The 277,504-nt window shown below is 42.7% G+C and overlaps 2 protein-coding genes across 2 annotated transcripts; both read right to left on the reverse strand.

Moving 5' to 3' along the window:
- Nucleotides 1–41,456: 41,456 nt before the first annotated feature.
- Nucleotides 41,457–99,727, reverse strand: LOC117438202 (retinoblastoma-like protein 2). Its single transcript, XM_034073693.1, is given in 29 exon segments — nt 41,457–41,624; nt 42,960–43,124; nt 43,568–43,764; nt 44,742–44,868; nt 45,252–45,323; nt 45,486–45,661; nt 50,072–50,355; nt 50,851–51,136; nt 52,217–52,328; nt 53,423–53,547; nt 53,550–53,586; nt 54,019–54,156; nt 55,969–56,055; nt 56,057–56,073; nt 56,737–56,846; nt 57,343–57,509; nt 60,232–60,299; nt 60,387–60,391; nt 62,104–62,278; nt 64,324–64,436; nt 65,014–65,079; nt 75,798–75,862; nt 75,973–76,016; nt 76,019–76,129; nt 77,032–77,160; nt 86,741–86,805; nt 88,456–88,653; nt 89,808–89,938; nt 99,457–99,727. Coding segments are annotated over 29 exon segments (3,624 nt in total). The 5' UTR covers nt 99,643–99,727.
- Nucleotides 99,728–112,778: 13,051 nt separating this feature from the next.
- Nucleotides 112,779–237,456, reverse strand: LOC117438203 (chromodomain-helicase-DNA-binding protein 9-like). The gene is made up of 38 exons (XM_034073694.1): nt 236,047–237,456; nt 184,565–184,902; nt 171,893–171,998; nt 164,503–164,646; nt 162,996–163,064; nt 162,852–162,907; nt 158,663–158,780; nt 158,022–158,108; nt 156,691–156,828; nt 154,439–154,560; nt 152,978–153,221; nt 151,702–151,878; nt 150,892–151,035; nt 145,981–146,236; nt 144,861–145,071; nt 143,212–143,407; nt 141,639–141,806; nt 140,950–141,129; nt 139,378–139,488; nt 138,601–138,797; nt 137,300–137,499; nt 136,659–136,818; nt 135,645–135,734; nt 134,778–134,881; nt 134,538–134,655; nt 133,798–133,855; nt 133,433–133,475; nt 133,066–133,285; nt 132,756–132,958; nt 131,601–132,503; nt 129,974–130,134; nt 128,919–129,191; nt 127,909–128,056; nt 126,698–126,837; nt 125,986–126,207; nt 125,054–125,182; nt 117,823–117,927; nt 112,779–116,048 (listed from the first exon to the last, which is right to left on the reverse strand). The coding sequence occupies exons 1-38, from the start codon at nt 237,454–237,456 to the stop codon at nt 115,209–115,211; spliced, it is 8,589 nt and encodes a 2,862-aa protein (XP_033929585.1). The 3' UTR covers nt 112,779–115,208.
- Between the last annotated feature and the right edge of the window lie 40,048 nt (nt 237,457–277,504).

A 277,504-nucleotide genomic window follows, 5' to 3' on the forward strand; every position in this document is an offset into this window, starting at 1 on the left:
ATTGAGCTGTGTCACATTGCCTCCAAAGGTCACCTGGGGCTAAAGCTGACATACCCTGACTCTCAGCAGCTTGTTGACAACACCACACTAAGATGGTCATGGAGCTTCTGGATGAGAACTAGCTGGGGCAGAGAAAGGGCAGAGACCTGGCCTCTATCTTCACTCCCCACATCCGGTTGCTGCATGGACTCTGTAAGACTGTGCTTTGTGCCGGGCAAGAGAATTTATCCTTTTACTTTTTCTCCTCCTATTGAGGCTGTCACTGAGGAGCCCAGTCAGTGGGGATAGAAAAGTGTCTCCAGCAAAGCAGCACCACCATTTAATGTTAGTCTAGCCTAGCTTGACATCACGCCTGAGTTATTACCATTTCCCTGGATGGCATGTCAACAGACTAACACACCCCACAGCAGAAAATATTGCTGCCTCCATGTTTCTCTTCCTGGCAACCTGTGATATTCCCCCTGTGTCTTTCTCTTTTATTGCAAACTGATTCTTGGGAGCTTGCTTTCTTTATTTAAAAAAAAAAAAAAGGAAAATAGCAAAAAAATTTTGCAGCTGCATTTTTAAATAGTATATTGTTTGCTTAAAATTTCAGAGCTTGTTCTACTCACTGCTGAAATGTACCTTAAAACTTAGACAGTACATCAAACTATCATTGTGTGCAAATTAGCTTTAAACTAGCTTTTCATTTAGGAGAATAACTTCTTACCACAGGATCACAAATAGGATTCAGGACCAAAACCTAAGCCTTTTGCAGGTATTCAGTGTTTGCACTGTATTAATACTGCCTCCAGTAGGGATAGGAGCCCATGTATGATGGGTGCCTTGGTTTCAGCTGTAACAGTTACTTTTTCTTCTTCCTAGGAGCTGGTGCAGTGCTGTGTCTTGGCTTTAGTCTGAGAACGATGTTGATAACACACCCATGTTTTAGTCATTGCTAAGTAGTGCTTACCCTGATCAAGGACTTTTCAGTCTCTCATGCTCTGCCAGTGAGGAGGAGCACAAGAAGCGGGGAGGAAGCAGAGACAGGTACACCTGACCCAAACTAGCCAAAGGGATATTCCATACCACAGCATGTCATGCCCAGTATATAAACTGGGGGGAATTACCCAGAAGGGCAGATCACTGCTTGGGTCAGGCTGGGTATCGGTCAGCGGGTGGTGAGCAATTGCATTGTGCATCACTTGTGTTTTTTTAATTTTCATTTCTCCCTTTTTTGTTGTTCCCTATTAGTATTGTTATCAATATTGTTGTTGTTGGTATTCTTTCTATTATCACTATATTTTATTTTATTTTAGTTATTAAACTGTTCTTATCTTAACCCATGGGGTTTATATTCTTTCAATTCTCCTCCCCATCCAATCTGGGGAGGGGGAAAGGGGGGGTAAGTGAACAGCTGCATGGTACTGAGTTACTGGCTGGGTTTAAATCATGACAATATGATAACCTATCGTCATGGTTTAAGCCCAGCTGGTAACTCAAGACAGTATTTTTCACTGAAGTGTTTAATTTTTACTGACCCAGTCAAACTTAGGGAAATTAGTGGACTATGTCTAATTGTGAGAACTAATAGCAATACACCTAGCAATAGCAGGTGTATAAATCTTCCAGGTTTTAAGTATCCAAGTAGCTGCATTTTCTTATGTTTTGCTAATCTGGCTGCTGCTCTGTCCCTTTGGCATGGCTGAGAGTTGTTGCAAACACTGATGAGCTTTAAATGGTTTTAAGCTCCCCTGAAGGCTTGACCAGACACAGAACTGGTAAATGACCTAGGGAGTACAAAGACAATGTTTGCATCTCTTTTCTGAGGACACAGCTGTTAACTTCCCATATAGGAGCTATTGCAACAAGCAGTTAGTGCACTGCATGCAGAGCAATGCAGGGCTCATTCTGGTGTAATGCTCACCAAGAGTGCTAGCTGCAAAAGTTAGAGAGGTTTCTGATGGCCAGGCTGATGTTACTATATGTGTTTTCCTTCAGAAAGCTCACATAAAACAGAAGCACCGCACTATTCCTTAGCACAGAGAAGGACAGGTGACTACTCTGGGCCTGACCAAAGGTATCATCCACTTATACCACAAGCATCTCCAAAAGTGGTTTTATGTTCCAGCAGCATGTTCCTGTCCTCTAGACACACTGTCTCAGCCCGAAAGCTAATCTATCTGACCTTCATGTGATCATAGGAAGGAACAACTTCTCTGTTTATATCCAATATTGGGCTTTGACATGTAGGAGAGCAGGGCATCCAGTGTAGTTAGCCAGCTAGCAAAGAAAACTTATGGCTGTAAACTTTAGGGAAAAAAATACTATTTTGAACACAAAGCATTTTACCTCTTTATGGCATGTAGTAAATTTGATGTGTATTTAAAAGAGTAACAGTACAAACTTGCTTAGCTGAATACTTACAGCCCTCAATTACAAAGGAAATCATCATGTACTTCATATTTGTATAAACCCCCCACTTGAATAGAGCCTGACATAAGTAGGCTTGACCTGCATACATGCCTAATCAAATATCCATGCTTGCATGAGTCTAAAATACACACTAAATGATTGGTCTGTGTCAGAGAGCACGTGTTTTATAGCCCATATGAACTACAGATTTAAGGGGGGGTTTAATATGTTGTAATTGGGAAATCTTTCATTGGCTGGCAGATACCACTGCTTAGAATGACTTGTTGAGCTCCCATCTAGTAGCCAAAACAAATGCTAATTCCACAGGTAGTATGCAATCTTGGAAGGGACTCACAGCTAGCTGACTCCAGCATCCTGCTTGGAAAGGGGACCCCTGGACTTTTCCTGTTCCCAGAACTGGATTGCAGCAGACACTCCCAGACCTGTTTCTGGCCTTGATTTAGCAGTAAAATGTCATCTATTTATTTAATCCATTCTGTTTTATCATCTGCTGTATTGGGTGTCTATGCATTTCAAACAAAAATCTGTATTTTCTATCTCATAAAATAAAAGCAGATGGAAAAGGCAACCAGGCTGGTTAACATGCTGAATGGTTAACTCCTCGCTCCACCATAAGTTGAGAAATCCCGGCTCTGCAGTATACCTACTGTTTTCTTCTGCAGGAAAGGGAAAGAAAGAGTGTTACTAACTTAGCATGCTGCCCTACAAATATTCTAGACTTTTAGGCACTGCTTCACTGGAGGAACTGCCTATTTAATATGACTCTCTATGGGAGAACAGATTATGTATAGCCCAGGGTACATTTTCCTGCTATTCAGTTTATCAGCCCAAGTCCCAGGTACTTGGACCAGCAGCAGCTTAGCCAGAGAGTTATCCCACACAGCAAACCTGCTCCCTTAACAGGATTACTGATATGATCTCTCCCTTAGTGAGACTGATATTGTCTGGAAATTTGACAAACAGCCTTAGAGCTCAATTAGCTAGTTAATAAGTTTATGACTAACCAATATGCTGATTAAGTTTTCATTAATTAGGTTGTGTCATGGTTTAAGCCCAGTCGGTAACTCAGAACCACACAGCCGCTCGCTCACTCCCCCCCTTCTTCCTCCCCCTGCTCCCAGAGGGATAGGGAGGAGAATAGAAAGAATGTAACTTCATAGGTTGAGAGAAGAACAGTCCAGTAATTAAGGTATAACACAAAACCACTACTGCTACCGCCAAAAATAAGAATGATAAGGGAAATAACAAGGGGAGCGGATACAACTGCTCACCACCTGCCGACTGATACCCAGCCTGACCACAGCAGCAATCTCGCCCTTCCGGGTAACTCCCCCCAGTTTCTATAACATGCTGTGTTATAGAATACCCCTTTGGCTAGTTTGAGTCAGGTGTCCTGTCTCTGAATCCTCCCGACTTCTCCTTCTCCCTGGCAGAGCATGAGACTCAGAAAGTCCTTGGTGGAGTAAACATTACTTATCAACAACTAAAAACCTCAGTGTTATCAGCGTTGTTCCCAGGCTGAAAGTCAAAAACACAGCACTGCACCAGCTGCTAAGGAGAAAAATGACTGCTACTGATGAACCCAGGACAGGTTGGCAGGAATTCTGTTTCAGAGGGATACTGGCCCCTAATTTAATACATTGCTTGGAGCAGGATCGGGGATCTCTGTGTGAGCCCTTGTGTGTGGCATGCCCCAACATGCTTCTCTCCTTCTGCAGAAGTACCTGAAAATGCTGGGTAGCACATGCAGCTGCTGCCAGATCACCAAGGTATGGTGGCTTCTGGGGGCAGCTCAGCATTATAGCCCAGTTGTTATATGTGGTGCAGCTCAAAGACTCCCATTCCTCTTTTCTGAAGTCTCGCCAGATTTGCAGAGAGATCCAGACAAGTCTAAGGCAGCCACAGATCTCACAATTGCAGTTTCAAAGAGCTTAGTCCATCATGTTGATATCTACACTGATCTCACCTGGATTCAGGTGGCTGGCCCACCCCAGGGGAGGAGCAGGAACTCCTTTCCTCTTTGCATAGGGCTTGGAGAAAGCTCATGGCTTCATCTCTGGCTTTGTTCTTTGCCACATGCTCTGAAGGACAGGGATTACCGGGTGCTGTGATCTACTCCTCATAGGGTGCCCTGGCAGAGGGGGCAGGATGCTGCCATCTTCCTCCTCCAGCTTGGACCCTGCTTTGGCAGAGAAATCAGAACTGGGCTCAGGGATTAGTCCCAAACTATCATAAATGATTAAACCTTTTCCAGTCCTCAAAGGATCCCCATCTCCTTTCTCAGGTAGGGCTGATATCTAGCAGCATTAGGCACTAGAGGAATGGTGGAAGGGATGGTAGACTGCCGTTGACAGCTATTTCATGTTCCTTAGTGTCCTCTTCCAGGGATGGGATATAGGGCTGAGGGTTTGGCAGCTGCCTTTTCCTTCCACTTCTCAAGGGAACTGATGGTAAAACACAACCATGCCTTGAATGGCAGAGGGAAACAGGACTGGCCAGAGAAAGTTTATGTCCCTGCTGAAACCTCTGAGAAAGGGGCTGGAAAGACAAGATGAGAGGGGCTTTCTGGACCCCAGATTGCTGGCTGCAGCTGCTTTGAGTGCTGCAGGAGGAGAAGCAGGGCTGGGGGGGTGAGAGCTGTCATCCCAAACCACAGAGCCCTGCAGCTTGAAATCAGATGTGTACACTACTGAACTGAAGCCTATATCAAAGGAGTGGCAGTTCCAGTTGCAGGAAAAGTTCTGAAACAAATAAATACAAAATTAAGTATAATCTTTTGTAAATAAGTAATATCAGATCTGCTTTGTGGTTAAGCTTGGTTGCTTGGTAGCTTTGCAACAATAGCAATGGGTAAGAGCTTTGTGGTAAATGACAGTGAAGAAGTATCTTAGGTAAATGTCTTGCAATTACCAGCTAGAATCGAGCTACTGTTTGCTGGCATGACAACGGGACTTTCCAAACCTAAAGTCCAGCCAAAGGGCAAGGTGATGAAGAGGAAGATTATGAAGAAACGACCACCAGGGGTCCCAAGACCACTACCACATTATTATGCACATGTGGGAATTATGTAGAAGTACTTTCTAGAAATATTATGTCATTGATTAGAGAATATGTATAGGATGTAATGAATATGCATGTTAATCAACAATATATACACTGTTCGTTTGATGCTTGGATGAGACACGCTAGGAGGAGCTATCCCCCATGTCTCCCAGTGCTGCAATAACGAATACCTGCTTGTCAACTTTGATGGCAAGTTCTTAGCGAGTTCTACGAATCAGTTTAAAGGGACTCATGGAAGAGCCTGACTTATGCTGAAGATAACAGTAATATATAGGTAAAGATGATGACAGTTCTCAGTATACAACTCTGATGTCAATGAAACATTAATGCTGATGTGTTTTACATCTTTCCTACCCTTTGTCAAGACAGTGTGCGGGGCCATGATGCTCAGAAGCAGTTTGCTAATACAAGATGTCATGTGCTTGCATGCCCATTCAGGGCTGCGGTTATGGTAGTGCCATCCCAGTGCCTCTCACTGTCAGAACACATGCAGTCTAGACAGAGAGGATCATAGAATCAAAGAATGGTTAGGGCTGGAAAGGACCTTAAGATTATCTAGTTCTAATACCCCTGCCATGGGCAGGGACACTTCACACTAAACCAGGTTGCTCAAGGCCCTGTCCAACCTGGCCTTGAACTCCAGGGATGGAGCATTCACAGCTTCCTTGGGCAACCTGTTCCAGTGCCTCACCACTCTTACAGTAAAGAACTTCTTCCTTATGTCTAACCTGAACTTCCCCTGTTTAAGCTTGAACCCATTACCCCTTGTCCTATTGCTACAGTCTCTGATAAAGAGTTCCTCTCTGGCACCCTTGTAGGTCCCCTTCAGATATTGAAAGGCTGCTCTGAGGTCTCCATGCAGCCTTCTCTTCTCCAGGCTGAACAGCCCCAGCTCTCCCAGCCTGCCTTCATACGGGAGGTGCTCCAGTCCCCTGATCATCCTTGTGGTCCTCCTCTGGACTTGTTCCAGCAGCTCCATGTCCTTCTTATGTTGGGGACACCAGAACTGTACACAGTATTACAAGTGGGGGTCTCATGAGAGCAGAGTAGAGAGGCAGAATCACTTCCTTTGATGGATGGGTGCTTAAGCACTGTTGGCCTGAGCAAGGTTTAACACTGCCTTTTAGGGGGACTGCAAAATGGAGTCTGGGTGAAGGGGACGCAGGTATAACCTAGACTCTGAATGTCAAACCCCATGTCTCACTCCACACATTACTAATCTTTTTGCAAAGACTCTGGCTTTTCTCTCTTGCTGCAGCTAAAGCTCTGATGAGATCCCACTGATTGGTAAATGAACCCACTTCCCCCAAACGGTAGGCAGGGGAGGTTTCCGGCTCTGCCTCCCAGCTGCCTGCTCTCACCATCTCACCACTGTAGCATTAAATGAAATTGCCACAGCGTCCCTGCTATCTGACCCACTCTCCTAAATGACTCAGTGAGGCAGAAATTCTGTCAGACCAACTTTTTTACCTCCCTCCCCAATAGCCATCTGTATGCATGGAAGGGAGGAAAAATCCTAGCTTGGATGTGCATATTAAAAGATCATTAGCTAAGGATTTTCTACAGCATTTCTAAGACAAAAGGGAGAAGACAAGCAAAAACAATACAAGAATTATTGTAATTTCTATGCCCCATGCATGCCTGGGTCAGGTTTGTGTTGGGCCACAGTGCACACATATTCGTCTTCACTCGGCACATACTTTTTTGTGACCTAAAATCACCAACTGCATACAAACATAAGGTTTATTGTGGTATATTTACCTATTTGACTGCCTGGCTGGAGCTGGAGGGGAGATGAGAAGAACAGAAGAGTTGTGAGATGAGAAGAACAGAAGAGTTTTAAGAGTAGAGGAAGAGAAGAGAAACAGCCTAATGGTCTCAGCAAGGGCTTTATTGCAGTAGCACTGAAGGGACTAGTGTGTATAGAAGACATTTAGCTCCTTGCTGAAGAAATTAAGACAGAAAACAGACTGCATAAGGAATACAGGCAAATAAAATGGCAGGTGTTCAGCCTGGAAAAGAAAAGGCTCAGGGGTGACCTTATAAGAGTCTTCCAATACTTAAAGGAGGCCTACAAGAAATCTGGAGAGGGACCTCTTACAAGGGCATGCAGTGATAGGACAAGTAGAAATGGCTTTAAACTGACAGAGGGGAGATTTAGATTAGATATTAGGAAAAAATTCTTCCCTGTGAGGGTGGTGAGGCACTGGCACAGGTTGCCCAGAGTTGTGGATGCCCCATCCCTATAAATGTTTAAGTCCAGGCTGGACGGGGCTTTGCGCAACCTAGTCTAGTGGAGGGTGTTGGAAGCAGATGATCTTTAAGGTCCCTTCCAACACAAACAATTCTGTGATCATAGAATCATGGAATAGTTAGGGTTGGGAAAGGACCTCAAGATCATCTAGTTCCAACCCCCCTGCCATGGGCAGGGACACCTCACACTAAACCATATCACCCAAGGCTTCATCCAACCTGGTCTTGAACACTGCCAGGAATGGAGCATTCACTACCTCTCTGGGCAACCCATTCAAGTACCTCACCACCCTCACAGTAAGGAACTTCTTCCTTATATATAACCTAAGCTTCTCCTGTTTAAGTTTCAACCTGTTACCCCTTGTCCTATCACTAGAGTCCCTAATGAATAGTCCCTCCCCAGCATCCCTGTAGCCCCCCTTCAGATACTGGAAGGCTGCTATGAGGTCTCCACGCAGCCTTCTCTTCTCCAGGCTGAACAGCCCCAACTTTCTCAGCCTGTCTTCATACAGGAGGTGCTCCAGTCCCCTGATCATCCTCGTGGCCCTCCTCTGGACTTGTTCTAACAGTTCCATGTCCTTTTTATGTTGAGGACACCAGAACTGCACACAGTACTCCAAGTGAGGTCTCACGAGAGCAGAGTAGAGGGGCAGTGCCGTGGAATGGACTCAGAGACCAATATGAACAGACAAAAAGCCATTTACTGCAAAGCATTAACTCCTTATATACTATTGCTTACACACACCTACAGCAATTTGGCATATCATGATTGGATACTTGTCTTGAAGACCCTTAGTGACTAACATATAATTGGTTAAGCACAGGTGTGAGAACTTGACCTCGAACGCTTGCCAACAGTCCACAATTCTCATAACTCAGTGAATTCCAGCTTCTTCTTATCTTGCTTGCTTAAGCATTCTCGGGCCTCCCATGGCCTTGCTGTATCTTTCAGAGTTATTCAGAGTTCATGTACCAAATATTCATTCTCCTGTGAGAACACTGTCTCCACAGGGCAGGATCACCTCCTTTGACCTGCTGGTCACGCTTCTTTTGATGCAGCCCAGAATACAGTTGGCTCTATGATGATTCTATGAGGACGAGTGATTGAGCATTGGAATAGGTTGCCCAGAGATGTTTTGGAGTCTCCTTCCCTGGAGGTATTTCAAGAGCCATCTGGACACAGTCCTTAGCAATGATCTGTAGGTGACCCTTCTTGAGCAGGGAGGTTGGAGTAAATGACCCCTGGTAGTCCCTCCCAACCTTAGCTGTTCTGTTTTTCTGTGAATCTCAAATAACCCTGGGAGTCAGGAAGTAAGTGTAAGAGGATTATCTGTTCTGGAGACAACTTCAGTGTGAAGCAACATCAGAAACTCTCTCCGAATGCATGGGCTGGGGTGTCTGCAGGAGATAGGGAGCAGGAATGAGGTACCAGTTCCCCCAAGGCAAGAAGTTTAAGCAAGCACATGGAGAATGAAGGAACCACAGTATGTACACACACACATTCAGTAACACCCTCAAACTTGGAATCTCTTTCTCACGGACAGTATACTGGAAAGAGCCTGGCTTTTGCCAAGACCAAAACAGAAACAGCTTTAACACTCAGATTTCCTGACAGTCTCTCCACCCCAGTGATGCTGGCACACACAGTGCTCAAAGAGGACCAGTAAAAGCTATGAAAAGAGCAATAGGGTGTTAGAAAAGATTCTCTGCTTTCAACAAGCCTTGGTGGTTGCTAACAGCTGCACTTGTGAAGTCAACGGGAGGGTGTCATGGTTTGAGCATGTTTTGAGGGTGTTTTTGTTCAAGGTTTTTTTCCAGCCAGGTGGAGGAGGGGAGTCCGGGAGGAAGGAGAGACAGGGCACCTGACTCAGGCTAGTCAATGAGGTATTCCATACCATAGCATGTGATGCCCAGGATGCATACTGGGAAAGAGAAAGCTGGAGGGGTAGAGCTCTGGAGAAAAATGGAGGAGGGAGCACATGGTGCTCGGCCGGGCAGGGTGGAGTGAGTTATGGGTCGGTGGCTGGTGGGGTGTTGTATTCTTTTCACTTGCTGTTTGCTGTATCATTATTATTTGTAGTAGTAAATGGCAGTAGGGGTTTTGTGTTATGCCTTAGCTATTAAACCGTTCTTATCTCAATCCGTGGGGGCTACATTCTTTGGATTCTCCTTCCTAACTCTCCGGGAGTAGGGGGACTTGGTTTAAACTACGACATTTTTTGGCGCCCAACGTGGGGCCCGAGGGTTTGAGATAAGAACAGATCTGAGAAGATTTATGGTCTCTTGTCACAATGCTGATTTATTGGCTCTTAGAGGTTTTTCTCTGGATCTCGCTGTTTCGGGATTTTGCCGGGTACTTTGTGTATGGATTGGATGTGTTTGAGGCTTGGGCTAAAGCTTTTGTTTCACTGTACTTTGTGTCGGAGGCTTGTAATACGGTGGGGCTCCGGCAGCAGGGGGGGATGGACGTGGCCGTGGACTTGGACTTGTACCAGGCCGTTCTGCTGCTCTTCGCCGTCCTTGTCCTTATCCTCGTCGTTGTCTGCGTGAGGCTGCGTGAAGCCAGGAAGGAGCGGCCCCAGGAGCTGCCGGCAGCTGAGGCTGCCAGGGAGAGCGGCATGGGGAGCCAAACGGCTGTGGCAGAGCAACAGGAGCAGGCGGGGGAGGAGCGGAGCAGGGCGGTAGCTGAGCGGCAGGACCAGGCAGCGGGGGAGGTGAGTCCCGCGGCCGTTAGCGACCCTCCGACGGCCGAGAGTGTCCCCCGGAAGTCGCCCGCCGACCCCCAGCAGGATGCAGGAGACTACGCAGCACTTCCCAGCAAGGCAGAGGAGGAGGATCCGGACTCGGGAGAAGAGAAGCTGATAGTGGGAGAGCTGGCAAGCACGGCAGCTACATTAGCCCCAGTGACAAGTGCAGCAGCAGCACCTGAGAGTTCTGACGGTTATGAATGGGTTTTGGGTGCCCTTGGGACCTGCCTGCTGATTGTTATAGGGGTCAGCATAGTGGCACAGACACAGAGTGTGTTCTACCCACAACCATTTTGTCTGATCCCAAAAGTTAAGCAGAGTCAGGTTTGGGTCTTGTCTAGGGTTAGACAAGAATATAGGAGCACCAGGAGACTGTCCCCAAGGCTGGACAGTCATGAGTGGCAGGGCATGTGGGACAGTATGGCCAGGTATCTGATCCACTGGGCCCCTCCAGTGCTTTGGAAGCATTGGAGGTGGAAGGCAGTTGTATGGAGTCCCCAGCAGCAAGCTGTAGAACTGCTGAAGGGGACGCTGAATGATTTTGAGCCTGGTGGGCCCAGATACTTCAGGCCATCAGTCCAGAGATGCAACATAGAGATGTCTCATGATCGAGGGGTGGACTTAAGAGTGATGGTGTATTCGAAAAGTAGGATCTGGGCATGACGTGAATGGTATGGAATAAGGGGTGGATAATGTCATGGTTTGAGCATGTTTTGAGGGTGTTTTTGTTCAAAGTTTTTTTCCAGCCAGGTGGAGGAGGGGAGTCCGGGAGGAAGGAGAGACAGGGCACCTGACTCAGGCTAGTCAATGAGGTATTCCATACCATAGCATGTGATGCCCAGGATGCATACTGGGAAAGAGAAAGCTGGAGGGGTAGAGCTCTGGAGAAAAATGGAGGAGGGAGCACATGGTGCTCGGCCGGGCAGGGTGGAGTTATGGGTCGGTGGCTGGTGGGGTGTTGTATTCTTTTCACTTGCTGTTTGCTGTATCATTATTATTTGTAGTAGTAAATGGCAGTAGGGGTTTTGTGTTATGCCTTAGCTATTAAACCGTTCTTATCTCAATCCGTGGGGGCTACATTCTTTGGATTCTCCTTCCTAACTCTCCGGGAGTAGGGGGACTTGGTTTAAACTACGACAGAGGGCAAGACAAAACTTTGGGTAATAAAAATACTACAGGTCAGCACTAGCAGAGTGCTAGAGATATGGAATAAGCCCAGGGACTGAAAGCCTTGTACTTTTCAGGGATGGTAGTTAAGCCAAAATTTGGGGGCATTGGGATCTGATGAGCTGTCTTCAGGAGTCTCCTCTCAGGCAGCATATTCATTGAGGAACAACAGGAGGAATCATCATTTTCTGATCACCCAATACACAACCCAGCAAAGCCAGCTGAGTGAGAAGATATGCCCAGACTTGAAGCCCACAGAGATATAAAATGAGGCAAGGCATGCCAGAAACACAACCCAATATGGCATTTTTCTATCCCCTGCATCTGTTACCTGGGTGCCTTAAGCCACATTGTTTCATCTCAGTTACAGGAACGAGGTTTCCTCCTACCAGCTCTTCAGGGGCCAGTAACATGAGGTAGAGCAAGTTGCAAGTTGCAGTAGATCATGCTGTAACAAAGCTATAAGAGCAGCTCTGACAGCATCACCTCTGCAGCAATGTCTGGTGGGAAAGGCACATCACTCTTCCACACCCCTCTGGAGAGGATGCTATCAGAAACCAGGGACAGAAAGGAGTTTCCTCTGTAAATTGCATCAATTTGATGCTTAAAGGCATCAAAGCAGGTCGAAGGAGATGATCCTGCCCCTCTACTCTGCTCCCGTGAGACCTCACTTGGAGTACTGTGTGCAGTTCTGGTGTCCTCAACATAAAAAGGACATGGAACTGTTAGAACAAGTCCAGAGGAGGGCCACGAGGATGATCAGGGGACTGGAGCACCTCCCATATGAAGACAGGCTGAGAAAGTTGGGGCTGTTCAGCCTGGAGAAGAGAAGGCTACGTGGAGACCTCATTGCAGCCTTCCAGTATCTGAAGGGGGGCTACAGGGATGCTGGGGAGGGACTATTCATTAAGAACTGTAGTGATAGGACAAGGCATAACAGGTTAAAACTTAAACAGGAGAAGCTTAGGTTATATATAAGGAAGAAGTTCCTTACTGTGAGGGTGGTGAGGCACTGTAATGGGTTGGCCAAGAAGGTTGTGAATGCTCCATCCCTGGCACTGTTCAAGACCAGGTTGGATGAAGCCTTGGGTGATATGGTCTAGTGTGAGGTGTCCCTGCCCATGGCAGGGGGGTTGGAACTAGATGATCTTAAGGTCCTTTCCAACCCTAACTATTCTATGCTTCTATGAAAATGGAATAAACAGGAACCCCAACAAGGTGCTCTTTCTGCGCTGGTGAAGGTGCTTTGCAGCAGCAAATTCCATTAACACAGAGGGGTAAATTTGGGAGTTAAACCTACTACACTTTGCTCACTGGAAAGGCCTTGGTGCCTGGGACAGTGACCATATCACAGAATCACAGAATCCCAAGGGTTGGAAGGGACCTCAAAGATCATCTAGTCCACCCCCCCTGCAAGAGCAGGGTAACCTGGAGTACATCACACAGGAACTTGTCCAGGGGGGTCTTGAATATCTCCAACGTAGGAGACTCCACAACCCCCCTGGGCAACCTGTTCCAGTGCTCTGTCACTCTCACAGTAAAGAAGTTCTTCCTGATGTTAACGTGGAACCTCCTATATATATGGTTTTCTTACTTTATTTGCAGTGTTACATGCACTCTACTTATTTTGGTTGACCTTCTGAAAATCCATACTTAGGATTCACTGCTAGCTCCATAATCTGGTATAACTTTGCAGTTATGCAAAGACCTCAGGAACTTCATGATTGTAAGGTCCTTTCCAACCCTAACTATTCTATGATTCTACATGAACATCTATGTGGCATACCTTCACCACCAGGTTCTTCACCTGGGCAGTGATATCTTGCCACAGTGCAGCAGCCCAAATGGGTTTACCTCTGCGTTGCCAGTTGCTCTGCTTCCATTGCTGCAACCACCCCCACAGGGCCTTTGCCACCATCCATGAGTCAGTATAGATTTAAAGTAATGGCCATTTTTCTCATTCAGCAATGTCCAAGGACAGCTGGATGGCTTTCACATCTGCAGACTGACTCGATTCACCATGTCCTCCAGCACTTTCTGGAACTTGTCATAGGGGACACCATACAGCTGCCTTCCACCTCCAATGCTTTCCCAAAATACAGCGGGACTGATCAGTAAAAAAGGTGTATTGCTTCTCACTTTCTGACAGTTCATTATATGGTGGGGCCTCTTCAGCACACCTCACCTCCTCCTCTGGTGACATTCCAAAATCTTTGCCCTCTGGCCAGTCCACGATGACTTCTAGAATTCCTGGACAAATAGGATTTCAAGTTTGGGCTCTTTGTGTAATTAGTGCAGCCCACTTACTCCATGTAGCATCAGTTGCATGATGTGTAGAGGAGACCCTGCCTTTGAACATCCAGCCTAGCACGGGCAACCGGGGTGCCAGGAGGATCTGTGCTTCAGTGCCAATCACTTTTGAAGCAGCTTGAACCCTATCATAGGCTTCCAGTATCTCTTTTTCAGTTGGGGTATCCGCGACTCCAAAAGCCAAGGGGTTGACCTTGAGTCTCCCCTGGAGCTTTCTGCCAGAGGCTCCAGGTAGGACCATTCTCCCCGGCTGTGGTGCAGAGCACAGTTTTCAAATCTTGCCTGCCTGGTCTGGACTGGTCCAAGGGATACTGCATGAACTACCTCTTGTTTAATTTGTTCAAAGGCTTGCTGTTGCCCAGGGCCCCATTCAAAATAATTCTTATTCCAGGTCATGTGATAGAGAGGGCATACAATCAGACTGTATTTTGGAATGTGCATTCTCCAGAACCTCACTGCACCTAAGAAAGTTTGTGTTTCTTTCTTATTAGTTGGTGGAAACATTGCTATTATCTTGTTGATCACATCTGTGGGGATCTGGCAATGTCCATCTTGCCATTTTATTCCTAAAAATTGAATCTCCTGTGTAGGTCCATTGACCTTACTCTGTTTTATGGTAAAACTTGCTTTCAGCAGGATTTGGATTATTTTCCTCCCTTTCTCAAAGACTTCTTCCTCTGTATCACCCTACATGATAATGTCATCAATGTATTGCAGGAGTTCTGGAGCTTGCCCCTGTTCCAGTGCAGTCTGAATCAGACCATGGCAGATGCTAGGGCTGTTTCCATCCCTGGGGCAGTCAATTCAAAGTGTACTGGACACCAGTCCAAGGAAAAGTGAACTGTGGCCTGCACTCCGCTGCCAAAGGAACTGAGAAAAATGCATTGGCAATATCAGTTGTGGCATATCACTTGGCTGCCTTTGACTCCAGTTCATACTGAAGTCCTAGCATGTCTGGTATGGCAGCACTCAATAGTGGTGTGACTTCATTCATGCCCCAATAGTCTACTTACAGAATTGAAAGAATGTAAATGCCACGGGTTGAGATAAGAGCAGTCCAATAAATACAGTAAAATACAAAACTACTACTAGCACCAGTAGTAATAATGATAAGGGAAAGAATAAGGGGAGAGAATATGAAACTAAAAGGGGAAAACCCCCCCAACAAACAACATAAGTGATGCATGATACAGTTGCTTTCCACCTGCCAGCCCATACCCAGCCCAACCCGAGCAGTGATCAGGGTGAAAGCACAGTCCTACCATCTGCCATGGACTGATCCAGACTGCATTGGAACAGGGGGAAGCCCTGGAACACCAGCAACACCCAGTTGATTCCAAGTGTACTGGATGCCCCTCCAAGGAAAAGCAAACTGTGCCCTGCATTCTGCTGCCAAAGGAATTGAGAAAAATGCATTGGCAATATCAATTGTGGCATACCCCTTGGCTGCCTTTGACTCCAGTTCATATTGGGCTTGATAGCTGTATAATATGCAGAGTTTATTAAACAAGCACACTAAAGCCAATAAGCACACTAAAACAAGCACACTAATGTGTATTAGGTAAATATCTCTCTATATATAGTGAATAAGTACAATAAGGCAAATCAGAGATACAGGTATATAAGTACCGAAGAAAGTTAGCAATACATTAAAATCTTTACTGCATAGAAAGAACAGAGATTAAGAAGAAATCCATCACCAATTACAAATGAATCATCATCCAGGCCTGCACTTCCAGCTGGGAAGCCCCATTGCAGCTGATGCCAGGTGTCTCAGGTAATTGGGAAAATTCCTACACAGTGCGTCCACCCATAGGTGAGGCTTCTCCCATGGCCACAAGAGGGTCCCACTTTTATACCCTTAGAAAAACAGCTGGCTTTATGCCAGATCTTTAATTGTTTTCTCGTGGAACCGTGAAGTTTCATGATCTCACTGTTGCCCACACTGAGAGCACTGGCGAAGTGCCCCATTGTGGCCAATTATGAAGGTCACAGAACAGCTGCACACCTATGTTTTCCTGCCTCTTTATGACAGTCACCTAATACTTTACCTAATACACTGTGGCAAACAACTACTTTGTTATGTCTCTCAGTCACCAGAGAGAATCAACTCTCAGTTAGGTTCCCATCCATTACAGGTACTCAGTGGAAGTCTCCACAAATCAAGCACCCCAATGATTGTAACTTTAAGCTATTTATATATTTTGACAAAGGAATCAGTGCCCATTGGTTGAGAGTTACACAATTTATTCATTAATTAATATTCCACCCCTTACTGGTTAAAAGTCCCCCTCACCTCTTGAGCTAATCAGGTACCATGCTCTGTTGGGGGTCGAGCATGGGCGCTTTAACAGGCTTGCAGCAAGCTGTGAGAAAGTGAACCTCTGACCCCAGGCTGGAAGAGGAAGCGTCAAGGTCAGCAAAACAGGAGCGCAATAACAAGATGCCAGAAGCATGATGTAACGCTAAGCTGAAGCGAAGGTGTGAAACCAATCAGGAGAGGCAAAGTGGAGCGTGTACCTCTCGCGGGCAAAGTGAAGCAGCCAATCAAGTAATGCGTGATTGCGTGTAAGACAGTATATTAAGAGCAGCCTTGTAATCAATAAACGGAGCATTTTGTGAACCTACATCGTATCGGTGTTTTCTCCCCTCCACCTGGCCGCGGCATTCTGGTGACCCCGACGTGATACCAGGAGAGAGAGAGACCGCGGACGAGAGAAGGTGGAGATCCCGGCTGCCCGAGAGAGGCAGGCTGTCCGAGAGGCAGGAAAAGAGCTCAAATTACGTGGCCACGGCTGAACGGTGTGTCAGGCAGACTGCGGTCTGGTTCGGGATGGGTTCTGCTGTATCAGCGATAGAAAAGGCTACGATAGAGGGATTGCTATGCGTAGCGAAGAAAACAGGGTACTCGATACCCCGACAGGAACTTGTGGACTTTTTGTTTTGGTGCCGGAAAAGGGGGTTGTTAGAAAATACGGGACAGTTATTCTCCGAAGATCAATGGCGTAAGATAGGAGAAGAATTGTGGGAGAGCGTTCAGACAGAGCATAAAGGGGCGAAGGAATTAACACGCACTTACCGCTCCATTAAGCTCATGATTGATCAAATGCATGCAGAGGCTGGAATCGCAGCTGCGTCGAAGGGTGCCTTGAGTGAGAGTACGAAAAACTCGGACTTGGGGGAAACGGACTTAATTGAGTGGGGCCCCCTCCCTGATCCAGTGCCCCTCCGTACCTCCCCTGAAAAAACAAAAATTGCTGCACCAGTGCATAAGAAGGGGGAGTTTGATGACTTAATTATCCCCTGGGACCCCTCAGATGAGTTGCCCACGCAACCATCTGCACCCCCTGAGCCAGAACCTATGGAGGTACTGCCCGAAAATTTACCCTTGTCGTCTGATGAACTACAAAAAGAATCGCCTTATGCTGAACTTGTGCAAGAACTAAGGCAACAGAGCCACCAAATGGCAAGGTTAATGATAGCTGTGAAAAATTTAGACAAGGATGGTGATACGGGTAAAAAGAAAGAAATGTATAAAAAAGCCATGGAGGCAATTAAAGAAGGAATCAAGAATATTGAAAGACAGTTGGACCAAAAGGAGAAATTAGACGCCGGGGGACGAGAAGGGATCAAGAGGGCAATTAGACAGGGAAAGCTAACGATTAAAGAAGGTCATGAAAAAATAAAACGCTTGTATGGAGCAGGGGAAGGATTAACAGAAAAAGAAAAAAGAGACTTACAGGATGATTTAGATGAAGGAATGTTAGAGGATGAGAGGGCAAAGGGGTATATCCCTAAAAGAGTAAACGAATATATCCCTACAGATCATTCTTTTGACATGGGGCGGAGATGGAAAGGAGTTATCACACAAGCTAATTTGAGTGGGGAGGTTACTTTAGAACCATTAATATCTGCTCCAGTACGGGTTACACAGAATGGAGCAGAATGGACACCTTTAGACTGGAATTTGGTCTCAAAATTACAACAAAGTGTTATGGCCTACGGAGCCACTAATTCGGCTGTACGAAGACAGATGACAGCCTTTATGAAATACCAGGAGCTTGTTCCTGCCGATATTAGATTGCTTATGGAAACTCTCCTAGGGGCTACGGCTTTTACAATGTTTCTAGTAAAGTGGCAGGAACGCTTAGAGCTAAAACAACTAGAGTTTAAGGCTGAAGACTCCAACCTGCTCAAGATTAAGACTGGAGACTCCAACCTACTAGAATTTAAGGCTGAAGATGCCAACCTACTACAGACAGCAACAGAGACAGAGGTTAATGAGGTGCTGAGGAGTACAAGCCCTGAGAAAAATGAAGCATTAGAAGCCCAGCAACAGATGTCCTTGTTTCAGAACCGTATCAGAGAGCAAAATGCACATTTGGAGATGCTGCGTGAGAAAGCACATGACCTGGAAGTACAGCTTGAGTCTTCTCAAAAGAATGCCAAAGATAAAGAAAATACATTTGCCCAAATGGAAGAGAATATGGAAGATACAATTCAACAGCTATGCGAAAGCACGGAAGAAAAAGAACAAGATGTTAAAAGTCTCCAAGATCTAGTGGCATCAGAAAGGTTGTCTGTATTACAATGTGCCCTTTCTGTCCGGGACTCAGAAATAAGAGAATTGAAAAATGAAATAGCTTTATGCAAAATGAAAGAACAACAACATGTTGAAGAACTGACAATCAGCCATGAGAAGGATATTTGCAGACAGTTGGAGAACTTGAGGGCTGAGCTGGAGAAGTGCCACAGAAGGGAAATTGCAGAAGCCAGGCAGGTATATGAAGAAGAAATGGTTTTGAAATATAAGAATGAACTTGAACAGCTAAAAAGAGAGCTCTGTGCTCTGAATTCTGAAGAGCATGTTCAGACTTTGAATGGCATAATAATTGACTTAAATAAGACTCTTCATGAGTCTGAAGTTAATAAAGAATCTTTGAGGAAGAGACTTGAGAACCAACAGGAAGACTTTGAGAGAGAAAAATCTGAAATTGGAACTAAATACAAGGGTTTGATTGATGGGCTTAAGTTGCAACTTTCTGATGCAGAAGAGCAGCTCAAGGAAGCTGAGCAATATAAACAAGTAAAACAGTCCTCGCGTGGAAAGATTCAGAAACTGAATTCTCTCGTCAAGGAATTAAATGAGAAGCAACTTTATGAGGCTAAAGCCACTACAGATGTAAGGCAAAAGCCTGATGAAGACAATGTCTCCAATAAAAAGGTAATGACTTTGAGGGAAAACCAGATTTTACCAGAGATGAGAGCAGAATTTGATGCGATGTGGAATGAGCCACACCAGTTGACAGGTGAAGATGAGCTAGTTCATGAAGAACTAGAGTTCCAGTATGGCTTTGGAGTAGGCTCCTCAAGGGATCCATTAGCAGAAATCAAGAATTCAGAGGTCACAGAGAATAATGAAAACGGTGAAGGTGATGACTCTCTTAAAGTAATTGAGACAAAAATTGAGCAACAACAGGTTTATAGATATGACCCTGAATATCCAGTTATGGTTTTGGTTTATGGATCACAGCAATACAGATCTGCTATTATAGCGCAACAAATTGAAAAACACTTAGCGATCCTAGAATGGGTTTTCCCATCATATCAGCCTTCTGCATCTGTTACCACGCTCCAGGATTATATTGGGTCCCTATTGTTAAAAGCCAAAGAACGTGTCAGGTTGGTGTTTGGTGTTGATCCTTCTGTATTTGTACTACCTTGGAAAACTACTGATTTAATCCAAGAATGGTCATTATGTTCTATGACCTTTGCTCTTGCAGTTAATGGGGTACAATTGTCAACACATTATCCCTCTCATCCTGCCGTGGCCAGGTGGAGGGGAGAAAACACCGATACAATGTAGGTTCACGAAATGCTCCGTTTATTGATTACAAGGCTGCTCTTAATATACTGTCTTACACGCAATCACGCATTACTTGATTGGCTGCTTCGCTTTGCCCGCGAGAGGTACACGCTCCACTTTGCCTCTCCTGATTGGTTTCACACCTTCGCTTCAGCTTAGCGTTACATCATGCTTCTGGCATCTTGTTATTGCGCTCCTGTTTTGCTGACCTTGATGCTTCCTCTTCCAGCCTGGGGTCAGAGGTTCACTTTCTCACAGCTTGCTGCAAGCCTGTTAAAGCGCCCATGCTCGACCCCCAACATCTCCCCCTCTTTTTTCAAATAAGGCATTCGTCATCTGCTGCATGCGTTGCATAGTACATTGTAACAAACAAGGTCCAAAAAACAAAATTAACAACATAATCATTATTGGTCCACTAAACATCATGATTAAACTCCTTAACCAACTACTTATTCCTAACGATTTTAACCAAGAGTCTATAGGATTTGTTTCTACAGTATTTTCTTTAAGTTCAAACAATTTCTTGTTAATAGATTCAGAATGATCAGAAAGATTGTGAAGGATGTAAAGCAGCTGCAGAAGTAAACTGTACAGTGTTAACAGTCAAGGAGTTTGCTCCATCATTACACTCCCCCCCCTTTTTTTTTTTTTTTTTTTTTTTTAGGTGGTCAACCATAAATACCTGCTGCACTTATGCATTGACCCTTTCTTGCCCAAAATGTTGAACTGCTACCTGTTAAAACTTTTTACATGAACCTGACAACAAAAAATATACAGAACACTGTCTGCCCGCATCACAAACACACATATATGCATATATGGGATCCCACATACACTCTCCACAGAACTACAATATTTGAAACACAAAATCCGGACAATCATTGCTCCCACTGCATAGTCCCACATACAGGACGTGGCACAAGGACCTTGTAAAGGCTATTAAGAAACCAGCTCCAAGAAGCATCATCGCAGTGCAAGGTGGCAGGCTCAACCTTAGCGGGCGTCCCCACAGAGGCTCTGCCTCCCTCACATCACGTGAGGCTTGGGCTTTTATACTGACTAAAATGCACACTCGTTCCAACACAGGTGGCCAGCCTGTGTTGGAAGAAGTGGTCAGCCATATCTATAAAGGTCTTGTGAGATACCAGAGGGACTCCAATCAAACATGTTCGAAATGGATCAGATGGGGTTGCTATAGATAAACAAAAGGAATCCTGCCCTATCTCATTAACCCATGTTACCCACATGTTTTGCCGATGATCCATGTTATGTGACATCATACTTCCCTGTTCCATCAGAACCACAGGTGCTGCCAGACCTAATATCTTCATTTCGTTTTTCTTCCAAAAGTTCCCTAGCTAGATTCCACAAATAGTTTATTAAGACACCGTCTGCTGTCCTCTCGTTTCCTCAGAATCTCCCTTCTTTTCCAGCCACGGTTTTACCCATTTAGCTGGGACCCATCGAGGTGGGTCATCACTTTTCTTGTGCCTAAGCCTCGCGGGTTAACTCCATGTTGTTGTAATGGAGCAATACGGGCGCAATCAGGGCAGGCTGCGACAATATTTCGAGCCTGAGACCTAGATAGTCCAAATTCCTGCTGTAGACCTCTTGAGGATTGATGAAAAAACTCATGTGACTGACGAGCCGCTTCAAAGTTCCGTAGCATGACTAGTCCTGCAACCGCTCGGTCAATTACAGCATTACCCTGGGAAAAGATACCAGGTAAGTTGGTATGACTTCGCATGTGGCAGCACCAGATGGGCTCCTTACGTTCTTGAATTATACCCTTTAGGCGAATTACCAATTCTTCAATTTCCAATGTTCCAATTTTACCTATTTTTGCACAGTCAATAAGATTGACTACACTGACTGCATATGCTGAATCGGATACAATATTTAAGGCTTGTGAGGAAAACCAATTTAAGGTTTCAACAATGGCTTGTAGTTCTAAGATTTGCACTGATTGTCCTGTGTCAGTCCATATCTTTAGTTTCCAATTTTGATTGTCTTGCCATGCGAAGCCATATTTCCCAGTACGTCCACTGGCATCAGTGAATACAGTAAGTGCATTTGATATAGGTTTTTGTTTCACAATAGGCCCTCTCATTATAATAGAGGTTGTTTGAAACAGCGGATGAGTGTTGGGGGTCGAGCATGGGCGCTTTAACAGGCTTGCAGCAAGCTGTGAGAAAGTGAACCTCTGACCCCAGGCTGGAAGAGGAAGCGTCAAGGTCAGCAAAACAGGAGCGCAATAACAAGATGCCAGAAGCATGATGTAACGCTAAGCTGAAGCGAAGGTGTGAAACCAATCAGGAGAGGCAAAGTGGAGCGTGTACCTCTCGCGGGCAAAGTGAAGCAGCCAATCAAGTAATGCGTGATTGCGTGTAAGACAGTATATTAAGAGCAGCCTTGTAATCAATAAACGGAGCATTTCGTGAACCTACATCGTATCGGTGTTTTCTCCCCTCCACCTGGCCGCGGCAATGCTCAGTCTTTCTCTTCTTTTAAATTGGGTTTCTCCAGTCAGTGGCTGTGCTGCCCCCTGCAAAAATTACTTTTTACTCATCTACTGCCCATTTTCTTCTGGGTAGGTATCCAAGGGTTGGGGCCTGATGTTCCTTGTTATTCATACCTTTCAACAGTCCGACAACTATTACTAGCATACATCCGGAGCCACTCATTCTTTTTCAGTTAACAGGACTCTTATTTTAAGAAAGACCACTGATTTTTACATATTTAATTCCTATACATGGGAGATGAATGAGGTCTTGCTTTTTGTTCCCGGAATACCCCTGGCACCTTTCATCCAATTCCTTGGATCCTTTTCTGAGCTGTCTGATTGTTCTTCCTGTTCACTCCTCCATCAATCATTCTTCATCCTGCTTTTCTCCTGTACCTAGTAAATCCCCCCCTCTGAGAGCAGGGGTGTCCAAGTCTGAAGGCTCTCTGACCGAGATCTCAAGTCAATGCCAAAACCCACACAACTGACAGTGCTGCATGCTGAGTGTCAGCTTGATGTTGGATATTTCTGGAATGAAAATGAGATGTGTAAAGACTGCAGAACTTTGTTCAGCCTCTGGATTCATGTCTAAACTACAGGCTGCCCTCTCCATGACATACATACTTTGCATTTGCCAGACCTATTACCCTTCAACCCAAGGCACCCTGGGCAGGCTGCTTGCTGTCTAGACAAGCTGAATAAACTACTCCAAGTTTACTTGGCCTGCACTCACAAGCAAGGGCTCGGAAGGATTTTGTGAGGGATTTCAGCAGGGAATCACCGCATCTCCCTTCAGCTACTCAGCCAAAACTCCCACAGGAAAGTTAAAGTCAACAGCATGAAAATCTTAAGTACTCAGTGCCGCGGCCAGGTGGAGGGGAGGAAACACCGATACGATGTAGGTTCACAAAATGCTCCGTTTATTGATTACAAGGCTGCTCTTAATATACTGTCTTACACGCGATCACGCATTACTTGATTGGCTGCTTCACTTTGCCCACGAGGGATACACGCTCCCCTTTACCTCTCCTGATTGGTTTCACACCTTCGCTTCAGCTTAGCGTTACATCATGATTCTGCAATTACTGGCATCTTGTTATTGCATTCCTGTTTTGCTGATCTTGACACTTCTTCTTCTTTTAACCTGGGGTCATAAGTTCACTTTCTCACAGCTTGCTGTAAGCCTGTTAAAGCGCCCATGCTCGACCCCCAACATCTCCCCCTCTTTTTTCAAATAAGGCGTTCGTCATCTGCTGCATGCGTTGCATAATACATTGCAACAAACAAGGTCCAAAAAACAAAATTAACAACATAATCATTATTGGTTCGCTAAGCATCATGATTAAACTCCTTAATCAACTACTTATTCCTAACGATTTTAACCAAGAGTCTATAGGATTTGTTTCTACAGTAAGTTCTTTCATATTTTCTTTAAGTTCAAACAATTTCTTGTGAATAGATTCAGAATGATCAGAAAGATTCATACAACACATGCCCAGAAGCATTCTAATGCAAAGGGGATGTGAAGCAGCTGCAGAAGTAAACTGTACAGTGTTAACAGTCAAGGAGTTACACTCCCCCTTTTTTTTTTTTTTTTTTTTTTGATCAGACAAAAAGCCATTAATTGCAAAGCATTAACTCCTTATATACTATTGCTTACACACACCTACAGCAATTTGGCATATCATGATTGGATACTTGTCTTGAAGACCCTTAGTGACTAACATATAATTGGTTAAGCACAGGTGCGAGAACTTGACCTCGAACGCTTGCCAACAGTCCACAGTTCTCATAACTCAGTGAATTACAGCTTCTTCTTACCTTGCTTGCTTAGGCTTCCTCGGACCTCTCACGACCTTGCTGTATCCCTCGGAGTTATTCAGAGCTCATGCACCAAATATTCATTTTCCTGTGAGAACACAGTCTCCACATCTCCCCCTTTTTAGTTTTACTAAAAGTTTTTTACAGTTTGGTTTGTCTGCTCTGTCACTGCTTGGCTTGTGTAACATAACAACCCACTACTCTAGGCAGCATTATTTCAGTAAGATTAGCCTGATTTGAAGTCACTTGAAGTCACCTTTATAACATGTGGCATACCAGTGAATCCTACACACCATGTAACAAGTTGGAATAGTTGGGATTTAACAGATGTGCTCAGTATACTTGTCCATTACCCATGGTCACACATAATAGAACAGATATTACAAAGATTTTACAAAGATTTCTATCATTGCTGTTTCTTTATGTTGCTGAGTTCTGCGGCTTTGTACGTTTCGCTGGCAGCCTGTATGGTGCTGTTGATAGCTGTACACAGCTCGGTCTGCCCTTTTTCTCCTGGATGGCTCTCTGATAACAGCGGAGACCATCCCTCACATCAAGGTCTGGCATGGCATGTGCCTCCACCGCTCTACACCTGCTGGGTTGCAGCCAGCAGCAGAGCTAAAGGTTCTTCTTGGTTGCAGACACAGAGGCCAACCCAGTCTTGCCCTTGACTGTAGTAGCAGGCATTTGGTCAATCTCAGTCCTTGCACCTTGTTGTCAATGCAGAGTTTCACCTGCTTAACCCAGTAACAAGTCACTACTATAGCAAAGCACACACAGATTTACATTAGCAGAGTAACTATTACAGAGTGCATCAGCATGTTGAAGATGCTAATGGCAGCGAGGGACTAACCAAAGAAACTTCTTACCAGTGGATTTCTCCCACCCTCTTAATTTGTTCCATTACTTGCTTTGTAACAGTACCATCATATTAAAATCTTTCTAGCTTTTGCTTTAGCATTTTCTAGCAGCTGCTGCAAATTTGCATGTTCTAACATCTCTTTTACAAGTGACAAATCCATACAATACAAGGTATAGTTTCTTATTAGCAAATGGCTAGTAAATACAGGTGGTTTTATATGCAAAATCACAACCTCTAATAATAGCTACTTTACAAGCATGCATATTCAAGCTGTTAATTTTCAGTTGCCCTCAAGTGATTTTTTTTTTTTTTTGTATTACACATGCATATTGTCTGGAAAACAAGCTTTAAGCAATATACATCAAAACTACAGTCATTAATAACAGCTAGAATGTGTTATCATTACCCTTTTTTTCTATTTTTTTTTCTATTTTTTTCTATTTTTTCTATTTTTTTTCTATTTTTTTTTAATTTTTTTCTTTTTTTTTCTATCTTTTTGTTTTGTTTTGTTTTATTTTTTCAAAGTCGCTCAGCCTGCTTTGCACAGCTAAAACCACCGGCCTATCGGCAACTGCACTTTTGCATTAACCTTTTCTTGCCCGAAAGGCTAAACTGCTACCTATTAAAACTTTTACATGAACCTGACAACAAAAAATATACAGAACACTCTCTGCCCTCATCACACACACACACAGACACACACACACACATATGGGATCCCACAAGCACACTCCACACAACTACTATATTTGAAACACAAACTCCAGACAATCATTGTTCCCACTACACAGTCCCACATACAGGACGTGGCACAAGGACCCTGTAAAGACTATAAGCTCCGAGAAGCATCATTGCTGTGCGAGGTGGCAGGCTCAACCTTAGCGGGCGTCCCCGCAGAGGCTCTGCCTCCCTCACATCGCATGAGGCTTGGGCTTTTATACTGACCAAAATGCACACTCGTTCCGACACAGGTGGCCAGCCTATGTTGGAAGAAGTTGCCAGCAATATCTATAAAGGTCTGCAAGGGTCGATAGAAACATGGACATACTTATATTTACCAACTTCTAGTACATGAGTATCACAGAGAGACTGTATCAAAGGAGTTGTATACGGGGTCCCAACTCCATGGTCTGGCACATTCTGCCTGTTACCCCTGATAAGAGCATACAAGAGACCTTCCCATCTCAGGTGGGAAGCACACACACCACGGGAAACTGTGCAATACATCTGCATCCCCCACCCATCTCACTTCTCCCTTTACAGCTACCCATTTATCATGAGGATATGGGGGATATAAATCAGGCTTCTTTTCCGGATGAATAGGCTCCAGGTCAAAAGCACCATCCAGGTCAGCATCGGCATTATCAGGCATCTCAGGAGCAGCAACAGCAAACTGATGAACGTGCACAGGCTCCTTCTCGGGGTCAATAGGGCTCAGGTCGAAAGGATCGTCTTCATCCCCGTCCTCAGTCTTCGCTGCTGCAGCGGCAACCAGCGGAGGTTCGGGGGGGGGGGGGGGGGGCACGCTGGTCTCCATGATCTCATTTTTTGACTTTAACATCTCTAAAACAGTTCTCCAAATGACTAACAAACTTTTCACAGCATCATTGCCTTTCGTGGCTGCATTCCACAGCTTAACTCCTGCCCCATTCCACAAGGATATCTCAAATCCGGTAGACTCATAAATCTCTGGGTAACATGTCTTCGACCATTTCAACATTAACTTTAGGTCTGTCTCTTTAGGGGTTGCTCCCTTCACCTTAGGAAGGACTGAAAACATCCATAAATCAGGGGCTTCTTCCTTAGTAATTTTCTCCCAAGTCTCGAGATTAAAAGCTTCACCAACTCCCACAGTTCTTCCCCTATCTTACGCCATTGATCTTTGGAGAATAACTGTCCCGTATTTTCTAACAACCCCCTTCGTCGGCACCAAAATAAAAAGTCCACAAGTTCCTGTCGGGGTATCGAGTACCCTGTTTTCTTCGCTACGCTTCTATCGTAGCCTTTTCTATCGCTGATACAGCGAAACCCATCCCGAACCAGACCGCAGTCTGCCTGACTCACCGGTCAGCCGTGGCCACGTAATTTGAGCTCTTTTCCTGCCTCTCTCGGACAGCCTGCCTCTCTCGGGCAGCCGGGATCTCCACCTTCTCTCGTCCGCGGTCTCTCTCTCTCCTGGTATCACGTCGGGGTCACCAGAATGCCGCGGCCAGGTGGAGGGGAGGAAACACTGATACGATGTAGGTTCACAAAATGCTCCGTTTATTGATTACAAGGCTGCTCTTAATATACTGTCTTACACGCGATCACGCATTACTTGATTGGCTGCTTCACTTTGCCCACGAGGGATACACGCTCCCCTTTACCTCTCCTGATTGGTTTCACACCTTCGCTTCAGCTTAGCGTTACATCATGATTCTGCAATTACAGGCATCTTGTTATTGCATTCCTGTTTTGCTGATCTTGACACTTCTTCTTCTTTTAACCTGGGGTCATAAGTTCACTTTCTCACAGCTTGCTGCAAGCCTGTTAAAGCGCCCATGCTCGACCCCCAACAACTCAGCACCTGGTTTCTAGGGAAGTTGAAGATCTTGGAATGCTGCAAATGCAGACAGTCAGGATGTTAAGGGAAGAAGAAATACCCATGCAGGTATTAAGAATTACATAAATCACAAGTCTCACAAGCCAGACTTTTCCCCAAACATTTTAAAGGTTGAGTTCAGTATACAGTATAGCATTTTCCTTTTTCAGCAAAATGCTTTTCCAGAATTGCCTGGTGAATGGCTTCATGCTCTTTGCTCAGTTAATTTCAGGAATTTATTCCTTTCTCATTATCATCCAAACTACCATAATTCAGACAGAGCTCTCCAACATTTTAATTACGTTACACATCCTTGATCAATGTAGTCACCTCTCTACCAGTCTGTCACATCTGACAATTTCTTCTCCCTATGAGTATCCTTCAGATAAGAAACTCACAATTAAAAGGACAAGAGCAACACATAGTAAGCAAATAAAAACCGAACTACTTTCCTCCTAAGGTACCTTCTCAGTTGTAAATTTGGATGCTAGGTCCACACTTGTGTCTGTTTCTTTTGCAGTGTGCACTGTATATGGCAAAGCGGAGACGAGAAAATGGTCAACAAAACAGGAATGGGGTCATCGGCAAGTGTTTCAATTTGGTTTGTAAGTTGTTTATAGAATTAATACAAAGGAAAGCATTTAAAAAACCTCTCATTACCATTGAAGCCTTTCAGCTTAGTGAGGATGGCTTAGATAATACATTCAGATACAGGAAAAGATGGTTCACATAAAATTTCTATAAGAAAGGTCCCTTTAGCCTGGTTCTACCTCTTTGTCTTCACCACTTTCAATTAACACTGCAGGTGGGCACAGAAAAACTTTCAGCTCATTATTCTCTTTTCAAATACTAGTGAACATGAGATATTTAGCTGAAACAGACCTTTGTAGTTATTTTAAATTCCCTTATCATTAAGAAAACACATATGGAAAGGAGATACTGTTTTCCCTACCTATTAGTTCCATCTTTTCCAGGGCAGAAGCAGTTTTGTGAATTTATAATTTAAGGTTTGAAACATATGCACTGCTAGAAAAAAAAACCTATCCAAAATGTAAATCTTAAGAACAATTATAGCTTAAAGCCAAACTCAAGCACTTGACTTATGAAGGCACAAATTAGGAACATTACTGGCTCCAATATCCAGAAGTCTCCTAAAACAAAAAAGGGTAAATAAATTCAAGTCTCTCCAGGTGATAATTCTCATTACATGGCTATACAAAATGAAAGAAGCACTCTCCTGGGTTCAGCTGTGACAGTTATTTTTCTCCTTCTCAGTAGCTGGTTGATTCGGAGAACACTCCAGGAACAAACTTGCCAACAAAGTTTTCAAGCTGACAAGCAGGTATTCTTTATTGCGGCGCCAGGAGACACGGGGGATAACTCCTCCTAACGTGTGTCTCTCTATTGCTACACAAGCCATCCTTATATAGTCCCTGAGTATACATACATATTCATGAGGATACATATGGATTACATTATTTTCCGGAAAGCTCCCCACATGCATACAGAATTGTGGTGGTGGTCTCTGAGGGTCGTTTACTTCTTCCAACAATCTTCTTCACTTCTGGCAGTCTTTGAAGCATGCGCAGTAGATGCTTGTACCAGTTTAATTGGTTCGTTAGCACCAGAGACATAATAACCCTCCTATCCTCCAACTTATCAGTTAGTTTAATCGTAGCCTATCCTGGACACCTGCTATTCCCAGATACTCCTTATCCCTGCATCCTGTTTTTCTAGACTGTTTTTCTTAAGACCACATCAACTATAACGATTTATCTTGTGCCAGTATGTGCTCTATCTGTACTCTATTTTTTTCTATGTATTATACACCTCAGTAATTTTCCACTGCTACTGTTACAAAGCCATCGAACTTAACATTGCTTAAAACTAATTCTAAAGGTTTATAAATTCCATTTTGTGATTTTGTGTTCCCCTTGTTTCAATTCCCCCCTTTTTTTGCCCTTTTGCAAATTCTTTTGCAACATTTCATATATTACCATTGCCATCAAAAGTCCTTTGAAATAATTTCCCGTTTCTACTCAGTGCTTAATTTTGTTCCTTTTCCAATCTTCATAATTGATCATAGATAGTTTACAACACCAGAGGGAACATTGTATCATACCACAAGTAATCAATATTAAAATAATTAACATCAATATTCTTGCAACCAGTTGCCTCAACCAGGAGAGATTAGGTAACCATGAAGTTAACTTTTTCCATATTTCTTCGAAACCGCAGGAGGTGTCATCCACAGCCATCTCATGAAATGTCTTAGTTTGTTTCCAAATTTCCTCCAGATCTGTTTCAATTCTGACACTTTGGTCTACATAGGAACAACAACTTTCATTGATTATGGAACAAACTCCTCCTTGTGATGCCAATAACATGTCTGGAGCCATTCGGTTTTATACCACCTTAGATAGGCTGGTTATCTCTTGTTGTTCTGCCTGCATTATATCAATGACCTCTGTGGTTGCTTTCTCTAATTCACTTGCTCCCAAAGATGGAATTAGCCCTCTCACAAAACTATGATATGCAGTGTGCCGTTCAATAATAGGGTTAAACCCTCGCTTAATCCGTTTAACTAAACTTCAAATCTAGGTTCCAGAAGGATACCTGTCGATAATAGTAAAATTGGGTATCACAGCACCTAAGGTGCATGCCCCCTTCCAGTTAGGGGGTAAAGTCTTATAAGCATTTTCTCCACATAACCAATACCATCCTTTCCCTTTAGGAATGGGCCACCACTGAACTACAATACCATCTATATTAATACTGTGATTGCAATTTGAATGGTGACCTACATCTGTGGCATTTAAGCAAGTATAGTCTCCTACCCTGGTTCCTGGTGCAATACATCTTTGTGTACAGGTGTAATACTTATTGCCTGGATTAGGATTAACTATTCCAAATCTTAACCTTCCCTTTGAATACAAATTGCTAGTGTTCACCCACAGATTTGTCCATGAAACAGTGTTAGGAATTGGAACTCCAATTAATGGGAGTTCCAGGCTTTCTCCTGATTTAGGCAACTGTGCACACACCCAACAGTCACTATGATTAAAGACTACAGTAATATTTTGCATTAATTTCAGGTATAAATTCTGGTCTCAAGCTTGTGCATCAGTTATCATATGAGTCCAAATTATGACCGACGCAATTTCATACGTAAGGGTCCTGAAGGTTCAATCTGCCATGTCTTCTCTGCCTCTGGTGCTTTCTTTATTCTTGAATAATGTATCCAAGCAGGTTGTTCCTTTATCTTCACTGCTGTAAAGGTGGTCAGTAATATCTGGTACGGTCCACTCCACTACTCCTGTAGAGGATCTCCTGAAAAATTCCTAACATAAACCCAGTCTCCAGATCTGAAACGGTGAATCAGACAATCCAAACCTCTTGCTCTTGTTCCTGCTATTCTCTTATTTATCTCCTCCAATTCTTTTCCCAGACTGATCAAAAACTGTGGGAGATCACCTTCCCCCACTTCCTGAAGACTTTCTCCTTTAAACTCGGACTGTTATGGTCTTCCATATAAAATTTTTAATGGGCTAACATCTTCTTTCGACCAAGGTTTAGTTCGAATTCTTAATAGAGCCAGTGGTAAACTTTGGTACCAAAATAATTTCATTTCCTGACATATTTTACTAATTTGTTGTTTGATCAGATGGTTTATCTTTTCTACATGCCCACTGGCACGAGGCCTGTATGGAACATGTACTTGCCAATCAATTTCCAATTTTTGCTAATTTCTTGTAACAATTTTGCACTAAACTGCAAACCTCGGTTGGAAGAAATTGACGCTGGTACTCCAAAGCAAGGTATTATCTCATTAAAAAATGTTTTAATCAGTTGTCTTGCATTATTTATCCTACAAGGGAATGCTTCTGGCCAGCCAGAAAAAGTATCTGTTAACACCAACAAATATCTATCACCCCCTTTTCTTGATAATTCAGAAAAATCTATTTGCCAGTGCTGTCCCAGGTAACTTCCTCTCACAATTGTCCCAATTTGATTTCTATTTTCAGTTTTATGACTATTCTTAAGACACAGCTGACATTGTTTTGTCACTGATTGAACTGTGGTGTATAGATTCCTTCCTACAATTTGTTTGTCTAAATATTTATATAAAGAGTTGCTACCCCAATGAGTTTTATTATGTTCTCCCTGAACTAACTTCCAGAGTTGGTTATAGGGGATTACAATTCGCCCATCAGGTATCTGAACCCAATCCTCTTTATCTTCCTGTCCTTTTAGATCTTCAATCAATTCTCTGTCCTCTTTTGAATACCTAGGTTTAGATTTTTCAATTGTTAGTTTGCCATCAGGGATTAAGGACATGATTTGAGATTGTTCAACTGCTCGTTTGGCTTCAAAATTGGCCAAATTATTTCCAGTTTCCTGATCAGAGTCACCTTGTTGATGTCCTTTACAGTACATAATAGTTACTTCTTCAGGTAGCTGAACAGCCTCCAGTAATTGTAGAATTTCTGTAGCATGTTTGTTCAAAAGTCCTCATTCTTTCCAGATAGCACCATGTGCATAATCAGTCCAAATGTTTATCCTTTTATCTTTAGCCAATTCCACGGCTCTCGTTAACGCTATTATTTCTGCCTTCTGGGCAGAGGTGTTCGAGGGTAAAGGTTTAGCCCCTGTTACCTGTGAAGTGGTGGTAATGGCATATCCTGCCTTTTGTTTACCATTTTTCATGAAGCTACTTCCATCAGTAAACCAAGAATCAGCATCTTCCAAAGGTTTTTCTTTCAAGTCTGATTGGTTCGAATATACAGTCTCTACGGTGGCCAAGCAGTCGTGTGTTAGTGATTCTGTCGATTGATCCTGCAAAAAGGATGCTGGATTGACAACGTTAGTGACCACAATTTCTATATCATCTTGTTCCACAAGGGTGGCCTGGTATTTAAAAAAACATGAAGGAGATAACCAGTGGGCTCCTTTCTGTTCCAGGACTGCTGATACAACATGGGACATTAGCACAGTAATTTTTGTCCCAAGGTGAATTTGGGAGCCTCTTCGATATTCATGACAACTGCTACCACAGCCCTTAGACATCTGGGCCATCCTTTGCTCGCTTCATCCAGCTGTTTTGAAAAACACGTCACTGCCCTTCTGCAGGGTCCTATTTTTTGAGCAAGGACCCCCAAAGCTATTCCCTGTTCTTCACAGGAATATAGCCAAAAGGGTTTAGTTACATACGGAATTCCCAGAGCTGCAGCTCTCATTAGCTCTGGTTTTAAATTTCTAAAAGCCTCCTCTGCTGAATCAGTCCGTTCTAAAGAGGGAGGGTTTCCCTTCAACAGTTCATATAGTGGTCTTACCAGAACACCATAATCATGGATCCAAATCTGCACCATCCAGTCATTCCCAGGAATGTCCAGAGCTCCTTGACGGTTGACGGTCATGGAGTCTGACAGATGGCTTCTTTTCTAGCAGCTCCAAGTTCTCTCTGTCCTCCTGTTATTTCATATCCTAGGTAGGAAACTAGGGTTTGGATTAGTTGGGCCTTTTGTTTGGATACCCCATAACCATTCAGTCCCAGAAAAGTTAATAATTCCACTGTCCACTGGATACATTCTTCCTGTTTCTGTAGCAATTAATAGGTCATCCACATATTGTAACAGAGTCCCCATCTGAGTAGGTGGCTTCCATGATTCTAGTTCTCATGCTGATTTCCAAAAATTGGTGGACTGTTTTAAACCCTTTAGGTAATACCATCTAAGTTAATTGAGTTTCCCTTCCTGTGTCAGTATTTGCCCATTCAAAAGCAAATAAATTTTGGCTTTCTTTGGCCAATGGTAAGCAAAAGAAAGCATCCTTCAAATCTAAGATGGCAAAACATTTCTGATTATTATTCAATTTAGTCAATAAATCTTACAAATTAGCTACTACTGGACAAATATCCTCTGCAATTTTTTCGACTGCTCTGAGATCATCATATTTCTTTACTGTCCAGATACTGTCCAGAATATTATATTCGAATTCACATTCAATTAATAATATATATTTTAAAATTTATCAATGACTTTTCTTTTTTTCTCTTTTTATTCCCTTTGATCTTCTCATTTTAAGGGATATTGTTTTATTCTAATTGGGCAGGCCCCCCTTTTTATTTCCACTTTAACAAGCAAAGCATTTTTCACCGTACCTGGAACTTCAGATGCTCATACTCCCAGATATACCTGATTAAGGATTTCTTCTATTTCAGGGAGGTCCTCCTGTTTACTTTGCTGTTGAATTAGAGATAAACTCAAAACTGCAATTAACTGATTGTTTTTAACTCTAAATTCCATTTTGCCTTCTTTAAATGTTGCTTCTCACCCAAATAAAGATTTAAAGAATTTGCCATGCATAAAAATTTATGCATTCCTATTTTTTTCCCAATTTGTACTTTAAGGGTTTCAGAAAGAATGCCTCGGGTTGGTTGTGGGTTTGTTGGTTTTTTTTCTCTTTTTCTTGGTGGCCAGTAGCTCCCACATCTGTAACACATTCTTTTCTCTCAGATTTAACACCGAATAAGTTGCTCCTCTACCCAGTAAAATTCCACTTTATTTCCTCTAGTCCCTATTTTTAATTTAACTGGTGGATCTGTTAGGGCAGATTCCCCAGATCCCTGTCATTCTAGTTCCAATTTAGTCACCAGAGGCACACCATGGCACTACCCCTCCCCAGGGCAGTCTCACTTCCAGCATCCAAACTCTCCCCCCCCAGTTTCAAAGCAACCACCGCAGCCATGACTATAGCACGACACAGCTTTTTCATTTCTACCTGTTCCCAGTTCTTATACACTCTCCATGCTTCCCCATGTCCATATTTATTCAACAACCCCTCAGTCCTGTCTGTGAACATGTCTGTTCCCACTTGTTTGCCTGCCCCAGCACCCAGCATCCCACGCTCAAACACAGGAGCTGCGCTAGCTCTCCTCCTTTCACCCTTGGTTTTCCTCTTTTTTTTCCTCACAGTTGCTCACCCTGCTCTGCAGGGGCTGCAGATGCCTGCCTCTGCAACAGCACTTCAGGTTTAACCCTTTCTTAACTCTGAATGTGCATCTGACGCTTGTTGTCAGTGACAGTGATCTCTTGCTCCTTGTGAATATCAGATAGGACAGATGCAGAGGGTGCTCCTCTCGGAGGTACCTGTGATAGATAATTTTCCAGCCTATCTTCCTGATTACTGTTTTTTAACTTTAAACATCTTTCCCCAGTATCACAGGCTGAACAACATCTCTCCATCTTAACTTTCAGTTTTTCCCTGTCCTTTTCCAAAGCCAAAATTAAGGGATCTGGTGGAGCTATATTAATTTTGCGTTGTGTCTGTCACTCCACGTGGTTTCTTAAAGTGAAAAACATATTGGCATACCTTACTTCATGCCATTTTACTTGCAGCCTCAAAACAACATTAATTGTAACTGTATTATAATTCAGGTTCCATTTTTAGGCGATTTTTCCTGATCTTCCAAAGTATACAAAGGCCACCATCAGTTGCAATATTTTACCAACATTTTCTTATTTACCGAGCCCCCAGGAGACCCTCCCAGTTCTTTCCAGTTTGCCAAAATGCACCCTAAAGGACTCTTTTTCGTGATCACTCTGCAGATTTTCCATTATCAATCTCTCACTCACACACACTAGGGATCCCACAGACACACTCCACACAGTTACAACACCTGAAACAGAGACAGAGACTAAAATTCTATCGAACAAACCACAATTAATAACACAGTTATAACATCCTGTCACCAATACCAAACTCACAAGACCAAAATCCTTAATGCAACAAGCCACAACAAGATCCAAAACCATTTCCACGACTCACCCCCTGCATCTTGCAGGACCCAAAACACAAGAAGCCCCCTGCTTCTAGAGGGTGTATACCAGTAAAATCCAAAACCTTTTCTACAAGACACCCACTGCGTCTTGCAGGACCCAAACCACAAGAATCTCCCTGCTTCTTGTGGGTGTATACCAAACGGATGCTAGCAGCCGGGTATATGCCTTTACCTACGAGATTTCTTATCTCGATTTAAAGAAGGCTTCCAAACCTTGCGTACGCTTACCAAACCAACCCAATTACCAATGTAGTCTTTATGCAAGATGCCCCCTGCACCCTACAGACTATACAAAAGAAAAGAGTACCTTTTATGAAGATGGTCCTTGTCTCCTCCCGCAGTGATTCGAATGAGTCGAGGGGTCCCTCCAGGAGAAACTCCCGAGGGCCCTAGGGAGCCCTGTCCTCAGCGGGTCCTGCAGCCAAGCAGAGAGGATCCTATCTGGGGTGCCAAATTGATTCGAAGAAAACTCCAGGAACAAACTTGCCAACAAAGTTTTCAAGCTGACAAGCAGGTATTCTTTATTGTGGTGCCAGGAGACACGGGGGATAACTCCTCCTAACGTGTGTCTCTCTATTGCTACACAAGCCATCCTTATATAGTCCCTGGGTATACATACATATTCATGAGGATACGTATGGATTACATTATTTTCCAGAAAGCTCCCCACATGCATACAGAATTGTGGTGGTGGTCTCTGAGGGTCGTTTACTTCTTCCAACAATCTTCATCACTTCTGGCAGCCTCTGAAGCATGCGCAGTAGATGCTTATACCAGTTTAATTGGTTTGTTAGCACCAGAGACATAATAATCCTCCTATCCTCCTACTTATAAGTTAGTTTAACTGTAGCCCATCCTGGACACCTGCTATTCCCAGATACTCCTTATCCCTGTGTCCTGTTCTTCTAGACTGGTTTTCTTAAGACCACATCAACTATAACGATTTATCTTGTGCCAGTATGTTCTCTAGCCGTAATCTCAAATTTTTTTCTGTGTATCATGCACCTCAGTAATTTTCCATTGGTACTGTTACAAAGCCATTGAACTTAACATTGCTAAAAACTAATTCTAAAGGTTTATATATTCCATTTTGTGATTTTGTGTTCCCCATGTTTCAGTCCTGTATGGATGCTGTAGAACAATCTTATAAGTAAAATAGTTTCCTCAGTTAAGTAGCCCCTTAGGTGCTTGGCCCAACATACTGACGAAAGAAAATAAAATGAAAAATAAAGATAAAAAATGAGTTCACACCAATAGAAAAAAGGAAAAAATAAAATTCACTTAATGCTAAAAGAGCTCAGTGAAACAACAAGTAAAAATAAAAACCAACCCCAATGTCACTCTTCAAAATATCTAACAACCATAGCATAACTTTAATCAAGTGATCACATTATGTTGACTGATCACTGCAGAAAATGAGTACCTTAAATCAGGTTTCATGAAGATCAGCAAAAGGATGCAAGAAAGTCTGTGTTACATATTGCTACTACACCTTTCAAATTTTTATAGCACTAAAGAGAAATAAAGAATTCATAATGCAGGGAAAAAATAAAAAACAGAAACCCACAAATGCAAAGGAACAAATAGCAAAAATCATACCTTGAAACAGGCACAGCAATCATTAACTAACAATGGCTTTTCTAACAAAAAGTTATTGGCTATAGGTATTTATACATAAATTTTCCAGTAAAAAAAAAAAAGCAAGTACAAATATTTAAACAAATCCTTGTTAGGGAACTGTTAGGATGGAACATGCCGAACAACAAGATTTGAAACTCAAGAAGCTTAGTTTTGAATTGGTTCTGACCACATGGAATTAACTTTCGAATAAACATGGGCTCACTTTTTTTTTTTTATAAAACCATCCACAGAATCACAGAATCCCAAGGGTTGGAAGGGACCTCAAAAGATCATCTAGTCCAACCCCTCTGCAAGAGCAGGGTAACCTAGAGTACATCACACAGGAACTTGTCCAGGTGGGCCTTGAATATCTCCAACATAGGAGACTCCACAACCTCCCTGGGCAACCTGTTCCAGTGCTCTGTCACTCTTACAGTAAAGAAGTTCTTCCAGATGTTCACATGGAACCTCCTATGCTCCAGTTTACACCCATTGCCCCTTGTCCTACCACTGGATATCACTGAAAAAAGCCTAGCTCCATCATCCTGACACCCACCCTTTACATATTTGTAAACACTGATGAGGTCACCCCTCAGTCTCCTCTTCTCCAAGCTAAAGAGACCCAGGTCCCTCAGCCTCTCCTCATAAGGGAGGTGTTCCACTCCCTTCATCATCTTTGTGGCTCTGCGCTGGACTCTTTCAAGCAATTCCCTGTCCTTCTTGAACTGAGGGGCCCAGAACTGGACACAATACTCCAGATGTGGTCTCACCAAGCCAGAGTAGAAGGGGGAAGAGAACATCTCTTGACCTACTAACCACACCCTTTCTAATGCACCCTAGGATGCCATTTGCCTTCTTGGCCACAAGAGCACATTGCTGGCTCATGGTCATCCTCCTATCCACCAGGACCACCAGGTCCCTTTCCCATTTGCTCCTTTCCAGCAGGTCAACCCCCAACCTGTACTGGTACATGGGGTTGTCTTTCCCCAGCTGCAAGACTCTACACTTGCCCTTGTTGAATTTCATCTAGTTTCTCCCCGCCCAACTCTCCAGCCTGTCCAGGTCTCGCTGAATGGCAACACAGCCTTCTGGTGTGTCAGCCACTCCTCCCAATTTAGTGTCATCAGTGAACTTGCTGAGGGTACACTCAGTTCCCTCATCCAGGTCGTTGATGAAAATATTAAACAGCACTGGTCCCAGCACCAACCCCTGAGGGACTCCACTAGTTACAGACCTCCAGCTAGATTCTGCCCCATTGACCACAACTCTCTGCCTTCTTCCTTTCAACCAGTTCTTGATCCACCTCACTACCTGATCATCAAGCCCAAGCTTCCTTAGCTTATCTATGAGGATGCTGTGGGAGACAGTATCAAATGCCTTACTGAAATCAAGAAAAACCACATGTACCGCTCTACCATCATCCCTCCACCTAGTCACTTCCTCATACAAGGCTATAAGGTTGGTCAAACATGACTTCCCCTTCATAAAACCATATTGGCTGTTCTTAATGAGCCCCTCATCCTTGATATGCCTAGAGATGGCCTCAAGAATAAGTTGTTCCATCACCTTTCCAGGGATGGAGGTAAGGCTGACCAGTCTATAATTACCCGGGTCCTCCTTCTTGCCCTTCTTATAGACTGGCATGACATTTGCCATCTTCCAATCCTCAGGCACCTCTCCCGTTTCCAAAGATTTACCAAAGATGATGGAGAGTGGCCTAGCAATGAGCTCCGCCAGCTCCCTCAGCACCCACAGGTGTATTCCATCCGAACCCATCGATTTATAGATGTCCAGATTGCTTAACTGATCCCTAACCCAATCCTCATCTACCAAAGCAAACTCCTCCTTTGTCCTGACTCCTTCTGGGGCTATAGGAATCTGGGGCCCCCAGGGAGAGTCTGCAGGAGTAAAGACAGAGGCAAAGAAGGCATTCGGCACCTTTGCCTTCTTTATATCCTCTGTCACCAGGGCACCCACCTCATTCAGCAGTGGGCCTATATTGCCTCTTGTGTTAGTTTTATCTGCTATGTATTTGAAGAAGCACTTTCTATTGTCCTTAACCCGACCAGCAAGATTAAGTTCCAAGGAGGCCTTAGCTGTCCTAATTGCCTCCCTACATCCTCTAACAACTGTCCTGTGGAGACAGTCTTCTCACAGGAGAATGGATATTTGGTACATGAGCTCTGAATAACTCTGAAAGATACAGCAAGGCCATGGGAGGCCCAAGGAAGCTTCAGCAAGCAAGATAAGAAGAAGCTGGAATTCACTGAGTTATGAGAACTGTGGACTGTTGGCAAGCGTTCGAGGTCAAGTTCTCACACCTGTGCTTAACCAATTATATGTTAGTCACTAAGGGTCTTCAAGACAAGTATCCAATCATGATATGCCAAATTGCTGTAGGTGTGTGTAAGCAATAGTATATAAGGAGTTAATGCTTTGCAATAAATGGCTTTTTGTCTGATCATATGGATCTCTGACTGAGTCCGTTCCGCAGCACTGTCCTATATTCCTCCCAGGCAGCCAGCCCCTCCTTCCATAATCCATAGATTTTCCTTTTCCACTTGAGTTTGCCCAGCAGTTCCTTGTTTAACCACGCTGGTCTCCTAGCTCCCTTACTTGATTTCCTACCCATTGGGATGCTCCGATCCTGAGCTTGGAAGAAGTGGTCCTTGAGTGCTGACCAACTATCTTGAGCCCCTTTACCACCTAGTACCCTTTCCCATGAGACTTCCCTTAGCCCTTCGGAAATCCAGAACTGTGGCCTTGCTAGGTATCCTATTCCTCCCACACAGGATCCTAAACTCCACCATCTCATGGTCACTGCAGCCAAGGCTGCCATTGACCATCACCACTTCAACCAGACCCTCCTTGTTGGTGAGTACTAAATCTAGCAACACTCCTCTCCTAGTTGGTTTGTCCACCATTTGCATTAAGAAGTTATCATCAATGCACTGGAGGAACCTCCTAGACTGTGAATGATTGGCTGTATGAGTCTTCCAGCAAATATCGGGGTAGTTAAAATCCCCCATGAGGACCAAGGCATGTAGTCACAAGGCTTTCAGTTGCCTGTAGAAAGCCTCATCAACTCCTTTGTCCTGATCAGGAGGTCTATAATAGACCCCCACAACTGTATCACCCGTACCAGTCTGTCCCTTAATTCATACCCAGACATTCCACTTGCTCCTCATCTGACCCCGGACAGAACTCAATACATTCTAGCTGCTCTCTCACATAAAGAGCAACTCCACCACCTCGCTTTGCTGACTCTCTTTCCTAAAAAGGACATAGCCATCCATGACCACATTCCAGTCATGTGAGCTGTCCCACCACGTCTCTGTAATTGCCACCAGATCATAACCTTTAGACTGCACACAGACTTCTAACTCCTCCTGTTTATTCCCCATGCTGCGTGCATTGGTGTACAGACATTTCAGGGAGCGAGCAGAGCACGCTGATGGCACCCTTGGGAGGCAGGAGGCCTTCTGGTCCTCAATACTAGAACAATGCCCCACTAGTTCAAACCCAGCTACGACCCCCTCGCACTTTGAATCTAACCTGAAGCTCTGTGAGTGAGCTCTGCTAACTCTTGTCCTAGTACCCTTTTTCCCTGTTGGACAGGGTCTAAACAACTATCCTTTCCCACACATGAAACAATAGATTGATAGTCCTCCCTAGTCCACCATCCTTCAAGCCTTAGCATGTTTCTCTTGGGCTTGTCCCCAACAGGCCCAGTTAAATCCCCTCCCCCCTTCATATCTAGTTTAAAGCCCTGTCAATATTCAGTAGTCTCTGTTCAGAAAAGCAAAGGAATAAATTATGTTCATGACTAAGCTCTACTCAGCTCTGCAAGTTAAAACACTATCTAAAGAAATGGTCCCCACTTTCCTGTATTCAAACAAAACAGTGCCAAAGCTAAATGTTACACGCATGTCGATGCATGCATGTATAAAGAAAACAGAGATGACATTAAAGCCTCAATCGATTTAAATATACTATAAATCTATAAGAAAAAAGTAATGCAGAAAAAAAAGAATAAAATGAAAAAAGGACAGAGAGAGAAAAGAAGGGAAAAAGTAAGGTAGAGTAGGTAAAGAGAGAGGGAAGGAGGAAGAGAGGGAAGGAGGAAGGGAGGGAGGAAGAGAGGAAGGAAGAGAAAGGAAGGAAGGAAGGAAGGAAGGAAGGAAGGAAGGAAGGAAATCAAGGATGAAAAGGAAGATAAATGGAGGGAGGGAGGAAAAGGGAGGGAGGGAGGAAGGAAAAGGGAGGGCTGGAGGGAGGAAGGGAGGAAAATGGAGGGAGGGCAGAAAAGGGAGTGAGGGGGGGAGGGAGGGAGGAAAAGGGAGGGAGGGGGGGAGGAAGGGAGGAAGGGAGGAAGGAAGGAACACCTGTAATAGCTGGAACACTGGGCTCAATGAGAGCCTTGGTCATTTGCTATATCTTGTAGCCACCTTAGCAGAGCAGTATGATTCTCCTGGCAGATACGCTTGGCTGGTGCTTCAGTACTATCTTCCAAGAGAATGCCTCTCTTTGTTGCAGGTTCTCCAGTTCTAACCATGCTGTTTATTTCCTGTAGCCTCTGGAGGGGGGACGTAGAATTAATTTCTCATTATTGTGACTCCCTAAACATAAGGAGAACTTTTTTTACTTGCATTACAGTGGGATTACATACACTTTTGTTTCTGGAGATCTGCACTGCACAAAGTGCTTCCTGTGACAGACCATCCTTTTCAATCGCCATGCTGGTCTCTCCATTACCAGAATACTCTGTACTCCAATTCAAGTAGTTTTTTTGTTTCAACACATGTAGAGCTCAAAGGCCCTCCAACCCTAGTTGTGACTCTTATCTTACACCATAGGTACAACAGTTCCTATTAAGACTGAAAATACTTCTTAAGGAAGATTTCTTCTTTATTCTTGGTGCCCAGGGATGGTGGGATTCAGGCTATTACATGCTCCCCTTGTGAGTCCTCTCATGATCAGAGCTCGCTGGAAGATTTTTTTCCACACTAGGTAGGTAAGAGGGTGGAACTGTGCTTGGTGTTCTCTTTGGACACCAAGGAACCCCCCTGTCACCTGAAAGCAAAGGGTGCCATTGCCAGCCTTGAGCCTTTCACCTCTTTTGGTACAAAGAGTAACTTTTCAAAGTACACAGTACTCTTAGGCACCTGATTGCTTTACAACTTCTTAGATAGCTGAACTGGCAGTTGAAAGAGCATCAGGTGCTGTCCTGGTTTGAGCAGTAGCAGTCATTTTTCTCCTTCTTGGTAGCTGGTGCAGTGCTGTGTTTTGACTTTTGGGCTGGGAACTGTTGCTGATAGCGAGCATGTTTTGAATTACTGTTCAAATGTTTGGTTTGTCCAAGGCCTTTTCTGAGCTCATGCTCTGCCAGGGAGGAGGGGAGGCCGGAAGGAAGGAGAGACAGGACAGCTGACCCAGGCTAGCCAAAGAGGTATTCCATGCCATAGCACGTCATACCCAGGATGCAACCGAGAGAGACCCGGAAGGGCTGGAGCTCTGGGGGGATGGAGGAGGTATCGCTCGGTGCTCGGTTGGGCAGGGTGGGGTGAGTTATGGGTTGGTGGCTGGTGAGGTGTTGTATTCTCTTCACTTGTTATTGGCTGTATCATTATTATTTGTAGTAGTAATGGCAGTAGTGATTTGTGTTATGCCTTAGCTATTAAACCGTTCTTACCTCAATCTGTGGGGGCCACATTCTTTGGATTCTCCTTCCTAACTCTCCGGGAGTTGGGGGAGCAAGGGGGGGGAGTGAGTGAGCGAACTGTGCGGATTCGGTTTAAACCACAACAGGTGTGAAAGCACATGTTAGACTATGTAAACAGAATAGTGTGTGGCAAAAAGAAAAGGTAGAATTAAGGATTTATAAAAGCAAACTAAGACCCTTCAGTCTCACCTTAGATGTGCTGCTACTGAAGTAGTAGAATATTTTCTCTCGAGGAGAGAGCACAGACTCATTTTTGTGTGGTGAGATGTACACAAGGTGGTTGTGGGACAGGTGCACGCGGCGAGGGGAGCCCACCCACATGAACGGGTAGGGCGAGAGCGGAGGGGAGTCGGTCTGCAGAGAAAGGGAGAGAGAAAAATCAAACCGCAGTTGGCATCTGATCCTACAGCACAGCTTCTGTGAGATGGTCACCTTAAACTTGGTTCAGTTTTTCCCACTGCTGTCACACCATACATGTTTAGAACAGATGCAAGTTGTGTCATGTTATTTGGCCAGAACAGCGGTGCTTTTGGTTTTTATTTTTCATTTTCTTTCCTAATGCTGTCTGAGGCTGGCAGCTGACACTGCTCGGCGCTGTGTATTGCATACAGGAGGAAACAGAAAGTAGGTATGGACAATTCTTGGTGTTAGCAGCAGAGTGTGTCCTTGAGGTGAACTTGTCCTAAAAATATAAACCCTGGAGTTTGTTTGCAGTGGGGTTAGCTAAGAGCACTTCACTGTTGTAGGTACAGTAAAAAAAGATCTCGTAACAAACGAAAAGCACAGAATTTACTTACTGCATTTGAGGTGTATTTCAGGGCAAATTCTTTGACCTGCTCAATATAGATGTTGTTATAGAACTGTATGAGGTCCCCTTGCTCCTCCTCCTTGGTGTCGCTATTGGCCCCGGTCAGTCGGGTGGGGGGGTTACTTCTAGGGTGCAGAACAGGCAGTGTGCTGCTGGATCGCATCACAGGGCTGGAGTCTCTGCTCCCTGCAATGAGGAGCAGCTCCTGAGCTCAGCCACAGCTGCTTCACTTGCTCCAGGCACCTCCACCTGTTGTTCAGCCCCATAAAGCCACCGCCTTCCCCACCCTTAAATTGCAGCACAGTGAGCCTGAACATGGTGTCAGTATAAGCAATGCTGGCGTGGTTTCCTTAGCACCTCATCTTAGAGAGAAGCAGTATCAGCCTTGTTACAGACCAATGTGCTGCTGAGAACTTGTACAGAAACATGTTTGATTTCTATCATCTTACCAGACAAACTGCAAGTGGCTCTTCTGTATAAGCTCAGTTTCATCACACAGTAAGCAGAGATAAACCTCCACTTTTCAGGTATTCGTGCAGCACTTTTAACAGTAGCTCTTGTTGCCAACTGGCACCATTTCAGATTTGGAACAGTAGGCTTTTTCAGCTCATAGTATCTTGAAAACTTGTGGCAGGAATATACAGCATCACTTATTTGCTTTCCTTTATAAAGGTTAACTCAAGGAAAATGCGCCAAGGAAAGCCTCTGCAGAGCTGTTGGATTGGCTGAAGCAGATGTTATGGGTGCCTCATTTGTCTCTGTCTCTGAAGATAACCAGCTGCTGAAAAAGAAACTGCTACAGCTCCACAACTGTGGTAAGTAAAGGAGTACCTGTGAGCATGGGATACCACAGATTTCCTTCTTTTCTACAAAGATGTGTTCTTTGGTGTACAGACTGAGCTCCAAGAGCTGAGGCCAGCTACCATGGTAAACTCTGAAGGGAAGCGCATGTGGTGATGGATTCCAAACTGTCAAAGTGGGTGTAAGACTAACTTTTGAGTTATAGCAACTCTTATTTGGTATCAATACATTCTCAATTGTGTCCATGTTCAGCAAAGAAGGAACTGTTTGGGGTGGGGTGACACAAAATCCAACTCTTACTTTACACACACTGTTTTGGAAATGGAATTAAACCCAAACTCCTGGAATTGGGAATCACTCACTTCTTTCCTTGTTCCTCTCTTTACTTCTCTCTGTAGGTGAGTTCTGCTGGCCGCTGCTGTCACTGCTGCCACTGCTGCCAGAGCGTCATTGGCATCTCCTGCCTTTTACCAGGACACTCCGATATACCTGCAGGGAGAAAGAGGAGCACAGTGAAGGGAAGATGGTCAAGTAGGCAGCTACGTACTCAGGAAACAATAATCTGCATGATACATTGGCTTTTTAGAAACTTCACTGTGGTATCAAACTGTTGCTTACAGGGGAAAACAGAGCCTCCCAAGAGGAGTGTATCCAACAGGCACTGCTGCTGTGAATTTTTTTAGGTTTAGTCTAGCATGAAAAGCTTTCAGCAGTGCAGGATTTTGGATCAACTGCTGTCTGGTGAGGAGAATGGCTCATGGACTGTAGTCACTGAATACTAACTGTTCCTTCAGAAAGAGATCAATTCCTAATATAGACCCAAAGCATTTAATAAACCAGACACCACATTGTTGAATAAGATCTGTACTTACATGACTTTTAGCTTGTGGTTGTGTCTGATAGCAGCACATAATGTTCTGAAATGATCTGTCCTCCTTGGTGACCTAAGAGGAGATGGACAGAAAAGGATAACAGTTTTTCTGTGTTCATTTGTTTGGGGTGGTTGTCTGTAGTGTTTGGTTGGTTTGGGATTTTTGAGGAATTGTAATCTTTGGAACATTAAGTCTTAGGGAGGTGTTTTGTTGGTTTGGTAATTCACACCTTACCTTAGCCATTATGTAGATGGCGCACATCAGCAACTGATCCAAATGTCTATCCATCATGATTTCAGGACAGTGCACTAAGGAATACTCAAAACATGTCCAGATCTTTTTCCGCAGCTCATCAGATACATCGAGTTTGATGCAGAGATCTCTCAGGCGAACACTAGCTAAATGGTACACTTGTGGAAAGGGAGACTTGCTCAGGGCCCAGCAATACAGCTTTTCTCACCCAGCTCAAGAGCAGCTCAGATCTGCACATCCTGTAAAACTTGTGCAAATGATAAGCCAAAAGAATAATTTTTTTTTTAAATTTTTCTTACAAGAAACAGACATTCTCAGTTCTGGTATTGATTCTAAGAAAACATTTATTTAAATTAACCTTAAATTTGAGTTGTCCTGAGCACAGGAAGGGCACTGCACAGCTTAGAGCAACTGCTGTGTACTGGATAAACCAAAATGTCTCAAAGGTGAATTTCTTTCTTTTACAAAGCCTTAAAGAAAACAGACACCTTCAAGTACCTGCTAGCCAAATACATAATATACTTCACAACTTGTGGTCTGAGAGCCTACTCCTTTGCTAGTGAGAAGTTGCCTGCATAAGAAAAGTACTCTCCAGGTATGTGAATGAACAGACAAAAAGTATAGATTCACTTTGAAATGGAATATTCTTCTATTGGTAGTAATAATAATTACATGCCGCGGAACAGACTCAGTCAGAGACCCATATGATCAGACAAAAAGCCATTTATTGCAAAGCATTAACTCCCTATATACTATTGCTTACACACACCTACAGCAATTTGGCATATCATGATTGGATACTTGTCTTGAAGACCCTTAGTGACTAACATATAATTGGTTAAGCACAGGTGTGAGAACTTGACCTCGAATGCTTGCCAACAGTCCCCAGTTCTCATAACTCAGTGAATTCCAGCTTCTTCTTATCTTGCTTGCTTAAGCTTCCTCGGGCCTCCCATGGCCTTGCTGTATCCCTCAGCGTTATTCAGAGCTCATGTACCAAATATTCATTTTCCTGTGAGAACACTGTCTCCACATCTCCCCCTTTTTAGTTTTACTAAAAGTTTTTTACAATTTGGTATGTCTGCTCTGTCACTGCTTGACTTGTGTAACAGAACAACCCACTACTCTAGGTAGCATTATTTCAGTAAGACTGGTCTGATTTGAAGTCACTTGAAGTCACCTTTATAACATGTGGCATACCAGTGAATCCTACACACCATGTAACAGGATGGACTAATGGGGATTTAACAGATGTGCTCAGTATACTTGTCCATTACCCATGGTCACACATAATAGAACAGATATTACAAAGATTTCTGTCATTGCTGTTTCTTTATGTTGTTGAGTTCTGGGGCTTTGTATATTTCACTGGCAGCCAGTATGGTCCTGTTGATAGCTGTACACGGCTGGGCCTACCCTTTTCTCCTGGATAGCTCTCTGATAACAGCGGAGGCCATCCCTCACATGGCATGGCATGTGTCTCCACCACTCTACGCCTGCTGGGTTGCAGCCAGCAGCAGAGCTAAAGGTTCTTCTTGGTGGCAGACACAGAGGCCAACCTAGTCTTGCCCTTGACTGTGGTAGCAGGCATTTGGTCAATCTCAGTCCTTGAACCTTGTTGTCAATGCAGAGTTTCACCTGCTTCACCCAGTAACAAGTCACTACTACAGCAAAGCACACATAGATTTACATTAGCAGAGTAACTATCACTGAGTGCAGCAGCATGCTGAAGATGCCAATGGCAGTGAGGGACTAACCAAAGAAACTTCTTACCAGTGGAGTTCTCCCACCCTCTTAATTTGTTCCATTACCTGCTTTATAACACTACCATCATATTAGAATCTTTCTAGCTTTTACCTTAGCATTTTCTAGCAGCTGCTGCAAATTTGCATGTTCTAACATCTCTTTTACAAGTGAAAATTCCATACAATACCAGGTATAGTTTCTTATTAGCAACTGGCTAATAAATACAGGTGGTTTTATATGCAAAATCACAACCTCTAATAATAGCTACTTTACAAGCACACATATTCAAGCTGTTACTTTTCAGTTGCCCCCAAGTGATGTTTTGCAATCATTCATTTCTCTCTATCTCATTCTGCTTGGGGTTTTCACGGTCAGCTTCTGTAGATGATGCATCAAGTTCTTCCACTCATCTGTCCAGCTCATGGCAAGGCTTGACAAACTTTGCAGGCAGCCACCGTGGACCTCTAGGCAGGAGGACAGAAATATACCCCTTCCTCCGGGTTATCAGTTCTTGAGAAATAGGTTAAAGTGACTCCTTAAACCAGAAGCATTCTGATGCAAAGAGGATGTGAAGCAGCTGCAGAAGTAAACTGTACAGTGTTAACAGTCAAGTTTGCTGTAGCATTACCTTTTTTTTTTTTTGATTACACATGCAGAATCAAAAGCAATACTTTCTAACCCCTATGGCTCAGACCATATTGTCTGGAAAACAAGCCTGAAGCAATATACATCAAAACTACAGTCATTAATAACAGCTAGAGTGAGTTAATTATTTAGCATGCATAAAATTCTTACCCAATAGGTGTAAAAACTTTTACATGAACCCAACAACAAATCAAAACAAAACAAAAAAAATACACAGAACACTGTCTGCCCTCATCACACACACACACACTTGGGATCCCACAAGCACACTTCACCTAACTACAATATTTGAAACACAAAATCCAGACAATCATTACTGCCACTACACAGTCCCACATGCAGAACATGGCACAAGGACCTTGTGAAGACTATCAGGAAACTATCTCCGAGAACCATCATTGCAGTGCCAGGTGGCAGGCTCAACCTTAGCGGGCGTCCCCGCAGAGGCTCTGCCTCCCTCACATCGCATGAGGCTTGGGCTTTTATATTGACCAAAACACACACTCATTCCGACACAGGTGGCCAGCCTATGTTGGAAGAAGTTGCCAGCAATATCTATAAAGGTTTCCAAGGGTTGATAGAAACATGGACATACTTATATTTACCAACTTCTAGTACATGAGTATCACAGAGAGACTGTATCAAAGGAGTTGTATTTGGGGTCCAAACTCTACGGTCCAACACATTCTGCCCGTTACCCCTGATAAGAGCATACAAGAGACCTTCCCATCTCGGGTGGGAAGCACACACACCACGGGAAACTGTGCAATACATCTGCATCCCCCACCCATCTCACTTCTCCCTTTACAGCTGCCCATTTATCACGAGGATCTGGGGAATATAAATCAGGCTTCTTTTCCGGATGAATAGGCTCCAGGTCAAAAGCACCATCCAGGTCAGCATTGGCATTATCAGGTGTCAGAATCTCAGGAGCAGCAACAGCAAACTGATGAACGTGCACAGGCTCCTTGTCGGGGTCAATAGGATCTGAATCAAAAGGATCATCTTCATCCCCATCTTCAATCTTTGCAGCCATAGCGGCAACCAGCAGAGGTTCGGGGGGGGAGGGGCGGCGCTGAGCTCCATGATCTCATTTTTTGACTTTAACGTCTCTAAAACAGTTCTCCAAATAACTAACAAACTTTTCACAGCATCATTGCCTTTCGTGGCTGCATTCCACAGCTTAACTCCTGCCCCATTCCACAAGGAGATCTCAAGTCCAGTAAACTCATCAATCTCTGGGTAATGCGTCTTCGACCATTTCAACAATAACTTTAAGTCTGTCTCTTTAAAGGTTGCTCCATTCACCTTAAGAAGGACTGAAAACATCCATAAATCAGGGGCTTCTTCCTTAGTAATTTTCTCCCAAGTCTCGAGATTAGAAGCTTCGCCGACTCCCACAGTTAACTCCTTCTCCTTACTCCAGAGCAACAATCTTTTTAGCATAGCTTCATCATAGTCTGTCTCTCTCACAGAGAGGATATGTTGGAAGAGCTTAAGTATTACTTCTTCTTTACTTAACTGGTTTCCCATCCTTAAGCTCCCTTCCAACCATCCGGCTGCTCACCTTATTTGCACTGCGCAGTGTCTTCCGGGCTCACAAGGCTCCGATCCGAGGATTCCCTCCTCCGAGGCTTCTGCCTCCCGATCTTGGTCCAGCCAGATCGATTCCAGCCGATTTCTTCATGGCCCAGCGATTCACACCCTCTTCCGTTTCAATGTGAACTTATAGAGGGTCCCTGTTCGGGCGCCATTTGCCGCGGAATGGACTCAGTCAGAGACCAATATGATCAGACAAAAAGCCATTTATTGCAAAGCATTAACTCCTTATATACTATTGCTTACACACACCTACAGCAATTTGTCATATCATGATTGGATACTTGTCTTGAAGACCCTTAGTGACTAACATATAATTGGTTAAGCACAGGTGTGAGAACTTGACCTCGAATGCTTGCCAACAGTCCACAGTTCTCATAATTCAGTGAATTCCAGCTTCTTCTTATCTTGCTTGCTTAAGCTTCCTCGGGCCTCCCACGGCCTTGCTGTATCCCTCGGAGTTATTCAGAGCTCATGTACCAAATATCCATTCTCCTGTGAGAACACTGTCTCCACAATTACATATTTTAAAAATCACTGAAGACTTGCCAAAATACTAAGCAAAGCACAAATCAGACTGAAAATTACCTTTCTAAAGAAGAATGAAAGCGAGCCCATCTTCCGCGACCTGATGGACATGACAGTGGCAAAGGGCTGGGTTTGCCTTTGCTCTCCAGGGGAGATCTGCTGCACACTGACCTGGCTGGGAAACTGCAGCACAGCCCCCATCACCTGGGTGTTCAGGGTACCTGTGAGCGCCTGGGCACTGAGGGGCTGAATGGGGCCAGGGACAGCCTGAGCCTGGGTACCCCCATTTACCTGGACTGGGAAGAAAGTAATTCCTCCGTTTTCATTGACGATACTTATAATTTAAGGAAAAGAGTCTGAAATGAGAGCAAGTTGTGTGTGGGGTGTGTAGGTATTTCTGATTGGTTGTGGTTTTGTTTGGTTTGGGGTTTTTAAAGAATTCAGTATTTTATAAGCAACTAATTTTATTAGTTGCTTATAACTATATTTAGTACATTATATATGAAACTGTTTCATCAAAATACTTTTGGCTTTTCATCATAAGGAGACTAGAAGATAATGAAATTGAACAAAGTTTTTCATACTAATGTAACTTCCATCCAGTGCCAGAGTTCAGGAAGGCAGGCTGACTTGAAATAACTCAGTTCTATAAGGCAGATGTTGGCAGTCAAAATATCCTTGTATACATGTTCTATCTCTAACTTCTGCTCATCTATTCAAACAATTCTTCCCCAATTAGGAATCTTTTTTTTCTCCACTGGTATACTGTTCCCCCTTCCTCCTTACTGTGCCCTAATACTCTGATGGGAGCAAGCCCCAATAATGCTACAGTAGCTTTCTCTCACCTTGTACTGGTATTGTCACAGTTTGCCCGTTTTTGGCAGTTACAATGGCAGTTGCCACTGTAACCAGTGTCTGGCCAGGCACTGGGATTACTGACATCACTTCGGGATTCATGTTCTGCACAGGCACCATATTCACCACAGGCTGTTGGGAAACTCTTACTGGAGTGCTGCTGTCAGAGTTATTGTTATCAGCAAACAGCTTCCTCCTTGTTGGATTGGCTGTAGGAGAGCTATATCTGTCATACAGGGTGGTTGAAAGGGATGAAAGGCCTGTGCATTGAGAAACAACACACACACATATATATTTAACTCTTGATGTATAACCCCATATTATAAAACTACATGAGAGAAATCTAAGGAGTACAAAACATGTCATGACCAGCTATTCATGTCTACATTTGTGCCTTACAGATTGCTTTTAGAGATTACTTAATCTCAAATAATACTGTTTCATGTTTTTCTAAGCTAATATATTATGTTTTATTTTTCAGAGAACAAGTTTAAGACTTCATATATGTCATGGTTTAAACTAAATCTGCACAGTTCGCTCACTCACTCCCGGAGTCCCACACACTCCTTTGTTCCCCCCCCCCCACCTTCCCACTCCCAGAGGGATGGGGAGGAGAGCCAGAGGAATACAACTCCCACGGATTGAGGTAAAATCAGTCCAGCAATTAAGGTAGTTATACAAATCACTACTGCTACCACTAACAAATCAATGTTAGAGGAAATAAACAGGGAGAGAGAATGCGATACCACCCGTCGAAACGAGCCCAGCCCGGAAGAGAGAGCTAACCCATCCCCTCCTGGCCAGCTTCCAGTTCTCTCTCAGAGCCCAGCCCGGAGGATTGTTAACCCCTTCCCTTCCAACCAGCTTCCAGTCCCCTCCCCGAGCAGGACGTGCTGTGGTATGGAATACCTCCCCGACTAGCCCAGACCAGGCGCCCTATCTCTCCCTCCTCCCTGGCAGAGCATGAGCTACTGCTGAACCCATGACAATATAACTAAATATATAAGTGGAGCTCTGATTTTGGTGTAACAGTAAAGCAAACTGTTCGAGTGCTACCAATGAGAACTTAACTACTGTGTGCTTAAGTATTAACATATGTATACAGACATACATGCTGTTCATATAGCTTCCTGAAAACAGCATTTTGTGCATGCTGAAATTAACGAATGCATCACACATCTGACTTAACTATGTGAGTTGCAATAGAAATACCATGTAAAGATGTTTGCAGTTAACTGTACCTTGACATTAAAGCAGCTTCTTTACTGTACACCACTTAGATGAAAAATTAAAGCCATGGTCTAAGAAGTGTAAGTATGTTATACTTTTAAAAGTCTCACCTTTCCCTGGTTCTCCAGTTTCAGTGCGGAACTCATTTATTCGTCTTGGTGTCAATGGAAAACCCACAACACTGTTCCCAGCAGATCTCTCAAAATACTGAGGTGGTATTACCTACAATATTCATACTGTTATTAGAGTGTCTGTATCAGAGTGACTACATAAAAGCTTCTACACTACAGAATTTTGAATAGCACGACTATAGAAAAAAAAGAACACTGAAAAACTTAACATCAGCCTAACTAAAACTTCGTAGCCATTGTCCTACTTGGGTAGATAGAATACTGTAACAATCTTCCTGTGACTACAATTAAAAGTCTGCTTTTTTATCCCATTTCCTTGCCTAGTAATCTTCTCAAGCACAAGTGACTAGTCCAAATCATCCCTGCTTATCCTTTTTGTTCCCTGTTCAACCATGCTGTGCAACTACTGGATGATAATCACCTCAGCTGCATGTCTCCATTGTGTCTGTCTGTCCTGGGTTCAGCAGTAGCAGTCACTTTTTCTCCTTCTTAGTAGCTAGTGCAATGCTGTGTTTTTGACTTTCAGCCTGGGAATAACACTAATAACACACTGATGTTTTGAGTTGTTTCTAAGTAATGTTTACTCTGATCAAGGACTTTCTCAGTCTCATGTTCTGCCAGGGAGGAGGGGAGTCCGGGAGGGAGCAGAGACAGGACACCTGACCCTAACTAGCCAAAGGGGTATTCCATACCACAGCACATCATGCCCAGTATATAAACTGGGAGAGTTACCTGGAAGGCCCAAATTACTGCTCATGTAGGGCTGGGTATCGGTTGGTGGGTGGTGAGCAACTGTATTCTCTCCCCTTGTTACTTTCCTTATCATTATTATTATTATTGGTGGTAGTAGTAGTAGTGGTTTGTATTATACCTTAGTTACCGGACTGTTCTTATCTCAACCCATGGGAGTTACATTCTTTTGATTCTCTTCCCCATCCCTCTGGGAGTGAGGGGAGGAAGAAGGGGGGAGTGAGTGAGCAGCTGCATGGTTATGGGTTACTGGCTGGGCTTAAACCATGACACTGTCCCTGCAGCACACTACAGTTCCTGTGTCCTCTAAACTGAGCACCTTGTAGGGTGAAACTAAGATTTAAAAATGTAGAGCCTCTTCTTCAGAGTATAACATCTCCTCTCTACTGTCCTGTCTGATGAGAAAAACTATGTAAAGCAGAAAGAAGTTCTCACCTCTTCACAAGCAGGAACCTTGTTTTCATTATCCCTGATTCTGTCCCACAGTATGGATTCCTGTTTCCATGCCATGCTTTCCAAGATCTGCTCCTCAATATGATTAAGGTGTTTTACTACTTCTGACAAAGGCCATCCTCTGCTCTGATGAAAACTTCAATTACCTGCAAGGTGGATAATTATGATCAACATAGTGTACTTGTTTCATAGATTGTTTCTCACAGAAAGAGCTAATTCCTGATTTTCAAGGAAGAGATTATTAGCAACATGAAGGCTGCATCACTATGCCTCAATCGGATGCTGCCTTCTGCCTTCATCAGAAGACAGATATTTGTATCTTTCTAAACAAACATATCGAGCTGCAACATTAGTTCATGATACAATGATAATCCAGCAGTTACTACACGGATACTGCTCCTCAAACTGCTAGCACTATTAGATTCCTAAATATCCAAGACACACCCCAGAAAAACAGACACTTGTGTAATACTTTTTTCAATACAAAACAGGGCAAAGCTGAGCATGAAGGGTTAGTGTGTACATTAACATGACTTACTCATGATTGGATAAGCATTTCTAGCTATCAAACACTTTACCTTATCAAAATTATAAACTGGAATGTCAAATATTTCAGGGATGAATGGCAAGTTTCCAGGTGGCTTGTATGTGAAGGTAATGATCTCAAGGCAACATGCCAGTAGTGATCGATGAAACACATCCTGCTCCAGTATTGACTGCAAGAGTTGCAAATTTTATTGTTTAATTTATAGTGCAACTATAAAACAATAAAATATTTTTTATTCTGCCTCAACAGCAAGATTACCAAGCTTATTAAAAGAGATGTTATTTGATAAAAGGCAGAACAGACTCCAAAATGAGCCATCTTCACTCGTTAAAAATCTCATGTATCTTGTCGTTACACACAAACGAGTCCAAGTACACTTTTTAGAATCACAGAATAGTTAGAGTTGAAAAGGACCTTAAGGACATCTAGTTCCAACTCCCCTGCCATAGTCAGGGAAACTTCACACTAAACCATGTCAACCAAGGCTTCATCCAACCTGGTCTTGAACACAGCCAGGGATGGAGTCATTCACAACTTCCCTGGGCAACCCATTCCAGTGCCTCACCACCCTTACAGTAAAGAACTTCTACCTTATATTCAGTCTAAACTTCCCCTGTTTAAGTTTTCACCCGTTACCCCTTGTCCTATCACTACAGTCCCTAATGAATAGTCCCTCCCCAGCATCCCTGTAGGCCCCCTTCAGATACTGGAAGGCTGCTATGAGGTCTCCACGTAGCCTTCTCTTCTCCAGGCTGAACAGCCCCAACTTTCTCTGCCTGTCTTCATACGGGAGGTGCTCCAGTCCCCTGATCATCCTCGTGGCCCTCCTCTGGACTTGTTCTAACAGTTCCATGTCCTTTTTATGTTGAGGACACCAGAACTGCACACAATACTCTAAGTGAAGTCTCATGAGAGCAGAGTAGAGGGGCAGGATCACCTCCTTTGACCTGCTGGTCACCCTCCTTTTGATGCAGCCCAGGATATGGTTGGCTTTCTGGGCTGCAAGCACACACTGCTGGCTCATGTTCAGTTTGTCATCGACCAACACCCCCAAGTCCTTCTCCGCAGGGCTGCTCTGAACCTCTTCTCCACCCAACCTGTAGCTGTGCCTGGGATTGCTCCAACCCAGGTGTAGGACCTTGCACTTGTCATGGTCAAACTTCATAAGGCTGGCATCAGCCCACCTCACAGGCGTGTCAAAGTCCTTCTGAATGGCATTCCTTCCCTCCAGTGTATCAACAGAACCACACAGCTTGGTGTCATCAGCAAACTTGCTGAGGGCGCACTCAATCCCACTGTCCATGTTGCCAAGAAAGATGTTGAACAAGACCAGTTCCAACACCAATCCCTGAGGGACACCACTCGTTACGGGTCTCCAGCTGGATATTGAGCCATTTATCACAACTCTTTGAGTGTGGACATCCAGCCAATTCTTTATTCACAGAGTGGTCCATCTAAAAAATTGATGTCTCTCCAATTTAGAGACAAGGATGTCATGTGGGACAGTGTCGAAGGCTTTGTACAAGTCCTCAACTGCTCTACCCCTGTCCATCAGTTCCGTAGCCCCATTGTAGAAGGCCACCAAATTGGTCAGGCAGGATTTTGCCTTACTGAAGCCATGCTGGCTGTCACCAACCACCTTATTCTTTTTCATGTGACTTATCATGCCTTCCAGGAGAATCTGCTCCAAGATTTTGCCAGGCACAGAGGTGAGACTGACTGGTCTGTTATTCCTGGGGTCATCCATTTTCCCCTTCTTGAAAACTGGGGTTATATTACCCTTTTTCCAGTCATCGGGAACTTCACCTGACTGCCATGATTTTTCAAATATGATGGACAACGTATCATTCAATGCCCCTACAGGCTTTGTTTCAGAGATTTACCCTAATTTTACAGAGCTGTATATTCTTCTCTACAGCTGGTTTCCTTTTCTGTAGGTCCAACTTTAGAAATGAGGTACAATTTGATTAGTTTTCCTTACAGATAAGTCAGTGTCTCCCAGTCTCCTCCTCTCTTGCTCAAAGACAGACTCTAAGACCTTGTAGTACAGCACCTCAGCATGAAAAAAAATGCTTACTAGCAACATCTGCAGGAAATTTAAAAAGAAACAATACTGAGAAATGCAATAAAAGAATTACATTCTATATATTAAGCAACAAAGATACAACTATTTAGTAACCTGTGTGGATTTCTGTGCTACTGTGTCTACAATACTTCAGGACTAAACAAGTTAATTTAAAATAAACGTAGGAATCTCTCTCCTGTGCTGCACTGACTCCTGCATGCAGAGCAGAATAACTTATTAATGAAACCAGATTTTGATGATGACACCATCTATAAGAACAATCCCTAACATTGCTCTAATATACATATTTCAAGTTCAGAAAATATGTTGGAAAATATTTTGAAATGAATAGAACTTGACACAGGGTTTTTAAAGACTACAATTAATTTCAGTACTGTCACATAAAACCATGCAATCACAATTTTTCTTATATTTGATGGAAAAAGTGTTCCCCTTAACAGCGCTTTTCATTTTGCTTTCGTAGAACTGAAAGCATCCTCAACTTCCAGCAATTTAAGCTAAGGCTGGTGATAAATTTGTATGCAGGACTGAAATTTGCTGAGTCCTAAGAATACAGGAAAACACAAACATAACAGAAGACACACTTGTGCAGAAGCATAACCTCTTATTACAAGTACTTACAGGTATTTTAATTTTTATCCATATAAGTAAAATATTTCCCACCTTTGAAAAAATTACAGAATTCTACTTCAGACTGCATGCTCTGGAAGTATACTTCATGCATTTCTTTTACTCTCTTGGCAATAGATTGAGAAGGATCTCTGGAACATGCCCTGAAAATAAAAACATTGCCAACATACTATTCCTACTAAGACAAAAAAACCCAGAAACAAACAGATTGATATGCTGGAGGGAAGGAATGCCATTCAGAGTGACCTCTGAGATGGGTCAATGCCAACCTCATGAAGTTCAACCAAGCCAAGTGCAAGATCCTACAACTGAGTTGGAACAATCCCAGGCACAGCTACAGGTTGGGTGGAGAAGAGATTCAGTGCAGCCCTGGGGAGAAGAACTTGGGAGTGTTGGTCAATGAGAAAATGAACATGAGCCAGCAGTGTGCACTCACAGCTCAGAAAGCCAACCATATCCTGGGCTGTATCATTTATTTAGACAAATGTGTCTAAATAAAGAGAACAACGTATTTTATATTTAAATATCTGAGTCCTATTTTACTCCAGAAACTTTCAAATCTTAGTGTTCATCATTAACATTTGTTATTAAAACTATTTTAAAGAATAGGATTATTTGGTAGCTAAACATCAAACCCACCTGAGTATGTGCTCCAGATTTTCACTGGGGGCATTTTTCAGTCCTGCCAGCATCGTGTGAAGGCGACACAAGCTGTATGTTGCCATGGAAACAGGTGTCACATATGAGTTGATCTCTTTAATATACTTGCGGCCGGTAAGTGGGGTTGTAATACTGAGTGATTTGGACTAACAAGTCAAAAAAATAAGCATGTAACTATGCACTGCTATAAAATTTAGACACAAGTCATAACCACAGAAGTGTCAGTCTGTAGAATTCTTACCCTGTGTTATGATACATGCCTGGAAAAAATGGCTGGGAATCAAACAGCCCAAACTAGTGATGTCTCAGAAAACAGCCCCCAATGACATATGTGTCTGTATTGAACAGTACTATATAAACATATGAACAGGGAGGATGTGACTTCACAGTTGAGGGACGATCTGTCTGATTTATCTAGCTCCTCACATGTGCCAACACGCGTTTCAGCTATTAACAAAAGGCGTCCTATTGCTCGAGAGAGAAAATATATAAGATACACACCACAGGCCACCCTATGGTTTTACCTGCGGGATCACGGAGAAGACATGACAAAGGGGATGGTGTCGTGGTTTAAACCAAGTCCCCCAACTCCCGGAGAGTTAGGAAGGAGAATCCAAAGAATGTAGCCCCCACAGGTTAAGATAAGAACGGTTTAATAGCTAAGGCATAACACAAAATCACTACCACCATTTACTACTACAAATAATAATGATACAGCAAACAACAAGCGAAAAGAATACAACACCCCACCAGCCACCAACCCATAACTCACTCCACCCTGCCCGGCCGAGCACTGCATGCTCCCTCCTCCATCTTTCTTCAGAGCTCTACCCCTCCAGCTCTCTCTCTCCCAGTATGCATCCTGGGCATCACATGCTATGGTATGGAATACCTCATTGGCTAGCCTGGGTCAGGTGGCCTGTCTCTCCTTCCTCCCGGACTCCCCTCCTCCCCGGCAGAACACATGCCTTGAACAAAAGGCACTTGAACGAAAACAAAGGCCTTGAACAAAAACACCCTCAAAACATGCTCACTATCAAGCAACTATTCCCAGCCCAGAAGTCAAAACACAGCACTGCACCAGCTACAAGAAGGAGAAAAATGACTGCCACGGCTGAACCCATGACAGATGGAAAACCTACTTCAGCCTTGGAGGAACGTGTGAGTGCATTGAAGAGAGGAGAAAGGGCCAAGACTGATCGCTCCATGAGAGCTGCAGCTTCAGTCTCTGGTGAACAGGTTCCCAGATGGAGCGGAAGAGCTGATTTTACTCCAGCTCCTGTGATAAAGAAGAATAATCCCTTTCAACACGACTTAGGTGTCCAAGATTGTGACAACGATGACTATTAGAGGGGCCCTGCCTCCAGCCAGGTGGAGGTAGGGGACAATCATATTTACTGGACTGTGTGGATCAAATGGCCTGGCACATCGGCCCCACAGAAGTATAAGGCTCTAGTTGATAGCGGTGCACAGTGTACCCTGATGCCATCGAACTGTCAAGAGGTGGAACCCATCTATATTTCTGGAGTGACAGGAGGGTCCCAAGAGTTGACTGTACTAGAGGCTGAAATTAGCCTGACTGGGAAGAAATGGCAAAAGCACCCCATTGTGACTGGTCCAGAGGTTCCATGCATCCTCGGCATGGACTACCTCAGGAGAGGGTACTTCAAAGACCCAAAAGGGTACCAATGGGCTTTTGGTATTGCTGCTTTGGAGACTGAGGAAATTGAGCAGCTGTCCATCTTGCCTGGTCTCTCAGAGGATCCTTCTGTTGTGGGGTTGCTGAAAGTCGAAGAACAACAAGTGCCAATTGCGACCACAACAGTGCACCGGCGGCAATATCGCACCAATCGAGACTCCCTGATTCCCATCCATAATCTGATCCGTAGACTGGAGAGGCAGGGAGTGATCAGCAGGACCCGCTCACCTTTTAATAGCCCCATATGGCCAGTGCGAAAGTCTAACGGAGAGTGGAGACTAACAGTAGACTATCGTGGCCTGAATGAAGTCACACCACCAGTGAGTGCTGCCATGCCGGACATGTTAGAGCTGCAATATGAATTAAGAGTCAAAGGGAGACAAGTGGTATGCCATGATTGATATTGCCAATTGTTGGGGGTCGAGCATGGGCGCTTTAACAGGCTTGCAGCAAGCTGTGAGAAAGTGAGCCTCTGACCCCAGGCTGGAAGAGGAAGCATCAAGGTCAGCAAAACAGGAGAGCAATAACAAGATGCCAGAAGCATGATGTAACGCTAAGCTGAAGCGAAGGTGTGAAACCAATCAGGAGAGGCAAAGTGGAGCGTGTACCTCTCGCGGGCAAAGTGAAGTAGCCAATCAAGTAGTGCGTGATTGCGTGTGGGACAGTATATTAAGAGCAGCCTTGTAATCAATAAACGGAGCATTTTGTGAATCTACATCGTGTCGGTGTTTTCTCCCCTCCACCTGGCCGCGGCATTCTGGTGACCCCGACGTGATACCAGGAGAGAGAGAGACCGCGGACGAGAGAAGGTGGAGATCCCGGCTGCCCGAGAGAGGCAGGCTGCCCGAGAGAGGCAGGAAAAGAGCTCAAATTACGTGGCCACGGCTGACCGGTGAGTCAGGCAGACTGCGGTCTGGTTCGGGATGGGTTCTGCTGTATCAGCGATAGAAAAGGCTTCGATAGAGGGATTGCTATGCGTAGCGAAGAAAACAGGGTACTCGATACCCCGACAGGAACTTGTGGACCTTTTGTTTTGGTTTCTGAAAAGGGGGTTGTTAGAAAATACGGCACAGTTATTTTCCAAAGATCTATGGCGTAAGATAGGAGAAGAATTGTGGGAGAGCGTTCAGACAGAGCATAAAGGGGCGAAGGAATTAACACGCACTTACCGCTCCATTAAGCTCATGATTGATCAAATGCATGCAGAGGCGGAAATCGCAGCTGCGTCGAAGGGTGCCTTGAGTGAGAGTACGAAAAACTCGGACTTGGGGGAAACGGACTTAATCGAGTGGGGCCCCCTCCCTGATCCAGTGCCCCCCCGTACCTCTCCTGAAAAAACAAAAATTGCTGCACCAGTGCATAAGAAGGGGGAGTTTGATGACTTAATTATCCCCTGGGACCCCTCAGATGAGTTGCCCACGCAACCATCTGCACCCCCTGAGCCAGAACCTATGGAGGTAGTGCCCGAAAATGTACCTTTGCCGTGTGAGGACGATGACGCACTACAAAAAGAATCGCCTTACGCTGAACTTGTGCAAGAACTAAGGCAACAGCGCCACCAAATGGCAAGGTCAATGATAGCTGTGAAAAATTTAGACAAGGATGGTGATACGGGTAAAAAGAAAGAAATGTATAAAAAAGCCATGGAGGCAATTAAAGAAGGAATCAAGAATATTGAAAGACAGTTGGACCAAAAGGAGAAATTAGACGCCGGGGGACGAGAAGGGATCAAGAGGGCAATTAGACAGGGAAAGCTAACGATTAAAGAAGGTCATGAAAAAATAAAACGCTTGTATGGAGCAGGGGAAGGATTAACAGAAAAAGAAAAAAGAGACTTACAGGATGATTTAGATGAAGGAATGTTAGAGGATGAGAGGGCAAAGGGGTATATCCCTAAAAGAGTAAACGAATATATCCCTACAGATCATTCTTTTGACATGGGGCGGAGATGGAAAGGAGTTATCACACAAGCTAATTTGAGTGGGGAGGTTACTTTAGAACCATTAATATCTGCTCCAGTACGGGCCACACAGAATGGAGCAGAATGGACACCTTTAGACTGGAATTTGGTCTCAAAATTACAACAAAGTGTTATGGCCTACGGAGCCACTAATTCGGCTGTACGGAGACAGATGACAGCCTTTATGAAATACCAGGAGCTTGTTCCTGCCGATATTAGATTGCTTATGGAAACTCTCCTGGGGGCTACGGCTTTTACAATGTTTCTGGTAAAGTGGCAGGAACGCTTAGAGCTAAAACAACTAGACAATGTCTATTTACCAGACGGGGATCCACTGAAATATGCTACTTTGGAAATGTTAATGGGCAGTGGGAGATATATAGATCCACAACGACAAGCAGCTCTTCCTCCTCGGGTGCTTTCACAAAGTAAGGCTGCTGCCCTAGAAGCTTTTAGTGCCTTACCGAAAATGGGGAAACCAAACCCTCCCTATTTACAGATAAAACAAGGGGATGACGAATCGTTTTTGACTTTTATGGATCGAGTGAGAGACTCAATTGACAGCAACCCCGATATAGACCCAGAGATTAAAACACCCTTGTTAAAGGAAGTTGCTACCCAGAATGCTAATGCAACATGCAAAAGGCTTATTGCTACCTTGCCCCAAGGCGCATCTTTAGTTCAAATGATTGATATTTGTTCAAGAGCACCCTTGGAGGAGGAAAAGCAGCAGGCTAATATACATGCCGTCGCTTTAGCGACTGCCCTTAAACACGGGGGGTTGGGAAAAGGAGACAATGGCCCTTAGGAGGGGACAATGCTATCAATGTGGACAGATGGGACATTTGAAAAAGCATTGTCCTCTCAAAGGGAAAAAGGAATTCTCAAAACCGTCTGCAAATATATGTAACCGTTGTGATAAGTTTGGTCATAAAGCTGCAGATTGCAAGTCCCGATTTAAGAAGGACGGAACACCGCTGTCGGAAAACTTCCAGCGCCGCGAGTTGGGCGCGGCACCGAAATACTCAACAGCACAACAGCGCACCATGGCTGCCTCTATGAGCTCACAGCAGCAACCAACGGAAGCGCAGGCGTCGACCTGGCCGTGGCAAGAACAGTAACTATTTCAACTGGGGAGGTGACAGTGGTGGATTCAACTGCCACTGGTCCATTGGGGGGAGGATTGAGTGCCTTATTGATCGGTCGTTCTTCATCAAGTCGACAGGGTATTTTTGTCATGCCTGGGTTAATTGATGCTGATTATGAAGGAATAATTAAGATTATGATAAAAGTCTTTGCACCTCCAGTCACTATTACGCAAGGTAGCAGAATAGCGCAATTAATTCCATTTTATTCTCAAGTACCTGTATCTCGTAATCACAACAGAGGTATGGGAGCTCTCGGTAGTACTGGAAACACAGCAGGGCCTTTAGTAATGTTTTCCACTACCATTCAGGCCACAAGACCCATGCGTAAGGTGATAATATCATGTAAGAATGAAACACTGGGTAATGAAACAATAGAAATGATGCTAGACACTGGGTCAGATGTGACTATTATTCCCATTGCATCTTGGCCAAAGGCTTGGCCACTGCAAAGTACATCCATACTTGTCAGTGGAATAGGGGGTGAATCTAAAACGCTACAAAGTGTCGAATTTGTGTGTTTCAAGGATGCAGTAGATGACAACAAAGCTTGGGTACGACCATATGTCATGCATACTCCCCTATGGATCTTAGGGAGGGATGTTATGGCACAATGGGGAGTAACCTTAAGAACGCAGGATTTTTAGTAGTGGCTACTGAGGAACGGAGGCCACCCATGTTAAAGATCCAATGGCAATCAGATTCTCCTGTTTGGGTGCCTCAGTGGCCTTTAACAGATGAAAAACTCGAAGCTATTGAAGAACTGGTGGAAGAACAATTAAAATTAGGACATATAAAGCCCTCTGTTAGTGAATGGAATACCCCTATATTTGTCATAAAGAAAAAATCTGGAAAATGGAGATTGCTCCATGATCTCAGAGCCGTGAATGCTAGAATGAAGCCTATGGGGGCGTTACAACCTGGTTTACCCTCACCAGTGGCTTTACCAAAAGAATGGCATCTTTTAATTATTGATTTAAAGGATTGGTTTTTTTCTATACCGCTGCATCCTTCAGACACAGAAAGATTTGCTTTTACTGTTCCACAGAAAAATGTATCTCGACCCTCACGGAGATATGAGTGGGTTGTTTTACCACAGGGTATGCGCAATTCTCCTACCATGTGTCAATGGTATGTTGATCTAGCTCTCCAAAAGTGGAGAGAAAAATATTCAAAACCCATTGTATATCACTATATGGATGATATTTTAATTGCCACTCCTGAAAGCCTGTCAGAACAAGCAGAGACAGACTTTAAGGAAACATTACAACAATTTGGGTTATATATAGCGCCTGAAAAGATACAGAGACGAAATCCATGGTTGTACCTTGGAATGATGGTAACAGAAACAAGAGTAAGGCCGGGAAAATTAAAATTGCAGTCAGAAATCAATACAGTTCACGATGTTCAAAAACTTGTGGGAGATATCCAGTGGATACGTACCTGGTGCGGAATCACTAATGAGGATCTTGAACCGTTATTTGAACTTCTTAAGGATTCCGTAGATCCCTTAGAACCACGTCATCTTACAAATAAGGCACATGACTCTCTTAAAGTAATTGAGACAAAAATTGAGCAACAACAGGTTTATAGATATGACCCTGAATATCCAGTTATGGTTTTGGTTTATGGATCACAGCAAAACAGATCTGCTATTATAGCGCAACAAATTGAAAAACACTTAGCGATCCTAGAATGGGTTTTCCCATCGTATCAGCCTTCTGCATCTGTTACCACGCTCCAGGATTATATTGGGTCCCTATTGTTAAAAGCCAAAGAACGTGTCAGGTTGGTGTTTGGTGTTGATCCTTCTGTATTTGTACTACCTTGGAAAACTACTGATTTAATCCAAGAATGGTCATTATGTTCTATGACCTTTGCTCTTGCAGTTAATGGGGTACAATTGTCAACACATTATCCCTCTCATCCGCTGTTTCAAACAACCTCTATTATAATGAGAGGGCCTATTGTGAAACAAAAACCTATATCAAATGCACTTACTGTATTCACTGATGCCAGTGGACGTACTGGGAAATATGGCTTCGCATGGCAAGATAATCAAAATTGGAAACTAAAGACATGGACTGACACAGGAAAATCAGTGCAAATCTTAGAACTACAAGCCATTGTTGAAACCTTAAATTGGTTTTCCTCACAAGCCTTAAATATTGTATCTGATTCAGCATATGCAGTCAGTGTAGTCAATCGTATTGACTGTGCAAAAATAGGTAAAATTGGAACATTGGAAATTGAAGAATTGGTAATTCGCCTAAAGGGTATAATTCAAGAACGTAAGGAGCCCATCTGGTGCTGCCACATGCGAAGTCATACCAACTTACCTGGTATCTTTTCCCAGGGTAATGCTGTAATTGACCGAGCGGTTGCAGGACTAGTCGTGCTACGGAACTTTGAAGCGGCTCGTCAGTCACATGAGTTTTTTCATCAATCCTCAAGAGGTCTACAGCAGGAATTTGGACTATCTAGATCTCAGGCTCGAAATATTGTCGCAGCCTGCCCTGATTGCGCCCGTATTGCTCCATTACAACAACAGGGAGTTAACCCACGAGGCTTGGGCCCAAGAAAAGTATGGCAGACTGATGTTACAGAATACCCCCCTTTTGGTCGACTGAAATATTTACATGTCTCAGTTGATACTCATAGTCATGCAGTATGGGCCTCAGCACTAACTACAACAGCCTTTAAAGCAGTGAAACAACACTGGTTACAGGTTTTTGCTGTCCTAGGGGTTCCTGAAACGATAAAGACAGACAATGCGCCAAGTTATGTAGGACACTGGAGTGAACAATTTCTAAAGCAATGGGGTGTTAAACATGTTACAGGCATACCTTACAATACTACTGGCCAGGGCATTGTCGAAAGACGACATCAGGATATTAAACGTTTGCTTGGCGCTTTGAAAAAAGAGGGGGAGATAACCCTCTCGCCACACGATATGTTAGCTAAAGCATGTTATGTTTTAAATTGGAAAAATCCTGTTTCAACCAATGATAAGCAAACTGTTATTCCGATACATTTGCACTATACTTCACAAAATTCTGTTTTAAAAATGCCTGTCCGTACTTGGGACCCTAAAAAAGGGGCCTGGGGAACAGAAAAAGAAACTTTATTCACCTGGGGACGGGGATATGCTTGTGTCTCTACAGGTGATGACCCACCTCGATGGGTCCCAGCTAAATGGGTAAAACCGTGGCTGGAAAAGAAGGGAGATTCTGAGGAAACGAGAGGACAGCAGACGGTGTCTTAATAAACTATTTGTGGAATCTAGCTAGGGAACTTTTGGAAGAAAAACGAAATGAAGAAATTAGGTCTGGCAGCACCTGTGGTTCTGATGGAACAGGGAAGTATGATGTCACATAACATGGATCATCGGCAAAACATGTGGGTAACATGAGTTAATGAGATAGGGCAGGATTCCTTTTGTTTATCTATAGCAACCCCATCTGATCCATTTCGAACATGTTTGATTGGAGTCCCTCTGGTATCTCACAAGACCTTTATAGATATGGCTGACCACTTCTTCCAACACAGGCTGGCCACCTGTGTTGGAACGAGTGTGCATTTTAGTCAGTATAAAAGCCCAAGCCTCATGTGATGTGAGGGAGGCAGAGCCTCTGTGGGGACGCCCGCTAAGGTTGAGCCTGCCACCTTGCACTGCGATGATGCTTCTTGGAGCTGGTTTCTTAATAGTTTTTACAAGGTCCTTGTGCCACGTCCTGTATGTGGAACTGTGCAGTGGGAGCAATGATTGTCTGGATTTTGTGTTTCTGTGGAGAGTGTATGTGGGATCCCATATATGCATATATGTGTGTTTGTGTGTGTGTGATGTAGGCAGACAGTATTCTGTATATTTTTTGTTGTCAGGTTCATGTAAAAAGTTTTAACAGGTAGCAGTTCAACATTTTGGGCAAGAAAGGGTCAATGCATAAGTGCAGCAGGTATTTATGGTTGACCACCAAAAAAAAAAAAAAAAAAAAAAAAAAAAACACTGTACAGTTTACTTCTGCAGCTGCTTTACATCCTTCACAATCTTTCTGTTCATTCTGAATCTATTCACAAGAAATTGTTTGAACTTAAAGAAAATACTGTAGAAACAAATCCTATAGACTCTTGGTTAAAATCGTTAGGAATAAGTAGTTGGTTAAGGAGTTTAATCATGATGTTTAGTGGACCAATAATGATTATGTTGTTAATTTCTTTTTTGGACCTTGTTTGTTACAATGTACTATGCAACGCATGCAGCAGATGACGAACGCCTTATTTGAAAAAAGAGGGGGAGATGTTGGGGGTCGAGCATGGGCGCTTTAACAGGCTTGCAGCAAGCTGTGAGAAAGTGAGCCTCTGACCCCAGGCTGGAAGAGGAAGCATCAAGGTCAGCAAAACAGGAGCGCAATAACAAGATGCCAGAAGCATGATGTAACGCTAAGCTGAAGCGAAGGTGTGAAACCAATCAGGAGAGGCAAAGTGGAGCGTGTACCTCTCGCGGGCAGAGTGAAGTAGCCAATCAAGTAGTGCGTGATTGCGTGTGGGACAGTATATTAAGAGCAGCCTTGTAATCAATAAACGGAGCATTTTGTGAATCTACATCGTGTCGGTGTTTTCTCCCCTCCACCTGGCCGCGGCAGCCAATGCATTTTTCTCAATTCCTTTGTCAGCAGAGTGCAGGCCACAGTTCGCTTTTACGTGGAGGGGTGTCCAGTTCACTTGAAACCGACTGCCCCAGGGGTGGAAACACAGCCCCACCATCTGCCACGGACTGATCCAGACTTCACTGGAAGAGGGGCAAGCTCCAGAACACTTGCAATACATCGATGACATTATTGTGTGGGGTGATACAGCAGAAGAAGTTTTTGAGAAAGGGAGGGAAATAATCCAAATCCTGCTGAAAGCTGGTTTTGCCATAAAACGGAGTAAAGTCAATGGACCTGCACGGGAAATTCAATTTTTGGGAATAAAATGGCAAGATGGACGTAGACATATCCCTACAGAAGTAATCAATAAGATAACAGCAATGTCTCCACCAACTGATAAGAAAGAAACACAAGCTTTCTTGGGTGCTGTGGGGTTCTGGAGAATGCACATTCCAAATTACAGTTCAATCATAAGCCCTCTCTATCATGTGACCCGGAAAAAGAAAGATTTCAAATGGGGTCCTGAGGAACAACAAGCCTTTGAGAAAATTAAACGCAAGATAGTTCAGGCAGTGGCCCTTGGACCAGTCCGGAGCGGTCCAGATGTGAAAAATATACTGTACACCGCAGCTGGGGAGAATGGTCCTACCTGGAGCCTCTGGCAGAAAACTCCAGGGGAGACTCGAGGTCGACCCCTTGGTTTTTGGAGTCGAGGATACAAAGGCTCGGAGGCCAGCTATACCCCAACGGAGAAAGAGATATTGGCAGCTTATGAAGGGGTTTGAGCTGCTTCGGAAGTGATTGGCACTGATGCACAGCTCCCTTTGGCACCCCGCTTGCCAGTGCTGGGCTGGATGTTCAAAGGCAGGGTCTCCTCTACACATCATGCAACTGATGCTACTTGGAGTAAATGGGCTGCACTAATTACACAACGAGCTCGGATAGGAAATCCCAGTCGTCCAGGCATTCTGGATGTCATTGTGGACTGGCCAGAGGGCAAGGATTTTGGAATGTCACCAGAGGAGGAGATGATGCGTGCCGAAGAGGAACCACCATATAATAAATTGTCAGAAAGTGAAAAGCAGTATGCCTTGTTCACTGATGGGTCCTGCCGTATTGTGGGAAAGCATCGGAGATGGAAGGCAGCTGTATGGAGTCCTCAGCGACAAGTTGCTGAAACTGCTGAAGGAGAGGGTGAATCGAGTCAGTTTGCTGAGGTGAAAGCCATCCAGCTGGCCTTGGACATTGCTGAGCGAGAAAGGTGGCCAGTACTCTACCTTTATACTGACTCATGGATGGTGGCAAATGCCCTGTGGTGGTGGTTGCAGCAATGGAAGCAGAGCAACTGTCAACGCAGAGGTAAACCCATCTGGGCTGCTGCATTATGGCAAGATATCGCTGCCCGGGTGCAGAAGCTGGTGGTGAGGGTACGCCATGTAGATGCCCACATACCTAAGAGTCGGGCCACTGAGGAACACCACAATAACCAACAAGTGGATAAAGCTGCTAAGATTGAAGTGGCTCAGATGGACTTAGATTGGCAACATAAAGGTGAATTATTTCTGGCCCGGTGGGCCCATGACACTTCAGGCCATCAGGGCAGAGACGCAACGTACAAATGGGCTCGTGATCGAGGGGTGGACTTAACAATGGACACTATCGCCCAGGTTATTCATGAGCGTGAGACATGTGCTGCAATTAAACAAGCTAAACGGTTAAAACCTCTTTGGTATGGAGGACGATGGCTGAAGTATAAATATGGGGAGGCCTGGCAAATTGACTATATCACACTCCCACCAACCCGCCAAGGCAAGCGCTATGTGCTTACCATGGTGGAAACAACCACCGGATGGCTGGAAACATATGCTGTGCCCCACGCCACTGCCCGGAACACTATCCTGGGCCTTGAAAACCAGATTTTGTGGCGACATGGCACCCCAGAGAGAATTGAGTCAGACAATGGGACTCATTTTCGGAACAACCTTATAGGCACTTGGGCCAAAGAACATGGCATTGAGTGGGTATATCACATCCCCTACCATGCACCAGCCTCTGGGAAAATTGAACGGTACAATGGGCTGTTAAAAACTACACTGAGAGCAATGGGTGGGGAAACTTTCAAGCATTGGGATACACATTTACCAAAGGCCACCTGGTTGGTCAATACCAGAGGATCTGCTAACAGGGCTGGCCCAGCCCAGTCAGAACTTTTACATATTGTAGAGGGGGACAACGCTCCTGTAGTGCACATGAGGAATTTTCTAGGGAAGACAGTCTGGGTTACTCCTGTTTCAGGTCAAGGCAAACCCACTCATGGGATTGCTTTTGCTCAAGGACCCAGATATACTTGGTGGGTAATGCAGGAAGATGGGGAAGTCTGATGTATACCTCAAGGGGATTTGATTTTAGGGGAAAACAGCCAATGAACTTAATTATACGTTGTTGCTTGCTGTGTAATATTTTTATAGTCCATCAACTAGATGTCTTCAGGTCACCAGCGACTGGCCCTGACTTCCCTCTAACCATCGTCCCAACAGAGAATGAACTTTGATAGAACCAGATGAGTTCTGCAGTAAAGGGATGATCAACATCGGCAGGCAACAATCCAGCACTGCACACAGACTCTCCTGCTACAAAAGACTATTACAAACCTAACATCATGGACCAAATGGACTCAATTGCATTATAGGGATTGGTCCATGTATTAAGAAATTATTTCTTTCTATTTGTCTGGGTGTATGCAGATGTGTATATATATATATATATATATATTGGTATATTGAAAATGTGGGATCTGAGCATGACATGAATGGTATGGAATAAGGGGTGGATAATGTCATGGGTTCAGCAGTAGCTCATGCTCTGCCAGGGAGGAGGGAGAGATAGGGCGCCTGGTCTGGGCTAGTTGGGGAGGTATTCCATACCACAGCACGTCCTGCTCGGGGAGGGGACTGGAAGCTGGCCGGGAGGGAAGGGGTTAACACTCCGGGCTGGGCTCGGGGAGGCAACTGGAAGCTGGCTAGGAGGGGAGGGGGGAAGCTCTCTCTCTCTTTCGGGCTGGCCTCCTGGCGGCAGGTGGTATCGTATTCTCTCTCCCTGTTTGTCTCCTCTAACATTGATTTGTTATTGGTACCGGTAGTGATTCTGTTATACCTTGATTGCTGGACTGATTTTACCTCAATCCGTGGGAGTTGTATTCCTCTGGCTCTCCTTCCCATCCCTCCGGGAGTGGGAAGGTGAGGGGGGGGGAGGGGGAACAAAGGGGGAACTGTGCAGATTTAGTTTAAACCACGACATGGGCTTAAACCACAACAGTTCTCTTTGATGCCTTATGTGGGGCACGAAAGGTTAAGATAACAACAGATCTGATGAAATCTCCTATGAAGGAGACATTCCCTTACACCCCCCACTCCTCCACCAGGCTAGTTACAGCAACATTTGAGAATACTGAAGGGTCTGGATGGCCTTTCAATACCCTTGAGACCTTCCTGGTGCTTGAACAGGGGATCAGCATGTTGCTACACATACAGTATGTGCTTTACCCACAGCCATACCAACCTGAGAATGCCGTATTTCGTCTGATCTCAAAAGTTAAGCAGGGTCAGGTTCAGGTCTTGTCTAAGGTTAGATGGCAATACAAGAGGACCACCAAGATATTTTCCCCAAGGTTGGACAGCCGTGAGTAGCAGGGTGTGTGGGATAGCATGGGCTAGCATGTAGGCCAGCATGCACCTCCAGTGCTTTAGAACTTCATTCCTGAACAAGTATGAAATCCAGAAAAACAAGTAAAGCATTTAAATGAGGTGCGCTGTCGTCCTGGCAATACGAGTCAGGAACAAACCACCGCAACATGCTTGTGTTTGGCCTATGCCTACAGAGCCCTGCTCACACTATCCAGCACCTTCAAGGACATAAAGATGTATCTGGATCTGATGGCAAAGCAACAGACAACTCAGATACTCAACCCCCAAACACAGCAGCTACATGAACCCCAACAACAGACACTGCAGCCAATCCAACCCCAGTGACAGATACTGCAGTTAAAACTAAGGACCACTCTGTGCCAATAACAATAGCCTCTATAAGCAAGGGAAGAAGCAAAAGAGAGCCACAAAGAGCAACTTGTGCAGTGAAGAAAGATGAAGATCCAATGCATGTACTATAGGGGATGCCATCTGAACAAAAGTTATTACTTGTCCTGGGTTCAGCAGTAGCAGTCATTTTTTTCCTTCTTAGTAGCTGGTGCAGAGATGGTTTTGACTTTCAGACTGGGAAAAACGGTGATAACACTGATGTTATTAGTTGTTGCTAAGTAATATTTACTCTGACCAAGGACTTTCTGAGTCTCATGCTCATCATGCCCAGTATATAAACTGAGAGAAGTTACCTGGAAGGGCTAGATCGCTGCTTGGGTCAGGCTGGGTATCAGTTGGCGGGTAGTGAGTGGTTCTATTCTCTTCCCTTGTAATTTCCTTATCATTATTATTATTGGTGGTAGCAGTAGTGGGTTTGTGCTATACCTTAGTTAATGGACTGTTCTTATCTTAACCCATGGGAGTTACATTCTTTTGATCCTCCTCCCCATCCCTCTGGGAGCGGGAGGGAGGAAGGGGGAGGGGTGGGGGGTGGGGGTGGAGTGAGCAAGTGGCTGTGTGGTTCTGAGTTCTCCAATGCTGGGACAATGCGGCTCACAGTCACGAACTAGAGCATAGGGAAGCAAAGCACCTGGGATCACTTGCTAGGGAAGGGGAAATAACAAAGAGATTGCAGAAGAGCAACAAGCTCCCAGCCTCTGGGGGTGGCTCTTGCCAGCTGTGAAGGAAAGGTTTCCCAACAAGGACTATGTCATGTGTTGCTTAGCCAAGTGAACAACAATAGAGTAAGGCATCTAATCCCTGAAAGAATTAGCCATTCTAGAGATGATATATCGTAGGCTGAATGCTGGGAATGCACCTGTAGATCCAGGTGAAGTTGAATGCACACAACCTATGTGGTGGAAACTTAAACAGAGTGCACCATCATCATATGCCCCCTCACTAGCATCAATGACATGGACTGAGGCAGCACCACCAACAGTGGATAAAATAAATCATCAATTCTGAGAGTTCAAGGACAATCTCACTCCTTTCATCATTTCAGGTGTGGAAAAATTGTCCCAGGAGATCAAACAGTTGAGAGACGATCTATCTGATCTATCAAGCTCCCTACATGTACACACCCATGTCTCAGATATTAAGAGAAGGCACCCTACTGCCCGAGAGAATATATATGAGGTACACCCCACAGACCACCTTATGGTTGTACCTGGGGGATCACGGAGAAGACATGAGGAAGCGGAATGAAAAACCTACCTCAGTTCTGGAGGAACGTGTGCATAAATTGGAAAACGTTGGTCAGAGATGATCCTCCCAAGAAAGGTGCTGCTCCAGTCTCCCGTAAGCAGCTTCCCAGATATAGCAGAAGAACTGATTTTACTCCAACACCTGTGATAAGGAATTCTAAACCCATTCTACAAGGAGTGAAGAATCTCATGATCACTATTAGAGGGGCCCTGCCTTCAGGTATTTGGAATAGAGGGACAATTGGATTTACTGGACTGTGTGGATCAGATAGCCTGGCACATCAGTCCCACAGGAGTATAAGCCTCTAGTAGATACCTGTGCACAGTGTAACCTGATGCCATCAAATTGTCCAGGGGTGGAACCCATTTGTATTTCAGAGTGACAGGAGGATCCCAACAGCTGACTATACTGGAGGCTGAAATCAGCCTGACTGGAAGTGACAAAAGCACCCCATTGTGACTGGTCCAGAGGCTCCATGCATCCTTGGTATAGGCTTCCTCAGGATATGGTACTTCAAAGACCCAAAAGAGTACTGATGGGCTTTTGGTATTGCTGCTTTGGAAATGGAGTAAATTAAGCAGCTGCCCATCTTGCCTGGTCTCTCAGAGGATCCTTCTGTTGTGGGGTTGCTGAAGGTCAAAAACAACTGGCAATCATGACCATAATAGTGCACCGGAGGCAATATCACAGCAACCCAGACTCCCTGATTCCCATCCATAAGCTGAACTCGAAACTGGAAAGCATAGGTGTGATCAGCAGGACCCACTCACCCATATGGCCAGTGCAAAGTTTAAGTACACAAGAGTTGGGTCACTGAGGAACATCAGAACAAGTAACAGGTGGATCAAGCTCTAAGAATGAAGCGGCTCAGACGGACTTATTTTGGCAACATAAGGGTGAATTATTTTTTGCCCAGTAGGCACAAGACACTTCAGGCCATCAAGGCAGGGATGCAACATACAGATGGGCTCGTGATCAAGGGGTGGACTTAAAAATTAACACCATTGCCAAGGTTATTAACGAATAAGAAATATGCTGCAATTAAGCAAGCAAAATGGTTAAAGAATCTTTGGTATGGAGGACAATGGCTGAAGGACAAATATGGGGAGACCTGGCAGATTGATTATATCACACTCCAACCAACCCACCAAAGCAAGCACCATGTGCTTACCATGGTGGAAGCAACCTCCACATGGCTGGAAACACATGCTGTGCCCCACGCCACTGCCCGGAACACTATCCTGGGCCTTGAGAAACAGATTTCATGGCAACACAGCACCCCAGAGAGAACTGAGTCAAACAATCGGACTCATTTCCAGAACAACCTTAGACACTTGGGCCAAAGAGCATGGCACTGAGTTGATATATCACATCCCCTAGCATGCACCAGACTCTGGGAAAATCAAACAGTACAATGGGCTATTAAAAACCATACTGAGAGCAATGGGTACTGGGACTTTGAAATATTGGGATACACATTTACCAAAAGCCACCTGTTTGGTCAACACCAGAGGATCGGCCAACAGAGCTGGCCCAGCCCAATCAGAACTTTTACATACTGTAGAAGGGGATAAAGTTCCTGTGGTGCACACAAATAATCCACTGCAGAAGACAGTCTGGGTTATTCCATCTTAAGGTAAAGGCAAACCCACTCGTGGGTTTGTTTTTGCTCAGCGACCCAGACATTCTCTAGTTGGTAATGCAGGAAGATGGGGAAGTCTGATGTGTACCTCAAGGGGATTTGATTTTAGGGGAAAACAGACAATGAACTCAATTATATGCTGTTTCCTGCTATATAACACTTCTGTAGCCATCAGCTACATGCCCATCTCAACTACTCTGGGTTCTGAAAAGATGATATGTGCTGTCATGATCATCATCAGAGAATAAAGTCATTGGAAAAGCCAGGAGCAACAGAACAGTCCTCAGGTCGCCATCAACTGACCATGACTTCCCTCCAGTCATCACCTCAATGAAGAATGAACTTTGATGAAACCAGACGAGCTCAACGGTTCAGTGTAGTCATCAGTAGGCAGTAATCCAACACTGCACACCATCTCTCCCACCCTGAAAGACTATGACAAGAGATGGAACCTGACATTATGAATTGGATGAATTCAGCAATTTTATTGGGATTGATCCATGGAGTAAGGAATGATGTCTCTCTCTTTGTGTGTGTGTATGAGACAAAAAGCAATGGTACATTTTAAAATCTGGGATCTGAGCTTGATGTGAATGCTATGGAATAAGGGGTGGATACTGTCCTGTGTTCATCTGTAGCAATCATTTTTCTCCTTCTTAGTAGCTGGTCCAATGCTGTGTTTTCAACTTTTGCCTGAGAACAGTGCTGATAACAACGCAAAACATTAGTGTGTTAAGTATTGCTTACTTGCAATCAAGTACTTTTCAGTCTCATGCTCTGTCAGTGAGGAGGGGAAGCTGGGAGGAAGCAGAGACAGAACACCTGACCCAAACTAGCGAAAGGGGTATTCCGTACCACAGCACATCATGCCCAGTATATAAACTGGGGGGAGTTACCCAGAAGGGCTAGGTAACTGCTCAGATCAGGCTGGGAATCAGTTGGTGGGTGATGAGTGGTTGTATTCTCTTCCCTTGTTATTTCCCTTATTATTATTATTATTGGTGGTAGCAGTAGTAGTTTTGGATTGTACCTTAGTTACTGGACTGTTCTTATCTCAACCTGTGGGAGTTACATGTGGGAATTCTTACAGAGCCCAAGGCCACGTAGTGAGTGATTCCGATACCCTGAGCCTTATTACTGTAAAGTAAGAAGATTTTTGGCAGGCATAAGCAAGGTCAATTGTCTTGTTAGGCCTCTGTAATTTTCCACTGAAAACGTGCAGAGAATGATCTCTGCCAAGGTTGTAGTTTCCCACTGTATTTTTAGAGTAAGGTATTTAATCGCAATTATAACAAGTTATAAACATTAGCTCTGTAAGCGATAGTAACCTCTAGACTAACCAATTAGAGCTCAGTATTCAAGGCTGTTACATAAGAAACCTAAGGGTGTAAGGGTATAAAAGGAGCACTGTATCTGAATAAACTTTGGCAATCGCTTGATCACATTGATCGTCTCCGTGTTGTCCGTGACTTCTGCGTCAACAGTTACATTCTTTCAATTCTTCTCCCCATCCTTCCGGGAGCAGGGGGAGGAAGAAGGGCAAGAAGGGCAAGCAAGTGAGCAAGTGGCTGCATGGTTCTGAGTTGCTGGCGGGCCTTAAACCACAACAATAAGTCTTAGTTATAAGCACCTCTAGGGTTATAAAGAAAAAAATACCATCAAACCCATTCTCCCCTCCCACTTCTCACTCATTCATTGTGCCCCCACATATTTTTTATTGTGTAAAAAAAAAAGAATTAAAAAAAAATCAAGAAAACAGAAGAAAGAAGATATCAAGTAACACCATCTTGAAGACCCATTCCTCTTTCCAAGAGGCCTCACCTCAGACTATGCCACCTCGAAGAAAAGGAACTGCAGTGCACTGTTATTATGTATCAACTTTCATAAATATCAATTCAACTAGCTACTACTACTGTTGAGACACAGATCAGACTGCAAGTGCAGTGTTACTGCAGAGGGATACAGATGCAAGCCAAACCACAAATGCAGTGACTCACAAGCTATCTCCGAAGTTCCCAGGATCTAGAAATCCAGTCAAATTTTCATCTTTTCCTTTCAGAAGCTGTAAAACAGTTAAGAACAAAGAATGAAGGACATTTCAATTCCTAAAAATTGTTTTGAAGATAACTGAGTAAGGAGAAATTTTTGAACATCACAATTTTATTGACCAACCTTTTTGTCAAAATGTTTCCGAATATATGGCTTCCAAAAATGTTTATGCCTTTTGCTTCTAAAATTAATCCGTAATATAATGAACACAGTTTTTCAATGATGCAGGGAGGATCAGATTATACTTTATAGTCCTTACTGTGAAAGTCTTCAGGTAGACCTACAATTAAGAATACTACATTATTTAATTTTGCAAATCCATAGCCTGTTTCCTTATTTAACTTAAATTCTATGCTGTTTAGTCTAGGTAGTATGAAATTAAAATGGTAAGATAATTCAGTTCCTTGAAATAATTGTTATTATGTAATGCCCACTCAAGTTTATGAAGTTCTCAAAAGTCAGTTTTGAGTCAGATATTTAAAAAGCCTAGATACTGAGTGATAAAAATTAAACATGCCAGTTCTAACAGAAAATCGATCAAACACTTGTGAAATTTAATATTTAGTAAAATAAATTTGAGAAAATGGTCCCAGTTCACATCCAAACCACTACAAAGTAAATGCGAATACTGTACAGCACTGAAACTGAAGTCTAAGTCTGGAAAGAATTACATCAGAAATTCAGTGGAAACTTCTCACCAGTCATTTGCAGTTGTGGTTATCAAGTCAACCTACATTTCCATTCTCTTCAGAATGAGAACAGAAGCAATCCAGAAACAAGAGACAGTCACACTGCCACTCTCATCTCTGCGCACTGGATCTTCCCCAACTGCTAGCTCACGGGAACTCTCCAGTCTGACTGTCCCCAGCAGTGCTGTGCAATTACACAATCTTTCAATGACATCAAAATGTCATTAACTGACATTTTTTACTTTGGAACTCCCTTCAATGATATTTCCATAGTAAATAAAATTCTTGACTTATTGTATTATTTACAAAATTCAGCATTCTGTTATGTTACAGGAATAGAAATCTGAGTAGCCAGACGCAAAAAAATCTTAATTCCCACATACCTCAAATCAATATTGTTCAACTTATTCTCTGCTACACAGATTCATACTCATCTTAGTAGCCTTAGCAGTGGTTGCAGACTTTGGATAAATATAGGGTTTTTTCAACATACCTTTAAAATTAGGATTCAGAAGTTCTTTACGGTTTGGACACTGGAGAGCATTTCCATACACGAGATCCAAAGCACATAACAAGAGATGGCAGGAATTGACCAAGTCATCACTGATCATAGGAAAATTACCTTCAATATTAGAAAGACATAATACATTAATTAAAATTAGCATAGATTTAAAATTCCTTTAACCAAGGAACTGTTAATATTTTATTATAATCACTAATAGATACCTGGAAACACAGACTTTGGTGACTATAAAGATCTGGATAGAAACATGGGTAGTAAAGCAGACACACACTAAAAATATAGCACATACAGTAGTGAAATACTTTTGTTTTCAGCAACAGCAGCAATTGTGTAGGAACTCAAATACTGTACTGTGTAGAAAACAAACCTCCCCAAAAATGTTAATAAACATGATATTGCAGACTCCCTCATTCACAGTAATCTGATTAATTAGTGCATAAATAATTTGAAGCAGCATGAACTGTATTGTGCAAACTGCCTCAAGGGAGAAAAAAGTGTTACCCCAACTGTGGCAGCACAAGCCCCACAGTCTTTCAAGCATTACATCCTTCAGCAGATTCTTACTCCATCTGCCTGAAGCAGAATCTTGCTCTAAAGGCATGTGAAGGGGAAGGATGACCTACGAATGACACTTGCCTTTTCCCCAATTTTGCACTGCTGTAAAGTGCTGCAAAGAACTTTAACTTCTGCCAGCTAGACCCAAGTGTCCAGATATGCTAGAAAAAGCAAGTTCTGCCCCTCCTTCAATTCCCCCTATTTTCCAGCATGAATATGTATTTGACTCAAAGTCAGGAGATTATTTTTCTTTACCAAACTGTTTTCTTTACAAAAATTTTGTTGGTGGCATGCTCATTATAAACAGTAATAAATTTATTTCTCTTGTGCTTTACAAGAGTTAGAATGTATCTCTCTGATCTGGTTTACAATGTAGCTTTGTTTCATATACCTCTAAAGTGCTTTTATTTATTATCTTCCTGTAGAAAAGGATCCTTGCAACCTCTTCACTCTCTCACCACCTTTCACAAAGATTACATTAAAATTTACTACTCTTTACCAAACTCATTTTGGTTTATGATATTCCTTTAGAGCAATTGCCATAGATAAAAACAGTATTATAAAACACACAGTACCATTAATACCATAAATCACAATCCCATGAATTTATAAGCACAGCAAGATTTTCTATCACTCTTTCAATATTAATAAGTCTTCCCCTCCTGGTATGCTCCAAACCACTTAACTGAGCCCAATATGAAAGGTTTAAATCCTTGAAGAAATCTATCATATAGCAATAAACTCACTTAGAACACATCAAAATGTATATAGGATTAAAGAATTTTTCTAAATTATAATTACTTTTCTAACAGAAACATAGCAGTTTATTCAAATTTATATTGAATTTTCCAACTCCATGCTTCTTAAAACAAAGTAATTTTAAAGCAAATAATTGGAACTATTTAAAATAACAAAGTCTGTATGAAATTTGAATCAACTGTAAATATTTATTTCTTATTTCCAAATCATGAAAGATTCAAAAGAGTTAAGGTCCTAAATACAATAGCAAAAATTTAATCAATAAAAATCTTAGTCACTCCCATAACACAGGTTCCCTTTCATAACCATGAAGATTACCATGACAATCATAACTGCCAGCACAAAATCTAACTTTTCAGTACCAATAGATTCATACAAATGATTTTTCAATAACATTTCAAACAACAGCTTACTACTCCCTTCCACAACATAGTACCAAATAATAAAATAGTTATCCCAAAGTACTGCTAGCCAAACCCGCTATCTTACTTTTCAGAGTACACCAAAGGTATAAATGAGACTTGCACTTTCTGCATCTGAGAAAGTGAGTGCAATGATCTTCAGGCTTGCAGCAATATCACAGAGACAAGCCTGAACTTGTGCTGTTGCCATGACAGGGATTACTGCCAACACTCAAAACACAGCAAACAAAACTTAACAGGAATACTTAATGCCTTTAATGGTCAACCTTTGGCTTACATTTTTATGTTGCTATCCTGGATTCAGCAGTAGCAGTCATTTTTCTCCTTCTTAGCACCTGGTGCAGTGTTGTGTTTTCGACTTTCAGCCTGGGAACAGCGCTGATAACACCAATGTTTTTTCATTGTTGCTCAGTAATGTTTACTCTGACCAAGGACTTTCTGAGTCTCATGCTCTGACAGGGAAGAGGGGAAACCAGGAGGAAGCACATACAGGACACCTGACCCAAACTAGACAAAAAGGTATTCCATACCACAGCACATCATGCCCACTATATAAACTGGGGGCAATTACCCAGAAGGGCTAGATCACTGCTTGGATCGGGGTGGGTATCGGTCAGCAGGTGGTGAGTGGTTGTATTCTCTTCCTTTATTATTTCCCTTATCATTATTATTAAGGGTGGTAGTGATAGTGGTTTGTGTTATACCTTAGTTACTGGACTGTTCTTATCTCAACCTGTGGGAGTTACATTCTTTTGATTGTCCTCCCCATCCCTCCAGGAGCCGGCTGCGTGGTTCTTGGTTGCCAGCTAGGCTTAAACCACGACTGTTCTTTTTGGCAGACACCGTGGGGCAGGAAGAGTTGAGATAATAACAGATCTGACCAGGGTGTGTCTAATCCTATTTGTGATAAGCATTTATTGTTTTGGATTAATAGTCACACGCCACAGTGCTGATTTATTGGCTCTCAAAGTTATTGCTCTTGATCTCGGAGTTTCAGCATGTCATATCTTCCTTACAGCCAGTATTTGCTGTGTTAGTGTTCATTGGCTAGGGAACCTGGGCTAAGGTTCTTGTTTCGCTGTTCTTTATGGTAATGACTTGTAATACAACAGACTCATTGATCATGAAACTGATCTGGCTTCCGTTCCTAGTATGGTCACCACATCTATACTTTGGGAGGTATATAAAAGAAGTGTTTAGCAATTACACATCATTTTTCCCCTTCTCTGGTGGTCAACCTGTGAAGGAGACATTCCCTTACATTGACAGCCCCCCCCCCCAACTGTTTACAGCATCATTTGAGAGTTCTGAAGGTTGTGAATGGCCTTTGAGACCTGCCTGCTGATTGTGATGGGGATCACCATGTTCGCATGCATACAGAGTGTGTTTTACCCACAATTTTGTCTGATCTCAAAAGTTAAGCAGAGTCGGGTTCAGGTCTTGTCTAGGGTTAGACGGCAATATAGGAGGACCAAGAGATTTTCCCCAAGGCTGGACAGTCATGACGGGCATGGTCTGTGGGACAGTACGGGCAAGTATGGCCCTATCAGTGGTCCCCTCCAGAGCTTTGGAACTTCACCACTGAACAAGTGCAAAATCCAGAAAAAAATAGTAAAACACTTAAATGAAGTGTGTTGTTATCCTGGTCATACCAGAGAGGGACAAATCATGGCAACGTGCTGGGGCTTGGCCTATGCTTACAGAGCCCTGTTCAACACTGTCCAGCACCTTCAAAGGGAAAAAAATGTCTCTGGATCTGATGGCAAAGTAACAGACAATGCAGCTACTCCAACTCCAAAAAGAGCAGCTACGCTAAGCCCAGCGATAAGTTCAGCAGCTACTCAAACTCCAACCACAACAGACAACGCAACTACTCCAGCTCCAAGCACAACAGCTACACCAGCCCTAGTGACAAGTACAGCAGCTACTCAAACTGACTACAACAAACAATACACCTAATCCAGCTGCAAACACAGCAGCTACACCAACCCCAGAATCAAGTACAGCAGCTACCCAAACACCAACAACAGATACTGCAACCACTGTAACCACAGTGATAATCAATGCAGCTAAACCAGGGGACCAATTAGTCCCAGTATCGGTTGCCCCTGTTTGCAAGGGGAAAAGCAAAAAAGAAGCAAAAAAGATGAAGCAAGGTAAAGATACAAAGCACTTATTAACCGGGACAGTATCTGATCAGGAGTTATTCGTACGTGAATCAGAGGCAGAAGAACAAAAAGATGTGGCTTCTCGACCCTGGACCTCAACTGAGCAACAGTTCAAAGGCAGGGTCTCCTCTAAACATCACGCAACTGATGCTACATGGAGTAAGTGGGCTGCACTAATTACACAACTAACTCAAATAGGAAAATCCCAGTCGTTCAGGAATTCTAGAAGTCATCATGGACTGGCCAGAGGGCAAAGATTTTGGAATGTCAACAGAGGAGGAGGAGATGCATGCTGAAGAGGCCCCACCATATAATAAACTGTCAGAAAGTGAGAGGCAATATGCCTTGTTTACTGGTGGGACCTGCCATATTGTGAGAAAGCATCAGAGATGGAAGGCAGCTGTATGGAGACCCCTACGATAAGTTGCAGAAACTGCTGAAGGAGAGGGCGAATCGAGTCAAACTGTAAAGGTGAAAGCCATCCAGCTGGCCTTGGACATTGCTGAATGAGAAAAATGGCCAGTACTTTATCTCTACAATGACTCATGGATGGTGGCAAATGCCCTGTGGGGGTGGTTGCAGCAATGGATGCAGAGCAACTGGCAAGGCAGAGGTAAACCCATCTGGGCTCCTGCACTCTGGCAGGATATCACTGCCTGGGTACAGAACCCAGTGGTGAAGGTATGCCATGTAGATGCTCATGTACCCAAGAGCCAGGTCACTGAGGAACACCAGAACACGCAACAAGAAAATAAAGCTGCTAAGACTGAAATAGCTCAGATGGACTTATATTGGCAACATAAGGGTGCATTATTTTTGGCCCAGTATGCCCATGACAATTCAGGCATCAAGGCAGAGATGCAACATACAGATGGGCTCATGATCGAGGGATGGACCTAACAACGGACACTATTGCCAAGGTTATTCACGAGTGTGAAACGTGCCGCAATTAAGCAAGCCAAGCAGTTAAAGCCTCTTCAGTATGGAGGACAACAGCTGAAGGACAAATATGGGGAGACCTGGCAGATTGATTATATCACACTCCAACCAACCCACCAAAGCAAGCACCATCTGCTTACCATGGTGAAAGCAACCACCAGATGGCTGAAAGCAACCACCAGATGGCTGGAAACATACGCTGTGCCCCACACCACTGCCCGGAACACTATCCTGGGCCTTGAGAAACAGATTTCATGGCAACACAGCACCCCAGAAAGAATCGAGTCAAACAATCGGACTCATTTCCAGAACAACCTTAGACACTTGGGCCAAAGAGCATGGCACTGAGTTGATATATCACATCCCCTAGCATGTACCAGGCTCTGGGAAAATCAAACAGTGCAGTAGGCTGTTAAAAACTACACTGAGAGCAATGGGTACTGGGACTTTCAAATATTGGGATACACATTTACCAAAAGCCACCTGGTTGGTCATCACCAGGGGATCTCCCAACAGGGCTGGCCCAGCCCAGTCAGAACTTTTACATACTGTAGAAGGGGATAAAGTTCCTGTGGTGCACACAAATAATCCACTGCAGAAGACAGTCTGGGTTATTCCATCTTAAGGTAAAGGCAAACCCACTCGTGGGTTTGTTTTTGCTCAGCAACCCAGACATTCTCTAGTTGGTAATGCAGGAAGATCGAGAAGTCTGATATGTACCTCAAGAGGATTTGATTTTAGGGGAAAACAGACAATGAACTCAACTTTATGCTGTTGCCTGCTATATACCACTTTCATAGCCACCAACTAGATGCCTCCAGGTCACCAGCAACTGGCCCTGACTTTTCTCTGACCATCATCTGTTGGGGGTCGAGCATGGGCGCTTTAACAGGCTTGCAGCAAGCTGTGAGAAAGTGAACCTCTGACCCCAGGCTGGAAGAGGAAGCGTCAAGGTCAGCAAAACAGGAGCGCAATAACAAGATGCCAGAAGCATGATGTAACGCTAAGCTGAAGCGAAGGTGTGAAACCAATCAGGAGAGGCAAAGTGGAGCGTGTACCTCTCGCGGGCAAAGTGAAGCAGCCAATCAAGTAATGCGTGATTGCGTGTAAGACAGTATATTAAGAGCAGCCTTGTAATCAATAAACGGAGCATTTTGTGAATCTACATCGTATCGGTGTTTTCTCCTCTCCACCTGGCCGCGGCAATCATCCCAACAAGGAGTGAACTTTGATGAAACCAGGTGAATTCTGCGGTATCACCGGCAGGCAACAAACCAGCACTGAAAGACTGTTACAAGAAATGGAGCCCAACATCATGGACCAGATGAACTCAGCAGCTTTATAGGCATTGGTCCATGCACTACGGATTTGATCTGTCTCTCTCTTTGTGCGTGTATGTATGTATGTATGTTTATATATATATGACAAGTGATGGCATATTGAAAAATATGAGATCTGAGCATGATGTGAACAGTATGGAATAAGGGGTGGACACTGTCCTGTGTTCAGCTGTAGCAGTCATTTCTCTCCTTCCTAGTAGCTGGTCCAGTGCTGTGTTTCCAACTTTTGCCCAAGAACAGTTCTGGAAATTATCCATAGACATGAATCTACAAAGACCTTCTTTCACTGAGGAATATAAATCTTGTCTTTATTTCCCCTCAAAACACTATCTTACACAGAATTCCAAGGGAACAGTCATCCATGCATTGCTTGAATAAACCCCCAGGTATGCATAAGCTCTTTTTAAGATGCATGTTTGATTAAGACTTCATACTATACGTGATCTGACTAAGCAACTTATGTCTAAAATAGGATTTAATCCTGTTCCTTCCTGAAGCACGGCCTCACATCAGTCACTGCCGACAATAAGCTGTTGAAATCCTCTACTATTCTCATTAGCTTTAATGCTACTTTTACAATAACCATGCAAAGTGCAAGGTCCTACACCTGAGTTGGGGCAACCCCAGGCACAGCTACAGGTTGGGCAAAAAGGAAATTCAGTAGAGCCCTGCGGAGAAGGACTTGAGGGTGTTGGTCAATGAGAAAATAAACATGAGTCAGCAGTGTGCGCTTACAGCTCAGAAAGCCAACCGTATTCTGGGCTGCATCAAAAGAAGTGTGACCAGCAGGTCAAAGGAGGTGATCCTGCCCCTCTGCTGTCATCAGACCTCACTTGGAGTATTGTGTGCAGTTCTGGTGTCCTCAACATAAAAAGGGCATGGAACTGTTGGAACAAGTCCAGAGGAGGGCCACAAGGATGATCAGGGGACTGAAGACAGGCTGAGAAAGTTGGGGCTGTTCAGCCTGGAAAAGAGAAGGCTGTGTGGAGACTTCATAGCAGCCTTCCAGTATCTGATGAGAGGGTTTAGGGATGCTGGGGAGGGACTCTTCATTAGGGACTGTAGTGATAGGACAAGGGGTAACAGGTGAAAACTTAAACAGGGGAAATTTAGACTGAATATAAGGTAGAAGTTCTTTACTGTTAGGGTGGTGAGGTGCTGGAATGGGTTGCCCTGGGAGGTTGCGAATGCTCCATCCCTAGCAGTGTTCAAGGCCAGGTTGGATGAAGCCTTGGGTGATATGGTTTAGTGACCTCATGCTCACCAACAGGGAAGGGCTCGTTGGAAATGTGACACTCCAGGGAACTCTTGGATGCAGTGATCACAATATGGTCGACTTTGAGGTCCTCGAGACAGTGAGAAGAGCGTGCAGTAAGCTCACTGCCCTGGACTTCAAGAGAGCAGACTTTGGCCTCTTCAGGAACCTGCTTAGCAAGGTTCCATGGGATAAAGCCCTAGAGGGCAGGGGGGCCCATGACTCTTGGTTAATATTCAAGGATCACCTGCTACAAGCTCAGGAGTGTTGCATCCCAACTAGAAGGAAGTACAGCAGGAGGGGCACGAGACCTCCTTGGATGGATAAGGAGCTGCTGAGAAAAATTCACAGGAAAAAAAGAGGCTTATAAAAGGTGGAAGAAAGGACAGGTGGCCTGGGATGAATACAGGGATGTTGTCCGGGAAGTTAGGGACCAAGTTAGGAAAGTTAAGGCCCAATTGGAGCTAAACTTGGCTAGGGATGTTAAAGACAACAGGAAGGGATTTTATAGGTATGTAGCGGGTAAAAAATAGACTAGGGATAAGGTAGGCCCCCTCCGGAAGCTTTCGGGAGAACTAGCTACACAGGATTTTGAGAAGGCTGACGTTCTGAATGGCTTCTTTGCCTCAGTCTTCACTGGCAAAGGCTCTGACTGCGCCACCCAAGTCTTGGAAGGCAGACACAGGGACTGTGAAAATCTAGACCTTGGGCCCACTGTAGGAGAGTATCTGATTCAAGACCATCTTAAGAACCTGAATGTACACAAGTCCATGGGACCTGATGAAATCCATCCACGGGTCCTGAAGGAGCTGGCGAATGAAGTTGCAATGCCACTGGCCATCATATTTGAAAAATCATGGCAGTCAGGTGAAGTTCCTGAGGACTGGAAAAAGAGAAATATAACCCCTATGTTCAAGAAGGGGAAAATGGATGACCCAGGGAATTACAGACCAGTCAGGCTCACCTCTGTGCCTGGCAAAATCTGGGAGCAGATTTTCCTGGAAGGCATGCTAGGGCATATGAAAAAGAGAAATGTGCTTGGTGACAGCCAGCATGGCTTCACTAGGGGAAAATCCTGCCTGACCAATTTGGTGGCCTTCTATGATGGGGCTACAAAGATGATGGACGGGGTGGAGCAGTTGACGTCATCTACCTGGACTTATGCAAAGCATTCGACACTGTCCCACATGACATCCTTGTCTCTAAATTGGAGAGACATCAATTTGATAGGTGGACCACTCGGTGGATAAAGAACTGGCTGGATGGTCGCACTGAAAGAGTTGTGGTCAATGTGGTTCAATGTCCGGCTGGAGACCCGTAACGAGTTGTGTCCCTCAGGGATCGGTGTTGGGACCGGTCTTGTTTAACACCTCTGTCGCTGATGTGGACAGTGGGATTGAGTGCGCCTTCAGCAAGTTTGCCAATGACACTACGCTGTGTGGTTCGGTCCTTTCCAACCTTAACTATTCTATGATTCTATATATGCATTGCAATATATTGCTTGTTCATCACATTATTTCTGACAGAAGCAGATTAACAGAGTATCCCCTTAGGTGTTCCAAAGGAATCTGATTCTTCAAGACAGTCAGCCATTTATATATATACCGCTATGTCCAAAATGCAAGAGAAAACCACCCTTGCCAGACAGGTAAATGCAGACCTATTTAATAATGCATATGTTTGTTTGATACAGTTGCTGCATGCTCACTTTTTAAAAAGGCAGGGGGACAAAAAGGCTATTAAATGCTCACTGTGATACTAGCATTAAGTATTCACACCTAGAATTGTATGATAAATTTTTACGAAGTTATAGGAAAAAAAATGTTAAATATGTTCAGTGTTGCTGGAAACTTAGGAGGAATATAAATATTCTTTGTTCCAAGTAAATATATACACCTTACGTTAATTACAACACCTAAATATGAATTAAAATTCTAAACTACCTTTTCCCCTTGGAATTACAGCATAAACCTTCACAACACTGGAAACTTTGTAAAATATTCCACATAAAAGCTACCAAACTATTTTTATGTACAGCTCACCTGTAGTGTGGTAAAATATACAGCTGGGGACATTAAGACAGAATACATTCTGTCTTTAGGCTGTTCTGAGAAGGTCCTTTCTCAAAAGGCATTTCTGAATTCAGAAATGCCTGCACCTAATTCAGTGTTTAAGGACTTATATAAGGTAATGAGTAACAAAACCAGGTTTACTGTTTTTAATCCCTTTCAAATCTCTTACCTTTTGCATGAATAAACAGCACCCAACAAAACTGGAACACTTCTGTCACAGTACATGGTTGCCGTCTTAAGGAAAAATACAGCAAGAAGACACCCAATAAGCTCAATGAATTAAGCCAGACAAAAGAACATACAACATTCAGTAATTTTAAAAGAAAATTAGTGTGGCCAAAATCTTACACCCTTCCCACAAAAACCTGACTAAACATAATAAAGCAAGCCACACATTGGTTTAGTGCAGACACAAGCGGAACCCCACTCTCAGTCTGCATGTAATGACCCAAATGTCACTACAACAAACCAACACAGCAGATTCCATTAAAAACAGACCAAGACCTGAGGAGAAAAATCACTGTAAATTTCATGTTAAACATGGCTGGCCTAAACTTTTTTTTTTTAAAGCAAAATTGTGATCCTATTTCCAAAGAACAGGTAAATATCCAAATTTTAAAACTACAGAAAATGGTTTTTTTTTTTCTTTTTCCCACAGCAAATGGTACATAGAGTCAATTGAAATATTTTGAGAGCCAGAGCTGAAACTCCTTCAGAAGCATTCTGACCAATATAAACAGGTATACATTCTTGGAGAAAGTTACACTGTTGATGTTAATACACTCATTACAGGTAAAACTTTCAGAACTCTGTGCTCACAAGAGTGTTATCTCTGTACTAACATAAAGCATTTTGTAAAGGGTTTCATACAGTATACAGAATTTTCAAATATATTAAATGATTATCAGAACCAAGATCTTCTGCTGGTCTTTGTTTAAGAGGCTTTCAAATAAAAAGTCATTCACAAGACTCCGTCATAAATCAAGTTTTGTAGCTCTTGAGTATTTGTTATTTCTTAATACTGCCACATACACCATATTGGACTTCCTATTTCACATTTACGGGTAACAAGATTGCTTTGTGTTCTTGGTAACATAAAAATCTTGACAAAGTAATTAATTCATTCAAATATTTTTTTTATCCATCTCACCCCCCCCCCCCCCCCCCAACTGGAAACTACGCTCAAGTATTTACTATGTGGATTTAAAAACAAACTAAACCCCCTCCCCTAGCACCAATTTTTATAACACCGCAGCATTCCTAGTTTCCATGCAACAGGTCACTGGAAGTGCTATTTCATATACTGCAGCTCATCCCCAGGACAGCAGAGCATTAGAGATATGTTGTGTCCAATATTATCACATTGCTTCTAGTTTGTTGTTTTGTTGGGTTTTTTTTACATGCAATTTTCTAATGTAGATTGTGAAATAGACATGCAAGCCTCAAAACCAAGCAGTATTTATCAGGCTTTCTCCATAAGACTGTATTTAGTATTAAGCTCTTTCACTCAGGCAAAATCAATTCATGGTGAGGCTATATTCTTTTCAAGTTCTCCAGTAGTTTGTTCAGCCTTAATATTTTTTTTATTTATTTAGTTACTCCATTATGTTATATAAATAATGGTTTAAATGTCAAAATTAACAAACATTTCACCCCAAAATTAGTAAGCACCATCTTCCAACTTAATCTTCAAAATTATTTCACACCTTAGTATCCAAGCTAACCAACTAGAGGGGCTTACTCTTCTAATTATAGAATTGTATAAGCAATATATTTTAATGAAAATACACTCAAAATACAACTAAACCCCCCTCCCCCAAGCAACTTAATTACATTTTTGCTCTATTCTGCTCCAAAATCAGTTTGGAAATAACAGGAACATACCTCTGTTTTCTCCCTCTCTGTTGGCGAGGCTGATCTTGAGGATATCTGAAAATGTCCTGAAAAATGGGCTTATACTTCTTAAAAATGACAGCAGAAATGGTAAAGTTTCTCTCTATTCTCACAGTTCGTTCTCTGAATTGCACAGGAAGATTTGCCATGTCTTCCCACTTTTTCATCTTGTTCAAAAACTCGATCAAGCTGAAAATACCAAACGGGTTAGCTCTGACAGTTTTGAAGTATTTTTACAGAAATATACTATAGGTTTTCAACAAAACTGCAATTTCTACTTCCCTAACTGCTGATAGTAGCACTACAGATGGCAGTACTACAAACACAGTAAAGTACTTGGAGCCAGTCCTTCACCCATAAACATGGGTGAGCTCAGACAGCTCACAATATATTTTTAGATCCTTGGCTGATGACTATGTTAACTATATGTTCACAGTTTTGGCTTTTCCACAAAGACACAATCAGCTCCAACAGTCAGATTACTCTAAAAGCAGATTTCCCTTATTTTTCCAAATAATTTATTAAATAGAACAAACTGAGTTCTACAATGCTAAGATGATTCTACAAAGTATGAAAATTACTTAAGTTTCAGTACATTTCACTTCATAAATTTGGCTTTCATTTATTTTTCACTCTTTTATCTACATCCACTTTTTCAGAGTTATTAATATTTGATAGCCCATCACAGAAATAATTCATCCACATTCAATTCCTAAACTTCTGATTTGGAATAAAAAGTTTTAAAAGGAACACTTTTGTATTACATAAACCAATAGCAAAGCTCCAACAGTAAAGGAGATGGAGAGCAAGACTGCATAAGAAAATAATTTTATTTATATAGAAAGAACAAAAGAAAGTGAATTATTTCAGTAACTTTTTATTCAGTTATTTATAGACACAAACATTTGATGCAATTTTTGTTTATCAGATTATGACACCACTTTGTCTTTATAAAGCAGGAGCATGTTAAAAGTGAATTCTTCCCCCCCAAAAAAAAAGTGTGAATATTTTCACAGCCAATTAAAAATGGTTTTGCATGTGAGAAATTTACACTTTGCACACTCTTCCAAAAGAGACTACTTTTCAAATACTGGTTTCTTTCTCCTTTAAGAGAGGGAAGTCAATCTCTGATTTTGAAAACCAGTGTTTTGACAACATTGTAATGACAAAAATGGAACTGTTCTGCTTCTATGACAGTGAGCTATAACACAAAGACTCCGGTGAATTCTATCTTTAAAAGCAGGAAACAAGACAGACATTTAGCATTTGTTCTCAATTTGTAAATTTCATAAGCTGATAGGTAGTCTTTGAGATCTTGTGTGCAAAAATGAGCAAGAAGTTACCTTTGTTCTGAACAGCACAAAATTCTGGTTAAAGATACATAATTTCCCTCAGCTGTCCCTTTGCTCACAGGGGGAACTGCTTTTCTGCAAGCCACGTACAAGGCACATGCTAGCCAGTGCAGATCATTTCTCTGTGAATTAAAACATCAAGCATCTAAGACTCCATTGAAAAGAAAAGCATCCTCTTCAGCTATGTACCCAACATCAGGAAAAAGGTTAGGACCTCGTCCTAAATGAATGAAGTTCAACCAGTGACAATGCTGCTCTGCTGTTTTAAAGTTCTGTTGAGCTACTCTGATTTTAACTCAAATAAAACCAGGTGCTAAACAGATACTTAACAGTGAACCATGTCAGACCTAAAATTGCAGGTACTAGTTACCTGTATAAATGTCACTCTTGATCCAAAGTTAACAATGTGATAGAAGAGCAACACAAAACGTAACATTTTGTACTGCCTTGCTGTTAAAAAATATATACAAAAGCTACAGGTCTTTACAATCAGAACATTCTGCCCTGAAAAGACAGCAACAGAAAAAGTTTCCTTTTTTTCCTGTATTATGCAACAGAACTGTTACTCAATATGTACTTCAAGACAGAAATTAATTCTAATGAAAGCCTTTGAAATATTAGATGCTCTCTGACTAAAAAAAAAAAAAACAAACAAAAAACAAAAACCACTTTAACGAGAAACGGTCGGGGGGGAGGCAGGGAACAGAACACTGAATTTGATGCTGTGGGCTTCTTGGGCTATGTGGTATCCAGGCCCCACTAAATGTGAGTTAACTGTTTCACATTGGTCCTCTAAAGTATCTTTAGTTTTAAAGAACAATGTTTGTGTTGTAAGTCTGTGGTGAGATAACAAGATTTAGTAACCCCACTAAACATGAATGAATGATTTCACACCATCCTTGTACTTATCAGTTAGTTTAGAGACAGAGCCTCCCAAACATATGCTAGCTTGGGATACTCCTGTCCTGCTATAAATTTTGCAAGAAGGTCACACTGTTTCAAATCTGTTATAAATTGAGACCACAACGGATCATAATCCAATTAGAATTTTATTAATTATAGCAAGTAGAATATGAGCAAAGACAGCGCTGGACGGCAGGGGAGTCTGCGCTCCGCCTACTGCCGTGCTGAGCAGTTCAAAAAGCCCTCCCTTATACATCTTTTACTTCCGTGTTCATGACGTAGTTGAGGTACTCTGCGCATGCTTCAGCTGTTGCTAGGGGGGTCGACTTCTGCCTCCCGGTGGTCGGTGAGGCCGAAGTAAGAAGTCTTCCTCCTTTGTTCCATAGTTGACCCTTCATTTATGTCCTTATATGGAGTGGTTTGTCTTATTTCTGCCAGTTCCTGGAACATCTTGCAAGCCAGTTTCTGTAACACCTTGTGGTCATCTTATGTTTGCATACACGGTTTCTGGTTTAATTGGTGTAAGCGATTGTGGTTTAATTGGTGTAAGCGATTGCGGTTATCTTATCTTGCATAAACTGTGTCCGTTAACTGTGTGCATAAGCAATTTCATATCTTTTGTTGTCTAACCTTTATATTGGGCTTAACATATATATACCTAACATATATCTTAATAAACAATACCTTATTCTTTAGTTTTTCACAATCCCCCCTTTTTCTTTTTATCCTATTATTGTTTATTAGATGCTGCTTTCATTCTCAGCACTGCAAATAAACCTTTTTTCACAATCCCAACATTTATCAGAACACTCACAGGGTAATACCTCACAATTACAATCAGTGTAGTCCCTACGTGGCATAATATATTCACAACAATCTTCATCCTCATCAATAGATACACTTTTATAATTTGCCCCAGACCTCATAGTTAAAATAAGCAGTTTAGCTATGTCAAATCGTTCCCTAATAAAGTGTAAAATATAGCATAATATACAAGGCCCAAATATAAGTCCCAAAATCAACATGATAAGCGGTCCTGCTAAAGTGGACAACAAAGTGGTTAGTCAAGGTGAAACATTAAACCAGTTTTCATACCATGACCTGCCCGCCTCACGATCTTTTTTACGTTGATCTAACCTTTTCCGGAGTTCAGACATGGTGTCCTGTACTACTCCAGTAGGGTCAGCAAAAGAACAACATTCTTCATTGAGAGCTACACATAACCCTCCTTCTTTTAAGAACAATAGATCTAATCCTAAACAGCAATCACTAAGATTAAATTTTCCACAGACCACTCCTTCTTGAGCCAACAGGTAATCTAAAACCACACGATTCTGATATATTGCAGATTTCATTTTAGTATTTTGCTTTGCAATTAATCCTAATGCAGTTTCTGTTTTATTTACTACTATTTCTACCACAGCTTGTGACCTTATAATTCTATTCAACATCCATATAGGAGTTCTGTATCCCCAGGATGCATCTTCGGCCCAAGTTGCCAAATCATAATAGATTATTCATTCAGGTGGCCACTCATTGTCTTTCCATTTTGTAACTCTCTTTTATATTGTTTTCTCCTTAATAAGAAGAAATTAGGTCTGATCATTCCTAATATACATGAACCTGTCCAATTTTGGGGTAAAAATGCAAAAGTTATTTTACCACAGATTCAATAATATCCATCTGGAGTAGGCCAACTGTTTGGTATGTTAGTTCCATTAGTCCAGTTACTGAATTGGTGATTTATTTCTATGGGATTTCCCCATCTTCCCCAGTCTTTCTTTGCTCTCTTCCACATATAACCCCCTTCACAAAGTAAATTTCCTATTGGTTTTACACCATTTTCTAAATTTTGCCAACAACTTTTTCAGATTATACCCGTTTGCAAGATCCATTGTTGTCTCCTTTTGTTTCCTTTTCGATTTTTCCAGATTGTAGGGTCGCTTGTATTACTCTCCATTGCCTCCCAGGCCCATCTCTTTCCCTGGTTAGTTCCCCTACAAACATAGCAGTTAGTTACATTCAATGCTTTAGATATATTTTCAGCAAGATTTACAAGGAGATTTTTAGCAACTGTGAGAATTTCATATTGGACTCCAGGTTTTGTTTTTTTTGATCTTAATACTAATAATCACAGCTGGGTCTTCCCCAGTTCCATATATTTTAAGTCCAATTTTAGTTACTTGCTTCTGTTTCCAATTTTTTTCAAATCTATGAGAGTTAAATTTATTGGATTGCAGGCACGGGTTGTACAGTTATTGTTTGTTTGCATTCTTGCTATTGAAGCTTGTAAAGTCTTACATTGATAATCACATCCCTAGCCTGCAGTATCCCAGCATACACAAGACCATCCTTTTCTTCCACAGAGGTGTGATGACTGATACCTAGCTGTTTGATTAGGTACATAATCAGGATTTATATGACATTGGTATCCACCTGGGCAAATATATTTTGGTTGGCTACTGTAGTACTGCCTCCACTCTGAACTTCCACTATTAGTATCTAAATCATCATCTATAATATCACATGCATCAAAAATTATTGACAGTGAGGTACTCAAATTGGTTATAACTTCATTATAACTTATTCCAATTAATCTTCCTTCTGAATTTGTTCTCACTGAGTTTGATTGTATATGCAACTGCCTGTCTTTGTTCCTTTGCATTCATAAAAGGTGTGGTAGACCAGCATTTGAGTGGTTACTCTCCCTTGTCTAGTTGTGGTAATGCATTCACTACAGTTGTTGTGAATGATTTTAGAAGCCACGGCATCTTCCCATATGGTTCCTATCAGAACCGACACCAAAAGAGGTCCGGTCAGGATCACAGTGCTCAGCGGTCACAGCCCCAGGGGTTGCAGCCCTCGGCAGACCTTTTCAGCTGCAGCACCCATTCCCTCCGGTCTTGCCCTCTCTGGTAGGTTAAAGGTATATTCCCCATCGGCTACTATGGCAGTAGTATTTGACCCACAACAACTGTTCCAACGAAGTGGTAATTTCACACTGAATGCAAAAAGAACTGTAATTGATTTCTCAAAAATTGTTCATGGTCTCTCCTATGAGTAATAATATGCTTCAAATAATTGGGACACTTGGCTCTAATATACAAATTGCAGTGTTTGCATATAGGAGGACATGGACTAATACTGGCCCTTATCCTATGGTTTCTTAAAATAATTTCCAAATCTATATCTTCATTTCCCATATCAGATTTACAGGAGTCAATATGAATTCTCTCAGTTACTTATCCAAGTCCTCTAGAGGGTCAGCTTGGCGTCTCTGGGTTCAGTCACAACTTTCCATTCCTTTATGGGTCCTTTTACTTGAGACTTGTGTGTCCACCTTTTTTCAGCAGCTCTTATCGCCGTTTCTGTAGTTAAAAGAACAAGAAATGGTCCCTCCCAACGAGGGGATAAACTCTCTTCTTTTCAGCTTTTATGTCATTCTAGTTCTAATTCATTCACTGCAGCCGCCCCATGGCACTCCCCTCCAGGGCAGTCTCACTTCCAGGGTCCAGATTCCCCATAGCACACACACAGATCCGGTTCCACAGAAAAGCCTACTCCCCCACCTCTGTTCAACATTCCTTCTCCACCAGTTTTAAAGCAACCGCTTTCTTTTTATCCACTTTCCATGTTTCCTCCTTTACTCCCAGTCCACATTTATCCAACAACCCTTCAGTCCCATCTATCAACATGTCTGTTTCCATTTGTTTGCCTATCCCGGCACCCATCCCATGCTCAAACACAGGAGCTGCTCGAGCTTCCTCCTTTTAACATCTTAACTTCTTAACATCTTTCCCCAGTATCACAATCTGAACAACATCTCTTTAGCTTTTAGTTTTTCCTGTCCTTTTCCAAAGCCAAAATTAAGGGATCAGGAAGAGGAATATTAATTTTGCACTCTGTCATATTTGCATACATTACTTCATTCCATTTTCCTTATCACCTCAAAAACAACATTAATTATAACAATGTATAATAATTCAAAGTTCCATTTTAGGTCATTTTTCCTGATCTTCTAAAGTGTATGAAGGTCAGCATTGGTTATAATATTTTACCAACGTTTTCTTGTTTACACAGGCCCCAGAAGACCCTCTCAGTTCTTTCCAATGTGCCAAAATGTAACCCAATGGGCTTTTCTTCAGAATTTCCTTGTCTTGACCGGCTCCCATTTCAGCCAATCTTTTACAGATCTCTATAGCTTCTCTTTCCCAGTGCTCTGCAAATGCACTTATGAAAATGAGAGCACCTACACACAAGTTGTATGATATTCTTAAGGGGGTCAGTACAATAATATCTCTGGGTTCTGAAGATCAGCTCCCCTGTTGTTAGATCATAGTTTCGGTTACAGCAAAATTTCCTTTACAATCATGCCTCTTCAAATTTTCTTTGATACTTTTTTTTTTTTACAAACCCTTTCCCAGTTTTTCTTTTAACCTCCCAGAGGATCCTCCAGAACTTTTGTGGCTTTTTCCACAAAATAATCATTTTATTTCTGTTCTCAGAGAATTACCGATTGGGTATCTATAATTTAATGGCTGTACACACACAAGAAAATGCACAGGATAGAAAAAAAAAAAAAAAGCAGCGAGAGGGGCAGCCGGACACTCCCCCTCCGCCCTTTTCTAAGCTGCTCACAGACAGGATACACACAGGGTTACACAGACAGGACAGCGGGAGGGCAGCCAGGCCCCTGCTCACAGACAGGACACACACAGGGTTACACAGACAGGACAGCGGGAGGGCAGCCAGGCCCCTGCTCACAGACAGGACACACACAGGGTTACACAGAAAGGACAGCGGGAGGGCAGCCAGGCCCCCGCTCACAGACAGGACACACACAGGGTTACACGGAAAGGACAGCGGGAGGGCAGCCAGGCCCCTGCTCACAGACAGGACACACACAGGGTTACACAGACAGGACAGCGGGAGGGCAGCCAGGCCCCCGCTCACAGACAGGACACACACAGGGTTACACAGACAGGACAGCGGGAGGGCAGCCAGGCCCCCCGCTCACAGACAGGACACACAGGTCCAAAAAAATATAGACGCTTCGTCCGTCTCCGGCCGCTCTCCTCGCGGAGACACGGAACCGCGGATTGGGACTCCACACTCGCTTTGTAGCTATGCTACGTCTCAGTCACACAGAAACACAAAGTTACACATGGGATCCCTCACTCACACCATGGTTCCGCTTACCCTCCTCACGGTTCTCAGAATTTGAGATACAGCAGAAACCTGGTGGGTTCGCTTACCCTTCACCTGCCCCCCTAGCAGGTTCGTTCTGGCTCCCAAAACTTGGGATACAGCGAAAACCCGGGCTCACCCGATCCGCCTATACATATGTATTATCTATCCCCGCTTTGTATTATAATGAGCCAGAAGGTCCTTTGCACTTGCGCAGTGCCCCTTCTGATCATGGGCAGGGGTCTCAGGATGAAATAAATGAGTCTCCCTCTTCTTAACCTTTACACCTTTTAATCTTCAGACATGGACTTAGGGTTAGTCGGCGCCCAGTCTGCTTCTCCTGCCGCTTATTAATAGGACCAAACATCTGTGCTTTTGTCATGGTCTTAAGGCTTGATCGCCCAGTCTGCCTCTCCCCGGCTTATCAGCAGGACCTTTCATCTGCTTTTGTCAATAGAATTAGCATCTGCTTCTTCCCCTCCAGCAGTAATCAATGCCTTGGCAAGATGGCAATGGCAGGTATTTAGGACAGACAATACTTTTGTTTAAGCATAGGAATTCCTTTAACTCCCTTATACAATTTCTCTGTATTACCTCCCTGTACATTGGTTACCCGTGTATCAGTTCCCCCTTTTTCTATAAAGTGAGTAAATTCTTTTACTCTATTATTTATGACAGACCTATCCATGTTACCTGGAGAAGGCCTTGGTTAAGTATATCTCTGAACCATCCAGTAACTCCTTATCCAATCCACTTCCAACAATTTTAAGCTTTTGCATATTCTCCTGCAGTTTTCCCAGCTTAATATGGATTGATTCAGAATGGTCAGATTACTTTCATGCAGCACATACCTTTGAAATCCTCAAAACCTTTTCTGCAAGACACCCACTATATCTTGCAGGATTCAGACCATCAGATGTCTGCTGCCTAAAAAACAAAACTTTTTCTACGAGACACCCACTGTGTCTTGCAGGATCCTAACTACAAGATGCCCACTGCCTCCTGTGATTGTAAACCATAGGACGCCCGCTGCCTCTTGTGCATAAAACCTTTTTGTACAAGACACCCACTGTGTCTTGCGGACACAAATATCGGGTCGAATTTTTTTTTTCCCCATACTTCCATACAGTAATGAACCATTTTTTCCTTACTCTTTTTTTCCTTCCTGGGACAGCTGAATGTCCCAGTACTTTATCATTAACCCCAGGGGACCGTCCGGTGGTGCATCCGGTGGGCTGCTCCCTGCTTTATTCTTAGGATCTCTCCTTGGATCCTTTCCTGGGTTATAATTACGACTCTTACTCTGACCCATTGTCTTACTCCAGGGACCTCTGCCTGAGCCCCCGGGACTGGGACCTCTACTGGGACCCGTCTTCCCTCCCCATATCTTAGTACAATATTCTATCATTTTTTGCTTATCTTTCCCTAGGGTTCCAGGGAAATCTCTCCAATTATCTAAGATATATTCATGTGAGTCGAAGGCTTGCTGCCCTTCGCCCCCCATCTTCTGGAATATCCACAAATATACACTCACTCGCTCCCCCTTGTTCCTGGCCCAGTCCCTCGCGGGAGATGGAAAACGCAGTACTTAAGGGTCCACACTCGCTTGGTTCAGTATATCGAACCTCTCATTCGTTATATTCCAGGAAACCCAATCCCGCCCGAACGGCAAACCTGCGAACAGTTTCGCCGCGGACAATTCCGCTCTGCGAATTTCGCAAAATACTTACGCGTCCTGCGTCTTCGTCCGGACTCCCGTGCACAGAATTTTTATGGGATTTTACCGGTTTTTTTCCTTTGCTCATTATTCTAGAATTTAGGTTCGTCGGTAAGGTTGAGGTAGGCTGTTGGTCGCGGGGCCGCGAAATGTCGCGGGGCGCCTCCCCGGAGGACCAAAGCTCACCATTCCTTATCCGAGTCACGGCACCAGAAATTGTTATAAATTGAGACCACAACGGATCATAATCCAATTAGAATTTTATTAATTATAGCAAGTAGAATATGAGCAAAGACAGCGCTGGACGGCAGGGGAGTCTGCGCTCCGCCTACTGCCGTGCTGAGCAGTTCAAAAAGCCCTCCCTTATACATCTTTTACTTCCGTGTTCATGACGTAGTTGAGGTACTCTGCGCATGCTTCAGCTGTTGCTAGGGGGTCGACTTCTGCCTCCCGGTGGTCGGTGAGGCCGAAGTAAGAAGTCTTCCTCCTTTGTTCCATAGTTGACCCTTCATTTATGTCCTTATATGGAGTGGTTTGTCTTATTTCTGCCAGTTCCTGGAACATCTTGCAAGCCAGTTTCTGTAACACCTTGTGGTCATCTTATGTTTGCATACACGGTTTCTGGTTTAATTGGTGTAAGCGATTGCGGTTATCTTATCTTGCATAAACTGTGTCCGTTAACTGTGTGCATAAGCAATTTCATATCTTTTGTTGCCTAACCTTTATATTGGGCTTAACATATATATACCTAACATATATCTTAATAAACAATACCTTATTCTTTAGTTTTTCACAAAATCTTTGCTAGTTATCAGAATAATTACAGATCTGGCTGGTTTTAGCGAGTTGTGTAATTACCGGGGCGTCCAACTGGGCCAAAGGTGAAAAGCACACTGTGAGGAAGACTGCATACTTCATCTTTAAGACCCCTACTCACATGAGGAAGACTGCTTACTTCATCCTCAAGACCCCCGCCCACAATTATTGAAGAGCAGTGCGCAGACGCCAAGAGGAGGAGACTTATGATAATAAATTACTGGACTTAATTATAATGTTCCCTGCCTATATGCAGGGATTATAAATATGTATGTGAATAATTGAATTGTGAAAGTATATAAACCTGTAACAAATACTAATCACTCGCGCCTCTGGCTACGGTCACGTGCCCAGCCCTGTTTGTTTTTATTGACTTTGTCCCTTAATAAAACCTTATTATCTTGTTTATAGAAGTGGATTCGTATTTCACATGTTGTTTCAAGAAATGAGACTACAAAACCTGCACGCCTTCAACCATGCATGGGGCTATGTGCCATGTTTACAGAACCAAATTTATTATAACAGCGCTGAAAGCACCTACGTGGGCAACTTAACAGCTACTGATAAGCGTTCATCGAGGTAACTACGCTACGTTTGTCAGCGAAACAGCCACAAGCAGGACCCAAACGATATGACCGCTTTTATTTTAACACCTTTTCACCGCAATGACTCAGAATCACGACGTTTTCCCAGATTCAGAACTGGAGAGCCTCGCTCCCTGGTGGGCCTAGGGTAATCCCGCTCCCCTGCGGGCCCAGCCTGCGATCGCGGAGCGGAATGTCTCTCAGCGGCGCTTCCCGCGGCTGAGGCGCTACCTCCATGCGGAACGCGGGAGCAGGGCCGGGCCGAGGCCGCGCTGGGGGTGGAATGCAGCCGCACCCGGCTGCGGGGTAACACCCGGATGGCGTCTCAACACTGTCAATGTGAGGTAAAGACGGCCGCATCTCAGTGACTGTCCCCTCACCCCGCCTAGGGCCGATCGCCTCAGAGCGGCTCCCACGCCCCATCGCGCCTCACCTCCAGGGTGAAGTTCCGCTTCATGTTCTGGTAACTGAGCTAGGCCTCAGAGCGAGCGCACTCATCCATGTTGAGACTGCTGCACAGCTCCTCGTAGCGCTGCCGGGTGTCCCCCTCCTCGGCCGGAACGGAGAAGGCTGCGGCACCCCCGACCGTCGGCTCACGATCCTCCTCACCGCCCAGCATGCAGCGCCCCAGCGCTAGGAAGCAACGTTACACCACCACTCCTCAAGGGCGCGACAAAGCATTCAAATCCAAACACGCCGACTGTTATAAATTGAGACCACAACAGGTCATAATCCAATTAGAATTTTATTAATTATAGCAAGTAGAATATGAGCAAAGACAGCGCTGGACGGCAGGGGAGTCTGCGCTCCGCCTACTGCCGTGCTGAGCAGTTCAAAAAGCCCCCCCTTATACATCTTTTACTTCCGTGTTCATGACGTAGTTGAGGTACTCTGCGCATGCTTCAGCTGTTGCTAGGGGGTCGACTTCTGCCTCCTGGTGGTCAGTGAGGCTGAAGTAAGAAGTCTTCCTCCTTTGTCCCATAGTTGACCCTTCATTTATATGTCCTTATATGGAGTGGTTTGTCTTATTTCTGCCAGTTCCTGGAACATCTTGCAAGCCAGTTTCTGTAACATCTTGTGGTCATCTTATGTTTGCATAAACGGTTTCTGGTTTAATTGGTGTAAGCAATTGCGGTTATCTTATCTTGCATAAACTGTGTCCGTTAACTGTGTGCATAAGCAATTTCATATCTTCTGTTGCCTAACCTTTATATTGGGCTTAACATATATATACCTAACATATATCTTAATAAACAATACCTTATTCTTTAGTTTTTCACACCGACGTCATGCCCTACTGTCCAACACGGCCGCTCATTAGACGGCGGAAAAACGACATAATCCTAAATCACCCCTCACCGTGTGCAAGCGTACGACTACAGCTAGCCAATCCTGGACAATGCTCCCAGCATGCAGCGGGAGGGGAGCACGGCCTGCTGCTGATGTTGCCGCGCATGCGTAGCGGGCAAAGCCCTACCAGCCGCCCTGCGCACAGTGGAGAGTGGGGTCTGCGAAAGTGGGAGGGGGTGTAGGGCCGCACCGTAACTGACACTATAGCGAAGCTGGTACACACACTACGAAACATTCATGGTCGTCACATATACATTACGGATTAACCGCTCAATAAAAACCAAACACAATGCATGCAAACTCTGTTAAAGTTTGGAGCGTAGGACTTCACATAACCAACTGTAAATGACGACAAATACATTGTGTGAGATCCGAATTCACACCTCCAAACAAGATAACAAGGTTTTATTGAGGGACAAAGTCAATACGGCAAAAGCAAACAGCGATGGGGGCATGACTGTAGTCAGAGGCGCAAATTATTAGTATTTATTACAGGTTTATATACTTTCACTGTTGCATTAGTTACATATGCAAAATACGAGTTCACTTCTCTAAACAAGATAACAAGGTTTTATTAAGGGACAAAGTCAATAAAGCAAAAGCAAACAGTGCTGGGCACATGACCATAGCCAGAGGAGCAAATGATTAGTATTTGTTACAGGTTTATATACTTTCATAATTCAATTATTCACATACAAATTCATAATCCCTGCATATAGGCAGGGAACATTATAATTAAGTCCAGTAATTTATTATCATAAGTCTCCTCCTCTTGGCGTCTGCGCACTGCTCTTCAATAATTGTGGGCGGGGGTCTTGAGGATGAAGTAAGCAATCTTCCTCATGTGAGTAGGGGTCTTCAAGATGAAGTATGCAGTCTTCCTCACAGTGTGCTTTTCACCTTTGGCCCAGTTGGACGCCCCAGTAATTACACAACTCGCTAAAACCAGCCAGATCTGTAATTATTCTGATAACTAGCAAAGCTTTGAAACAGTGTGACCTTCCTGCAAAATTTATAGCAGGACAGGAGTATCCCAAGCTAGCATATGTTTGGGAGGCTCTGTCTCTAAACTAACTGATAAGTACAAGGATGGTGTGAAATCATTCATTCATGTTTAGTGGGGTCACTAACTCTTGTTATCTCACCACAGACTTACAACACAAACATTGTTCTCTAAAACTAAAGATACTTTAGAGGAACAGTGTGAAACAATTAACTCACATTTAGTGGGGCCACTAAATTCCACAGGCTAACAACATAAACATTGTTCTCTTTCTACAACCTAAGTTAAGCTAAAAAGTACTTTATATTTTACAGGCACTAGCTTTTCTTATATCAAGCATGCAAACCCCCCCTTTACCTTTACAGATTCTTCTACTATGCTACTCCATTTTGCTCATCTTGTGTCTTTATCGAGCTTTGTTTTTGTTACTATAAACTTGTATAATTATATCCACATAACCACACCTATGATTTGTGAAAGCCAGTGCATTTATGTGTTTATCACAGACAGGCCCCCCTTTTTATTTATACTTTAACAGGCAAAGCATTTTTTTTTTGCCTTACCTGGAACTTCAGATGCCCATACTCCCAGTATACCTTATTAAGTATTTCTTCTATTTCAGGGAGGTCCTCCTGTTCACTTTTCTGTTGACTTAAAGATAAACTCAAAACTGCAATTAATTGATCATTTTTAACTCTTAATTCCATTTTGCCTTCTTTAAATGTTGCTTCTTGCCCTAATAAAGATCTTGGAGAACTTGGCATGCATAGAAATTTATGCATTCCTATTTGTTTGGTTTGGTTTTTTTTCCTTGATGACCAGTAGCTCCCACAACTGTAACAAATTATTTTCCCTCTGATTTAACACTGAATATGTTGCTCCTGTATCCACTAAAAATTCCACTTTATTTCCTCTAGTCCTTAGCTTTAATTTAACCAGTGGATCTGCTAGGGTAGATTCTCCAGGTCTCTGTCAGTCTAGTTCTAATTCAGTCACCGGAGCCACCTTGTGGGTATTACTTTTAGGGAAGTCTCACAACGTCCAAATTCCTTACAGTATGCACATTGATCCAGTCCCACAGAAGAATTCACTCTTTCACCTCTGCCTGACATTCCTCCTTTGCCTCGTCCTCTCACATTAGTGCCTCCATCAGTTTCTACTTGTCTCAGAGCAGCCACCGTAGCCGTGGCTATAGCACGATTCAGCAGGTATTTATTGTGACACCAGGAGACAAAGGAGGATAGCTCCTCCTAGTATATCTCTCCAAATTGCTAAACAAGCCATCCTTATATAGTCATAAGTATACATATTCATTATGTACATACATATTCATGAGGTTACTTATGCATTACATCAATCTTCGAGAATGTTTCTCCCTCATGCACACAAAAACGTGGTAGTGGTCTCTGGGGGTCGTTTACTTCTTCCAGCAATCTTCATCTCTTGGCTGTTCCTTGAACTTTTGTACTGGCAGTCTTTGAAGTGTGTGCAGTAGATAAATGCTTATGCCAGCTTAATTAGTTTAGTAACACCACTGACATAATTGAATGATTCCTCCCTGTCCTTCTACTTATCAGTTAACTCAGCTACAACTCATCCTGAACATCTGCTAGTTTCAGATAATCTTTATCTACGCATTCTGTTTTGCTAACCATAAATCTTGTACAGGGTTACAAGGCTCTAGAACTACATCAACTGTCATTTATCTTATAAAAGGATGATCACTAAGTAGAACTAATTTACTTACTTATAATAGATTATATATCAGCCTATTTCTCTATTTCAGCTCCCAAAAATAAACTTTAAGAAGAGATCAGTCCTAGAGCTGGTACATGGGAATTAAGAGACCAGTAAAACACTCTGTACTTTTTAAAGAGATCTAGTGACTGTGCCTGTTTTCTTTTGTGCTACATTTCAAAGCCATCAACCATGAAAGCTTCAGGGGAAAAAAGACATGGCAAGAAAAGCTGATTTGGCTAACCTGAGGTTTTTTCCAGGACACCGGTGTGCATATTTACAGAGCAGTGAGAGCACCAGATGGCAGAGCCCACACTGGAAGCTGATGAAGGCAGAGGGACCCACAACCTGGAAGTCTGGTCCATTCCACTGCAACATTAAAAACTGATGGCTAAGCTGTATCTAATGTCTTACGCTTCATTTTTTAACATGGAGTAGTGTCCTGGTTTGAGCAGTAGCAATCATTTTTCTCCTTCTTGGTAGCTGGTGCAGTGCTGTGTTTTGACTTTCGGGCTGAGAAGGGTTGCTGATAGCAAGTATGTTTTGAGTTACTGCTCAAATATTTGGTTTGTCCAAGGCCTTTTCTGAGCTCATGCTCTGCAGGGAGGAGGGGAAGCCGGGAGGAAGGAGAGACAGGACACCTGACCCAGGCTAGCCAAAGAGGTATTCCATACCATAGCACGTCATACCCAGGATGTAACCGGGAGAGACCCGGAAGGGCTGGAGCTCTGGGGGGATGGAGGAGGTATCGGTCGGTGCTCAGTCGGGCAGGGTGAGGTGAGTTATGGGTTGGTGGCTGGTGAGATGCTGTATTCTCTTCACTTGCTGTTTGCTTTATCATTATTGTTTGTAGTAGTAGTGGCAGTAGTGATTTGTGTTATACTTTAGCTATTAAACCATTCTTATCTCAACCCGTGGGGGCTACATTCTTTGGATTCTCCTTCCTAACTCTCCGGGAGTCGGGGGAGCAAGGGGGGGAGTGAGTGAACGAGCTGTGTGGACTTGGTTTAAAGCACAAGTAGCTGAGAACTTTGCAGTGAGGCAGCAGCTGCGCTGAGGCATACAGAGTATTGGTGTGTTGCACTGTGCCACCCTGAAGTCTGCGTGTAATACTGCAGGGCTTTATTGTAAATCTGCATTTACACTATTCATTAAACACAACGCTGCAATAGATTCCTATGGTATTTTACTTTCTACAAACAAACATTCATCTACTCCTTCAAAAATCCTCTGGTGTCATAGTTTAATGCCAGGTAACTTAGAACCATGCAATCTCATGCTCACTCCTACCCCCACTCAAAGAGAGACGGGGAAAAGAACTGAAAGAATGCAAATCCCACAGGCTGAGATAAGAACAGTCCAGTAACTAAGGTATAATACAAAACCACTACTGGTACCACCAATAATCATAAGGGAAATAACAAGGGGAGATACTACAATTGCTCACCACCCACCGACCGATACCCAGCCCAACCTGAGCAGCAATCAGGGCCTTCCAGGTAATTCTCCCCGGTTTATATATTGGGCATGACATGCTGTGGTACAAAATACCCCTTTGGCTAGTTTGGGTCAGGTGTCCTGTCTCTGTTTCCTCCTGGCTTCCTGTGCTCCTCCTCACTGGCAGAGTACGAGACTGAAAAGTCCTTGATGGGAGCAAACATTACTTAGCAACAACTAAAACTTTGGTGGATTATCAGCACGTACAGTCTAAATCTAGTAAAAACCACAGCACTGCATCAGCTACTTAGGAGAAAAATAACTGCTACAGATGAACACAGGACATTATCCACCCGTTATTCCATACCATTCACGTCATGATAAGATCCCACATTTTTCAATATACCATTGCTGTTGTATCATGTATATATAAATACACACACTCAAAGAGAGTTCCTTAGTCCATGTACCAATGCCTATAAGTTGCTGAATTCATCCAGTCCATGATGTAAGGCTCCATCAGTGACCTGATGAAAATTCTGCTGCTGCTGCTGGCTTTTTCCATGACTTTATTCTCTGCTGATGATCACAACAGCACATATCTTTTCAGAACACAGAGAGGTTGAGATGGGCATCTAGCTTATGGGCTATAGAAGTGTTATATAGTAGGCAACAGTATGTAAGCGAGTTCATTGGAAGTTTTCCCCCAAAATTAAATCCTCTTGAGGTGCACATCAGACTACCCCATTTTTCCTCATTACCCACCAAGTATATCCAGGTCCCTGAGTAAAAGCAATCCCACAAGTGGGTTTGCCTTTAACTTACACTGGAATAACCCAGACTGTCTTCCCTAACAAATTCTCTATGTGCACCACAGGAACTTTATCCCCTCTACAGTATGTAAAAGTTCTGACTGGGCTGGGCCAACCCTGTTGGCAGATCCTCTGGTGTTGACCAATCAGGTGGCTTTTGGTAAATGTGTATCCCAGGGTTTGAAAGTCCCACCACCCATTGCTCTCAGTGTAGTTTTTAACAGCCCATTGTACTGTTTGATTTTTCACAGAAGCTAGTGCCTTGTAGGGGTGTGATATACCCACTCAATGCCATGCTCTTTGACCCAAGTGCCTACAAGGTTGTTCTGGAAATTAGTCCCATTGTCTGACTCAATTCTTTCTGGGATGCCTTGTCGCCACTAGACTTGTTTCTCAAGGCCCAGGATAACATTCTGGGCAGTGGCATGGGGCACAATGTATGTTTTCAGCCATCCGGTGGTTGCTTCTAGCATGGTAAGCACATGGCACTTGCCTTGGTGCGATGGTGGGAGCATGATATAGTCAATCTGACAGACCTCCCCATATTTGTACTCCAGCCATCATCTTCCATACCAGAGAGGCTTTAGCTACTTGGCTTTCTTAATGGCAGCACATTTCACGTACTTAAATAACCTTGGCAATAACGTCTACTGTTAATTCCATCCTTCGATCACAACCCCATTTATATGTTGCATCTCTGCCTTGATGGCCTGAGGTGTCATGTGGCGTATTGAGACATGAACTCAGGTCAGTCAGGATACTGAGACTGAGAGAAAACTATTACAATCAAGTCCTTTTATCCCTTTGTTGTGTACTTTCTTAACCTGCACAAACATGCCACATTCAATCTCATTTGCCCCTGTAAAAATCCCCAGGTAAATAGCTCAAACACAATGCTGATTACGGGCTGTTCTCCTGATGACAGTTTCACCTTCTTGCTTCTTCTCACATTCCCCAAGTCCTCTGCCCTTCAACTGAAATTCTTTATTACAACAACATACTGTCTTATCCCCCTCCCCCCCCAAGGCTTGCTTGTTTATATTTCCTGTCTTTCAACATTCCAACTTACAGCCCCAAGGCTTGTTCGGTATCAAGGTATCAGAGATTGCTCCCAGAGTGTTTCTCAAGCTCATCATGGAAATCCTATTGATCACCTTCACCTCTCGCAGTGTCACGTGCCCACCAAGCTAAAAATAATTCACCCTTATGTTAACAATCTAAAATCATATGAGCCACGTAAACCTTAGCAGCTCTATTGACCTGTTGGCTGTTCTGGTCTTCCTCAGTGGCCCAATTCTTGGGTACATGAGCATCTATGTGGAGTACTTTCACCACAAGTTTCTGCACCCGGGCAGCGATATCCTGCCACAATGCAGCAGCACAGATGGGTTTACCTCTGCATTGCCAGTTGCTCTGCTTCCATTGCTGCGACCACCCCCACAGGGTCTTTGCCACCATCCATGAGTCAGTATAGAGATAAAGTACTGGCCACTTTTCTCATTCAGCAATGTCCAAGGCCAGCTGGATGGCTTTCAGTTTTGCAAACTGAATAGATTCACCCTCACCTTAAACAAATTCTGGAACTTGTCATTGGGGACTCCATATAGCTGCTTTCCATCTCCGATGCTTTCCCACAATACAGCAGGACCCATCAGTGAACAAGGCATATTGCTCTTCACTGTCTGACAATTGGTGGGGTAATTTCAGCATGAATCACCCCTTCCTCTGACAGTCCAAAATCTGTGCACTCTGGCCAGGCCAAGATGACTTTTAGAATTCCTGGACCACTGGGATTTCCTATTTGAGCACGTTGTGTAATTAGTGCAGCCGACTTACTCCATGTAGCATCGGTTGCATGATGCATAGGGGAGACCCTGTCTTTCGACATCCAGCCCAGCACGGGCAACCGGAGTGCCAAGAGGAGCTCTGCTTCAGTGACAATCGCTTCCAAAGCAGCTTGAACCCCTTCATAGGCTGTCTCAGAATCCCTGATTCCAAAAGCTGAGGGGTCGACCTCAAGTCTCCCCTGGAGCTTTCTGCCAGAGGCTCCAGGTAGGACCATTCTCCCCGGCTGTGGTGTACAGTACATTTTTCATATCTGGCACAGTCCGGACTGGTCCAAGGGCTAGCGCAGGAACTATCATTTAATTTGCTCAAAGGCTTGTTGCAGCTCAGGGCTCCATTTGAAATCATTCTTTATATGGGTCAGGTGATAGAGAGGGCTTAAAATCAAACTTTAATTTCGGATGTGCATTCTTCAGAACCCCACAACACCCAAGAAAGCTTGTATTTCTTTCTTATTAGTTTGTAGAGACATTGCTGTTATCTTGTTGATCACATCTATGGGGATCTGGTGATGTTTATTTTGCCATTTTATTCCCAAAAATTGAATCTCCTGTGCAGGTCCCTTGACCTTACTCTGTTTTATGGCAAAACAGGATTTCATAAGGATTTGGATTATTTTCCTCCCTTTCTCAAAGACTTCTTCGGCTGTGTCGCCCTATACAATGTCATCAATGTATTGCAGGTATTTCTGGAGTTTGTCCTTATTTCAGTGCAGTCTGGATCAGTCCATGGCAGATGGTAGGGCTGTGTTTCCACCCCTGGGGCAGTCAATTCCAAGTGCACTTGGATGCCCCTCCAAGGAAAAGCGAACTGTGGCCTGCACTCCACTGCCAAAGGAATCGAGAAAAATGCATTGGCAATATCAATCGTGGAATACCATCTGGCTGCTTTTGACTCCAGTTCATACTGAAGTTCTAGCATGTCCGGTACAGCAGCACTCAATGGTGGGGTGACTTCGTTTATGCCATGATAGTCTACTGTTAGTCTCCACTCTCCGTTAGACTTTTGCACTGGCCATATGGGGCTATTAAAGGGTGATTAGGTCCTGCTGAGCACTCCTTAGCTCTCCAGTCTACGGATCACCTTATGCATGGGAATCCGGGAGTCTGGGTTGCTGTGTTATTGCCTCCGGTGCACTATTATGGTCGCGACTCCCAGTTGTTGCACTTTGACCTTCAGCAACCCCACAACAGAAGGATCCTCTGAGAGACCAGGCAAGGTGGGCAGCTGCTTAATTTCAGCCGTCTCCAAGGCAGCAGTACCAAAAGTCCATTAGTACATTTTTGGGTCTTTGAAGTACCATATCCTGAGGAAGCCTATACCAAGGATGCATGGAGCCTCTGGACCAGTCACAATGGGGTGCTTTTGTCACTTCCTCCCAGTCAGGCTGATTTCAACCTCCAGTATAGTCAGCTGTTGGGATCCTCCTGTCACTCTGAAATACAAATGGGTTCCACCCCTGGACAATTTGATGGCATCAGGTTACACTGTGCACAGGTATCTACTAGAGGCTTATACTCCTGTGGGACTGATGTGCCAGGCTATCTGATCCACACAGTCCAGTAAATCCAATTGTCCCTCTATTCCAAATACCTGAAGGCAGGGCCCCTCTAATAGTGATCATGAGATTCTTCACTCCTTGTAGAATGGGTTTAGAATTCCTTATCACAGGTGTTGGAGTAAAATCAGTTCTTCTGCTATATCTGGGAAGCTGCTTACGGGAGACTGGAGCAGCACCTTTCTTGGGAGGATCATCTCTGACCAACGTTTTCCAATTTATGCACACGTTCCTCCAGAACTGAGGTAGGTTTTTCATTCCGCTTCCTCATGTCTTCTCCGTGATCCCCCAGGTACAACCATAAGGTGGTCTGTGGGGTGTACCTCATATATATTCTCTCGGGCAGTAGGGTGCCTTCTCTTAATATCTGAGACATGGGTGTGTACATGTAGGGAGCTTGATAGATCAGATAGATCGTCTCTCAACTGTTTGATCTCCTGGGACAATTTTTCCACACCTGAAATGATGAAAGGAGTGAGATTGTCTTTGAATTGATGATTTATTTTATCCACTGTTGGTGGTGCTGCCTCAGTTTCACAAGAGCAGAGTAAAGGGGCAGGATCACCTCCTTTGACCTGCTGGTCACGCTTCTTTTGATGCAGCCCAGAATACGGTTGGCTTTCTGGGCTGTAAGCGCACACTGCTGGCTCATATTCATTTTCTCATTGACTAACACCCCCAAGTCCTTCTCCGCAGGGCTGCTCTGAATTTCCTTTTTGCCCAACCAGTAGCTGTGCCTGGGATTGCTGCAACCCAGGTGTAGGACCTTACACTTGGCATGGTTAAACTTCATGGGGTTGGCATCAGCCCACCTCACAAGCGTGTCAAGGTCCCTCTGGATGGCATTCCTTCCCTCCAGCATATCAACTGAACCACACAGCTTGGTGTCATCGGCAAACTTGCTGAGGGCACACTCAATTCCACTGTCCACATCAGCGACAAAGATATTAAACAAGACCGGTTCCAATACCGATCCCTGAGGGACACCACTCGTTACTGGTCTCCAGCCGGACATTGAACCACATTGACCACAACTCTTTCAGTGCGGCCATCCAGCCAGTTCTTTATCCACCGAGTGGTCCACCTATCAAATTGATGTCTCTCCAATTTAGAGACAAGGATGTCGTGTGGGACAGTGTCAAACACTTTGCACAATTCCAGGTAGATGACATAAAGTGCTCTACCCCTGTCCATCAGTTCTGTAGCCCCATCATAGAAGGCCACCAGATTGGTCAGGCAGGATTTCCCCCTAGTGAATCCATGCTGGCTGTCACCAAGCACCTTGTTGTTTTTCATGTGACCTAGCATGCCTTCCTGGTTGGGTGGAGAAGAGATTCAGAGCAGCCCTGGGGAGAATGAACTGGGGGTCAATGAGAAATTGAATGAGCCAGCAGTGTGTGCTTGCAGCCCAGAAAGTCAACCGTATCCTGGGCTGCATCAAAAGGAGAGTGACCAGCAGGTTGATGGAGGTGATCCTGTCCCTCTACTCTGCTCTCATGAGACCTCATTTGGAGTATTGTGTGGAGTTCTGGTGCCCTCAACATAAAAATTACATGGAGCTGTTGGAACAAGTCCAGAGGAGGGCCACAGTGATGACCAGGGGACTGGAGCACCTCCCGTATGAGGAGAGGCTGAGAAAGCTGGAGCTGTTCAGCCTGGAGAAGAGAAGGCTGCGTGGAGACCTCATAGCAGCCTTCCAGTATCTGAAGGGGGCCTATAGAGATGCTGGGGATGGACTCCTCATTAGGGACTGTAGTGATAGGACAAGGGGTAATGGGTTAAAACTTAAACAAGGGAAGTTTAGATTGGATATAAGGAGGAAGTTCTTTACTGTAAGGGTGGTGAGGCCCTGGAATGGGTTGCCCAGGGAAGTTGTGAATGCATTATCCCTGGCAGTGTTCAAAGTCGGGTTGGATTCTTGGGTGACATGTTTTAGTGTGAGGTGTCCCTTCCCATGGCAGGGAGGTTGGAACCAGATGATCTTAAGGTCCTTTCCAACCCCAACTATTCTATGATTGTATGATATATTCTATAATGATATGATTCTATATCATCAATATTTTCAAAGACCTCTCTCACATGTACTTAATTACAGTAAGTTAGGAAAAGTTTTCTCCTAAAAGAATAGTTTTCCTCAGGGAATTGTTACCTGATAGGTAACATGAGTCATTAGGGACTCTTAGCCATCAGAAGTCCTTGCTGTATTTTTTTCTAAATAGAAAAAATAATTTTACAAATGTAATTAGAAATATAAACAAAACAAAGCATTTGAGTTTCTCACTGTTTAGTTCTGGAAAGATATTATTTCCTTTTCCTCTGAATATTGACAAAGGAATGGTACTACCCACGTGTAGAACATAAGGGACATATAGATGAGGCAGGAGAGTAATTTTGTAAACTCCTATAGCTACACTGGTACAACAAGTTTCCTCCACAGACACCACCATAACCCCAATGTCCCAGCAACGTAAATGTAAAATGTGAAGTGTTGGTCAACTAACAGCAGTGTAAATCCCCCATTACATTGGTACAGCCTTCTCATGGTTAAGGTATTGAAATTACTAAGCACGGCAGAAATAATTTTCTCATAGACAAGATACAACAAACAGAACAGGAATTTGCCTGGGACACTTTGTTAATTACCTCATCTAATCATCCAGCTTCTATTTAAAAAAAAAAATTCAAAAGGAGTACAAGAAATTGAACACCAATACTGTGTTACTGGACTGTTCCTTTGAAAAGAGCTCATATGTGTATTTATATCATCTGTGTACAGATTTGAGAAAGCAGCAGCTCAGACAGAATGATCATGATCTGAAAACAAAATTCAAACTGCAGTAAGAATGATACCATTGAATCATTCAAGTGCAATGACAGGTTGGAACAAGGCAGCATCTGACAACTAGGAGACAACTTGTTGTCAAGCGAAATACCCGTACTCTGTGCAAAATAGATGAAAAATAGCAATAATAAGTGCTGTGTACATAAGTAAAAGTTTTAGTAATGCAGACTTTTGAAACATTCAAACTGCCAACATCCTCATCCTGGAATATCGGGTGCATCATTATTTCAAGTTAAGTCAACTTTTAGACCAGAACCTAGACCATATACTCCTTTCTAACCCTAACCTTCTGAAAGGCTGGAACAACTTCTTACATTGTTTGTATGACAAAAGATTAACAGGAAATTAATTCCCAGAGAAGCATCCTGTCGTGGTTTAAGGCCAGCTGGTAACTCAGAACCACACTGAGCGATGGGAAGGAGAATCAAAAGAATGTAACGCCCATGGGTTGAGCTAAGAACAGTCCAGTAATTAAAATATAATACAAAACTACTACTGCTATCACCAATAATAATAAGGAAAATAACAAGGGAAGAGAATACAACCGCTCACCACCTGACGACCGTTACCCAGCCTGACCCGAGCAGTCATCTGGGACTTCCAGGTGACTCCCCCCAGTTTATATAATACTTGGCATGATGTGTTGTGGCATGGCTTTGGCTACTTTGGGTCAGGTGTCTTGTCTCTGCTTCCTCCCAGATTCCCATGCCCCTCCACGCTGGTAGATCATGAGACTGAAAAGTCCTCGATCACAGTAAGCAACACTTAGCAACAACTCAAAACATCAGTGTATTATCAGCATTGTTCTCAGGCAAAAGTCAAAAACACAGCACTACACCAGCTACTAAGGAGAAAAATGACTGCTACTGATGAACCCAGGACAAATCCTTGGATTGATATTTTTTTTAAAGTCTTAATATTCCATTTTAGAGGTAAAACTCAACTTTTGCTGCTGAAATCCACAGGTTTAATCCTTACACAAACAGCATTATTTTCACATATTGAAGCCGACATCATGGGTAGTCAAAGAATATGTTTAATAAAAAATAATTAAACTTCCATTTGCTCTATAGAACATCATAGAAATTAATTCAATAAATTACAAATGACTTTTTAAGATGCTTGTTCAACTACAGAAAGCAAATTCAGACTACACAGAACACAACTGGCAAATGTTACAAATGTCCAAAAAAAAAAAAACCCTGGACTAAGACTTGGATCATGAAGCCTGAAACAAGGGATAGAAATACAAGGCGGTAACAGCTAAGGTTCTTTTAGGAACTACCAACACACGCTTTATCATCACCTTGGATATCTTTTTAATTTTAACTTCAGTATCAGTGTAATTCTACTGAGGTTTCCTTATAACCCTTAACTTTATACAACTATATTTACATATAGTTTAGCTGACAGTAGAACATTTTTTTCCCCTTCTAGTTCAAATAGATTAAAAATAAATCCAATATATTACGTTCAATCTACACCAACCTTCATTCTTTGAAATTGCAATTGCCTTATTACATAGAAAGAATCACTAGAATGGTAACCAAATTCACTTGACTATAATTAGGAAAATATTTTCTTTCAGAAATCTTATATAAATCAAGTTTTAGCCACAAGATTTAGTATTTGTTTTGAGGGGGAAGGGTGTGAAGTGATGGTATTGTTGACATACTCCATCAGCAAATTGATTTAATAACTGTTTGTAAAACTTTGGCTATTTCATAGTTTCATCCTAGTTAAATAAAAGTGCTGTATTACAAACAGCAAAATATGAAGTAGCACATTTTTTATTTTTTTTCCCCATGATGAAGAATTGCTACCCCCTTCTCTTGGCAGTTTTTAATTTTCACTATTGCTAAGACACTGCATAAAGGGCCAAAAATCAGAATACTATTTGGGAAAATATGTAACCAGCACAATCCAAATGGTACTTGTAGAGCTGTGTAATTACATGTAATACTGCTTCTAATAATGGGACTAGTCATTTTGCACATAAAGTTGTATTTCATTGGTAAAGTTCTTAATAAAACCCACAGTTTTACTGTACAAGCAAGCAATGGAACTATATCAAAATATACAGTTGTGTTTTTTTTTTATTTTTTTTTGTGTTGGTTTTTTTTTTATTTATCCCTTTGTAAAGATTTATCAATGACTTCTACTAGTGCCTGTATCTATTGTCTCTTAATACTTGCCTATTCTTAGACAAGGTCAACTGAAGTTTCAGTCAGCTCTGAACTTCGGTAAATGTGAATCTGGGCCTCGACTGTGACAGAGTAATAGCAGCTTAAGAAGTGTGAGGAATCATCACATATCAAATCTTAGACAGATATTTATATAGTAATTGTTCTAAGGATTTGGAATTAGACAGATTCCTTATGCCCTGTTACTGTGGTTTCTAAGAATAATTTGTCTTCCTTACTATTCAAAGTGCTTTTTCTTCAGTAGATAACTCAGCATAATATATGAAGTGATATACCAATAATGATTTTGTGTAATATTTAGTCAGATTTAAATCTTCAGAGAAGTTTAAACTCAAAAGGAGTTCAAAACTATCTATACTTTATTTACCATTATCAAAAACGGCAACTCCAGGAGGTTTTATGACATAAGACACAAATATAAATCTACACAAAGCAAACAAACAATTTTTACATGAAGTATGCAGTGCTGAAAGGTCTTTTCAGTGGCACTTTATGACAGTCTGCTTCTTCTGAGACTTGGGGAAACTACTCCTCATTTTGGGACTTGCAATTCTGCAGAGGGAGCCCAAAACTTTGCAAGGCGTAAACTAAACAGATCTACATGGTGTCAAGTAGTATGAGATAAAACAGGTTTTACTTTAATTTCCCCTTAGTGCTGTCAAAAAAGAACAGTTGTAATAAAGGGAAAAAAACCCAAACAAACAAACCCAACAGTCTTAACTCAGATTTTAACATGATATATAGGATGTCTTTAGAAAACAAAACCTGAAAACAAGTAATAGAAACCAATGTAAACTTCCTAAACTAACTCAGCTGAGGTAACATGTAGCCAGTTTAATTGGCTGATTTGGAAAAATCTTTCTTCTTTTAAACACACTTGTACCTGAATTGGAAACAGTAGTGCATCACAACACTAGAGCATTTTCATGTAATTAAAGCAATGGATGGTGATGTAGATTCTACAGCTTTCATGACATTCATTAGCTGCCCAATTTATTGCTGAGTTTTGATCTGTAAATTATAGGTGTCAAGAAGGCTGTAAAACTATATTCAAATTAAATCAAATATGCATAAAGTATTCTGTGTTCACTGCAAATATATTAAATATACAGCTCTTAATTGAGCATTTTCATAAAATTAACCCTCCAACAAAATTATAATGCCTTTTGTTGTAATTTTACACCATTGTGTATTTGATAGTACATACAAGTTCGGAAACTTATGAACTTCAAGAAATATTACATGCAAAACGTCTCTGAAAGCAGTTTGCACTTCTAAACAAATACTGAAATGTTCGGTTAGTAAATCATTGATGCACTCAACACTAGGTTATTTACAACAAAATAATTAAAGAATAAATTCAAAATCAGTTTATAATTTAAGTGCAGAGTCTGGGGTCAGTCTTCATCACTAGAATCTGAATCCTCAGATGAAGACGATGTACTATCAGATCCAGATGAAGCATCTGCTTTCTCTGAACCCTCATCTGTGCTGTTTTCATTGTGAGAGCTTGGTTCTGTTCCCCCTTTGTCTTCCTGATCTCTGACCCTAGAATTTTTCTCCTTTTCTTCTGTAAGCTTTGCTGAGCCTGTATCATTGCTTTCACTGTTCTGTACATCAAAAATATTAGACTGAGATTGGATATGAAGATTAAGGCCTGAAGTGAGAAGCATCCCTGGGTAAATTATATTGGACAAAAGTAAAGGGTTAAGAGAGAGGGGACTGGCAGCTGCAGCAGCAGAGGATGTTGAAGGAGAACTTGAAACAGAGTTTTCACCACCAGCATCTGTATTTTGGTCTTCTGTCCTTTCTTTCTTTGTATCTGCCTCCTTTGAATCACTTCCCTTTTTGTCCTCTGAAATAGATTCTGTAGACTTTGTCAGAAGTCCTCCCACGCCAAGCAAGTTTTGTAATCCAACCATCCCTGACAACAGCATGGGGAACATGGCAGCCATGTTCTTAGATTCTCCTCCAGCAGTTAAACCAGCCGGAATTCCCATTAATCCTGCTGTCACTTGTAGTGACTGCAGGTTTTGCTGTAAGGCCTGAAGACTGGGCAGATCCACTCCAGGAAGAAGTCCATTAGCTAGCACAGGGTTAACTGATATGCCTGCGGCAGAGGCAACTGCTGTAGCCTTAGCAATCTCACTTTTGGGGCGCCTTCCTCGCCGACTCACTTCTTCCCGCACAACAGGTCCAGTGAGAATACGGTCAAACATACCTTCTGGAAGAAACCCCTCCAAGAGACACGTTGGGTATTGTTAGTATTTTGAAAGCTTAAAGATGGAAAAGGAAAAGCAAACAAAAGACCCAAGCATACAATAGCAATATCAAAGATTATGCTGGTATGTTAGCACAGCAGCTTGATCTCCAGACAACTCATTGGAATTTGTGGTGACTTTGTGCTATCCCATCTCAAACAACTGAACACTCATTTCCACAGTGAGGTCCACACAGGTGTCTTCTCAGACCCTCTGCCCCTCTGCTAACTCATCCCTAGAGTCTTGTTTGCAGATCAAGCCAAATATAGCTAATTATAGGAGCAATCCCAATTCAAGATCTAACCCAGCGCTGCTTTACAGCATTACCACATTTAAATAATTTGTCAGTTTAACTAAAAAATTACTCAATTTAAAGTTAAATGTGTGACTACACACAGACCAACAATCTCTGAGCCCTTTTTATTACTGCTAGTGTCTGTTTAACACCCTATTATTTCACCTCATCCATAAATTTAAGAATAAATACTGAAGACTCAAATTCAATTAAAATGAGATTTAGAGCACTTCTTTTTAGGGCTTGCACAGTATTACTTCACCTCTGTAAGACCTCCTACCTAACAATGAAGAAAGAATTGTAGTGGATGCTAACATTCTCTTTGAAATGCACTCTTAAAAATTCCTCTTATAAATGGCAATCACAAGATCAACTATTACCTCGATAGTATAGTAGAGCCTTCTTTTTTTCCCCTCAGCAAATATCTCTAATTTAAACTAACCTAATGAAACTAGAGGAATTCAGAGCTCATGTTCTGTTTTTCTGTCCTGTGTATAACCACTAAATTCTAAAAGTAATTGTGCTGTTATTTATACCTCTATTCACTGCAGTCCAATCCTGTTCCTAGTTACCTATTTTTCTACCAGAATGCCCCACAAAGGTACTGGAGAGACTGGCATTTAGAACTTCATAGAAAGATTACAGGTTTTGTTGACAGTGAACTAGAAAAAAGATTTAACTTCGTCATTTCTTTGCCAGAGGCTGACAGTGTAGCATAAATATAATATACTTCTGATGAGTTATAGTAGGTGAGGAAATAGACTTTGCAAGAATGTTGACAAAACCATCTTCACTCCTGATAGACATGTGGAATGGAAGAGTAACTAGGTTACCCAGAAACCCTTTTCATTATGCAACACAACTTTTTAAAATTCAAAATATGTCCTTATCTTCAAGGCAAACAGGGAATGAACTCAGAACCATACACCACATTTGAGCCAATGACACTTAAAATGAAAGAGATACCAGGTATATAATAGTAGTAAAAAATAAATGTATTAATACTTTATTAAAATTTTGATCGAAGATAGTAATTTCTTAAAAGTGCACAATGAAAATTAATTAAAAGTAAAATAAGTATTTTAAATTATATTAATCTTCCCAACCGTAGCTTTAAGAATAAGAAAGTATTCTGTGGGGTAATACTTTTCCTAAAACCCTTCAAAGGCTACATTTAAGAGATGAGAAAGTCACAGTATTATAGAGCCTTCACCTAAATCTCTAATTTGGGGTTACCAGCCACTGTCCTTCTCTTCCTCCTACTCACAGCTGTGCCAAATAAACCAGTTTAGGGAACTGAGCTGGCAGAAAAAAGCTAACATTGACTCACATTCCACATTTAATATAATACCAGAAATTAAAAGTATGCCTTTTAGCATGCCTTTTTTCCTGTTTGCCTTATTGGTTTTTAAGATACATTTCATGCCATGGTTATCTTGTTCTGCAAATACTCACAGACTGTTTTACAACTTCTCCCCAGTCAGGAGCCACTCCATACTCTGGATTTTCTTTCAAGAACCTGCACAAATCCTTCAGAGGGGGAGCAAATGCACCCCCAACCTGGGAAGCAAAAGACAGAAGTCAGGAAATACTTCTCATTCAATAAGAAAAAGGGAGCATTCACACCTGACACTATTTTTTTGGCCTTTTATTACAGAACAATACAAATAAAGTCTCACTTGAAATTATCAATGAGCATGATATAGCTTTCCAGTGATTCTTCATGGTATATGTGCGATACTCTTGATTTGTTCTAAACCTACTAAACTCAAACTCATCTATTAAACTTATACTTTGCAACTTTAATACTTCACATTCTGAATAAAATTTAATAACAGAGATTATGAAAACAAGCAACAAATGGAAGAGCAACCACATGAATAGAGAACAATAGTGCCAGAGTCTTAGCAAGAAGGTTGTAACTACAATCCTGTTAAACCTTTCCTTTACCCACTAAACGAGTCCTATAATCTCAGTCAACTTGCAAAAATACTTCTATGAAGAGGCTCTGCTTCTCTTGTGAAATTATTTCTTGCATTTTTTTTTCCATGCAAAAAAAGTCTAAGATTGCTAGAGAGCATGTCCTAATGATAACATAAGCAGGAAAGTCAGCTTTGAAATTAATCAGAGATATTGTTCATACCCAGAAAAAAAGAAGAAATGGTATAAAGAAGGAAAAAGAATTCCAGTTTCTACAGAGCTTTCTCTATAAATTGCAACTTAAATTCACATTCTCTAGGTTACTTTAAGTCTCCTCAACACCTACTACTAAATGCAAAACTGAACTAAAAGAGAAAATGAGTCAAACTGAGTTTGGTGATGCAGAGAAGCATGGGACAGGTTATAAATGGGAAAACTGAGATTAATAAACTAGAAGAGTCTCAACTATGGTATGGAAATTTATTAGAGAAAAAAAGCCATCATGAAAACAGACTTTTACAGCAAACAGGGATCAAATCTCTTACTCCTTGATCATCAACTTTGAAAAGATTCCTCAGGGCATGGCACACTGTAGAACAGCCCAGAGCTGTTTTTCAAGAGACTAGTACTACACAGATTCCTCTCTAGAGCTGCTGTCTCAATGCACTTAAGAGATAAGAGACTAAAAATTCTGCCTAACCCTCCTCTACGGACAAACAAAGCTTTTGACCCTAATATAGCAACATAAAAACATTTCCTGCTTTCCCATCACGTGCTCTCTAACGCAAAGAAAAGTACACAGTATCACAAGAGAAAATGTTCCATACAGTGACATAATACCTCCAAGACTCCCACTAGACTACTGCTCTGGTACTAAAGCTACATTCAAAGGCGCAATCCCGTACCTCTGTCCAAATATGTTCAATAAACAGTCATACTCTGCATGCTTTTCTTGAATATTGACTTTTAGGCTTCCCCAAGGACTATTCTAACGCATTACGCCTTTCCCAAAATTTGATTACCTGTTCAAAAATTTGAATTCAACACCTGATCTCTAATCTTCTGCTTTTGGGCTTTCACACAAAAAATCCCCTTCTACATTTGTTCCCTTTACACTACCTAAACAATGTGACTGAAAACAGGTATGTATGGGGGAACCATAAACTTAAATGAACCAGAATAGTTAGGGTTGGAAAGGACCTTAAGATCATCCAGTTCCAACCCCCGTGTCATAGGCAGGGACACCTCACACTAAACCATGTCACCCAAGACTCCAACCAACCTGGCTTAGAACACTGCCAGGGATGGAGCATTCACAACTTCCTTGGGCAACCCATTTGTCATGGTTTGAGCATGTTTTGAGGGTGTTTTTGTTTAAGGTTTTTTCCAGCCAGGGGGAGGCCGGGAGGAAGGAGAGACAGGACACCTGACCCAGGCTAGGCAATGAGGTATTCCATACCATAGCACGTGATGCCCAGGAGGCATACTGGGAAAGAGAAGGCTGGAGGGGGAGAGCTCTGGAGAAAAATGGAGGAGGGAGCACATGGTGCTCGGCCGGGCAGGGTGGAGTGAGTTATGGGTCGGTGGCTGGTGGGGTGTTGTATTCTTTTCACTTGCTGTTTGCTGTATCATTATTATTTGTAGTAGTAAATGGCAGTAGGGGTTTTGTGTTATGCCTTAGCAATTAAACTGTTCTTATCTCAATCCGTGGGGGCTACATTCTTTGGATTCTCCTTCCTAACTCTCAGGGAGTTGGGGGACTTGGTTTAAACCACGACATTTTTGGCGCCCAACGTGGGGCCCGAGGGTTTGAGATAAGAACAGATCTGAGCGGATTTATGGTCTCTTGTCACAATGCTGATTTATTTGCTCTTAGAGGTTTTTCTCTGGATCTCACGGTTTCGGGATTTTGCCGGGTACTTTGTGTATGGATTGGATGTGTTTGTGTTTGTGTCGGAGGCTTGTAATACGGGGGGGCTCCGGCAGCAGGGGGGGATGGACGTGGCCGTGGACTTGGACTTGTACCAGGCCGTCCTGCTGCTCTTCGCCGTCCTTGTCCTTATCCTCGTCGTCGTCTGTGTGGAGCTGCGTGAAGCCAGGAAGGAGCGGCCCCGGGAGCTGCCGGCAGCTGAGGCTGCCAGGGAGAGCGGCACGGGGAGCCAAACGGCTGTGGCAGAGCAGCGGGAGCAGGCGGGGGAGGAGCGGAGCAGGGCGGTAGCTGAGCAGCGGGATCAGGCAGAGGGGAAGGTGAGTCCCGCGGCCGTTCCCGACCCTCCGACGGCCGAGAGTGTCCCCCGGAAGTTGCCCGCCGACCCCCAGCAGAATGCAGGAGACTACGCAGCACTTCCCAGCAAGGCAGAGGAGGAACCGAGTCCTGCTGCCGTTCCGAACCCCGCAGCATCCGAGAATATTCCCCGGAAGTCACCCGCTGAGCCCCAGCAGGATACAGGAGACCAGGCAGCACTTCCCAGCAAGGCAGAGGAGGAAGATCTGGACTCGGGAGAAGAGAAGCTGATAGTGGGAGAGCTGGCAAGCACGGCAGCTACATCAGCCCCAGTGACAAGTGCAGCAGCATCATTTGAGAGTTCTAACGGTTATGAATGGTTTTTGGGTGCCCTTGGGACCTGCCTGGTGATTGTAATAGGGGTCAGCCTGTTGGCACACATACAGAGTGTGTTCTATCCACAATCATTTTGCCTGATCCCAAAAGTTAAGCAGAGCCAGGTCTGGGTCTTGTCTAGGGTTAGACAAGGATATAGGAGCACCAGGAGACTGTTCCCAAGGCTGGACAGTCATGAGTGGCAGGGCATGTGGGACAGTATGGCCAGGTATCTGATCCACTGGGCCCCTCCAGTGCTTTGGAAGCATTGGAGGTGGAAGGCAGCTGTATGGAGTCCCCAGCAGCAAGCTGTAGAACTGCTGAAGGGGACGGTGAATGATTTTGAGCCTGGTGGGCCCAGATACTTCAGGCCATCAGTCCAGAGATGCAACATAGAGATGTTTCATGATCGAGGGGTGGACTTAAGAGTGATGGTGTATTGGAAATGTGAGATCTGGGCATGACGTGAATGGTATGGAATAAGGGGTGGATAATGTCATGGTTTGAGCATGTTTTGAGGGTGTTTTTGTTTAAGGTTTTTTCCAGCCAGGGGGAGGCCGGGAGGAAGGAGAGACAGGACACCTGACCCAGGCTAGGCAATGAGGTATTCCATACCATAGCACGTGATGCCCAGGAGGCATACTGGGAAAGAGAAGGCTGGAGGGGGAGAGCTCTGGAGAAAAATGGAGGAGGGAGCACATGGTGCTCGGCCGGGCAGGGTGGAGTGAGTTATGGGTCGGTGGCTGGTGGGGTGTTGTATTCTTTTCACTTGCTGTTTGCTGTATCATTATTATTTGTAGTAGTAAATGGCAGTAGGGGTTTTGTGTTATGCCTTAGCAATTAAACTGTTCTTATCTCAATCCGTGGGGGCTACATTCTTTGGATTCTCCTTCCTAACTCTCAGGGAGTTGGGGGACTTGGTTTAAACCACGACACCATTCCAGGTCCTCACCAACCTCACAGTAAAAAACTTTTTCCTTATATCTAACCTAAATTTCCTGTGTTGAAGTTTGAACCAATTGCCCCTTGACATATCACTACAGTCCTTAATGAAGAAGTCCCTCCCCAGCATCCTTGTAGGCCCTCTTTAGATACTTAAAGGCTGCTATGAGTTTTCCACACAGCCTTCTCACTCCAGGCTGAACAGCCCCAACTTTCTCAGCCTGTCTTCATAGAAGAGGTGCTCCAGCCCCCTGACCATCATAGTGGCCCTCCTCTGGACTTGCTTCAGCAGTTCCATGTCCTTTATATGTTGAGGACACCAGAACTGTACACATTACTCTTGAAACAAGGGGAACACAAAATCACAAAATGGAATATATAAACCTTTAGAATTAGTTTTAAGCAATGTTAAGTTCGATGGCTTTGTAACAGTAGCAGTGGAAAATTACTGAGGTGCATATAATACATAGAAAAAAATAGAGTAGAGATAGAGAACATACTGGCACAAGATAAATCGTTATAGCTGATGTGGTCTTAAGAAAAACAGTCTAGAAAACCAGGACGCAGGGATAAGGAGTATCTGGGAATAGCAGGTGTCCAGGATAGGTTACGGGTAAACTAACTGATAAGTAGGGGGATAGGAGGATTATTATGTCTCTGGTGCTAACGAACCAATTAAACTGGTACAAGCATCTACTGCGCGTGCTTCAGAGGCTGCCAGAAGTGATGAAGATTGTTGGAAGAAGTAAATGACCCTCAGAGACCACCACCACAATTCTGTACGCATGCGGGGAGCTTTCTGGAAAGTGATGTAATCCATACGTAACCTCATGAATATGTATGTATGCCCAGGGACTATATAAGGATGGCTTGTGTAGCAATAGAGAGACACACGTTAGGAGGAGTTATCCCCCGTGTCTCCTGGCGCCGCAATAAAGAATACCTGCTTGTCAGCTTGAAAACTTTGTTGGCAAGTTTGTTCCTGGAGTTTTCTTCGAATCACTCTAAACGAGGTCTCACAAGAGCAGAATAGAGGGGAAAGATCACCACCAACTGCAGGTCACACTTCCTTTGATGCAACACAGGATAGTACTGTTGGTTTTCTGGGCTGGAAGCATGCACTGACAGTCCATGTTAAGTTTCTCATTGACCAACACCCCAAAGTCCTTCTCTGTAGGGCTGCTCTGAATCTCTTCTCTGCCCAACCTGTAGCTGTGCCTGGGATTGCCCCGACCCAGGCGTAGGACCTTGCACTTGGCTTGGTTAAACTTCATGAGGTTGGCATTGGCTCACCTCACAAGCATGTCAATGTCCCTCTGAATGGCATCCCTTCCCTCCAGCATATCAACTGAACCACACAGCTTGGTGTTGCTACCAAACCAGCTTAGGGCTCACTCAATCCCACTGTCCATGTGCACATTCAGGTTAAGATGATCTCGACCCTAATCCCTTCATACAGTGTGCCTATGATCTACATTCTCACAATCCCTGCATCTGCCTTCCAAGACTTGGGTGGTGTGGTCAGAGCATTTGCCAGTGAAGACTGAGGCAAAGAAGTCATTCAGAACCTCAGCCTTCTCCAAATCCATGGTAGCCAGTTCTCCTGATAGCTTCTGGACAGGGCCCACATTGTCCCTAGTCTGTCTTTTAATTGCAGTGTGCCTATAGAATCCCTTCCTGTTATCTTTCACATCCCTAGCCAAGTTGAATTCTAACTGGGCCTTAGCTTTCCTAATGTGATCCCTAGCTTCCCAGACAACATCCCTGTATTCACCTCAGGCTGCCTGTTCTTGCTTCCACCTTTTATAAGCCTCTTTTTTTTTTATTTTTATTTTTTTTTCTCAGCAGCTCCTTATCCATCCAAGGGGATCTCCTGACCCTCCTGCTGCATTTCCTTCTAGCTGGGACGCAACACTCCTGAGCTTAGAGTAGGTGATACTTGAATATCAGCCAGCAGTCTTGGGCCCCCCTGCCACCTAGGGCTTTATCCCATGGAAACTTACTAAGCAGGTTCCTGAAGAGGCCAAAGTCTACTCTCTTGAAGTCCAGGGCAGTGAGCTTGCTGCATGCTCTTCTCAATGTCCTGAGGATCTCAAACTCAACCATCTCATGATCTCTACAGCTCAGGCTTCCCTGGAGTATCACATCTCCAACTTGTCCCTCCCTGCTGGTGAGCAGGAGGTCAAGCATGGCACCTCTCCTTGTCAGATCCTCTCTGCTTTCATGAGACCTCACTTGGAGTACTGTTCACAGTTCTGGTGTCCTCATCATAAAAAGGACATGGAACTGCTGAAGCAAGTCCAGAGGAGGGCCACTATGATGGTCAGGGGGCTGGAGCACCTCCCGTATGAAGGCATGCTGAGGAAGTTGGAGCTGTTCAGCCTGGAGAAGTGAAGGCTGCCTGGAAACCTCATAGCAGCCTTCCAGTATCTGAAAGGGGAGTAAAAGGATGCTGGAGAGGGACTTTTCATTAGGGACTATAGTGATAGAACAAGGAGTAATGGATTAAAACTTAAACAGGGGAAGTTTAGATTAGATAAAAGAAAGTTCTTTACTGTGAGGGTGGTGAGGCACTAGAATGGATTGCCCAAGGAAGTTGTGAATGCTCCATCCCTGGTGGTTTTCAAAGCTAGGTTGGTTGGAGTCTTAGGTGACATGGTTTAGTGTGAGGTGTCCCTTCCCATGGCAGGGGGGTTGGAACTGGATTATCTTAAGGTCCTTTCCAACCCTAACTATTCTATGATTCTAAGCATGGCACCTCTCCTTGTCATCTCCTCTATTACTTGCAAGAGGAAGTTGTCTTCTACACAATTGAGGAACCTCTTTGATGCCAGGATTTAAGCAATTCCAATGGACAATTTTCTAGGTAGGATGTACTACCAATGTAATTTTAATCATGTGCAGAAGTAGCAATGAAAGATATAAAAAAAATTTAGAACTTATGAGAATGTTGCTGCTTTGATCAGAATAATGTGTATTTTAGTGGCCATGTCTCTGCATTAGTCAATGACAATTTTGCAATAGATCAAGTGTTCAATTCTATCTGATATTTTCATAGTTGCAAAACATTTACTAGAAGATTGTCATTGACTTTCGTGCTCTGTGAGAAAGCTTTTCAACAAAACCCTTTAATCTGTACACAGTTGTTTAGCAAGTGTAGTATACAGAGTTCTTCATTTCAGGTAACTTTTCATTTGTGGAAAATTATAACAGTATGATAAATACCTTTCTTGCGTTTCTTCTGTTTATGAGCTGAACACGTTCTTCACCAGTCAAACTGTTAATATCCAGTTTATTAGGGTTTCGACAACGGTGTCTTTTTTGTTTGGGCCTCCCATCATGCAGCTGCATCCTCTGTTATAAATTAATCAAAAAGCCCAATATCTTTCTGGTATAACTGTTTTAAAAATGGTAAGATAGCCGTGCAGTCTTGAGTCAAGCATTCATTTGAAGTCACCATCTATTTCAAAACTTTTTTAATAGTCATACTAATTTACTAATCACAATCATGGAATATGCAGCCCAGTAAACTGCTGCACTCTGATGCCTCTACCCATTGCTCTGTTTTAATAAATTTTAGTTGTCAACAGTGCTTTGTCAGGAATGTTGCTACTGCTTTGTATTGTAATATCTTTATGAAGAAATAAGGTTATTATTCCAGATGTTGTATATATTGTTTTCTTACATTCTGTTCAACATTACGAAACCTCAAATTCAGATGTAACATCATGAGAATATCATACCCACACAAGCATCACTACCATAGCCCTGTAATACCGGTATGGTAAATTCTTCAATCCTCTTGCACATCACTAATACGTGATTACAAATTTTCAGCTCCCATCATCAGTATCATGGTAACATGAGTTTTCTTATCTAGATTATTTTTTTTAAGCTTAGGTGAAATTAGACAAAGATCAAATGTCTTTGTTTAGTATTGCTTTTCTTGGCAGTTGCATTTGTGAAAGAGAAGGAAGGCTTGCAGAGCTCAAACTATGTTAAAAAAAAAACCCAAAACCCCAGACATTTTCCTTTTCCTAAACAAAATAGAAGAACAAAAAAGGAATAATTCCATGTAACATAGAATACAAATCTAAATGCATTTTGCGAGAAATGCTTTACTATTTAGCTGAAGCAGAGCTGAAAGGAATACTCACAGAAATACAAGCTCCTGAATCTTCAACATAGCCAGGATTTTCTTTAAGCCACCTTTCCAAATCTTTTCTTTTGGGGGCATCATCACCTGCAAGCCTTGTTCCATCTTTTAGGTTAATAACAGGAACTGGACTCTCTGCATCAAGCATGCATTGGAACTGTGTGCGAGTGAGCACTGGATTTATTCCTGCAGCAACTTGACTGGAATTAATACCTGGATTAACCTGGAGAAATTCAAGACATTTGATTAAGTTCTCCATAGAAAACAAACCATCATTACTATATAATGTATGATACAATGAAGGTCAGTCCTGCAGATCATTATGCACACACTCAAGGACTAAGTGAGACTACTCATACCATAGATAACTCCCTTTAAGTCATTGTACAACCAGGTCCTGTGACAGATGTTACAGGAAAGGATGTTAGAAGGTGTTGCTAGGTCAAATAGCAAGTTCTTAAAAACATGTTAATTACAGTTCATCAAAGCTAGAATTAAACTTACTTTTTAAAAAGTTACAAGTACTGCATATATGTAACATTTACTAAAACTACCAGTTCTCATTTGTGTAGTCATGAGCCATCAGTGAAGAACTTCAGAAAAAACCCCAAAGCCAACAGTTTTTGAATAATAACATTTCTGTTGTATGTTGACAGCTGGTTATGCTCAGTAATTTGGACCTTATTCTTGGATACAAAATCAAGTTTACTTACATGATTAGGCTGTTTATTTCTGTTTATAAAAGCTACATCAACTCCCTCCACATTCTTCCTTCTTCCTCTTCTCTTTTTGACTGCAGGCTGACTGTCAGCTATGACTCCATTGGCACTGGCTGTTAAGTGACTGCAAGTACCTAATTAATGATGCAATAAAGTCAGTGTCAGATGCTTGAGCTATTTATAGAAAAAACATGACTGAATAAAAAAAAGGAAATAAAATTATTTGAAACAGTTCAAGTGCATATAATTTCTACTTGTAATATCTAACAGAAATTGTCTATTGTTTATGGCTTTTTAAAACACTGTTAGTATCAGGCTCTGAAAAGCCACTCTACCACATTAGTTTCCTATTACTGTCCCCCTACCCATTCCAAACAAATCTGTACAGGGAGGAGAGCTGTTAAAACCTGCTGACATCACACATACACAGAGGCAGACATACCTAGATACATGTTTATAACAAGACCTTAATGGTATATTGCGAAAGAACAAGAAAGTAAACAATTAAAATGAAGGGTAGTATTTTTGTTTAAAGGAAATGTTCTCATCCTTGCACGTATGCAACCTCAATGAATTGAAGTCTTTTAATTAGAAGCCAGCCTAAATCAAGTACCCAACTCTAGTAATTTTGATTATTTTAATACAAATTTTAGCTTCTTACTTTAGGTTCATTTTCATTTGTCAGTGTATACCTACTAATATTTTTAAAGAAAATGAGATATAAGTGTTGGCTATAAGCTAAAAACTGGTTCTAGACTATCATCCTCCACTGCTTTTTTGTGTGAGACACAGGAAAGAATATGAAGAGTGCAAACTGACATGGGCATACATCTCTAACTCTTCATCTTACAAATAAGCCACAGTGAGTTCAGAGTTAAACCAATTACTGTCAGGGTACAGTGATGCACAACTTCATTATTCAAATCTTCTTGTGGGGGTGATTATAATACAGAAAAGACATAATTCTAATAAATGAACATTGCTGTAACTGACACTGTGAGAGAGTACTCATGTGGTCCAACCTTGTGTCTCAACTCAGATTCCCAGTTTTCCTAACACACTAGAGAGGATTCCTTCAGACTACAGTTTAGAGCAAATAACACTGCAAACACCTCTCATCCACTGCCTGTACATGGAGATCACTTGAAGAACCCAGAAGATAAGATTCAAAAACTAACTTTTATGCCCTCTGACATTTTACATACCTGATTTGGGAAAGTTAACAAGGCTGGTTTCTGAGGCATTCTGGAGTTCAGCCAGGTAGTGCTGTTGTCCCAGTGCACCTTCCTCGCTTTCAAATGGCCTTTTCTGAGACAGTCCCTGCTTCTGAAATGTCAATTTCAAACCACCCTCCTGTTAAATAAATGCCAGGGTTAAAAGAGTCTATTCTGAAGCAGAAATGGATACTTCATAATCAGTATTCTCACATAACAACAGTTACTCCAGAAGAATTGAGGAAGAATGAAAAAATTGTATTAGACCTTAAAACAAGCCTGGCTTCTCCTCAATGTAAAAAACAAACCTGAACAGAAATTGCATGGAATTGCTTCTATGAATATAAATTTTAAATTATCTACTACTGTAACTGAAAAATCTAGACACTGAACAGCTGTCTACCTCAATAATCCAGTCTTAAAGAAATGCCAAACTCAATTACAAGAGGAAATTTTCATACATTTTTTTATGGGGTATGAACAGGTCTCAAACTACAGGTAAGAAAAATGTTTGAAGATTCTAGACTGCATGTAAAGTGGGAAATTTACATATAACCTTCTAAAAAGGCCAGGCTTGCTGGATAGGACATGCTGAAATGTCTTTAAAAAAGCCGAACAGAATAAATAGCTTTTATTACTAACCAGTCTTCTTAGAAACAGCATAAAATAGGCTGTCTGGAGAAGAATCAGAATGGCAAAACCTCAATTCAGAGAGAGAAAAATAGCAACAATTCCTTCCAGTGGCTTATGCAAATAAAAAAGGAAACCAACCCCAACAAACAAACAAAAAAACCCAACAAAAATCTCACCAAAAAAACACCACTACCTGTCAAAAAAACGCAAAGCAAACCCAAACACTCAATTCCCAGAAGCTGCAGACTCAAATACCCATAAACAAGTGTGTGAAAGAAGTAAGAGTGAGAGCAGGCAGCCACTTGCAAGTAAAGCATGCCTCACACCGCAATCGCAATCAGGTCCTAGAGCAATAAAAATAAACATACGTCATTGATTTTCACTGTAAACTCCTTTTCTCGTACATGCTTCTTCACCTTTGACATCTGTGGTGACTGATCATATTCTTCTTTAACACCAGCAAAAGGGAGTGTTGCTACACTGGGCTCACTGCAATATGCAGATACACCTGGGCTATTCAGAAGCTTGGTTGTGTAGAAAGAGGCCACCGTATTGCTGTCATAGCTTCTTCTTGATGAAGGCCATTTACCTTTCAAAAGTGTTTGACAAATACTGTCAAGCCGATTAATCATAACTCGATCCTAAAAACCAAAGAAAATATTTTCATGAGTAATGCTTACCAACACTGTACACATTACATTTATTATCTTCTAATTCTAAAAGGAAGGGAAATGACAACATTTTTAATCACTAGACTGACTTAAAAGATTTTATTTTCTAAATTCCTGGATTTGTACCAATTGCCTGTAAAAGTTTGTGAAAGTCACCCCTGTACTTAAATTTCACTACCTGTAAACAAGTATGCCATCGTTCTCATCACTTAGTGTTATCACATTTTCAAAAGTATACTTAAAAATTTCACTGATTTCATGAATTCTCATATGGAATCATATAGTTAAATTTTAACATAGAAGCTTCAGCCAGCCTATTCTTTAATGTGACTTAGGATCTTGCCATGTAGCAGAAGGAGTCCTATTACTATTCAAAAAGTTTTTTAAATATTTAGCTTAATTGATTTCTTGCTGTTTATTTTCTTACTTTTTTCTTGACTACTCTAAACAGTTCCTCTCACAGACTTAAGATCATCCAAATACCCTATCTTAAGTTATCTCACCTTAAACATCCTTCCTTTAGTTTTGTTTCCTATGTGCATGTTCTCTCTTTTACACATGCAGCTGTACAACCAATGTACAAAATGCTTTGTCATAATTTTACTTTAATTTACCATGAAGAAAATTTTGGGTTTTTTCCCAAGATCTCCCTACACCTCAGTGGTATGGTTTTAACATATTTAATGGAATACTAATGTCACAGCCCACCTGCCCCTCCAACTTTGGTTTTCAAAGTAGTATAATTAACTTGCCTTTGGCCAGTAGGATATAGCCATCATGTATCCACCTTGTAGGAGATAACTGGAATTTGGTGTCCCATTGTTCATCTGGAAACTGTCTTGCATCTCATCGTGTGTTGTACTCAGAGAGGCTACACTCTCTTCATCATATGCTTTTATATGACGGGTTCCTTCTGCTAAATAAAAACATTATCATCATTTGATATCGTAAGGAAGTTAACACTCATTGTAAGAGGTTCAGTGAACAAAACACAATGTTCAGAGAAAGTCCAAACACAAGCTAAACTGAATAACTGATCTTTCAGGTTTTTCAGGATGACTGCTGAGCCTTTCCTAGGCATGGAAATTCCACACATACTCCTGGTAATATTTCAAGAGCTACACACATTGAACATATAGCTATTTGAAAACAGACATGCTTCAGAGTAACTTGATAGACAGTCCTTACTTATTTTAACATACTTGCTTTGTAAGCTAACATACACTAAAATGTAGAACTAAACTGAAAGGAAAGATATCTATCACCAGGAAATGGCAAATCAACTGGGATACTACTTTAAAAAAAAACCAGCCCTTTTCATTTTCTGGATGGAATGCTGGATGTTCCATGTCTTGGACACATGTGCCTGTATCATGGAATTTTTCAATTTTAATGACAGAGGATTTCTTCTTAGTATCTTTCCAGTGTGTCCTCTGACTTGGTTATACTTATTATTTTACTTTTGCCTCTGTCCAGATAACAATGCAAGTTTCGCTATGACATAGGAAAACAATCAGGTGCTGAATGTAAAGGTAAATACTACATTGTCATGAATATGACTACTGAGGACAGTAGCTATGTATTGAGTCACATGAAAGACTCATCCCTTAAAAGATGGTTCAAGTGTGAGAAGTATGCCAAGTATCCATGGCCACTGTACCAGATCTGAAATAAAACCTGGGCTTAAAATTAAAATGCAGATGAAGTTAAGAGAATTTTTCAGCATTTACTGAACTTTTCAACACCAACTTACAGGAAAATAGCCACAAGAAAGACTGATTGATTTATGAGACACAGCAATCTGAGGATGACACAATTACTTGTCTGAACAGACTGACCTGGCAGAAAACAAACCTAATATTTGGACTTATAGCATATGTTATAGTATCCACTACCGAGATCTAAACATTTATGTTGTATAAGCATCCCTTTTCTCTCACTGTTTTAATATTTGCATACAACTGTTTCTTCTGAAAACATCCTTTCACAAAAACAAGTGAGCAAGAGTAGAAAAAACAAAGAGGGAAAACCAAAAGAATCTCTATATTGAAGAAGAAAAAGAAATGATAGTAGGGAATACACACAGAATATAGATTTCCAGAAAACATTAGCTGCTCAACTCTCCTCCCACATATGAACCACATGCACAGTAAGCTTGCTTAGAGCATCAGTCAACAAATACTAAGTACTTCATCCAAGGCACTGGTAAGAAGCAAAAAAAAAGCTGTACCCCTTAAATTCTTCCAATTCACTTGAAAAATCAAGCAAAAATGTTTATTTAAGTTTATTTTTGTGGGATTTAATATCCTTTTTTAGACATTTTTCTAGTAAGAATAAACTTGTTCAGTTTAAGAGTTATACTGCAGATTACACACATACCATGTTTCTGTGCCTCCTCTTCATCACTATCACTCTCTTCAGATGACGATGATGAAGATGATGATGATGAGGAACAAGATGATGAGGAACAAGATGATGAGGAACAAGATGATGAGGAAGAGCTAGAGCCTGATTGAGAGTGTGAACAAGATGAGGAAGATGAAGAGGATGAAGATGATGACCTAGAAGAACAGGATGATTTATCTGAGTCAGAGTCTGAATCAGAGCTAGAGTCAGATCCCCTTTTGCTGACTCTCTGTGTTTTGGAAGCTGGATTTGGAGTTAGAGGCTCTGTTCTTGCTGCCACCATGCGCCTGTCTGTTTCAGTCTTCACACTAGGTTTGTGATCTGTATTTTGTATTGGCATGCCATTTTTTAGACTCAAAGGTTCAGATTTCATTATTGTCTGTGTCTCCTCTGTAGACATAGATTCCTCTTCAGAAGACTGAAAATCCTCTTTCAGATTTTCATGTTTAGCTTTTGTGTCTTCAAAAGCATTCATTTTAGCATCTGACAATCTTGACTGAGGTATAAGAGGAGAAGCAGATAATGCCATCTGGTACTGATGCGAGAGTGGAGTAGAAGTCTTTGAGAGTGCCACTTTATTTTGATTATAGTTCCTCTGGGCAGACATAAATGAAAGTTCAGGATCACAGAGAATATGATAATCTGTCCTGCTAACTCCATGCTTAGCAGCTCCAATAAGTAAATCCCTGTCGTGAGTTCCACATTCCCACCAGACAGGTAAGTCTGGGTTTGGCTGGCATAGTTTTAGTCGTTCAAACAACTGTGGGTGTCTAAGGGCCTGTTCCCGCACTTTCCTTAGGAGTTCAATGCGATACAAAGTCCGAGAAGCACGCTCCTCTGTAATTGGTTGGATAAAGATTTTTGGGTCTACGAGTTCTGTATTAAAATAAAACAAAGATGAGAATCTGGCAGAAATAACTGCATCACAAATGAGTTGTAGAAGGAGTTGGCTTTAATTGGTTAATACATGTCTCCCCATTATAAGCTTTCCATTTTACACTTAACACGTTTCCTTATTTCCTTATCCCCCTTTTTAATATTGGAACACATGAAAGAAAAACCTTCTGAAGATAAGCCCTAACAACAGAAACTAAAGATAAAACTAAAAGTAAAATTATATACATATACCTTCTTTTGAGGGGAGACGACAGACTCTCCGGCACATTGACATAAATGCAGACAAGTACTTCTCTAAGCTCGCATCCGTTTTCTTATGTAGTCTAGCCATTGCTCTAAATTTGGTCCAATCAAATTGCCCCCTTTCTGGATCAAATACGACCCCAAATGTGGAGACAACTCTGTAGAAGTCAGCTTCTTCTCTTCTAGTCCATCTTGATCATCAAGAAGAAAAAAAAAAAAGTTGTCATTTTCTTAACAGTTGCTAGCTATTTTTAATAAAAGGATGCATTAAAAATGTGTATTTGCATGCTGCACGTACCTTTGCTGCCTTTCAATCTTAGCAGCCATCTTTGGGTTTAGAGCAACTTCATCATATGGAGGCTGCATCATACTAGGTTGTATTGGGAATGCTGGCTGGATCTGCTGGGCCTGCCTATTTTTACTTGTTCGCTGATAAGCTGTTATCAGGCGGCGAAGACGTGTTGTTAATGCAGACTGAGTGGGCCAATAGATTTTGTCTCCTTCCATCATTTGTCCATCTGTATTAAAACAAAGACACAGGAAAAATAATTGTTGCTAGTGCCTATGGTTCTACGCTATCTAAACACAGTTTAGCTTAAAGTCAGGAGAATTAAACAATTCAAAACAGATTGAATTAGCTCAGATTTGAAGTTTTATGTATTTACCTCCATCTGTTATTACTAAATCACCTGGGGATGAAACATCATCCTGTAGGAAAACAGAAGTGAAGCAAAACTTAAAACATAGCCCTCTCCAGAGATATAGGTTAAACTTACATCTTATAGTCAATTTATGAATATGACAAAGAACAACAGTAAGAGATATTTTGGACAAATGGCTAACAATGCAAAGAAAAGAATTATACAGCAATTCCCTCCCATGTAACCTGCCCACAAAACTGTGAAAACACATGGAATAAGTTTTACAAATTTAGATAAATATAGAAAAGGTAATAATTTTCTCAATTAAAAGGTAGAAGTATTATATTCAAAGAGTGTTAAAAGGAGCTATTAATAGGTGCCTACTATACCTCTATGTCATCTTTAAACATTGCCGGTGCTGGTTTATATTCTGGATCTTCTACATCCCTGTTAGAATTTTAACACAAAGGAACCCATCTTAGTAATATTTTAGAAGTCCTCAAACTCTCTTTAATTAAGCAAGACTTATTTAAATTTAGTTAGATGGACTGTATTTCATTTTCTATTTGAAACAAGGAAAGTATTTCATGTCAGCTTTGGCTTGAATCTTGCCCGGAGGGCCCCCCCCCCGTTCACAATTTCATTCAAAGAAGTTCTTTATGACCACAGCTACTAACCTCACTGATGAAGCAATGAAGAAAAGCAATTCTTCCTTTCAGTAATTATCAGTGATACTCAGATTGATCTACTGGGGTCAGTGGTTAGCTACACAAGACTAATACACCAAGGTGACTGACCTAAAATCATGTTAAATAGGTCTGTAGTACTCTGTGCCTTTGAAGGCTTTTGTATTTCAGTGTCTAAGTAATGCTTCTGATGAGGCAACACAAGGTAGAGTCCTTGTTAACAACTAGTTGCTGTATTTAAGAATGAAATCCCATATTTCAATGGTTCTGTTACACTGTTTCTAACTCTCTTCTGTGGGAGTAAAATCAAACTAGAATTCCTCATAACAATAGCATCAAACTTGTATAAAACTAGTTAAGAAGAGAATAATGTTCAACACACAAATTCAGTATTGTTAAATTTAAGGCCCCAAAATATTCATGCCCAATTTAAGTGCTTATACCCATCAATATAATCATTTGCTCTCTGTTCAGCAGCAACTGCTTTTTCATCTGGCTTGCCAACCCTTTCCAAGAAGCACAGAGCTGGGTCTGCTCTGATAGTGTTGTATTTTTCATAACCTATAAAGGAAAAAAAAAAGTGGCAAAAATTCAACTTTCAGAGTAAGCTATAAAAATATTGAGTGTAAAGTGTTTATATTGAGGGGTGGACAAGTACATACGTAGTCATCCACATTACTCACCATGTTTAAAAACTCCAATTAGAAGGGATTTATCTGCATCTGCATCCCACCACTCAGTAGGAATTTCAGAATGATCTGGCTCAGGGACCCAAACATCAATTTCACTAAGGAGAATCACCAATAGCATATCACCAATAATATTCAGGGGAAGAAATAAAGTTTTATTTTTCTCTTTGTACATTTCTACTTTATGTGGGATTTTTAAACTTCTCTAAGCACATATATACACTAAGACCCTAAAAATAGCACCACAAAGCACCCAGACAGCTTGATATTTGACAGAGACCAGTAACAGAGAAAGAATATGAAAGCAGAACCAGTATACAGTATTCTTCCCCTCTTAGTAAACTCCAGCAACTCCTGCAGTTTCTGCTTGCAAAACTTTGCAAACCAAGGATTATCCGCTTTTGTGTTTAACAAGATGGACCATTTTTCCATGAATGTAACACCTTTCTGAATCAAATTAAAACCTTCTGTCCTCCACAAGCTCCTGTAGCAGTGAGGTCAAGAATTTCCAAATGGCAATACTTCCATTAAAAAAAAAAAAAATTAACAGAATATGCAGCACATAACCAAAAGTGTGCACACAAGCAGGAAAACCTTGCTAATTAGAATGTAAAGTACAAAATTCTCTTAGTTATTCAGTCTATTTGACTTAAATAATTTTAGTTTATATAACTAGACTCTCATAAACAGGAATCAGAACTTCCTCATGTCAATACAAAGTAAACAAAAGCATTTTTCTCACAGTCTAAGGATACAAATATTTGGGTTTAACACTTCCTGTTTAGGTCCAGGAAGACTTCCGAGTTTTCCTTTGATAGTTTACATTTAAATAAATAAGCAAAAAACCTCTCTATAGTTCACCTGGCATCAATTCCATTAAACACCTTTTGGAATTCATTACCAATGACTTCTTGTTTTAAGTAATACAGCATTCTTACTCGAAGTAAGACCCTAAACAAAGAAAAAAAGAAATACAAATATTAGCACTCTAAAAGCTTTCAATAGTCGTGGGTGGTTTTGTTTTGTGTTTTGTAATATCACAAAGCTTTCAAAGTCACTTTCCTAAAATATACTTTCTCCAGTTGTAAAAGGAGATAACCCTCAATTCAGATCCTCTAACAACTTTTTACTGTGATCACTTTTATAAACAGCTTCATTGCAAAAATTCTTTCAAGTCCTAGACAAAGACCTGGGCCAGCAGAACACTCCTCACTTGCTTCATAAAAATGCTGCTAAGAACAAACTATTTCCCTTTTCCTACTTAAAAGATTCCCTTTGAAAGAACTGAATGGGCTGACATCTTTCACATCACTTTTTCATTCCTTCTGAGAATTTGATGCACGACCCCAATGGCTTCTCCATGCTCTCTCTCAAATCTTTACTACAGCAGTATGAAGTTTTCAAGCAGAGTATGAGAAGTTTTGCTACAGAAAAATGATTTATCTAAAACAAGCTCATGGGTATGAATGAGCTTCCAAACAAACTGGTAGGTCAGATTCCCAAAAGCCTAGAAAACAGGCCAGGTAAGCAGCATGTAAGATTGAGGGGTAATGACTTTAGTGCTTTATGTTTCTTTGCTAAGCAGTCCCAAACTTTTTAGTCCTTTGGCTGCTACAAGACTCCCTAAACATCCTAGCAAGATCTCTCTCTGTACAGACACACAGTTTCTTTAAAAATAAGATAACTATTTTGAACGTGAAATACTTGATTTGCCTCCTAATATACTGCAACCTAAACTATTCTAATCAGGGTAACACCATTAAACTTGTTTCTTCATAGTGCTACAAGTATTTTCAAGACAATAAGCAATTAGAATAAAAAAAAAGAATCTTTACACAGACATTGAAAGACATTCACACTTCAGTTACTGCTTACTTGTTGCAATGGTGTTTTATGTGCTTTTTGTATCCTTCATCTTGCAACAGATGTTCTGGATTATATTTTCGAAGCCATTCTGCTTTGTGTATATCAAAAGTGCTAGCCTGGGTCTTCACTTTTTTTCCTTTTCTTCCTCTAGGCACAGGGGCTGATAAGCCTATATAATTTAAAATACTATACAGTAACAGCAACATATAGGCATAGATCCCATGATACTTATGGTTCCTGTATCAGTATTGGGACCTGCAGTGCAGAAAAGATACTAGCATCACTGACTCTGGATATGAGAGATTTTTTCTCTTTCATCTCTTAGAACATTTCTGGAGTACATTTCACCAGCTAAGGACAAAGCAGGAGAGGGTGAAAAGGAGCATGCTCTCACCTACACTGAAACAGAATAGGTTCTTATGAACTGAAATGGAAATAAAGCTTACACAGAGGACACCAATCCATTTGGGTAAGCCATCAAATAGAAAGCAAAACAGAAATTAAAATTTTTCCATCAGTTGAACTGCATATCTGGAATAAATTTCATTTAATTCAAGTAAGATGCAGAGATAATTTTTAGCTGTTTTCATCCCAGTACTACAGGCATACTATATGAAGGTATTTAACTGCAGAAACACAGAAGGCCTTACCAAGGTGATTCTGTAACTCTCTTGTTTGCCCATCCTCTGTCGGGGTAATGAGATCCCATATAAAACTTTTTATTTTTTCATCCCCTCTGTAGTGAATAAGACAATAGGCTAATAGAGCTCGGCAGATTATCTCCACATCCAATTCATTCAGCTGTCTCTTGAAGCGGCCATGTGACAAAATTTCTCTCCATCGACCCCACCTAGTCCAAAGTGAAACACAGATCAGCACTTTGAACTAGAATGCTTGGGTAGCCTGTAATTTCCATTACAAAAGGGAATTTCTCTGTAAAACACTTAGCTTTCCACATTTTTCCTTCACCTTAAGCTACTGAGTGGAAATATGAAATTAACATATGCAACATAACTCCATCTATTTCACAGAATAGTTAGGGTTGGAAAGGACCTTAAGATCATCTAGTTCCAACCCTCCTGTCATGGGCAGGGACACCTCACACTAAACCATGTCACCTAAGACTCCAACCAACCTGGCCTTGAACACTGCCAGGGATGGAGCATTCACAACTTCCTTGGGCAACCCATTCCAGTGCCTCACCACATTTAAAGTAAAGAACTTCTTCCTTATATCCAACCTAAACTTCCCCTGTTGAAGTTTGAACCCATTACCCCTGGTCCTATCACTACAGTTCCTAATGAAAAGTCCATCTTCAGCATCCTTGTAGGCCCCCTTCAGATACTGGATTTAAACCAGTTTAAAAAAACCCCACAAGTTTAAACAAAACTTGCTGGCTTACAAAAACATGGATGATTGTTTTAGGCTTCTAAGACTGCAAACTGATGGAAACTCATACTGATAAGCGAACACAAGGTAGGTGAGAGAAAACCTAAGATTTCACTTCCAAATCAACATGTTCAGTTTAAGCATACTAGCTGGTTAGATTTTCAGTTCCTAATTGCACTTCATGGAAGTGCAAGATGTTCTGCAATTATGAATATCAAATCACCTACCAAGCCTTTATTTCAGATATTTGTTCACAGTTCTGACCCTGCCTGCAGCACTTACTGTAATGATTTTTAGAGACTAGTGCCCATTTTAAATGTCAATTTCCTTTGAAGAAGTTTTCACCTCCCTTCTTTCCTGTTTCTTCTACTGTAAACCGTCATAAAGATTTATACAGGATGCATGATAAATTCACATAAATTCATATTCTAAATAAATGTTATATATATACACACCAGGTTACTGCCACTATAGCTAAAAGTTAATTCATAAATACAATTTAGTACATGAAAAACAGTATTTAGAAAAAACTTCCTAGAATGAAGAAGGATGTATACAATACCCATAGACCAGCAAGTTTTTTTCCACTCGAAAGCACTCTGTTCTACCGTATCCACTGGAACGGTCACAGGGCCTGCGGAGTTTTGGTTTTTCATCACCCTCACTCTCCACCTCAGAAAACTCAGCCAGCTCATCCTTTGTAGAACTGAAGGGCCGTGTTTGTTTCCTAATTCTTGGGGTATCAATAACCAGGCTGTTCTGCAAAATTTCAAACAAAATTTGACAGAAGAAAAGCTTACCAACTCTTTTGAAATAGATGGCTTCAATTCAGAAACAATTTCTATCTAATGTCAATAACAGGTATTTTGTAAAGAAATCACAATAAACACCTCATCTGAGCTGAATATTTACACAGACAACACTGCAGTCTGTGTAAAAAGGGGCACTGAAAACTTTTTAGAGCATGGAAACATCTTCAAGTATAGGACACAACTTTCAGTATTATAAAATTGATAGAATTATTAGTCAGCTATTCTGCAGATTCCAGCCCAGGATTTACAGACAGAAACAGGGCAACTGGAACATTTACACATTTTAAACCATTTCCAGGCCTTCAACAAAAAACAAAGACCCCCATGCTCTTTTGGGACAGCAGGTAGCTAGGAGATACTAAAGCTATCAGCAGGCTGATTACCCATGCACAAATTAACCAGCACAAGAAGTCTGACTTGTTGAAATAGTAATACAAAAAAGCACCAGAAATTCTACACCTGCTATTTCACAATTCAACAGCAAACACATACTTGAGAAAATATGCATTAGAAAGAGAAGTACTTACTCTACCACTGATAGCATCTATATCTATTTCTGCTTTTTTGGCCCATTTCTGCCAGAAGTTGGGATCATCTAGTGAAATATCAGTCCTGTTTCCAGATGCAACAAAACTAGCCTGCAATAAATAAAACTTAATCTTACCAACATCGTACATCAAAAGTCAGTCGAGTTTGAATGCCTCAGTGATGCGAAGACTGCATAAGGTTATTTCATCAAGTCTCCCAAGCAGCTGTTAAGACTTCAGAAGCTACTTACAGTGCCAAAAACCTCAAAACTTATCTTCCCCCTTAATTTTTTAAATCAGATCCATAATATATAAGAACAATCTAATGAACTCTTATGCTCCATCAGGAGAGAACAACATTAAGCATCAAGATTCTTCTAATTCTGAATCTAAATTACCTGAATGGAAGAAAATAGGATCTCCTGAAGATGCTTATCAGCATTTGGGGATTTAAACTCATGCAAAAGTACTCGCTTGAAGGAAATTTCAAAGGAGTGTTTAAACTACTAACAATCAAAGCTTGAGAGCATGGAACAAGCTTAATTTCAAGAAGGCATTTTAAAACCCCTAGTATACTGCTTTTGGGAAAAAAGTAAAACCAAAAATTTTTACCTCTTCTGATAGACAGGGATTGTCTTTAGAAGTCTGTTTCTTATATAAGTCACAATAAGCAAAATATAAGATAAATTATATTTATAAATATTACCTTAAATATATATAAATATATATTTATACTCTTGTAAGTTTTCCTTTTGCTTTGACTTGGGGGGGGAACTGTCACAACTGCATTCATCAAGTACCCACATTCCAATCTCAGTTATACTGCTTGATTTATTTATGTATTTTTTTAATTTAACTGAATTTGTACTTCTTCAGATTCATATTAGCACATACTTTGGAAATTAAGGAGTCCAAATTTATTTTTTATTCTGTTCAACCAATTTTCCATGGATGCTATACTGTTGTTTTTCTCCTACGTACCAAAAATTATAAAAAGTGTCAGTCCAATTTTATTCTAGACTATTCCTTCTAAGATCTTACACTCTCAGCCCCCCCCCCCCCAGCACATATATATACTCTCCACCCCTTGCTATTTAGGAAGCTGTCATATTTTGCTTTTCAAACTCCTACCAAAAAAGCTCAAGGTTCAAGCTGTATCCTATGTGTAAGCATTTTTAGAATAAGCCTGACAACTGTCTTTTATACATTTTCCCTACTTAATATACTTGAATACAAAAGTATCTATACACAAAGCTGGTCTACTATTCTTGGTTAATGCAGTCCATTATATCTCACACAAATCCTAGCCTTTTCAAAAGCAGCACATGCCTAATTACTCATCTTTGCTCAAGCACGCTCTTTGCATCTGCCATTTACACAATCTGTATGCACAAAACTGACTTTGCTATGAGCATACGTTAGTAAAAACACATAGATGTAGGAACCCAAAGGCTGTACCTAAGACACACATGTTAAATAAAAGTAACCTTTTTTTTTTTAAAGCATAAACTTTACAGCACTGGTTACATTTACAGCTCTATACTGTCAAAGAATAATTTGCTGCTTCCACACCTTGGCAAATGTGGAGCCCCTTCCTTCTGATTCAATCATGATAGTTTTAGTACGACGCTGTAAAATTTGGTCAATGTCTTCCTCACAGAATTTAGAGCCTTCATCTTCTTCATCCATAATGGCACCATATGCACCCCTTCGAAGCAAGTCTTCTATTTCTTTTTTGGAGAGTTGTTGGATCTGGGAGGGGGGGAAGAAAAAAATGTTTGTGCAACTGAATTGTGCCTTACGATTTATAAATTTTAAATTCTAGCTTATTAAAAGCTAAGAGAAAAGTCTGGTCACCAATTGAAACAATTTATTATGTGGTTACAGTGCACATTTTTACAGGTACATGTTTTGTTTTGGTTGTTCCAACACCATGATGAATACAAGCTTAAAAGAATTACCTATTGTGATTCACATCTAGTATTAAAGTAACACATTATTTATAAATATGAGAAGATACAAAGAAACAAAGGGAACTTATCTCCTTGTTTGACATTATCTACCTTGGACATTAATAAGCAAGAAATAATGAGATTTATCAGAGTAACTGACTACATTTAAAATTATGTCAATTACATTGTTAGTCCGCATCAGAAAACATAACCCAGATGCAAACAAATGCATGGTAGGTTCTGTAATTTAAAATAGTTCCCATGTGATTAACAAAGCAAAAGGAGTTATTTCAAGAAATTTCTACATACACCACCAACAGTGTTTTCTCTTCCACTCATACTCTGTAGGACAGCCTTATCTAGTCCCAGTTTCAGACTTGCTCTGTCAAACATCTCTCTCTCATAGGAGTTCCGCGTTATCAGTCTGTAGACCTTCACTGCTTTGTTCTGACCAATCCTGTGACAACGAGCTTGAGCCTTTTGAAGGGAGAAAAGAATAGCAGAAAGAATTTAGACTTATCTAGGAATAAGATACACTTCTTTCAAGAAATTATTTCTGCTGTAGCACAGTCTGAAAAACAACAGTATGAACTCAAAGGGAAGTCAATTCACATGTAACTAAATGGAAACTACCAGACATTTTCTGCATTGCAAAGTTTTCTAAAAACAGTATAGTAAGTAAAATTAAGATGAATGATCTGTGCTGAATGCTACTGAATGGTGTTTCTCTTGCAGTAACACTACATAAAAAGACAAGCTAGCACCTAAGTTATATGATCTCCAAATACAAATTTGTCCTGAGTTCAGGTGTAGCAGTAATTTTTCTCCTTCTTAGTAGCTGGTGCAGTGCTGTTTTCAACTTTTGCCTGAGAACAGTGCTGATAACACAATGATGTTTTTAGTTGTTGCCAAGTACTGCTTACTCTGATCAAGGACTTTTCAGTCTCATGCTCTGCCAGTGAGGAGGGGCACAGGAAGCCAGGAGGAAGCAGAGGTAGGACACCTGACCCAAACTAGCCAAAGGGATATTCCATACCACAGCATGTCATGTCCAATATATAAACTGGAGGAAGTTACCTGGAAGGCCCAGATCATTGCTCGGGTCAGGCTGGGTATTGGTTGGCAGGTGGTGAGCAATTGTATTGTGCATCACTTGTGCTTATTGTTTTCTTTTCCTTTCCCCCTTTTAGTTTTATATTCTCTCTCCTTGTTATGTCCCTTATCATTGTTATTATTATTGGTAGTAGTAGTAGTTTTGTATTGTACCTTAGTTACTGGACTGTTCTTATCTCAACCCATGGGATTTACACTCTTTTGATTCTCCTCCCCATCCCTCCAGGAGTGGGGGGAAAAATGGGGGGGGGGGGGGGGGGAAACGAGCAGCTATGTGGTTCTGAGTTACCAGCTGGATTTAAACCATGACAAAAGAGTAAAGGAGTTGTGACTGAATTCAATTTCAGGAACCAATTCCTAGATTCGATTCATTCATTGTGTCTTAATACATATTACTCCTTTTCTATATATTATGTTTTAGCTGAACAACTCTATTTCTAAAAAATGTGTTAGTCAGCAAATGCAGAATCTAATCCCCAGTTTAAGTGTCAAAGTCTTAAGTGTTTTATCTACTCATTGGCTTAGTTTACCTGTGTTGTGCTTTCAAAGTGTAATCAATTTGAAAGGAAGTTATAACCCATCCAAACCCAGATAACCTCTCCTAGCCAAGTAGAAAGTATTCATCAAAAACCATGAAATATTTGCCTTAAAAAAAATGAAAATTTTAAAATGACGCATATTCAAAATGAAGACAATATTATAAGTGACCAAATTTTTATCAGCCATATTTGACTGCTTAGATTTCACTATTATGCTCAAAAGAATTTACCTGAAGATCATTTTGAGGATTCCAATCAGAATCAAAAATTATACATGTATCTGCTGCAGTTAAATTAATGCCCAAACCACCAGCTCTGGTGCACAGAAGGAAGACAAAACGGTCGGAATCTGGCTTGCTGAACCGGTCAATGGCAGCTTGTCTGAGATTGCCTCGTACTCGCCCATCAATTCGTTCATACAAGTATCTGGAAATTGCCATGGATACACACACACAAAGAGGGATTAGAACAGAACATTAACCTGAAGTCCCATGTGCACACTTACAAGTTTTTCACATGCTATTATGCTTAGATCCCTGCCTGGGGTCACAGTAGCAGGACAATGATCTTTCATATTATATACCAAATTGTTTGCACATGTTAGGGGTAACCAAGTAACAAGCAGAAAGCAGTCCCTGGTAAGCTATCATTGGACAAACTGCATATCAATTCTGTCAAGAGCAATAGAAACAGAAAAAAAATTACACGGACAGCACCTCTAACAGTCTTTATCAAGGCATCAATGAATCCAGGGCTTCCTAAACTAAAACCAGCAAATTTAAAAGCCTGAAGTAGAACTGTAATTTTTGTTACACCTCTGATAGTTACTCCAATGAAACTTATGAAATCAAGTCAAATGCTTAAAAAGGGAGCAAATGCTTCTGTACTTTGTAGATGAAGGTGCTGAATGTGTATGTGTTAGTCAAAGAGCCTCAAAACCATTTTTCTACTAATCAGCTATAAAATGGCACAGCAGATAATTCACAGGACCACAGCCATTTTGGTAGGCAGCCATCTCCTACAGTCATGAATTCTGTTAAATATGAAGTCTAACCATGCATGCACTCTAAAATTTCTAATCAAAGAGTAGCATGAGCAAGTTTCACCTCCTACGGATTTCAGAAAATTCTACCTGTAAATGTGATGCACCAGTCTAGATGTTACAACATTACAGCAAAAGGAGTATTTTCCATATTGGATACTACTATGAAATTAAAACTAGTCTATTAAAATAAAACATACAAACTGTTGAGCTTGCAGTTCAAATAGACTGCTTTATGAAACCAAAACCATAGAAGAATAGAAGTTACAGAATCACAGAATCCCAAGGGTTGGAAGGGACCTCAAAAGATCATCTAGTCCAATCCCCCTGCAAGAGCAGGTTATATAAAATTATCACAAGAGGAGATTTTAATATATTCTAGTAATGGCTTTCAATATACCTTCCAGTATCCACTGCAGGAAGGCTTGACATTCTCACTAATTTTTAACATGCAAACTCTATATTACTATGTAGTATACTGACAAATATACACTTTAAAGCAACATGTACATTCCAACAGACTATTAAAACAACCAGAACTATGTCTTTTTATATTTTTTTTCAGGTTGATATAGGAACAGTTGATTGTAACAACCTTTTTGAAGGTTTCATTTGTAGGCGTAATAGCCTTCATCTGAAGGTGTAACAACCTTTCTGAAGGTTTCATTTGTTGGTGATTTATAAATGGTAAGCCACCACAGCAAGTTACACAGTGATTAGCCAGAAAGAAAGAATTCCTATCTCTGGTGTGCTGTAATCACTAATCCTGCACTAATATTCAAAGATATACTCACAGAGAACAACATACTACAGGAGACAGAATAGGGAGTATCGTACCTTTTATGTATAAGGTAATCCTCCAAAATATCAAGGCAACGCACCATCTGAGAGAAGATAAGGACTTTGTGGCCTCCTGCTTTCATTTTCGGAAGAAGTTTATCAATAAGAACCAATTTACCAGCAGACTGGATCATTGCTTGCAGATGGAAGTCTGGAGCACTTAGGTTATATGTTTCTTTAAACTCTCCAAGGATTTTCTCTTCGGCACCTATAAAAGAATTTATTTCTGTATCTACAAGTGTACCTACAGAAATATCTCCATGCACATACAAGGCCAAGTTACCAAAAAATAAATAAATTAAAAAAATTAAAAAATTGGTGCTTGTACTCTAAACATGCCTCCATTAGTTGCTGCTGGAGAAAGAGCAAAGTTCTAGATGGATCTAAAGTCTAGCAGGAACATCTTTTTCTGTGCTCTTTGAAAAGCAGCCTGAAGTTTTTAATCAGAGTACCACAGAAAGAACACCTAGAACAAGGTAAATCCCCCAACTGCAAAAACAAAAATACTTGTTCTCATGTGTCACATAAAAAAACCCCAACCAAAACGAACAAAACACACCCCCCCCGAAAACAAACAAACAAACCAACCCAACAATTGAAGAACCACAAGACCTTGCATCTCTGTGATATTTTAAATGGGACAGGAATCTTACGAAACAGCATTCTAAGTCCCGCTATGATTAAAATCACAGCAAAATCTTCAAGAGCTAAAAAACTATCCAAATCAGTTATAAGTAACTGAGAAAAACAATGCAGACTGACACAGTCCATATCACTTGTGAGAAGCATTAAAAGTTAGCTCTAGTTGTTCTTCACACTGCCTTTAAAGATATGCAACATTCCCATGAGATAATAGCTTCTAAATATTCTGTAAAATCCTACAAAGCAAGTTCACATTTCAGGCCTTAAATATGCAAATGTATCACAACTTTGCCTTACATCTATCAAAAACATGCTTCCACCTAATCCAGTCCCTTGGAAAGTCTGATGAAAACATTTAAGAATTACAAAAGCTCTTATATATTTTAAATATTTAAGAACTACAAGAGTACTAAAAGTAATAGCAAAAAAGAAATCATTAAAAAATTAAAATAATCAGTCTTTATCATGTATTTACCTTTGATGAGGTAAGGGTGATTACAACATTTTCTGAGTTCCATCATGGTGTTAACCAGATTGGGCACATTTGTTTGTCCTGCTCCTTTGGATAAGAAAGCAAAATTTTTCTCCAGAATAGCTCGATAATATTTCTTCTGAATATTAGTTAGTTCTACTTCAATTATAGTTTCCTCCTTTGGAGCCAACTTTTTTTCTACATCTTCCTTTAATCGCCTGAGCATCATGGGTTTCAGGATAGCTTGTAGTTTCTGGACCTAAATGAAACACAACAGTTGGTTCAAACATGAAAAATATTAATATAGTTTAATGAAAAACTTTTGTACTCTACATCATTTTTTTGCCCTAGACTTACATATATTTGCCAGATGGTATATATCCTTATTTTTAATCCCAAAGTACTTAAGATTTTTTTACATACTCCAAAACAAAAAAAAGAGTAACTTTTTAACACTTGTCTGCAAAGACTCTGTCTACAAAGCAGAACTGCTGTGGTGAATTGCTGAGGTGAGTAGCTTGAGAGAAAACACCTTCAACACCTCAGTGGAGGGAAGCTCAGCATCCAGGGAGCCTCAATTCAGAGCAGCAAAAGTCACCAAGTGAGCCTCAAGTTCTTGACAGGACTTGCCCAGGAGACAGCAGCTCAGCTGACATGAGCACCTGACTCACAGGGGCGGCACCAGGAGGGATGGTGCCAGACTTGACTGGTTAAAAACCGGCCACAGGGAGTGTGAGTGACCAGGAGCTTGGTGCGGGAGTTTGTGTGGGCAGGTGGGCAGGTGAGCAGGATGGTTAGCACTCGCCTTATGACTAGGGCCTGGTCTAGGAGCTCTGCTCTGGCTGTGGCCAGCATAGGCAGCCAGACAGAGCGGATGAGAGGGGAGGCTGCAGCACAGAGTATCCATTGTAGATCATGCAGAAAAGAGGAGGGCATCAACTCAGGAAGCTGGGAAAGACAAACAAAAAAAGGAGGAAGAGGACAATTAAAAGCAATGGGCTTCCTCCTAAATCTGATGTCCCCAGCCAGAAAAACTTTGCAGTTCTGCAGGGGGCTAACGAAACACACTGGCAATATGAACAACCAGCTAATGCACTGATAAAGAAGATGACTACTGGTGCTGCCAGGAAAAAGCAGCAGATCATAGTAGTAGGGGACTACTTTAAAAGGCACAGGGGCACCCATCTGTCAGCCTGACCCAATCTCAACGGAGGTGTGTTGCCTACCAGGGATTCGGATCAGGGATATTGCAGAGACTGCCTGATCTAATAAGTCCCACCAACAATTACCCACTTCCAGTCGTTCATATGAGTGCTAGTGATACAGATAAAAGTAGCTCAGAGAATGTTAAGGACTACAGAGCCCTGGGAGAGGTGGTTAGGGGCTCTGGAACTCAGATAGTCTTTTCATCAATTCTCCAGGATAAAGGGGAGGACCTTCAAAGGCCTAGATGGATTTGCCAGGTTAATAAATGGTTCCAACAGCGGAGCCACAGTCAAGGGTTTGGGTATCTAGAACATGGGCCTCAATTTGGGAGGCCAGGTCTACTGGGGGCTGGTGGAGCTGCTCTGACAAGGAAGAGGAAGAGAGGTTTTGGTAGGGGGCTTGCCAGGCTGGTCAAGAAAGCTTTAAATTAGATGTGTTCGAGGAGGGGGGCATCATTCCATCCCAGCATTCCCAGTCAGTTGCCAGCACCTATAACAAATGCTCAGAGCAATGTAGAGATATTCCAGCCGCTCCAGCCAATGAGCCGGCTTCATTTGGAGCTCGGATCAGATGACTCTATAGAAATGCCCATAGTATGGGGAACAAACAAGAGGAATTAGAGATGTGTGCATGTCTATGGGAATATGATATAATAGGTATCACAGAAAAATGGTGGGATGGCTCCTATGACTGGAGTGCAGGAATGGAAGGTTACAGGCTCTTTAGAAAAGATAGGCCTGGCAGACAGGGAAGGGGAGCTGCCCTTTATGTTAGGGATAGGCTGGAGAGTATGGAACTCTCTCTGGGGACAGGTGATCAGTCAACAGAGAGTTTGCGGGTCAGGGTTAAGGGGAAAACAGTGATGGGAGACATTACTGTGGGGATCTGTTACAGACCACTTGATCAAGAGGACTATGGGGATGAAGAACTCTACAGACAGAAATGAACAGCCTCACACTCATAGGCCCTTGTCCTCATGGGGTCTTCAACCATCCTGGTATCTGCTGGAGAGACAGTACAGCCCAGCACAAGCAATCCAGGAGGTTCCTCAATTGTGTGGAAGATAACTTCCTTTTGCAAGTATCAGAGGAGCCAACAAGGAGAGGTGCCCTGCTTGACCTCGTGCTCACCAACAGGGAAGGGCTCGTTGGAAATGTGATGCTCCAGGGCAGCCTTGGATGCAGTGATCATGAGATGGTCGAATTCATGATCCTCAGGACAGTGAGAAGAGCATTCAGCATGCTCACTGCCCTGGTCTTCAAGAGAGCAGACTTTGGCCTCTTCAGGAACCAGCTTAGTAAGGTTCCATGGGATATAGCCCTAGAGGGGAGGAGGGCCCAAGACTGTTGGTTGATATTCAAGTATCACATACTCTATGCTCAGGAGTGTTGCATCCTGACCAGAAGGAAGTGCAGCAGGAGGGCCAGGAGACCTCCTTAGATGGATAAGGAGCTGCTGAGAAAAATTCACAGGAAAAAAGAGGCTTATAAAAGGTGGAAGCAAGATCAGGCAGCCTGAGGTGAATACAGGGATGTTGTCTGGGAAGCTAGGGATCACATTAGGAAAGCTAAGGCCCAGTTAGAATTCAACTTGGCTAGGGATATGAAAGATAACAGGAAGGGATTCCATAGGTACACAGCAAATAAAAGACAGACTAGGGACAACGTGGGCCCTGCCCAGAAGCTATCAGGAGAACTGGCTACCCTGGATTTGGAGAAGACTGAGGTTCTTACTGCCTTAGTCTTCACTGGCAAATGCTCTGACCCCACAACCCAACTCCTGGAAGGAAGATGAGGGACTGTGAGAATGAAGACCTTAAGCCCACTGTAGGAGAGGATCTGGTTCAAGACCATCTTAAGAACCTGAAATGTGCACAAGTCCATGGGACCTGATGAAATCCATCCTCAGCTCCTGAAGGAGCTGGCAAATTAAGTTGCTAAGTTACTGTTCATCATATTTGAAAAATCATGGCAATCAGATGAAGTTCGTGATGACTGAAAAAAGGGAAATATAACCCCCATTGTCAAGAAGTGGAAAATGGATGACCCGGGGAATTACAGACCAGTCAGTCTCACCTCTGTGCCTGGCAAAATCTTGGAGCAGATTCTCCTGGAAGGCATGTGTCATGGTTTGAGCATGTTTTGAGGGTGTTTTTGTTCAAGGTTTTTTTCCAGCCAGGTGGAGGAGGGGAGGCCGGGAGGAAGGAGAGACAGGACACCTGACCCAGGCTAGGCAATGAGGTATTCCATACCATAGCACGTGATGCCCAGGATGCATACTGGGAAAGAGAGGGCTGGAGGGGTAGAGCTCTAGAGAAAAATGGAGAAGGGAGCACGTGGTGCTCGGCCAGGCAGGGTGGAGTGAGTTATGGGTCAGTGGCTGGTGGGGTGTTGTATTCTTTTCACTTGTTATTGGCTGTATCATTATTATTTGTAGTAGTAAATGGCAGTAGGGGTTTTGTGTTATACCTTAGCAATTAAACCGCTCTTATCTCAATCCATGGGGGCTACATTCTTTGGATTCTCCTTCCTAACTCTCTGGGAGTTGGGGGACTTGGTTTAAACCACGACAGCATGCTAAGGCACATGAAAAACAATGGTGACATGGACAATGGGATTAAGTGCACCATAAGTAAGTTTGCTGATGACACCAAGCTGTGTGGTTCAGTTGATACGTTTGAAGGAATGGATGCCATCCAGACAGACCTTGATATGCTTGAGAGGTGGGCTGATGCCAACCTTATGAAGTTTAACCATGACAAGTGCAAGGTCCTACACCTGGGTCAGGGCAATTCCAGGCACAGCTACAGGTTGGGCAGAGAAGAGATTCAGAGCAGCCCTGCAGAGAAGGACTTGGGGGTGTTGGTCGATGAGAAACTGAACATGAGCCAGCAGTGTGCGCTCGGAGCCCATAAAGCTGACCGTATCCTGGGCTGCATCAAAAGGAGGGTGACCAGCATAAAAAGGACATGGAACTGTTGAAACAAGTCCAGAGGAGGGCCACGAGGATGATCAGGGGACTGGAGCACCTCCCGTATGAAGACAGGCAGAGAAAGTTGGGGCTGTTCAGCCTGGAGAAGAGAAGGCTGCGTGGAGACCTCATTGCAGCCTTCCTGTGTCTGAAGGGGGCCTATAAGGATGCTGGTGAGGGACTATTCACTAGGGACTGTAGTGATAGGACAAGTGGTAATGGGTTCAAACTTCAACAGGGGAAATTTAGATTGGATATAAGAAGGAAGTTCTTTACTGTAAGGTTGGTGAGGCACTGGAATGGGCTGCCCAAGGAAGCTGTGAATGTTCCATCCTTGGCAATGTTCAAGGCCAGGTTGGACAGAGCCTTGGGTGACATGTTTTAGTGTGAGGTGTCCCTGCCCATGGCAAGGGCATTGGAACTTGATGGTCTTAAGGTCCTTTTCAAACCTAACTATTATATGATTCTATGATTCTAAAGCCAGAAAGCTTCAATTTTTTATTATTCTTAGTAGTTGCCAAATCTAAAAGTCTGGCCAAAAAATTAATTCTTTTATATAAATTATCACATTTAACTGATTTCTACTGCCTGCAAAGTTCAGAGAAATTGCATGACAGAAGAACTCATATGCAGTATGTGGGGAGCAATAACAGTTAATATTCAAAACAAAAGTTTTCCCTTTGAGGAAGTCACTCTTGCACACTGAAGCTCAAAATGAACTTATGCAACATGCAATACCTGTTCCTCTGTTTTAAGGTCTCTGAATTCTTGCATAAATGTAGATTCAGCAGGAAAACGCAACGGTTCAAGAAAATGAAGGAGGCTGAATAATTCCTCTACTGTGTTCTGCAGAGGGGTACCTGTTAACAGCACTTTATGCTCCTATAAAAGGAAACAAAACTCCTATGACTGTATGTGCACACATTTGCAAAAACTTTTGTGTTAAGTCTGAGTGTCAGAACCTGAAAATACCAGTTATGCATGTCATTAAGTACACAGATAATACAGTTGAACAGATTTATCAGGAACAACAGTTAAGTATTTTCTACTAGCTTTTTTTTAAATCCTGTCTTCCTACATTGGTAATGAAGAAATGACTGAACACTTCAAATTTGCTTGTAACAGTCACGCATGTATAACCCTCTATTGTGTTTAAAATATACACACTAAGCATGTATCAAAAAGCAAGTAAGATGACTACTGAGAACATGTAGCAACAAGTGTATCAAAGTAAGAATGAAATCAAATGCACAGTGCAAAACTCATCATGGTGGATCTTCTACTAATGCACCAAAAGACTGAAGATTCATGGTAGTATCCGCTTTTTAAAAATCTTTCGCCACATCAAATAAAAACTTAACTATAGGACTAGATAATAATTCTGTTTGACATTTTACTAGCTTTTATTGTTAAAAAGCTTGTTTAAAATACTTTCCACGTTTTTAAACATTAATTACTGCAATAAAAAAAATTACATAAAACTTGTGATTTATTATTGTACCGTACTTAACTGGAATCAAACCTCAAAAGTGAAATATAGTTACTCACAAGGTTCATTAATTTTAGTCCTTCCAAGAGTTTGCAGTTTTTGTTCTTCAGTCTGTGAGCTTCATCAATAATAACGCATCGCCATTCAATGGCATTTAACTCTGGACACCCACCAAGAATCATTTCAAAAGTTGTGATAATGGCTTGGAATCTGTAGGTACCACGAATGATACATCCCTAGAGATTCATCAACACATAGAAGCTGTTACATTACCTTGACTCTATTCAATTTAAAGATTTTTGTTGCTGAAATTTTATCAATAGCCAGACACCAGATTTTACATTATAAATTGTTTTGTCATCCCATATACATTTATTTCATCTCTATAACTCTGTAATTAATACTAATGAGTAATTATCCATAGCCATAAATCCAATATTATGTAACCAACAATAAAATGTTAAGTACTTTTAAATTACAGATACAACCATCTAATAGAACTGTTTCAAAAAGGTGTATATAGATAGTATCACATTTTTAACACTGGGAAAATCTGAAAGATTGACAGAAAAAACCCTACAGTCAATCAATCAAAATATATGACAGTAATACATTTATCACTTATACAGTAAATAATGAAAGCATCACCTGAGGACTAAATGAACACTTTTCCTCCAACTTACTCAACTCGATTCGTCTGACAAAGAGAATATGGAAAGGCCTTCAAAAGGCACTATACAATAATTCACTGGAGAAACAAATGCCATTTTAATATTTAGCACTACTTAAAAAAAAGTTTGCAGCCTTATCAATTTTGTAGACATATAGTGACGGTTAAAAAAAAGTTTATTTATACAGAATATATAGAATGGGGGAAAAACCCAGATTTCATGTCATTTAATGTGAAGATTTTCAGACAGAAAAGCAAACTGTACACAGGCAAAGCTAGGAAAAAGGAAATCAACAGCTACATAAAAGTAACGTAGAGATTAATTGGCTGCATTTTTGTTCTCACTGCTCTTCATATTCAGGACTCAACTGCAACCATCTGGGTACACTGCCATCTCTACAATGAGTAACAGCATCACTGCTATTCAATTGCAAAATTACTCAGCATACCAAAATAATATATATCTTGCTGCAACCACTTCCACAAAATTAGCTCAGTAAGGATATGTTCAAGATTTTGATATGTTAAAAGCTTGAAAAACACATCATGGGATGTAAAATGACCTTCACTAAGACATATGTATGGATAATGTAAAGTTTGCTTTCATTACTACTACCTGAAACAGGTTTTGGGCAAGTTATAGCATACAAGTGTCATTACATTACCTGTGAGTCCCTGAAGTACATTTCATACTGCTGAATCATCTGCCTGCTGATCATGCTTCCATGATACACTACAACATTAAGGTCAGTCCATGTGCGAAATTCTCTTTCCCAGTTTGTTATGGTGGAAAGCGGAGCTATGATCAGAAAAGGCCCTCTTATACCAGCCAGGAGGATTTCATAGAGGAATGTAATTGATTGAATGGTTTTGCCAAGACCCATTTCATCTGCTAAAATGCAGTTTTGCCTGAAAAGAAAATATATTTGTGATTAGCATCAGAGAAAGTAAAGACACTAAAGCTGTTATTATAAATGGACAATTTATAAAAACAAAGTCAAATAGTCAAAATTGGGGCACTGTAAAAGATGCTTGCAAAGGTTCCCTGGTTATGGTGAAAGAATGAACTCAGTATACAAAACCACAAGCTTTCAACCATGTTTAGTGCTGTCAAAAAACTGAGAATATAGTGTTCTATGAGGTTTTCCTAGAAAAAGATTTGAAAAGTATTATTTTGGAGCTACATCTGCCCTAATTAAAGGAATTCAAATTGATCAGATTTCCTACATGTACACTCACCTTGACAAAACTGCTAGAAATTAATGAAGATTCCCCAAAAGTCACAGATGGAAAGTATCACAGCTACACTCACATAAAAGGAGTGCATTATAGCATCACTGCCAAATTTCCTTTCCTGTTTTCAGAACTGAGACAGATGCATATAATCAAATTACTACATGAGGTACCACTAGGTGCTCACCCTCAGCCATACATTCCAGCCCTTCAAGCTGTTTGCACACATGCTCACACAGCTATGTAGTGCTTGACTAAGAATGAAAACAAACTGTATGGTGAAATTGTATGCTCACTGACATAACCTTTATAAAGGGCAGGCAACTGATATTTAGAAATAAAGCAAGCAGGAAGATTCATGAATAGAAATCCAATTTATATACAGAGAAAATACATTGTTCTGGGAAAAAAAAAACAATCTTGAAAGCTTTTATATTCCTGTTAATGTATCATAGCATTGTTTAACAGAAGTTAACTTTAGCTTACAATATAGAAAACAATTATTTACTAGCCTTAATTTGGAAGAAAGTAACTTTATTTGGAATACAAACTAATTATAGAAATAATTTTGAAATATGCAAATATTTCCTAGTTGTTCCAAAAATTCTGAAAGCTTGTACTTTGGTGGAAATTGCCTTTTATTTTAATTTCCTCATAGATCTTGAAAATTTATTTTCAGTTAGGTTAGTTTTATTCTTTTAAGATTTGCTTTGTTATTCTCATTGATAAAAATATACTTGTACACCCAAAGGAATAGATTTTTTCCCATTACACCCTTTTAGCTATAAGCAGAGAGATTAAGATAAATTTAACTAAAACTAATTCATCCCCAGTAATAATGATTCACTCCATATGGTTTAAAGCTTACATTAAAAAACATTCCATAGATATACCTATTGTACCAGTTGAATAGGAGCCAGTTAAGTCCTTCCAGTTGATATTCCCTGAGCTGATTGCCATTTTTATATTCCCTGGACTGTTCTATCTTCTTCCAGGAGTTTGGAGGTGGTCGGTCCTTTAAGGGAAAGATTTAATACATGTGCAAGTTGGTACATGCTTTATTTTTCAAGAACTTTTTAACCCACTATTTCCAAAGTGTAACAACTTAGACTTACAATTCAACCTTAAAACTGGGAAGGTGTTAACATTGCTTACTAATTGCTAGTTTGTGGAAACCTGAAATTTATATTTCTCTAAAGTAACACTTTGAAAATTAATTTAATACCCTATTATAATAATATCAAGCAACTAATTTCTAAAACTAAGAATGCAAATAGCTTGGCACTGGTAATTTGAAACACTAATTCACTTACACAAGAAGCTTCAAGAATATATGAAGTTTCACTTTGTAAGTTCTAAGAACAGCTGTCTTACAACCAGAGCCAACCAAGTATTTGGGACTACCAAAATCCCCAAAGTCTGAGTAACTCTGGATGCTGACACTATCCTTCTGAAGTGGTTTGGGCAATCTACACGGTTACCATGATCTTGCCCTTTCCTTTCAGCACTTGACCTGGTCACTGCTGATCACTCAATCTCACAGCTAATTCAGGAAGCCAACAACTGGAACATAAACAAGTAGACTTGTGAGCAGTTTAGTTCCTTGAATCAATTTCACCACGGGATCAGATGAAAGACAGTATAAGCATATGCAATAGCATGATGCAAAGAACATGACAAAACAGACCATAACAGTATCAAGGCACATCATCATAATGTCCCTAGCAAGCTAAAGGAAAGCTGAGAAGCTATATATAAATATACACAAACACACACTAGTTCCCAAGCCTGGAGACTCAACTGGCTGGCCATAAGCTTAGCAGGGAACATAGAGAAATTATGAAGGTCTTGACTTATACTAGGTAGGATTCCAGCAGAAAACACTCTCTTCAGATAGCTTCTGCTTTGTACCTTGAGCAAACCCACACATTTGAGCAAAAATATTTTTAGTTACGAGCTTTTATGATCAGCTGCACTCCCCCCCATTTCTCAGTTTTTATAAAAGCTTGCATTCACTCTAGACTCATGTGGCCTTATCTGCCCAGCTCTAAATTTTGTACCTCTTTCTTGCCAATGTCAACATCATTTGAGACCCATCTCTGAGCAGCAGTAGCTGTCCCTCCCCAGCAGCTGTGGCTTCCTCCCCTCTCCCAAAGCACCCATCTGTCCACTCCCCCACACCAGGAGCAGCCAGGCTCCTGCTCGCAGGGTTGCTGTCAGCAAACACTTTCTTGTAGTTGCTGGAGCCTGGAACAGAAAATACTTGTTGCTGAGTCTAAAATGACTGTCAGTTGTACAGGTGCACTTTAGTAATCTTTTTTTCTCTCAAAGCCAAATATGGCAACAGAGAGGTATAAAACCCCTTCTTTCCACATGCCAAAATGGCAGAATTTAAAATAAACACTAGAAAAATGAATTAAATATAATATGAAGACATTAATTGTGACTGTCATTGTCCATAGATGGAAAAAAACTATTAAAATAAAATACAAGCCTACAAATCAGAACACCGTGCATATTCAGTTATGTAAAATAAATAAGTCAGAACAAGTGTGGTACTACACCACACAGGACACATATCTTACTCTGACAATGACATACAGGGCTTCAAACAGAACTATTTTGTTATATCCCGCCCTATGAGACAGAAAACTGATAATTTAAAGATAAAACACATTTCCTTATTAGGTGCATTTTTCCTCCTTTCAGCTAGCCCTTTATGACAAAAAGAAAAATAAAAGCAGGAAGTAATTACAGAATCTGCTTGACAGATTTTGTTTGCCAATTTCCTTCAGTGTCAAAGCACGAGACTTAACCCTGTTCTCTAAAGGATGTTTATACTTTATTCTGTTTTCTCCTTGTCTTAAAACTGTTTAGATTCTATGACAGCCAGTTTCAATGTACTGCTCATCACTCAAAGTTTAGTACTTCATATTTTTTTGTAAACTTTTGTTTTTTAACAGAGTAACAAATTAAATGAGAATTTTATCTATGCCTACCTGAAAATATCGTTATTCCTAGGTAACAAGGCACAGAAATCCTTTACACAGAATGCCAATAAACCTTGTTTTAACACAAAAGCTTAAAGTTGGGAAAACCATATTCAATTTGCCAAAACAGACAAGTAAATTAGGTATAATTTTACCAATCTCCTGGAGTCAGGCCTGGAAGCTTGCAATTGTTCAAATTCTTCTATTTTTGCTTGATATACATCTTCTTTCAGCTCCCATGTACTGTCTTCATATGGCAATGAACACCATTTTACTAAGTAGTAAATAACAGGCTGCAGAAGAAAATTCTTAATGTTATCAGCTTTTACTTTAGTATACAGACTGTTAGTATGCCTTAGTATTTGAGTAACTACCTTACATGAGAGCTGGGAACATAAGCACATTTTTGATACTATTTAAAATACTGGGTATATATTCTTGTTATCTACTTAACCTTGGCTTCTCATACTCTTGTCACTTGTTGTAGACCTCTGGAGTACTTTAAAATCCCACATACCCACAAGTAAATCTAATTCTTAGGAAAAGATAAATTACTACATTTGTGATGTTTGCCCCATTTTTACAAACTAGAATTTACTGGAATAGAGAGGTGCCACCCAGAACATTTCCTCTACTCTCCAAATCAGGCTACCTAAGCCTAAACCAAAGAACTTGAGAAAGTTCCTAACACAGAAGTCTTCTCAACAAAAGAGAAAGCTTTACAGGTCAGCTGGAATTTAGGAAAAGCCTCAAAAGATGGAACCAAAGCAGATTACCTTATTTAGAATCAGTAAAAAAAAATAAAATGAAATAAAATGTGAACTTTCAAGATCTTGGGGAAAGTCTTATGGCAACAACACATTTCCTAAAAAGTGTAATAATAGCAAATCTGCTGCATACAATGAAAAATAATTTCAACCCTCTACCCTGCTTTAGGAAGAATAATGCAGAAATCACTGGATAAAAATCTGCTCATTTTGCTGCCTAGAAGAACAAAATAAGCATCATAGCTATTCCAATAGACTTAATCAACAACTGTCAGTATTCGTTCTCTGCTTCAGACTCTTTCTGAATTTTGGCAATTGATTTGCCTTTCTATTTTGTTTTGTAATAGCGATCAGGGAACCACCCCTTCCCTGGTGCTTTTTTCAGTGACCCCTGTCACTATCAGACAGGACAGCACGTTGGATTGCCTTTTGTCAGAACTCACAAGGCAATTCTCAGACATCACTTTTATGTCAGTAACTACCCAAGCTCTGTCTACTATGACCAACTAATACCAATAAAAATATAAGCCAATGAAATGAACTCTGATTTTTATTTCAAAATACATGGCTAGCATAAGAAAAGACAAGATTATGTCTCATTAGAAAATATTATGGAAGCTCAAAATCATTAAGGTGTTACTCTGAAATCTGCTAAAAATCACTATTATCAGTCACTACTTGGAGGTGTATCTTCTTGACTTGATTCAAGATGTATTTACCTCACCAGTATCCTTATCTTCACAAAGAGATACTTCTAATACCCGATCTACTTCTACATAGTCAGGATTAAAAGGGTCTTCTTCCATCTGCAATGCAAGATTAATAAAATCAGTAGAGACAAAAAAAAAAGCTGGTATATGGCAGAGTCTCATCATACACAAAATGAGTCTGGCAGTTGGAAACTACTGAGGCTTTTGCACACACCTTAAAACATATTCCTCCCATCCCCTCCCCATTTCATTTTTGGCAACGGGCACTGAAGAAAGATCTGACATTAGAATAGAAAATATAGTCATTTACGGATTAAGTGCTGTATTGGGAAAGTCTTACAGAAGAGAAACTAGACATACTAACATAATCTTCCCCTCCTTACCACTTTTAAGTAGTTACCCAAACAGTCCCAATTTTAAACCATGCATGTTAGAATAGTCCAGTGCCTCCAGAACACTTGCTCTTACAATTATGCTAAACAAACAAACAAACAAAACAAAAAAAACCCCACCAACCTGCTTCAACCAAAACCCCAACCCCAATGGCTAATTTTTACTGCTCAACATGCAGCTGTTCTACTTGAAAGCAAGCTCTTAATTACAATTTTACAAAGAAAAAAAGCTCATTTAGTTGTCTATTTCATACTCACATCTGCAAAAAAATGAGCTCTTTGTGCTTGCCTTTGTTTGAATCGTTTTATTTTCTGCTGGATTCTTTTATCCTTTAAAAGCTGTTGTTCTGTGGCCCACTCACAGTGAAGATAAGAGCTAAAATTATAGGGATTAACGTATTAGTGAAAACAAAAGGTGGTTCCCTGATCACTATTACAAAATTTGTAATATAAAGGTAAAAAGAATCTATTTTATAAAGCAGAATTTCACTCAAAAATAGAACATTTTATCATTTAAGACAGAATTCGCTGAAAAATTCAAAGATAGGTGGATAAAGAATTGGCTGGATGGCCGCACGCAAAGAGTTGTGGTCAATGGAGCAATGTCCTGTTGGAGACCAGTAAAGAGTGGTGTCCCTCAGGGATTGGTGTTGAGACCGGTCTTGTTCAACATCTTTGTTGGTGACATGGAAAGTGGGACTGAGTGCACCCTCAGCAAGTTTGCTCATGACACCAAGCTGTGTGGTTCAGTTGATAATGAACTTGCTGTACTTGTCACTAGGGTTAGTGTAGCTGCTGTATTTGGAGTTGGAGTAGCTGTGTTGTCTGTTGCCTTGCCATCAGATCCAGAGACACTTTTTTCCCTTTGAAGGTGCTGGATAGTGTTGAACAGGGCTCTGTAAGCATAGGCCAAGCCCCAGCACATTGCCATGATTTGTCCCACACTGGTACGACAAGGATGACAACACACCTCATTTAAGTGTTTTACTATTTTTTCTTAATTTCGCACTTGTCCAGTGGTGAAGTTCCAAAGCACTTGGAAGGGCCCACTGGCAGAGATACTTGCCCATACTATCCCACACACCCTGGTACTCATGACTATCCACCCTTGGGGAAAATCTCTTGGTCCTCCTATAATGTTGTCTAACCCTAGACAAGACCCAAACCTGACTCTGCTTAACGTTCAAGATTAGACCAAATGGTTGTGGGTAAAACACACTCTGTATGTGTGCCAAGATGCTGATCCCCATCACAGTCAGAAGGCAGGTCTCAAGGGTATCCAAAGGCCATTCAAAACCTTCAGAACTCTCAAATGATGCTGTAAATAGGCTGGTCTGGGGGCTGGGAAGGTAAGGGAATGTCTCCTTCATAGGCTGTCAGCCCGAGGAGGAAACAAAAGATGTGTAATTCCTAAACACTTCTATTATATACCACCCAAAGTATAGAGGTGATGACCACAATGAGAAAGCAAGCCAGATCAGTTTCACGATCAATGAGTCTATCATATTACAAGTCATTACCATAAAGTACAGTGAAACAAGAACCTTAGCCCAGGGCCCCCAGCTGATAAACACTAAAACAACAAATACCAGCTGTAAGTAAGGTATGACATGCTGAAACTCCAAGATCAAGAGAAACAACTCTGAGAGCCAATAAATCCACATTGTGACAAATGACTATTAATCCAAAACAGTGAATGCTTATCACAAATAGGATGAGACACACTCTGGTCAGATCTGTTTTTATGTCAACCCTTTGTGCCCCACGCTGGGCACCACAAAGAGCTGTTGAGGTTTAAGCCCAGCTGGCAACCCAGAACCACACAGCCACTCGCTCACTCCCCCCCCTTCCCCTCCCTGCTCCCGTAGGGATGGGGAGGAGAATTGCAAGAATGTAACTCCCACAGGCTGAGATCAGTCCAGTAACTAAGGTACAACACAAAACCACTACTGCTACCATCAATAATAATGATAAGGGGAATAACAAGGAAAGAGAATACAAACACTCACCACCCACAAACCGATACCCAGCCTGACCTGAGCAGTGATCTAGCCCTTCTGGGTAACTGCCCCCAGTTTATATACTGGGCATGACATGCTGTGGTATGGAATACCTCTTCTGCTAGTTTGGGTCAGGTGTCCTGTCTCTGCTTCCTCGTGGCTTCCCCTCCTCTCTAGCAGAGCATGAGACTCAGAAAGTCCTTGGTCGGAGTAAACATTACTTAGCAGCAACTAAAAACATCGGTGTTATCAGTGTTGTTTCCAGACTGAAAGTCAAAAAACACAGCACTGCACCAGCTACTAAGAAGGAGAAAAATGACTGCTATTGCTGAACCCAGGACAGCTGGAGAGAAGGAATGCCATCCAGAGGGACCTTGACATGCTTGAGAGGTGAGCCAATGCCAACCTCCTTAAGTTCAACCAAGCCAAGTGCAAAGCCCTACATCTGGTTCGGGACTATCCCAGGCACACCTACAGATCAGGCAGAGAAGAGATTCAGAGCAGCCCTGCGGAGAACAACTTGGGGGTGTTGGTCGATGACAAACTGAACATGAGTCAGCAGTGTGCGCTCACAGCTCAGAAAGCTAACCGTATCCTGGGCTGCATCAAAAGAAGCCTGACCAGCAGGTCAAAGGAGGTGATCCTGCCCCTCTACTCTGCTCTCGTGAGACCTCACTTGGAGTACTGTGTACAGTTCTGGTGCCCTCAACATAAGAAGGACATGGAGCTGTTGGAGCAAGTCAAGAGGAGGGCCATGAGGATGATCAGGGGACTGGAGCACCTCCCATATGAAGACAGGCTGAGAAAGTTGGGGCTGTTCAGCCTGGAGAAGAGAAGGCTGCATGGAGACCTCATTGCAGCCTTCCAGTATCTGAAGGGGGCCTACAAGGATGCTGGGGATGGACTCTTCATTAGAGCCTGTAGTGCTAGAAGAGATGGGGTAACAGGTTAAAACTTCAACATGGGAAGTTTAGGTTAGATATAAGGAGGAAGTTCCTTACTGTAAGGGTGGTGAGGCACTGGAATTGGCTGCTCAAGGAAGTTGTGAATGCTCCATCCGTGGCGGTGTTCAAGTACAGAGCCTTGGGTGACATGTTTTAGTGTGAGGTGTCTTTGCCCATGGCAGGGGGGTTGGAACTAAATGATCTTAAGGTCCTTTCCAACCCTAACTATTCTATGATTCTATGATTTATTCATTTTGGAGCATCTAGTTAAGGCAGCGTTTTTGGGCTAAGATCAACAGAACTCTATGGATTCACAAATTTCTTTCATGTGACGTAAGAAGAGAAACAAGTATATTTAAGTTGACCTTAAATCAATCAACTTTAAAATCTGACACCTCTGTCAGAAACTGCCCAGAGATATACTTAATATATTGGATATTTTTCATGTATTCCATGTGATCATCTCTTCACAAGTATTGCTGCACTATATAGCTGTGCCCATTAAAATATCAGTGAGGAGCATCAAGAACCCATGGCACAAAGGAACAGATCATCAGATTCAGTTGGGAGAGAAGCACAAAGTAATATAGTCAAAGGAAAGAGGGAAGCATGAGCACCAGTACCAAAACATCTAACTGCATCCCAAGCAAGCCTTTCTGAAGTTAGATTGGTTTGACAGAAGTACAGATAATCCTTCCTTCACACCCCCTTTTTAATATGTTTTCATCCTTTTTAAGCTTTCTAAAGATATGATAGAAATAGAGAAGAGCTATTGTTGGGTATTACTCTTTCTCAGATGAAAAGACAGGCTTTACCCTTTCAGAAAACAAGAGTTAAATGGTCTCCAGAAACATGTGAATCCAGAGTCTCACAAAAATCACATTTATTAGCAAGAATCTAATGAAATTACTCACATGTATAGAATTTAAAATGTGCTTATATTTCCAACATCAAGAACTGAGTAGTGACAGCAAGATAGGTATGAAATTTAAAATACAAAAACATGGGAAAAAGTTTTTTCTTCATTCTTTTTTCTTTCCTTCTTCTGACACAAAATCATTTCTATTGCTACAAGTTTTGGGTTTTATTTCTTTTTAAACAGTAAGACCGACTCCTACATTAACCTCTCCTAAATGTATGACACTAAATCTAATCTAGGTTCACAAAATAGCTCTGATTTAAATTCATGCAATTAAAATTAGCCTCAAGCACATAGCCCCTGCTAAATTCAATAAACTTCTCTTCTCTAAAAATTATATTCTTTGGCAGTAATAGCTAACAGACTATTGATCGGTGCTGGTTTCACAATACTGATAATTTTAAAGTTATCACTAAGAATACAATGCAGATTCTTAGCATTTTTAAGATTAAATTTGTAAATAAACCTATCAAAAGATGATAAAATCTAGTTATAAATTAATTGTCAACAATACAAAACTTTAGAACATGTATACAGTACTTATCATTTCAGTACACACCTCAATGAAACTTTTCAGTACTTACTAGTTTTTGTATTTTACAAAGAACTCTTCTGTTTCTACTGTCATCCCAGCAGCTATCTAGGAATAGAAATTCAGGGGAAATGTTAAATGACAAATACAAACCCCTTTTTCAAGTAAGCAATTTTATCCCATAACAATCACTTACTTCTTTCTTTATTACCCTGGAGGATAAGATTTTGTCTACAATTGCTGCATCTTCTTCACTTGGATTTTCCTATAAATGCAGGAAAACAATAACAGAAATTGCAGTAAATGCCCTCTCTTCAAACTGATCAGGCTTAAAACCTTCAAGCACAAGTGGCTTGTTAGAAGATCAACAATAAAGGCAAATTTGACCTCTATCAGGAGCATTGTCTTTAACATTTTGAGAGTAAAATTTAAAAGCCAGGTCTATATCCAAAGATAAAGGCATGCTAAAGTACAATAAGACTGGCACTTCCAAAGAGCATCAGATGTGATGGTCACCTACCAAACACAATGTACAAGCAATGGTGATTGATGCTTTCCAGACACAGACTCACTGTGAATGCCCTGCTGTGAGCTGATTTGATGCAGTGGACATAACCAGAATTTCAGCATACATACACATTTGGGGCCTACAAGGATGGTGGGGAGGGACTCCTCGTTAGGAACTGTAGTGACAGGAAAAGGGCTGTGAGGGTGGTGAGGCACTGGAATGGGTTGCCCTAGGAAATAGTGAATGCTCCATTCCTGGCAGTGTTCAAGGCCAGGTTGGATGGAGTCTTGGATGACATAGGTTAGTGTGAGGTGTCCCTGCCCATGGAAGGGGGTTGGAACTAGATGATCTTAAGGTCCTTTCCAACCGTAACTATTCTATGATTCCATGAATAAGAACTCTAGGAGACAGGTTAAAAAATAAATTAAAACAAAACCAGAGTGTGTCAATTTAATAGGATTATTCTGACCATAGATAACAGATATACTGCGGAATCAGGCAGAGAAGGTCATGCCTGGGAATTCCAGCATGGCTTAGGTATGACACAGATAGGGGTTACCAAGACTGAACATGTGGTTCCAGAGATAATGAGCCAATCTTCAAAGGCTGCTTTCAGTAAAGAGTCACCTTCCCTCTTTTCTGATTTGCTCCCAACCATACTGTCTTTCTTCTTCCCTTACAACTTTGGCACTCCTAACTTCTCATGAACACTCCCCGCCACCCCCCACCCCCCCCCCCCCCATTTCTTTCCTGCCACTTTATTTACCTAGAATGGCTCAATGGTAAGTTTGATTACCAGAGCTGGAACAAGCTAAACAGTGAAGTGTAAACCCAAAGTGGACAAAAAAAAGGGAGAAATTTCCATTTTAAGTATCAAAGTAAGCAGAAACCCCATAGGTTCAATTAATTTTATACTTCTGAAAGTCATGATAATATTGGCATACAGCTTTTTCATATGCCTACACAACCTAATACACTATTTGAGATATACCTAGTTTTATCCTCAGCTTCAGTTATGTCAACAAATGTTTCTAAAAGAAAAGAAAAAATAGTATACAAGCAATTTCTTCCAGTTTTCAAGATCTTAGAAAGATGTCACATTAAAAAAAATCCTTTAAATTTTTGACCTTTATTCACTGAACAACTGGAGACAAATGGAAAGCTCCCACTATAGACCAAGTCAGTTTTTACTTACAACAAATAATTGTAAAGGTTGTTCAGCAGGTAAAGGGGCAGAATTCTTTTTTATTTTCACAGAAACTTTAGCTGCTGCTTCTGATTGTTTTCCTTCCTCTTCAGCATACTTTTTCCTTTTAACTTGACGATTTGATCTTCTCTTCTGCACGCAGGAGAAAAAAAAATGAGGTCTTACTAAAAGCTTCCTCTAACATAAACTGCAAGTTTGGGGACACCCTAAACAATACTTTAGATGTACCTAAAATCAAACCGCAACATTTGCTAGAAAACATGAAACATGTGAATCACAGATGAATAGAAGTAGCCATATACTATTTGTGATCAATTCCCCCTTCTCCCGCATTCCATATAAACATTTCATACTTATATCTTTAGAGTTCAAAAGCAAACATGGAACAATATTTTCAGAGTATGGAAACAAAGCTGATATACAGCAGATCTCCCATAGCATCAGTATTGCAACAGCAATTTCATAATCATAGAATCATAGAACAGTTAGGGTTGGAAAGGACCTTAAGATCATCTAGTTCCAACCCCCCTGCCATGGGCAGGGACACCTCACACTAAACCATGCCACCCAAGGCCTCATCCAACCTGGTCTTGAACACTGCCAGGGATGGAGCATTCACTACCTCCCTGGGCAACCCATTCCAGTACCTCACCACCCTAACAGTAAAGAATTTCTTCCTTATATCCAGTCTAAACCTCTGCTGTTTAAGTTTAAACCTGTTACCCTTTGTTCTATCACTGCAGTCACTAATGAACAGTCCCTCCCCAGCATCCCTGTAGGCCCCCTTCAGACACCGGAAGGCTGCAATGAGGTCTCCACGCAGCCTTCTCTTCTCCAGGCTGAACAGCCCCAACTTTCTCTGCCTGTCTTCATACGGGAGGTGCTCCAGTCCCCTGATCATCCTCGTGGCCCTCCTCTGGACTTGTTCTAACAGTTCCATGTCCTTTTTATGTTGAGGACACCAGAACTGCACACAATACTCTAAGTGAAGTCTCACGAGAGCAGAGTAGAGGGGCAGGATCATCTCCTTCAACCTGCTGGTCACGCTTCTTTTGATGCAGCCCAGGATACGGTTAGCTTTCTGGGCTGTAAGCGCACACTGCTGACTCACGTTCATTTTCTCATTGACCAACACCCCCAAGTTGTTCTCCGCAGGGTTGCTCTGAATTTCCTTTTTGTCCAACCTGTAGCTGTGCCTGGGATTGCTCCCACCCAAGTGTAGCACCTTGCACTTGGCATGGTTAAATTTCATGAGGTTGGCATCAGCCCACCTCACAAGCGTGTCAAGGTCCCTCTGGATGGCATTCCTTTCCTCCAGCATATCAACCGAACCACACAACTTGCTGAGAGTGCACTCAATCCAACTGTCCGTGTCACCGACAAAGATGTTAAACAAGATCAGTCCCAACACTGATCTCTGAGGGACAACACTCATTAGTGGTTTCCAGCCAGCCATTGAGCCTTTGACCACAACATTTGCATGCGGCCACCCAGCCAGTTCTTTATCCACCGAGTGGTCTACATATCAAATTGATGACACTCCAATTTAGAGTCAAGGATGTCATGTGGGACAGTGTCGAACGGTTTGCACAAGTCCACGTAGATGACTTCAACTGTTTTACCCTGTCCATAGTTTCTGTAGCCCCGTCATAGAAGGCCACCAAATTGGTCAGGCAGGATTTTCCCCTAGTAAAGCCATGCTGGCTTTCACCAAGCACATTTCTCTTTTTCATGTGCCCTAGCATGCCTTCCAAGAGAATCTGCTCCCAGATTTTGCCAGGCACAGAGGTGAGACTGACTGGTCTGTAATTCCCTGGGTCATCCATTTTCCCCTTCTTGAACATAGGGGTTATATTTCTCTTTTTCCAGTCATCAGTGACTTCACCTGACTGCCATGATTTTTCAAATATGATGGCCAGTGGATTTGCAACTTCAGTCGCCAGCTCCTTCAGGACCCGCGGATGGATTTCATCAGGGCCCATGGACTTGTGTACGTTCAGGTTCTTAAGATGGTCTCGTACATTGGGCCCAAGGTCTAGATTTTCACAGTCCCTGCATCCGCCTTCCAAGACTTGGGTGCTGCGGTGAGAGCCTTTACCAGTGAAGACAGAGGAATAGAAGCCATTCAGAACCTCAGTCTTCTCCAAATCCTGTGTAGCCAGTTCTCCCGAAAGCTTCCGGAGGGGGCCTACGTTGTCCCTAGTTTATTTTTTGCTGCTATGTACCTACCTATAAAATCCCTTCCTATTATCTTTAACATCCCTAGCTCCAATTGGGCTTTAGCTTTCCTAATGTGGTCCCTAACTACTCTGACAACATCCCTGTATTCATCCCAGGCCACCTGTCCTTGCTTCCACCTTTTATAAGCCTCTTTTTTCCTGTGATTTTTTCTCAGCAGCTCCTTATCCATCCAGGGAGGTCTCGTGCCCCTCCTGCTGCACTTCCTTCTAGTTGGGATGCAACACTCCTGAGCTTGTAGCAGGTTATCTTTGAATATTAACCAAGAGTCTTGGGCCTCCTTGCGCTCTAGGGCTTTATCCCATGGAACCTTGCTAAGCAGGTTCCTGAAGAGGCCAAAGTCTGCTCTCTTGAAGTCCAGGGCAGTGAGCTTACTGCACGCTCTTCTCACTGTCTTGAGGACCTCAAATTCGACCATCTCGTGATCACTGCATCCAAGACTTCCCTGGAGAGTCACATTTCCAACGAGCCCTTCCCTGTTGGTGAGCACGAGGTCAAGCAGGGCACCTCTCCTCGTTGGCTCCTTTATTGCTTGCAGAAGGAAGTTGTCTTCCACACAATCGAGAAACCTCCTGGATTGCTTGTGCCGGGCCGCACCATCACTCCAACAGATGTCAGGGTGGTTGATGTCCCCCATGAGAGCAAGTGCCTGCGAGTGTGAGGCTTTTCCTATTTGTCTGTAGAGTTCTTCCTCCACAGGTTCCTCTTGATCAGGCAGTCTGTAACAGATCCCCACAGTAATGTTTCCCATCACTTGATTTCCCCTTAACCCTGAACCACAAACTTTCTGTTAACTGATCACCTGTCCCCAGAGAGAGTTCCATACTCTCCAGCCTATCCCTAACATAAAGGGCAACTCCCCCTCCTCTCCTACCAGGCCTGTCTTTTCTAAAAAGCCTATTACCCTCCATTCCAACACTCCAGTCAAAGGAGCCATTCCACCATGTTTCGGTGATGCCTATTATATCATAGCCCTGTAGACGTGCCCAAATCTCTAATTCCTCTTGTTTATTCCCCATGCTACGGGCATTTGTATAGAGGCATCTGATCCGAGCTCCAAATGAAGCCAGCTCATTGGCTGGAGCGGCTAGAATATCACTACATTGCTCAGAGCATTTATTATAGGTGTTGGCCACTGACTGGGTGTGTTGGGATGGAATGATGCTCCCCTCCCCTAACACATCTAGTTTAAAGTATCCTTGACAAGTCTGGCAAGCCTCCCAGCAATATCACTCTTCCCTTTCTTTATCAGAGCAGCTCCACCAGCCCCCAGTAGGCCTGGCCTACAAATGTGGGCCCCATGTCCAAGACACCCAAACCCTTGACTATGACACCACCCTTTTAACCATTTATTAACCTGTGCAATCCTCCTTGCCTTTGGGAGGTCCTCCCCTGTGTCTTGGAGAATTGTCAAAAAGACTATCTGAGCTCCAGAACCCCTAACCACCTCTCCCAGGGCTCTGTAGTCCTTTATACTCCTCAGGCTACTACTATCTATATCCTTAGCACCCACATATATCACTAGAAGCGGGTAATAGTCCGTGGGACTTATTAGAGCAGGCAGCCTCTCCACAACATCCCTGATCCGTGCCCCAGGTAGGCAACACACCTCCCTTGCAAAGGGGTCAGGCTGACAGATGAGCACTTCTGTCCCTTTCAAGGCAGAGTCCCCTACTACTACAACCCACCGCTTTTTCCTGGCGGCACCAGTAGAGATCTTCTGTACCAGTGCACCAGCCGGCTGTTTCTGGTGCAAGTGCATTTCCTCATCAGCTCCCTGCAGGACAGCAAAGCGGTTCTGGGTGGGTACAGCAGATTTAGGAGGAAGCCCCTTGCTTTTACTTGCTCTCTTTCTGGTTTGGTTGTTTTTTTTTTTTTTGTTACTAATATGCAGTATAACAAAAGTGTGGTACCATACAATCCAATTATCTGCGTGAACTACAACAGATACTGAAGTGTCTCTACTAAACACCGGTGCTATTAAAATCATGAAAATTTTCATTAGATCATACTGATCAGACTGCTGATTTTATGGCTAATAAAGTTTGTTGCTTAATGTATTTGCTTTTTCCACCTTAATTAAGCTTGTTTAACAGCAGTATTTGGTTTATTTTGCCATTTCTCTAATCTTCCACTCTTATTTGTTCAAGAACCTGAGGACAAGTTCCAGATGGAGAAATAATGTTTAATCTAAGAAAGTAATTCCTCCTGACTCACTGTTTAAGTTTCAAAAACTTAAGATTATTCAGATACTGCATTTCTACTCCTCAGTATCAATATATTTAACCATAAAATTAATTTGTAAGTCTATTGGGTAAATAATGATAGCAGAATCAAACTAGTCATCTAACATTTAAAAACACTGCAATCTGTGTAATTATCATTACAAAAATAAAATCAGCAAAGTAAACCAGTCAGTAAAATAATTCTACTGTGTTACACAGAAAAGCGTATTTTTTGTTGGAAAAAAAAAAGCACCATTGGTGGTTGCAATACACTGTAGTAATCATTCAGGAAAAAAACGAGTTGTGAATAGTACAGAAAACAAAATCCTTTGGTCATACTAGCTTCTACAGAGCAGATGTTAAGTAACAGTAAGATTGCAGCAGAGGAACTTTGTTTTTGACTGTTAAATTCAGCCCTTGGTCTGGTTATAGTTTAACAACTACATGTTGCAAGGTAGAGTAGCAACACTACATACACACTAAAAACACTAGTATCACCATTCTTCTGGAGAATCCATATATGTGAAACTACTCAACCAGCTTTCCACAATAATGTAGCCAGATTAGCTGTTCTTCAATAAAAAATAATTGTGTGTCATATTACAGTTAAATCAACAACAGCCTGCTGACAATAGATTATTTTTTTTAAATGACAGCTAATAGGAGCAATACAAAATGATGTATGAATTACGAAAGAAGGATTAAGAAGCAGGTTCAAGTTTTATTCAATATTTATTGAATTTTTCTAAACCTAATGAGGCATTAACTGGCATTTTCAATCCTTCTCACTATGACTTTTCTTCAAGTATGAAGTGATTAATGAATCATCAACACATATATGTTCTCCAACATCTTAATACATACAGCCTTCCAGTATCTGAAGGGGAGGCTATAGGGATGCTGGTGAGGGACTATTTATTAGGGACTGTAGTGATAGGACAAGGGGTAACGGGTTGAAACTTAAACAGGGGAAGTTTAGATTGGATATAAGGAAGAAATTCTTTACTGTTAGGGTGGTGAGGTACTGGAATGGGTTGCCCAGGAAGGCTGTGAATGCTCCATCCCTGGTGGTGTTCAAGGCCAGGTTGGACAAAGCCTTGGGTAGCATGGTTTAGTGTGAGGTGTCCCTGCCCATGGCAGGGGGGTTGGAACTAGATGATCTTAAGGTCCTTTCCAACCCAAACTATTCTATGATTCTATAACCCAAGTTGTTTGAAAAAACAGCCCTTTGTATTTCCCTGAGCTGAGAAGCATGGTCATAAACAAATGCTCTAAAGCACACAAGAAATAAATTGATGTATTTAAGGAAGATGCTTAATGTAAAACTAAGCATACAAAATGAATTAGGGTGAAAGAGCGACCTAAAATTGGCTCCCCCAAGCATAGAAATAGACAGCTATTTGCCATAGGAAAAGAAAATAATGAAAATGTTAGAAAACTAGAGGGAATGAATTAATAAAACACAACAACTTACAACTTTCCTGTTATGCTTCTCTCAAACTCCTTCAAAGATAGATGGGGCAGTGGTGTGACATTCTGCAGTATAATTCTTCTTCTGTCCCATGCCACCCCTTATTATCTCTACCCTGTGTTCCCTTCACAGCAGAATTATGCATTTTGATGATACTCCCTGTCTATCCACAGTAGAATTAGAGATGACCCTTGTCATGCCAAAAATAAAATATCCCAAGCACCACAAATGATGGGGGGGGGGGGGAGGAACCAAAAAATACTTCAGTCTTTTGTATTGTATTTGTTGGCTTACAAATTTATACCTGATTGCAGAGCACTACTGATAAGTTACAGCACTTGAGAAAAAACAAACCTGCTTTCACCAATTTCAGTGTACTAAACAGACTTTCTATACCAAGACAAATTCCCTGAGAAATAAATTTACATACCCTCCCAGTTAACCTTTACCTAGGACAAGCTATCTGGGAAATGACTTCTGATCCTTTTCCCCCACACATTGTCATCTATGAAATACTAAAGGTCAACTCAGTATCTCATAACTGTTTTCTGACATTATCATCAAATAATGCAATAATTTTTTACTCAACACCGCCTTGTTTTGAATACTGATTTCATCTCTGTGGATGAAACTGGCACAGGATAAAAACCTATGCATTTCCAGCATATAACCTTACTTTTAATGGAGTTTGCCTTAAAGGAAGAAAATTATAATTCTGTTACATACACATAAACAGGATATAATCTCTTACAAACAGCTCATATTGTGCACAGTTATGCTACTATTATATCAGGACAATGTACGAAATAAATGCAGAAAGAACGTTACAAGGGAGATACTCCTCAAGGGAATGACTCCACCACTTTGATTCTTGATCTAACACTTCCTTTAGAAGTATTCCACGAGCAACTAGAGCTTATCAGCATATTGATCTCTGTTCCCTTCAGATACTGAAGATACTGAAGTGATACAACACTGCAAGAAACCAATTCTTTATGTTTCGACAGAAGCAGAGCTCATAAAAAATAGTAAAGTTTGAAACCAGCCTTTTAAATGTTCTCAAGAGCCAGTTTTGCTGAAAAATGTTCCTTCTATTAGGCAATCTATGCATTCTCCCCAGAAAGTCAGCCGAAGCAAGGCTCAGGTCTAACTGCCAGCTTAACAGATGAGTATTTACAGACTCAAATCTATGGATTTCTGTACTGAAATGAAACAGATACAAGCAGGGCTCTGATGTCCCATTAGACAGGGGACTCCAACCTGTAAGATTTTCTGACTTTCACCTTATTGCTTATAACATAAGGTTCTACCTGTGAGAGAGAGAGCAGTAAGAGAGGAACTGATACTGTGTAAAACAGAGCATAACTTTTTCTTTTTTTGGGGGAAAGACCTGTAGAAATAATACCACATACAAATTTAAAAGCAAAAAATTCTGAGTACTTACTTGTGAGTCTTCATCTTTTAATGGCCGCTGTAGAGTCTGCTTAGCATCAGACAATTCATCTGAAGATTCATTTTTTCTTTTCTTACCCAGTGTGATGATTAGCTTTCTGTTAGGAAAAAAAAAAAAACAAAAACATCTAAGTGAATGCCATATACTAGTCTATTTAACTTCAAGATTAAAAAGTAACACCATATCCACTAGCAATTCTGTTATGCTTAATATACAACTCAAGAAGCACCACTATCTGAAAAATGTGTTTCAAAACAAAAAGACACAAGTTTACAGTAGACAGTATTTTCTACTATTCTTACTAAGTTTCGCTACAGGCAAGCAGTTACCTTAGCCTTGCAAACTCTTCTGTATCATACACATTTAAAATCTATAAATGCATAAAAGAGATGCCACATCCAGTATCTAACTGACAATGGTAAGCTTTACAAAGTCAACATGAACATAATCGGCAGATGAGGACAGTAAATGATTTATCATAAATAATTTGCCATTGCAAAATATACCTTATGTTATTTTTACTCAAAACAGTTAGCTGTGGACAACAAGCAAACATTATTCAAAGCTGTCTGACATGCAAAACTTGCATGTTTAAGTCATTCATTCAATGGTAAAAATGAGGGAATTGCACAAATCCTTTAAGACGTTAAAAAATAAAAGAGAGGCTGTATTCAAAACCCCATAGTTTTATCTCTAAGAAATCTTAGAACCTCTCAGAAAACATTAAGCAGCAACATTGTGCTGAATATTTAAATTCTAATGAAAAAGCACCAATTATTTCTTTGTTCAGATTTAAAGGCTATGCTGTAAATCATGATACCAATGATTCGTTTTTAACTAAAGGGTATAATTTTTTTTTCATATGAGATGTGCCAAATACTCCTCTTGAAATATGTTTTCAGTGGCATAATTGCAGAATGATTACAAACTACCCAATAAAATCACAGATAGTGTTGTCCATAAATATATATTTTATACAGTATCTAATAATCAGATCTGTGCAGCAATCAAGCCTCTTCTGCCATTTTATGGAACAAATTAAAGACAAGTCTTTAGTCTTTATACAGACAATACATGTTATTTTCCACCAAATTAGCATCAAATATCTTGGTCACCTAAAATGTCACTGATGAGAAGGCAGTGGTTAACATACTTGTATTTCATTTGCTTCCCTTTGCAAGTGTCCAAATAAAAGAACTATCACATATTTACTAGGCCCAAACTAACAGCTTAAACAGAAAAGGAAAATCTAAAATTACAAAAAAACTATGGATACTTTAAGTAACATGGCTTACAGAAGATTATATGCATATTTTCAGAAGCAATTAACACTTTCATTGGTTTTTTATATTTAACCACTAAGTATGCTCAGTGAAAAGGTTTAAAAAAAAAAACAAACCTAAAAAAAAAGCCACCAAAAACACACACGTAAAAAAAACCACAACCAAAACAAAAAAGTTCCTACTCCCATATTTTTTACTTCTAGTACAAAGTAAATGACACCAGCAACTGCACACTGAAATGAAGCTGCAGTAAGCATAATCACAGATCTGCTTAATCACAGAGCTGCTTGTTCAGAAGTAAATTCTGATCCTCAAGTCCTTGTTTTTCATTAGGTGTTTTCAGCTTAATTATTCCTTAGAAAACATGTTTCATAACTGCAGGAAATAATTTTAACAACACACTGGTTTTCCTACTGTCTTCAAGAGTAGTTTGGGTTTTTTCTCCCCCCTTGCTTTTCAATCTCTGATTAGTTGTTTTGTTTTGTTTTGGGATTTTATTTTTCGGACTATTGGATTCTCAGGTATTTTTCCAATATGACTCTTTCTGGTGACAGACTTGGATAAATCACTTTTTCAATTTTTATCTCACTTTGTTTCAAGGAATTAAAGTGTTACATTAGCATTTGTCAGCTAACATATTCCCAAGTGATGCAGACAATGCAAGCTATGATTGAACTTCCGAACTGTGGATGCTAAAATTTAACATAGACTTAAAGCAAACCTGATAAACTTACAAGTGAGAATTTCTTGGAAGACTGTTCATGAGATGGTACCTATCCCACAAAGTTCCTGGTTTGTATCTTTGGAATTTGGGAAAATATTAAGAGATAACATGTATGATTTCCCTGTTCTTAAATTCTTCCCATTGCTTCTGACCATGCTGGAGAGAAGACACTAGGCCAGATAAAACTCCAGTCTCAACTGGGTAGGCACTCTAAGCTTTGTCCATATGTTAAGGGCAACAAGCTGGGCTGATCTGTACTTATCCCTTGTTGATCTTTAAATTTAAATAACTGGACATAGAAGCATATTCACTCCAGTGAACTTGCACGATTTAATTTTTAAATTATTATTTTTTGACCAGTAAATGAGAATCCAAGTCTTCTCTTTGATTTGGAGCAAAGGCATTAAAGGCCTGATAAATATATGGCATGTAGAGATGACTGTGAATGTGATACACATTTTGATTTTTAAATGAACAAGACCACTAACAACAAAGAAAAAGTGTACTTTCATTAAATAGGTGTTGAGATATAAGCCAAGCTGGAAGGGATCTCTGGAGGACATCTGGTTCCTACTCAATGCCAACTTCAGAGTTCTTTTTTGTTGCTCAGTTCGGTCAAGCTCTGCTTATCTCCAAAGCTGACACCTCCCTATGCAACCTATTCCAAATTTTGACCCACCTTTGTGTAATGGAAGGTTAAAATGCTTCATAAATGCATGGTGCTATGTTAAGCATTTGTATCTGTGCAACCATAGTTCATCCTCATTTGTGCTACTGCCTAATATTTTAGGCTCAGGGTCCCTCTGGATTCAAGAAGCACAGTATTATGGAAGGCCATAACTATTTTACTATGGGTTGTAGTGGCATCCATTGAATAGCAGAGCATTTTAAAGACTCTCTGTTTTAGAACATGGGCTTATTTTGTGATTAGACTGCTCCAGCTACATCTTGCTTTGCACATTTTTCCCCCCTCTCCTTCCCTGTAGTTGTAATCCCCCCTTGTGTTCACCTCTTGATCTGCCCCAGAAGTCTTATACATAATATTCCACTTCTCTTGGCTTTTGTGCTTTATCTGCTGGGGCAACGGTACGGCCCGGCACAAGAAATCCAGGAGGTTTCTCGATTGTGTGGAAGACAACTTCCTTCTGCAAGCAATAAAGGAGCCAACGAGGAGAGGTGCCCTGCTTGACCTCGTGCTCACCAACAGGGAAGGGCTCGTTGGAAATGTGACTCTCCAGGGAAGTCTTGGATGCAGTGATCACGAGATGGTCGAATTTGAGGTCCTCAAGACAGTGAGAAGAGCGTGCAGTAAGCTCACTGCCCTGGACTTCAAGAGAGCAGACTTTGGCCTCTTCAGGAACCTGCTTAGCAAGGTTCCATGGGATAAAGCCCTAGAGCGCAAGGGGGCCCAAGACTCTTGGTTAATATTCAAAGATAACCTGCTACAAGCTCAGGAGTGTTGCATCCCAACTAGAAGGAAGTGCAGCAGGAGGGGCACAAGACCTCCCTGGATGGATAAGGAGCTGCTGAGAAAAATTCACAAGAAAATAGAGGCTTATAAAAGGTGGAAGCAAGGACAGGTGGCCTGGGATGAATACAGGGATGTTGTCAGAGTAGTTAGGGATCAAGTTAGGAAAGCTAAGGCCCAATTGGAGCTAAACTTGGCAAGGGGTGTTAAAGATAATAGGAAGGGATTTTATAAGTATGTTGTGGATAAAAAAACAGACTAAGGACAACGTAGGCCCCCTCTGGAAGCTTTCGGGAGAACTGGCTACACAGGACTTGGAGAAGGCTGAGGTTCTGAATGGCTTCTTTGCCTCGGTCTTCACTGGCAAAGGCTCTGACCGCAGCACCCGAGTCTTGGAAGGCGGACGCAGGGACTGTGAAAACCTCGACCTCAGGCCCTCTGTAGGAGAGGATCTGCTTCGAGACCATCTTAAGAACCTGAATGTGCACAAGTCCATGTGACCTGATGAAATCCATCCGCAGGTCCTGAAGGAGCTGGCGAATGAAGTTGCAAAGCCACTGGCCATCATATTTGAAAAATCATGGCAGTCAGGTGAAGTTCCTGAGGACTGGAAAAAGGGATATATAACCCCCATTTTCAAGAAGGGGAAAATGGATGACCCGGGGAATTACAGACCAGTCAGTCTCACCTCTGTGCCTGGCAAAATCTGGGAGCAGATTCTCTTGGAAGGCATGTGTCATGGGTTCAGCAGTAGCTCATGCTCTGCCAGGGAGGAGGGAGAGATAGGGCACCTGGTCTGGTCTAGTCGGGGAGGTATTCCATACCACAGCACATCCTGCTCGGGGAGGGGACTGGAAGCTGGCCGGGAGGGAAGGGGTTAACACACCGGGCTGGGCTCGGGGAGGCAACTGGAAGCTGGCTAGGAGGGGAGGGGGGAGCTCTCTCTCTCTTCCGGGCTGGCCTCGTGGCAGCAGGTGGTATCGTATTCTCTCTCCCTGCTTGTCCCCTCTAATATTGATTTGTTATTGGTACCGTTAATGATTCTGTTATACCTTGATTGCTGGACTGATTTTACCTCAATCCGTGGGAGTTGTATTTCTCTGGCTCTCCTTCCCATCCCTCTGGGAGTGGGAAGGTGAGGGGAGGAGGGGAAACAAAGGGGGAACTGTGCAGATTTAGTTTAAACCACGACAGCATGCTAGGGCACATGAAAAAGAGAAATGTGCTTGGTGACAGCCAGCATGGCTTTACTAAGGGAAAATCCTGCCTGACCAATTTGGTGGCCTTCTATGACGGGGCTACAAAAGTGATGGACAGGGGTGGAGCATTTGACGTCATCTACCTGGACTTGTGCAAAGCGTTCGACACTGTCCCACATGACATCCTTGTCTCTAAATTGAAGAGACATCAATTTGATAGGTGGACCACTCGGTGGATACAGAACTGGCTGGATGGCCGCACTCAAAGAGTTGTTGTCAACTGTTCAATGTCCGGCTGGAGACCAGTAATGAGTGGTGCCCCTCAGGGATTGGTGTTGGAACCGGTCTTGTTTAATATCTTTGTCGCTGACGTGGACAATGGAATTGAGTGCGCCCTCAGCAAGTTTGCCGATGACACCAAGCTGTGTGGTTCGGTTGATATGCTGGAGGGAAGGAATGCCATTCAGAGGGACCTTGACACGCTTGTGAGGTGGGCTGATGCCAACCTCATGAAGTTTAACCATGTGAAGTGTAAGGTCCTACACCTGGGTGGGAGCAATCCCAGGCACAGCTACAGGTTGGGCAAAAAGGAAATTTATGGTAGTCCTGCGGAGAAGGACTTGGGGGTGTTAGTCAATGAGAAAATGAATATGAGCCAGCAGTGTGCACTTGCAGCCCAGAAAGCCAACCGTATCCTGGGCTGCATCAAGAGGAGCGTGACCAGCAGGTTGAAGGAGGTGATCCTGCCCCTCTACTCTGCTCTCGTGAGACCTCACTTGGAGTATTGTGTTCAGTTCTGGTGTCCTCAACATAAAAAGGACATGGTACTGTTGGAGCAGGTCCAGAGGAGGGCCACGAGGATGACTGGGGGACTGGGGTGCCTCCCATGTAAAGACGGGCTGGGAGAGTTGGGGCTGTTCAGCCTGGAGAAGAGAAGGCTGCATGGAGACCTCTTAGCAGCCTTCCGGTGTCTGAAGGGGGCCTACAGGGATGCTGGGGAGGGACTGTTCATTAGGGACTGTGGTGATAGGACAAGGGGTAACGGGTTGAGACTTAAACAGCGGAGGTTTAGACTGGATATAAGGAAGAAATTCTTTCCTGTTAGGGTGTTTAGGTACTGGAATGGGTTGCCCAGGGAGGTAGTGAACGCTCCATCCCTGGCAGTGTTCAAGACCAGGTTGGATGAAGCCTTGGGTGGCATGGTTTAGTGTGAGGTGTACCTGCCCATGGCAGGGGGGTTGGAACTGGATGATCTTGAGATCCTTTCCTGTCCTAACTATTATATGATTCTATGATCTTCATCTTGTATTCCCTATCCCTGTACTTCTCTTCACAAGCATCTCCCTGAAATTTCTGAAACATCTTGTCTAGATGATGCAGATTAGAATATTTCCTCCTCTATACAGATATGGTGCCACTGAGAGGAATAAACAGTTTCAGTTCTTTCTGATCCAGTGCTCAGAACCACAATGCTCCTTGCTATCAAAATTTGCTGAATAGCAATATGGTGCTAAAGTCATGTATTTCTATTATTAAAAACACAATCTGCTCATATTTTGGCCAAAAGGCTCTAAAAATCTGCTATGTGAAAACAATGTTCAGAAAAATCTTGTAAACTAGATCAATCCTGTGAAAATTTTTCAACAAGAGAGCAAGTTCTCTTGCCAGTTTATAATTTCTACATGAAAGCATAAAGATCCTTGGCTAAAATCCCTTCTTCCTCTCCAAAACAAACTGTTCTGAACAGAAATTATCTATTCTGCTTCTATGAAAAGGAAACAGCACACTGTAGACAGAATAATCAGACTCCATTCCAATTTCACTCTCTTGCCTTTTTATATTTAAAATATATTATACCCCATATTACCTAGAAGTACTCTAACAATTAATTAGTGTAGATTTATTCAACATGTATTTCCTTCTTCTGTAACCACAAACTAAAGACTCCTATCAATGGAAAAGGTTACGACAAAGCCATCTTATGAGCCATTAGTGCTTTTGATCTTTAGCACAAGGCTCCTAACATGGTTTAGATCACAAAACTGAAAGACTTAAAAGTATGAGCAAGGCCACCAGGAATCTCTATGTGAGGAACACCACAACTTCTCTCTTATAAATTAAGAATCAGTAACAGCAGATAGAGGATGCAACAGAAGAACTGTCAGCACTTTAAATACCTTGAAAATTATGAAGAACAGTTTTTTTTTTCAAAGCCTTCCAGTTAGTCAACATGGGGGAGGGGGGAAGAGGAAACCAGCAAATATGTATCAGGCATGTAAGAAATAATAAGTATTGCTGTCCTTCAATACATGCCTTTAATACATCATTTTACTTTAATTTTCCCAAAACAGGAGATCACCAAGTAACTATTTGTGCCCAAAGCCATCTCCCAGATATTTTATTTTGTAGTCAAAGCACTTTGTTATATTACCAGCAATAAAACTCCTGTTATCAACCGTATTAGTATTTCTTTATCACTAAAAACTTAGCTAAAAATCTTATCTACTAGCACTACACAAGGCAGATATTTCCTTGACAAGACAGTGCATCCTCTTGGAATGAGTTAAACTAGTGGTATAAAAACAGTTGCTCTTACCCTTTTTGTGTATGTTTAATAAATAATATTAACACTAATATTAGCCACTGTCTCCTCCAGTTATATTTAGAATTAGTAACTGTTGGGATTGTGCACAGATTTTTAAAACACTCCTGGAGTCTTAATGGAACCAAGAGCCATTTCAAGGTCATACAACACCGTAATAATAATGCAAGAGAACAAACATTTAATTATTTATTTGATTAGACCACACTATTTTGCATTCATATATTTTGCAGTAGTAGTTTAAAATTATGTCACTTAAGACCTAACTTATACATCAAAACTAGAATCTGGGAGCAGAGAAAACATCACCAAGAAGGGACCTTAAAGCTGACTGAGTTCCAACACCTTCCACTAGAGCAGGTTGCTCCAAGCCCCATCCATCCTGGCCTTGAACACTGCCAGGGACGGGGTAGACACAGCTTCTCTGGGCAATCTGCGCCAGGGCCTTACCGCCCTCACAGGGAACAACTTCTTTCCCAGAAGGATGATAACATTTGGAATGTGTGCCATTTCCAATCATGACAGAAGAAATTTATGATTTAACAGATCAGAAAGATTCAATCTCTTCCCTTTGAGCATAGCCATCATTTGCATCACTTACATGAAACACAAAAGACAACACACAGTGTATTGCCTTACATGAAATTCACCTCAAGTTCTGGCATTTAACCTTAAATGCTACAGGATCAGTAGAACAAGCTAATCACTTCCTTCCCCCTGACCTTTCTGTCAGGGTCTTGGGTCCTGAAAATGCTCCAGTAAACAGTAAATGTGAGACCTACTTCAAGGCAACAAGGACATTTACACATTTGAGTAGTAAACAGGATCACACACAACTTGCTGTATTCATTACAAGATAATTTAAGGGCTGATAAAAAAATTAAAAAACATTCACCATTGTTCTTCTGGCACATGAAACAATACAGCCATTTCTGATAATAGGAAACAATTTGGAACTTAAGGACTACGCTAAATTCCTAAACAATAAATTCTTAGGATGTGTGGGATTTATTTATTTAAACTACAAGGTGATTAAAAAAAAACAACAAACCAAAAATAAAAACAAAATCTAAATGTAGGCTACTAATATTGTCCTTTACATCACCAGTGCAGAGCTGCTGCTTTTCATCAAAACCATTATATTAAAACTTATGTTTGAGTAGGTGGGAATACACTGAGAGCTATAAAACCTAAATGCCAATCTACTTTCTTGAAAAACAGAACGTTCACAAACTGATAACTCTTCTCTCCTTTACATAAGGTATAAAGAAGTAGACTTTTTAGTTTAGTTTAGTCAGTCTCACTGCTGTGCCTGGAAAAATCTTGGAGCAGATTCTCCTGGAAGGCATGCTAAGCCATATGAAAAACAACATGGTTGGTGACAGCCAGAATGGATTCACTAAGGGGAAATCCTGCCTGACCAATTTGGTGGCCTTCTATGATGGGGCTAAGAACCAATGGACAGGGGTAAAACAGTTGAAGTCATCTACCTGGACTTGTGCAAAGTGTTCAACACTGACCCACATAACATCCTTGTCTCTAAATTGGAGAGACATCAATTTGATAGATAGACCGCTCAGTGGATAAAGAACTGGCTGGATGACCGCACTCAAAGAGTTGCCGTCAACAGTTCTATGTCCAGCTGGAGACCAGTAATGAGTGGTGTCCCTCAGGGATCAGTGTTGGGACCAGTCTTGTTCAACATCTTTGTTGCTGACATGGACAGCAGGATTGAGCGCGCCCTTAGCAAGTTTGCCAATGACACCAAGCTGTGTGGTTCGGTTGATATGCTGGAGGGAAGGAATGCCATTCAGAGGGACCTTGACACGCATGTGAGGTGGGCTGATGCCAACCTGATGAAGTTTAACCATGACAAGTGCAAGGTCCTACACATGGGTCAGGGCAATCCCAGGCACAGCTACAGGCTGGGTGGAGAAGAGGTTCAGAGCAGACCTGGGGAGAAGGACTTGGGGGTAGATGACAAACTTAACATGAGGCGGCAGTGTGTGCTTGCAACCCAGAAAGCCAACTGTATTCTGGGATGCATCAGAAGGAGCAGGTCAAAGAAGGTGATTCTGCCCCTCTGCTGTCATCAGACCTCACTTGGAGTACTGTGTACAGTTCTGGTGTCCTCAACATAAAAAGGACATGGAACTGTTGGAACAAGTCCAGAGGAGAGCCAAAAGGATGATCAGGGGACTGGAGCACCTCCCATATGAAGACAGGCTGAGAAAGTTGGAGCTGTTCAGCTGGGAGAAGACAAGGCTGTCTGGAGCCCTCATAGCCTTCCTGTGTCTGAAAGGAGCCTATAGGAATGCTGGGGAGGGACTCTTCACTGGGGACTGTAGTGATAGGACAAAGGGTAATGAGTTAAAACTTAAACAGGGGAAGTTTAGATTGGATATAAAGAGGAAGAAGCTCTTTACTGTAAGGATGGTGAGGCACTGGAATGGGCTGCCCAAGGAAGCTGTGAATGTTCCATCCTTGGCAATGTTAAAGGCCAGGTTGGACAGAGGCTTGGGTGACATGGTTTAGTGTGAGGTGTCTCTGCCCATGGCACTGGGGTTGGAACCAGATGATCTTAAGGTCCTTTCCAACCCTAACTATTCTATGATTCTGTGAAATGTAAGAAATATATATATGTAACTTTGCTATTTTTTCCGAGTTTTTCTCATTACTGAGTAAAAAAGAAAAATAAATAGTAAGTTTTCTCTTACAATTTTAAATATATCTCAAACCCCCTTATTTCCAAGATAAATCAAGACTTCTCACAGAATTGAGGTCTTCCCTTCCACTTCTTGCCCAATAAAAGCCCTTAAATGTATTATTTTAGATGATAGCATTTTTCCCCAAGATTGAGTCAGAACTTTTTTTTAATATAAATGAAAAACCAATCTAGCGATCCACACATTTAGAACCTCAATCCTATTTTGAGATCATAATTTCCAGGATATACTAAGATTCATTCAGAAATATTTTCTTAGGAATTTAAGTAGGGAAAAATCCTTTTGAAGAGTTGTTTAGCCTTCAAACTCCTTATTAGTTACCGGATTTCATTTTGTCCTTCTCTAAATAATACAGATTTTATTAATCAGATCTTATTAATCACACAATTTTTTAAAACCACCTTTGAGAATACAAGTATAGCCATTTTCTAGTAAATATTTGTCTTGTATAAGATCAATAGTTATATTTGCATAGAAAACAGCCTGGTAAGACTGTTCTTTTCTAAAAATCAAGGCCTTCTTGCAATTATTGCTGTTAAAAACCACTGTATTTTTTTGCTAGGCAGTTAATATTTTACGTATTTGTGAAATAATATAAAATAATGCCAACAACATAACACCGCGAAGCTGTTAGGATACAAAAATTAAGTATGTGGATGCCTCAAAGTATTTGATTTACTTCTGTCCATCAAAACACATTAAACCATGACATAACCCAACACTGCCCTCCCAAAACAAACACAGCAAATGCCCACTGCTAAGAGGCAGCAATAACTCCTTAGCAAGCAGCTTCCTGTCTGAATATATTGTTATTGGGATGACTCAAGAGCTGCTTCACAAGATGCAGAAAAATTCCCCACCTTTATTCTGATAGCAGCTGGACTATTGGATTTAGCTGGTGTTCCTCAGTGGCCCAACTCCGGTACATGGCACTTGCCTTGGCAGGTTTGAGAGAGTGTGATATAGTCAATCTGCCAGACCTCCCCATATTTGTCCTTCAGCCATCGTCCTCCATACCAAAGAAGCTAGTTTAGCTTGCCTAGTTGCAGCACGTTTCACACTCATGAATAACCTGGGCAACAGTGTCCATTGTTAAGTCCACCCCTCAATCATGAGCCCATCTATGTATTGCATCTCTGCCCTGATGGCCAGAAGTGTCATGGGCCCACAGGGCCAAAAATAATGGGCTGATTAAAAGCGCATTAATTTCTGCTCCATATATATGAGAATATACATAGGTATATGAAATTCAGATTGCCAAGTGCAAGGTCCTACACCTGGGTCGGAGCAATCCCAGGCACAGCTACAGGTTGGGCAAAAAGGAAATTCAGAGCAGCCTTGCGGAGAACAACTTGGGGGTGTTGGTCAATGGGAAAATGAACATGAGCCAGCAGTGTGCACTCACAGCCCAGAAAGCCAACCGTATCCTGGGCTGCATCAAAAGAAGTGGGACCAGCAGGTCAAAGGAGGTGATCCTGCCCCTCTACTCTGCTCTCGTGAGACCTCACTTGGAGTATTGTGTGCAGTTCTGGTGTCCTCAACATAAAAAGGACATGGTACTGTTAGAACAAGTCCAGAGGAGGGCCACGAGGATGATCAGGGGACTGGAGAACCTCCTGTATGAAGACAGGCTGAGAAAGTTGGGGCTGATCAGCCTGGAGTAGAGAAGGCTGCGTGGAGACCTCATAGCAGCCTTCCAGTATCTGAAGGGGGCCTACAGGGATGCTGGTGAGGGACTATTCACTAGGGACTGTAGTGATAGGACAAGGGGTAACAGGTTGAAACTTAAACAGCAGAGGTTTAGACTGGATATAAGGAAGAAATTCTTTACTGTTTGGGTGGTGAGGTACTGGAATGGGTTGCCCAGGGAGGTAGTGAATGCTCCATCCCTGGCAGTGTTCAAGGCCAGGTTGGATGAAGCCTTGGGTGATATGGTTTAGTGTGAGGTATCCCTGCCCATGGCAGGGGTGTTGGAACTGGATGATCTTAAGGTCCTTTCCAACCCTAACTATTATATGATTCTATGATTCTACTCAATCCCCTGCAGGATTCTAGTGCCTAATGCCTTTCCAAAGCTTCTTACCCCACAGTATCCACCCAGCTTGACCCAGATGAGTCTGCAAAAAATTTAAGAGGGCAGATTATATTGTTATGAGCAAAGATTAAGTGTTTATAATACATATTTTCCAATATGCACTTTACTTTTGATACGTGTGATACCTATAAGAATATTCACTTGCTAACAATTTTATTTTGCTTCCAGTTCCTCCATATGCAGTTTATCATGCACACTGTACTGAAGATACATGGCAAAATTGATAAAGACAGCACATACTGTATAGATTAAGTTAATTTGGAATCAGAACCAATAACAACACTAGATGAAAGATACTTTGGTCTTGTCTATGCTTCAAAGTACGTACAGAATATTTTAGGATATTAGTTTAAAATAATTCCTTTCAGAAGGACCATTGCAAAATAATTTTATCTAAAGAGAAAACAGAGCATTCTTAATGTTCCTGAATGAAAGAGTCCACACGTGGACTTAATCAGGAAGAATTTTGTGTAGGCAGTGGATATTTCATTATCAGTAAATAGTTTTCACTTTAATCAAGGATTTACAGTCTGAAAGGAAGCAAGATGACATTTTAAACTACTTACCCGATTTTTGATTTCTCTTTAATTCTGGATAAGGAACCAGTTTTCGTTTCTTTGCTCTCCTTGTCCTTTGGTTTGGATTTTACTTTTCTACCCTTCTTTTCCTCTTTTCCTTCAGCTGAAACACTGGGGAAGTTTTCAGGACTCATTACTCGTGGAATATTTCTCTCTCCTCTCTCTTTTGCTTTTGCAATCGCTTCAGATATAATGCGATTTGCCTTCTCTTGTTTACTTTCCAAATCTAATTTTTTCTTCTGCTGCTTTTCTGACATTGCCTTCACCTGGGTATTCTGCAACTTAGTATATGCTCCCAAACCATCAGTCTTCTTTGACGAAGGAGGCTGTAGCAGGAGACAAAAGGAAATAAAATCACTTTATTATAAGAATATAAACATTTCCTGAAATAAGAAGTGCAAAAGTTTTCAGTCTAGATATGCATTAAAAAAACCCTACAAACAAACAAACAAACAAAACCCAAACCCAACCACATTAAACTGTAAGGGACTCACACAGACACAAAAAAGAAGGAATTCTGTTGATCCGACAGAATGGCACGGGTTTCAGAATAACAAAATCAACTGTGAGTATTCAACAACCAAGCCACGTACTGAAAATCAATACAAAATATCATTCTAAAATTCTCTCAGCCTTATTTCTGTAGTTAGAGAAACCAATCCTTAACCTTCCCAGCATTTCCGTATATTTGACACACACCTCCAATAAATGTTTTCAAAAATCTGACATAGCAAAGAACTCCCAAAGGTAACAGCATCAGTATTTTGCCTTTGGTGGCAAAATATCAGGACAACAGTTACTTTAAAGCAGATGGAACAGCTACAAGACTTAGTGCTGAACAGATGCTCAAACAGAACCAAAATTAAAAAGCAAACAAGACAAAACCAAAACTAAAATTACATGCCTCCATACTCATAAGATCAGAAAGCAATATTTCTTTCATTTAGATCAACGTATGGTCAGTGCCTTAGTTAGAAAATATAACTTGTCTTTATTAGCTGGTTTTTAATCACCATGCATTTAATCAGCGCAGCGTTGTTAAACAGCACAAATGCAACATTCGGATTATCAATCTCTCTCTAACGCTGCTAGGAGACATGTTTCTGCTTCCCTCCCACTTCGGGGAACGGGAACAATTTCTTACGCAGACAAAACCCAGCAAGTAACAGTTCTCACCCGTACACACATCTCTGCCTACAGCATGAAGAAAAGCCATCAGAGATTTCCAAAGCCATTTTGTGGACAAGTTCGGAGACCCTCGGCGGGTGCGTCTCCCCCACAGCAGGGCCTCCTGGTGAGAGCAGGTCCCCCCGGGTGGACGGCAACTGACGGTCTGCGAGTGCTGCCACCGCTAAACCGACAGCACAGCAGCCAACTCAAGATGGCGATGCGGCATAGCTCCCACCGCAGCAGCCAGTAATAAGGAAGGTTATTCAATCCCATTAGCCTTTTAGCCCAAAGAACCCCTCCCCCTCCCACACATATTGGTTTCCACTTACCCTTCCTCTTGGCCTCTTCATTGAAGACATGTTTGGCATCAAAGGCTTGCCCTCTGCTTTTTTTAGCACCCTAGGCAGTGCTCAAGAGAAAAGTATTGAGAAGATTGCTAAATGGCCTATTTAGCGAGCTGCAGCCATGAAATGCACAACCCTCCACAAATACACATTGTGATTTACCAACATATTCCTCCCTGGGTGAACGCAGGTCCGAGGGTGCCAGAGCTTGCTGCTTCAGGTGGGGAGGGCTACCTGCTGTTACAGCAGGGCTCAGCACCCACCGTAAACCACGGAGCCATGTTCCAACAAAGCAAGGAAAGAAATGAATGCATCAAAATGCATCAGCATGAATATTAGAGATGTCGTTAAAAATACTGACTCCTGCAGAAGAAGGCCAGCAGATGGTGCTACCCGTTATTATTCCATTAGGCTCTGCAGTTTAACCCTGTCGTGGGTTTAAGCCATAACTCAAGAACCACTCAGACACTCACTCCCCCCCTCCTCCCCCTCCTCCCCCTCCTCCCCGATGAGACGGGGAACAGAATCGAAAGAATGTAACTCCAACAGATTGAGATAAGAATAGTTCAGTAACTAAGGAATAATACAAACCCACTACTACAACTACTAGTAATAAGGCAAATAACAAGGGGAGAGAATATAAAACCAAAAAGGGAAGGGGAAAAAAAAGAAAAAAAACAACCCATAAGTGATGCACAATAACTCAAGTGATGCTCACCACCTGCCAACCGATACCCAGCCCGACCCAAACAGCAATCTGCTCTTCCGGGTGACTCCCCCCGATTTATATACTGGGCATGATGTGCTGTGGTATGGAATACCCCTTTGGCTAGTTTGGGTCAGGTATCCTGTCTCTGCTTCCTCCTGGCTTCCCGTGACCCTCCTCCCTGGCAGAGTATGAGACTAAAAAGTACTTGATGGGAGTAAGCATTACTTAGCAACAACTAAAACATCAGTGTGTTATCAACATTTTTCTCAGACTAAAGCCAAAACACAGCGCTGCACCAGCTACTAAGAAGAATCTCATTACTATAATCTAGCTTGGCTTTACCCCTCTGCCTAAGGCCCACGGAAGCTTTGCGGTGAAGACCTCAGAAAAGTCTGGATGATAAACTCCTCTCCACTGCAAGGCTGGTTTCAAGTGTTATTTTCAAAGATCAGACAAGTCTTTAAATATGTATTGTCAACTTATTAAATAAAACAAAAAAATATGACCAGATTTCTTGAAAGTTTATTAAAAACAAGAAAGCTTTGACAGCATCACTCCATCCTAGCAACACCCTTTAGTCTCTGAAACCCATTAAAGAAGAATGAAGATCAGGATTTGATTTGTTTTGCTTAATACATACTAATACTTTTGTGATAAATAAGTGTTTTTCAATAGAAATTTTAAATTACTGTAAGGATTTTAAGATTAAGATTAGGCCTTACACTTAATCAGAACTTTACTTCTACTTAAGATTAATTTCAAAATGAAGTTCATTGTCCATTGAAAACACTATTGGTACCAATACATTAAATGGATTTTCTTATCAATACCATTTAAACTCAAAGATATTTCTGTAAACATGTATCTTAATCATAAGGACAATTATTAAATTTTAATTTTAGTTTAGAGAACTCTAGACAAGATACTGTTACATCATAACATCTATAACACATTGCAGTGATTTATCTTTTAAGGTTATTAATTCATAACTTAGTAAAAGTGCTAAATCACATACTAATTTGCATTTTGAGATCAGCTAACCAAAAAAATATTCCTAATATACTCTTAGTATAATGTCAGCTCTAAGCCAAACACTACTAATGCCAGCATGGCTTGGGGATTTTTAAAAGAAATTAGTACATCCTTGAACATTCCTGATCCAGAAACAAACAAAAACCTTCCACCTAATAATTAAGTGGGCAATACAGTAATTGTTTTTTTCATAATTCTTTTGCAGTAATCTACTTAGATATTTTATTTCTTTAAAGCAAAGTTTCTTACACTACAGAGCTCAAAGCTGCCTCCCAAGTTATTTCTTGACAATTATTACTTCCTTACTATGGAATTGCAAGTATGCTGGACAAAGCTACTCTGTGTTTTAATTTCTCAGGCTGATCCTCTGCTTCTTACTCTGCACTAATGCTTCAATTTTTAAGTTGTCTCCTCCACTGTACAAACAATAAGCTATGTTAGAAAAATAAGAATTTATTTCTTTTTTAAAATTTGCTCTCACATTTCTAACCATATAGAAATAGTGCAGGAAGGCACCAGCCAGCCATTCTAAGCTAAATAAAGCTGTAATGAAACCTTCAAGGAAGTCACCATTGTAACAAAAACCAAAACTGGAAAACCACTACAGAAGACAATATCTGCATGTATTTATCAACCAAAGCAACAAAAATCATGTAATTCAACAAAGATCTTTCATTCTGATAATCATTTTATGCTTCCAAAAACTGTCTGGCTATAAAATAAAGTTAGTTATACACACCAAAAACAACATGAGAGGCTAAATAGCATCTACAACAAAAAGGACAAAATTTTTTGCAAAGCCAAAAATACCCCTCCCCCTTACTGAGAGGGGACAAAGATCAAACATTTTGAAGGAGCATATCCTTGCATCAACTGCTTACAAACTTATTCCACTACCAGCAGTAGGAAAGCAATTCTTAACTGACAAATACATAGGAGAAGGTAGGAAGAAAACAGTGAGGCAGACCGTATTTAAAAACTAAAGATTTGGAAAAATATATTTTCACTTCTCCTGGGTTCAGCAGTAGAAGTAATTTTTCTCAGTCTCAGTAGCTGGAGCAGTGCTGTGTTTTTGACTTTCAGCCTGGAAACAACACATAACACAGAGGTTTTAATTGCTGCTAAGTAATGTTTACTCTGACCAAGGACTTTCTGAGTCTCATGCTCTGATAGGGAGGAGGGGAAGACCAGACGAAGCAGAGACAGGACACCTGACCCAAACTAGCCAAAGAGGTATTTCATACCCAGTATATAAACTGAAGGCAGTTACCCAGAAGGGCTAGATCATTGCTCGGGTCAGGCTGGGTATTGGTCGGTGGGTGGTGAGCGGTTGTATTCTCTTCCTTTGTTATTTCCCTTATCATTATTAGTATTGGTGGTAGCAATAGTGGGTTTGTGTTATACCTTAGTTACTGGACTGTTCTTACCTCAACCCATGGGAGTTATATTCTTTCGATTCTCCTCCCCATCCCCTCTGGGACTGGGGGGAAGGGGGGGGTGGTGAGCGAGCAGCTGCATGGTTCTGAGTTACCAGCTGGGCTTAAACCATGACAGTACTTTGTGGTGCCCAATGTGGGGCTGCTGAAGGTCAAAGAACGATAAGTGCCAATTGGGACCACAACAGTGCACCAGGAGCAATATCACACCAACCCAGACTCCTGGATTCCAATGCGTAAGCTGATCTGTAGACTGGAGAGCCAAAGACTGAGCAGCAGGACCCACTCACCCTTTAATAGCCCTGTATGGCCAGTGCGAAAGTCTAACGGAGAGTGGAGACTAACAGTAGACTATCGTGGCCTGAATGAAGTCACACCACCAGTGAGTGCTGCCATGCCGGACATGTTAGAGCTGCAGTATGAATCAGAGTCAAAGGGAGCCAAGTGGTATGCCACGATTGATATTGCCAATGCATTTTTCTCAATTCCTTTGTCAGCAGTGTGCAGGCCACAGTTCGCTTTTACGTGGAGGGGTGTCCAGTTCACTTGGAACCGACTGCCCCAGGGGTGGAAAATCAGCCCTACTATCTCCCATGGACTGATCTAGAACAGGGGCAAGCTCCAGGACAGCTGCAATACATTGATGACATTATTGTGTGGGGTGATACAGTGGAAGAAGGAAGCCAGATTCTCATATATGTGATCAACAAGAAAACAGCAATGTCTCCACCAAATAATAAGAAAGAAACACAAGCTTTCTTAGGTGTTGTGGGGTTCTGGAGAATGTGCATCGTATATTACAATGTGATTGTAAGCCCTCTCTATCCTGTGACCTGGAAGAAGAATGATTTTAAATGGGGCCCTGAGCAATAACAAGACTTTCAACAAATTAAACGAGAGATAGTTCATGCAGTAGACCTCGGACCAGTCCAGACCAGGCCAGATATAACACTCTACACCACTGCCGGGGAGAATTGTCCTACCTGGAGCCTCTGGCAGAAAGCTCCAGGGGAGACTCAAAGTTGACCCCTTGGATTTTGGAATCGGGGACACAGAGGATCTGAGGCCAGGTATACCCCAAATGAAAAAGATTATGGTATAGTGAAAAATGTGGGATCTGAGCATGACGTGAATGGTATGGAATAAGGGGTGGATACTGTCCTGGGTTCAGCACTAACATTTTTCTCAGTCTTAGTAGCTGGTGCAGTGCTGTGTTTTTGACTTTCAGCCTGGAAACAACACATAACACAGAGGTTTTAATTGCTGCTAAGTAATGTTTACTCTGACCAAGGACTTTCTGAGTCTCATGCTCTGCCAGGGAGGAGGGGAAGACAAGAGGAAGCAGAGACAGGACACCTGACCCAAATTAACCAAAGGGGTATTCTATACCACAGCATGTCATGCCCAATATATAAACTGGGGGCAGTTACCCAGAAGAGCTAGATCGTTGCTCAGGTCAGGCTGGGTATCAGTCAGCAGGTGTTGAGCAGTTGCATTCTCATCCCTTGTTATTTCCCTTATCATTATGATTGTTGGTGGTAGCAGTAGTAGTTTTGTGTTATACCTTAGTTACTGGACTGTTCTTATCTCAACCTGTGGGAGTTACATTCTTTCGATTCTCCTCCCCATCCCTCTGGGATCGGGGGGAGGAAAAGGGGGAGAGTGAGCGAGCAGCTCTGTCGTTCTGGGTGGCCGGCTGGGCTGAAATCATGACACACTTTTCATGGTTGCAGGGATAACCATCCAAATATAACTGAACATAAACCAATGCAGTGTTGTCTTGAGTCTGCACAAAGAGCACTCCAGGGTATCTGCTGCTGCTAATGGCTTTGCAAAGCAGCAGCCGAGCACACTGAACAAGTTCCCTATTGCTCCCTGTAATTCTGCTAGTAGCAGAGAAATTGGCATGAATCACATCAAATTCATGCTGTGGTTGCTGCCTGTAAAAGCCATTAACAGCAGCAGGTATAGACCATACTGGTGTTCACATGGAAGAGCTACCTCTAAAAATTACTAAGAGTTGAACAGATAAGACAACAGCTGTAGGTTTCCTCACATATGCCCTGATTCACAGCAGCCAGGAAAGCATCTTCTCAGCAGTTTTCAAGAATTTGACATGCTGTCTTGCAGGAGGCAAAGGTGCACTACACAAGTCTGCATGATATCTTAATTTAAAAGCAATAAAGTTACCAAACAGTACTGAGAGCAAAATTATGATAGCAGTCTTCCCAATAGCTCCAGTACGCGGCTGAGTAGGCTTTTCATAGAAAGGCATTTCTCCAACATTTTGTTGTGGGTTGTGCAGGACATGCATTTGAAGACTTTCACAGTACTTCCCACAGCAAGGACAAACCACTGTCCTCAGCATATACAGCAATTGGGATTTTTCCCCTTGAAGGCCCAAACCCATTTCAATTTGCTCCATAGCAACTAGTAGCTTCTTCATGTCTTGCACATTTCACTACAAAGGAAGTCCCAAGACGTTTTGCACAGAAAAAGCTTATACATCCTTGAAAATCTTCCGAAATCTTGCCTTACATGTTCCATAAGTAAAATATTGCTTCTACTTTAAGAACACCATTCTTACAGAAATTTAATTTTCAATTCTGTGTATGCACAGAATCCTTAAGACTATATGTCCCAAGTTGCATCCATTCTTAATATACTCTAAGGACTGGCAATGCCTTTCCCTATAATTTTAATGAGTCAAACATTTGTGATTTAATTATATAAAAGCATTTTTTTAAATAATGATTTTTCACTTCTGAATCATAGAATCATAAAATAGTTAGGGTTGGAAAGGACCATAAGATCATCTAGTTCCAACCCCCCTGCCATGGGCAGGTACACCTCACACTAAACCACGCCACCCAAGGCTGCATCCAACCTGGCCTTGAACATTGCCAGGGATGGAGCATTCACAACCTCCCTGGGCAACCCATTCCAGTACCTCACCACCCTAACAGTAAAGAATTTCTTCCTTATATCCAATCTAAACTTCCCCTGTTTAAGTTTTAACACATTACCCCTTGTCCTATCACTACAGTCCCTAATAAATAGTCCCTCCCCAGCATCCCTACAGCTCCCCTTCAGATACTGGAAGGCTGCTATGAGGTCTCCACACAGCCTTCTCTTCTCCAGGCTGAACAGTCCCAACTTTCTCAGCCTGTCTTCATACAGGAGATGCTCCAGTCCCCTGATCATGCTCGTGGCCCTCCTCTGGACTTGTTCCAACAGTTCCATGTCCTTTTTATTTTGAGGGCACCAGAACTGAACACAATACTCCAAGTGAGGTCCCATGAGAGCAAAGTAGAGGGGCAGGATCATCTCCTTCAACCTGCTGGTCACACTTCTTTTGATGCAGCCCAGAATATGGTTGGCTTTCTGGGCTGCAAGTGCACACTGCTGGCTCATATTCATTTTCTCATTGACTAACACCCCCAAGTCCTTCTCCGCAGGACTACCATGAATTTCCTTTTTGCCCAACCTGTAGCTGTGCCTATGATTGCTCCGACCCAGGTGTAGGACCTTGCACTTGTCATGGTTAAACTTCATGACATTGGCATCAGCCCACCTCACAAGCGTGTCAAGGTCCCTCTGGATGGCATTCCTTCCCTCCAGCATATCAACCGAACCACACAGCTTGGCGTCATCGGCAAACTTGCTGAGGGTGCACTCAATCCCACTGTCCGTGTCACCAACAAAGATGTTAAACAAGACCAGTCCCAACACTGATCTCTGAGGGACACCACTCATTACTGGTTTACAGCCAGACATTGAGCCTTTGACCACAGCTTTTTGCGTGCGGCCATCCAGCCAGTTCTTCATCCACCGAGTGGTCCACCTATCAAATTGATGTCTCTCCAATTTAGAGACAAGGATGTCATGTGGGACAGTGTCGAATGCTTTGCACAAGTCCAGGTAGATGACATCAACTGCTCCAACCCTGTCCATCTTTTCCGTAGCCCTGTCATAGAAGGCCACCAAATTGTTTAGTCAGGATTTTCCCTTAGTGAAACCATGCTGGCTGTCACCAATCTACTCACCCAAACACCAGCTACCACTAAGAACTATATTCTGACCCTAAGTAGTCCAACAATAGAAAGCTAAGTTTTATATTTGCAATGCCTTGAATGATTCTTTACGTCTATTGGTAGTAGCACACCCCTGCAGGAAGATGAACATACTAAGCACCATATGCCTTGAGAGCATAAGAAGTCTACCAGGTCCTTAGAAAAAATCAGGATGACCTTGACATTAACTCCATTGAAAGCAGCTAAAATTAGCACCTGAAAACCTGATATTCATGCAATACCACATCATCTTTGTCCATGTTAATTACTAAAACAAGAAATCCCTTTGTGCAAGTCAAGTTACCAAAACAGTATCAATATTACAACCATAATAAAAATAAATGAATCACATAACTAATGATAATCAATGCTTTGGGGTTTTGTCCAAATCAGCGTCTCATTTTTTCACATTATAATCACATCAGAATTTGAAAACTGCAGTTGCTTTTAAGCTGCTACAGTGAGAAATGTTAAAGGAATAACCATTCATCATCTGAGTTATAAAATTGTATTTAGGAATGCAACTTTGAAAAAATTTATGAACTTTGTGACTTCTGAATTCCATTTTAATACTCTGAACTTTTTTCCTCTAGAATAGTCTGCATAAGTAACTCTTCCAGTGATTTTTTTTTTAATGGCAGTTTAATAATCAAAAAGTGTACCTATTAAAAATAAAAAGGCAAGCTCACATCCTTGACAAGAGACAACCTCTAGAAAACTCCTTACAGTATGAATGTGTCATACACACTCCCCATGCATGCAGAAAGGGGTGTCCTTTGCTGAAGGGTAACTCCAGCAAAAGAAGTGTCTTTCTTTGGACTATATACTGAAATAAGATTTCCATGGTTAATCAAGCTGTTTCTGCACAACTGATGGGAAGATCACCTAAACATGCAAAAGGGTTTCTATTCTCCAGAAAAGTGCCTATCCCCCCCCCCCCCCTTTGGAGTGCCTTCCAAATTGCTTTTTACTTCCTTGTTCAACAGTTGCCCCACACCATCTGTGGTGATTGCTCTACAAATCCAAGAGCACTAGCAAATGAAGATCCAGCAGGTTACATCATTTCTCTGTTCTCTTTGCTGCATATATGGAACTATTAGGAAAGCCAATGAAGCATTTCAAACTGTGGTTCTTTCAATATGCTACTAATACTTTTCCTTCTTTTTATTGCTTAAAATCATTACTAATGAATGTTTCAGTGTTTAAAGGATAATCTCAAGACATACATATGCGAGACTTAACCCAAATTAAAATAGATGTGTTACAGACAAAGTAAAAAGGAAAAAGATACAGGGAGAGGGGGGATTTCTTTTCCATCTTCTATATGTCTTATCTGCAATGTTGATAAATGAATGGCTAACAACTACAGCAGGATGGCCAGGCAACAGTTTTTATGTGTTTAATAGTCACTTCAGAATGTAAATTTGGTTACTGTGGTTTGTACCACAAGGCATTTAACACCAAGCTCGTGACTAATTTTCAAATTTACATGGAAATGGAAACATTAATGTAAAGGTCAGCAACCTTAAACTAGTCATGTTTCTAAGATGAAACCAGCACCTGCTTTGCACATCAGCACACTATATGCGGGGTTTTGTTTCTCATCTAAGTACTACAAAACCCATTAATATCACCACCAAGCAAGTTTTGCCACATCTATAGCTAAGATGCATAGCTGTGATTAGTAGTGGCTTCTTAACCAGTAAGCCTCTGACTTACCAGATCATTCACTAGGAGAAGATCAAGCCACTGTCCAGTGTAAGCAGATGCCACAAAGGCAGCACTGGATGTTACAGAACAAGTCTACAGCACACATAAGATTCCATTTGGAAGATTTTTTGAAGACGGTGTTTTGGGGCTCAGTGCCAAGTACAGTTAGATAGTTTTTATGAATATTTAGTAGCGGTAAAAAAACTGTGTGCAACCTTTGCTGTAATTCTTAACAGAGGTACTATGTAATGGAGCATATTAAGTTGCCAGAAAGTGAAAGAAATTGAGAACTTCATCCTGCTTGCTCTGCCAAGCTCCTGCATTGCTTGCCTGTCAGTTTTCAGTGGCCTGGTGTTCTGTGTCCATCATAATTAACTTCCTTTTGTTTCTAGTCTGTAATGGTGAACACAGCTATTTGGGAAGTGGCATACAATACCAACAGAACCCACTGCCTCAGTGGAATCTCTCAGGTCCTGTTTTCCACACACAGAACTAGTAGCACTGAGTACTTGTATCGATCTAAGCCTGATGCAGTGCATACCTTTTGTTCCACCCATGGGGTAGGGTCCCCACTACAAGTACCACAAATACCACTGTACTTGACAGGAGAAAGCTGTGGGCTCTGATACATGAAGAAACAAAAATTAAAAATAAAAAATAGAAAATTCAAGTAAACTCACATTGTAGATGTTCAATGGATGTGAATTACCAGGCTGAGACCAACTTCAGAGTCATGCCACACCTATACAAATTTTCTAAAGCCTTTAATCCCTATCCTAAGGGTCAAAATGTTTTAACAAAGAAGTCCCACTGCTCTGTTTCTTTCTTGCACTCTTGCCCGATCTGACCTTGCAATTTTCACAATTATTTGACTCCTTAAAAAACAGAAGTGACTTAGCTCAATACTCGATAAAAGGAAAGGCAGGTTTTCACCGTTTGAAACAAGTCCTGTGTGAGCATCTAGAAATAAATCTGTAAGATACTTCACCAAATATTTCTGGGTAAGAAAATCACACAGATCCTTCTGATTTAAAATGACTAGTCATTAGAGTTCAAAACTCACAGATAAAGCCCTACAAATATACTGATCCACTGAAATCTCACATCATCAAAGACAGCCTTAGAAAGTACAGGTGAGAGGCTCTTCTGGAACACGACCCTGGTTTTGCACTAGGAAGACTTTTACTTAACAGGTAAAGCCAGATATCTTCTATAACCATGGGGAGTGGAATGCTGCAAAGCAGCAAAAGAGAACAGCTCTCCACAACGTTTTTAATGACCTATTTTTATACTCCAGAAAAATGTTATATCAACTGAAACTGCACTAGTTTCTAGTCTTCCATGACTGAATGTCAGTTCAAGTAATCTCCCACCCCAGTAAGTGGTGCTTCAGGAACCTAATGAGTAACAATATTGGAGAAATTGAAAATAATCTGTTAAACTTTGTTCTTTTCTGTAGGAAACCTTGCAGTCCCTCACAAGATTAAATTGGAGTTTTTTGCATTATATTTAAAATCCAAAGTAGGGGGAACTCCCTGAACAGATATTAAATGTGAATATAAAGGGCAGTGAGAGATGCTAAAAATTTTTACTGTACTTAAAGATCTGAACCTTTCTTTAGATCAAAGTGCTGAAACATCTTTAATGCCTCTCTGATTTCAAAAAGGAAGCAAACTTTTATTAAACTTGCATTCTCTCTTAAAAAAATACAGTAAGAAGATACTTTATGTTCTAACTTTAAGATTGATAAAGGGAAAACAAAATGACATCACAGAATGGAAAAAAATTACAGGAAATCCCAGGATTTTTGGCTGGAGTAAGTTTAGGTTTTGTTGTCCCTCTCCCCAAGGTAAGTCATATTTTCAGATATTTTCCTGGGGTTATAGTTTGACGCTTGTGGAAAATAAAAGAAACAATATACAAATATGTATTAGAAAACTGCAAGAACAAGCACACCAAAAGAGTTCATACATATACAAAATTAATTATCCTGTAACAGAATGATTCAGTATTCCACCTTTCCACTCTGCAAACATTAGGTATCTTGAAAATAACACACAGCAACAAAATGCACCAAGTATACACTTACTGTGGCAAGATCTTCTAGTCCTCCTGCTACTATCTGCTGAATTTTTACAACACAGATGTAGCAGTGATATGAATAAAAAGAGCAGACAAATGTCTATCAGTATTGTGTGCCATGTTATTGCTTTTCAGCTATCTACAGAGCTCCAAATAGTAAAGTAGCAAAAAGCTCCACAGGCACCAGTGGACTTCTTCCTAATGCTCCTGAATCTAAGCCATGCCTATGTCAACTAAAACCCATGCCAGTCTACAAAATGCCACATATTTTTAAATTTAAGAGAGTAATGCAAAGCCATAGCCTATTTCCCCTCCCAATAGGATGCTTCTTCACTGGACACGCAAGACATCTTAATGAAGTTATTGTATTCAATATTAACTTAAGTCTAACATGACACATAGCTAAGTTTGTTCACTACAACTTCATTAAACCTCACTGGCTGTGCTAAGAAAACATATTATTAATACTTTCACCTGACTGGCCTCTTTACCAAGTTGCCTGATCTAAAACAAAACAGATAATCATACATTCTTTGACTAAAGTCTTAGGAGAAAGATTTAGCTTTGAAATATTCAGCTAGCTTGTTTTTCAGCTCTCAGGTTACAGTTATCCATATAAACTTTTCCTGGGTTTGGCTGCAACAATTACTTTTCTCCTTCATAGTCAACCTGGTGTGCCCCAGCTCCCCTGGGCACACCATGCTTACTAAGGAGGGGCAAACTGGCCCAGGTCAGAGACGGAGCAGGTCAAAGCTCCTGTGCCAGTCAGGAGCAGGATCGCACCTGTGAATAGCCACTACAGCATAGCCTGGGCAACGCAGAGAGACATGGTTTCAATTTTTTATGAGACAAAAAGCAATAGCATACTGAAAAAATGTGGGATCTGAGCATGACGTGAATGGTATGGAATAAGGGGTGGATACTGTCCTGTGTTCAGCAGTAGCAGTCATTTTTCTCCTTCTTAGTAGCTGATGCAGTGCTGTGGTTTTGACTTTAGTCTAAGAACGGTGCTGATAACCCACCGAAGATTTAGTTGTTGCTAAGTAATGTTTACTCCAATCAAGGATTTTTCAGTCTCTCATGCTCTGCCAGTGAGGAGGGGCATGGGAAGCTAGGAGGAAGCAGAGTCAGGACACCTGACACAAACTAGCCAAAGGAGTATTCCATATCACAGCATGTCATGCCCAGTATAGAAACTGGGGGGAATTACCCAGAAGGCCCAGATCGCTGCTCAGGTCAGGCTGGGTATCGTTCAGCAGGTGGTGAGCAACTGTATTGTGCATCACTTGTGTTTACTGACTTTTTGTTTGTTTGTGGTGCTTGGGTTTTGTTTTTTTGTTGTTGTTGTTGTTTTTTAGTTTTATATTCTCTCCCCTTGTTATTTCTCTTATCATTATTATTATTGTTGGTGGTAGCAGTAGTGGTTTGTGTTATACCTTAGTTACTGGGCTGTTCTTATCTCAGCCCATGGGAGTTACATTTTTCTGATTCTCCTCCCCATCCCTCCAGGAATGGGGGAGGAAAGGGGGGGAGAGTGAGTGAGCAGCTGCGTGGTTCTGAGTTACTGGCTGGTCTTAAAGCACGACAAGCTTTTATCCAACCTCTTCACTACACATCCAATAATTTAAATAACACATGTACTATTCAGACATACAGTCTTCAGTAAATTTCCATATTATTTTAAAAGCATTCAGGTTTTAGCTACTGCTTTCAGGTAGTCTTAAATCAAGTGACTTTGTTTATCTTTAGACAGAAATTATGATTTACACAAGATGACAAAATCCTTAAAAATGCTGATTTTAATGTAAAACAACAACAAATTGTTTTCAAAATTGTGCAGAACCAACAAAAAATACAACCAAAAATAAAAAACACTCTTCATTAAACTGAGAAAGAGCTTTCCTCCTTTGATTTTCCCAATTTGCTGCCTGCCTGTGTTCTAAATTGCCACCACTTTCGTGTGCCACTGAGAGAGTGATTTTCTCATGTTTTTTATTACCAACTAGGAGAGGAAGACCAGGAGACAAAAACCTACTCAAACCACCACCAAAAAGAACACCACACAAGGAGCTTTTTATTCACCTTAATCCAAACACCCAAGATCAGCTTCAGCATGCCTATCCCAAGCACGCTAAAACCAGCACAGCACATATCTCTTACTGAGCAAGAAAAAGCAACAGGACCTTAGTGGTAGCTGGTTCTTGTCAAAACTTAATTTTAGTTCAGGTGTTCCTTCTACAACTCTCATGGAAGTGGCATTGTATGAAAACATTTGTATAATTAAAAACAAAACCCCTTTCATCCTTATGAAGTTTACTACTGTCACTACTTCCTCACTCCCTCCCCCTGGAAACCTCTGGGTTTTGCCCCAGATTCAAACAACATTACAGTTGTGAAGGGTTGCAAACTGCAGAACTATCCATGGACTTTTTTGTGTACTCTTCTTCTGCTTAAAGCAGTCACTTAACTTACTGAAGTGTTGAAAATGAAGGGCAAGTAGGCAAGAACTATGCAGAACTAGCAGGAATCTGCCCACCTTTTGTCTCAACACCTTGCTTTTGTAATTGCCTACAGAAAGGAGAGCAGGGCTAGGTCAGAGAAAACCACAGATTAAACAAAACACAGGCAGATTCTCTTCCACAACATGTTTTAACAGCATAATTTAACAAATTCTACTCAAATTTTGTAGTACATTGAGTGCCATCATAACATAAAATTCACTTAAGTGAACCAGCTTATTCAGAGTATGAAGGCTCCTGGAACAACATGCTACAACCAATCATTGTCATTCTATGCCAGAACCTCCAATACAAGACTACTTTAGCATATAGGCAAGTCTAATGAAACCACTCCTGCTGAATCTAGTTTTCTCAATTAAATATTCCTGAACAAAATCCTCCCTCACAACTAAGGAAAACTAGATGCCTGCAGTAAAAGAATTTATCAACGAAAAGGTACGAAAATAGAGGTCACAAGTTGGAGGATAGCTGCTACTGGGGACCAAGAGGATTCAATTTCAGGCAAAGGAGGGGAGGGGGGAGAAACTAAACAAAAAAAAAAGACACCACAAACTGCTTTCTCCCCAGAATTCTCCTAAATTTTTAGAGACAGAACATCGCTTGACTTGGATAACCTTAAAAGAAACCCTAAAACAAAACAGCAGGGAGCATGACCTTTTGGTAGGGATCAAACAGAAAAAGTTGCAAGACAGGTCTCTAGAAACATAAGCACAGCAGTAATTTTTAATCTCAACTAAGTCTGGCTACTAGCAGCAAAGGCGGGACTAGACCTAGTATAAAGCTCAAGATGAGAAATTCTTATAACCTTTATTGGAGTTAAAGTCAACAGAAACTGCTATCAACATAGAGCCAGCTGCAGGGCACCTTCATTCCTCTGTCCCAGCCATGCAAGGCCAGGTCACCATTTCTGAACATCACCTGGAATCAGCCAAAGCCTGATTACACATTTGCAATTGAACTGTATTAAGCCAGAAAACACACTGAGCTGGCACCGTAAGACATGCCTTGTGTGTAGTATCTGGAGGTGATAAGATTTCATAATACCACGTGACTGCAGGTCAAATAATCCTCCAGAGGATGATATAAATAGGAGCTACAACATAGACACATAAAAATAAATTTGCCTGATCTTTAAAAAAATTTTTCTTCCTGAACTCAAAGACAATAAGACACGTCTGATTTAGTCACTCATATGTTCATTACTTTTCCTGCCTTCCCCATGACAACTTGTGCCCTGTAACACCTGGTCATTGCTTTTAAGATTTGCAAGAACCAAAGTTCCTGGTATGTGGGAATTCTTAAAGAGCCAAGGCCACGTGGTGAGCAATCCTGATACCCTGAGCCTTGTTACTGTAAAGTAAGAAGATTCTTGGCAGGCATAAGCAAGGTCAATTGTCTTGTTAGGCCTCTGTAATTTTCCACTGAAAACGTGCAGAGAATGATCTCTGCCAAGGTTGTAGTTTCCCACCGTATTTTTAGAGTAAGGTATTTAATCGCAATTATAACAAGTTATAAACATTAGCTTTGTGAACGGTAGTAACCTGTAGACTAACCAATTAGAGCCATTGTTAGTCACTTGCTGAGGGGGGTGGCTTGAGAAAGGACGCCTGTGGCACTGGAGCGGAGCCGGGGGAGATCAGCGTCCAGAAACCTCACCACAGAGCGACAAGAGCCACTGAGGAGGGAGCTTCAAGTCCTTGACAGGACTTGCAAAGAGCTCAGCTACTGCAAGGAGGTGACTCACCGGGGGCGGAGACAGGAGGAGGGGCACCAACTGTGAGTGGTTAAAAACCTGCCAGGGAGCGTGGCGAACAGAGCAGGCAAACAGAGCAGGTTGAGGTAGTTTGCGTGGGCAGGCGAGCGGGATGGTGAGCGCTCGCCCTATGACCAGGGTCCGGTCTGGGAGCTCTGCCCTGGCCGCCCCGGTGGTGGCCAGCGTAGGCACCCAGACAGAGCCAGTAAGTGGGGAGGTTGCGGTGCAGAGCTTGGAGTGTAGAGAGTGCCTGCGCTGGTCTTGTGAGGGAAAGGTGCAGAATGGGCAGGGCTGCGCTCGCTGCTCCCTGATGGAGGTCCTCCTCCAGCAGGTGGCTGAGCTACGGGATGCTGTCAGTAAGCTTCAAGATGTCAGGGAAGCTGAGAGGAAGCAGGACTGCTTGCTCCAGGACCAAACGGCACAGGTGCCTCAAGATTCCCCTCTAACTCATGGAGGAGAGAAGGAGGCTGTTGATCAGGGAAGCTGGGAATTAGTAACAAAAAAAAAAAAAAAACAACAAAAGGAGGAAGAGAGCAATTAAAAACAAGGGGCTTCCTCCTAAATCTGCTGTACCCACCCAGAACCGCTTTGCTGTCCTGCAGGGGGCTGATGAGGAAATGCACTTGCATCAGAAACAGTCGGCTGGTGTACTGGTACAGAAGATCTCTACTGGTGCTGCCAGGAAAAAGCGGCGGGTTGTAATAGTAGGGGACTCTGCCTTGAAAGGGACAGAAGCGCTCATCTGTCGGCCTGACCCGGTTTCAAGGGAGGTGTGTTGCCTACCTGGGGCACGGATCAGGGATGCTGTGCAGAGGCTGCCTGCTCTAGTAAGTCCCACGGACTATTACCCGCTAAGGATATAGATAGTAGTAGCCTGAGGAGTATAAAGAAGGACTACAGAGCTCTGGGAGAGGTGGTCAGGGGTTCTGGAGCTCAGATAGTCTTTTTGACAATTCTCCAAGACACAGGGGAGGACCTCCCAAAGGCAAGGAGGATTGCACAGGTTAATAAATGGTTAAAAGGGTGGTGTCATAGTCAAGGGTTTGGGTGTCTTGGACATGGGGCCCACATTTGTAGGCCAGGCCTACTGGGGGCTGGTGGAACTGCTCTGATAAAGAAAGGGAAGAGTGGCTTTGCTGGGAGGCTTGCCAGACTTGTCAAGGATGCTTTAAACTAGTTGTGTTGGGGGAGGGGAGCATCATTCCATCCCAACACACCCAGTCAGTTGCTAGCACCTATAATAAGTACTCTGAGCAATGTAGTGATATTCTAGCCGTTCCAGCCACTGAGCTGGCTTCATTTGGAGCTCAGATCAGATGCCTCTATACAAATGCCCGTAGCATGGGGAATAAACAAGAGGAATTAGAGATGTGGGCACATCTACGGGGCTATGATATAATAGGCATCAACGAAACATGGTGGGATGGAGGGTTATAGGCTTTTTAGAAAAGATAGGCCCAGTAGGAGGGGAGGGGGAGTTTCCCTTTATGTTAGGGATAGGCTAGAGAGTATGGAACTCTGTCTGGGGACAGGTGATCAGTTAACAGAAAGTTTGTGGGTCCGGGTTAAAAGGAAATCGGTGACGGGACACATTACTGTGGAGATATGTTACAGACCACCTGATCAAGAGGACTCTGTGGATGAAGAACTCTACAGACAAATAGGGAAAGCCTCACGCTCACAGGCCCTTGTTCTCATGGGGGACTTCAACCACCCTGACGTCTGTTGGGGCGACGGTACGGCCCGGCACAAGCAATCCAGGAGGTTTCTCAATTATGTGGAAGAGAACTTCCTTCTGCAAGCAAAAAAGGAGCCGACGACGATAGGTGCCCTGCTTGACCTCGTGCTCACCAACAGGGAAGGGCTCGTTGGAAATGTGACTCTCCAGGGAAGTCTTGGATGCAGTGATCACTAGATGGTCGAATTTGAGGTCCTCAAGACAGTGAGAAGAGCGTGCAGTAAGCTCACTGCCCTGGACTTCAAGAGAGCAGACTTTGGGCTCTTCAGGAACCTGCTTAGCAAGGCTCCATGGGATATAGCCCTAGAGGGCAAGGGGGCCCAAGACTCTTGGTTAATATTCAAGGATCACCAGCTACAGGCTCAGGAGTGTTGCATCCTGACCAGAAGGAAGTGCAGCAGGAGGGGCACAAGACCTCCTTGGATGGATAAGGAGCTGCTGAGAAAAATTCACAAGAAAAAAGAGGCATATAAAAGGTGGAAACAAGGACAGGTGGCCTGGGATGAATACAGGGATGTTGTCCGGGAAGTTGGGGACCAGGTTAGGAAAGCTAAGGCCCAACTGGAGCTAAACTTGGCAAGGGATGTTAAAGATAATAGGAAGGGATTTTATAGGTATGTTGTGGCTAAAAAACAGACTAAGGACAATGTAGGCCCCCGCCGGAAACTTTCAGGAGAACTGGCTACACAGGACTTGGAGAAGGCTGAGGTTCTGAATGGCTTCTTTGCCTCGGTCTTCACTGGCAAAGGCTCTGACCGCAGCACCCGAGTCTTGGAAGGCGGACGCAGGGACTGTGAAAACCTCGACCTCAGGCCCTCTGTAGGAGAGGATCTGCTTCGAGACCATCTTAAGAACCTGAATGTACACAAGTCCATGGGCCCTGGTGAAATCCAGGGGGTGTTAGTCAATGAGAAAATGAACATGAGCCAGCAGTGTGCACTCACAGCCCATAAAGTCAACCGTATCCTGGGCTGCATCAAGAGGAGCGTGACCAGCAGGTCAAAGGAGGTGATCCTGCCCCTCTACTCTGCTCTCGTGAGACCTCACTTGGAGTATTGTGTTCAGTTCTGGTGCCCTCAAAATAAAAAGGACATGGTGCTGTTAGAACATGTCCAGAGGAGGGCCACGAGGATGATCAGGGGACTGGAGCACCTCCCATATGAAGACAGGCTGAGAAAGTTGGGGCTGTTCAGCCTGGAGAAGAGAAGGCTGCGTGGAGACCTCATAGCAGCCTTCCAGTATCTGAAGGGGGCCTACAGGGATGCTGGGGAGGGACTATTCATTAGGGACTGTAGTGATAGGACAAGAGTAATGGGTTGAAACTTAAACAGCAGAGGTTTAGACTTGATATAAGGAAGAAATTCTTTACTGTTAGGGTGGTGAGGTACTGGAATGGGTTGCCCAGGGAGGTTGTGAATGCTCCATCCCTGGCAGTGTTCAAGACCAGGTTGGATGAAGCCTTGGGTGGCATGGTTTAGTGTGAGGTGTCCCCGCCCATGGCAGGGGGATTGGAACTAGATGATTTTAAGGTCCTTTCGAACCCTAACTATTCTATGATTCTAAATTCTCTCCAAAAATAAAATACCATCTGTTGCTATAACACAAGTGGTGGGCATAGGTTTCAAGTTAGTTTTTACAAAATAAGTCAGGTATGAGATGCTGGAATTCATTGATATGCTTAAGTATCAAGGTAGGTACACAGCATGTAATCACAAAAGGGAAAATAAGATTCACCTAATTTAAGAACTAAGATTACCACCTTGGCCTATGGCATTTAAGATTACAGTTTTAAGTGGAGTTAAAGATCAGAAGTGTTATATTAGTCAAATCTGAGGCTACATAAACCTTCAGTGCGTTTCTCGACTTTACTCTGTTCTCTAACTATAATGAAAAATGCATGATGTAAAATTAAGAGGCACAATTTATTTACAACTATAACCTAATTACAGCAGGCATAGAAAGTGTGATAGCAGCATAAGACATTCTAGACTGTTTAATTCTGCAGCATTACACTGAACAGAATGCATGAATTATAAAATTAATTTATATCAAAATAATAGCTGTACAAGTAAAAATATTATGAGTATGTTTGCTTTCAAATAATGAAACAATTGTTTAATGTTCTTCCTTAATTTTTAATAACCTCAGCATAACTGTAGTTGAAGATCTTTGGTCATCTAATGTTGGGTCCATTCAAATAGCTACAGTTCATTAACTATTTTGTAAAATAAAAACCTTTCCTTCCTCAAAAAAATCTCAATCATGATCAAACTAAACCTGATGAAAATAACTAAATCCACTAATAATGGATTCCTCAGCCAGTACAAAACATTGCCTTCTTAAACAATGAACATTTCACCTTAACTATTACAAGTGAAACTTATCAAAATCCCTTCCCACCTAACTCAGACAAAAGAGAGATCTGAAAACCTTAACTTCAGTAACTGCCATATGTTACTATTCATATTACAGACACCACTGACTTAAAGAAGTTTCTATATCATCTGCTTCTTCACTCCCCCATTAATACATTTCTCACAACAGTGTGACAGCTACTGCTTTGCAACCAGCTTCTGAAGGAAACATTAAACATCTGTCCGATTAGATAAACTCAAGGTGGGAATCCAATTTATACAATATATTGCATGCCCCAGAAAATAAAATCAAAAGCCAGCAGTTTAACTATCTGTTTTATGTCTGCCCTGGTTTCAGACGTAGCAGTCATTTTTCTCAGTCTTAGTACCTGATGCAGTGCTGTGTTTTTGACTTTCAGCCTGGGAACAGCACTGAAAACATGGAGGTTTTTACTTGCTGCTCAGTAATGCTTACTCTGACCAAGGACTTTCTGAGTCTCATGCTCTGCCAGGGAGGAAGGGAAGCCACGAGGAAGCAGAGACAGGACATCTGACAGAAACTATCCAAAGAGGTATTCCATACCACAGCATGTCATGCCCACTATATAAACTGGGGGCAGTTACCTGAAAGACCTAGACCACTACTCAGGTCGGCTGGGTATTGGTTGGCAGGTGGTGAGCAGTTGTATTCTCTTCCCTTGTTATTTCCTTTATCATTATTATTGGTGGCAGCAGTAGTGGTTTGTGTTATACCTTAGTTACTGGACTGTTCTTATCTCAACCGGTGGGAGTTACATTCTTTCGATTCTCCTCCCCATCCCTACGGGAGCGGGGAGAGGAAGGGGGGCGAGCCAGCGAACGGCTGCGTGGTTCTGGGTTGCCTGCTGGACTTAAACCACGACAGTTCTTTGTGGCGCGCAACGTGGGGCATGAAGGGTTGAGATAATGACAGATCTGACTGGAGGGGGTCTAATCCTATTTGTGATAAGTGTTTCATTGTTTTGGATTAATACTCACTCATCACAATGCTGATTTACTGGCTCTCAAAGTTATTGCTCTTGATCTCGGAGTTTCAACATGTCGCACCTTACTTACAGCCAGTATTTGCTATCTTAGTGTCTATCAGCTGGGGGCCCTGGGCTAAGGTTCTTGTTTCATTGTACTTTATGGTAATGACCTGTAATACAATAGAATCACTGACCATGAAATAGATCTGACTTGTGTTCCCAGTGTGGTCACTACCTCTATACTTTCAGAAATATATAATAGAAGTGTTTAGCAATTACACATCATTTTTCCCCTCCTCTGGTGGTCAACCTGTGAAGGAAACATTCCCTTAGGTCCACAGCTCCCCCACCAGACTGTTTACAGCATCATTTGAGAGTTCTGAAGGTTTTGAATGGCCTTTGGATACCTTTGAGACCTGCCTGCTGATTGTGATGAGGATCAGCATGTTAGCACGCACACAGAGTGTGTTTTACCCACAACCGTTTGGTCTCATCTTGAAAGTTAAGCAGAGTCGGGTTTGGGCCTTGTCTAGGGTAAGATGATAAGAGGACCAGGATATTTTCCCCAAGGCTGGACAGTCATGAGTGTCAGGGTGTGTGGAATAGTATGGGTAAGTATCTAGGCCAGTGGGCTCCTTCAGTGCTTTCGAACTTCACTGCTGAACAGGTGCAAAATCCAGAAAAATTAGTAGAACATTTAAATGAGATCTGTTGTCATTCTGGCCATACCAGAGAGGGACAAAATCATGGCAACGTGCTGGGGCTTGGATTATGCTTACAGAGTCCTGTTCAACACCGCCCAGCACATTCAAAGGGAAAAGAAACATCTCTGGATCCGATAGCAAAGCAACTGACAATACAACTACACCAACTCTAGTGACAGGTACAGGAGCTACTCAAACTCCGATCGCAACAGACAGTACAGCTACTCCAGCTCCAAGCACAGCAGCTACCCAAACCCCAACAACAGATAGTGCAGCCACTCCAACCACAGTGATAATCACTGCAGCTAAACCAGGAAACCAATTTGTGCCAATACTGGTGGCCCATGTACACAAGGGGAAAAGCAAACAAGAGGCAAGAAAGATGAAGCAAGATGAAGAAACAATGGATTCACCACCCAGGACAGCATCTGACCATGAGTTATTGGTATGTGAATCAGAGGAAGAAAAGGAAGAAGAGGTGACTTCTCAAACCCGGACCTCAACCGAGCTATGGAATATGTGAAAAGATTTTACCCATTAACCAAGGGAGCACATTATCACCTGGTTGCTCCGATGCTGGGGCAATGGGGCTGATGGTCACGAACTAGAAGGTACAGAAGCCAAGCAGCTGGGATCATTTGCTAAAGAAGGGAGAATTGACAAAGAGATTGCAAGAGAGAAACAGTCCCACAGTCTTTGGAGGCAGCTCTTGGCAGCTGTGAAAGAAAGACTTCCATACAAGGACAATGTTATGTGTCCCTCAGCCAAGTGAATTACTCCAGAGAAAGGCATTCAGTCTCTGAGGGAATCAGCCATTCTTAAGATGATCTATCACAAGCCGAATGCCGGGAAAGGACCCATAGATCCAGATGAAGTCAAATGTACAAGACCCATATGGTGGAAATTTACACGGAATGCATCGTCATCATATACCCACTCATTGGCAGCAAGAACTTAGAATGACAGCACCACCAACAGTGCATGAAATGACCCGTCAACTCCGAGAGATCGAAGACAATCTCACCCCTTCCACCATTTCAGCTGTTGAAAAACTGTCCCAGGAGTTCAAAAAATTGGGAGATAATCTATCTGATCTGATTCTCCATGTGTACCAGCTCACGTCTGAACTTTTTACAGAAGGCTCCCTATTGACTGAGAGAGGATATAGGAGGTACACGCCATAGGCCACCCTATGGTTTTACCTGCAGTATCACAGAGAAGAAATGAGAAAGTGGGATGGAAAACCTACCTCAGTTCTGGAGGAATGGGTGTGTGACTTGAAGAGGAAAACAACTGTAAAGGATGATCCTCCCAAGGAAGTTGCTGCTCCAGCTTTTGGTGAGCAGTTTCCCAGATGGAGTAGAAGAGCTGATTTTACTCATACTCCTATGATAAGGAATTTTGATCTTTTTCTACATGACATAAGTAGAGGATCTTATGATCGCTATTAGAGGAGCCTTGCCTCTAGCCAGGTAGAGGAGAGGAACAACCAGCTTTACTGGACTGTGTGGATCAGATGGACTGGCACGTCAGTTCCACAGGAGTATAAGGCTCTAGTAGATAACGGTGCACAGTGTACCTTGATGCCATCAAGCTGTCAAGGGGTGGAACCCATTTGTATTTCTGGAGTGACAGGAAGATCCCAGAAATTGACTGCACTGCAGACTGAAATCAGCCTAATTGGGAAGGAGTGACAAAAGCACCCTATTGCAACTGGTCCAGAGGCTCCATGTATCCCTGGCATAGACTGTCTCAGGAGACCCAAAAGGCGGGTACCAATGGGCTTCTGGTATAGCAGCCTTGGAGATGGAGGAAATTAACAGCTGTCCACCTTGCCTGGTCTCTCAGAGGATGCTTCTGTTGTGGGGTTGCTGAAGATATGACATGTAGATGCTCATGTACCCAAGAATCAGGCCACTGAGGAACACCAGAACAACCAACAAGTGGATAAAGCTGCTAAGATTCAAGTGGCTCAGATGGACTTAGATTGGCAACATAAAGGTGAATTATTTTTGGCCCTGTGGGCCCATGACACCTCAGGCCATCAGGGCAGAGATGCAATAAACAGAAGGGCTCATGATCGAAGGGTGAACTTAACAATGGACACTACTGTCCAGGTTATTCACAACTGTGAAACACGCTGCAATTAAGAAAGCCAAGTGGTTAAAGCTTCTCTGGTATGAAGGACGATGGCTGAAGTACAAATACAGGCAGGCCTGGTAGACTGCCTATATCACACTCGCACCGACCTGCCAAGGCAAGTGCCATGTGCTTACCACAGTGGAAGCAACCACCGGATGGCTGGAAACATACGCTGTGCCCCATGACACTTCCCAAAATACTATCCTTGGCCTTAAGAAACAAGTCTTGTGATGACATGAAACCCCCAAAAGAACTGAGACAGACAATGGGACTAATTTCAGGAACAACCTTATAGACACTTGGGCCAAAGAGCATGGCACTGAGTGGGTTAGGGTTAGGGTCTCTCCTATGGGAGGTCAGGCCCTCCCATGCCCCAACCTCTGGGAAAATCAAGTGGTACAATAGATGACCCAGGGAACTAGAGACCAGTCAGTCTCACCTCTGTGCTTGGCAAAAATCTTGGAGCAGATTCTCCTGGAAAGCATGCTAGGGCACATGAAAAACAACAAGGTGCTTGATGACAGCCAGCATGGATTCACTAGGGGGAAATCCTGCCTGACCAATTTGGTGGCCTTCTATGACGGGGCTACAAAAAACGATGGACAGGGGCAGAGCAGTTGACGTCATCTACCTGGACTTGTGCAAAACATTCAACAGTCCCACACGACATCCTTGTCTATAAATTGGAGAGACATCAATTTGACAGATGCACCACTCGGTGGATAAAGAAATGGCTGGATGGCTGCATGCAACAGTTGTGGTCAACAGCTCAATGTCCAGCTGGAAAACAATAATAAGTCGTGTCCCTCAAGGATCAGTGTTGGGATCGGTCTTGTTCAACATCTTTGTTGGTGACATGGATAGGGGGATTGAGCGCGTTCTCACCAAGTTTGCCGATGACACCAAGCTGTGTGGTTCACTTGATATGTTGGAGAGAAAGGATGCCATGCAGAGGATCCTTGACACGCTTGAGAGGTGGGCCGAAGCCAACCTCATGAAGTTCAACCATGACAAGTGAGAGGTCCTACACGTGGGTTGGAGCAATCCCAGGCACAGGTACAGGTCGGGGAAAGAAGAGATTCAGAGCAGCCCTGGGGAGAAGTACTTCGGGGTTGATGAGAAACTGAACATGAGCCGGCAGTGTGCGCTTGCAGCCCAGAAAGCCAACCGTATCCTGGACTGCATCAAAAGGAGTATGTATTGGGGGAGACGGGCATCATTCCATCCCAACACAGCCAGTCAGTGGCCAGCACCTATAAAATGCTCGGAGCAATGTAGTGACATTCTAGCTGCTCCAGCCAATGAGCCGGCTTCATTTGGAGCTCGGATCAGATGCCTCTATACAAATGCCCGTAGCATGGGGAACAAGAGGAATTAGAGTTTTGTGCACGTCTAAGGGGTTATGATATAATAAGCATCACAGAAACATGCTGGCATGGCTCCCATGACTGGAGTGTTGGAATGGAAGGTTACAGGCTTTTTAGAAAAGACAGGCCCAGTAAGATGGGAGGGGGAGTTGCCCTTTATGTTAGGGATAGGCTGGAGAGTATGGAACTCTCTCTGGGGACAGGTGATCAGTTAGCAGAAAGTTTGTGGGTCAGGGTTAAGGGGAAAGCAGTGATGGGAGGCATTACTGTGGGGATATGTTACAGACCGCCTGATCAAGAGGACTCTGTGGATGAAGAACTCTACAGACAAATAGGAAAAGCCTCACACTCACACTCTCATGGGGGACTTCAACCACCCTGACATCTGTTGGAGGGACGGTATGACCTGGCACAAGCAATCCAGGAGGGTTTTCGATTGAGTGGAAGACAACTTCCTTCTACAAGCAACAGAGGAGGCGACAAGGAGAGGTGCCGTTGTGATAAACACATAAATGTATTGGCTTTCACAAATCATAGGTGTGGTTATGTGGATATAACTATACAATGTTGTTAGCTTGTGGAATTTAGTGGCCCCACTAAAGGTGAGTTAATTGTTTCACACTAGTCCTCTAAAGTATCTTTAGTTTTAAAGAACAGTGTTTGTGTTGTAAGTCTGTGGTGAGATAACAAGATTTAGTGACCCCACTAAACATGAATGAGCTATTTCACACCATCCTTCTACTTATCAGTTAGTTTAGAGACAGAGCCTCCCAAACATCTGCTAGCTTGGGATACTTCTTGTCTGCCCGTCCTGCTATAAATTTTGCAGGAAGGTCACACTGTTTTAAATCTTTGCTAGTTATCAGAATAATTACAGATATGGCTGGTTTTAGCAAGTTCTGTTCAACTGTGCCAAAGGTGAAAAGTACACTGTGAGGAAGACTGCTTACTTCATCTTGAAGACCCCTACTCACATGAGGAAAACTGCTTACTTCATCATCAAGACCTCTGCCCACAATCATTGAAGAGCAGTGTGCAGACGCCAAGAGGAGGAGACTTATGATAATAAATTACTGGACTTAGTTATAATGTTCCCTGCCTACACGTAGGAACTATGATTATGTATGTGACTAATGGAATTGTGAAACTATATAAACCTGTAACAAATACTAATCAATTGTGCCTCTGGCTACGGTCATGCCCCCAGCGCTGTTTGCTTTTGCTTTACTGACTTTGTCCCTCAATAAAACCTTGTTATATTGTTTAGAGGAGTGAATTTGTATTTCACAAAAGGGGGCTCGTCCGGGATAAGAACCTGCTTTGCTTCCGTGGGCCTAGGGGAATCTGAGTGAAAGGCGCGTCCTGCCGATTTTGGCAGTTTGCTTGGCTTCTTCTGGTCTCATCAGTTCTTGCAGGTTATATACTGGGCAAAGAAAGGGACTCATAAAGCAAAAGCAGGGAAGGGCTCTCGGGAAAACCACAGTCGCCTGTAATTTACGTGCACAAAGATCCGGACAAGAAAACGAACTGTAAGTATTGTTCGGTTGGGGGGGTATGGGGGTGATCAGTGTGTGAATGAGACACGGACCAGGTAGCCTGGATCTGTGAAGTGAGTGCGGAGTCCTTCTAACCATGGTTCCAATCTCCCACGAGGGAATTGGCCGGTGAAGAGATGAAGTGAACGGTGATTTGTGTGCTAATGAGACACAGACTGGATAGCCTGGATCTGTGAAGGCAAGGGCCAGGATATCTGGGATCTGTGAAGCGAGTGTGGAGTCTTTCTAATCACGGTTCCAATCTAACCATGGTTCCAATCTCCCACGAGGGAATTGGCCGGTGAAGAGATGAAGTGAACGGTGATTTGTGTGCTAATGAGACACAGACTGGATAGCCTGGATCTGTGAAGGCATGGGCCAGGATATTTGGGATCTGTGAAGCGAGTGCAGGGTCTTTTTAACCGTGTTTCCAATCTCCTGGGAGGGAATTGGCCGGTAAAGAGACTAAGTGAATTAGTAAGAAAGACTGAAAGACCCCCCAGGGTATAAGTATGGGACAAGGGGCAGGTAAGCCAAGTCCCAGGAAAGAAAGGGAGCAAGGAAATGCCGGCCAAAATACCCCGGACAGTCCACTGGGGGTTATGTTAGCTAACAGGGAATATGGTCCAGGTAGGAGAGACAAGAGGGGTCTACCTCCTGGGGAATATCAGGTAAAGGGGATACCTGTAAGTTGTAAGGAGACGTCCTACACGAAGTAAAGAGCATGGATGCTCGCCCCAAGGACAAGGGAAACTGTACTAACGGCTTTACGAACATTTGGCAGGTAAACAATGGCTTGAGATTTATGTGTTAACAATTATTGGCTTAGACAACATTCTGTGTGAAGTGAGCGACTGAGAGATGGGCCCTTGTGTCAATGAGTGTTTTGTGTGAGTGAGATGTGGCAAAGCTACCATGCAAGTATGGAGTCCGGATTCGCAGTTCTGTGTTCTCCGTAAGAAGAGTGGCCGGAGACGGACGAAGTGTATATGTCCTTTGAAATTGAACCTATTGTTGAGTTTTGGTGTCTTGTCCACTGTAGTGTTCTGTGTAAACAAATTTTTGTCTTTGAATGTTTTGTTTGTGAGGATAACGTGTGGGGAAATTTGATCAGGATTTTTGGTGTGTTAATTGCCCTGGAAATTGGTCCGACTGGGACCGGATTGAACGTTTGGGAGAATTAGTATGAGTAATTTATGGAAACTTGTGAAAATTAAAGAACCAGTAAAGCAATATAGGGTTTAACTGTCAAAGTAGTGCTCAAGCTCCCTGGTGCGGGGCTCGAACTAGCCCTTACCCTATCTGTCATCACTTAGTTTGTATATCCAAGCTAAGGGTCCTGCTTGGTCACAATATATTCTCTCTTTTGGTCAGAGACAAGAGGTTTATTTACAGAACTGTTTGGAATTTAGGTGTATCTGTTGTGGGTGCAGCACTCCGTTATACCTTTTACTCTGGGTAAAATGTTATTGTTGTAAGGCTAACCGTATCATATATCTTTAAAGGATTACAATGGGAGGACAACAGAGTGGGGGAATTCTCAGAAAGAGCCCGTTAGGTTGCATTTTAGCTCATTGGAAAGATATGGGGGGGGGGGGGGAGGGGGGGGGTGCTACCAGGAGAAAATGTGAATAAGAAAACTCTGATCAAATATTGTAATCAATGGTGGCCTTTTACATAAGTTGCAAGATGGGGAAAAGTGGCCTTTCAATGGAACTTTTGAACTATAATACGTTGTTACGACTGATGTTGTTCTTAAAGCGATAAGGAAAATGGGATGAAGTGATGTATGCAAATAAGTTTTTCACTTTAAGAAGCCACCTGCATGACAGATTGAATACAAAATTGATATAGCTCAGCCAGATCCCTTAATTTTGGCCGTGGAAAAGGAAAGGGAAAAACAGAAAGCTAAGCTGGAGTGATGCTGTTCAGCCTGTGATACTGGGGAAGAATGTTTAAATTTGAAAAAAAACCAAACAAAAAACCCAACAAACAAAAAAAACAAACAAAACCAAACCCAGAGTAATTAGGAAGATAGATTGGAAAATTATCTATCACAGATACCTCCGAGAGAAGCACCCTCTGCATCTGTCCTATCTGATACTGATAAGTAGGAAGAGATTGCTGTAATTGGCAACAAGAAGCAGATTCACATTCAGAGTTAAGAAAGGGTTAAACCAGAAGGGCTGTTGCAGAGGCAGGCATCTGCAGCCCCTGCAGAGCAGGTTGAGCAACTGTGGGGAAAAAAAAAAAAGGAAAACCAAAGGGGAAAGGAGGGGACGTCGAGCAGCTCCTGTGTTTGAGCATGGGATGAGTGCTGAGGCAGGCAGACAAGTGGGAACAGACATGTTGACAAATGGGAGTGAGGGCTTGCTGGACCCTGACTGGACAAACCCTTTTATTTGTATGAAGTGATACTAATTAATAATGAAGATTTTACATTAATGGTAGACAAAAGTCTAAACCCAGCTCAGTTCCTATATGGGGAGCAAAAAGAAGGTTTAAGACATAACTGTTTAGAAGTTATACAATGCCAGATTCGGGAGGATTTAATGGTACAGGCTCTCCCAGAGTGTGAGGGAATATATGTGGAAGGACCATCTAGATGTCTAGAGGGAAAAAGGATGTCAGGGTATGCACCAGTTAACGGAGAAAAGATGCAAATCACTGAAAGAGGGAAATTACTCTCAGATTGGTCTGCTCAAACGTGTGAGCTATATGCTCTGAAAAGAGCTTTAGAATACCTAATGCATAGGAAGGGAACTATTTATACTGACTCAAAATATGCATTTGGTGTAGTGCACGCCTTTGGAAAACTTTGGGAAGAATGGGGACTTTTAAATTCGAAAGGGAAGGGGTTGATTCATTGAGGACTTATCCTGGAAGTCTTGGAAGTATTAAAGTTACCTGAAGAAATAGCTGTAGTGCATGTTAGGGGACATCAGAGAGGAATGACACCCAGAATAAGGGGAAATAATCTAGCAGATCAAGAAGCTAGAGATGCAGCAGAAAATGGAATTGAGAGAGTCATGTTGGTTCTGGTACCTGAGGAACAGGAATTGGAGATTCCAAAATTCAGTGAGTCAGAAGAGAAAGAGTTAAGTAAAATAGGAGGAGAAAAAGATCAACATGGGAAATGGAAACTCTCTGATGGGAGACAACTCCTTAATAAACCACTGACTAGACAGATATTAGAAAACATACAGCAAAAGACTCACTGGGGTACACAGGCCCTGTGTCACCACTTTTTAGGGAAGTATGGATATATTGGAACTTTTGGGTTAGCGAAACAAATAACTGATAAATGCATGACTTACCAAAGAGTGAATAAAAAGATTATAAGAAAAAACTACCTCAGGGGGCATGAACTGGCGATACGGCCCTTTCAAAGCATCCAAATAGATTTTACTGAACTCCCTCCAGTGCAGAGGTGTAAGTTCCTATTAGTAATAGTAGATCACTTAACTCCTTGGGTAGAAGCAATTCCGTTGTCAGAGCTAGATAGGGGATGATTAGCAGAATTGACTCAGATAGGGGGACACATTTTACCACAAAAATTGTCCATCAAATAACCCAAGCCTTGGGGATAAAATGGGAGTTGTATGTATATATATATATATATATATGTATACACACACATATATATATACATACTGCAGATTAGGGACAATGTAGGCCCCCTCCGGAAGCTTTTGGAAAACCTGGCTACCCTGGATTTGGAGAAGACTGACGTTCTGAAGGACTTCTTTGCCTCGGTCTTCACAGCCAAAAGCTCTGACTGCGCCACCCAAATCTTGGAAGGCAGACACAGGGACTGTGAAAATCTAGACCTTGGGCCCACTGTACGAGAGGATCTGGTTCAAGACCATCTTAAGAATCTGAACGTACACAAGTCCATGGAACGTGAAGAAATCCATCCGTGGGTCCTGAAGGAGCTGGCGAATGAAGTTGCAAAGCCACTGGCCATCATACTTGAAAAATCATGGCAGTCAGGTGAAGTTCCTGACGACTAGAAGAATCATAGAATCATAGAATAGTTAGGATTGGAAAGGACCTCAAGATCATCTAGTTCCAACCTCCCTGCCATGGGCAGGGACACCTCACACTAAACCATGCCACCCAAGGCTTCATCCAACCTGGTCTTGAACACCACCAGGGATTGAGCATTCACTACCTCCCTGGGTGTTGGGGGTCGAGCATGGGCGCTTGAACAGGCCTACAGCAAGCTGTGAGAAAGTGAACTTATGGCCCCAGGTTAAAAGAAGAAGAAGTGTCAAGATCAGCAAAACAGGAATGCAATAACAGGATGCCAGTAATTGCAGAAGCATGATGTAACGCTAAGCTGAAGCGAAGGTGTGAAACCAATCAGGAGAGGTAAAGGGGAGCGTGTATCCCTCGTGGGCAAAGCGAAGCAGCCAATCAAGTAATGCGTGATCGCATGTAAGACAGTATATTAAGAGCAGCCTTGTAATCAATAAACGGAGCATTTTGTGAACCTACATCGTATCGGTGTTTTCTCCCCTCCACCTGGCCGCGGCATTCTGGTGACCCCGACGTGATACCAGGAGAGAGAGAGACCGCGGACGAGAGAAGGTGGAGATCCCGGCTGCCCGAGAGAGGCAGGCTGCCCGAGAGAGGCAGGAAAGGAGCTCAAATTACGTGGCCACGGCTGACCGGTGAGTCAGGCAGACTGCGGTCTGGTTCGGGATGGGTTTCGCTGTATCAGCGATAGAAAAGGCTACGATAGAAGGAGTGCTATGCGTAGCGAAGAAAACAGGGTACTCGATACCCCGACAGGAACTTGTGGACTTTTTATTTTGGTGCCGACGAAGGGGGTTGTTAGAAAATACGGGACAGTTATTCTCCAAAGATCAATGGCGTAAGATAGGGGAAGAATTGTGGGAGTCGGTGAAGCTTTTAATCTCGAGACTTGGGAGAAAATTACTAAGGAAGAAGCCCCTGATTTATGGATGTTTTCAGTCCTTCTTAAGGTGAAGGGAGCAACCCTTAAAGAGACAGACCTAAAGTTAATGTTGAAATGGTCAAAGACACGTTACCCAGAGATTTATGAGTCTACCGGATTTGAGATATCCTTGTGGAATGGGGCAGGAGTTAAGCTGTGGAATGCAGCCACGAAAGGCAATGATGCTGTGAAAAGTTTGTTAGTCATTTGGAGAACTGTTTTAGAGATGTTAAAGTAAAAAAAAATTAGATAATGGAGATCAGCGTGCCCCCCCCCCCCCCGAACCTCCGCTGGTTGCCGCTGCTGCAGTGAAGATTGATGTCGGGGATGAAGATGATCCTTTCAACCTGAGCCCTATTGACCCCGAGAAGGAGCCTGTGCACGTTCATCAGTTTGCTGTTGCTGCTCCTGAGATGCCTGATAATGCCAATGCTGACCCGGATGGTGCTTTTGACCTGGAGCCTATTCATCCGGAAAAGAAGCCTGATTTATATCCCCCATATCCTCATGATAAATGGGTAGCTGTAAAGGGAGAAGTGAGATGGGTGGGGGATGTGGATGTATTGCACAGTTTCCCGTGGTGTGTGTGCTTCCCACCCAAGATGGGAAGGTCTCTTGTATGCTCTTATCAGGGGTATCGGGCAGAATGTGTCAGACCGTGGAGTTGGGACCCCATATACAATTCCTTTGATACAGTCTCTCTGTGATACTCATGTACTAGAAGTTGGTAAATATAAGTATGTCCATGTTTCTATCGACCCTTGCAGACCTTTATAGATATTGCTGGCTACTTCTTCCAACATAGGCTGGCCACCTGTGTCGGAACGAGTGTGCATTTTGGTCAGTATAAAAGCCCAAGCCTCATGCGATGTGAGGGAGGCAGAGCCTCTGCGGGGACACCCGCTAAGGTTGAGCCTGCCACCTCGCACAGCAATGATGCTTCTCGGAGCTGGTTTCCTGATAGTCTTCACAAGGTCCTTGTGCCATGTCCTGTATGTGGGACTGTGCAGTGGGAGCAATGATTGTCTGGATTTTGTGTTTCAAATATTGTAGTTGTGTGCAGTGTGCTTGTGGGATCCCATATATGTGTGTGTGTGTGTGTGTGTGTGATGAGGGCAGACAGTGTTCTGTGTATTTTTTGTTGTCAGGTTCATGTAAAAGTTTTAACAGGTAGCAGTTTAACCTTTCGGGCAAGAAAAGGTTAATGCAAAAGTGCAGTTGCCGATAGGCCGGTGGTTTTAGCTGTGCAAAGCAGAGTGAGCGACTTTGAAAAAAAAAAATAGTGTAATGCTGGAACAAACCCCTTTGACTGTTAAAAATGTGCAGTCTGTTTCTGCAGCTGGTTCACATTCTGTTTGCATCAGAATGCTTCTGCTTTAAGGAATCACTTTAATCTGTCTATTTCTCAACAACTGATAACCCAGAGGAAGGTGTATATTTCTGTCCTCCTACCTAGAGGTCCTTGGCGACTGCCTGCAAAGTTTGTCAAACCTTGCCATGAGCTGGACAGATGAGTAGAAGAACTTGATGCATCAGCTACAGGAGCTGACCGTGAAAACCCCAAGCAGAATGAGATAGCGAGAAACGAATGATTGTAAAACATCACTTGAGGGCAACTGAAAATTAACAGCTTGAATATGCATGCTTGTAAAGTAGCTATTATTAGAGGTTGTGATTTTGCATATAAAACCACCTGTATTTACTAGCCAGTTGCTAACAAGAAACTATACCTTGTATTGTATGGAATTGTCACTTGTGAAAGAGATGTTAGAGCATGCAGATTTGCAGTAGCTGCTAGAAAATGCTAAGGTAAAAGCTAGAAAGATTCTAATATGATGGTAGCGTTATAAAGCAAGTAATTGAACAAATTAAGAGGGTGGGAGAACTCCACTGGTAAGAAGTTTCTTTGGTTAGTCCCTCGCTGTCATCAGCATCTTCAACATGCTGATGCACTCTGTAATAGTTGCTCTGCTAATGTAAATCTGTGTGTGCTTTGCTGTAGTAGTGACTTGTTACTGGGTTAAGCAGGTGAAACTCTGCATTGACAATAAGGTTCAAGGACTGAGATAGACCAAATGCCTGCTACCGCAGTCAAGGGCAAGACTGGGTTGGCCTCTGTGTTTGCCACCAAGAAGAACCTTTAGCTCCGCTGCTGGCTGCAACCAGCAGGTGTAGAGCGGTGGAGACACATGCCATGCCAGACCTTGATGTGAGGGATGGCCTCCGCTGTTATCAGAGAGCCATACAGGAGAAAAAGGGTAGGCCCAGCTGTGTACAGCTATCAACAGGACCATACTGACTGCCAGCGAAAAGTATAAAGCCGCAGAACAACATAAAGAAACAGCAGTGATAGAAATCTGTGTAAAATCTTTGTAATATCTGTTCTATTATGTGTGACCATGGGTAATGGACAATTATACTGAGCACATCTGTTAAATCCCAACTATTCCAACTTGTTACATGGTGTGTAGGATTCACTGGTATGCCACATGTTATAAAGGTTCAAGTGACTTCAAATCAGACCAGTCTTACTGAAATAATGCTACCTAGAGTAGTGGGTTGTTATGTTACACAAGTCAAGCAGTGACAGAGCAGACAAACCAAATTGTAAAAAACTTTTCGTAAAACTAAAAAGGGGAAGATGTGGAGACAGTGTTCTCACAGGAAAATGAATATTTGGTACATGAGGTCTGAATAACTCTGAGGGATACAGCAAGGCCGTGAGAGGCCCGAGGAAGCCTAAGCAAGCAAGATAAGAAGAAGCTGTAATTCACTGAGTTATGAGAACTGTGGACTGTTGGCAAGCGTTCGAGGTCAAGTTCTCACTCCTGTGCTTAACCAATTATATGTTAGTCACTAAGGGTCTTCAAGACAAGTATCCAATCATGATATGCCAAATTGCTGTAGGTGTGTGTAAGCAATAGTATATAAGGAGTTAATGCTTTGCAATAAATGGCTTTTTGTCTGATCAAAAAAAAAAAAAAAGGGGGAGTAACTCCTTGACTGTTTACACTGTACAGTTTAATTCTGCAGCTGCTTCACATCCCCTTTGCATTAGGATGCTTCTGGGCATGTGTTGTATGAATCATTCTGATCATTCTGAATCTATTCACAAGAAATTGTTTGAACTTAAAGAAAATATGAAAGAACTTACTGTAGAAACAAATCCTATAGACTCTTGGTTAAAATCGTTAGGAATAAGTAGTTGATTAAGGAGTTTAATCATGATGTTTAGCGGACCAATAACGATTATGTTGTTAATTTTGTTTTTTGGACCTTGTTTGTTACAATGTATTATGCAACGCATGCAGCAGATGACAAACGCTTTATTTGAAAAAAGAGGGGGAGATGTTGGGGGTCGAGCATGGGCGCTTGAACAGGCCTACAGCAAGCTGTGAGAAAGTGAACTTATGGCCCCAGGTTAAAAGAAGAAGAAGTGTCAAGATCAGCAAAACAGGAATGCAATAACAGGATGCCAGTAATTGCAGAAGCATGATGTAACGCTAAGCTGAAGCGAAGGTGTGAAACCAATCAGGAGAGGTAAAGGGGAGCGTGTATCCCTCGTGGGCAAAGCGAAGCAGCCAATCAAGTAATGCGTGATCGCATGTAAGACAGTATATTAAGAGCAGCCTTCTAATCAGTAAACGGAGCATTTTGTGAACCTACATCGTATCGGTGTTTTCTCCCCTCCACCTGGCCGCGGCACCTGGGCAACCCATTCCAGTACTTCACCACCCAAACAGTAAAGAATTTCTTTCTTATATCCAATCTAAACTTCTGCTGTTTAAGTTTCAACCCGTTACCCCTTGTCCTATCACTACAGTCCCTAATGAATAGTCCCTCCCCAGCATCCCTGTAGGCCCCCTTCAGATACTGGAAGGCTGCTATGAGGTCTCCACGCAGCCTTCTCTTCTCCAGGCTGAACAGCCCCAACTTTCTCAGCCTGTCTTCATATGGGAGGTGCTCCAGTCCCCTGATCATCCTCGTGGCCCTCCTCTGGACCTGCTCCAACAGTACCATGTCCTTTCTATGTTGAGGACTCCAGAACTGCACACAGTACTCCAAGTGAGGTCTCACGAGAGCAGAGTAAAGGGGCAGGATCACCTCCTTTGACCTGCTGGTCACGCTCCTCTTGATGCAGCCCAGGATACGGTTGGCTTTCTGGGCTGTGAGTGCACACTGCTGGCTCATGCTCATTTTCTCATTGACTAACACCCCCAAGTCCTTCTCCGCAAGACTACCATGAATTTCCTTTTTGCCCAACCTGTAGCTGTGCCTGGGATTGCTCCGACCCAGGTGTAGGACCTTGCACTTCTCATGGTTAAACTTCATGAGGTTGGCATCAGCCCACCTCACAAGCGTGTCAAGGTCCCTCTGGATGGCATTCCTTCCCTCTAGCGTATCAACAGAACCACACAGCTTGGTGTCATCGGCAAACGACTCAATTCCATTGTCCACGTCAGCGACAAAGATATTAAACAAGACCAGTCCCAACACTGATTCCTGAGGGACAACACTCATTACTGGTCTCCAGCCAGACATTGAACCACTGACAACTCTTTGAGTGCAACCATCCAGACAGTTCTTTATCCACCGAGTGGTCCACCTATCAAATTGATGTCTCTCCAATTTAGAGACAAGGATGTCATGTGGGACAGTGTAGAACGCTTTGCACAAGTCCAGATAGATGATGTCAACTGCTCCACCCCTCTCCATCACTTTTGTAGCCCCGTCATATAAGGCCACCAAATTGGTCAGGCAGGATTTTCCCCTAGTAAAGCCATGCTGGCTGTCACCAAGCACCTTGTTGTTTTTCATGTGCTCTAGCATGCCTTCCAAGAGAAGCTGCCAGGCACAGAGGTGAGACTGACTGGTCTGTAATTCCCCGGGTCATCCATTTTCCCCTTCTTGAAAATGGGGGTTATATTTCCCTTTTTCCAGTCGTCAGGAACTTCAACTCTCTGCCATGATTTTTCAAATATGATGGCCAGTGGCTTTGCAACTTCATTTGCCAACTCCTTCAGGACCCGCAGATGGATTTCATCAGGTCACATGGATTTGTGTACATTCAGGTTCTTAAGATGGTCTCAAACCAGATCCTCTCCTACAGTGGGCCCAAGGTCTAAGCCTTCACAGTCCCTGCGTCCGCCCTCCAAGACTTGGGTGCTGCGGTCAGAGCCTTTGCCAGTGAAGACCGTGGCAAAGAAGCCATTCAGAACCTCAGCCTTCTCCAAGTCCTGTGTAGCCAGTTCTCCCGAAAGCTTCCGGTGGGGGCCTACATTGTCCTTAGTCTGTTTTTCAGCCGCTACATACTTATAAAATCCCTTCCTATTATCTTTAACACCCCTTGCCAAGTTTAGCTCCAATTGGGCCTTAGCTTTCCTAACTTGGTCCCTAACTTCCCGGACAACATCCCTGTATTCATCCCAGGCCACCTGTCCTTGCTTCCACCTTTTATATGCCTCTTTTTTCTTGTGAATTTTTCTCAGCAGCTCCTTATCCATCCAAGGAGGTCTTGTGCCCCTCCTGCTGCACTTCCTTCTAGTTGGGATGCAACACTCCTGAGCTTGTAGCAGGTGATCCTTGAATATTAACCAAGAGTCTTGGGGCCCCTTGCCCTCAAGGGCTATATCCCATGGAACCTTGCTAAGCAGGTTCCTGAAGAGGCCAAAGTCTGCTCTCTTGAAGTCCAGGGCAGTGAGCGTGCTGCACGCTCTTCTCACTGTCTTGAGGACCTCGAATTCGACCATCTCGTGATCACTGCATCCTAGACTTCCCTGGAGAGTCACATTTCCAACAAGCCCTTCCCTGTTGGTGAGCACGAGGTCAAGCAGGGCACCTATCGTCGTCGGCTCCTTTTTTGCTTGCAGAAGGAAGTTCTCTTCCACATAATTGAGAAACCTCCTGGATTGCTTGTGCCGGGCCGTACCGTCGCCCCAACAGACGTCAGGGTGGTTGAAGTTCCCCATGAGAACAAGGGCCTGCAAGTGTGAGGCTTTCCCTATTTGTCTGTAGAGTTCTTCATCCACAGGTTCCTCTTGATCAGGCGGTCTGTAACATATCCCCACAGTAATGTGTCCCATCACCAATTTCCCCTTACAACCCCCATTGTCAAGAAGGGGAAAATGGATGACGCAGAGAATTACAGACCAGTCAGTCTCACCTCTGTGCTTGGCAAAATCTTGGAGCAGATTCTCCTGGAAAGCATGCTAGCGCACATGAAAAACAACAAGGTGCTTGATGACAGCCGGCATGGATTCACTAGGGGGAAATCCTGACTAAAAAATTTGGTGGCCTTCTATGACGGGGCTACGAAAACAATCGACAGGGGCAGAGCAGTTGATGTTAACCCCAAGTCCTTCTCTGCAGAGCTGCTCTGAACCTCTTCTTTGCCCAACCAGTAGCTGTGCCTGGGATTGCTGCAACCCAGGTGTAGGACCTTGCACTTGTCATGGTTAAACTTCATGAGGCTGGCATCTGCCCACCTCACAAGCGTGTCAAGGTCCCTCTGGATGGCATTACTTCCCTCCAGTGTATCAACCGAACCACACACCTTGGTGTCATCAGCAAATTTGCTGAGGGCGTACTCAATCCCACCTTCCATGTCACCGACAAAGATGTTGAACAAGACCGGTCCCAACAACAATCCCTGAGGGACACCACTCATTACTGGTCTCCAGCAGGACATTGAGCCATTGACCACAACAGTTGCACGCAGCCATACAACCACTTTTTAAGCCACCAAGTGGTCCACCTATCAATTTGATGTCTTTCCAATTTAGAAACAAGGATGTCGTGTGGGACAGTGTCAAACGCTTTGCACAATTCCAGGTAGATGACATAAAGTGCTCTACCCCTGTCCATCAGTTCTGTAGCCCCATCATAGAAGGCCACCAGATTGGTCAGGCAGGATTTCCCCTTACTGAAGCCGTGCTGGCTTAAACCAACCACCTCGTTTTTCATGTCCCTTAGCATGCCTTCCGAGAGAACCTGCCAGGCACAGAGGTGAGACTGACTGGTCTGTAATTCCCTGGGTCATCCATTTTCCCCTTCTTTAAAATGGGGTTATATTGCCCTTTCTGGTGCCTTAGCAACCTTGACATGGTTGGTCAACACTAGTGTGTCTGTCAACAGGTCTGGCTTAGCCCAGTCAGAACTTTCACATACCATAGAGGGTTATAAAGTTCCTGTGGTACACATAGAGAATTTGCTGGGGAAGACAGTCTGGGTTATTTCTGCTTCCGTTAAAGGTAAACACAGTTGTGGGATTACTTTTGCTCAGATTCCCAGATGTACTTGTTGAGTAATGAGGGAAGATGGGGAATTACGATGTGTACCTCAAGGGGATTTAGTTGTGGGGGAAAACAGCCAATGAACTCAGTTATATGCTGTTGCCTGCTATATAAAACTTTTACTGCCCATCAGGTAGATGCCCATCTCCAACACTCTGGGCTTTGAAAAGAAGATATGTGCTAGCATGATCATCAGCAGATAATAAAGTCATGGGAAAATCCAGCAGCAGCAGTGGAACTGTCCTCATGTCACCATCGACTCATCACTTCCCTCCAACAATCACCCTAACAAAGAATGAACTTTGATTAAACGAGATGAGCTCAGCAGTGACCAGATGAGTGCGGCAGTGTTGTCAGCAGACAACAATCCAACACTGCACACTGTCTCTCCTGCCCTGAAATGTTGACGCAGGAGTCACGGACAACGCGGAGATGATCAATGTGATCAAATGATTGCCAAACTTTATTAGATACAGTGCTCTTCTTATACCCTCACTCCCTTATGTAACAGCCTTGGATACTGAGCTCTAATTGGTTAGTCTACAGGTTACTATCGCTTACAGAGCTAATGTTTACAACTTGTTATAATTGTGATTAAATACCTTACTCTAAAAATACAGTGGGAAACTACAACCTTGGCAGAGATCATTCTCTGCACGTTTTCAGTGGAAAATTACAGAGGCCTAACAAGACAATTGACCTTGCTTATGCCTGCCAAGAATCTTCTTACTTTACAGTAATAAGGCTCAGGGTATCGGAATCACTCACTACGTGGCCTTGGCTCTTTAAGAATTCCCACAAATCCCCCTTCTTGTTTTTGAGCAATCCAGATACCCTTTACAGCTTTTTCTATAATACGTTGTATACATTGTAAGATACAAGGAATAATCATTAAAAGTAGGATTAGAAATGTTAGTAACATTAAAACACCTTTGATAATATCTTTAATGCATCCCGTGATTCCTTAAAGCAGAAGCATTCTGATGCAAACGGAATGTGAAACAGCTGCAGAAATTAACTGCTTAGGAAAACATACAGAACACCGTCTGCCCTCAACACACACACACACACATGGGGTCCCACAAGCACACTCCACACAACTACAAGATTTGAAACACAAAATCCAGACAATCATTACTCCCACTACACAGTCCCACATACAGAATGTGGCACAAGGACCTCGTGAAGACTATCAGGAAACCAGCTCCAAGAAGCATCATCACAGTGCCAGGCGGCTGGCTCAAACTTAGCGGGTGTCCCCGCAGAGGCTCTGCCACCCTCACGTTGCATGAGGCTTGGGATTTTATACTGACCAAAATGCACACTCATTCCAACACAGGTGGCCAGCCTATGTTGGAAGAAGTTGCCAGCAATATCTATAAAGGTTTCCAAGGGTAGATAGAAACATGGACATATTTACCAACTTCTAGTACATGAGTATCACAGAGAGACTGTATCAAAGGAGTTGTATATGGGGTCCCAATTCCACGGTCTGACACATTCTGCCCAATACCCCTGATAAGACCATACAAGAGATTTTCCCACTGCAGGTTTTGAAACAGCATATACACCACAGGGAAACCGTGCAATTCATCTGCATCCCCCACCCATTTCACTTCTCCCTTTACAGCTGCGCATTTATCATGAGGATCTGGGGGATATAAATCAGGCTTCTTTTCCGGATGAATAGGCTCCAGGTCAAAAGCAAAATGATGGCTCTCCAATCTAGAGACAAAGATGTCGTGTGGGACAGTGTTGAATGCTTTGCACAACTCCAGGTACATGACGTCAACTGCTCTATTCCTGTCCATCAGTTCCATAGCCCCATCATAGAAGGCCACCAAATTGGTCAGGCAGGATTTCATCTTACTGAAGCTGTGCTGGCTTTCACCAACTACCTCATTTTTCATGTGCCTTAGCATGCCTTCCAAAAGAACCTGCTCCAAGATTTTGCCAGGCACAGAGGTGAGACTGACTGATCTGCAATTCCCCGGGTCATCCATTTTCCCCTTCTTGAAAATGGGGGTTATATTGCCCTTTTTCCAGTTGTCAGGAACTTCACCTGACTGCCATGATTTTTCAAATACAGTAACTTTGAAAATTCATTCGCCAGCTCCTTCAGGAGCCGAGGATGGATATCGTCTGGTCCCATGGACTTCTGTATGATCAGGTTTTTATGGTCTCGAAACAGATCCTCTTGTACAGTGGGCCCAAGGTCTTCATTCTCACAGGCCCTGCAGCTGCCTTCCAAGACTTGGGTGGTGCAGTCAGAGCCTTTGCCAGTGAACACTGAGGCAAAGAAGTCCTTCAGAACCTCAGCCTTCTCCAAATCCAGGGTAGCCAGTTCTCCCAACAGGTTCTGGAGGGGGCCTACATTATCCCTAGTCTGGTTTTTATTCGCTACATACCTATAATATCCCTTCCTGTTATCTTTAACATCCCTTGCCAAGGTTAATTCTAACTGGACCTTGGCTTTCCTAACCTGGTCCCTAGCTTCCCAAACATCATGCCTGTATTCACCCCAAGCTGCCTGTCCTTGCTTCCACCTTTTATAAGCTTCTTTTTTCCTTTGAATATTTCTCAGCAGCTCCTTATTCGTCTAAGGAGGTCTCCTGGCCCTCCTGCTGCACTTCCTTCTAGTTGGGATGCAACACTCCTGAGCATAGAGCAGGTGATACTTGAATATCAACCAAGAGTCTTGGGTACCCCCCTGCCCTCTAGGGATATATCCCATGGAAACTTACTATGCAGGTCCCTGAAGAGGCCAAAGTCTGCTCTCTTGAAGTCCAGGGCAGTGAGCTTCTCACTGTCCTGAGGATCTGGAATTCGACCATCTCATGATCACTGCAACAAAGGCTGCCCTGGAGCATCACATTTCCAACGAGCCCTTCCCTGTTGGTGAGCACGAGGTCAAGCATGGCACCTCTCCTTGTTGGCTCCTCTGATAATTGCAGAAGGAACCTCCTGGATCGCTTGTGCTGGGCTGTACCATCTCTCCAACAGATATCAGGGTGGTTGAAGTCCCTCATGAGAACAAGGGCCGGAGAGCATGAGGCTTTTCTTATCTGTCTATAGAGTGCTTCATCCACAGAGTCCTCTTGATCAGGCGGTCTGTAACATATATCCCACAGTAATGTCTCCCATCACTGATTTCCCCTTAACCCTGAACCACAAACTTTCTGTTAACTGATCACCTGTCCCCAGAGAGAGTTCCATACTCTCCAGCCTATCCCTAACATAAAGGGCAACTCTCCCTCCCCTCCTACCGGGCCTGCCTTTTCTAAAAAGCCTGTAACCTTCCGTTCCAACACTCCAGTCAAAGGAGCCATGTCACCATGTTTCTGTAATGCTTATTATATCATATCCCTGTAGACGTGCACAAAACTCTAATTCCTCTTGTTTGTTCCCCATGCTACGGGCATTTGTATAAAGGCATCTGAGCCTAGCTTCAAATGAATCCGGCTCATTGGCTGGAGCAGCTGGAATATCACTACATTGCTCAGAGCATTTATTATAGGTGCTGGCCACTGACTGGGTGTGTTGGGATGGAATGATGCCCCCATCCAGCAACACATCTAGTTTAAGGCATCCTATGCAAGTCTGGCAAGCCTCCTACCAAAATCACTCTTCCCCTTCTTTATCAGAGCAGTTCCACCAGCCCACAGTAGACCTGGCCTACAAACTTGGGTCCTGTGTTCAAGACACCAAAACCCCTGACTGTAACATCACTCTTTTAACCATTTATTAACCTGTCCAATCCTCCTAACCTTTGGAAGGTCCTCCCCTGTGTCCTGGAGAATTGACAAAAAGACTATCTGAGCTCCAAAGCCCTTAACCACCTCTCCAAGGGCACAGTAGTCCTTCTTTATATTCCTCAGGCTACTACTATCTATATCCCTAGCACCCACATGTATCACTAGAAGTGGGTAATAGTCCTTGGGACTTACTAGAGCAGGCAGCCTCTCTGCAACATCCCTGAGCCATTCCCCAGGTAGGCAACACACCTCCCTTGAAACCGGATCAGGCCGATAGATGAGCGCTTCTGTCCCTTTCAAAGTAGAGTCACCTACTACTACGACCCGCCACTTTATCCTGGCAGCACCAGTAGCGATCTTCTTTACCAGTGAACCAGACAGCTTTTTCTGGTGCAAGTGTGTTTCCTCATTAGCCCCTGCAGGACAGCAAAGCATTTCTGCATGGGGACAACAGATTTAGGAAGAAGCCCCTTGCTTTTAATTGTCCTCTTCCTGCTCTTTTTGTTTTTGTTTTTTTTTTTTTTGTTACTAATTCCCAGCTTCCTGGATTAACAGACTCCTTTTGTCCTTGATGAGCTAGAGGGGAAGCTTGAGGCCCCTACACAATTTGGGCCAGGAGCAAAGTCCTGCTTCCTCTCAGCTTCCCTGACATCTTGCAGCCTATTAATAGCATCCTGCAGCTCAGCCACCTGCTGCAGGAGGACCTCCACCTGGGAGCACAGAGTGTAGCCCTGCCCATTCTGCACCCTTCCCTCACAAGACCAGTACAGGCTCTCTCTACACTCTGAGCTCTGCATTGCAGCCTCCCCCCATCTGCTCTGTCTGGGTGCCTACGTTGGCCGTCACTGGTGCAGCCAGAGCAAAATTCCCAAATGGCGCCCTGGTCATACGGCGAATGCTCATCATCCTGCTCACCTGCCCATGCGAACTGCAGTGCAAACTGCCTCGACTGGCCCTGGTCACTCAGGCTACGTGGGGCAGGTTTTTAACCACTCAGGGCTGGTGCCATTCCTCCTGGCTTTGTCCCCTGTGAGTCAGCTGCTCACATTAGCCAAGCTGCCAGCTCCTGGGCAAGTCCTGTTGAGGACTTGAGGCTCCCTTGATGGCTCTTGAGGCTCCTGGATGCTGATCTCCCCCTGATCCTCTGTTGAAGGCATCCTCTCTCAAGCTACTCACCTCAGCAACTGATGGATGAAGGATGATGGCTGAAGTACAAATATGGGGAGGCCTGGCAGATTAACTATATCTCACTCCCACCAACCCACCAAGGCAAGCACCATGTGCTTAGTGTGGTGGAAGCAACCACCAGATGGCTGGAAACATACGCTGTTCCCCATGCCACTGCCCAGAACACTAACTTGGGCCTTGAGAAACAGATTTCGTGGTGACACAGCACCCCAGAAAGAACCGAGTCAGACAATAGGACTCATTTCAAGAACAAACTTGGGCTAAAATCATGACATTGAGTGGGTATACCACATCCCCTACCAGCCACCAGCCTCTGGGAAAATCAAACAGTGCAATAGGCTGTTAAAAACTACACTGAGAGCAATGGGTGGTGGGACTTTCAAACACTAGGATACACATTTACCAAAAACCACGTGGTTGGTTATCACCAGGGGATCTGCAACTTTTCCATACTGTGGAGGGTGATAAAGTTCCTGTGGTGCACATAAAGAACTTGCTGGGGAAGACAGTCTGGGTTATTCCTGCTTCAGGTAAAGGCAAACCCACTCGTGGGATTGCTTTGGCTCAGGGACCGGGATATACGTGGTGAATAATGTTGGAAGATGGGGAAGTCCAATGTGTACCTCAAGGGGATTTGATTTTAGGGGAAACAGCCAAGGAACTCAATTATATGCTGTTGCCTGCTACGTAGCACATTTATAGCCCACCAGCTAGATGTCTTCAGGTCAACAGCGACTGGCCCTGACTTCCCTCTGACCATCACCACAACAAAGAATGAACTTTGATGAAACCAGATGAATTCTGCGGTATCATCAGCAGGCAACGATCCAACACTGCACAAAGCCTCTCCTGCTCTGAAAGTCTGTTACAAGAGATGGAGCCTGACATCATGGACCGGATGGACTCAGCAGCTTTATAAGGACTGGTCCATGCACTAAGGAATGATATCTCTCTCTCTCTCTCTCTCTCTCTCTGTATGTACATATACAGGAGTGACAGTACACTGAAAATGTGGGATCTGAGCATGACATGAATGGTATGGAATAAGGGGTGGATACTGTCCTGGGTTCAGCAGTAGCAAGTAATTTTTCTCCTTCTCAGTAGCTGGTGCACTTCTGTGTTTTCAACTTTCAGCCTGGCAACAACGCTGATAACACCAATGTTTTTAGTTGCTGCTCAGTAATGTTTACTCTTACCAAGGACTTTGAGTCTCATGCTCTGCCAGGGAGGAGGGGAAGCCATGAGGAAGCAGAGACAGGACACCTGACCCAAACTAACCAAAAAGGTATTTCATATCACAGCACGTCATACTTAGTATATAAACTGAGGGCAGTTACTCGGAAGGGCTATATCACTGCTTGAGTCAGGCTAGGTATCAGTCAGCGGGTGGTGAGCGGTTGTATTCTGTTCCCTTGTTATTTCCCTTAACATTATTATTATTGGTGGTAGCAGTAGTGGTTTTGTGTTATACCTTAGTTATTGGACTGTTCTTATCTCAACCGGTGGGAGTTACGGTTCTTTCGAGTCTCTTCCACATCCCTCCGTGATTTGGGGGAGGAAGTGGGGGGAGTGAGCGAACGGCTATATGCTTCAGGATTGCCAGCTGGGCTTAAACCACAACAATGTCCATTTCATTTTAAAGTTCCAGGGGAAAAAAAAAAAAGTAAAAATTTTAAATACTGCAAAGTCGCTTTGTTTTCACACCACAATGAAAATCAAATCCCACGAACCTTAAACACTCTCCACAGGTCTCAGAACTTTCCCTCTATTTGTAATTACAGAACAAAGCACTACAACTGATGTCAACAAGGTGGAAGTAAGTCTTAAACAGTTCTGATGAATACAACAGATAAGTCACAGCACTGGAGAATTTTATTAGACTTACTTTTTACCACCTGGCTTGTATCTCACATGCTCCTCTCACAGCCAATCCCATCCCCTACCTTTCCCAGAATCTACTTCCTCTTCATCCTTCACCCCAAGTATTCTCATGGGAGACTAACAGCCGCAACACTCCTGTTCACAGCTTGGAGTTCTGCTGTTCCACTTCCTGGCAGCGAACTCAGGCACTGCTCCCTCTTTATTACTGTACACACAGTAATAAACAACATCACATTTCACTAGTAGCTACTATACCATGTGTCTTTAGGTTACAGAGATAACTAACGACTAGCTACTTGGGCTGTGCTCTTTTTTACCCTCCCCAACCTAAAAAACAAAATTTTTTTTATCAAAACCAACAGATTACATCTACTGCATCATTCAGTTAATCACACTGATCTCAAATACACAGCAGTACACATCTTCTATTAACATCACACTGTGGAGACAGTGTTCTCACAGGAAAATGAATATTTGGTACATGAGCTCTGAATAACTCCGAGGGATACAGCAAGGCATTGGGAGGCCCGAGAAAGCTTAAGCAAGCAAGATAAGTAGAAGCTGGAATTCACTGAGTTATGAGAACTGTGGACTGTTGGCAAGCGTTCGAGGTCAAGTTCTCACTCCTGTGCTTAACCAATTATATGTTAGTCACTAAGGGTCTTCAAGACAAGTATCCAATCATGATATGCCAAATTGCTGTAGGTGTGTGTAAGCAATAGTATATAAGGAGTTAATGCTTTGCAATAAATGGCTTTTTGTCTGATCACACTGATCTCTGACTGAGTCCGTTCCGTGGCAAATGGCGCCCGAACAGGGACCCTCTATAAGTTCACATTGAAACAGAAGAGGGTGTGAATCGCTGGGCCGTGAAGAAATCGGCTGGAATCGATCTGGCTGGACCAAGATCGGGAGGCAGAAGCCTCGGAGGAGGGAATCCTCGGATCGAAGCCTTGTGAGCCCGGAAGACACTGCGCAGTGCAAATAAGGTCCTATTGACCCCGAGAAGGAGCCTGTGCACGTTCATCAGTTTGCTGTTGCTGCTCCTGAGATTCTGACGCCTGATAATGCCAATGCTGACCTGGATGGTGCTTTTGACCTGGAGCCTATTCATCCGGAAAAGAAGCCTGATTTATATCCCCCATATCCTCATGATAAATGGGTAGCTGTAAAGGGAGAAGTGAGATGGGTGGGGGATGTGGATGTATTGCACAGTTTCCCGTGGTGTGTGTGCTTCCCACCCAAGATGGGAAGGTCTCTTGTATGCTCTTATCAGGGGTATTGGGCAGAATGTGTCAGACCGTGGAGTTGGGACCCCATATACAATTCCTTTGATACAGTCTGTCTGTGATACTCATGTACTAGAAGTTGGTAAATATAAGTATGTCCATGTTTCTATCTACCCTTTGAAACCTTTATAGATATTGCTGGCAACTTCTTCCAACATAGGCTGGCCACCTGTGTTGGAATGAGTGTGCATTTTGGTCAGTATAAAAGCCCAAGCCTCATGCAATGTGAGGGTGGCAGAGCCTCTGCGGGGACGCCCGCTAAGGTTGAGCCTGCCACCTTGCACTGCAATGATGCTTCTTGGAGCTGGTTTCCTGATAGTCTTTACAGGGTCCTTGTGCCACATTCTGCATGTGGGACCGTGTAGTGGGAGCAAAGATTGTCTGGATTTTGTGTTTCAAATACTGTAGTTGTGTGGAGTGTGCTTGTGGGATCCCATACATGTGTGTGTGTGTGAGATGAGGGCAGACAGTGTTCTATATATTTTTTGTTGTCAGGTTCATGTAAAAGATTTTAACAGGTAGCAGTTTAACCTTTCAGGCAAGAAAGAGTTAATGCAAAAGTGCGGCAGGTATTTGTTGCTGCTGCTGAGATGGCTGCTGCCGATAGGCCGGTGGTTTCAGCTGTGCAAAGCAGGGTGAGCGACTTAAAAAAAAAAAAGAAAGGGTAATGATAACTCACTCTAGCTGTTATTAGTGACTGTAGTTTTGATGTATATTGCGTCAGGCTTGTTTTCCAGACAATATGGTCTGAGCCATAGGGGTTAGAAAGTGTTGCTTTTGATTCTGCTAGTGCGACAAAAAAAAAAAAGGGGGGGAGAGTAATGATGGAGCAAACCCCTTTGACTGTTAAAAATGTGCAGTCTATTTCTGCAGCTGCTTCACATTCCGTTTGCATCAGAATGCTTCTGCTTTAATGAATCGCTTTAACCTGTTTGCTTCTCAGGAACTGATAACCTGGGATAGGGGGTATATTTGTGTTCTCCTACCTACAGGTTCATGGCAGCTGCCTGCAAAGTTTGTCAAACCTTGCCATGAGCTGGACAGATGAGTAGAAGAACTTGATGCATCAGCTACAGGAGCTGACCGTGAAAACCCCAAGCAGAATGAGATAGCGAGAAACGAATGATTGTAAAACATCACTTGAGGGCAACTGAAAATTAACAGCTTGAATATGCATGCTTGTAAAGTAGCTATTATTAGAGGTTGTGATTTTGCATATAAAACCACCTGTATTTACTAGCCAGTTGCTAACAAGAAACAATACCTTGTATTGTATGGATTTGTCACTTGTAAAAGAGATGTTAAAGAATGCAAATTTGCAGCAGCTGCTAGAAAATGCTAAGGTAAAAGCTAGAAAGATTCTAATATGATGGTACTGTTACAAAGCAGGTAATGGAACAAATTAAGAGGGTGGGAGAACTCCACTGGTAGGAAGTTTATTTGGTTAGTCACTACTGCCATCAGCATCTTCAACATGCTGATGCACTCTGTGATAGTTACTCTGCTAATGTAAATCTGTGTGTGCTTTGCTGTAGTAGTGACTTGTTACTGGGTGAAGCAGGTGAAACTCTGCATTGACAACAAGGTTCAAGGACTGAGATAGACCAAATGCCTGCTACCACAGTCAAGGGCAAGACTGGGTTGGCCTCTGTGTCTGCCACCAAGAAGAACCTTTAGCTCTGCTGCTGGCTGCAACCCAGCAGGCGTAGAGTGGTGGAGACACATGCCATGCCAGACCTTGATGTGAGGGATGGCCTCTGCTGTTACCAGAGAGCCATCCAGGCGAAAAGGGTAGGCCCAGCCATGTACAGCTATCAACAGGACCATACTGACTGCCAGCAAAATATACAAAGCCCCAGAACTCAACAACATAAAGAAACAACAATGACAGAAATCTTTGTATTATCTGTTCTATTATGTGTGACCATGGGTAATGGACAAGTATACTGAGCACATCTGTTTAATCCTCATTAGTCCATCCTGTTACATGCTGTGTAGGATTCACTGGTATGCCACATGTTATTAAGGTTCAAGTGACTTCAAATCAGACCAGTCTTACTGAAATAATGCTGCCTAGAGTAGTGGGTTGTTATGTTACACAAGTCAAGCAGTGATAGAGCAGACACAACAAATTGTAAAAAACTTTTAGTAAAACTAAAAAGGGGGAGATGTGGAGACAGTGTTCTCACAGGAAAATGAATATTTGGTACATGAGCTCCGAATAACTCCGAGGGATACAGCAAGGCATTGGGAGGCCCGAGGAAGCCTAAGCAAGCAAGATAAGAAGAAGCTGGAATTCACTGAGTTATGAGAACTGTGGACTGTTGGCAAGCTTTCGAGGTCAAGTTCTCACATCTGTGCTTAACCAATTATATGTTAGTCACTAAGGGTCTTCAAGACAAGTATCCAATCATGATATGCCAAATTGCTGTAGGTGTGTGTAAGCAATAGTATATAAGGAGTTAAATCTTTGCAATAAATGGCTTTTTGTCTGATCATATTGGTCTCTGACTGAGTCCTTTCCACGGCATCACACCACAGTTTTACAGGAAAAGTTTCACTGGTAGGAATCAACACTTACACACTCCATAACCATAAGGAGAAGTTGAAATGTTATGAGAAAGCACTCCTAAGAAACAGGCTGAAGGACTGTCTTTCAAACTCTTCAATGTTCACACCACTGTCATTTCTCCCAGATAATCTGAAAAGCACAGCCTGCAAAGTTGGTTTCTCTTGCATACCATTAAAAAATTACTACATAATTTTTATGCTATCTTGTCCTCCACATGGAAGACTTAATACTTGTAGTAGATGTGCACATTTACACAAACAACTGCAGAGGGGGTTTTTGTTTAGCCAAAAGTAACAAAAAACAAACATAGGCATAGCCTTTTATGTTTTCAATTATTACTAAACACATCAAAACCAACAACAAAAAATCTGCATTTTTAGCCAATGAACGTAAGTACAAAGATACCGAGCAAAGGACTGAGTAACAACAAAACCAGTGTAATTCTTGCAGGAAATCAGCTACAGAAGCCTTATCAAAGTTCTTAAAAATATGTTGCTGTAAGTACTTTAAAAGACAATAAGCCACTGTATTTACATCAGAATCATAAAACAACCAATTTTCTCTGCTGTACTTGGGAAATATAAGCAGCAGGACTGTCACCATCTTCTCAAAATAAATATTTCACATCATATAAATCTTGTTTTCTGCAATGGTAAGAAAAGAACAAGAGAACACAAGGTCTGCATCAACAGGTTGGGTTTTGCTCCCCTGAAGTAGCTGTTACTTGAACTTTTTTAGGATCAAAAAAAAACAACTCGGAGACTTCAGTTATCACGCTTTGGCACAAGCACCAGTCACTATTATTCATTTCACCAAAACAAAGAGCTCAACCCCCACCCTCAAATCCTTACATACCTGTCCTTGTGAGGTTACATGACTTCTGTCTTGTAGATGCTGATTAGAAACTGAAGAATGCCAGGGATGGATCTGACTGTGAGACAGTGCCTGAACAAGATCAGATGACTGTGTTATTTGCTGTGGTCTTATATGGTGTTCTAGGTCATGTTCCAAAACATGGCTTGGGCTATCCTGAACAAATGCAGACTCATCAAACTGTGGCAGAAGGTCTTCCTGAAGGAGGTCATCTGGGTCAAGTCCTGTAAATGGTTCATTATGAGTGTCAACTTGATGAAGTAAGTTCTCATCTAAAGATGTAAAACCATTGCTTTCAATCGGGTCAGTGAAATGGCTTATCTGAGATGCAGAATCAGTAGAATCTGAAAAACTAATATTCACGGGAGAGAGTTTTGAACTACTTAAGTTGCCCTGAGGATGCGCAGAATGCAACATTTGAAAAGCATTTGAGTTCAGAGGTATATTAGGATTCAGCATTTGATCGGTTGCTTCTTGCTTGGTCCCTGTTGGAGATGTAAAGGCATTGCTTCCAGTGAAGTCAGAGACAGAATGTGTCTGCTGACTAGCAGAAAGAGCTGTTGTAGACTGAAGAAGGCTGGTAGGAGAAATGTGGTTATTAGAGTAAGAAAAAGGAGATGAAAACTGTTGGCTATTATTGACAGAACATGGAGTAATAGTTGGGGACTGTCCTTCAAAATTTCCTTCTTGATTTCCACAAAAATGTATTGAATTACTTGCAGTTCGAGAAAACTGTTGAACAGACAAAGGCTGCTGTGAAGTTGATGGATTAGAAACTGGACATGGGCAGTTAACACTGACTCCGAGAGAAGTAGATACATTAACTTCCATGAAGTCTTTTGTCCGACTCAGAGCATCTTGTCCCATGTTGCTTCTGCTTTGCTGCGACCGTATAGAGGCACACTGATGCTGTGGTTCATTAGCCTGAAATAAGGCAAAGTCATGGTGTGCTACAAAGCTTTTTTGGTGAAAAGGGGACCCCTTCTGATTGGAAAGAGTTGTGGCAGTTTGATGACCCCACATAGGACTACCATCAGCCATATCTGGAAACATTCCATTAGACTGGTTTTGGTGATGAACTGGTGAACAACTGAATTGAGAGTGTGGTGATAAGACACTGTCAGCTGGACTACTGAAAGACTGATTTACTGGGTGAAGTTTCAGTGAATCACACCGATTCAGCTGATCAAACTCACTCATCTTTTGTTGATTTTGAGCATCTTGCACACTGTTCAATGAGTCTATGTGCAAAGGTTCAAATTCTGCACCCAAATTCAGTTCATCAACAAGTGAAACAGGCCCAGGTTGAACAAAGGCATCATCTGACAAACCTTCTAAGGTCTCACTAAAAAGACTGGCATCATCAAAAAAATCCATCATAGGATCAGTCATCTTGATAAGTCTGTACTGCTTTTTCTCTCAACTCCAAATGGAGTCAATTTTGGTGCTTTGCAGTGAACAGAAACAAATGATATCCAGTGGTCACCACCTTATCCAAGGCATGCCAACATCCATTAGTGATGAAATGTTCATGTCGAAGTGTTAAAGCATCCGGGGGGGGGGGGGGGGGGGGGGCGAGAGAAAGATAAAAGAGAAAAATTACTTTCATGGCTTGTGCTTCATTGCTCCTTCCCCTTCCCAATACTTTTCCAGTAAACATTAGTTTAACTAATGTTTAACTAAACCACAAATCAAGTTATTTTTGCTTATACTTGATGCCCTGGGCAGCATGTATCCTTTTTGTGCCTTATGTAGCTGAAGTGATAGTTAATATTTTAAATGTAATGGTTTCATGTTTTTCATTCAGTTTGCTGTTAACCACGTTTTAGTTTCCTTTGCCATTTTCATTAAAGCTACCAAATTGTAACAGAATTGTGGTTTCAGCAAACCAGAATTAAAAAGTGTTTGTAGGAAGAAACCATACATACCATACACTGTGTACACAAAATGCACACAATTCTGTATGTTTAAACAAGAAACTTAACAAGGTTACAAACTATATTTAGAAACAAAACTACCTTGAGTTTAATAGGAAATGCTAAGATACTCAAATTCTTCCTTTTAAGTTCAATTAAGTAAGATTATGAAAAACTGTATTTTACCTCACTCAGAGACAAAACAGAACTAAAGTCAAGACAAGAGGATGAATACAGTGATAAAGTCAAAGAAAAGCACAGGAAAAGAACTACCTTTGTCTAAACACCAAAGTTTACACACCTATTTTTGAAAAACAAGTTGTTTTCCTTTTTTTTATTTAATCACAGCATCACTGAGCAATCACCAATGAATTAGCTTGCATTCAGGGATTTCAGGCAAGAGGAGCTGAAAAGGATGGTTAGTTTAACTTGAGCTTAAGAACTTGCACATTCATAGTGTAATCAAACAGAATGAGAAATGAATGAAAATGTGTCTCCGTGATAATTTACCTCTCCAAGTAACTAGCAAACCTCTCAAACAGAGCAGCAATCACTTTAAATTAGCATCTTCATGGAATAATCATTCCTTTATCCTGTCAATACATATATCCAATTTCTATAAGAAGTAAATGGCCACAGCACTTAAATCCTGACCCTATTACTAAAGCTCATGTTCATGCACTCCCTTCCCCCCCATTTTAATTGCAATTCTTTATTAATGAATTCTCCTAAGAATGAATATGGGATCTTTCCAGAAAGATAGGTTCTTTTCATGGTGAACCTATTAAATACAAAGTGGTCTTTAACAAGGCTTGTAGCGCCTACAAAATCCATCACATTTTTTCAGGATATTTGATTTGGAAAAAGTAGCCCTTCACACAAAGCCATTTTCCAAAATTTATTGAGCAATTGTGCTTTTTTTTTCTTCTATACTTATATATGAAGACATAAAATCCTCAGCTTGCAAATTGTGAAGGCTCATGAAGGCAAACTGCGATGCATTTCTAAACTTAACTGGCACACACTTACTATTTTCCTGTCCCTTCCTTAAAAAAAAAAACAAAAAAACCAAACAACAAAACAAAACCAATACACACACAACCAACCAACAACAAAACAAACACAAAACCTACCATCATAAAGCAAATTTAATGAAATAAAAGAACACAGTTCTGACTTGGAACCTTTACATGCTTTCTGTAAGTGATTCTCTTTTCCATGTCTTTAGTCCCACTTACATAGAAAATTATGGCAGCTACAATTATATTTTAACACACTTATATCCAACCTTCTTCTCCAAACAGATCTGTCACACCAATTTGAACTTCGAACATGCTTTTACCTTCAAATGGCAGAAAACCACTCAAGGAAGTAAACATTTGGAAGATTTTAATCTATATGACTTGACAGCTGCAAGTTTAACAATGTAATGGCAGCCAGCGTTTTGCAGTACCAGTTCACAGAATCACAGAATCCCAAGGGTTGGAAGGGACCTCAAAAGATCATCTAGTCCAACCCCCCTGCAAGAGCAGGGTAACCTAGAGTACATCACACAGGAACTTGTCCAGGTGGGCCTTGAATATCTCCAACGTAGGAGACTCCACAACCTCCCTGGGCAACCTGTTCCAGTGCTCTGTCACTCTTACAGTAAAGTTCTTCCTGATGTTAACGTGGAACCTCCTATGCTCCAGTTTACACACATTGCCCCTTGTTCTATCACTGGATATCACTGAAAAAAAGCCTAGCTCCATCATCCTGACACCCACCCTTTACATATTTGTAAACACTGATGAGGTCACCCCTCAGTCTCCTCTTCTCCAAGCTAAAGAGACCCAGCTCCTTCAGCCTCTCCTCATAAGGGAAGTGTTCTACTCCCTTAATCATCTTTGTGGCTCTGCACTGGACTCTTTCAAGCAATTCCCTGTCCTTCTTGAACTGAGGGGCCCAGAACTGGATGCAATACTCCACATGCGGTCTCACCAAGGCAGAGTAGAGGGGGAGGAGAACCTCTCTTGCCCTACTAACCACACCCTTTCTAATGCACCCTAGGATGCCATTTGCCTTCTTGGCCACAAGAGCACATTGCTGGCTCATGGTCATCCTCCTATCCACCAGGACCCCCAGGTCCCTTTCCCCTTCACTCCTTTCCAGCAGGTCAACCCCCAACCTGTACTGGTACATGGAGTTGTTCTTCCCCAGATGCAAGACTCTACACTTGCTCTTGTTGAATTTCATCAAGTTTCTCCCTGCCCAACTCTCCAGCCTGTCCAGGTCTCGCTGAATGGCAACACAGCCTTCCGGTGTGTCAGCCACTCCTCCCAATTTAGTGTCATCAGCGAACTTGCTGAGGGTACACTCAGTTCCCTCATCCAGGTCGTTGATGAAAATATTAAACAGCACTGGTCCCAGCACCAACCCCTGAATGACTCCACTAGTCACAGACCTCCAGCTAGATTCTGTGCCACTGACCACAACTCTCTGCCTTCTTCCTTTCAACCAGTTCTTGATCCACCTCACTACCTGATCGTCAAGCCCACATTTCCTTAACTTATCTATGAGGATGCTGTGGGAGACAGTATCAAATGCCTTACTGAAATCAAGAAAAACCACATGTACCGCTCTACCATCATCCCTCCACCTAGTCACTTCCTCATACAAGGCTATAAGGTTGGTCAAACATGACTTCCCCTTCATAAAACCATGTTGGCTGTTCTTAATAACCCCCTCATCTTAATATGCCTAGAGATGAAGTCAAGAATAAGTTGTTCCATCACCTTTCTAGGGACGGAGGTAAGGCTGACCGGTCTATAATTACCCGGGTCCTCCTTCTTGCCTTTCTTATAGACTGGTGTGACATTTGCCATCTTCCAATCCTCAGGCACCTCTCCCGTTTCCCACGATTTACCAAAGATTATGGAGAGTGGCCTAGCAATGACCTCCGCCAGCTCCCTCAGCACCCGTGGGTGCATTCCATCTAGACCCATTGATTTATAGATTTATTGATTTATAGATTTATAGATCCAAAATACTTCTCATGGAAGATAAGCTCCAACTAGAGCAGCATCTTAATCAGAATGGGGAACCTGGTTGCACAAAACACAGCATTTTCTCCAAGTATTATTTATTCTGAAAACATACTTGAATCAGAAGAGAAACATCTTCCAGCTCTTAGTTTTTCGTGTGGTCAACTGAACACGTCTACTATCTTTAATCTACTAGTTCTTAAGACATCTATTTTAAACTAAAAACTTAAACCAAAGTGTTAGAACAAAAGAAATGGTATTAAAATAGATCTTACAAGTCCAACTAAATGAAAAAATACTAATTTCTGCTCAACCCATGTTTTTAATTTAAAAACAATGTTGTACATTCTACGGTCTAAAACTATATTTTCAATTACAAACAGAATATAAATCAATGCATTATTCTTGTTCCTCTTAATCTTCAAAAGTAGCTTGCACGTACTACTGTCGTAATTTTAAGTTTTCAAATTAAAATATTTTTGAAATTTTACTTATATTCAAAACCACTTTGAAATTAAATTGGCTACACTCATCACAGTTTTATTCTTTTCCTTAAGCGTGGCAAGAAAAATAAATCAACACCTGAGCTAGATTAAAAAAACTGAACTTTCAACTTACAGTTAAAGGAAACAAAAAAACAAAAAAAAAACCCAAAAAAAAGGAGGCTTGCCAGGCTGGTCAAGAAAGCTTTAAATATACTATACTAGACACACTGTGGGAGATGGGCATCATTCCATCCCAACACACCCAGTCAGTTGCCAGCACCTATAATAAATGCTCAGAGTGCTGTAGAGATATTTCAACCACTCCAGCCAATGAGACAGCTTCATTTGGAGCTCAGCTCAGATGCCTCTATACAAATACCCATAGTACAGGGAATAAACATGGGGAATTAGAGATGTGTGCACGTCTATGGGGATATGATATAACTGGTATTACAGAAACATGGTGGGATGGCTCCTATGACTGGAGTGCTGGAATGGAAGGCTATAGGCTCTTTAGAAAAGATAGGCCCAGCAGATGGGGAGGGGGAGATGCTACTTATGTTAGGGACAGGCTGGAGAGTATGGAACTCTCTCTGGGAACAGGTGATCAGTCAACAGAGAGTTTGTGGGTAAGGGTCAAAGGGAGAACAGCAATGGGGGACATTACTGTGGTGATATGTTACAGACTGCCTGATCAAGAGGACTCTGTGGATGAAGCACTTATAGAGTATATATATAGAGAGTATATATATAGACAGACATGAACAGCCTCACACTTGCAGGCTCTTGTCCTCATGGGAGATTTCAACCATCCTGATATCTGTTGGACGGAAGGTACAGGCCGGCACAATCAATCCAGGAGGTTCCCTGACTGTATGGAAAACAACTTCCTTCTTGTCATGGTTTAAGACCAGCCAGCAACCCAGAACCACACAACACCCTTGCTCACTCCCCCCCTTCGTCTCCCCTCTCCCAGAGGGATGGGGAGGAGAATTGAAAGAGTGCAACTCCCACCAGTTGAGATAAGAACAGTCCAGTAACTAAGGTATAACACAAAAACACTACTGCTACCACCAATAACAATAATGATAAGAGAAATAACAAGGGAAGAGAATACAACCGCTCACCACCCACGAACCGATACCCAGACAGACCCAAGCAGTGATCTAGCCCTTCTAGGTAACTGTTTATATAGTGGGCATGTAACAGTTTATATAGTAACAGTAACAGTTTATATAGTGGGCATGACGGGTTGTGGTATGAAATACCTCTTTTGCTAGTTTAGGTCAGGTGTTCTGTCTGCTTTCTCCCAGCTTCCCCTCCTCCCTGGCAGAGCAGGACACTCACAAAGTCCTTGGTCAGTGTAAACATTACCGAGCAGCAAGTAAAAACCTCCATGTTTTCAGTGCTGTTCCCAGGCCGAAAGTCAATAACACAGCACTGCACCAGCTACTAAGAAGGAGAAAAAATGACTACTACTGCTGAACCCAGGACACTTCTGCAATAGAGGAGCTGACAAGGAGACGTGCCATGCTTGACCTCATGCTCACCAACAGGGAGGGGCTTTTTGAAAATGTGATGCTCCAGGGCAGCCTTGGCTGTAGCAATAATGAGATGGTTGAGTTCAAGACCCAAAGGACAGTGAGAAGAGCATGCAGCAACCTCACTGCCCTGGACTTCAGGAGAGCAGACTTTGGCCTCTTCAGGAACCTGCTTAGTAAGGTTCCATGGAATATGGGCAGGGGGGCCCAAAGACTGTTGCTTGATATTCAAGGATCACCTGCTCTATGCTCAGGAAGGCTGCATCCCAAACAGAAAGAAGTGCTGCAAAAGTAGTAGTTTTGTATTGTACCTTAGTTACTGAACTGTTGTTATCTCAACTCATCAACTCCAACTTACCCTCATCCCAAACTGTATGAAAAGTATCAAAGACAGACAGCAATGCAGTGTTTGGAAGCCTATTTCTACAGGGCTGATATAAAAGAAAAATAAAAATGCACTTTAAGGAATCCTGACCCATAAAATATATAATTGACTAGCTTACCTGTATTTTTTAAGTGTTTGGAGGATACATACACTCTAGTTATAGAGAAAATTTGTATTGTAAAATTCCAACATACACCAAAAAATATATATTCTAACAACTAGTCCTATAAAGCAAGGAAGAATGAAAGTGTATCCATTTATTTTATGGGTTGCACAAACAAAGCAATTTTCAAGCAGCATGACAACCTTTTTGTTTTAATCTGCCTACATCACTAATTTGTTCATTTGCTTCCTTTTATGAGAGAAAATGCCTGGTTTAGGGCCTCTGTAGTCTCTTAGTGGCTCATGTCATACATCTTTTAAATAACGTCTCTGAAAATACTTTTTAAAAGCACACTGTTTTCATCAACATTTCTCCACGACTGAATTACTGGACTAATTATTAGAATTTAGCACCAGCAGCTCATATGAAATGAATAGGTGCAGAGATATCTCAAAATTCTTGAAAAATTGCAAGACTTAAAATTCCAATTCTTTTTACAGTAAAAATAACAGCTTTACTCAGATTGAAATAAGTTAATACATCTTCATCGTGAAGGGCAACATAAATTTTTAGAATTGGAACTACTTGATTAAACAGAAACACGCAACTTACCACAATGTAAACCAGCGCAGAGGCCTTGTAACTACTTATGTTCCTGCCCTTATCATCTTATAAATGCAAAGTAAATTTAAGTAGCTTACTCACCAATGGAGGAATAAAAAGAGAAAGCTACTTTATATTTAAGGTTAAAGAGTTAACAAAGAGTAGTAATCACAGAGTTGTTGATACCTGAGGTTTGCATCCTACTGATTCACATCTCACTAACTTCTCTGCATGCCCTCGATTTATACACAGAGCCTGGCACAGGGATCCCCAAACTGGTAACTTTTGAGAACATCTGTATTAACTTTTGCTCTTTGGTTTACGAAAGCTGGGCATTGAAGCCTATGGTGCTTTGGAAGCCTCATTTACCAGATGCAGGAACAATTAAAAAGTTCAGTTTTCAGTTGTTGGTGTGAGGGGTTAGGGGTGTATAAGAAAACTGTGAGTAGTTAAAACCAAAAGATATCAATTGCTACCCTTTCTTTAACAGCTAACAAAGTGTAAGATGGGAATAACAATACATTAATTTTAAAATATTCACCTTGTGAAACAAGCTAGCAAAAAGTTGATTTATGCACCAATAAATTAAAACTTGGAGCCAGGCTAAAAAATCAAGATATTGCTCAAAGATGACTGAATGTTCATATTCTGTCTTGAATGCTAATCATTTACATTTGCATATAAATGGTCATATGTAAAACAAGGTGAAATAATTATTTTACATCACACCTGCCAACTGGGAACTTATTCCATGGTGTCAAATGACATAAGTTTAAAAACAGATACAGATTGCTCTTAGGACTGATGGGCCTAGGTTTCCTGAGAAAAGAGGATTACTTTTTACTGGTGCTTCTTACAAAGCCTCAAAAGACACACAAGAGGAGAGTTAGGAACCTTATTCCTTTACATGGACTCATTTTGTCCTGCACAAGCAGGACACTAAATAACACTAAAGGGTTCAGATCTCTTCTACATAAGTGACAGAGACTGAGCTGTATTTTCTCACATTGAAGAAGTTAAACAACTTTCATAAACTGAAAAAAGTTTGTAGTTGCTAAAGATTCAAGGCACTTATGTTACAAAGACAGCAAGGAGTGCAAACCACTTCTTATGAACTGAAAGTGTATGCATCAATGCAGATGTCAAAGCTATGAAGCCACATGAGAGAATTCTGGACTCTCTTAGCCTGGTTTCTACACCTGTTCACAAAAATTTGTGTGTGAAGAGGGAATGAAGAAGTTTTACCATTTCACTGTTTTAAGCCTCAGCAGGAAAAAGCATAATTGCTCCACTTCACTAAAATAAAGATGCATGCCACCTATCCACCCAGTGGTAGACACATACAGTACCAAGCTAGCTTCAAAATCATCTCCTTGTCACCCCCACAGGAAGTCAGCTTGTTCCCCCTTATCTAGAAAATGCCAGTCTATAAATTTCCACCTTGCACTTTCACAGCCTCTTTTTAAACCTCCACACATGGAGCAGCAATCTGCAGCCATGTGCCATCAGTTCTCACCCCAAAAATCTTCCAGCCCAGAAGGACAGCAGACTGCATGCCCATCCATCTCTCCTGGACACATCTCATGCAGTGTCAATCCTCCCCTTCTATATTCCTTTACCCAGCTCCCACGTTTTCTTTTGTCATGGATTCAAGCCAGTGGTCTGCCAAACTCAGCTCTTCCTTCTACTTTGCTTGACCTGGGAAATTAAAAAATTCCTCTCTCTGCCCACCTCCACTATCTTGCATAGTGAGAAACCAGGTCTAACGTTTCCACTTTCCTGCCTGTGAGGGTGCCACATCCCTCTCTCTCCCACGCAGCTCCCTTCCTAAAGGGCACAAGGCAGCTGGGGATATTCTTGCTCTACCTCCTCCACCCAAACCTTTCCTCCCACTGCCACCTCCTCGCTGGAAGACAGAAGGACCTCTGTCTTCTGACTTCCCCGAGATAGAAACCAGACCTCTTCCCTTCTCCCTACCATCTTCTTACCTGAAGGCGTCCCGGGGCACGATATCCAGCCTCTCCCTCTACCCCCTACATGGGGAAAGCGCAACTCTTCCCCTCCAAACTTTGCCCCACTCGCCCTTCCGCTTCAGCCCCACTGCGGGGCCGGGGACCGTATCACAGAGAGCCCCCACCCACCCCACTGCACCCCCGCCGGCCCAGAAAAATTCGCCTCATCGCCGCCTCCCACCCTCACCCTTCCTCCTCCCACCTTCACCAGAGAGGTGCGAGGGGCCGGCGAGCAGCTCCGCACCCGTCGACTCCACCACCAGTGTCTGCAAGGGGCGGAAGCAAGTGGTGGGAGAGCCCGTGCGGCGAGCAGGCCGCGCCGTGCTCCAGCGGGAGGAGGGGCGGCGGACGGCTGACGGGGCGCCAAGGCCAACTAGTGTCTCCGGCACCTGAAGCGCGGCCTGTTCCGGGGATAGTGGGAAGTAGCCCATCCCTCCACACGTACTCACCGCCGTGTTCGCCATTACGCAGCAACAGCAACGCCAGGAACCGCCGCCGCTGGCCAGCGGGAAGCACGCGCGCGGGGGGGAATGACGGGACAGTAAGGAAGAGGAGATGCCCCGCGCCTGACAGCTCCCCCGCCTGACGTGGCGGCTCTGAGGTCAACAACGGCGGTTTTCCATCCCTCTCTCCCAGCGCCTAGGGAGCTGTTGGCGGAGGATGTCACTTACCGAGTGGCTGGCGCAGGCCAGGAGAGGTGGGCGGTGGCGTCGCAGGCAAGGGCGGTGCGATATGCTGTGCTGAACTCCCCTCCCCCACCACCCACTGCGCAGTGAGACAGGGCAAGCCCCGGACGAAATTTCACCACACCGCAACCCTAGAACACCCGCAAGCAAAGGCTGGGGGGTGCATTTACATATCTGTCACCTCCACGGTGATTAGCCGCCTGCTAACACGGCGCCTCGGCCAGGGAGGGAGCGGTAGCGGCTGAATGGGGCAGCAAGTAGTGGGAGGAAGGGGAGGACGGAATAAAGACACAAGCAGGAAAAGGGGTGTGCGCAGTGAAAAGTGTGTACGGCAGTTGGGCAAGGGAAACGGGAGTATGCAGATTTACTTCCCGAGATACTTTCACCTTCCACTACAGCCCCCGTGGGAGAGGGCAGCCCTAAGTGATGAAGCTGATGAAGTAATACGTGCACACTGCGGGCCCAGCCGAGCCTATCCAATATAGTCCCCTACGCCGACAGAAACCAATCCCGGCCGCGTTTACTCTGGAGGCTCCGACGGAGACCAGGCCCAGGATGCTGAACAGGCCGCAGCTGAGGAGAGACCGCCACGGTGCTACTGGCTGGAGCAGCAGGGGGAGCCGGGGTTCTCCCTGGAGAAAGGAATCTGGGAGCTCCGGCACGTTTCTGCCTTGCGCTGGTACAATCGCTATCGGCGGTTTCCTCAGGAGCAGCGCGGTGGTCGACCCAGCGCCGCGGGGCATAGCAGGGTGGAACTCGCCTCGCCGCTTCACGGGAGGAGGAAAAAGAGGGCTCCCGTTGCTGACGTTTCCTTTATTACAATAAAACTTGGGGTTCGTGTAAGGCCTCCACCCAAGATGCAGCTTGTGAGCGAAGTCTTTCTCCAGAGAGAGCCTCTATGGTCAGCATCTCGATTACTGACTTGACCTATGGATGACATTGCCAGATGTTGCATTGAAGCCCAAGTGCTAGCAGGGAGAGCAAAAAGCCTCCCTTTCGAAGGTAAATAAAGATGGACACCAGACAGGGCGAGCACAATCTCAGGCACACCACATGAAGCCACTTTCAAGTACAGCACTTTAATATGTTAACAGTGAAAATGGATTCCTATGAAGTTAACTGTGAAAAACTAAAGAATAAGGTATTGTTTATTAAGATATATGTTAGGTATATATATATGTTAAGCCCAATATAAAGGTTAGACAACAAAAGATATGAAATTGCTTATGCACACAGTTAACGGACACAGTTTATGCAAGATAAGATAAACCACAATCGCTTACACCAATTAAACCAGAAACCGTTTATGCAAACATAAGATGACCACAAGGTGTTACAGAAACTGGCTTGCAAGATGTTCCAGGAACTGGCAGAAATAAGACAAACCACTCCATATAAGGACATAAATGAAGGGTCAACTATGGAACAAAGGAGGAAGACTTCTTACTTCGGCCTCACCGACCACCGGGAGGCAGAGGTCGACCCCCTAGCAACAGCTGAAGCATGCGCAGAGTACCTCAACTACGTCATGAACATGGAAGTAAAAGATGTATAAGGGAGGGCTTTTTGAACTGCTCAGTACGGCAGTAGGCGGAGCGCAGACTCCCCTGCCGTCCAGCGCTGTCTTTGCTCATATTCTACTTGCTATAATTAATAAAATCCTAATTGGATTATGATCCGTTGTGGTCTCAATTTATAACATTAACTATAAGTCTTTCCCTTTGCTTTTAAAATCATACTGATGCGCAGATAGACTCCACAACTAGTTAAAGTTGTAAAGTAGGTATGCTTTTATTCAGCGCTGAGGTGCATGGGGATAGCTCCTCCAAAGCATGCTGAAACAAGGGGAACACAAAATCACAAAATGGAATATATAAACCTTTAGAATTAGTTTTAAGCAATGTTAAGTGCAATGGCTTTGTAACATTAGCAGTGGAAAATTACTGAGGTGCATAATAAATAGAAAAAATAGAGTACAGAGAACATACTGGCACAAGATAAATCGTTATAGTTGATATGGTCTTAAGAAAAACAGTCTAGAAAAACAGGACGCAGGGATAAGGAGTATCTGGGAATAGCAGGTGTCCAGGATAGGCTACGGGTAAACTAACTGATAAGTAGGAAGATAGGAGGATTATTATGTCTCTGGTGCTAATGAACCAATTAAACTGGTATAAGCATCTACTGTGCATGCTTCAAAGGCTGCCAGAAGTGATGAAGATTGTTGGAAGAAGTAAACGACCCTCAGAGACCACCACCACAATTCTGTACGCATGCGGGGAGCTTTCTGGAAAGTGATGTAATCCATACGTAGCCTCATGAATATGTATGTATGCCCAGGGACTATATAAGGATGGCTTGTGTAGCAATAGGGAAACACACGTTAGGAGGAGTTATCCCCCGTGTCTCCCGACGCCGCAATAAAGAATACCTGCTTGTCAGCTTGAAAACTTTGTTGGCAAGTTTGTTCCTGGAGTTTTCTCCAAATCAATGCACACCTCAGGGTTGTTCTCCCTTTACATTTATTCTCTTAAAGTATACATAGACATGAGGTTGCTCAATCTGCCTATGCATATTTATTATCTATCCCCGCTTCGCATTATAATGAGCCGGAAGGTCCTATGCACCTGCGCAGTGCCCCTTCTGGTCATGGGCAGGGGTCTCAGGATGAAGTAAATGAATCTTCCTCTTGTGGGTAGGGGTCTTCAAGATGAAGTAAATGAGTCTTCCTCTTCTTAAACTTTACACCTTTTAACCTTCAGACATGGCCTTGGGGTTTGGTCAGTGCCCAGTCTGCCTCTCCTTGGCTTATCAGTAGAACCAATCATCTGCTTTTGTCCCTTGTCAGTAGAACTAGCATCTGCTTCTCCCCCTCCAGCAGTAATCAATGCCTAGGCAAGATGGCAATGGCAGGTACTTAGGACAGACAATACTTTTGTTTAAGCAAAGGAATTCCTTTAACCCCCTTGTACAATTTCTCTGTATTACCCCCCTGTACATTGGTTACCCCTGTATCAATACAAAGTGCATTAAATGCCAAGTATTGATTTCAAGACCAAAATTTAGAAGTAGCAGTTTACAAGACACTTCACATTTATATCATGCTCTGAGTTAACATTTTTTAAAATTTTTGATCCACAAAGTTCCCTGTAGCAGAAGACCACAGCAGAAAGCTGGAGGAGGCAGTTTCTAGCATGTTTGCAATGAGCATCACTGAAGGGGCTTGCATGCAGTTCTATCTGTAGTGGAATATAAATAGAAAAAGCTCTTTAGGTGGGTAGTTACATAATTCTTGCTGAGTTGACTTAAAGACTAAATCAGGAGTACCAGAGAACAGAACTCCCAGTCCAAGTTGCCTACACTTGGATACTGTGCCTGGGAGGACTGTATGTACAGAGGTAATGAGAAATCCCATCCTAACTCTTCCTACTGTAGTTTGCTAACAGGAAACTAAGGATATATTTCAGTTCCCTCCAACCTGTTGCTTTCATATTTAGGATACTAATTAACATAAGACTTTGTCATTTTAACCAGTATTAAATTTCCTGGGTATCTGTTGTGGTTTAAACTCAGCCACACAGTCTCGCTCGCTCACTCCCCGCTTCCCCACTCCCGGAGAGATGGGGAGGAGAATCTAAAGAATGTAACTCCCACAGGTTGAGATAAGAACAGTCCATAACACAAACCACTAGTGCTACCACCAATAATAATAATGATAAGAGAAATAACAAGGGAAGAGAATACAATACCACCAGCCAACCAATACCTAGCCCAACCCCTCAGTGATCTTGCCCTTCTGGGTATCTCTCAGTTCACATCCTGGGCATGACGTGCTGTGGTATGGAATACCTCTTTGGTTAGTTTGGGTCAGGTGTCCTGTCTCTGCTTCTTCCCAGCTTTCCCTCTTCCCTGGCAGAGCATGAGACTCAGAAAGTCCTTGGTCAGACTAAACATTTGAGCAGTAACTACAAACGTTGTTATCAGCGCTGTACGCAGGCCGAAAGTAAAAAAACTGTGCTGCACCAGCTACTAAGAAGGAAAAAGGATGACTGCTACTGCTGAACCTAGGACAGTATCTTATGGGCTTAATTATATATTGTAGTACATTAATTGATTTCAAGATTTCTAAATAGATATTACTTCTGAAGGCAAGCCTTAAAGTGAGCTATTTGAATGTTTAAGATTTCCAGCACCTTCCTCTTTTTCTTCATGGATAGAAGTTTAATCGTGTTTCCAGGTTGTTTAGAAAGTCCACTGTGAAGACTTATGGTAAAGTTTCTGTACTTTCTTCTTTTAGCCATCCCTAGGGACTTTGCTTCTTTTCTAATTTCCCTATCTCTGTCTAATAATTCAGAACATCAGAAAAATAAAATACCTGTTTGCCTGTTTGATTGTTTTGTTTGTATTTTTTTCCTTCTCTCCCATCCTAGTGCTTTTCAAAAGAGACCACATTAATATCTGTTCCCCAACCTCCTGTTGTGGTTTAAGCCCAGCCAGTAACTCAGAACCACACAGCCACTCACTCACTCCCCCCACTTCTTCCCCCCTGCTCCCAGAGGGATGGGAAGGAGAATCAAAAGAATATAAATCCCACAGGTTGACATAAGAACAGTCCAGTAACTATGGCACCACACAAAACTACCACTACTACCACCAATAATAATCATTACAAGGGAAATAACAAGGGGAGAGAATATAAAACTATCAACATATAGTTAAGTCCACCCCTCAATCACAAGCCCATCTATATATTCAGTCTCAGCCTTGATGGCCTGAGGTGTCATAGGCACACTGGGCTAAAAATAATTCAGCCTGTGTGGTTTAAGCCGAGCTGGTACTTCAGAACCACGCAGCCACTGGCTCACGCCCCTCCATTTTCCTCCCCCCGCTCCTGGAGGGATGGCAAGGAGAACTGAAAGAATGTAACTCCCACAGCATAAGAACAGTCCAGTAACTGAGGTATACTACAAAACCACTACTACTTGTGCAGACAGTCTTCTCACAGGAGAATGAATATTTGGTACATGAGGTCTGAATAACGCTGAGGGATACAGCAAGGCCATGGGAGGCCCGAGAATGCTTAAGCAAGATAAGAAGAAGCTGGAATTCACTGAGTTATGAGAACTGTGGACTGTTGGCAAGCGTTCCAGGTCAAGTTCTCACACCTGTGCTTAACCAATTATATGTTAGTCACTAAGGGACTTCAAGACAAGTATCCAATCATGATATGCCAAATTGCTGTAGGTGTGTGTAAGCAATAGTATATAAGGAGTTAATGCTTTGCAATAAATGGCTTTTTTTCTGATCATATTGGTCTATGACTGAGTCAATTCCACGGCAACTACTACCACCACCAATAATAATAATGATAAGGAAACGAACAAGCGGACAGAATACAATTCCTCACCACCCGCTGGCTGATACCCAACCCAACCTGAGCAATGATATAGGTCTTCTGGGTAACTCCCCCCAGTTTATATACTGGGCATGATGTGCTGTGGTATGGAATACCCCTTTAGTTAGTTTGGATCAGGTGTACTGTATCTCCTTCCTCCCGACTTCTTATGCCCCTCCTCACAGGCAGACCATAACATTGGGAAAGTTCTTGATCAGAGTAAGAAATATTTAGCAAAAATTCAAAACATTGGTGTGTTGTCAGCACTGTTCTAAGGCTAAAAGTCAAAAACACAGCACTGCACCAGCTACTAAGAAGGAGAAAAATGTGTGCTACAGCTGAACCCAGAACAGTATGCACCACTTATTCCATACCATTCATGTCATGCTCAGATCAAATTTTTTTTAAATGTACCATTACTTTTTGTCTCATGTATATATATGCACACAAACACCCAAAGAGAGAGAGATATCATTCCTTAGTCCATGGACCAATCCCTATAAAGTTCCTGAATTCATCCAGTCATGTTTCATCTCTTGCAATAGTCATTCAGTGTGGAAATTCTTAAAGAGCCAAGGCCACGTAGTGAGTGATTCCGATACCCTGAGCCTTATTACTGTAAAGTAAGAAGATTCTTGGCAGGCATAAGCAAGGTCAATTGTCTTGTTAGGCCTCTGTAATTTTCCACTGAAAACGTGCAGAGAATGATCTCTGCCAAGGTTGTAGTTTCCCACTGTATTTTTAGAGTAAGGTATTTAATCACAATTATAACAAGTTGTAAACATTAGCTCTGTAAGCGATAGTAACCTGTAGACTAACCAATTAGAGCTCAGTATCCAAGGCTGTTACATAAGGGAGTGAGGGTATAAGAAGAGCACTGTATCTAATAAAGTTTGGCAATCATTTGATCACATTGATCATCTCCGCGTTGTCCGTGACTCCTGCGTCGACATTTCAGGGCAGGAGAGACAGTGTGCAGTGTTGGATTGTTGTCTGCTGACAACACTGCCGCACTCATCTGGTCACTGCTGAGCTCATCTCGTTTAATCAAAGTTCATTCTTTGTTAGGGTGATTGTTGGAGGGAAGTGATGAGTCGATGGTGACATGAGGACAGTTCCACTGCTGCTGCTGGATTTTCCCATGACTTTATTATCTGCTGATGATCATGCTAGCACATATCTTCTTTTCAAAGCCCAGAGTGTTGGAGATGGGCATCTACCTGATGGGCAGTAAAAGTTTTATATAGCAGGCAACAGCATATAACTGAGTTCATTGGCTGTTTTCCCCCACAACTAAATCCCCTTGAGGTACACATCGTAATTCCCCATCTTCCCTCATTACTCAACAAGTACATCTGGGAATCTGAGCAAAAGTAATCCCACAACTGTGTTTACCTTTAACGGAAGCAGAAATAACCCAGACTGTCTTCCCCAGCAAATTCTCTATGTGTACCACAGGAACTTTATAACCCTCTATGGTATGTGAAAGTTCTGACTGGGCTAAGCCAGACCTGTTGACAGACACACTAGTGTTGACCAACCATGTCAAGGTTGCTAAGGCACCAGAAAGGGCAATATAACCCCATTTTAAAGAAGGGGAAAATGGATGACCCAGGGAATTACAGACCAGTCAGTCTCACCTCTGTGCCTGGCAGGTTCTCTCGGAAGGCATGCTAAGGGACATGAAAAACGAGGTGGTTGGTTTAAGCCAGCACGGCTTCAGTAAGGGGAAATCCTGCCTGACCAATCTGGTGGCCTTCTATGATGGGGCTACAGAACTGATGGACAGGGGTAGAGCACTTTATGTCATCTACCTGGAATTGTGCAAAGCGTTTGACACTGTCCCACACGACATCCTTGTTTCTAAATTGGAAAGACATCAAATTGATAGGTGGACCACTTGGTGGCTTAAAAAGTGGTTGTATGGCTGCGTGCAACTGTTGTGGTCAATGGCTCAATGTCCTGCTGGAGACCAGTAATGAGTGGTGTCCCTCAGGGATTGTTGTTGGGACCGGTCTTGTTCAACATCTTTGTCGGTGACATGGAAGGTGGGATTGAGTACGCCCTCAGCAAATTTGCTGATGACACCAAGGTGTGTGGTTCGGTTGATACACTGGAGGGAAGTAATGCCATCCAGAGGGACCTTGACACGCTTGTGAGGTGGGCAGATGCCAGCCTCATGAAGTTTAACCATGACAAGTGCAAGGTCCTACACCTGGGTTGCAGCAATCCCAGGCACAGCTACTGGTTGGGCAAAGAAGAGGTTCAGAGCAGCTCTGCAGAGAAGGACTTGGGGTTAACATCAACTGCTCTGCCCCTGTCGATTGTTTTCGTAGCCCCGTCATAGAAGGCCACCAAATTTTTTAGTCAGGATTTCCCCCTAGTGAATCCATGCCGGCTGTCATCAAGCACCTTGTTGTTTTTCATGTGCGCTAGCATGCTTTCCAGGAGAATCTGCTCCAAGATTTTGCCAAGCACAGAGGTGAGACTGACTGGTCTGTAATTCTCTGCGTCATCCATTTTCCCCTTCTTGACAATGGGGGTTGTAAGGGGAAATTGGTGATGGGACACATTACTGTGGGGATATGTTACAGACCGCCTGATCAAGAGGAACCTGTGGATGAAGAACTCTACAGACAAATAGGGAAAGCCTCACACTTGCAGGCCCTTGTTCTCATGGGGAACTTCAACCACCCTGACGTCTGTTGGGGCGACGGTACGGCCCGGCACAAGCAATCCAGGAGGTTTCTCAATTATGTGGAAGAGAACTTCCTTCTGCAAGCAAAAAAGGAGCCGACGACGATAGGTGCCCTGCTTGACCTCGTGCTCACCAACAGGGAAGGGCTTGTTGGAAATGTGACTCTCCAGGGAAGTCTAGGATGCAGTGATCACGAGATGGTCGAATTCGAGGTCCTCAAGACAGTGAGAAGAGCGTGCAGCACGCTCACTGCCCTGGACTTCAAGAGAGCAGACTTTGGCCTCTTCAGGAACCTGCTTAGCAAGGTTCCATGGGATATAGCCCTTGAGGGCAAGGGGCCCCAAGACTCTTGGTTAATATTCAAGGATCACCTGCTACAAGCTCAGGAGTGTTGCATCCCAACTAGAAGGAAGTGCAGCAGGAGGGGCACAAGACCTCCTTGGATGGATAAGGAGCTGCTGAGAAAAATTCACAAGAAAAAAGAGGCATATAAAAGGTGGAAGCAAGGACAGGTGGCCTGGGATGAATACAGGGATGTTGTCCGGGAAGTTAGGGACCAAGTTAGGAAAGCTAAGGCCCAATTGGAGCTAAACTTGGCAAGGGGTGTTAAAGATAATAGGAAGGGATTTTATAAGTATGTAGCGGCTGAAAAACAGACTAAGGACAATGTAGGCCCCCACCGGAAGCTTTCGGGAGAACTGGCTACACAGGACTTGGAGAAGGCTGAGGTTCTGAATGGCTTCTTTGCCACGGTCTTCACTGGCAAAGGCTCTGACCGCAGCACCCAAGTCTTGGAGGGCGGACGCAGGGACTGTGAAGGCTTAGACCTTGGGCCCACTGTAGGAGAGGATCTGGTTTGAGACCATCTTAAGAACCTGAATGTACACAAATCCATGTGACCTGATGAAATCCATCTGCGGGTCCTGAAGGAGTTGGCAAATGAAGTTGCAAAGCCACTGGCCATCATATTTGAAAAATCATGGCAGAGAGTTGAAGTTCCTGACGACTGGAAAAAGGGAAATATAACCCCCATTTTCAAGAAGGGGAAAATGGATGACCCGGGGAATTACAGACCAGTCAGTCTCACCTCTGTGCCTGGCAGCTTCTCTTGGAAGGCATGCTAGAGCACATGAAAAACAACAAGGTGCTTGGTGACAGCCAGCATGGCTTTACTAGGGGAAAATCCTGCCTGACCAATTTGGTGGCCTTATATGACGGGGCTACAAAAGTGATGGAGAGGGGTGGAGCAGTTGACATCATCTATCTGGACTTGTGCAAAGCGTTCTACACTGTCCCACATGACATCCTTGTCTCTAAATTGGAGAGACATCAATTTGATAGGTGGACCACTCGGTGGATAAAGAACTGTCTGGATGGTCGCACTCAAAGAGTTGTCAGTGGTTCAATGTCTGGCTGGAGACCAGTAATGAGTGTTGTCCCTCAGGAATCAGTGTTGGGACTGGTCTTGTTTAATATCTTTGTCGCTGACGTGGACAATGGAATTGAGTCGTTTGCCGATGACACCAAGCTGTGTGGTTCTGTTGATACGCTAGAGGGAAGGAATGCCATCCAGAGGGACCTTGACACGCTTGTGAGGTGGGCTGATGCCAACCTCATGAAGTTTAACCATGAGAAGTGCAAGGTCCTACACCTGGGTCGGAGCAATCCCAGGCACAGCTACAGGTTGGGCAAAAAGGAAATTCATGGTAGTCTTGCGGAGAAGGACTTGGGGGTGTTAGTCAATGAGAAAATGAGCATGAGCCAGCAGTGTGCACTCACAGCCCAGAAAGCCAACCGTATCCTGGGCTGCATCAAGAGGAGCGTGACCAGCAGGTCAAAGGAGGTGATCCTGCCCCTTTACTCTGCTCTCGTGAGACCTCACTTGGAGTACTGTGTGCAGTTCTGGAGTCCTCAACATAGAAAGGACATGGTACTGTTGGAGCAGGTCCAGAGGAGGGCCACGAGGATGATCAGGGGACTGGAGCACCTCCCATATGAAGACAGGCTGAGAAAGTTGGGGCTGTTCAGCCTGGAGAAGAGAAGGCTGCGTGGAGACCTCATAGCAGCCTTCCAGTATCTGAAGGGGGCCTACAGGGATGCTGGGGAGGGACTATTCATTAGGGACTGTAGTGATAGGACAAGGGGTAACGGGTTGAAACTTAAACAGCAGAAGTTTAGATTGGATATAAGAAAGAAATTCTTTACTGTTTGGGTGGTGAAGTACTGGAATGGGTTGCCCAGGTGCCGCGGCCAGGTGGAGGGGAGAAAACACCGATACGATGTAGGTTCACAAAATGCTCCGTTTACTGATTAGAAGGCTGCTCTTAATATACTGTCTTACATGCGATCACGCATTACTTGATTGGCTGCTTCGCTTTGCCCACGAGGGATACACGCTCCCCTTTACCTCTCCTGATTGGTTTCACACCTTCGCTTCAGCTTAGCGTTACATCATGCTTCTGCAATTACTGGCATCCTGTTATTGCATTCCTGTTTTGCTGATCTTGACACTTCTTCTTCTTTTAACCTGGGGCCATAAGTTCACTTTCTCACAGCTTGCTGTAGGCCTGTTCAAGCGCCCATGCTCGACCCCCAACATCTCCCCCTCTTTTTTCAAATAAAGCGTTTGTCATCTGCTGCATGCGTTGCATAATACATTGTAACAAACAAGGTCCAAAAAACAAAATTAACAACATAATCGTTATTGGTCCGCTAAACATCATGATTAAACTCCTTAATCAACTACTTATTCCTAACGATTTTAACCAAGAGTCTATAGGATTTGTTTCTACAGTAAGTTCTTTCATATTTTCTTTAAGTTCAAACAATTTCTTGTGAATAGATTCAGAATGATCAGAATGATTCATACAACACATGCCCAGAAGCATCCTAATGCAAAGGGGATGTGAAGCAGCTGCAGAATTAAACTGTACAGTGTAAACAGTCAAGGAGTTACTCCCCCTTTTTTTTTTTTTTTTGATCAGACAAAAAGCCATTTATTGCAAAGCATTAACTCCTTATATACTATTGCTTACACACACCTACAGCAATTTGGCATATCATGATTGGATACTTGTCTTGAAGACCCTTAGTGACTAACATATAATTGGTTAAGCACAGGAGTGAGAACTTGACCTCGAACGCTTGCCAACAGTCCACAGTTCTCATAACTCAGTGAATTACAGCTTCTTCTTATCTTGCTTGCTTAGGCTTCCTCGGGCCTCTCACGGCCTTGCTGTATCCCTCAGAGTTATTCAGACCTCATGTACCAAATATTCATTTTCCTGTGAGAACACTGTCTCCACATCTTCCCCTTTTTAGTTTTACGAAAAGTTTTTTACAATTTGGTTTGTCTGCTCTGTCACTGCTTGACTTGTGTAACATAACAACCCACTACTCTAGGTAGCATTATTTCAGTAAGACTGGTCTGATTTGAAGTCACTTGAACCTTTATAACATGTGGCATACCAGTGAATCCTACACACCATGTAACAAGTTGGAATAGTTGGGATTTAACAGATGTGCTCAGTATAATTGTCCATTACCCATGGTCACACATAATAGAACAGATATTACAAAGATTTTACACAGATTTCTATCACTGCTGTTTCTTTATGTTGTTCTGCGGCTTTATACTTTTCGCTGGCAGTCAGTATGGTCCTGTTGATAGCTGTACACAGCTGGGCCTACCCTTTTTCTCCTGTATGGCTCTCTGATAACAGCGGAGGCCATCCCTCACATCAAGGTCTGGCATGGCATGTGTCTCCACCGCTCTACACCTGCTGGTTGCAGCCAGCAGCGGAGCTAAAGGTTCTTCTTGGTGGCAAACACAGAGGCCAACCCAGTCTTGCCCTTGACTGCGGTAGCAGGCATTTGGTCTATCTCAGTCCTTGAACCTTATTGTCAATGCAGAGTTTCACCTGCTTAACCCCAGTAACAAGTCACTACTACAGCAAAGCACACACAGATTTACATTAGCAGAGCAACTATTACAGAGTGCATCAGCATGTTGAAGATGCTGATGACAGCGAGGGACTAACCAAAGAAACTTCTTACCAGTGGAGTTCTCCCACCCTCTTAATTTGTTCAATTACTTGCTTTATAACGCTACCATCATATTAGAATCTTTCTAGCTTTTACCTTAGCATTTTCTAGCAGCTACTGCAAATCTGCATGCTCTAACATCTCTTTCACAAGTGACAATTCCATACAATACAAGGTATAGTTTCTTGTTAGCAACTGGCTAGTAAATACAGGTGGTTTTATATGCAAAATCACAACCTCTAATAATAGCTACTTTACAAGCATGCATATTCAAGCTGTTAATTTTCAGTTGCCCTCAAGTGATGTTTTACAATCATTCGTTTCTCGCTATCTCATTCTGCTTGGGGTTTTCACGGTCAGCTCCTGTAGCTGATGCATCAAGTTCTTCTACTCATCTGTCCAGCTCATGGCAAGGTTTGACAAACTTTGCAGGCAGTCGCCAAGGACCTCTAGGTAGGAGGACAGAAATATACACCTTCCTCTGGGTTATCAGTTGTTGAGAAATAGACAGATTAAAGTGATTCCTTAAAGCAGAAGCATTCTGATGCAAACAGAATGTGAACCAGCTGCAGAAACAGACTGCACATTTTTAACAGTCAAAGGGGTTTGTTCCAGCATTACACTATTTTTTTTTTTTCAAAGTCGCTCACTCTGCTTTGCACAGCTAAAACCACCGGCCTATCGGCAACTGCACTTTTGCATTAACCTTTTCTTGCCCGAAAGGTTAAACTGCTACCTGTTAAAACTTTTACATGAACCTGACAACAAAAAATACACAGAACACTGTCTGCCCTCATCACACACACACACACACACACATATATGGGATCCCACAAGCACACTGCACACAACTACAATATTTGAAACACAAAATCCAGACAATCATTGCTCCCACTGCACAGTCCCACATACAGGACATGGCACAAGGACCTTGTGAAGACTATCAGGAAACCAGCTCCGAGAAGCATCATTGCTGTGCGAGGTGGCAGGCTCAACCTTAGCGGGTGTCCCCGCAGAGGCTCTGCCTCCCTCACATCGCATGAGGCTTGGGCTTTTATACTGACCAAAATGCACACTCGTTCCGACACAGGTGGCCAGCCTATGTTGGAAGAAGTAGCCAGCAATATCTATAAAGGTCTGCAAGGGTCGATAGAAACATGGACATACTTATATTTACCAACTTCTAGTACATGAGTATCACAGAGAGACTGTATCAAAGGAATTGTATATGGGGTCCCAACTCCACGGTCTGACACATTCTGCCCGATACCCCTGATAAGAGCATACAAGAGACCTTCCCATCTTGGGTGGGAAGCACACACACCACGGGAAACTGTGCAATACATCCACATCCCCCACCCATCTCACTTCTCCCTTTACAGCTACCCATTTATCATGAGGATATGGGGGATATAAATCAGGCTTCTTTTCCGGATGAATAGGCTCCAGGTCAAAAGCACCATCCGGGTCAGCATTGGCATTATCAGGCATCTCAGGAGCAGCAACAGCAAACTGATGAACGTGCACAGGCTCCTTCTCGGGGTCAATAGGGCTCAGGTTGAAAGGATCATCTTCATCCCCGACATCAATCTTCACTGCAGCAGCGGCAACCAGCGGAGGTTCGGGGGGGGGGGGGCACGCTGATCTCCATTATCTAATTTTTTTTTTTACTTTAACATCTCTAAAACAGTTCTCCAAATGACTAACAAACTTTTCACAGCATCATTGCCTTTCGTGGCTGCATTCCACAGCTTAACTCCTGCCCCATTCCACAAGGATATCTCAAATCCGGTAGACTCATAAATCTCTGGGTAACGTGTCTTTGACCATTTCAACATTAACTTTAGGTCTGTCTCTTTAAGGGTTGCTCCCTTCACCTTAAGAAGGACTGAAAACATCCATAAATCAGGGGCTTCTTCCTTAGTAATTTTCTCCCAAGTCTCGAGATTAAAAGCTTCACCGACTCCCACAATTCTTCCCCTATCTTACGCCATTGATCTTTGGAGAATAACTGTCCCGTATTTTCTAACAACCCCCTTCGTCGGCACCAAAATAAAAAGTCCACAAGTTCCTGTCGGGGTATCGAGTACCCTGTTTTCTTCGCTACGCATAGCACTCCTTCTATCGTAGCCTTTTCTATCGCTGATACAGCGAAACCCATCCCGAACCAGACCGCAGTCTGCCTGACTCACCGGTCAGCCGTGGCCACGTAATTTGAGCTCCTTTCCTGCCTCTCTCGGGCAGCCTGCCTCTCTCGGGCAGCCGGGATCTCCACCTTCTCTCGGCCGCGGTCTCTCTCTCTCCTGGTATCACGTCGGGGTCACCAGAATGCCGCGGCCAGGTGGAGGGGAGAAAAACACCGATACGATGTAGGTTCACAAAATGCTCCGTTTATTGATTACAAGGCTGCTCTTAATATACTGTCTTACACGCGATCACGCATTACTTGATTGGCTGCTTCGCTTTGCCCACGAGGGATACACGCTCCCCTTTACCTCTCCTGATTGGTTTCACACCTTCGCTTCAGCTTAGCGTTACATCATGCTTCTGCAATTACTGGCATCCTGTTATTGCATTCCTGTTTTGCTGATCTTGACACTTCTTCTTCTTTTAACCTGGGGCCATAAGTTCACTTTCTCACAGCTTGCTGTAGGCCTGTTCAAGCGCCCATGCTCGACCCCCAACACCCAGGGAGGTAGTGAATGCTCAATCCCTGGTGGTGTTCAAGACCAGGTTGGATGAAGCCTTGGGTGGCATGGTTTAGTGTGAGGTGTCCCTGCCCATGGCAGGGAGGTTGGAACTAGATGATCTTGAGGTCCTTTCCAATCCTAACTATTCTATGATTCTATGATTCTTCTAGTCGTCAGGAACTTCACCTGACTGCCATGATTTTTCAAGTATGATGGCCAGTGGCTTTGCAACTTCATTCGCCAGCTCCTTCAGGACCCACGGATGGATTTCTTCACGTTCCATGGACTTGTGTACGTTCAGATTCTTAAGATGGTCTTGAACCAGATCCTCTCGTACAGTGGGCCCAAGGTCTAGATTTTCACAGTCCCTGTGTCTGCCTTCCAAGATTTGGGTGGCGCAGTCAGAGCTTTTGGCTGTGAAGACCGAGGCAAAGAAGTCCTTCAGAACGTCAGTCTTCTCCAAATCCAGGGTAGCCAGGTTTTCCAAAAGCTTCCGGAGGGGGCCTACATTGTCCCTAATCTGCAGTATGTATATATATATGTGTGTGTATACATATATATATATATATATATACATACAACTCCCATTTTATCCCCAAGGCTTGGGTTATTTGATGGACAATTTTTGTGGTAAAATGTGTCCCCCTATCTGAGTCAATTCTGCTAATCATCCCCTATCTAGCTCTGACAACGGAATTGCTTCTACCCAAGGAGTTAAGTGATCTACTATTACTAATAGGAACTTACACCTCTGCACTGGAGGGAGTTCAGTAAAATCTATTTGGATGCTTTGAAAGGGCCGTATCGCCAGTTCATGCCCCCTGAGGTAGTTTTTTTCTTATAATCTTTTTATTCACTCTTTGGTAAGTCATGCATTTATCAGTTATTTGTTTCGCTAACCCAAAAGTTCCAATATATCCATACTTCCCTAAAAAGTGGTGACACAGGGCCTGTGTACCCCAGTGAGTCTTTTGCTGTATGTTTTCTAATATCTGTCTAGTCAGTGGTTTATTAAGGAGTTGTCTCCCATCAGAGAGTTTCCATTTCCCATGTTGATCTTTTTCTCCTCCTATTTTACTTAACTCTTTCTCTTCTGACTCACTGAATTTTGGAATCTCCAATTCCTGTTCCTCAGGTACCAGAACCAACATGACTCTCTCAATTCCATTTTCTGCTGCATCTCTAGCTTCTTGATCTGCTAGATTATTTCCCCTTATTCTGGGTGTCATTCCTCTCTGATGTCCCCTAACATGCACTACAGCTATTTCTTCAGGTAACTTTAATACTTCCAAGACTTCCAGGATAAGTCCTCAATGAATCAACCCCTTCCCTTTCGAATTTAAAAGTCCCCATTCTTCCCAAAGTTTTCCAAAGGCGTGCACTACACCAAATGCATATTTTGAGTCAGTATAAATAGTTCCCTTCCTATGCATTAGGTATTCTAAAGCTCTTTTCAGAGCATATAGCTCACACGTTTGAGCAGACCAATCTGAGAGTAATTTCCCTCTTTCAGTGATTTGCATCTTTTCTCCGTTAACTGGTGCATACCCTGACATCCTTTTTCCCTCTAGACATCTAGATGGTCCTTCCACATATATTCCCTCACACTCTGGGAGAGCCTGTACCATTAAATCCTCCCGAATCTGGCATTGTATAACTTCTAAACAGTTATGTCTTAAACCTTCTTTTTGCTCCCCATATAGGAACTGAGCTGGGTTTAGACTTTTTGTCTACCATTAATGTAAAATCTTCATTATTAATTAGTATCACTTCATACAAATAAAAGGGTTTGTCCAGTCAGGGTCCAGCAAGCCCTCACTCCCATTTGTCAACATGTCTGTTCCCACTTGTCTGCCTGCCTCAGCACTCATCCATGCTCAAACACAGGAGCTGCTCGACGTCCCCTCCTTTCCCCTTTGGTTTTCCTTTTTTTTTTTTTCCCCACAGTTGCTCAACCTGCTCTGCAGGGGCTGCAGATGCCTGCCTCTGCAACAGCCCTTCTGGTTTAACCCTTTCTTAACTCTGAATGTGAATCTGCTTCTTGTTGCCAATTACAGCAATCTCTTCCTACTTATCAGTATCAGATAGGACAGATGCAGAGGGTGCTTCTCTCGGAGGTATCTGTGATAGATTAATTTTCCAATCTATCTCCTAATTACTCTGGGTTTGGTTTTGTTTGTTTTTTTTTGTTTGTTGGGTTTTTTGTTTGGTTTTTTTTCAAATTTAAACATTCTTCCCCAGTATCACAGGCTGAACAGCATCACTCCAGCTTAGCTTTCTGTTTTTCCCTTTCCTTTCCACGGCCAAAATTAAGGATCTGGCTGAGCTATATCAATTTTGTATTCAATCTGTCATGCAGGTGGCTTCTTAAGTGAAAAACTTATTTGCATACATCACTTCATCCCATTTTCCTTATCGCTTTAAGAACAACATCAGTCGTAACAACGTATTATAGTTCAAAAGTTCCATTGAAAGGCCACTTTTCCCCATCTTGCAACTTATGTAAAAGGCCACCATTGATTACAATATTTGATCAGAGTTTTCTTATTCACATTTTCTCCTGGTAGCACCCCCCCCCCCTCCCCCCCCCCCCCCCCCATATCTTTCCAATGAGCTAAAATGCAACCTAACGGGCTCTTCTGAGATTCCCCACTCTGTTGTCCTCCCATTGTAATCCTTTAAAGATATATGATACGGTAGCCTTACAACAATAACATTTTACCCAGAGTAAAAGGTATAACGGAGTGCTGCAACCACAACAGATACACCTAAATTCCAAACAGTTCTGTAAATAAACCTCTTGTCTCTGACCAAAAGAGAGAATATATTGTGACCAAGCAGGACCCTTAGCTTGGATATACAAACTAAGTGATGACAGATAGGGTAAGGGCTAGTTCGAGCCCCGCACCAGGGAGCTTGAGCACTACTTTGACAGTTAAACCCTATATTGCTTTACTGGTTCTTTAATTTTCACAAGTTTCCATAAATTACTCATACTAATTCTCCCAAACGTTCATCCGGTCCCAGTCGGACCAATTTCCAGGGCAATTAACACACCAAAAATCCTGATCAAATTTCCCCACACGTTATCCTCACAAACAAAACATTCAAAGACAAAAATTGTGTTACACAGAACACTACAGTGGACAAGACACCAAAACTCAACAATAGGTTCAATTTCAAAGGACATATACACTTCGTCCGTCTCCGGCCACTCTTCTTACGGAGAACACAGAACTGCGAATCCGGACTCCATACTTGCATGGTAGCTTTGCCACATCTCACTCACACAAAACACTCATTGACACAAGGGCCCATCTCTCAGTCGCATCACTTCACACAGAATGTTGTCTAAGCCAATAATTGTTAACACATAAATCTCAAGCCATTGTTTACCTGCCAAATGTTCGTAAAGCCGTTAGTACAGTTTCCCTTGTCCTTGGGGCGAGCATCCATGCTCTTTACTTCGTGTAGGACGTCTCCTTACAACTTACAGGTATCCCCTTTACCTGATATTCCCCAGGAGGTAGACCCCTCTTGTCTCTCCTACCTGGACCATATTCCCTGTTAGCTAACATAACCCCAGTGGACTGTCCGGGGTATTTTGGCCGGCATTTCCTTGCTCCCTTTCTTTCCTGGGACTTGGCTTACCTGCCCCTTGTCCCATACTTATACCCTGGGGGGTCTTTCAGTCTTTCTTACTAATTCACTTAGTCTCTTTACCGGCCAATTCCCTCCCAGGAGATTGGAAACACGGTTAAAAAGACCCTGCACCTCGCTTCACAGATCCCAAATATCTGGCCCATGCCTTCACAGATCCAGGCTATCCAGTCTGTGTCTCATTAGCACACAAATCACCGTTCACTTCATCTCTTCACCGGCCAATTCCCTCGTGGGAGATTGGAACCATGGTTATGTTGGAACCGTGATTAGAAAGACTCCACACTCGCTTCACAGATCCCAGATATCCTGGCCCTTGCCTTCACAGATCCAGGCTATCCAGTCTGTGTCTCATTAGCACACAAATCACCGTTCACTTCATCTCTTCACCGGCCAATTCCCTCGTGGGAGATTGGAACCATGGTTAGAAGGACTCCGCACTCACTTCACAGATCCAGGCTACCTGGTCCGTGTCTCATTCACACACTGATCACCCCCATACCCCCCCCAACCGAACAATACTTACAGTTCGTTTTCTGTCCGGATCTTTGTGCAAGTAAATTACAGGCGACCGTGGTTTCCCGAGAGCCCTTCCCTGCTTTTGCTTTATGAGTCCCTTTCTTTGCCCAGTATATAACCTGCAAGAACCTGATGAGACCAGAAGAAGCCAAGCAAAACTGCCAAAATCGGCAGGACGCGCCTTTCACTCAGATTCCCCTAGGCCACGGAAGCAAAGCAGGTTCTTATCCCGGACGAGCCCCCTTTTGTGAATACAAATTCACTCCTCTAAACAATATAACAAGGTTTTATTGAGGGACAAAGTCAGTAAAGCAAAAGCAAACAGCGCTGGGGGCATGACCGTAGCCAGAGGCACAATTGATTAGTATTTGTTACAGGTTTATATAGTTTCACAATTCCATTAGTCACATACATAATCATAGTTCCTACGTGTAGGCAGGGAACATTATAACTAAGTCCAGTAATTTATTATCATAAGTCTCCTCCTCTTGGCGTCTGCACACTGCTCTTCAATGATTGTGGGCAGAGGTCTTGATGATGAAGTAAGCAGTTTTCCTCATGTGAGTAGGGGTCTTCAAGATGAAGTAAGCAGTCTTCCTCACAGTGTACTTTTCACCTTTGGCACAGTTGAACAGAACTTGCTAAAACCAGCCATATCTGTAATTATTCTGATAACTAGCAAAGATTTAAAACAGTGTGACCTTCCTGCAAAATTTATAGCAGGACGGGCAGACAAGAAGTATCCCAAGCTAGCAGATGTTTGGGAGGCTCTGTCTCTAAACTAACTGATAAGTAGAAGGATGGTGTGAAATAGCTCATTCATGTTTAGTGGGGTCACTAAATCTTGTTATCTCACCACAGACTTACAACACAAACACTGTTCTTTAAAACTAAAGATACTTTAGAGGACTAGTGGTGAAACAATTAACTCACCTTTAGTGGGGCCACTAAATTCCACAAGCTAACAACATTGTATAGTTATATCCACATAACCACACCTATGATTTGTGAAAGCCAATACATTTATGTGTTTATCACAACGGCACCTCTCCTTGTCGCCTCCTCTGTTGCTTGTAGAAGGAAGTTGTCTTCCACTCAATCGAAAACCCTCCTGGATTGCTTGTGCCAGGTCATACCGTCCCTCCAACAGATGTCAGGGTGGTTGAAGTCCCCCATGAGAGTGTGAGTGTGAGGCTTTTCCTATTTGTCTGTAGAGTTCTTCATCCACAGAGTCCTCTTGATCAGGCGGTCTGTAACATATCCCCACAGTAATGCCTCCCATCACTGCTTTCCCCTTAACCCTGACCCACAAACTTTCTGCTAACTGATCACCTGTCCCCAGAGAGAGTTCCATACTCTCCAGCCTATCCCTAACATAAAGGGCAACTCCCCCTCCCGTCTTACTGGGCCTGTCTTTTCTAAAAAGCCTGTAACCTTCCATTCCAACACTCCAGTCATGGGAGCCATGCCAGCATGTTTCTGTGATGCTTATTATATCATAACCCCTTAGACGTGCACAAAACTCTAATTCCTCTTGTTCCCCATGCTACGGGCATTTGTATAGAGGCATCTGATCCGAGCTCCAAATGAAGCCGGCTCATTGGCTGGAGCAGCTAGAATGTCACTACATTGCTCCGAGCATTTTATAGGTGCTGGCCACTGACTGGCTGTGTTGGGATGGAATGATGCCCGTCTCCCCCAATACATACTCCTTTTGATGCAGTCCAGGATACGGTTGGCTTTCTGGGCTGCAAGCGCACACTGCCGGCTCATGTTCAGTTTCTCATCAACCCCGAAGTACTTCTCCCCAGGGCTGCTCTGAATCTCTTCTTTCCCCGACCTGTACCTGTGCCTGGGATTGCTCCAACCCACGTGTAGGACCTCTCACTTGTCATGGTTGAACTTCATGAGGTTGGCTTCGGCCCACCTCTCAAGCGTGTCAAGGATCCTCTGCATGGCATCCTTTCTCTCCAACATATCAAGTGAACCACACAGCTTGGTGTCATCGGCAAACTTGGTGAGAACGCGCTCAATCCCCCTATCCATGTCACCAACAAAGATGTTGAACAAGACCGATCCCAACACTGATCCTTGAGGGACACGACTTATTATTGTTTTCCAGCTGGACATTGAGCTGTTGACCACAACTGTTGCATGCAGCCATCCAGCCATTTCTTTATCCACCGAGTGGTGCATCTGTCAAATTGATGTCTCTCCAATTTATAGACAAGGATGTCGTGTGGGACTGTTGAATGTTTTGCACAAGTCCAGGTAGATGACGTCAACTGCTCTGCCCCTGTCCATCGTTTTTGTAGCCCCGTCATAGAAGGCCACCAAATTGGTCAGGCAGGATTTCCCCCTAGTGAATCCATGCTGGCTGTCATCAAGCACCTTGTTGTTTTTCATGTGCCCTAGCATGCTTTCCAGGAGAATCTGCTCCAAGATTTTGCCAAGCACAGAGGTGAGACTGACTGGTCTCTAGTTCCCTGGGTCATCTATTGTACCACTTGATTTTCCCAGAGGTTGGGGCATGGGAGGGCCTGACCTCCCATAGGAGAGACCCTAACCCTAACCCACTCAGTGCCATGCTCTTTGGCCCAAGTGTCTATAAGGTTGTTCCTGAAATTAGTCCCATTGTCTGTCTCAGTTCTTTTGGGGGTTTCATGTCATCACAAGACTTGTTTCTTAAGGCCAAGGATAGTATTTTGGGAAGTGTCATGGGGCACAGCGTATGTTTCCAGCCATCCGGTGGTTGCTTCCACTGTGGTAAGCACATGGCACTTGCCTTGGCAGGTCGGTGCGAGTGTGATATAGGCAGTCTACCAGGCCTGCCTGTATTTGTACTTCAGCCATCGTCCTTCATACCAGAGAAGCTTTAACCACTTGGCTTTCTTAATTGCAGCGTGTTTCACAGTTGTGAATAACCTGGACAGTAGTGTCCATTGTTAAGTTCACCCTTCGATCATGAGCCCTTCTGTTTATTGCATCTCTGCCCTGATGGCCTGAGGTGTCATGGGCCCACAGGGCCAAAAATAATTCACCTTTATGTTGCCAATCTAAGTCCATCTGAGCCACTTGAATCTTAGCAGCTTTATCCACTTGTTGGTTGTTCTGGTGTTCCTCAGTGGCCTGATTCTTGGGTACATGAGCATCTACATGTCATATCTTCAGCAACCCCACAACAGAAGCATCCTCTGAGAGACCAGGCAAGGTGGACAGCTGTTAATTTCCTCCATCTCCAAGGCTGCTATACCAGAAGCCCATTGGTACCCGCCTTTTGGGTCTCCTGAGACAGTCTATGCCAGGGATACATGGAGCCTCTGGACCAGTTGCAATAGGGTGCTTTTGTCACTCCTTCCCAATTAGGCTGATTTCAGTCTGCAGTGCAGTCAATTTCTGGGATCTTCCTGTCACTCCAGAAATACAAATGGGTTCCACCCCTTGACAGCTTGATGGCATCAAGGTACACTGTGCACCGTTATCTACTAGAGCCTTATACTCCTGTGGAACTGACGTGCCAGTCCATCTGATCCACACAGTCCAGTAAAGCTGGTTGTTCCTCTCCTCTACCTGGCTAGAGGCAAGGCTCCTCTAATAGCGATCATAAGATCCTCTACTTATGTCATGTAGAAAAAGATCAAAATTCCTTATCATAGGAGTATGAGTAAAATCAGCTCTTCTACTCCATCTGGGAAACTGCTCACCAAAAGCTGGAGCAGCAACTTCCTTGGGAGGATCATCCTTTACAGTTGTTTTCCTCTTCAAGTCACACACCCATTCCTCCAGAACTGAGGTAGGTTTTCCATCCCACTTTCTCATTTCTTCTCTGTGATACTGCAGGTAAAACCATAGGGTGGCCTATGGCGTGTACCTCCTATATCCTCTCTCAGTCAATAGGGAGCCTTCTGTAAAAAGTTCAGACGTGAGCTGGTACACATGGAGAATCAGATCAGATAGATTATCTCCCAATTTTTGAACTCCTGGGACAGTTTTTCAACAGCTGAAATGGTGGAAGGGTGAGATTGTCTTCGATCTCTCGGAGTTGACGGGTCATTTCATGCACTGTTGGTGGTGCTGTCATTCTAAGTTCTTGCTGCCAATGAGTGGGTATATGATGACGATGCATTCCGTGTAAATTTCCACCATATGGGTCTTGTACATTTGACTTCATCTGGATCTATGGGTCCTTTCCCGGCATTCGGCTTGTGATAGATCATCTTAAGAATGGCTGATTCCCTCAGAGACTGAATGCCTTTCTCTGGAGTAATTCACTTGGCTGAGGGACACATAACATTGTCCTTGTATGGAAGTCTTTCTTTCACAGCTGCCAAGAGCTGCCTCCAAAGACTGTGGGACTGTTTCTCTCTTGCAATCTCTTTGTCAATTCTCCCTTCTTTAGCAAATGATCCCAGCTGCTTGGCTTCTGTACCTTCTAGTTCGTGACCATCAGCCCCATTGCCCCAGCATCGGAGCAACCAGGTGATAATGTGCTCCCTTGGTTAATGGGTAAAATCTTTTCACATATTCCATAGCTCGGTTGAGGTCCGGGTTTGAGAAGTCACCTCTTCTTCCTTTTCTTCCTCTGATTCACATACCAATAACTCATGGTCAGATGCTGTCCTGGGTGGTGAATCCATTGTTTCTTCATCTTGCTTCATCTTTCTTGCCTCTTGTTTGCTTTTCCCCTTGTGTACATGGGCCACCAGTATTGGCACAAATTGGTTTCCTGGTTTAGCTGCAGTGATTATCACTGTGGTTGGAGTGGCTGCACTATCTGTTGTTGGGGTTTGGGTAGCTGCTGTGCTTGGAGCTGGAGTAGCTGTACTGTCTGTTGCGATCGGAGTTTGAGTAGCTCCTGTACCTGTCACTAGAGTTGGTGTAGTTGTATTGTCAGTTGCTTTGCTATCGGATCCAGAGATGTTTCTTTTCCCTTTGAATGTGCTGGGCGGTGTTGAACAGGACTCTGTAAGCATAATCCAAGCCCCAGCACGTTGCCATGATTTGTCCCTCTCTGGTATGGCCAGAATGACAACAGATCTCATTTAAATGTTCTACTAATTTTTCTGGATTTTGCACCTGTTCAGCAGTGAAGTTCGAAAGCACTGAAGGAGCCCACTGGCCTAGATACTTACCCATACTATTCCACACACCCTGACACTCATGACTGTCCAGCCTTGGGGAAAATATCCTGGTCCTCTTATCATCTTACCCTAGACAAGGCCCAAACCCGACTCTGCTTAACTTTCAAGATGAGACCAAACGGTTGTGGGTAAAACACACTCTGTGTGCGTGCTAACATGCTGATCCTCATCACAATCAGCAGGCAGGTCTCAAAGGTATCAAAGGCCATTCAAAACCTTCAGAACTCTCAAATGATGCTGTAAACAGTCTGGTGGGGAGCTGTGGACCTAAGGGAATGTTTCCTTCACAGGTTGACCACCAGAGGAGGGGAAAAATGATGTGTAATTGCTAAACACTTCTATTATATATTTCTGAAAGTATAGAGGTAGTGACCACACTGGGAACACAAGTCAGATCTATTTCATGGTCAGTGATTCTATTGTATTACAGGTCATTACCATAAAGTACAATGAAACAAGAACCTTAGCCCAGGGCCCCCAGCTGATAGACACTAAGATAGCAAATACTGGCTGTAAGTAAGGTGCGACATGTTGAAACTCCGAGATCAAGAGCAATAACTTTGAGAGCCAGTAAATCAGCATTGTGATGAGTGAGTATTAATCCAAAACAATGAACACTTATCACAAATAGGATTAGACCCCCTCCAGTCAGATCTGTCATTATCTCAACCCTTCATGCCCCACGTTGCGCGCCACAAAGAACTGTCGTGGTTTAAGTCCAGCAGGCAACCCAGAACCACGCAGCCGTTCGCTGGCTCGCCCCCCTTCCTCTCCCCGCTCCCGTAGGGATGGGAGGAGAATCGAAAGAATGTAACTCCCACCGGTTGAGATAAGAACAGTCCAGTAACTAAGGTATAACACAAAACCACTACTGCTGCCACCAATAATAATGATAAAGGAAATAACAAGGGAAGAGAATACAACTGCTCACCACCTGCCAACCAATACCCAGCCGACCTGAGTAGTGGTCTAGGTCTTTCAGGTAACTGCCCCCAGTTTATATAGTGGGCATGACATGCTGTGGTATGGAATACCTCTTTGGATAGTTTCTGTCAGATGTCCTGTCTCTGCTTCCTCGTGGCTTCCCTTCCTCCCTGGCAGAGCATGAGACTCAGAAAGTCCTTGGTCAGAGTAAGCATTACTGAGCAGCAAGTAAAAACCTCCATGTTTTCAGTGCTGTTCCCAGGCTGAAAGTCAAAACACAGCACTGCATCAGGTACTAAGACTGAGAAAAATGACTGCTACGTCTGAAACCAGGGCAGACATAAAACAGATAGTTAAACTGCTGGCTTTTGATTTTATTTTCTGGGGCATGCAATATATTGTATAAATTGGATTCCCACCTTGAGTTTATCTAATCGGACAGATGTTTAATGTTTCCTTCAGAAGCTGGTTGCAAAGCAGTAGCTGTCACACTGTTGTGAGAAATGTATTAATGGGGGAGTGAAGAAGCAGATGATATAGAAACTTCTTTAAGTCAGTGGTGTCTGTAATATGAATAGTAACATATGGCAGTTACTGAAGTTAAGGTTTTCAGATCTCTCTTTTGTCTGAGTTAGGTGGGAAGGGATTTTGATAAGTTTCACTTGTAATAGTTAAGGTGAAATGTTCATTGTTTAAGAAGGCAATGTTTTGTACTGGCTGAGGAATCCATTATTAGTGGATTTAGTTATTTTCATCAGGTTTAGTTTGATCATGATTGAGATTTTTTGAGGAAGGAAAGGTTTTTATTTTACAAAATAGTTAATGAACTGTAGCTATTTGAATGGACCCAACATTAGATGACCAAAGATCTTCAACTACAGTTATGCTGAGGTTATTAAAATTAAGGAAGAACATTAAACAATTGTTTCATTATTTGAAAGCAAACATACTCATAATATTTTTACTTGTACAGCTATTATTTTGATATAAATTAATTTTATAATTCATGCATTCTGTTCAGTGTAATGCTGCAGAATTAAACAGTCTAGAATGTCTTATGCTGCTATCACACTTTCTATGCCTGCTGTAATTAGGTTATAGTTGTAAATAAATTGTGCCTCTTAATTTTACATCATGCATTTTTCATTATAGTTAGAGAACAGAGTAAAGTCGAGAAACGCACTGAAGGTTTATGTAGCCTCAGATTTGACTAATATAACACTTCTGATCTTTAACTCCACTTAAAACTGTAATCTTAAATGCCATAGGCCAAGGTGGTAATCTTAGTTCTTAAATTAGGTGAATCTTATTTTCCCTTTGTGATTACATGCTGTGTACCTACCTTGATACTTAAGCATATCAATGAATTCCAGCATCTCATACCTGACTTATTTTGTAAAAACTAACTTGAAACCTATGCCCACCACTTGTGTTATAGCAACAGATGGTATTTTATTTTTGGAGAGAATTTAGAATCATAGAATAGTTAGGGTTCGAAAGGACCTTAAAATCATCTAGTTCCAATCCCCCTGCCATGGGCGGGGACACCTCACACTAAACCATGCCACCCAAGGCTTCATCCAACCTGGTCTTGAACACTGCCAGGGATGGAGCATTCACAACCTCCCTGGGCAACCCATTCCAGTACCTCACCACCCTAACAGTAAAGAATTTCTTCCTTATATCAAGTCTAAACCTCTGCTGTTTAAGTTTCAACCCATTACTCTTGTCCTATCACTACAGTCCCTAATGAATAGTCCCTCCCCAGCATCCCTGTAGGCCCCCTTCAGATACTGGAAGGCTGCTATGAGGTCTCCACGCAGCCTTCTCTTCTCCAGGCTGAACAGCCCCAACTTTCTCAGCCTGTCTTCATATGGGAGGTGCTCCAGTCCCCTGATCATCCTCGTGGCCTCCTCTGGACATGTTCTAACAGCACCATGTCCTTTTTATTTTGAGGGCACCAGAACTGAACACAATACTCCAAGTGAGGTCTCACGAGAGCAGAGTAGAGGGGCAGGATCACCTCCTTTGACCTGCTGGTCACGCTCCTCTTGATGCAGCCCAGGATACGGTTGACTTTATGGGCTGTGAGTGCACACTGCTGGCTCATGTTCATTTTCTCATTGACTAACACCCCCTGGATTTCACCAGGGCCCATGGACTTGTGTACATTCAGGTTCTTAAGATGGTCTCGAAGCAGATCCTCTCCTACAGAGGGCCTGAGGTCGAGGTTTTCACAGTCCCTGCGTCCGCCTTCCAAGACTCGGGTGCTGCGGTCAGAGCCTTTGCCAGTGAAGACCGAGGCAAAGAAGCCATTCAGAACCTCAGCCTTCTCCAAGTCCTGTGTAGCCAGTTCTCCTGAAAGTTTCCGGCGGGGGCCTACATTGTCCTTAGTCTGTTTTTTAGCCACAACATACCTATAAAATCCCTTCCTATTATCTTTAACATCCCTTGCCAAGTTTAGCTCCAGTTGGGCCTTAGCTTTCCTAACCTGGTCCCCAACTTCCCGGACAACATCCCTGTATTCATCCCAGGCCACCTGTCCTTGTTTCCACCTTTTATATGCCTCTTTTTTCTTGTGAATTTTTCTCAGCAGCTCCTTATCCATCCAAGGAGGTCTTGTGCCCCTCCTGCTGCACTTCCTTCTGGTCAGGATGCAACACTCCTGAGCCTGTAGCTGGTGATCCTTGAATATTAACCAAGAGTCTTGGGCCCCCTTGCCCTCTAGGGCTATATCCCATGGAGCCTTGCTAAGCAGGTTCCTGAAGAGCCCAAAGTCTGCTCTCTTGAAGTCCAGGGCAGTGAGCTTACTGCACGCTCTTCTCACTGTCTTGAGGACCTCAAATTCGACCATCTAGTGATCACTGCATCCAAGACTTCCCTGGAGAGTCACATTTCCAACAAGCCCTTCCCTGTTGGTGAGCACGAGGTCAAGCAGGGCACCTATCGTCGTCGGCTCCTTTTTTGCTTGCAGAAGGAAGTTCTCTTCCACATAATTGAGAAACCTCCTGGATTGCTTGTGCCGGGCCGTACCGTCGCCCCAACAGACGTCAGGGTGGTTGAAGTCCCCCATGAGAACAAGGGCCTGTGAGCGTGAGGCTTTCCCTATTTGTCTGTAGAGTTCTTCATCCACAGAGTCCTCTTGATCAGGTGGTCTGTAACATATCTCCACAGTAATGTGTCCCGTCACCGATTTCCTTTTAACCCGGACCCACAAACTTTCTGTTAACTGATCACCTGTCCCCAGACAGAGTTCCATACTCTCTAGCCTATCCCTAACATAAAGGGAAACTCCCCTCCCCTCCTACTGGGCCTATCTTTTCTAAAAGCCTATAACCCTCCATCCCACCATGTTTCGTTGATGCCTATTATATCATAGCCCCGTAGATGTGCCCACATCTCTAATTCCTCTTGTTTATTCCCCATGCTACGGGCATTTGTATAGAGGCATCTGATCTGAGCTCCAAATGAAGCCAGCTCAGTGGCTGGAACGGCTAGAATATCACTACATTGCTCAGAGTACTTATTATAGGTGCTAGCAACTGACTGGGTGTGTTGGGATGGAATGATGCTCCCCTCCCCCAACACAACTAGTTTAAAGCATCCTTGACAAGTCTGGCAAGCCTCCCAGCAAAGCCACTCTTCCCTTTCTTTATCAGAGCAGTTCCACCAGCCCCCAGTAGGCCTGGCCTACAAATGTGGGCCCCATGTCCAAGACACCCAAACCCTTGACTATGACACCACCCTTTTAACCATTTATTAACCTGTGCAATCCTCCTTGCCTTTGGGAGGTCCTCCCCTGTGTCTTGGAGAATTGTCAAAAAGACTATCTGAGCTCCAGAACCCCTGACCACCTCTCCCAGAGCTCTGTAGTCCTTCTTTATACTCCTCAGGCTACTACTATCTATATCCTTAGCGGGTAATAGTCCGTGGGACTTACTAGAGCAGGCAGCCTCTGCACAGCATCCCTGATCCGTGCCCCAGGTAGGCAACACACCTCCCTTGAAACCGGGTCAGGCCGACAGATGAGCGCTTCTGTCCCTTTCAAGGCAGAGTCCCCTACTATTACAACCCGCCGCTTTTTCCTGGCAGCACCAGTAGAGATCTTCTGTACCAGTACACCAGCCGACTGTTTCTGATGCAAGTGCATTTCCTCATCAGCCCCCTGCAGGACAGCAAAGCGGTTCTGGGTGGGTACAGCAGATTTAGGAGGAAGCCCCTTGTTTTTAATTGCTCTCTTCCTCCTTTTGTTGTTTTTTTTTTTTTTTTTTGTTACTAATTCCCAGCTTCCCTGATCAACAGCCTCCTTCTCTCCTCCATGAGTTAGAGGGGAATCTTGAGGCCCCTGTGCCGTTTGGTCCTGGAGCAAGCAGTCCTGCTTCCTCTCAGCTTCCCTGACATCTTGAAGCTTACTGACAGCATCCCGTAGCTCAGCCACCTGCTGGAGGAGGACCTCCATCAGGGAGCAGCGAGCGCAGCCCTGCCCATTCTGCACCTTTCCCTCACAAGACCAGCGCAGGCACTCTCTACACTCCAAGCTCTGCACCGCAACCTCCCCACTTACTGGCTCTGTCTGGGTGCCTACGCTGGCCACCACCGGGGCGGCCAGGGCAGAGCTCCCAGACCGGACCCTGGTCATAGGGCGAGCGCTCACCATCCCGCTCGCCTGCCCACGCAAACTACCTCAACCTGCTCTGTTTGCCTGCTCTGTTCGCCACGCTCCCTGGCAGGTTTTTAACCACTCACGGTTGGTGCCCCTCCTCCTGTCTCCGCCCCCGGTGAGTCACCTCCTTGCAGTAGCTGAGCTCTTTGCAAGTCCTGTCAAGGACTTGAAGCTCCCTCCTCAGTGGCTCTTGTCGCTCTGTGGTGAGGTTTCTGGACGCTGATCTCCCCCGGCTCCGCTCCAGTGCCACAGGCGTCCTTTCTCAAGCCACCCCCCTCAGCAAGTGACTAACAATGGCTCTAATTGGTTAGTCTACAGGTTACTACCGTTCACAAAGCTAATGTTTATAACTTGTTATAATTGCGATTAAATACCTTACTCTAAAAATACGGTGGGAACTACAACCTTGGCAGAGATCATTCTCTGCACGTTTTCAGTGGAAAATTACAGAGGCCTAACAAGACAATTGACCTTGCTTATGCCTGCCAAGAATCTTCTTACTTTACAGTAACAAGGCTCAGGGTATCAGGATTGCTCACCACGTGGCCTTGGCTCTTTAAGAATTCCCACATACCAGGAACTTTGGTTCTTGCAAATCTTAAAAGCAATGACCAGGTGTTACAGGGCACAAGTTGTCATGGGGAAGGCAGGAAAAGTAATGAACATATGAGTGACTAAATCAGACGTGTCTTATTGTCTTTGAGTTCAGGAAGAAAAATTTTTTTAAAGATCAGGCAAATTTATTTTTATGTGTCTATGTTGTAGCTCCTATTTATATCATCCTCTGGAGGATTATTTGACCTGCAGTCACGTGGTATTATGAAATCTTATCACCTCCAGATACTACACACAAGGCATGTCTTACGGTGCCAGCTCAGTGTGTTTTCTGGCTTAATACAGTTCAATTGCAAATGTGTAATCAGGCTTTGGCTGATTCCAGGTGATGTTCAAA

Source organism: Melopsittacus undulatus (genome assembly GCF_012275295.1).
Source record: "Melopsittacus undulatus isolate bMelUnd1 chromosome W unlocalized genomic scaffold, bMelUnd1.mat.Z SUPER_W_unloc_10, whole genome shotgun sequence".
Taxonomy (NCBI): domain Eukaryota; kingdom Metazoa; phylum Chordata; class Aves; order Psittaciformes; family Psittaculidae; genus Melopsittacus; species Melopsittacus undulatus.

What these genes read in the sequence shown, in the direction of transcription:
- LOC117438203 (XM_034073694.1), bottom strand. Translation starts at nt 237,456, where the DNA reads ATGACTGATCCTATGATGGATTTTTTTGATGATGCCAGTCTTTTTAGT. An exon ending in AAAGAGAAATCAAAAATCGG is followed by an intron (nt 171,999 to 184,564) that starts GTAAGTAGTTTA and finishes TTTTCCTAACAG; the next exon opens with AAAGCTAATCATCACACTGG. An exon ending in GAGAAGTTGTAAAACAGTCT is followed by an intron (nt 116,049 to 117,822) that starts GTGAGTATTTGC and finishes TGTCTCTTGGAG; the next exon opens with GGGTTTCTTCCAGAAGGTAT.